The sequence below is a fragment of the Tyto alba genome, unplaced genomic scaffold (assembly GCF_018691265.1).
Source record: "Tyto alba isolate M040663 unplaced genomic scaffold, T.alba_DEE_v4.0 Super-Scaffold_42, whole genome shotgun sequence".
NCBI lineage: Eukaryota > Metazoa > Chordata > Aves > Strigiformes > Tytonidae > Tyto > Tyto alba.
This window is the reverse complement of record NW_024881318.1, coordinates 31,579,188-31,864,729: the sequence shown is the minus strand read 5'-3', so window position 1 is coordinate 31,864,729 and position 285,542 is coordinate 31,579,188. Positions and strand designations below refer to the sequence as shown.

Here is a 285,542-nt window from a genome sequence, read left to right as displayed (position 1 = left end):
AAGGCACTAGGCACGAGTTAATGCTGATTTTCTACATCTGTATTTCATCGTATGGAACTGCAGCAGCACAATACTGTAAGTTGACCTCAACTGAGAATTACGACAATCTGTAAGAACACGAGCACGCGAGCCCTCCGCAGCCGCCAGGGAACCATGGCATGGCTGGGGATAGCAGGAATGCAAAGGCATCTGCCAGGCCACTCCTGGCATTTCTTGTTTGGTGTAAGGGAACACGTCTGTCTCTCAGTACTGATAGAGCTGCACTTCCACCAAAGCATGTATCTCCTTGCAGTCTCTTTGCACTACTGTAGGAACGAAGAAAAATCAATGTCATGCTACGGCTGTTCCTCACAAAGGCATTATCTGGGCTTCCAGGAACCTATGTAATGTCAAAGTACTTTGCTTGGAGTCAGCTCTCTTGTGGGGATTATAGGTGGTTAAAGTTAACTTCAAGAAATGTGTAAATATACAAAAGCTTAATAAAACTGATGAAACAGCTGGTGTTGCTGCCTCTGAATCTGGCTCCTAAATTAACTTTCTCAATTTCCCAAAAGCACTTTGGGTCAACAACAAAAACTTTGTGCCCCACTTTTCCTGAACTGGAATTGTTGTGGCACTGAAAACACAACAGGGAGAGAGATCCTGAGATACCTTTGCAAGGGTGTTCCCCTTTAGGGTGAAAGCTAGAGCTCATCTGATGCTGTGATCATGTTGTGAGTCTTCCCACTTTGTTTCCAAACTCCTGCTAATAGCACAGAAATACAGGAGTCAACACAGCACTTCACAGCAAACCAGCATTTGCATGGCATACTATGAAAATCACTGCTGTTCCTCTGAAAATTGTTAAACACACATGGGTCACTGGTGAGTGTGTGGTTATTTTTTCTCCTGGATGTGCTCTGCAGTATGTCAGTGGTTATCTAAATATGACCCCTAGTGTTCAACTTGGATGACAATAACTTCAGCAAAATCAAAACCCTTACTATATTTCCCTTAAGAAGGTCATCTCTTCTGGTTATTCCAATATCCTATCCCCAAAAAATTTATGCTAAACTGTTCTTTTTTTGTTCAGTTAAAATTGTTGAAGACATACTGTTTTCAAAGCACAAAACACTGAAGAATCACATGAGGATTTTAGAAACAATTGTTACAGTCGGGAAATAATCTACATTGAAAAATTTTATTGCTACATTTTCCCATCTACAGAAAAAGAAAATGTTAAGGAGTGAAGCTGTCAATGGTAGAGCATCAGTGGGAGCAGTCATACACTACTATGCATTGCATTACAAGGACAGTGATGAAGATGCTATGGTATAATGCCTGGTACAAGACATAGTGAGATAGGACTTTGTAATTTTTGTTTCATTCTTGATGCTGCCACTAATCTTTTGCTGTGCTTTTAAATAGGTCATTTAACCTCTCTGTTCTTGTGTTTCCATCTTGACAAAATGTACAGACATGTTTTTTTGTTTGGGGTTTGTGAGGTTTAACAATTGTCTGTAAAGCTGTATGAAATTTTGGATTAAAAGAAAAATAAAATTGACTCGACTGTCATGTGCTATTTCTTAACTATGGGACAAAGCAGAGAGAAAATATACATATATTTTACCTGGTTTGAACAATCAGAGGCACGATGTGGGACCACAGGCTGCAGAAATATGCAAGGTCCTTAGGTAAAAATGCAAGTGGAATGATGTTAAGGGAGAAAAGGGAAAGGTGCAGTGCTTTAGCATCCAGGCTGCAGATGTCTAATATCAGCTCTGCTTTGAGAAAGGATGGACATAGTTAAACTACTGCTTTGGCCATGTTCCTTTCTTCCTGTTTTGATACTTGCTATATCACCACATGTTTTTTAAAAGAACAAACAGTAACAATACAGACAGAAGAGTGGTCACTGAAAGCTTAGAGAACCAGCAGTGTCAAGTTGGCTTGCAATGCAGTCCTTTGCTGATTGTTCCAAAATATGTCAGTTTGTGGATACAAACAAATAATTTATCACTTCATGATGTGAAGCAATATGTATGACATGTATTGTGAAAACACATAATACAGGGCCTCCTGCTTCCTGATGGTGTTTGTTAGCTCTGTGCACACAAGCATCTTGCAAAGTCTACTACTTTGCATCTTGTTCAGATATGGAATAGCTCCAGCAGACTCATTGCTGCTCTCATCTGAATGCTTTAAGCATTAATGCATGTCTCTGATGTGTTCTCAAAGCCCTGTGGTTTATTTGCTTGAGTATTGCTATCATCAGAAAAATCGCTACAACTTCAGCTCTGGCCTACAGATCTCTTCTACAGTATGTTGCATATTACAGTCTTGTTATGTAAATATTTCTTTGTGCTTGTTCAAATTTGCTGTCCCTGGTAGGGAAGCATGCATCTCCTGGAGGCAAAAATCAGGTATTATTTTTAATTTCAGTGCCATACTCCTCTTAATGCTTTTGAGCTTAAAAATGGAGTGCTACCACTTTCCACTGCTCTCATCTTACTTGCCCATGGCAGTGAGACAGGAACCAGACCCAGACTGGTACTGCGAAAAGTAGATGGTAGATGTTGTAAAGGCTTCCTTCTTTACTCACCTTTACATCTTTTTTCCTCGATCCCTCCTGCCACAAGTGGGGAGGAACCACAGGAGTGCATATCGGGATGAACCAGTTTGTGCTTACAGACAGAGTGAGCATTGTGTTCAAGGCTGGATTTTATTTTTTCAGTTAATGTAATAAATGTTCTTGCAGCCTGATAATAAAACTCACTCTGGGTGTACATGGTGTGGGAATCCTTTGCCTCCTTAAGCCATAGAGCTCAAGGGTCACATCTCTCAAACTGTACCTGCTGGAACCGTTGCCTGTGGCACCAGAACCAGATCAGGGACCGGTCACCAAGGACATCATTTGTAGTGGCTTCCCCTGCAAGACAACACTCTGCTGCAGGACCAAAACTGAGGGGACTGCAAGGAACATAATCTACCCTGGTGATCTGTCCTGACCTGACAATATGCTAATACAGCCAGTACTGGGGCTCCAGTGTGAGTGTGAGCCAGAAAGTGAAAACCAAGAATGGCCAAGGTATGGCTTTAGGGGAAGGCAGAGCCCCACAGACAACAGGGGGGGCACTGCCACAAATAGGACACCCACAGTTCTCTATGGAGAGTGACGCTAAGGGAAGAAACATCATCTGCACTGGTATCAGCTCCAGGGCCAAAATCTGTTCTTATGGAGCCATGGGATTCTGGCTGGGAAGCATGACTCAGATCAAGTGTTTTTAGGGAAATGCAGTCAGCTGCAGAAACACAAAATTATTTGGTCAGGTACACATCCTGGCACCTTGCCATTAAAGGGAAACCTGCCACCGGCTTCAAAAGGAGAAGGAAAAGGTACCTCCCATCTATCTCTTGCTTTGGACAAGGATAATGAAAAACACTCCAAGCAGCGGCAAAATTAACACATTTGGACGATATCAGCAGAATGTTCAGTTCTATGCACTGGCTCTCAGGCAAGCTGGCAGGCAGCCAGAAGAGGATTTTTGCATGCCAATCATTCCCAAACATTGTGGAAAAATCTTCCCATCCTTTCTTTCTCAAAGCTGCTTGTTTTCCAAACAGTGATTGCGTGTTGGCAATATGGTTCTGACTGCTTAGGTGTGCGCAGCCCCATTTGTGCTGCTGCTCTGCAAGGTGAAAGGAAAGCTATTTTAACTCCAGAGGACAAAAGTGGCAGAGCTTCAGCTTTCACCTTCTCTCAGTCCATAACTTTTATCACCAAAGAGTGTTAAGCAGACTGTGGATGTGTCTGCAACTATTGCTGTGTCTTTCCAAAAGGTCCTAGATCAGATTTCTTCCTGTAAAGCTGCTGGCTTTTTTATCTTTACCAATTTGCTATAAAGTGTAGAATTTGGGAAAGTTTTGAACACAACTGTGCTGCTCTCTTCTCATGTGCTGCTTACCTCTTAATTGTCTGTGTCTTTGACCAAGTGCTTAGCTGTTCTGAGGTTCTTGTCACATTATGCCACTGGCAGTACAGTCACAGCATCTGCATTGCGCTTACCCTTGCCAGTGCCTCATAACAATAGTTGTGAATCCACATGATTTTAAGGCAGGGTGAAAAACGTTAAAGCAAAGACAGGTCATGTAACATCCTATGGTAACACTGCAATGTCATGTTCTCTCTTGTCCAATGACTGGAAGTGTCTCTAGCATTTACCAAAATTTTGGTTCCCCCATCACGTGCCTGGTGCAAATCTGGTCACATAACTTCTCCATTATTGGAGGGGATGTGATGCTGTCTGTAGGCTATCTGAACAATTTGTCTGCCTGCAACATCGTGTCTGCCTGTCCTTGAGGATCCCCAGCACACAGGTCAGTGGGAGGCAAGTTGCAGAATAGAGAAGGTGTTTTGGCAGCTAGCCCCAGTCAGTGCCCCCTTCTTGAGATGTATGTCTCACACGTGCCTTTTATAGAGATGCATGCTAGGTCCATAAGAGATAGGATTGAGGCAGAGTAGCCATTTCATTGTGACACTCTGCCCTCACTGAAAAGCTAAGGTGACTGCTGCAGACAGGCTGCTGCAGGTACTTGAACTACCTTAGGTATTTGTGCAGGAATAATAAAAAAAATCAGAAAGCCTATTTGTTATTGTATTGGTGAAAGAACCAAGATATGACTCTGCTTTGGACCCAGTACAATACCCACTTTCACAAGAAAAAAACAGTGACCTTAAATACCAACAAATGGAAAGGCTCAGTTCATGCAGCATTAATTTTTGAGGGCTGGAGATAAAAATTCTGCTATAGACCAACTGGTTTAATGTTTAGAAGCAAACAGAACACAATAATATGTATTTAAGATATATGTGAACTTCTTTTGAAAAGGATTGGTTTGATTTGTTTGTTTGTTTGCTTTCCTGCTACAGTGCTTTCACACTCCTAGACGTTGTAATACAACTGAAATCTGCACTTTAACTCTGGAATTAGAAGAAGGGAAAGATCATTTGAATGGATGAATTTGTTCTTTCAAGTTTGATCAAGAGGGTCTGCTGATGTAAATTAAGCTGTGCTGATTAAACCAGAAGAATATTTGGCCCAACAACTTAATGTAACATCACAGATGGCATATTACCTGTGATTGGACAGTAGGTTGCAATTCCATTAAGGTGCAAACCACAGTTCGTTAAATAAGACATAAACCCTCAATTTTTCTCAAGTTCCAGAAAAATGAACAGATGAATTCACAAAATAGTGACTACAAAGCCAAAGTGGCTATGTTCATTATTAATAATAATAAAAAAGATTTGTGCAGTCCCCTAAGCAGAGCTTCTGTATGTCTTTCTGGTAGAGATTGATGGTGCAGATAAAACCTAATGTCACAGAGAGCAGGATTTCCCTGAGCTATACATATGACAAAGACATATTATTAGAGCAGCATTGCATTCAGTCAGAAGATCAAGTTCAGTGTAATGTTTTCCATTAAACAATATCAGAAGTTGTATTGTCCCAAGTCTGTACATTTCACAAACAATGTCAAACTTCATTCGCATGAACTAGCCTCTATCTCCTTATAATGTACAGCCTGGCAAGAGGCCGAATGCAGATCTTAGGAGTCTGAGGACTTTATGGTAAAGCTACTGAGACAGTGCCAAACCAGGCTCTGAGCCCAGCAGATACCTGCATAGGCAAAAGTGCCAGGGACTAATGTAACATAACTCCATGGAGGGACTCCTAAAGGCAAGGAAAATAATTGTGAAAATGAAGGGAAGGAGCTCAGGCAGTTGGTGAATCTCCAAGGCAACCACATCTTCCAGCAGGTCACAACATAAGATCAGCAGTGGTGGCAGAAATCCAGCCTCTTCATCTGGAGGAATATCCCAGGAGGACCTGGAGGAATGGACCTTGTCCCAGGTCCCAGCAGTTGTCATAGTAACCATAATTATTATCAGGCAGGCCACAACAAAGTTCCCCTTTCTCACCCAGATATTAAAGAATACTTTGGTCAGTAAATCTGTACAGAAATCCAGACACAAGCTATAACAGGTGTAGAGAAGACTTTCCATCTCAGATCAAAATGAGATGCAGGGAAACATATGTTAGAAAATCAAGACTAGGTCAAATTTTTCCTTGCTAAAGAAATAATATCAGTGATCAGAACTAAAAAAAAAAAAAATGTTTCACTGCGAGCACCTCGGATCACACATCCTTCTGTTCTGCTCACTGGAGCATGTTCAGGATAAGTCCATTTAAGTGAACACTTTTTCTTTATTTACTGCTCTGTAACTGGGAGAGGAGAAGTTTTTCAAGTGCCTTCTCTTTTTGTGTTTTCCTCTTCTTTTCTTTACTCTGTATATGCTCTTCTCTTCAGTGCTGACTGGCCTTACTTGAATTCTTTGATCATCTTCAGGCCCATACTAAGACAGAGTCTTCCAAGCACAAAGACTAAGATCTCTTTTCAAGTCTGTAAGCATCAGTGTTTGCTGAGTGAAGCATCCCCTCACCTTTCAGCTCAGATCTCCTGTAATCACAAAATGTGACAGACCTGAAATCATGCACCAAAAAACCTAAGTATGAACATGAGGTAATATGCACCTGTACCTGGGTATGTATGTGCACATTTTATGTCAATTATGAATTACCAGATTTGAAGCTGATTGTTTTGCTGTTGATTATTGAACCAGTTTTATTGTTTCTTATTGCTCTGAGGAAAACACTGAACAACAAGCGAAAGTCGTAGACATCACTTATTTACTCCCAAAGGCATTTTTATATGCTACAGCTACACTGTCATTTTGTTATTTCCTTCTCTTGTTTTCTTCTTTTCAGTATATTTTTTTTTAATATGAATGCCAATAAATGTTTAAGGGAAACAATATTTTTTGTGATTATCAAACTTTAACATCATCTTCCAGTGCTTATGCATAGCCATAGGCTTTGCAGGTAAGAGGAAGGACCATATTGATTGCAATGAGTGCTGCACTGGACTAAGTCAGAAAGTCAATCCTTTGGTAGATGAACTTTTTTTGAAGTTCAGTTTTAAGGCAAACCTGAGTTAAAAAAAAAAAAAAAAAAAAAAAAAAAAAAGAAAGACCTGCTGGATTATTTATCCATCATCTTGAGAATGAGGTGAAGAGAAAATCTGATGGCACTTATGAGGATCATGGTGGGGGGTTGAGTACACAACTTCCCTTCCTCCTCTCCCCCTTACAGACACGTCTCTGAGTTTTGCATGGAATTTGCTTAAAAATATCTTCAGAGCAGCCAGGTAGAAAACCACAGGGAGACTCTTGCAACATTTGCTTGAGAATAGATGCTCCTAGTTTTCTCTTTGCTTGCCTGGGAACGGTATCTAGAAAGACCTTCAGGAGGCAGCCTCCTCAAGTACACTCATGATCCGGATGTTCTCTGATTCATGATTCATTATTCTTTTTCTGTAGTATTTTGATGAGGCTTTTGTTTCGATTTTGTTAATACAAAACCCTCTTAGTGATCGAATGCATGAAATGTGCTTAGTGCTTAGAAGAGAAAAGCAAGAGCCAGAACATCCAGGTTCTGCTTCCCAATCAGCCACTGACCCAACTTCGGTAATTCATGTCACTCCTCACACTCCATTTTCTTCCTTAGAGCACAACACTACTTACTTCCAGTCTGTTGTTGTAATGTTTAATTTATTTGTGTCCATGAGGCCCTTAAAGATCATTAAATGAAGGGCATTATGTAAGTGTGACAAAATATTGATATTCTTCTTGCTTATTATTCGTAGTAACTGAAGATGGAAGGAAAGCCAAATAAGTTTCCCAAACTCTACAGTGTTATGATTAAATTGTATTGCTAAAAACAGCCAAGAAATGTTTTTCCAAAATCATAATTTCAAGGTTAGCTCACTTCCTTTAATATGAAGGAAAGATTTGATTTAGAAAATTAGGGCCTGACTCAATCAGCCCTCCTGCATGTAAGTGAATTCACTGTGACTGGATAGGTAACTAGATAAGAAAGGGGTTGAAGAATCAGACCTTAATATTTTCATTTGTGATTGCTTGCAGTAGAGTTTTTATTTCAATCAGTTACATCAACTTAAATATCCTGGGCTATATTATCTCTTTGAACATACATACAATTAATGTTAATGAGACTTAAGAGCTCACACCACAAAGCTACTACCGGCTTTTAGCTTTGTTTCTGATGTTTCATATCAGTATGATTTCCACCTGAAGAGCAGTACACTATATGTTTAATCTAAGCAGGCTGTTTTTACAAGAACATCTTACTGTTTTTCATATATTTCTTTCAACAGTTCCTGTTTTGGGAGTTTGCTAAGGACATGCTGCTAAAGTCCAGCATATTTGACATTGAATAGTATGATGGAGATGTTGAGAAATTAAATTATCTTGTTTAGATTAAACAATATCTTTGCTTTGAAAAGTTACCTGGATTTGACAGAAGTAGACTAGGAATTTCACTAAAGCTATTATACCTTGGAGGAAGGAATGAAAGGATTTCTGGTGCCTACTATATGTGTTCTCAGGCTGATCTGATGCCTCTTAAACTATAAGTTTAGTGATTTCAATTAGAAAAGAAGCATCTGGTCAATATAATAGGGACATGACCTTGAGCTGGATGGAGTAGGTATGGAGACTTATACTGAGGTCTGAGCAGGGACCTTGCAATGAGATGGCATTTGAAATCAGATACTTTAGACTCTATGTCTCTGACTATGCTGTAAAAGGACTTGCTACTTTCTTGGAGAAAGCCTTGGAGACAAGTGGACCAGAAACAGATACACTATCATGTGATGACCTTTTCTAGAGAAGTCACCTAAAGGTATTTTCCATTTGCATTCTCCTATAGGATAGCTCCAGATGAAGGTGCATGTTTTGCATGTCTTCTCTGTCTTTGTATTTAAGGAGAATATCATATCCAACTGCAACTCTACAGTGAAACTTTCACAATTTCATCTAGCATTTTCGACTTTGTCTCTTCTTTTATGAGTTACACAAGGCTCGATGATATCCTTAGTCACAGCTTTTGAAATAACATTGTGATATGAATCTCAATGTTCTTTTTTAAGTTGCTTTAACTGTAAGAACCAGAAAAAGGTTGACTTGGTAACTGTAAGTGGATGGACAACAGCTAACACAGAAATTGTCCATCTTTGTTTACAGAGGTCTTCTATAACCTTTCTTTCTCCCATTCAATATGATGAGATCAGCAGCCACATCTGATTACTCACTATGCTGTCTTACTGTGCTCCCACACTGGATCTTCACACAAACCCTTTCCTGCTTGTCGTGGTTTAACCCCAGCCAGTAACCAAACCCCACACAGCTGCTCAGTTACTCCCCTCTGGTGGGGTGGGGGAGAGAATTGGAAAGGTAAAAGTGAGGAAACTCATAGGTTAAGATAAAGACAGTTTAACAGGTAAAGCAAAAGCCACACACACAGCAAAGCAAAACAAGGAATTCATTCGCCACCTCCCATGGACAGACAGGTGCTCAGCCATCTCCAGGAAAGCTGGGCTCCATCACGTGTAATGGTGACCTGAGAAGACAAACACCATCACTCCAAATGTCACCTGCTTCCTCCTTCTTACGCCAGCTTTTATTGCTGAACATGACATCATATGGTCTGGGATATCCCTGGGGTCAGCTGGGATCAGTTGTCCCGTTTGCGTCCCTTGCCAACTCCCTGTGTACCTGCAGCCTACCTGCTGGCAGGCCGGTGTGAGAAGCAGAAAAGGCCTTGATGTTCCCATTCTTTCTTCTCCCAATTTTTCTGTACAAACAACAGATTGCATTGCATCTGACATGTCAGTTTGATCTACAAAGGGAAAAACAAACCAGTAATGTTGCTTTTCTGTTCCTTCTGTCAGGTCTCCTATGCCTCTCTCTTTTGCCAGATGTTTTTTCTTGGACTTCCTCCTAAAGATTTCTGTTTCATTTTCTGTACAATTATTTAAGTTGGCTTTCTACTGACTGACTGTGTTTTATCGCTTCTACGGTGCTTTACAAGCAACCTGACATTTCTTCCACTCTCTTTTGAAGCAGAGAGATATTATTCCCATTTTACATACAGGGAAAATGAAGGAGGGAGGTTGTGAAGTTCATAGAAAGCACTCTAACTGCACTCAGACCACAAAACCACAGTATGGTCTCTTATTATTGCTGTAACCAGCATTCTGTGTCAGCTTCTCATTCCCAGATTTCCCCTTCTGAGTACCACGGACACAAAGATTTCAGTGCCTATGTATTGTGGTCATGAACAACTTCCTTTGAGCCTGGAGTGCAGTGACCTTCATAGGTCAGGAGGCACTCTGTGAACCTCCTATTGCCTGGCAATACAACTACAAAATCAACTACAAGTACTGCGCCCTGGGGAATTGAATAAACTCTGTTGCTTCTCTCTGCCTTTTTGCTAGAGTTGTGCAGTCTTGCAGGCATGAAAGGGTTGGAGGGTTTTCTTCTTTGACAAAATGGAAGCAGAGAGAATTTTCAGCAAAGAGGTTGGGAGAGCAAAAGCTACCACTTCAGCTTAAAATACTTAAATATAGAGCTAATTTGTGTAGAAGATTAGTTGAAACACTAATACAGCAGTATGTGTTTGCTGGTTAAATAATGTATCTTTTTTTTGCCAAATGGTGTTTCAAAATGCTGTTGTAAGTATTACAAAATTAGGTTGCTCCCATCCCTCTAAACCAAAAAACAAACAAAAATGTCCTGTCAAAAAAAAAAAAAATTATTATACGTTGATTTCAATTCAAACCTAAAAACTAACAGTTTTTACACATGTAAAGAGTTCTCTTTATATAAGCTATTCCCTTTATACCTAATATGTGAGATAGTTTTATTGCATACTTAACCAAAACCTCAATTTTATAATTGGTATCAGAAGTGCTCTCACATCTGGGAACAGAAACAATGTTATTGTTGTAATTTCAGTGATTCATAACAACTGAGTAAAATAACTAAGATTTAACTTAGTTCTGTGTAATCCCTGAAGTAAATGACACAAACTGAAATTGGCTAAATAAGTTTGAGAAAAATTGGTTCTTGTGCATTTCAGAAAAAGGAACTCAGTTCTCTGATTAAATTGCTTGGTCTTGTCGGTTCTTTACTAATAAAGTATTCTGGACAGTCTTATAATTTGTGGAAAAGTACATGATTCTTATCCCATTCACAGTCATGTACATTCCGTTCTTCTCTTTAAATTATGTATAGAATAAAATAGTTGCCCTATTGAAGTGTCTTTTTTAAGAGGAGGATGTTTTTTAAAACTTGTTTGTCCTGCAGGATGATGGAAAATGCTGCTTTGTCTCAGGAAATATTACAAACACTTTGGATAGCAGATGATTTGATTATATGATCAGTAATGAAGTGATATGTTATGGGCAAGAATTTTTTGTCAGCAGTTGCTCATTTCACTTTAATCTACAGTATCTTTTTTTGTATTAATAGAAGAGAACAAGCTAGGTTTATCGTACACCTGACATTATATGATTGAATCAGTTCTGTAGTAAAGTTACCATCATTATTGGTGCTATTAAATGGCAGTCATTGAAAATTCCTTCTCAATAATAATGGAGAATACATTTCATTCATTGTTGTACATCTGAGTACACACTGCTTGCTGCTGATTCATCCAGTCTTTAATAACATTCATATCCCCAAAACACAGAACTTCTTTCCCTGTGCTGTCAAAGTTGAATCTCTAAAATACACCTGCATAAAAATAGTGTCAGATTAGACAACCTGAAATGAGGCCCACATCTCTCTAGCACAGCTCTACAATGCATCGACATACAGAGGAGCTGTGTGAGAGTTCAAACCACTGTTTCTGTCAGTAGAAGAGTACTGACATGAAATCTCTGTGGCTTTCAGAGGTTTTCTGAGATTAGATAAATTGAAATAAGAAATTAATATATTTTCTAAATGAACCTGTCATTTCAAAGATTCAGCAAACTAGAAAGAGGACCTGAAATCCCACAGTAGTCCTTGTCTTCTCAGCTCAAATGCATCTAGTTTTCTATCTGTCTCAAAGCTAATACTGTATACATTGTTCTAGGAACACTTATAGGTAGCACATTTCATGTTAAAATTTTCTATGGGAATAATTTTCAATTACATTGTCCCCAAGGATTTTCCCCTGTATATAATTCTTAGCATAGTGTTGGTCTGTGCTGAAAAAGCGACACTGATTGTCATCTTCCAATAATTTCTGCAGCAAGAGGGCTCTTGTAAATTCTCACCAATAATTTAACTGTATAGCAATCTCTATGCATTTATCTAATGAGTGTTCAAATGAGTTCAGTCCTGTAAAGTCATTGCTCTGGGATCTGCTTGTATTCATCGCACTACTGAAGCTCTTATTTAGCCATATTCTCAGGATGCTCAGACAGAGTGATGCTTGTCTGCTAATGTCTTGAAATAGATACTACCAATGTCACAGACAAAGCCTGTTTGGCAAGGTCATTCATCAAATGTTTATGTTATGGGTCAATAACCTAAACCTTTATTCTCTCATAAGGATTATAATCTTCCAGTTTCTATTTTATTTAAATTCAGAGTAAAAATTCTCCCAATTACTTGCAAATGTGACTGATTGTACTTTCATAAGGTCTGCACTGCTTAGCTGTGTGGTACTAATGAGTCAAAGCAAATTTTTGGCTGTTCAGTTGGGCTGTGTAAGGTGACTTTGCACGTGGGTCAGCTGCCTCCAGCTGGGGAGGTACCAGGATGGTCGTGGTGCCTGGATAGGTGACAGCTTCATCAGCATCACGTGACAATGAGACACATTGCCCAGAAGATGGTAGTAAAGGTACCTATCTTCCCAGACCCTTCACAGTAAACCCTCCCCTGAGTACATCTGAAAAGAGATCATAAAAATTCTTCCCAGATTTTATCTCCTTCTGTGTATTTCCCCAAAACCTGATAAACACATTGGGTTCTGCAGTAGGACCATCCGTAGATGACTAACTCACTGTCCGGGACATCTATGTTGAAATATCTCCAGGGACCTAAATACACATTAGCCAAATATTTTAATTAAAGAATGACATACCTAATAAATACTTAAGCTATTTTTTATTTCTGAGTCCCTGGAAGGTAGCTGGAGTGAGGTATGTCTGTATTTGTACCAAGCCCCTCTCTCTCACAGTCAGATTTCTTCCTGCCTGAGGCTTCTAGTTGTGATTATATTTATTATTTATAAAGTAGCTAAAGTATCTGAAGCATCTCTCAAACAGACATAGTTTCTCGCATCAGGAATTTGCAATCTAAATAACGAAGCCTTGGGGCCAAATCCATTGCTGACACAGGCAGGCACAGGTCCACTGAATTCAGCTGAGTTGCGTTTGCATATTCTAGTATCAAATGCTTAATCTTGAGTTTGCAAAATCAGATGTTGCTACTCTAATAATTTTGATGTAGTGAATTTGATTAAGTGATTTTAAAGAAAGAGGGAAAGATTGCTTTGCTCTGTAAGTGTCCTTGTCTATTTGAGTTGAGTTTGATAATTAGCATATGAAACAACAATTTGAAAAGCCAAATAATTAGATACTTGCTTCAGCAGGTGCGTATAACTTAAAAAGCAATTTATTTACATTGTATTCTTCTTTAAGGTGGAAATCAAGGGTTACAGATGTAAAAGGTAAAAGAAAGTGAAGTTAAAACAACACAGTCTATGGCTCCAAGTACATATGTGAGACAGAGCACACTTTGTGATGAGTTGGACCCTTCATTTCTCTTGAGTGGCTCCAACCACCTAGACCTGTCTTTCAGCATATCCTTCTGCCATTATCCTGATAAGCAAAAAGGCTTTCTGTTCCTTATATTCCACCTGTTATTGTTACACCCTCAGTATTGCAAGTATAAGGATTAAACTTTGAAATGTGTTGACTGTTGTGGGAATGACTCTCTTCTCAGTATGCATACCACAGACAAACAATAGATTTTAGATATTTCTTACTTGCAGTGGAAAAACATAACCATAACTTTCAGGAGTGCTGTCTCCATGAGGGAAATGGTAGAATGAGGACCATATATTTTTCAGATCAAATCTTCACTCTTCGACAGTTTTGGACAGTTGTGGTCCTTTGTTTGTTTAGTGAGTATTGTCATTTTCTTGACAGAAGAATATATTTTCTTTGTTTGTTTTTATCAGATTTTGTACTGAATTTGTAAGCAGTGGTGTAAAAGGACATCTAAGCCAAACTCTTTGAAACTATGAAGTAAGAGTTAAAGGAGAGCTATCAACATCTTCCTTGTTTTAGTATAATGTCTCTGGCTGTCTGAAGAGGTATTTGGGAAACCAGGCATGGTGAGAAGATCCAGGGTCAGATAGGGGCATGAGGATGGGCCAGGCCTGGAACAGTGTTGGGGCTTCATTCAGAGCCACATCTGGGCACAGGCAGGGCAGCAGGGATGGAGCAACCCCTGGGACCAGGGGTTGGTCCCTGCCCTGAGCTCCGCAGCCAAATCTACTGCTGGGGGGATATGGTCAGGGCCCTGACAACAAGAACAGTGTTCCTCTGTGTTCAGTACTATCAAATGCCTCAGGATGAAGTAGTTTGGGAGATCCTGGAATACACTATGGATGATATTTCACAGATAATTTCCCCATCTTTTCTTTTTTTTTTTTCTTCTCTGTGGAAGATAAGAAGACTCTATGACACAGCCCACCCTGCAGGTGACCCTGAGGATATGGCTACATTGGCAGGAGATGCTGCCATAGCGAGTCACTTCCATGGGAAGTGGCTAGCTGTTGCTCTGAGCAAAGGAAAGGAGACTTACATAAATCTCACTTTCTCATTTTCAGTGCACTTAGAATAACTCTGATAGAATAACAGTGGAATCAAAACTACGTCGCTTCTGCCCTCGTAATCTATGTCCAAATGATGGGGACTTTTACCTCTGAGTCCTGAACTATGAAGACAAATTCAAGGCTTGTATATGCTGTATATATTCTTGGCCACTTCTCAGATTGTCAGTAATCTCAGCATATGCATATTGGGTCTTTTCTTCAACAGACATAGAGTAAATCAAGAGTGACAGACATAACCTGCAAGTTATTTCAGATTCTTCTATCATTCCCACCCTCACTAGTTTTATTAATTTCTTCACTGAGTGTTGAAGTAGGACATTAATTATATAATGCTGCAAAATATGTTAAATGAAATTAAAAACGCCATGAACAAAGATTTTTGTGACACTTTTTTAATTACAAAGAGTATAAATTTATTGTCCCAAGTTCTTCCATGCATATTTATGTTCTGCCAGCTGTTTTTACTGGAGGCTTACATAGACAACACAACTTCGGGGTCTCTCTCCCAGGGTGTGCTGTGCTGCAGGATGTGCCTTTCCCCAGGACCGAGCGCTGGAAAGGTAATTTTGCTGTAGAGCTGGTTCCAGCATGGCTCTCTTACTTTATCCATCAAATACAGTGAGATGCCAATGTCCTAAACGGATGTTATTCAGAAAGAGTGAGATCAGAAAATCTGGCTCTGAATGAACGTAGGCTTGTTAACAAGTATACTCACCAAGGACTTTTCTGCATCTCTGGGGACAAAGTCCGCCTTGGTGCAACTCCATCCATTTAAATCAGTTCTGCACTCCCTTACACCAAGTCTGAACTTGGCCTGTGGTCAGATTGGTTCTTTGTCGTAAAGCCATGACCAGATTTCTACATCTGCAACTGTGTGCAGACTCTGTTCCATGGGTTGGGTGAAACCATCACATTCCAGACAAGTCATTAAACCATTTCTTCTCAAGGGTTTAACATACTTGGCATCTCAGCTATGTTTTGTTTTTTTTTTTTTTAATTAATGATGAATTTGTAGATTAATCACTGCCACCATTTGACCAGCATGATGTCATTTAGAGGTGAATATGATCTACTGCACCACAAAAATCTCCAGGATAATTCTAAATGAGCTCAGAGAGGCTTAGAATTGAGGAAAAGCATGTGTAAATAAACATATTTTTATATATTCCGATCAACAAGTGCTTAAATCATGTTCCAATTCAGTTCTCTTGTTTGTATTCTTAATGTGACTGGTAGATACATCATGTTATTAGAATTTAATTTCGGGTTTTGCTTTGATCTATACAATCCTTTTCCTGCAAATTAGATCAAAGCCTACAGGATCAGAAACAAATCAAAAAAAAAAAAAAAATAGAAAAAGTGGACTATTTCTGTTAAGATTTTCTCCATTATTATTTCTACAGTCAATTTATTTGATGAGATAAGGAGAGGTGGTATGCATACACAAGCAACGTATAGGTCCAACTTCCTTATAACTAATTGTAGGTGGTATCTGACTCACGAAGCTCAGGAAAACAGCAACATGTAAAGTCTTCTCTTATTTTATGGGTAACATTGTACTTTGTGTTAACTGCTAAAGAAAACAAATACTGTTTTCCTGCAGAAAACTTGATGGACTGGAAAAACAATGGAGGGATGAACAGAAAAGAAAACAAATTCCACCAAGTGGATGTTGATTTTACCTCTCTCTGAACTGTGTCCAGGAATTACATAACTGAACTATGATGTTATAGCAAGTAGCTGCAACTTCTTAGAAGCAGATATAATCAGGTTTGTTTCCATGGGTTTTCTGACCTACAGACACAAATTAAAATGAACGAGTAGATGTAATCTTTTGCAGAAATATGTTTGGGGTTTTTTCCTAGCAACACTTTCAATCCATGGTTTGTAGACCCTCAGGAACTGTAGGCTATTTCTACAGTTTCTGAAAAAAGGAGTTAAGGATGGCAGCTCTGCAATGAATAGGTTTATATTCATTCAAATCCCCTGGGAAATTTTTAGGGATCCTGAGCCTTCACCCAGTGGAACCATCACTTTCTGTTTTATGCTACTTCAAAATGAAAGTATCTCATAAGAGCCACCAGAAATAAATAGTGAAATCATTTAAAGATTGAGTTTTGGAGCGCTGGAGGTCCCTTTTCTAAGGGACAACACTTAAATCAACATGTTCAGCCTTAGGGCAGGCTTGTACAGTGGTATAAGACACCAAAGTCCCCACGCCACCCCTGTGCACGGCTGCCCTGCTTTTGCAGGCAGCGGGATGCATACTCCCCCTGCACCTACTGCCAGCTCCCCTGCCAGCAACCAGGGTGCAGCTCAGGGGCTCTCATGGGTCCCCAGTTCCTTTCTCAGGGACCCATGTCCCTTTCACAGCCAGCTGTGTTGGGACTCCATCCTGAGCCAGGCTTCCTCCGGCCTCCCACGTCCTTCCCTCGCCAGCAGCACACTGGAGAGTGGAAGGTTTCAGCCTGACGGATGTTGAACTGGGAGTTAATGCGCTAAGACGATGGTAGGTTAATTGGGATTCAGTTCTCTCTCTGTGCAGCACAGGGACGCCAGCTGTGGAGAAGAAGTCCTCTCATACTGAGTGTGTCTGCAGCATACGATTTCTGTATTTCACTTCATCTTGGAGCTGTGTGGCCCAGCCAAATGTCAGAACAGAGAGTACGTAAACAAATGTACAGATAATCTTTTTCTCTTGCACAGCAGAGCTGTAACAGCTGTGTTCATGTTTTCAAAGCATGCGTGTGACTATTTCAGTGACTAGAAAGTTTGAGGGGATTTGGTTCATTTTTGTCTCTCTTTCCAATTTTTTTTTTTTTAATAAAGAAGAAAGAATGGCTTTAATTTCCCCTAGGAACACAAAAGCCCTTCTACATTCCTGTTGACAATGCATCACTCCTAGATTTCTTTAAGCTTCTTGAAGCATATCTTCAGATTTCTAAGAACAGAACATTATTAGATCTTACACACTTTTCCAAAATATAGGGGGATTTCCCAGTATCAAGGAATGGAATAAATTAGTAGAAAATGTGATGCTTTTAGAGTCATCATTTTTTATATCGAAAGAGAACATGCTGTTGTGCACAGAAGGATCGATGTAATGCTTATATATTGGTGCAGTAACTTCATGGATGCTACTTTTAAATTATTTGGTTGTTATGCTCTATTACCATTTTTTTAACGTTGAAAGGGAAAGAGAAATCCACACTACTCACATTCTGACACAGAAAAATATTAAGCTATATGCTCCTTCCCAAAAGTCCAATTTTTTTATATTTCTCACTTTCAGTGTATCAGTAGTAATACACTAAACAAAGTCTCAGAAATCATGCGTCACCCAAGAAAACTGGTAGCACTGACAATTAATCTTTTCATGGTAAACCTCAATTTCTGCAAAGGTCAGTGCTGTGGAATGTAACACTTCAGCTCAGACTTCTGAACTGTGAGGAAAGCCATCCCTACAAAGGCAGGGTAAAATTTAATTTATTCACGGGTGCATCCCCCTCCGTTCTCATCGCCTCTGCGTCTTCTCTAGAGAGGAACAAGGTTTTCATGTGCTGAGCTCCTTCACAAGAACATGCAACCTGCACAAATCTTCTGAGTATGTTTTTTACTCAATGCCCATAGAGGAAAGATTGTAGTATGCACACATTTTTATTTTTAAAATTATGACCTAGACTGAACTCCATCTGTCCTATGTTACTGAAGCATTCTCATTAATAATACTTTTTCAGCCTATGCTTACTTAGTTGGTAATAACTAATTAATTTGAGTGCATGTTCAGATCAGATATTTGATCCTAGCAAAGAATTAAGTTCAGGAAGAGCTAGGTAGGCAATTATAATTAGTATGTGCTCTTAGAGTGCCTCTTTGAAATAGGAGTTCTGGTAATTTTAATGTATTTTTTAAAATTATAGTCATTGTGAATCTCTAATTCGGTGTTTGCAGCATTTGTCCAAGGTATTTTTATTCAAAACAGATTGTTTTAAAAAACATGAATTATTATTTGAAAGTAAATTTTGTCAGCATTTAAAATATCACATTATGCATATTATTGTCTATATGATAAGTGAATGACATAGAAACAGTAGCATCAGATTCTTGTATTCACTGCAGTGCCTGGAGGCACTACCTGGTTTTGTCCTCTGCATTTTATGTAGCATGATTACTACGGAAGAATGAATGTTCATAATCTAATATAATCTAATGGAAGGCAGATTAATCATATAGATATTTTTTAAAATATTGCAATCACACAAATATATTTGAGACCAATAACTATTTCACTTGGGTACCACACACAGAGGAATATTTCTGACATAAGATCCATTGGATCACATTATAGAGATCACTTTATTAACTGCTATTATTTTTAAAGTGTAAATGTATTATTCGGGGGGGGGGAGGGATCACTGAAAATTTGAGTTTCCTTTAAAGACTGAAAATCAAAAATGTTTCAACTTGAAGAGGGAAAGTTCAATTTTCTGTTTATATGTGCAGTGAAAAACTGCAATATTTTGAAGAAAGCTGATCATCTCATGAAAAATAATGTTTGCAATAATAACAAAACATTTGACTAGAAAGGAGTGATGAATTATTTTAAAGGATATTTACACTAATTGAGTTTAGAAAGTGATTTACAAGGGGAAAGTCATTGCCAATATGTTATGATATTCCAGAAAACCTGGATAACAGAATGACCTTTAACAAACTATTGCACAACACAATTTAAGGCAGTTCTGATTTCTAGCAACTATTTGTGATTTTTTTTTTTATTTTTATTTTTTTTTTAGAATTTAGGCTTGTATATTATCAAGGAGCTTATACTGAATCTTTGTGCAAGTGATTTGTGTTGCCAATAAGACTCTACTTAAAAGCACTTCCAATCCTAAATTTCCTAAATGATTTTATTTGTGAATTTTATTTTAGACTATGAAATTCATTAACAAAATGCACAGTCTGGCTAGCCCATTAAGCACTAACCTGCAGGGGAAATGCTTCCCCCAGTTAATAACATTACAGGTTTTACCTAGTAATGTTAGGAGCTCCACACTCTCCACCTTCTGTGCTTCATACAGAGAGCTTGTCCAGAAGATTTACTAGTCTTGAGAAGTCTCTGTGCTTTCCTAGTCCGCTTTGGCAGAGTTAGTTAAACCACACAAAGGCACCCTTGCTGCAGCACAAATGTGACCACAAGAGGATCCGGAGCACAGAAACTGTTCCGCTACACCCATTCTGGACTCTTTTCCTTAGTGAGGTGCCAGGCTGAGCCTTAAGGTTTTGTAAACCAATGCAGGAGCTATGCTGCCCCTTTGCACGGTAAGGCTGACCAAGAGAAGATGAGCAGGGTTGTGCACGATGGGGTTTTGCTGAGCTGGAAGCATTCCCCAGGGGATGAGAAGGGTGTTGTGGTCTGCGAGATGAGGAGAGGGACTTAAAATCCCAGCCACCTGAGGACACTGTTGAAAGAGCTGTGGCCTTGAACCTTGTGGCTCAGTTATGTTCCAGTGTGCCTATTTTTGTGATGCACAGGGCTATGGCGTTGCGTCATTCCCTTTGGGATCTGTTGTCTAGCATGTTGGGCTGATAAGGCCCCGAGACATGAACAGCTGAATGCCAGATTGTACATCTGCTTCTGTGCCAAATCTGCATCACCCTGCAGGCCAAGCTGAGCTCCACACAGTCACCATTGGGGTACTGGTGAGCAGCAATGGCAAAACTCTCTCTGGCTTTCACATGTCACCCATTTACATTGCCTAAGTACTGGAAACATGGGATCTTTATGGTGATTAACAAGACAGGAGAATGGAGCTGTTGAAGGACCCAGGGTTAATGGGAATATGAAGATGATTCAGCAACAGATTTGTCAGGGCTGCTCCAGTAGTTCATATCACTGCTTCCACTCTTCAGCTGGGGAAGAGCCTTCACAACAAATGCACTTAATTTTGCCCTGCTAGTGTAGTCAGCCTAGCAGAGATTCTTTCATAACACTCAAATGATTTACAGCAGCAGCAGCCTTGACTAAACTGGACTAAATCCAGAAAACAACTCTTAAACCACTTTGTGTAATGACAGCCAAATTCCACATACCAGTTAGAAAATTCACACAACATAGTGATCATCCAAGTGCTTGAGTGTTCTGATACTGACAAATATATTCAGTTATTCCATTTTAATCTGCTGCAAAGTCTTGGCAGAGCTCGAAACATATTCACTTCCAGACTCAGAGTCACTACATCCTGGTTGTTAAGATTTAACCTGACTATAGTCTGAGGATAGCCTGTTGTTTTTACGTTTTAACGGGCTGTTTATTATGTTAGGAGTAGGACAGATCCTCTGCTCTTATTTCACTGTTTTTATAATTTAAAAAAATGTGCTGCTGATCCAAAATACTTTCATCAGAATTTCACTTTACACAAAAACTGAACTTTTAATTAATTGATTTCCTTACATTTTTGTTAGACTAGAAGTACCAGATGTGTCTTGTGAAATTCTCATGTCTTTTAATTACAGAGAACTCTGAGGCCATGATATGCACCAGTTGTTCTGCAGGAGTACTCACAGTAGCTTTTCAAGACCAGAGCGTTCACTTTTCATTACTAAAGAGGCCTTTTTTATTATTTCCATGTCCTATTGTCCATGAAGTACAATCTCTGATTTAATGTGTAAAGTGCTATTCATTTCAAACCAGCTCTGCACATTCGGATATTTTTAAAAAGAAAAATAAATCATTTTAGTCAAACCATTATAACATAACAGCTCTCGTATCCCAGATGACACAAAGGCCCCATTACATCACTGTATTTGTTAAGACAGGAGGAGACAACTCTGATATGGGGTAGTGTACTTGGGAACCAATGTGTTTAAATATTAACTCGGATATAACCACTTAACTAAGCAGTTAGCACAAACACAACATAAGTATTTCATTGTTCTTTTTTACTATACAGCTAATGGAGACTGTCTACTTAGGCAGATTTATAAGTCTTATTTAAGAGGAACCCTGTGTGATACAGTGTTACATATGAAGGGCCATGGAAGGTTGTGATCGCAGGGCCTATTACAGTGCAATAAATGTGCGCAATGTTATTTATAGTTACATATATATTTACACAGTGTTACATATATTGTTTTACATATACATATATATATATATATAATCATGGTTGTAAATAAAAATATCATCTCAAGTTCTTGATAAGAAACACAAGGCCATTAAAGTTAAGACAGGTCATTGACAGGGAAGGGATTTGCCAAAATAATTAGCAGCTTCCTGATCTGGTTTCCTAAATGGCAGCGATTCTACATTGAGCTACTCTGAAAATTGGGCCCTATTACATGAGATTTACGCTTACAGGCTGTAGGAACCTTTGCACATTTACTCAGAACAGCAAGTGATGACCAAGATGCTGGCATTCATTTCCCAAATCATGCAATTCCCTTCAGAGCTGTGAAAGCCAACACATCTTTGCTGACTCATAAAATGGTTGAGATTGGAAGGGGTCTCCTGCTGAAAACAGGGTCACCGAGAGCAGGCTGCTCAGGGCCATGCAGGGTTGGGTTTTGAGTATCTCCAGAGATGGAGGAGACTCCACAACCTCCCTGGACAACCAGTTCTCTGACCTGTGTATCCCATATAGACTATTCCAACCAGAGGTTTCACTGAAGTCACTAGTATATTTACTTGACATTTTCACCAATCTAAGACAGAAAATGTTCTCGCAGCAAGTCATCTGAGATAATGATCAGCCAGCTAGAAAAATGGCACAGTCCCCAGGCATATATATTGCTAACAAAACACAGGAACCAATGGGCAATATTAAGTGCTTAATATTAGAAAGGGGTTTTTAAGAGGCTAGGTGGGAAGGAGGTATAATATATAAATGCAAAGTATGTTATTACTATCATCTCATTTGACTGACAGTTGCATTACAGTTGAGACATGGCACCAGCTTTAACCCTTTTATTTAAGATCTTCTCTATCTTTTCAGAGCTGTTTCATTCCCAATCCAGCTGGTTCTTGATTAGAGATCTGCAAGACAAAACTGTGATCTGTTTCCTACTAAGAAGATGTAATATGATGTCTAAACACTCAGGCTGTTTCTAAATCTTCAGCTGCTTCAGCTTTTATAGTTATCAAAGCAATCGTCTGGACAGCACAAGCAGGAGTGTTTTAAAACACTCTGTCCTTAAAAGCTTTTCAAAACCAATTTTCTCTATTATCATCATCCTGAAATTTCATAGTGCTTTGCAACACTAGCAACAAAACTCGACTGGTATTTCTCAGCCCTAGCAAGGAAAGCTTAGTAGTCTGTTGTTATAGTTCCTGATAACAACAGCTTAGTAGAAAATACCAGCTTTCACTCTAGATATGTAGTGATTATTTATTTAAAAGCTAGTGATTTTTAAGTGTCATTAAGACTGGCATCCTGTTTTTCATTTGATCTTTTACTGTCCATTTCTTATGCCATTTCTAGTTATAGCCAGTTCCAGAAGAAAAAAATATTTTTGATAGAGTTATTTTTAAATGAAATTTAAACAAAATAAAATATAACACACTATGGATGACCAGAAAGGAATCTTTTGGCAGTAAAATTGATTTTTTTTTTCTTGTGAATCAGAAAGAAGGTACTTTTTTTCATGAAAATTACATGTGAAAGATTGATAATATTTTCTGATGAAAAAATTTTTATGTAGAATTCTCAGGTGGCTAAGCTAGTTAAAATTTCCTGCTAACGTTTCCTAAATCTACAAAGAGAATGACAGCATAAGGGACAACAACTTTTCTGTTTAATCACAAGATGTAACAATGGTATCTAAATCCATTTCAGCTGGAGATATATCTGAACATGTATCTGGATCACTGCTCCCAGTACAAATGCCTCTCTACAATAAGCAAACAACTTCTACATGAAACATTTTCAATTGTATTAAAAATAGGACAAACACTATGTCTGTCTTCTGCTGCAGACTATAACAGACCCCCTGTAAAATGGCTGCTGATCTCTGCACAGCAGAGCTCTCAGAAACAGCAAGCAGCAGCATACCAAAAGCAAAAGAAGTCATAGTGGCATAAGTCACGCTCGCTAAATCCAAATAGCAGGAGTTTCAGGACAATTGTATTTCAGTTCAAATTTCCAGCCCTCAAGGGAGAAATCCAAATTTTTGGAGCATGTGTTTATGTGGGCATAATATTCAAATTCAGCTTTTACACCTGAAGTTTCAGTGCTTATGTCCAGTGTAATCATTTATGGCCATTTTCTATTGCCTAAAAAAGCCTTGCAGATCCTTTTTTTTTTTTTTTTTTGTCAGCTCCTACACGCCAGTAGTTTGCCATTAGAAGAGCTATCAAATGGAATCATTATGCTATTTCCATCATCAAAATGAAAAAAAAATGCTGAAAATGCTGTAGGGGATTCTCTTCTTCAAACAGATGGCAAATGTTTCTGAGAAATGCAAACCAGAGTGGTTCAGCAGCTCAGGGTACTACAGAGTTTCATGGTCATCATCATGTTTTGTGCTGGCCGTTGTACTTTATGGTAATTGTTTACAAAATCTATCAAAAGTTAAAGTCCTGGTGGAATGCAATAGGAGCTTGATTTGCACATGACCTCAAGCTACCTATTATACTTAAAATTCTGTAAGCAATTTTGGCAGGTGCTGGCTACTTTATTGTTAGCACATTCATCCGAACACCGGTACTTCAAAGCTGCAGTTGGTGGACAGCCACAGCAACAGTAAGAATTAATGAAAGAAATGTTCTCTGTGTGTACATGAGTGTGTGCACACGTGAGTGTGCCTGTGCACGTGCAAGCAACCAGAGCTCCCTGCAGCATGAGTCTGCTGAGAGGTGGTTTGGTGACTGCTCACACAGGTTTTGGCAGGGACCTGGGCCAGCTCTGTCACGGCCTGGTAAATGATGTCATTGATGGCAGCGGGAGCTGGCACACCTGGAAGTGCAAACGTGTGGATGGCAAGCCTCTAGTGCAAGGGTGCAGGGTCAGGCAGCTGGGGCAGAAACACCTGAGATTTTTCTTGGAGCTTATTGCAGCGGACCACATCTGCCAGAATCCTGTTTGCAGATATCCATTGCCAAGGTTTTACAGAGCAGAGTAACACCTCTAGAAATGAAGGCCCTTGGTCTCACCTCAGGGACATGCTTCTAGGAAAAATACTGTTAAATACAGTTCTTGGTGATATAGGGGTTATGTTAGTCATTGGAAGTAAAGTAAATACTTAAGAAAACATGATATTGAATTGGTAAAATGCACATCCTCCATAGCTAAGAGAGTCCATGCACTTCCAGCTCATTAGTATCTATGTGGGCCCTTTAAAACTGGGACATACAAATTCACTTTTGCTCAAGCTCAGGGGAGGCATGAGGGGCAGGGAGAAAAGCTGAGATGAGAGAGAGTATCAAGAACGTTGTTACCCTTTTGTAGACACATTTTAGGTTCCCAGCTAGTGATCTTGGAAAAAAAAGCAAGATCTAAAACCACAATGCCAGAAGCAAGAGAGAGCCTCTGCTTCCTGGCTGACCCTCTTCTATATACTGAGCATGGCGTTACATAATATGGAATATTTCATTAGCCAATTTGGGTCTGTTGCTCTGGCTCTGCTCCCTCCCAGCATCTTGTACACCTGCACATGGGCAGGACATAGAGAGTTGGAGAGTCCTTGATCTCTTAGCAACAGCTGAAAACATCAGTGTATTTTCAACATTCTTGTCATACCAAATCCCATACTGAACCCAAAGCACAGCACTATTCTAGCTACCAAGAAGAAAAATTAACTCTACCCCAGTCAAAACCATGACACTTCAGTATATCAATGATTAATTTGGCTCTAACACTATAAAATCATATGCATTAAAAAAAAAAATGTTGAAAATATTTTCCCTATCATCACATACTAAACAGATCTCCAGTGGTGGCTTCAACGGTCAGAACTGAGGATTTCATAAGTTCTTGCATCAGGACAGATATGAAAGGAAAAGTTTCTACCCTGATTGTCCCAATTATAGTTTTTAAAACACTAGGCATTGTTCCCCTAGTACAAATAATTACATATATAAATTGTGAATATTTTTTATGACTACAACAAAATTGCATTTTATGTATTACATAAATTATTTATTCATATCTTATGATCAGATTTTTAAGGTTTGTATTGTTCAAATATACAAATAGATACTTTATTTAGTACCCATTTTCAAAGGTACTAAGACAGTAGTTTATGTATTTACATACCTATATATCTTGGCAAGGGCAGTGGTACAACCCCTGGGTGTGTAAATAATTGCAATATAGTGGTCTGAGCCTGTGTAACATTGTTGTAAAAAAATATAGACAGAGGTAAGACAAAGGTTGTGCAGCTATGAGGTTGTACCAAGCTTGCTCTTGAAGTGCTACTGTTTCAAGAGGTTTTTAGTGTTTTATAGACAACAGGAAAGCAAGCAAAGTTACTGGAGCAGAAAATAAACAACAAATAAAAAGGATGAAAACGTGCCACAGTTTATCATGGAAGGAGATAGCCAATATATTTCTGTTTCATGGCCAAGACAAAGCTCATGGGGAAAGAATCTCTTCTACCAAAGAAAACATTTAAAAGTTTGTATGAAAGTATGTAGGTATGCATCTGCATACCTACACATACATACATACACAGACACATATGCATATGATTTACATGTAGAAACTGTTTCATGTGACAAGATGTTAGCTTAATCTGCTTATCCTGATGAGATAATGTGGCATGGTAGATGAGCTCATAGAAAATAATTTGGAAGAACTGTCTTCTCATTCCTGGCTCTGTTAAAAGGCATTTTGAAAGTCATTGTGTTTTCCTCTTACTCTTTGTTTTTTATTTAGATAATAGTGTAAATCCTAAACTCCTGACAGAGCTTGCTGCATATCTGCAGAATACTTTACTCTGTGGGATCACAAACTAGTTGAATTCTCTTGGGTTTTATATAATAGCAATAGCAGATAAACACATCATACAATTTTCAGAAATGCAAGTACTTTTTCAAGAACTCAGTGTCACAATTTCCCGGATACTTTGCAGATGAGCTGCCATATACCACCTGAATTTAACCTTCTGTCAAATTGTGGATCCTTGGAAGGCTGCACCAATATACAACACTGCTCTGAAACCACAAAAGGTTGGACCAGAAAAACTTTCTGAGGTTCCTTTCTACCTGGGCTGTTCTATGGTTGCATGATTTGTCAAAGGAAATTTGGAGCACCGTATGGCAATTGACTGCCAAGATTGAACCAGCTGGCCAAGCTCATCCCTCAGGTGATAGATTTCAGTGGAGATGTGGTAGAAGTTATTTGGTCCCATGTACATGGATCTAACTTTTGCTGATTTGTTTTACAAAATATTCAGTGGAATGAAAAGGGGATTTTACAGAGTAATGCATCATTTAGAGCAACAATGGTAAGCAGAATGGAGGTCATCATACAAGGTGAAATATTTAACAAAACACAACTTCTATATCAACGGTATTTCTCCCGTTGAGCTTAGTAAGTGTAGTGATAAAGGTCAAATTGAAACCCTGAACACGTTTGTGTGAGTTGGGCATTTCAGTCTTGGAATTAATAATGAAGAGGAATTGTCTTTTAAAGTGTTTGTTGCCCCTTAAGAAAAGGCTTGGAGGGCTAAACAAGGCAATTAGATTGAATTGAAGACTCAGTAAAAAGAAACCAAATAAAGTTGGAACTGATTGGAATGAGAGAAAAGTAAGACAATAAGAAAAATTATTCTGCACCTGGATCTTACACACTCTGAGCCTAAATTGAGATAAAGGTGGTAAATCCTTAATCACTCTTGTTTAGCATCCTCAAAATCTTGAGTAGTTGGTGAAAAGCACTGTAAAGGAGACTTTCAGTACTTTCAAAACCAGACTGTTTGAAAGCAAAATCCAGATGTGTAACTTAGTAACTCAACAATATAATTGACTTGTTTTTCAGAGGGACTGAAAAATTACCGTAACCTTTCACAAGAGTTAGCAGCCACGATTGTTTGAAAAATATTCTTAAGATTAAGTGAAGGTATCTTCATCAGTGAAGTCATTATATTAATGAAGTTTAACATGTTATCTGCAAATCAGACAGGATTTAAAGAGTTTGTGTTTGCATTGCCTCTTTGTATGGGTTTTCTCTGCGAGAAAAAAAAAAAAAAACATACTTCACAAAATGTTTTAAGACAGCTTCAATTTATGGTTTTGTGATTTCAGTGAGTGCTTGAAAAGCTAAGAATACCAGACTTCCTCAGACAGAAATGCATTTTCACAGAGAATGCCAGTGACTACATTTTCAGAAGAAAGAGGAAGGAATATCAGAGGAAGTTGTCCCACATACTGTCTCTAATGTGAGACCTCTCTCACATCACCTCTCTATTGTTATTAGGCAAAACCAAATGTTATCATCACTGCACCTAAGATCTTGACACACTACTTCTGCTTTATCTTTGACACTAATACCACACCTGACTGCAGACGTCAAGAGAGAGATCTTACTTGCCACACACAATCTGCTGCAGATACAGTCTCTATGTTACTTAGAAAGGTACATTTGTTTCATTCACAGTTTGAAATAATGCAGGACATAAGTCTGTCTGCTTGTGAAGACCATGGCAGGGTTGAGATTGGCCTCTGTATGCAGAGCACCTGGGTCAGCGTAAGCTGATATCTAGCTAGGACTGTGACTTCCAACCAGGACACGAGCATGTGCCACTGCCTAAATGGGAGTGATTTTTCTATAGTTCTACAATTTGCATGTTGTAGAGAATTGCTTCCCACCAGGATTCTCCTCCAGTTGGTTTGATTCTGCAAGGGTTATCCTCCAGGAGCACTGTTCTGCAAGGTGTGCCTTACCTGGTGGCTTTGAGCACACAGAGCTCAAGAACAAGAAAGATACTCTTTATACACAACTGGTTTACAGCTTTCTTTGAGGGGCTCACCTATATTACCCGTGGAATTATATGAGATGGGAGCGCCCTAGGTAGAAGTCATCTGCTGCTCCATTAAGCTCAGGCCAAGAGTCAGTCTAATTGATACATTAATCTCCAGGTCTGAGCCACGTAGTGAATTTTCTGTTAACCTCAGAAGTTCAGAGATCCTGAGTGAGTGTACAGTTAGGCATCAGGAAGCATCAGGCACAGGGATTTAAATTTAGGCTAGATGAGCAAGGAATTAAGGCAAATTTAGACAGAGCAAGAACAGCCAAGGTTTCCCGTACTTACAAAAAGTGAACACAGCTGTTGTCTATAGTAGTGGTGGAATTGAGACAATTTGTGGTTTGGGGTAATTTGTTGCTAGTTGTAACAATGCTAGGAACACTGCCACTGCAGTACTAGTTAATTGAATTGCCATTTAGGCTATGATCCACTGGCTTTTTGAGCCTTTCATTCAGTTGAAAGGAAAATCACCTGTTCTAATAGGCATGCTGTAGTCTCTGACTCCTAGATCAGCATGTCACTCCATGAGCCTATAGATGGAATATGACAAGCGCAATCTGCTTTAAATTAGTCCCGATTACAGATTATTTACCATTAAATTTTAATATGCAACTTGGAGAAGGTTGCCTTTCTATGGCACCTTGTTTGGTACAGGAGTCTTTCAGTGGGTGCAAACTACATATTGAGGCAAAGGTTAAAATGAAGAATTGGTCACAGCTGTACATTTTTCCTCTGATGAAATGTGGGACCTTTCCAACTTCAAAGCTCTACTGGGTTGTGTGTTCTCTTGATTTGCTACTGTTGGCAAGGCTCAGTGCTCGCAACAGCATAGGCCACTGAAAATGCCAAGGCTGAAAGCTGATTATGGCATTGGAGCTGTTGAATGGTTGCTGAAAAAGGTATGTCTACAACTAGTGCACTCTTGCATATCTGTTATAAATTTGGGGATTGACTAAACAAACTGTTCATTCTTTTACTCACGTTACTTAGACTAAGTAGTGGTTTATTCTGCAAGTGCTCCTAATGATTTCAGGGGACTTCCCAATGACTAACTACTAGTCAGGATGAGTAACAGCATTAGAGATTGGTTTTCTGTGCTCAGTGTTATTTTGTATCTTCAGGAACTTCTTCTATTAAAATTATGCAGACACTTCATAGCCAGTTTTAACATGAATTGACTGTGTGGTATTAAAGAATTCAAAATTAACGTGATGATATTGAAAATTCTCCACTAACACCTTGGCTATCTAAGAACTCTGTTCTCTCAAAACTAGAATTTTTTAGAAGAACATTCCCTACCGATGTTTGAAAATTTCATCTTTAGAGAGTCTTACCGTGTATGTTTTGTGTTTCTTTTTTCAGCTGCTTCTTGTACCAGTTTCGACAGACACATAATGAAATTTGTGTTTCTGCCCAGAATACAAAGTAAGACCCAGATCTCAGAATGGCTTTCTCTCACTCTTTTACATTTTTTTCTCTTCATGATTACCGTTATAGTGCTATGCGATAACTTTCATGTGTATGTACCATGTATCATAAGGAAGGTTTTAAACTAATTATAATTACATTATTGGTCTGTTTTAGCAGAAATTGAACATATGTTCTACTACTAGAGGGCGTTTCATATTTTCCTCTGCTCTCAAAAATTGTCTCATTGATTCTTGCTACTATGTTCCTGGACATTTCTCTATAGTTCCACATAAAATACTACTGCTGTAAATTTTATGGTATTTAAGAGCTGCCACAGAAGCTCTTATATGTGAGCTGTGACAGGTAGGGCAGTTGTTTTGTTGTTGAACTTTAAGCAGAGCCACAGAACTTTCTTACCAGTTCCAAATAGCCCTTTAGCAGATGATTTATCTCACAGAACTTGATTTCTTCATGTAAAATAAACACACATTACACATTTTTAGATTAATTAATTTCACCCCAAAAAATGCTATAAATTGACCTGCTGTTGATTTAACTGCAGGAAATTGGTTTTAAAAAACAACATTAACAAAACAGTTAACAAGCAAAATAGAAGTTGGCAAACTGTGGCACTTATTCACATTGATAGATGTAAATTACTTTCTAGTTTTAGCTGGGAGGCTTGAGGTGTAAAAATGCAAAATTTCTGAAGACAATTGGTATGAAGGCATACTCTCCCATTCTTGTATAACTCTTCTTTTTGAAGATGATGTGTACAATAGTAAAACATTCTGGCCCATTCAAAATACCAAGGCTGTACATTGGTTCTTGTAGAAACTGTTGCCAAGGAATAGATTATATATGGAGGTGTTTACATTTCTATTTTGATCTTTGTAGGTAATACCCTGAAATAATTCATACCAAAGGGAATTCAGCTGGGGAAATTCTGTAAAACAAAGGGACTGAGGCACATAGTCCAGTGCACAGTGCATGGAGAAAAGCAATTTCTATGCCCAGACAATCGCTGACTTGCTGGGTATGAGCAGAGACTACTTGGTTGAGCCATGAACCATTGCAGCAATACAAATAGACAAGATTAGCAACTGGCACTATCTGTTCTCGCTATGTGTTTCAGGAACATCATATTGAGGAAGCTTTTATGTGCTAGCTGGATACGTTATTGTGTCTAGAGTAAGGACAAAAATCATGTTTATCGGTAACTCAGAGAAAATAATCAAATTGTGGCAACAGAAGGTCAGTTTAATTTTTCTGCTAGATGAAGTCAGAAACAACAAGGAATAATTTTCCCTGCTATGTTCTCAATCTCCTGCATCATTCTGACACTTTATTTTCAAAAATGATAAATCACAGTCAGAGCTTCCAGGGTATCCTCCTTTTGAAGAGTGTCATTTAAATTCTTGTGAAATTTTGAATAAATCTTCGGTCTAGGCAGTGAGCCAAGAAATGATCACCAGAAAATGCTGTAGACCAGCCCAAGACCCCAAATACAACTCCAGTGCGTGACCAGACTGTGCTGGTAGGGATGCGATAGGACAGCTGGGTGCGCAGACAGCACAGAGCAGGGCACCGAGCAGATGGCTGGGACCCGGGACTCGCTGCCCCGGAGGAGGAAGGGGCGCAGTGCCTTCGTGAACTTGTACACTGAATTCACAACACATGACTGAACCACAACCCAGGAGGCAGATTTCCTGGAGAGATTAATAATTTCTGGTGGTTTCTGCATGGGCATACCTCCCACCATACTCCTGTGGGAAAATCGCTCTAAACAACCAAATTATTTCTGTTTCATTTATGCCACTTACGCCACAGATATATTATCCTATCCCAGAGATAAACCTGAGCTTTGAATTACCTTTCTAATGCATTGAGACTTTTTTCAAACTACATCTGAACATTCCACTTAGATGTATTCAGCCCCATCTCAGATCTCATTTGATCTTCCCCATACTCAACATGGAGCTGTCAAAGACACTGCTGTAGCTGACTTGTATTTCTTTATCCAGTTTTCTGTCTCTCTGTCTCTGTCCATGCTGCCTTCTTGACTTCTTTCTATTTAGATCTTTTCCAGAGACCCAGTTTATTTGTGATTTCACAGACGCGTTAATCAGCTGTCTTCACCACCCACATCTTTAAGATGAAGAATGTGAAAATTAAAATGGTGACATTTTCTATGGGAGTGTCAGAACATCCTACCTTGTCTGCATGTATTTCCTAAATAGTTCAGACAGAGACACTTGGGTTTGGGTTTCTTCCTTACATCAACTTAACAAATATAAGTAATAATAATTGAATTACTGCCTAGTTCAGAACAGTCTAAAAATGTGTCAGTTGTATGCAATATGCATGTTGCATTCATATGTGTTGCAAAAAATACATATTCTTTTCTATCCTGTGATTCTATAAAGGAATGCTTGTCATGAAACAACCTGCCTTAGAGAGCTTGCAGTGTGAGGCTTGTGGACACTTTTTTCCTGTTATTTCTTTGTCGATATGTATAAAATTCCACGGTTTTAACACCAGCCCAGCAAGGTTTTTCTGGGAAATAGGATATTCTGAGCCAGCTAAGGCAGTGGAGACTTCCTCACCTAAGCCCTTGAAGAGTCTGAGAACCTCTAGTCATTCAAAGCCTGCAAATCAGAGTAACTCACTTCAGTAAAAGAGGGCATAACTTGACTCTTTCTGGAGAACATTATCACTGTTTCTAATGACCTGCTGGGAAGATTACTATTAGTAAGTAAACCTAGCACTGGTACTGAGCATCTGTTTGTGGGACATTCTGCACGTCCCTGCAGCTTTATTTCATTTCTTCACCAGGCTCAAGCAGCACCCTGTTTTCCTACCTGCTGTGGATGGCACGAGCCCTGGATGTTTCTGCTGACACTAAGGAGGACCATTTGTTTGTAACAGCTCCTGCTGCAGCGGCTCCCATCATGACTGCAAAGGCAGGGCACCCAAAGCAGATGCACATCAAAACCTTAAACCACAAAGTTGATAATACTGTAACTTACTTGGAAAGTTCTTTCTCCTATGGCAAGAACACAATGTTCTATTCTGGGAGATGGCTGTTTTCCCAAAGTGTTCGTGTTTGCCTAATGCATTTGCTGAAAGATAGGACATTATCTGCCTACGCATAAAATGCAGGAGCGGTGTTATTTCTCCAATCTGCATTATTCATCCAGAACGAGAAAGCTTTTCTTGTCAAGAGGAAGCTTGTTGGGCTAGCTTGCTCTGCCTATTATTAATAAATAACTGAAACAGCATTTTAGTCACTTAAACATAGAACAATGCATTTTATTTGTTTAAAAGCCAAAGCCAAGTGAATAATCAAAAGTTAATTTTGGTAAAAAAGAATACAGTAAATTCTACAGAGGGGCAAGTTTGTTACAACATGTTTTTACCAGCAGAAAGGCAGGGTGGGAGGGGGGAGAGGGGTGGGGAGGGGAGGGAGGAAGGGAAAAATGAAGGAGGAAAAAAGAGTTCTGACAGTTTAGGGTACTGAATCACCACTTTTGAAAAATGTCCTTTGTGAAAACAGCAGGGCATGAAAGGCAGACAGGAGAAGGCCAGGATCAAACCAGGATGGGAATGGAGCCAGGCAATGGACTGCAGAACGGGCTCTCAGGTGTTCATTGTTACAGTCCCCTCATGTTGGACTCTAGCAGCACATGGGTCCCCATCAGTTCAATACATCTTATAGTGCTATGACTTTTGGCACTGATGGGCTTAACATGCAAAATATTATTTCCACATTTTGCAGAAACATAAATTTGATATCACTCAGTCTGCCACAGAAACTAACTGCATAGAATTTAAATACTTTTCTTTTTGGCACGTTGTGTTTTAGCACCCTTTTACTATTCTGCTTTACCTAATTAATTCGGAGTCAGAGCTTGAAGGTGTAGGAAGAAACCTTCAAAAACGCAAAATGCAACTCTTCTCCAAGATTATTTAACTATGGCTTTGCTGGCAGTCAAGAGAGACTAGGAGAGCTTTTTTCCCCTCACTTGTACCCATTCATGTAGTGATGCAACCTCCCCAGCGCAGCTGCAGCAGTCACATCCATAGCACAAACTTCTTGAAGTACAGGAAGAACAAGACTATTTCTATCTGTGGTGACATTGATTTGTGCCACTTTGGACCATTCAACCTAAATCTATCTCTCTGCCAGTTTCCCTTCAGTAGTGTTGAAAATAAATCTTTGTAAAAGTGTTTGATATTTGAAGAGGTAACAGAGTTCTATGAAGTATTTATAATTATTATTTGATACTTACACATGAGAGTTTAGGATAAACCATGCTGGCTAAGAATTTTCCTCCTAACATGTCTGCCTTCTGTATTTCCTACAATCTGGGTACATATGTGCTTTTGTAGTTATGGTTGTAGTGATATATTGCAGTGACATTATGCCTGTTAACAAGTTGTGCCAGTTTTGCATGACACACATGACAGCAAATGATTGGATAGATGCACAGTCTGCCTAAGCCTACTTGCACCAGCTTTCCAGTGGGAAGTCCCTTCTGTTTGGTATTAATGTCACAGTGATGTACCGTGGCTTTGACGGTAGCTGTGACTATTCATGTGCTATTATGTATTTGTACTTCGGAAGGTGCTGAAATCATGGACTATGAGGATTACAGACAACTACACTTTATTTCTCTGGAAAATCTGGGAACTCTATTAAGAGAAACAGCAAAATATGTGACACGCTCATAGAAATTCTGCAGAGTATGGTAAATTTAAGCAATAGTAAAAAAACAAATCGCAGCTCAAGTGCATAAATCTAGGAGTTACACATTCACCCTAAAAACTAAATACTAACATTTCCCCCAGGTTGGAATTTCATATTTAATACTTTTTTATGAGATGCTTAAAATGGTATTTTTCTATTATTCCTGCAGCACACACATTTTTTAATGCCTTGTGTGGAAATAAGTACATTTCTATTTAAGGAAACAATGGAAAAGGGTACAGTACAAACATGTTACAGTCTATATGTTCCAACACACATAGTGGCTGATGACTGTAGTGGCAGGTCTAACTCTAAAGCGCACACAGGTCATTACTGTTCAGCAAAATCCGGGTAAAATAAATATGTCAGAAGTCATTCTCACAACAAAGTACAGGCAAGCTTTTCCATTTCATCAGAGAAAACACCTGTGTGGGGCAGTTACTGTGGCATCCTTGTGGAGTTGCCTACCTTCCAGATGGTAATTTCAGGAGACCAGAGCACAAGAGCACAGTTTCTCCATGGAAGCCCTTCTGATATCACAGGCAAGCCACCACAGACTCTTTCTAACCTGCTGTGGTATTTTCATATATGGCAGAGAAGATTTCTTCAGTTATCCCATCCCAAAAATTCATCCCTACTGTTCATGTTCTAGACATTCACTTTTCTGTGTGAATCTTAAATGAGCATATTTCCTAGCTGCCACCATCCTCACAGCTACGCTTTTCGTGTCTTTAGTAAAATGCCAACTTTAATTACAAAAAAAAAAAAAAAAAAAAAATATATTGGTCAGATTCCATCTACCATTTCAAAGTTGTGTCAGGATGTACCAGTCCTGTATATGGATTTTTTTAGTTAACTGCTTATTAGTACATCTGCCTGGGCAACTGGGAGCCTAGCAACAACTACTTTCTATGGTGAATAAGACCTAAAACCCCAGATCTGGATGAAGAGAAACAAAATTCTGGCTGTGAGCTAAATGTTGTTCTCCCCATCACTGTGTGTCATTTGGGTATTGTTGATCTTTTGCTTCCTTTGTCTCCTTTTGTCTGCCTGACTTCACTGCTGTCTTGCCCTTTATCCTGGAGCCTGTTTTGCATCTGAGCTTTGTAGCTGCTTGACCCTCAGCCTTGCTTCCGACCACAAGTTCTTGGAAATGTGCAAGATTCTCCGCTTCCTTACCAGGATTCACCCTGATTTATCTAGTGACTTCTAGAGATCTGTCTTGTCCTAATATATCCCTTGTCACTGGACACGTGTGTATATCTAAATAAATCTTGTCCTGCAGAAGGAAGCAGGTAACGGTGTTAATCTGCCATGCTGAAAATGAAATACTGAAAATGCTGTAGTGAGTATTTTCGTTTGTTCCTTTTTCTTATGTAAACTCCCGGCTCAGTGTAGCTAAAGGAGTCAACTGCTGGAGCACCAGACACAATGTGGAGTGAAGTGTGACTGTTGACAGGTCAGGAAATTGTCTGAACAGTTTTTTTAGCACACCTCAATATTCTTCAAGGCAGAGTGGGAGTTGAGATGCCTTTCATCACTGTGAAAGTCCTGAAAAGGTAGTAGAAACAGACCTCTTGTCACTGCAGCAGCTCTATTACCCTCCACTGGCTCTTCTACTCTTTCAGACATTTTTGGTGAGAAAGAGACTAACAGAGAAAAGAAACAAACAGGATATTTCTGTTACCAGCTGAGCAAACAGGCTTTAACTGTGCTATGAAAACAAACATCTTTTGAAGGGTCTCTAGAATGGAATTACCTTCCAAGAAGTTTCTGAAGGCAACCTTGCATCTCAAATGATCGGTTCTCTCTTTTTACTTCCTTCCTGCTCTCCCTAATTCAGTCACACAGATACTTTACCATTAAGCAGTGGATTCTTAAAGTAGAGGGCTGACTGACATGATAAAGTACAGCAAAGATACCTATTGCAGCATTTCATTACAGTGGGTGTAACAGACCAGAACCTTACCAATTTAACTTTCACTGAGAATCCAAATCTCTCTTCAAAACAGCACAGCAAGTCCATGCCAGCACAGTTTCTGTGGTCAGAATCACATTTACCCACCATGAACTGGATTTATTTGGCTAATGAGAGAAGCAGACAGAGCAAGGGTTAGGCTGAATTCTTCTTTCTTCGTTAGAATAGGTAAGAGTTAGACATCTTATAAATGCTCAAGGCGCTCTGGCAGACGGAAGGCTCATAAACCCAAATAAGTTCTATGATTTATTAACAGTCTAACCAAGGAAATGTAGGGATGAAAATGGAGTGAAGGCTGCAATGTTAAAAGTCTTCCTTTCCTGCTCATCTTGCGTAATGTGAGTGTATGTTCATGAAGAGGAAGGAAAAATTCACACTGGCAATCTGATATATCATTGGTGTGTCGTTGTTTGTTGATATCCCTAGAGAAAGAATTTTGCTAGCCTGGGTGTGTCAGCAGTAAGGAAATAAAATTTGGGTTTGCTCTTCTGATTATTACAAAAAGAGAATTTACTATCAGAAGACAGTCTCCCAGATACCCACCATTTGAACTGGCACTTCCTTTTCTTTCAAAAACCAGACATTTTTCTGTTCTTCAGCACTCTTGTTTGTGATTTCTTTGGACATCACAGGGGGCAGATATTTTGGCAACTCTTTTAGAAGATAGTTTCCTCAGCTTTTTGCTGCATACAGGCTGGCTCAGAATTGGCATCCTGAAGTTCTAAAAGACAGGGAGAAGATAGGGTATACATGGAGGAAGAAGAAGGGAAGAAGACAGATATGGGACAAAGGAAAATAACCTGAAATAATTTTTTAAGTAATTAACTATACCTGTAGCCTTAGTCAGCCCCTAGTGGCTCATTCTCCCAGTAAAGCAAATAGGTATGTTTTTGTTCTATTGAGTCTAGGTAATTATGTACACCCACATCACAGTCTGCCTAATTTATTCCCAACCAGACCTTCTCAGATGGAACTTTCCACAGTTGGATGGTTTATAACTTTAAAATTTTTACTCTAGTTCCTTTCAAAACCTCATCAGCTCATCTTCGATTGCCCCAAAATCTCAATTAATACTTTAGCACAGGGCCAATGCAAACTTTTTAAGCAAGGTAACTGGGAAAAAGAAAAAAAAAAAAAAAAAAAAAAAAAAAAAAGCTATTTGTCTAAAACTGCTTTTTCATTCTTATGCTCCAGAGAAACTTCTGCAGTTGATGCTACAACATCATTTTAATAATTAACTAGTCATTTTAGTATACAGACTCACTTTGGTTGCCATATTAATTACCAGATAGATATAAATTAGATCAAAAATTGATCTTACCGGCATTTAGAACTTCAGCAAGCACTTCATGATGTTATCAGAACTGCAATTTTTTACCCCCAAATTAGTAACTGGAATTATATATCATCCTTATGTCACAAAATTATTCCAGAATTTGGGTAAACTGTATCCTGATTTTTTATTATATTTTCCATAATATAAATTTCCCTAATATATCTAGAAATTTGCAGATATACATATCGTTCTAAGTGTCCTGGGTACCTGTTGGAAGAATGTTTTTGAAAAGAACAGTTGAACTGTTCATCCAAGAAATGAACCACAGAATAAATATATCAGATTTAATGAGGTAACTCAGATATTATCACAACTAACAGGAAAACAGCAGGCTGCTTAAAAAGATAAATTAGTTATTTAATTGTAACCTCTTTATATTTAACAATAAAACAATGCAAATCTCTTATATTAACAAAATGGTGGTTCTTGTCTTTCTTTACATTTTCAAATGTGTTATCAAGTCTCTAAACATTGCCTAGAAAGTTAGTTTTAAAAAGTAAATGTGAGCCATTCTATGCTTAGGAGATAAAAAGTATCCAAGCACTTAGGCCAGTGTGTTTGTATGTGTTGGTCTATAATGGGCTAGTCTTTAAAAAATGAAGCTCTTTCTTACCCTATGACCAAACATTCTTTGCACCCACTTCAAAAAGTAAAAGAACTAGTAAGTAGGAAAAAAATACACTGTATAAGTATGGTGTTCCTCAACTGATGAAATGGGACAAGAGGCCCCATTATAAATAAAAGCCATCGATACAGTTATGTTGCTGTCATCTGATCTTCCTGATGAGCTACTTTCAGCCTTTTTTCATTAATTTATTATCAGTATAAATGTATTTTTTTGCGTTTCAGATGGAGAGCTGTGCCTTTTTATTTATAGCAAAGACTGTTTTCTTAATCTTGTGGTTAAAAATAGCTTCATGAATGGACAGGAATACAGAATACAACACAGTGCAGTCTGGGTTAGGGTCATCAACAGATTAACTCCAGATTATCTGGATTATGTGATTACCCCTGTGAAATGTAGGTGTGTTACAAATTTAAAATTAATCAGATTTTACAAAAACTATTATTAAGTCAAGATAACAACTGTTCACCTACATCTATTTAAGTCATAATACATTCTAGTGTGGATTTCATCATTAATACAGAAAAGCATGAAAAGGCTAGTAAAACTCAAATTCTTACATTCATTTAATACATCTTGCACTGACCATATCAAGTAGTCTTAGTGTAGGGGTTTTGCTGTTGTTAGCCTGTCCACTCCCAAATGAATTTCAAATATGTCTTTATCTTGACCGTTTTCCCCTCCTCCAACATTCCCCCCAACAGCTTTAACAAAGACAATTTCATTTTCACTCGGCAAGTTGGAGCCCTGATTCTTCCTCAAACATATTGCAGAAAAAGGCCTGTGCATTTCCCAGTTATACAAAGCTCAGTGTAATAGGTCAAAACTGTAGCAAACAGATAAAACTCCTCTGGATTTCCTCTTGCAAACTAAAAAGCCCTTTCCACAAGATCTCATTCTCTGACCAGAGGAAGTAAGTCCATTCCAAGGGATTCTCTGAAGAAGTCTGGCACATAAAATAGCCCTACTCACCATCAGTCAGCTGCAAAACCCACTGATCCCTCATTCGGCATTTCTTGTGAAGAAATAACTTTGTGCAACTGTAGTGAATACATAGTCCCGCACTGTGCATATATCTTAAAATCTATGTACACAGACATTGAAACTCTTCCTGCATCTATCATACAACAGAAGTTACCTTTTGTCTGGGGGACTGGAAAATAAATCAAATCAAAACACACATTCAAAATTAAGTCTGAAATTTGCTTGCATTTTTCACTGGCTACACTGTCCACATCACAATGCCACTCTTAATAACACTTCTTTGAAAAGAATATGTACAGGAAAATGTAAGCACAAAGATAGCTAGTGCTGTTATAAATGCACACTGTGGGACCCTAGTCCATTAGAGGAAATAAATTAAAATACTGACTTGGAAATGAAGGGTCAAATTTAGTTCAGTTAAATTCACATTAAAACAAGTGTGAAATCAACACAACCACTCAGAAAAGGAAGTTGAAAGTGATGCAACGAATATGAAAATAATATCTTTCAGTTCTTATTCATTAAATACTCCATGTGAAAAGAACTATATTTCTTCTGCCCAAATAATGGCTGCCTATAATCTATAGGTTAGCAAGGTTAATACAGAAGCACACTAATGAATCATGACAGAGACAATTTGAAAGCTCTTCTGTGCATGCCTAATAACTACTTGCTATTTGTAACTTACCTATGGGTGATTTAGGATTTCATTATTTGCAATGCAATGTAATTACCATTTACATATCTGCCATTGAAGATTCTCTCTATAATTTGTTTTAATTTGCATGATATCTATGGCAACATAACTCACTTCCTCAGGTGTGATCATTAGGAAGTATTCTGTCAAATATGACAGCTGTCAGAGCAACATCAGAAATCCTGGGAGACACCAAGAGGGTCACAGGTGGTTCAGGATGGATTTGCTCCTGTTACAGGCCGGTAATTAGAATTATTTGTCCATTTTTATGTCCAGTCCTGAAAACCATGTCCTCAGTGGGTTTTGACAAAAAACAGGCTGCAGCTTTCTAGTTATTTAAGCTTGGAAGTCTTTTGTAGATTTTGATGAGTTAGGAGCCTTCAATCTGCAGTGTCATAAACTGCCTTGAGATGTTCAAGACTATACAACCAGCTGTTAGGCACTTAGGGAATTTAAAAATGCCATCACATTACTGGATATATGCAGAATCTTTCATGCTTGACTCTTTGTGCATAAAAAGCCTAAGGGCCTGGCCTTTATTGGTATATTTTTTTATGTTTCAGCTTTTACAGGAAGAAAGGCAGTCATATATTTCACCTTTATGAAATATTAATAACTGGAAATAGAACATCATTGTTATATAAAAATTTCTATCATCTCTTACTTTGTTGCTTTCATTATTAGTTTTTTTATTAAAAGGACAAATATTGGTAGTCTTCCTCTGTGATACTTTAATTGCACCTGTGGATAGGATTACTGGTACCATTTCATGGCACTAGCATATATGTCTACAGGATTTATTACTCAGTTCATGTCTGCTCTTTTATGGATTTCATCCAAGAGATGCTTGAACACCGAGCTCTTGAAATGTCTCCCTTGTGGTGGTTCAACTGCACTGAGCTGCATCAGCAAATAGCACTGACACTCATGAAGGCAGCAACTGTTACATTCCAGCAGAGTTTGATTTACTGCAGAATTTTTATGGAGGTATTCTGCTGTAACCCTTTTCTATCCATTACTTGATGCAAGCCAGCTCTAAAAATAAGTTTAATCATGTTCAAAAGATTCTGGTATGCTGGTGAAATTTTATCTTGCAAGTATGATAAATACCAGCACAGGTATTGTCCATCATGTAAAGAAGAATCCAAATGTATTGTTGGGTTTTTTTAAGTCATGCTCAACCACTTACAGAAAAATGGTTCAATAAATTAATCTTAATTATCAAAATATTTTTTAAAATACTTCAAAATATGTAAAATCAAACATCATTTCTAGAAGGTGAAGCATAAGATCTCTACACAACTAGCATCTATGTCCACATATGCAGTTTTAGTGATGAACTGTGGAAATCAAATAACATTCAGTAAGACTGCTGTATGTATAAAGGTATTGTGAGTGAAAATTTGGGTCTGGAATCATGGAAACATCATTAAATATTTGGCTCTAAGATTTACACTGGTATGTCATCATGCAGTGAATATAAAGCAGGTTAAAGGAAGAGGTCAGTATACTGCTAGTTCACTAATCAGCCACTGGCCTCTTACCAGAAACAGCACTCAAATCTCATTAAACTGCTCTTTATCTAAGTGGGGGAAGAACGTATATCAGCTGCGTTCGTTGAAGGACAAATGGCATACAAGTGTTAAGGCTCTTACTGCTCTCAGCAATGAAAGGGAAGAACGAAAACGTAACCACAAGGAGTATCTGTCAGGTGTTATACTGCCATTGTTAAAGAATGGACAACAATAGAAGAAGAAAATACAATGGCTGAGACCTGGTGACAGATAGAATGCAGAGTCCTCATTTTTGTGGTTATAAAGCACATCTCTCAGAACTGAGAGATTAAAGTGAGATTTGTAGCTGCCCCAAAGACTTCCTGGGTGATGCTGCCAAGTCACCTAGGCATCCACTTTCAAAATTTAGACAAGCTTGAAACAAATGAGAAATAGAAATTAACAGAAGCTCAGAATATCTTGCTCTAAATCTCTCACATGAAGCCACCAATACCCAGAGACTCTAATGCTTTAAATGTTAATGGACATTAAGTAGAATCCCTGTTGCTTGAGGTTCCCCACCTGCAAAACGGATGCAGCTTCAAGTTAACAAACACAAGTCAACAAATATTACTGGGGCTGTCCTCACTGTTCATTACTGTAACACTATTCTGCTTGATCTGTATCATTTCAGCTGAATTCCTTAGAAATATTTATTGCAACCCCAGACAGACAGGTTTTGGTGGCCATCCTTCCCTTGTAACCTCTCTTCCCTGCTGACAACATCACTGCAAAGACTGATGGATGAAATGAACTGAGAACTGATGCTCCTCTTGGTCTACTGTGATGTGGAACCTCCTCACTTTCTGTGGCAGCTTGTCCTAATTGATGGGAATGTAACTAAAAGAACAGCCTGCATTTGTAAAACTCACCCAAAGGAGTGAGAAAATGCAAAACTGTGCCCTTAAATGTCTACTACCCATATGAACACCCAAGAGCATGCTATTCCATTTCTGTTTTCTTCAACACTCTTCCATGGTCAATGTAACATGTTCTACCATGGCACAAATTTCCAAAGCACTGTATGAACATGAAAGCAACATTACAATGTGCCTGCCAATAATAACACACTCATGGATTCTGTTCTGGGAAATTACTAGTTGTGCTGAACTACAAAACTGATGCACTAGAGGTGGGGTGTTATTTGGAAATTATCTCAAATTATATACCCCAGGTTAAATAATGAAGTAGATCCTGTTATAGCTGATTTTAGAAAAATCACTGTCCTCACATTGTTGCTGAGAAAAGCACAGCAATGGCAAAAGGAATATCTTAAAAGTTGGGGAAAAGTTAATGTTCTACAAACAAGTCCCTAATAAACAAAATGCAAGAAAATTATTTGTTTTGTAGAGCCCTTGCTGCAAAGGCTAATAGTATCCTGGACTGTACTAGGAGGAGTACTGCTGGCAGACCAAAGGAGTTGATCCTTCTCCCCTACTCAGCACTGGTGAGGCTGCACCTGTAGTACTGTGTCCAGTTCTGAGTTGTCCATTGCAAGAGAAACAAGCACACGCTGAATAGAGACTAGTAAAGGGCCACTAAGATGATGAAGGGACAGGAGCATCTCTCCCATGAGGAAAGGCTGAGAGAGCTAGGACTTTTCAGCCTGGAGAAGAGAAGGCTCAGGGAGAATCTGACATACAGATACAAATACCTGAAGGGAGGGTACACAGAAGACAGAGCCAGGCTGTATCCAGTGGTGCCCAATGACAGAACCAGAGGCAGGAACACATAGAAGATTCCTCCTAAATGTAAGGAAACACTTTTTTTAACTGTGAGAGTGACCGAGCACTGGCACAGATTGCCCAAAGGGGTCATGGAGTCTCCACCCTTGCAGATCTTCAAAAGCCTTCTGGACATGGTCCCGGGCAACCAGCTCTACATCACCCTGCTTCAGCAGGGAGGTTGGACCAGATGACCTCCACAGGTCCCTTCCAACCTCAACCATTCTGTGTATGCTATACCTTATGATTTGAAAAATATTTCCAAAAGAAAATAAATCCATTTCTGAAGTTTATATGGAATCATATTCTGTCATGTATAAGGAAATTTTACATTTTTCTCACCTAGAGCTGCTATACACTTCTTTCCTTGACAACAAATGATTTGTCCATCAGTTCTAAAATTCAGCATACCAAAGGAATGAACGAAACAAATATTAAATTGGCTTACTGTAGTTAAACACATTTTCTGGTTTTAACATTTATTTAATTTATATGTATTTTTTTTTTATTTTTCAGAAGGCATATAGCACAGTGACAAACACATTAAATCAGTTTTGAAGAATTATATTGATGAAGAAATCATTAGCACAGCTTTTAAAGAAACAAAAATAAATACTTCTCCAGCTGGGCAGTAATATAAATATTTTGTGGGAAGGAACTTCAGTAATTATTTCTTTTTTAACTGCCAGGGAAGTGAAGATGTTAGATGAATATAAATGCTATTTAAAGATGACAGTCAGAAAGGATGTTCACCTCCCTGTGAAGAGTTGGGAAACAAATAGGTTCACTAGTATGTAATATTTCTTATGGAATGGGCATGTTGGTTGTCAGGCTCTGCTACTAGCTGCTGTCTAGGGAAATCATTTCCAATCTGAAACCACCGATGATCCATGTGGTTGTGGTAATTGGTAATAGACATATAGGGAGCAATATAAACCAACAAAAAAAACAAAATGTGGCATTTCAAAATTTAATGTTAAATGCTACAAAAAAAGGCCGCAAGAAAATTTGAGGGTTGGCAGAAGTCTGTCAGTTCAAGTTTGTGGGAAACAGTTTGCAGTAACGCCAGGAAATTGATACAGAGTATAAGGTCTGCAAAATTATTACAGGCTACAAAATAATCATCTCTTTATGACAAAAGGAGCTACATATATACTAAATACACAATCTGAATATGACAGAGCATGGAGCAGTTAAAGAATTTCTCTATGTAGAACCACTTGGGACTGGAGACTGCCTATTAAGAACTTGGAGAAGTGAAACAGAGTTTCACAGCCTTGAAAGAATTAAAACTAGAAAATTCTATGTCTAAGTTTTTCATGCTGATATTAAGATTTTAACAGAAAACAATCCAGAATTATAACATTTTTCCCACTGTGGCTGTTTGGTTTTCCTTTCACTGACACTAGAAAATAACACTGGATGAAGATCATGTGAGCATTTTATTGTAGGCCAATGAAAGAGAGCCACAGGCTCTGTATAAAAATAGATTAAGCGTAATAACATAGTGCTGCTAAGACTGAACGATATAAACAGCTGACTTTCATCCCTTATGGGGCACATTCCTTTTCTCAGCTCCCACATCTCTAAGGGAAGAGTGCCTGGTGCAGTAAGAAGTACCTATCTGAGAGCCTCTGTTTGCCTTCCTGGAAGTGTCCTATGCCCAGGCTTGCAGAGGCAGAAGGGAGAGGACCATGGCTATCCTGTCCTCGCTGCTCCTCCACCTTTGAGATGGAGGTGAGAACTATCAATATTCCATGACCAAAGATATGCAAAAGGAATGAAAGGACATCATGTAGTCTCCATCCACCCTTTATATCTGCAATAAAATCAGAAACAATTTAGTCTCAAACAATGAAATTATTACTGCTTTCAAACTGCAACAGTGACCATAGAAAGGTTGTGCAATAAATGCCTCTCCAGGATGATTCTGGCCAGCAGTCAGAATGCCTCCAGGGAACATGAAGAAATACATGCCAAAGCAACAGCTCTGCTGCCATTCAACCAAACTTAATGCCTCAGAGACTGTAAATTAATTTAGCTCAGTTAATGACTGTTGAGAACACTGAGGGTTTTTTAGGTTCATCTCTGATATTTTATAGGGGGATATTTTGTCCAGTAAAGGTCAGTTAATATCTTTCGAAACATGTTTCCTTAGAAAGAATGTTTACAGCTTGTGCTGGAACACTTTCTAGGGATGTTTGTCCTCTGATAAATCTCCAATATCTATGTAAACACAAGTCCAATTACTCATTCTTTCTTTTGGGGAGTTAAGGAGAAAGAGTAATTTTTTTCTCTGATGCCTAACACGTTCATCATTCTATCTTCTTTTTTCCTTTTTTCTTCTTTTTTAAATTGGCTTTTAAGTCATTGTTTCAACAGCCATTTCTACTGGGGAGAAAAAAAGAGTGATGCTTTTCAAATTATAGTGATGGTGCCTTGCTCAAGAGATGCTATTAGATTTTTCAAATGTGGTTGTCACAGCAGTACTGTAATCACTCAGAGTTCCTTTGGAATCATTTCTCTAAGTTAAACATAAGCATTTTGCTAAATATTTGACCTCATGGTTATATCTAAGTGGATATTCCCATATTTTAAAAGTTGATGGCCTTGAGAAATCCAGCTCTTTGGCCTTTGGTGTCCATTGGACAATGAGTGAAATCCTAGCACCACATAAAATGGAGGAATGCTGCCAATGCTTTTGATGAAGCCAGAGCTAGTTAGGGATTATGTCATAATTTTATATTTACTATACAACTTTCCTGGCTATCTAGACCTGGTTATGACTTGAATATTGTAACATATTTAAAGCTGCAATAATGAAAAATGTACAATTTCTACTTTATATCTTTAAGCATAACAAAAAAATTAGAATAGTAAAGCAACATAGCCTTGTTTGTAAGACTGAGATGTTTCATAATATAGTTCTTATACTTCATGCATTTTATATTTGTCACATCATCATTTTGGCTTTTAGTATTATGTTCTTTACAAATATGACTTCTTGGAATGCAAGCAATCAATTTCTCTATTTTTATGTCATCACGGCTGTGCACTTTGGGATTGTATATCCTAATGGATCAGTAATTGTATTTCAGTATAAGAAGGCAGACAGAAATCACAGCTGTGTCAAAGCTAGCACAAATTTGGCTAACCTGATTACAGATGGAATTTGGTGTTTCTTCATTCAGTAGATGAGTATTCATTGTCATCTCTTTGAGCAGAGTTGTAAGAAAGAAATAAAATTATTACATTATTTGGGCAAAATACTGCAATATGTATTTTTATCAGAACATTTTGGGGCACATACAGGTGTGTCCTTGGGTCTCCCCTGTATCCAGGCCCTTGAAACTACTCCTGATCCCTTCCTAAAGGATTTGGTAATCACTCTAGATGCCACAGACAATATATTCTTTGTGCATGGGACTTAGAGCTATCACACAAACCAAAAATAACCTCTACAATTCTAGGCCAGCCTTTCCCAAAGTCTTTTTAGCCAAAGACACTTTTTGAAAAAATTAGTAGTATTTCACAAAGTGTTTGTTCATCCTCCCATACCTGTCACCACCTCTCTTTTGCCCTGCCAGCTGTTCTGCTGGTGCTGGCAGGACTCTCACCCAACCAGGTTCACCAGGCAGGCAGGACCTTGCATCAGCATCACAGCCAGCTCTGCCCTGGGTCCCCAACACACCAGTCTCAGGAGCACCATGTAACACCCAGACTGCTTCTTCAAGGCCAAGACAGTTTCACCAGATATGCTCTACGCCTCACCATTTGGAAAGTGGTGCTTTAGGATATAACAATTTATAAAAACTTAAGGAGTAACAAAATAAGTTATACAACATTTTATTCTAAGAAAGAAGTAGGTAAATTAAAAGGAGGAGGAGAAAGTTGGCAATCCTCCTTCCCTTCCCTTTCTCTGAGTCCTTTTCATTACCAGCTCCACTGCTCACACACATCGGCCATATATCTGATACCCTCACTATCTTTTTCTCTCTTTTATAACACTTCTCTTTCTTCCAGTAGCTTGTCTTTCTCTAGTTCTTCTCCACAAAGTTTTTTTTAATCTTTTCTCAAGTTAGTCAGTCCCTAACCTCTCACAGTATTTCTTTTCTTTTATTCTCCTCCATCAGCACTGTCTGGGAGATAAACCACATATAGACCTTCACAGTTGGTTAATGTAGTCACCAGCTCTGCTCCTGAAAAGAGGGGTCTCAGCACTCCTTTGCTGCTGTTGCCTTTTCTCACTGTAAAGAAAGAAGTAAATGGTGTATGCCTGTGTTTCTACAATACTCTTTGTAAATTTTGTCATCCCCACATAATAAATCTTTGCCTGGTAGGCACTTACATCTTTTCTGCCGGTTCTACTACTGTCACTTTTTCACCCCTGGGAAAGGAATTGAAAACTTTTGTAAAACACAATGGTGGTGGCAATATATGACATTCCCAGTGCAGCTCATTCAACTCCTTCAGATGATCTCCAATGATTTCTTCTGTCTATGAATTCCCACTGTTTCCAGATGGACAACCAGTAGCTTTATGAAACAGCAATCAAACAGGATCCAGTGTTCTATCGAAAAAACTTGATTGGCCAACCAACAACAACATGAAAATGACATAAAATGTTCATGAAGAATTTTCTGTTAAAAATAGTACCTGCACAGATGATTAACTTGTTTATTATGTCCACAGCTGCCACCAGCTTTGGTTTACATGTTGATGGCCTGCTTCACACATTTTCCATATTCATTTATTTAACATACTAGCTTTTAACCATTCTGACCTTCAGCTTGCCCAGGGAAACTATATCCTTAAAGCACATATTTGATTTGGTTTAGTTTAAACACAGTACAATCAATACACTTTTACCTTTACTACAGTGCATTTATATTTTAAATTCCACTTAAAATGTACTTGGCATCCCATGAATAATCTCAGAGAAATCGCTGGTGTAGATTGCTTCAGGCAATAACAGCTTTAGTTGATACCGTTAAATTTATATTCAATTGTGAATCAAAACCTTTAAGAAGACAGCTTATTCCTTTGTTGTGATATGAAATAGAAACTAACTTGAGGTAGATCTCAACAGCTAACATTAAACAACAACTTGACTGCACGTAGTTGAAAAAATATTTTTAGCTTAGAAAAATGTGTATCAAATTCTCACAAGCAGTGACCCAAATATAAAAAGTTCATATGTCATTTCTGTTAACATTGAGTTCTTTCAGCCACCAGCTTAACGTAGAGAGTTCATGAACTTCACTGAAAATAAATACTCTTTGAATAGGCAAAATGGCCGTGATATTTTCATATTCTTGTAGACCAGGAACTAGGTAAATTAGTAATTTTTCACATACTGACTGTCAATGGAAAATTTTGTTGATAAAATTAATTTATCTGTGATATTCCTTTCCTTCCCTTCCTTCCTTTCCCTTCCTTCCTCCCTTCCTTCCTTTCCCTTCCTTCCTTCCTCCCTTCCTCCCTTCCTTCCTTCCTCCCTTCCTTCCTTCCTTCCTTCCTCCCTCCCTTCCTTCCTCTCTTCCTTCCTTCCTTCCTTCCTTCCTTCCTTCCTTCCTTCCTTCCTTCCTTCCTTCCTTCCTTCCTTCCTTCCTTCCTTCCTTCCTTCCTTCCTTCCTTCCTTCCTTCCTTCCTTCCTTCCTTCCTTCCTTCCTTCCTTCCTTCCTTCCTTCCTTCCTTCCTTCCTTCCTTCCTTCCTTCCTTCCTTCCTTCCTTCCTTCCTTCCTTCCTTCCTTCCTTCCTTCCTTCCTTCCTTCCTTCCTTCCTTCCTTCCTTCCTTCCTTCCTTCCTTCCTCCCTTCCTCCCTTCCTCCCTTCCTCCCTTCCTCCCTTCCTCCCTTCCTCCCTTCCTCCCTTCCTCCCTTCCTCCCTTCCTCCCTTCCTCCCTCCCTCCCTCCCTCCCTCCCTCCCTCCCTCCCTCCCTCCCTCCCTCCCTCCCTCCCTCCCTCCCTCCCTCCCTCCCTCCCTCCCTCCCTCCCTCCCTTCCTCCCTTCCTTCCTTCCTCCCTTCCTTCCTTCCTTCCTTCCTTCCTTCCTTCCTTCCTTCCTTCCTTCCTTCCTTCCTTCCTTCCTTCCTTCCTTCCTTCCTTCCTTCCTTCCTTCCTTCCTTCCTTCCTTCCTTCCTTCCTTCCTTCCTTCCTTCCTTCCTTCCTTCCTTCCTTCCTTCCTTCCTTCCTTCCTTCCTTCCTTCCTTCCTTCCTTCCTTCCTTCCTTCCTTCCTTCCTTCCTTCCTTCCTTCCTTCCTTCCTTCCTTCCTTTCCTTCCTTTCCTTCCTTTCCTTCCTTTCCTTCCTTTCCTTCCTTTCCTTTCCTTCCTTTCCTTCCTTTCCTTCCTTTCCTTCCTTCCTTTCCTTCCTTCCTTTCCTTCCTTTCCTTCCTTTCCTTCCTCTCTTCTTATTGCCTTCAAAACAGTATATTAATACAAATATTCATGTTTGCACCTTGTTCTCCCCTTCTAGAACAGCAGCTTTCTGTCACACGGTTCATTTTTTGCTAGGTTTCTTCATCTCAGTCATTTCTTGTCTAGGGACCACAATAACAGCTAATATGCTGACAAATTCAACAACATTAAGCAATAATAAACATCTCAGCCACTAGATGATGGAGAATCCCAATTTTGGTTTTCACCTGACTTCAATGGTCAATAAAACAGTGATACTAACATTTAAATAAATATGGTCCATGATCATCTAAGTTGACATCTCACTGATATAAATTGCAGAGTAATACCCTTCCCACTCATTGTTTTGAAATTTCAATCTCAGGCAAGTATCACAACATCTTTACATTAATTTCAAGGTTTTATTCAACTGTAACTTTGCACTTACTTACAAACAGAAGACAAAAAATGGGAACAATCACAGGACACATTACCACCATCCAGGGAACACCTCAGGCTGTTTCCTATTTCTCTGTTCAACAAACCAAAAATTCATTTAAGTGATTCTTTGTAAGCTACAGAACAAATTTGCATGGGAACTACACAGCTTCCCTTATGACTAAGAAAACCATTCTTGCATCCAGATGACTTATCTCCACTGCTTGATCCTGCCAAGGAAAATCAGATGCTTAAAAGGCAATTGATTAGGATAACAAATGATAGTGAAAATAACTAAATCTGCTCCTAAAAAAACCCCAAAGTTCTGCAGTCACAAAGACAGAATCGCAGCCTCCAGTCAAAAGAAAAATGTATATCTCTATAATGGATCATCTAGTACAATGTAGAGATGATTAAGCTGGTTCAAAAAAAAAGCTTAGGAATTGTCTAGCACAGAACTTCAGCTTCCTCAGGCAAATTTATCCTAATGAGGAAACAGGTAAATTAGCTCATTGTTTGCTATGTGCTGTCATTGCTAGGCTATGTTTAGTACCCAGGTAACTCAGCATCACAACAGACTGAAGTGCCTGTGTATGAACATGGAGACAAAGTTCATTTTTCTATAACTCATTTCCTTCATGCGTTCTTGAAAGAACATCAGCACCACCTGAAATGGACCACCAGAGGACTTTCCTTTGTATGGAAGATGTCTTTGATGGACCATTTCTGTTGATGTTGAACGTGTGTGGAAATCAGAAATTATTTCAACATATTGTGCTGATGTCTATCATTAGAGCAAAAAGGAAATATAACATAGTTTTATTGGCCTAGTTTAGGTACAGCAGCCTGATGCATCAAGCCTGAAGTTGTATTTTAATGGAGCCTAGTTAACTGAAAATGCATTGCTTGTTTACAGTATTACATTTTATTAAAACAGAGAAATCTTAAGAAAGTTGTCAGGAAGTTAGTACTCTGTATTTACCTTAAATCTGGTTAAAGTCAGGCAAAGGTAACTCATCTTTCATTCTTCCATCCCTTGGCTTCTAGCCTGTAAAAGGACACACTGAGCCTGGATTGTTTTAATTGTGACAGCCACCAAAAATGCTGTTCTGCAATTGGAGACTGGGAAGTAGAAGAGCAATGTGGCCACATTAGGTTCCCTGTAACTTTTAGCAGGAACTGGTGAGTAGTTGATTATGCTACTTTTGTAGCTTTCCTGTACTATGTACTGGTTTAAAATACCTATCGTAGGAACCAGGACATGCACCATAACATAAGTATTCTAGTTGCCCTCCTCATCCACTAAACCCTCTGTGTTACCACAAGTTCCTTCCCACATCTTTGGACTAACAGCAGGGCCAGAAACAGTATTACGAGTCTTGTTTTAAATTATGTGTGTGGGATGGACTAGGCAGTATGTTGGTACTGATAAACTGGCAGGATATCAAACAGGCAGACACTATCCCTTCCTTCTGCTCTTTCCAACATCTCCTTGTTAGTACAGTCCCTCTCCTCTACCTGGCTCCCTGCTGTTTGTAACGGGATTTGAACTTCATTATCTTTTGGAGGCTTCCACCTGTCAGTCAGATTTGACTGCAGCTGACCAACAGATGAAAACTGTGAGGAAAAGAAGTGCAGAGGACTGGGCATCCAGGCAGACATTAGAATTCAATGGCATTGTGTCAGGAAGAAAGCAGGCCAGCATTCAACTGATGCTGTAGGAAATTCAGATAGGTATCTTTTGTGAATGAACTACAGAAGCGTGAAAGATATCGTTCCCCGCATTCAAAGTAGCTGCTGTATTTGCAGTGTCTATTCAGATCTTATATATTGGGGTTTGTGCATTAAATGTAAAAAGTGAAAAAAGTTAAATGGGCCCATTGTGCTTACATAAATGTACACCTTGTAAATGTTTGCCACGTATCACCATATAAAGCACACAGTTTATACTGTGCAAATATATTGTAAATGCATTTTTATGGCTGTACTGCTTAACCTCTTTTTGATTTAAATATTTGTTCTGCTTTCCACATAATAAAGTATCATTGAACAATTTTAACAATTTCTACCAGCAGTTTTTACTCTGATTTGTCAAGTTTCATGTTTTAAACATAGGACTCAATAACTTAGCTCTTATATCCTTTTTCCTGGCCACAACAACTGCAACTAGCACATTTGCACTCAAGCACTATGGCATTCTGCCTGCTGTAGCTGTGGCATGTAGATCCCCAAAGCCAGAGGTAAGATATAGGACTTATGTCTTTGAACTCAGGAAGGCTGAACTGGAAGACATAGCTCCATGTACATACTTTCAAGTCAGCTGAGAGGTTGGGTTTTATTGTGCGATTATGGATATACAGGGATTCTTTCAGGTATAAAGCTATAAATCAGTGTAGTGTAACTAAATACAGTCTATAACTACAATGCAATCTGCTCTGAAGATTATGCAGTAAAATAAACCTTGAGAAAAATAACAGGTATTTAATTGGACTGTGTTAGTAGGGATTTTTATAAGGGGTAGCAGTCTTTTGAATGTGCACATGTAGATCTTTCAGCACAAGGAGATCTAGACATAGTACTGAAGTGTTAGTGCAAGACCACCAGACACGTCCCATGAAAATCATCAAATTGGCATAAGCGTTTTAAAACACAAATGTTTTTAAAAAGTGGAAGTAGCCTGGCACGATGCTAGAGCTGACGTAACACAGCAACATTATGGTGCTGACTTCGACAAGTGCCTGGGAAAGCAGTTCTCTTTATGGAAGATAATATAAAGGAATTTTGTTTGTTGTGAAATGATGGTAGTATGCGTGGGGCTGGGAGGGGTATGTGCATACTTAAGAGGCAGACAGAGAGGAAGTGAGTCTGGATGAGGAAAGAGAGAAGATCATGTGTCCCCAGGAGCAGGAGACGCACAAGGGGACCATAAGCAAAGCTACCAACTCTGAGTTTGTCTCAAGACTGTGCTCTTCTAAATGCTCTGTAAGCTTTAGAAATTGGGTGAAGATGTTTCTCTTTCATTGTTTAGTAAAAAAGTGCCTAGTGGTTGCATCAAGGAGATAGGATTGCAGCGCAAGTAGAGATTGCCACTGTGACTTGGTGTACCCATAGCCAGGACAGTTGGCCACAGAAGACATAGAATCATAGAACCGCAGGATATTTTCAGTTGGAAGGAATCGTCAAAGATCAACTAGTCTACCCCCTGCTGCTGTGGCAAGGGGTATCTTCCACTAGATCTGGTTGCTCAGAGCTCTGTCCACCCTGACCTTAAACACTTGTACTGATGGGGCATCCACAACTTCCCTGAAGTACCTGTTCCACACTAACTGTAAAAGATTTCTTCCTTACATACAATCTAAACCTACCTTCTTTCAGTTTAAAACCATTGCCCCTTGTTCTGTAACTACCAGCACTGGAAAAAAGTCTATCTCCATCTTTCTTATAAGCCACTTTAAGTATTGAAATGTCTCCCTGGAGCATTCTCTTCTCCAGGCTGAACAACCCCAACTCTTTCGACCTCTCTCCATAGGAGTGGTGTTCCATCCCTCTGATCATTCTGGACCTGCTCAAGCAGATTCATGAATTTCCTGTGCTGAGAACTCCAGAGCTGCATGCAGTGGGATCTCATGAATAGAGCAGAGGGGGAGAATCACCTTCCTTGACCTGCTGGCCACGTTTCTTTTGATGCAGCCCAGGATACAGTTGACTTTCTGGGATTCAAGTGCACATTGTCAGCTCACGGCAAATTTTTCACTCACTAGTGTCCCCAAGTCCTTCTCCATGGGGCTGCTCTCAACCCATTCACTCCCAGAAGTCCAGGAAGACCCTGGCTATGTGCTTGCATTGCCTACTCAATATGAAATCCAGGGTGCTGTACCTTTGCTGGCCAGCCCTTAGCCCCATTTTTCATTTTTATAATTTTCGATGTGCCAGCCACCTCCTGTGGGGCCACTGCAGCTCTCTGCTGCTGCTGGCGCAGGGTGTGTTGAGGGTTGTGGGGATAGGAGCCCGAACTGCGGAGCCTGGTGGGTCCCAGAGGAAAGGGGACCTGTGAGGAGCCCGTTTGTGCTGTGAGGAGCAGTACTGCTGGGGAGGGGAGAGAGATCCTTCTGGGGGAGTCGGGTGCTGCCGGAGGAACGAGTGGCAACTTCGCACTTGTGTCTCTCTGAGGCAGCTGGCGGCGGGTCGGGGAGAAAGGGTGCATCTGAGGAGGGTAAATGTCCCCGCTGGCCACCGGGGAATCACTGCGAGAGGCAGCGCCTGGGCACGAACCCCGGGTGCGTGCTCCGATCCGCGCGAGACCAGGGAGCCGGGAGGGAAAGGCGTCCCTCCGCCTGCCATCCCGGGCCAGGCCGAGGGCGGGGGCCGGGGCTGAGGGGCTGGGTGGGGCCGGGCGGCCATTTCGCTGCCGCCTCCATCACACCCGCGGCTCGGGGCCGCAGACGGGGCCGCCGTTGCCAGGGTGACCGGCCAGTGGCGCCACTGCCCTCCTCCGCGCGGCGAGCCCCGCCCCCCGGCCGTCCCCCGGCCAATCGGAGGGGCGGTGGCGGCGGAGCGAGGGTCCCTTTGTTCAGCCATTTCAGGGGCCGGAGCGGGCTCGGGTGCGGAGCTGCGGAGGGAGAGGACGGGCAGCTCCCTCGCCACTCCCCTGCCGTCGGGCTCTGGGATGGTGTGGGTAGGTGTCCGGGCTGCGAGGGGCGGGCGGGGATGTCCCATCCCCGGCAGCCGCGGCCTGCCCGCGAGCGGGAGGACGGGCCGCCGCCGCCGCCGGGGCGCCCCGCAGCCGCGGGCACGGCCAGTGTCAGGGGCCTCCGCGCCGCCGCTGGGAGGGGAGCGGGGGGGGCCCGGCCGTGGGCTGCCCTTTCCCCTGCCGCCTGGTGTCGATGGGTGGGTGGGTGGGTGGGTGGATCGATGGGTGGGTAGGTGGATGGAGGGTGGGTGGGCGGGGCGGTGGCCGGGGCCTGAGGGTCCGCGGCCTGAGGGCTCGGCACACACACCCGCCATCCCCGCGGTGCCGCGGCTGGTGCCGTCTCCGCAGCTGGCCCACCAACTCTGGCACTGCAGCGATCCGGAAAGTGAAAGTCGCCTCGGGATACAGGAACGTGGCCGTATTTGCTGCCTTGTTTTCTGGAGTGCGTGAGGTCCCTGCTGTACAGATTTAGCTAGGTGGGATTAAAAAAAAAAAAAAAAAATTCCCTACGAAATATTATAGAGGAGAGTAATCTCGTGTCTGTCTTCTACTTCTGTTCGTTTGCTTAGAGAGGTTATTGATTTAGATGCTCAGTGGAAATAGCCGGTGGAACTTTTAAAGCTTTTGTGGAGTGACTGTACAAAGGGCAGGAACACTGTTTGGGTTGGTATAAACGGCTTGATTAGTCTAGGAGATGGTTATCTCCTTGTTGTGAAGGTAATAATTCCTCTCACTTGAATTTCTGCTCAGGACCTGAGACATCCTCTTACTGTGAGGGTTGTTCTGCAATGTATTCTGGCCAACGCAGCTTCCAGCTTCATAACTTGTTTCCTTGCCTTCTTGCATGTTTAAGTAGCCCTTAATGTGGTATTTGAATGCTTCACATATGTTGTTCAATCCTTACAACACTCATTGAACAAAAAGTTGACTTGTGACCTTTCGGTACATGAGTAATTGACAGAAAAAATAATCACATACCCAGGATCATATAAGAAGCCCTAGGCAGAACTGGAAACAGCCCATATTACTAATCCAGAGTCTCAGCTATGTTTAAAAATGACAGTACATGGTCTATTTCTAAAAGTCCTCATTCTGCATCTGCTGTGTGAACTGTACTTATTTTTGAGATTTATGTGGGAGGATGGAAGAAAGGTGCCTACAATTGGGAAGAATAATTTCTATATAATCAGAATTGCTTTAGAATGCATTTCTTCAAAATCTAGATAGCTTATACTCAAAGCAGCATGATACAAAAGGGTAATGATGATCCTGCAAAAACAGGGTTACAAAAGCAGTTTATTGTCTGTCTTAAAGGAGGAAAGCTCTGGTTAGAATGAATATTGACTGAGGACCATATTTATCATTGAATACAGGCAGTGACACACATTTCAGTGACTTCAAAAAATGATACAGATGTAAGCACAGCTGCTAAAGTGAGGTAAGCATGTCTTGTGACAGGAAGGTGAAAACAATATTAATGATGGTTTTATGTAGGCTTTTATTGGATTATCTGACAGACTTTTCTATTACATTTATTTAGCATCCAGCTTAAGAGTCCCTGTGTATGTGTGCTCACTTTTAGGTTCATGGTGGCAACCCCAAGGATGGAGCTACCTTATAATCAGATGATAGGTATGCACAGAGCTGTCCAGCAGACTGGCAGAGCGGGAGTATAATTTAATCAAGTTTCCTTCCTGTTTCTGCTTCAGGCACACTAAGATACTATGGCTACAAAGGAGGGTGGCAGAAGGCCAAGTATAACCCTCCTTTGTTGAAGCTGATATTCAGGATCTGTACAGTTTGAAGATCAGGACTGAATTCAAGACTGAGATTTTTGTCTTTGAAATGCCTCATTGTTAGCCATCCCCTTTTGTAGACCCAGTGTTGTTGCCACTGTCATAAAAAAATTTGTACTACAAGTTTGTGAAATTGGTATGCACCGATCAATGCAGTATTGTCAGTGAAGTTCTGCCACTGACATGCAACAGGGGGAAGATTTTTTTCTTTGCTTTGTTTTTGAAAGGTTTTCCATTATTTTCATGCCTTAATTATGTTGCAAATTTGATTAGTTTTGACCACAGAAATTAATTTAACCTGTTAAATAAGTTCCAGATTCTGTGAACATTTGAATACATGTAACAATAGTGTTTCGACTACCAATTCAACTTCTTTCCACTGTTTTATAGTATTAACTTGGATAGTTGGAGTAGGTTTTCTACATATATTGATAGATTTCAGACATACATAATATTATGTAAATGTATTACACATACATGAATATATTGTATATTTATATAAACTATATATATATTCATATAGGTATATAATGAACACTGAAATTTTATTTTTTAAAATATCTCATTAATATAGATATATACACCTGGGTAGGCCCAGTGTTGTTGAGTTTACGTACGTGATCTATCATATACATGATAAAACAGGGTACATTACAATCTGTTTATGCATGTACACATGGATGCCATGGAATATGGCTTCTTTTAAAGATAGATTATGAAATAAACTTCCAAATGTCTCTTTTAGCTTCTAGAAGGTTTTCCTTTCCAGACCAGACTCCAGAGTGAAATTTAAACAATTTTTAAAATTCCCTGTTAATTTCCTGTGTACTGAATGCTTTTGAAATTTTGAGTTTGTATGTATATATGTGTGTGTGTATATGTGAGTCAAATCTGAAATAAGCCATAAAATCAAATAAAGTTCATGTTTAAAGAAGACTTTTGGTTTTTAAACCTTGAGTATAGAATATAAAATTACTCTTAAATTGTTCTACTAAGTAATTTAATTTTATAGAGCATTTTCTACAAGCCATTCTGAAATACCCTTAAACATTCAAAATATGCTGCTTAAGACAAGCCTGCCAGTCAGTGCATTAATTTAAATAATAGATGAATGCTAAATATAAAAGCAGAGGGAAAGGTAAGATAAAATGTTTTTGGCAAAGAGTAGAAAATATATAGTAGGTGAGTAGGTACAAAGATGCAATAAAACTGTTACTTTATTAGAATTTATACTAGAACCCGAAAAGGACACACTTGCAGAAAATGATGGTGAGGTAGCACAGACTAGAGGTTTCCAAACCTAGTTAATGGGTATATGATCACCATCAGTAACTTCTGGCATCCGGGGTCACATGCTTCTCTAACAGTGCAAAAACAGCTTAATCTGTGGCTGTTCTCCCAGCTTTTCTGCTGCATGTTCCCATCTCCCAGACTAGGATTTCAGTCCAATGCTCACACTTAACCTTCCCTATCCTTTCATGCACCCACAGAAGTTTACTCTAATTTCAGACTTCAGCCACATCCTTTCTCCTGCACACACCTAAATCATGAACCTTCACTTCCTGCAAAGACAAAGCAGAACCTTGGCTTCCCATGTACGCGTGCCATCTCCCTAATCCTGTTCTTCCTACTTCACCATGTCTTGGTCGTCTTCCCATATCCTGAACCAGAAGTGCAGGTCTGCCTGGGGGCAACAGAGCTATTCATTATTGTTGAATGCAGGTGGTGGCTGCAGTAGTTCCTAACTGTGCTTGCACGTGTTTTACGGTATCTAGGAGGCAGTTACTGTGCTGCCTGTAGAAGAGCAGTGAGACCCCAAAGCTGTGGCTTAGTTCAGTATTGAACATATCATGGACACAGTTGTGAGTGGCATGTGCACTACAGTTTGGCTGCCTCTTTTATAGAGAAACAAGGAAGGTCAGTAGCAGACAAGTGTGGGAAGGCAAGCGTCTAATTCTCATCAGAGACCAAAAAAGCACTGGTCTGCTTTTTATACCAAATAAGCTAAATCAATGCTGAAGTCCAAATAGATACATGTATTTCAGTCTGGTTTACATCAGTTGAGCTTGAGTCAATTCCTTGGGGTGGGGTGGGGGAACAAACAAATAAACAAAACCGAACATAAATAAATAACAACCAAAAAACCCAACAACAAAGCATAAGCCAACCTTACATTAGAATAAATTGTTTTGCATGGGATTTTCCACATTTATGTACAGACAAGTTTAAGCTAAATTGGTCTAACTTACTTGTGCAGACAAGCCCTGAGCTACATGGCTGGAAATCAGGAGCGACTTCTTTGCACTCCATTAAGTGTAATGTAAGTAAATGGAGTTGTCACAAGAAGTGAAAGCTTCAGTTGTTGAATGTGGCCCATAAGAAGTAGTTAAAACCAAACAAGATGAGGTTTGAATGGAGCTTTTGAACAAACGGGAACCAATTGCTATAACAAGAACACAAGAGTCATGTAATTACATTCTTCACTTGCATGTGAGAAACCAGTCAGCACTAGGTTGAAAACACTTGAGTCTGAAGCAGAGATGCTTTTGAAGCCCCTTGGAAAAGGAATTAAAGTAGGCCAACTGATGAGAGAAAATTGGTTGGTTTAAAAAAAATTAAAATGTACCATCATTTCATGATTCTAACACAGAAGTGTATACACTAGTGCAAGTATGTATGTGTTTGTGTATCACATCTTTGTATATCTGCTTAAAAATGTTTTAACCTTTTCTATTTAAAAATCCAGTTGGTCATTGGATCACATTACCAAATTACTTCATAAACCTTGCCTTCCAAAATCATCTTCCTCTCTGTAGAAGACTTTCTACAGTCTTCCTCAGTTTCTCCACTAAAAACTGGGTAACACACTATAATTTCACACAGCTCTTTGCTTTTGGAGAATACCATATTCTCCCAGAAGAAAGCCCTATTGATTCTCTGAGCTAATTATTTGTCATATATTTTACAGTTTATGATGATAATACGTCTTTCAGTTTAGCAAGAAAGCGTGTTTTAGGTTAGGCTCTGTCCACTCTAGTGATTCTCTTAATTTCTCGGTGATTGCACAGAATCAAAATAGCAAATAAAAAATTAAATAAAGCACAATTGGCAGTATTCACAGCTTCCCTCATTTGCAGTCTACGTTTCAAAGTATGCTTTGTTTTGTTTGCTACTTCCAGTTGCAGCCTTTTAAACTGTGGATTGGAAAAGATGATACTGATAAGGGAATTCTATGACAAAGATGTTAATCTTGCATGTAACCACTACAGAGTTCAGTCTGTTTTTTTTATTAATTGTTGTACAATGTGTTTGAAAGATGAGATAGGTTTCTTTTAGATAAGAAAAATATGAATAGAATATATGATGCTGAATGCTTTAATATTTTGACTTTTTAGAATTTGAGGATCTCCTTGTAGGTCTTGTGTTGGATAAATGTATTTCAGGATGCTTCTAAATTCAGAAGTATTGCAAATTTAATTGGAAGTAATGATGATTTAAAACTTCTTTACCACCCTTATTTCTTGAAGCTTTGGAGAAAGAACGTATGCTTGAAAACAAATAACTATCCTAAATTATTTGAAATCATACAACTTGAGCTTATACTTTGATAGAAATTTTTAAAGTTGGCTTGTGAGTTATTGGTAATCTGAGTTGCTGTTTTCACAAATAAAACATGACACTTAGAAATATTCAGTTTTAATGTAAAATTCTACAGGTATGGAGAACAGGAATAGAAAATAACATTTTTAGTTTTCGTTCAGTTTTTCTTGATGCTCTTGTTTTGCAGAAGTAGTAGCAGAAATCATAAGGAAGTTTTAGAATTGAGAGATCTGGTGATAAAGTGATAAATATGGAGGTGAGGTATTAATTTCAAAAATTATCCAGTATAGAATTTGATATCTGTGATAAAACATTAAATCTGTCAGAAGGAATTATAGAAAGAGTGCTATAGTATGTTCTTTTGAGGTCTGCAGCATCCCTTGCAGCATCTTCTGCGGAGCTCAGAAGAGGTACCTCAAGTTCAGAGGGAATTCAACAAAGTGGTCACATGTAGCATCATGTTTTCATTGCAATTTAATCCTTGGTCCCTCCAGAATTTGTCAATTTAAGGTAACTAAATACTTCACACTGTGCTGACAGTATTGTATAGATAAATTACTTCAACCTTGCATCTAGGAAGACCTGAATGAAGGCAAGCAAATGTTTCTTTTTACTTGCATGAAGTTTAGCTGTCCTGTCTACACTTTTGGTAAGTGTATATTAGAAAAAAATATTTATTATACAGATGTCCTTTAAGATTATGCTAATTTAGTTGTAAATGTGTTTGAGACTGAACTCTGCTTTCCTCGGTTAGACTTTTAAGTTCAATTTTGAAATCCTTAAAAAACATTTAAATTTGGTGTTGGTCTTACCCATACTGAGCAAGTTTAACACTATTGTTATTGGTATGCTGTGATGGTAGGACCAATTTTTACAAATGTATTGTTTTAGTTGTATGTGAGACACCGTTTTAAAGCTAGCACATTGTCAAATACTCAGTTTTGTTATTAAACATAATTTGAAATAAATTAAGAAAAAAAAAATAGAAGAAAAAATTTGCTGCCATGTCATGCAGAATATAGCCCAAATGCAATTGAATATAATATTTTGTAGTTAGTATTTGAGTTACAGTAGTGCCCAGGAGCTCCACATATCAATTAAGGCTCTAACACATTAGACAAGTGTAAAAAAACAATGGTCTTTTCTGCATATGGCTACAACTGAATCACAAAGCAAAAGATAAATATTCTACAATGGGCAGATACAGGCAGAATAAGAACTATGAGAAAGACTTAAGACATCTATGGACACCGCACCAAAGGAGAATTTCCACATAAAATGTGAGAAAGGGCAGAAAGTATCTTGTAATACCTTTGCATTTTATTTTTTTTTTAAAGGGCAGCATATGAGAAAGCACACTGCAGGTCAGTAAACTGAGCCTCAAGGTGAAGACCATAAAATCACTAGCAGGAAAAAAAGTCCAGCTTCTGCATCATGATAATATATAAGAACTGATATAATGGACTGAGACATTAAGTTACTCTCTTGTCTGTAGACAATTTAACCTGTTGCTGTGGCTTCAACTCTGCATAGCTTTGCGTTTCATGTCATGGTTACATTATGATTTTAAGACAAAGATGATATGTAGAACACCAGCAAATTTATTTAGTGGAGTTCATGAAGCTATTTGCAACAGGCTTTTATTAAAAATGTATTAAGATGTCCTTAAAGTTATTAAATGACCTGTGCATGTAAGTTTAAATCACAAATTCTCCACTATATAAATTTTCTTTACCTTTAGGCAAGGGAAAAAGAAAATAAACCTTTAGAAACCTTGAAATATTTGTTTTGTATTGATTGTGTTATTAGTAGCATTCTAAGGGAATTCCTTTATGTGTGTAGCTATTTAGACTAATAACTAATCACAGCAGCTAATCTTTGATTCACATAGCATTCTGATACCCTTTGCAAACCAACATTGAATTATTTAAATGCCTAAAATATTGAAAACTTACAACTCAAGTACGAATGACAATGAAATTCCTCATCGAATTACATTTTTACATGTTCAGATTCCTTAAGTCTGTCTGGCTTTTCTAATCTGAATGTGTCATGTACTTTAATTTTTGGTTTCTAATTTTCCTTCTTTTGGCATGAAACAGTGTATTTGAACTAGAAAGAGGTAAAATAATTGCTAAGGAGACTGATAGCACTTTTAATATCTATAATTTTTGGCTAACACTGCGTTAACTCCCCAAGGAATTTCGCTTGATCATTCATCTACACAACAACAATCTCTGTGTAGAAACTAATTGTAGCCACTACAGCACACAAGCTTTAGTTTAGGTACATTATTTGCATTCAGAATTGCTTGCAGTTTCCTTTACACTCGTTCAATAATGCTTCAAAGCTGGTCTTACAGATAAAGTTGTGAGAACGCTTTGTCAAAAACCAATGGTAGAAATGAGAGAATACAGTAAGAAGTAGACCATTATACATGACTTTTAAAATTACTTCCTGTATTTGTGCCTTTTTTTAACTAGACAGTATAAATCCACCTGTCTACCTGGAATTATTCAGTAATCTCTTAACACTCGTTGCTGGAAAGGGCCATGAAGTTCTGTGTAGAACAACTATATAGGCTTTCTTCTGTGACATCTGTTGGCTTCAAGCTATAGCAACTTGAATATCTTGTTGAATTGAAAGTCCAAGACTTCTCTTAAAACTCATCTTCAGTTGTCATATCCAAGAGCATTTAGAATATGACTGAATATTCTTAAAATGAAAATGTTGAAGCATTCTTCTGTTGAAATGTCCATTTTTATTAGATATTCAGTGTGTATCTATTAATTAAAATAGTCTTCACTGCTAAGATTATACTGTTTTCCTTACCAGATCACCCAGAGAGTTTTGTTGCTCTGGTCAGATGAAAACTGAAAACTTTCTGAAGAAGTTTTTAATATTGTTTTAATTTCTAAAGATATTTTTCTGTTCCTTTATATTTGTTTCATGCAATTCCTGATGAGTTAATGTTGAAGGATTTGGATCATACAGTTTTTTATATTAAACAATAATAATAATTCAACTCAGTTGTTTGCCATCTAAAAATACTGATAATTCAGAGGAAACAAAACCACTGTTTTTAATGTGTCTTCAAATTCCACTGTGTATGTATATGTAGGAACAATTTGGGGGTGACAGGAAGGTGTCTGTACTTCTACCTTTACCCTTCATTCTTTTTTACACTCTCCATTTGAGGTTTGAAAGACAAGGAATGTCTGCAGTCATTCCTTAGCAGGCTCAGTAACATCAAATAAGTTCTATTTGCTTACTTAAGAGTTTTGCTTCTTTGATTAAGGTGGTTAGGGCATCATTCCTTTTGTGTATGTGTATGATTGGAGCAGTTAATTTCCCTCACAGGTGGTCACATACACAGCCTTGTTTCTTTTGGAGGGAGTTCCATTCCAGATTGGTAATTATTTGCTCACTCTTTTCCAGGAGGATGTAATTTCAGAATATTTATCTGATATTAGAGTTTAGAGAAGGCCAAACAACTGGACTCAGGGTCACAGGATGAAAGACTGAATTCCAGTTTCTGTCTGAAGCTTTTTAAGTCTTCTTCCATTCATATACCAGTTCATATATGACTCCCATTAGTCCCTATGCAGGACAGATACCAGCTTGCTGGAGTCACATAGGGACTAATATAAACCCAAATACTGTCAGTTCCTTGAGGCAACAGCATTTTAAGGACCTTAGATAAGCCACTTATTGCAGTAAGTAAATTCATAAGCCATCCAAGGAACAACAGACTAGCCTTCTGTTATGATGACCAGTGATGATGGTTTAGCCTACAGTGTTGCAAGTATCACCAAGGCACCGGTGTTGCCACCACAGACAGATCTGACAGTGTTTGTGTTGCTGACAGTTGCACATCTTAATGCGTGTTCTGTGTGTGAATGTTTTAATACACATTGAGTATTCAGAAAAAAAAGGGGGAGGAAAGTAGCTGAGTGTGTGATTCTGAATTCTGTACATCCTGGATGCAAGGTACTTTGCCAAGAAGTAAAAATAAAACCTAATCCTGACTAATCGGTTCTTAGGGCTCCCATTATCATTTTTCCCTTGACCCCTATACTGAATTCCAAATAATACCTGATGAATTTTGAGACATCTTTTGTACTAATATCTTTATAGTTGATGCTGGTACATACTATGACAAGACAGTGGTCTGATTTAAACAGTGTAGAATAACTAAATTTAATAGTTTAACTCAGAAGACAAAAAAGTTTAATTTTGTGTGTTTGGTTTTAATTTTGCTTTACGTTTGTAGCTTTTATTTTCCTCAGTAGATCATTCTCATCTCATGTGTTGAAACATACTTGCAAATAAATATACCATTTGTCTTGTATTTGTTAATTCTTTCAGTACCTTTACATGTTTCTTATTTAATGAGATTCCTAATTTTTACATTTTAATGTGAAATATACCAAAGATGTTTCTACTGCATAATTATTGTTTGTGATTTTTAAGATGGTGTTGTACACAAAAGCATTTAAACTGGTGAACTGTTTTATGGGGGATATATAAGTGATTTATACATATTTTTTCATTAAAATTGGTTTATTAAAGTATGTATTGACTCCAGCTAGAGAACTGATGATGTATTTTTGTAAATCATGGTGCAGATTTTTCAACATTAGCTTAAAACCAGATTATTTAGATTAAGTTTTTTTGATAATTGTGAATAACTTAATTTTAAAGAAGCAATGCACTCTTTTCAGGGCCGAGAACTTCCCCAAATTTGGCACTACCCCATGATGAAGTGCTTCCCTTTGCATTTGCGGTGGTGTGCTTCTTCCTTGTTGTCAGATCAGGAGATGGTTTCTTTTCTGAATGTTTTTTGTAAGAGATGTTTACCACATGCCTATGACACCAGGCCTCCCACAAAGGCCCTGTCTGTCACGGCTAAGCCATTGTTAGAGGAACAGGCACTGTGGATTCTCTCATTCTATGACTTTCCTTCCAAGGTTTGCAGGGGCTAGAACCACATTCTCAAACATGCAGTAAGTGGAAGTAAGAATCTCACATCTGTTTATTTCTTTGTTTTTACTGATCTCTTTTAGTTGACAAGGATGAGCATATAACTGAATGAAATTAAATCCTATAATGTCAGGGACCCTATCTCTTTTCTCAAGGTCTTATATCATTCTCATCCATGAATGTGGCTTTTTTTCATCCATAACTTCATTTTTAAATTATATCTGCTACTTTTCTCAGGTATTTTCAAAAGTCTCAGTTCTGATCTACTAACAAAGAACAGGTTCAAAAGCTAGCACATCATTTTGGTTTTATCTCTGTCTTGGGGCAACCTGAGTCATCAGTTACAGAAACTTAAGATCAACCAAAATGGTGAAGTACACCAGGTGCTTTGCCTCCTACAGCTAAGAGAAAGAAACCTTACTATATACTTAAATAGGGAGTTGAATAGGATTCATATGCACCTGACACTAACCTTGCTTGAAAAATTCTTTAGCTGGCAAGAAGCACATGCTGAATTACAAACATGAAATCTGACAGTAGAGATTTAAGTAAGACTCTGGACCCTCAAGAATAACTCCTGCCTTTGCATACCCACTTAGCTCCTCAAAATAGATTTAGCCTGTTACAGTAATGAGTGGGGCTTGTTACCAAGGGCAGAGCATTCCACTTTCACCTCCCAGTCCATAGTTAGTCTTTATTTTCCATGCCTTCAGAAATCCCTCTCATGTTAGACAATTACTGAGGTTCATATGCATCATGTAGAAGAGCTAAGTAAAGTACACTAAAATTTGTAGAAAGAAACTTATGTCCTGGAGGGAAAAAAAAAAAAATAAAGAGGGGGAGGGGGGATGTTTACTATTTTAGACGTCAGCTGGTAGATCTGATATCTTCTGTCAGAAATTCAGGAGGTGATGATTTTCTCAAACAGCTCTCCATTCCGTTTCAGACTGTTTTATGACTGCCAGCATTAAGAACATATACTGCCATTTTAATATCTAGCATATGTGATTACAGTGGGGCAGATCATTAGCAACACAGTATCTTTCTACTTGGGGTCTCTAGCTGTGGAAATGAAATAACAGCACATTTGAAGAGATGATGCATCCAAATGTATCCTTGTCCAGAAGATTAGTTGATCAAAGGCATTTTAATTCCAGAGATCTTTGCAGTTTTGCACTGTGTCTACCACTTGTTCAGTCATCTGGACTTCTAATGAATTATAAAAATGGTCTTTTGTCCTGTCAAAGTAGAATTCAAAATGCTCCTGATGATTTCCAAATTGGTGAAAGCTTAACAGGTTTTTGTCTCTGCAGCTGACAATGTCATGTATCTAATTTAACCCAACAACAGCAATAGATTTGATTTTTACTTCTGACATATACATAAGCCTGACCCTTCTGACATATACATGTCACGCATACTATGTGTTGATGTTCGTAAACCTAATTTGTATTAAGTCTTAATTAATTGTTCTACAACACGTTAAATGTTGGTGCATGCTTTGGCCTGTCATCCGTTTTATCTGCAATGGTATGGCAGTTTTGCACCTTCATATATATTGAAGCTATATTGCTATACTCTTTCCTCTATGTTCATTGGATACATGAGGAGTAGAGGTATTTATCACATAAAGAAGGAACATACTTCTGTCAGAAGAGTGGAATGACAGGCTGTCAGGATAACATGCATACTATTTCATCTGCTCAGTGGGATTCCACAGTGCAGGCTTTTACAGACATTATCTGCAAAAAGAAATACTGCTCCTTGCCTTTGGGAAAAGAAACCATGAAAATGTGAAAAGTGATGCCACAACAATGATGAGCCAGAACAGCTCTGCTTTTCTCACAGGCAACAGTGTAGCTGATTTCTGGGGCAGGTACATTATCATAACTGTAGGTACTCTCAGAAAAAATCCATCATCAAGCTTATATTCCATGGAGAGCAAATAACAGTACAGATTTATTTGCCTCCAATATTGAAATGTCCAGTGTTCCAGGAAATTTGAGTTCAGCTTCATTACAAGGTGTCATACTATGGGATGAATTGTACGCATACACAATTTCTAGTATGATACGCAACATAAAGACAAAACCAATTATAACTAGAATTGTCTCAAGAGGGTAGGAAGCTAACATAATTTCTCATAGTTTTTTCAGCTTCTTATTCTAATCCTAGGCCTACCAGCCGCAGGGAATGAATGACAGTAGGAAATGAAGGTCAATTAACTGTACCCAAATCTGAAACTATATTATCTGAAAGCCTGTGCATTTGCTGCTTTGAATGTTGCTATCAAATTGCTCCTTACAGATAGGAGAAATTATATCCCTAGATAGAAGAAAAATAAGTTATTTTTTAAAGATAAGCTTAACCCTACCAATGAAGCAAATTCTTAGTTTGGTACATTCCACAAAACTTTTTACTTTAGTCCAAGTCCAACCAGTGTACATTGGATCATGTTGTATTTGTCTTGCCTTCCGTTAGGAGGTTCTCTTGTTGGTACTGTCTCAGTAAGCCTTTTGTCATCCTCTGACATCAAAGAACTCTTTAAAAATGTTTCTTGTGACCTTATTTACTGGAAAGAGATTCCACTCCTGCATATACGAACTTAATACCGTTTGTGCAACTCTTACCATGAAGTTCTGCGTTCAACAGAATTACACTTGTAACAGTGAAATGAGTTACTGTTGCATTAGCCAGAAAGTAGTGAGCCTATAGCCTCTTCTGGCTAATGTTTTAGGAGACTCCACAAATACAAAGTAATGTTGAGATCCCATCATAAAAATACTTTCCTAAAAGTTCAGAACTTCAGACTTACCTTTAAAACAATCCTTCTATCGTAATAACCAATCAGCTCTGGAAAAGTAAAAAAATAATTTCATAGGGATTTCAGTCATGGACAGAAAATCCTTTCAGACTGTCTTTCCATCTGTCTCCCCAGTAATGTGTGTGGTGCTTCACAGGGTCAAAATATCTGCTTCTAAAGACTATTCAAATAAATAATTGTGTAAAAAATATTCATCTTCTAGCATATGGCTGAACTCAGTAAGACTGCACTAAATGTTTTAGAATGGATTCTCCTTTGATATGCTGGATGTGACGACTACCAGTATTTTTTTAAATGCAAGTTTTAGGGTGTGTCTCCAGCCACAAGGCATTGCAAAATAATATAGGAGTAGCTATTCTGCATGAGCTCCTTTTGCATAGGCACATTTATTCTGTGTTATGAGAGCACTTTTTTTTTTTTTTTTTTTTTTTCCCTCTCTTTAGCTTTATCCATGTCACTCTTAGCCTGAAATAAGAGGGTTTACACAGAAAGCTAATGTGGAATATCAGTTATTTCCTCTGTGCATGCAAACCTTCTATATTCAGAGATGCTATAAGCGGCCTGCATGGAAATTTAGAAGCCTGAATTAGCAATGGATTGAATGATTGATTCCCATTATTAAACACAAGTTTTACAGGTAGCAGTAGCCTAATTTTGTGACAAGAAGGTAGCTCATTAAAATTGTCTCTAAAACAAACAAACAAACAAAAAAATCCAATATTACCAGTGTAGTAAAACCAAAGACTGGGAAAGATTTTCTAAATGGTCAAGTGGCTGAAACTATCTAAAAATTCTGAAATCAGGACAATTTTTATAACTAATTTTGATGAGAGAATAATTACTTGAAACTAGTTTCAAAACCACTAGTAATGAGAAGTTGTACTTCCCAAAGGTACAGCTTGGAGGCTGTGGCATTTGAGGGACACCTTGCTAGTTGTGCAGATTTCCTTTCTGGCTGGTTGTCAGGAGGGATTTGCACCGGTCTCCTCTTTCTCTTTTCAGTGCAGTGAGACTACTGGAGAGGTGGGAAGGGTATTCTGTTATGAATCTCCTATTTATGTTCTCTACATTTGTCTGTTAAGTATTGACTGACAATTAATATACAGGTTGCTGATTAGAAAACAGTTTCTAAGCAAAGTTACTGTTAATATCTATTTATGGCATAATGAAAAGTAACGCTAGAAGTCAAAAGACCTAGCACCAAGTACACTCCAATGTGACAATAAGGACACTTTCCAGAAAAAAAAAAAAAAAAAAAAAAGATTGGGTTCGTCACTGTAGGAAGAAGCACGAATTGAAGCCTGCCTCATGCATTCAGAGCTACTACTCTAGCTACCAGTTTTTGAATGAGTTGACAGCATTACATATTGTAGCCATTCCTATTATTTTGTTGTATGACAAATGCCAGATATGTGTCATTTCATCCTGATCTAATGGGACATTCTGAGAGAGAAAGGGAAGAGAGTATTTTCAACAAAACCAAAGGTAAATTTATTTCTGGGCTTTTTGTGGATACTCAGGTAGAACATGGCAAGGTTTGTAGAAAGAGAAATAAATTTAAGATATAGATTAATGTTTGGTGGCATTTGTTTGGGGTTTTTTTAATATTACACATTCTTGTGATACCAGTGGATTCTGGGTAGTGCATGATGTCTGAAGCTTGGATAATAGAGAAATCAAAGATTAACATCAGCATTTGTCAAAGGCTCCTATCTACAATGAACTTTTGTCTTCTTAACATATATAGGTGAAGTGTTTCAGATTTTTCTGGTGCATTCTACTGATTGAATGGGATGAACCAGCCCATCTTATGTTTTGAATGGTAGCTTTCATGCCTCTCCCTGCTACTTCATTTAACATTGATTCTGAACTCCTTTCCATGTGTGAAGATTTTTGCTTGCGGGAAACAGATAGTAAAAAACAAAGAGGCAAAGGATACAGAAAGAAACAATTTTCTCATTTTTTCTATACTGTTCTTTCGTTCCAATCTGAAGTTTTTTTCTTGACTCGGTTAAATTATTTTCTCCTCTCCTGCTTCCTTGAAGAACTGAAAAGATTAGAGATAGGTAAGAATAACTTAAAGGTAATGATCAAGAAGAGAAAGTGTCCAGCAAGGTGAAGTATCTGTTTAGATTTCTATATATGTTGAGTAGTTCCCAGTAGCAAAGGATTCTGTATGGAACGTAAGAAGGAACCTCTCTTGGAAGATGTCATGGTTTGAGTTCAGAAAGCAATTGAGCACCATGCAGCTGCTCACTTCCCCCTTCCCCCAACCACTGAGAAGGAGAAAATAAGCCAAAGCTTGGGATTCAAGATAGGACAGGGAGGGACAAATCACCCATTATGGCCATGGGCAAAAGGCAGAATCGTTAGGGGAAGAGAAACAGAACATAGCTTTATTACAGACTTTAACAACAACACTTAACAGACAGAGTAGGGCAGTGAGAAGCATTGCCACATCTTGCAAACACTTCCCCCCACACTTCTTCCCTGGCTCAGGTCTGCTCCTGATATCTCTACCTCCTCCCCAAGCAGTGCAGGGGGGCTGGGGATGGGGGGGTGCAGTCAGTGCTGCCGCTTCTTCCATCTTCAGCTGGGGGGGGTATGGGGGGAGAACTTCTTCCCCCTGCTCCAGCGTGGCCCCCTCTCACAGGAGACAGTCCTTCACAACTTTTCTCTGACTAGACTCCCTCCCATGGGCTGCAGCCCTTCCCGAGCTGCTCTGGCGTGGGACACCCCCGCATGCTGCAATCCTCCCAGCGCTGAACTACAACAGCGGGGGCTGCTTCTTCCCACAGGGTCCTGGCTGACTTTAGGCTCAGACATCTTAAATGGCCGTATGAGGGCCCCCAGAGGCCATAAATCAATGTCTGCTCCACCATAGACCTCCATGGGTGGCAGGGGGGGCCGCCCTGCCGTCTCCCCACAGGATACAGGGGGGTCTCTGCTCTGGCACACCTCCCCCCTCCTTTCTTCCTCTGTTCCTCCACTGACCTTGGTATTCACACAGATGTTGCAACTCCTCCTCACAAGTCCCGCTTCTCTTCCCAGGTCCCTTCTTAAATATGTTATCACAGAGGCACAGCTGATTGGCTCAGCCTTGGTGCAGAGCTGGGTCCAACTTGGAGCCGGGGGAACTTTCAAGAAGCTTCTCACAGGGGCCACTGCTATAGCCCCCTCCCCTGCTACCAAAAGACTCCACCACTCACTCAAACCTGGGACAGAAGATGATCATTCAAAGCACTTAGATGTCCCCACTAATTGCAAAGGCTCTCATTCATACTCTGATCTGTAGGCCTTTTTCTCTCCTTTCACTGCAGAAAGACCTTACTAGGATTTAGTTCTGGTCTCGTTCATGGAAAAGAAACCTTTGTTCTTCATAGTTATAGATCCATGGTCGGCTTCTCTTCCTGCTTTTTCCCACCCTGTCTCTCAACTTTCCTTTCTGGTCTCTTCCTTTGTTTCTCATATTTAATGTTATTTTTGTCTAGCATACTTGGTTTCCTGATAAAATTAGACAAATGTCATCCTTGTGTGGTAATTTCTGAATAGTAGCTTCTGAAGGTCTAATTAGTTTCAAATAAACTTGACAGTGGGACACAAGTCTCAAAGACAGTCAAGTTTTTATAACCTTCCTGGTAAGGCATCAGTTAGAGGAATGAGGCCCAAATTAGCACTTCCTTGATTTGCAGGAACTCAGCTTTCATCTTCTCCAGCTGTGCAAGCATCACTGTAGAGAGCTCTCCTGCCCATACAGTGTGAGCCATGAAAATCAGTTTTAATGGCTTGGGTCCACATCCTTTGTTTTGACGCTTTCTTCTAGTAGACGGAAACTAGTGGAGATTCACCCTGGTCACAAAAATCTCATATAAATCTTATGCCCTTCCTTTCCTAGTAACTGGTGGCATATCTTTAGCCACCTAACTTACTGACTTCATCTTGCAGACATTTCAGTGTGATAAGTTCTCAAGAGATAAAGCACTGCTTTAGTAGTCTGTCCCAAACAACCCTGTGATAACTATGACAGTTGCTTAAATAGAAGAGCGTAAACAATACGTCCCATTTCTTGCTTTTTTTAATAAGCTGGTTTTGTTCCCCCATTGCTTTTGTGCTCTTGTGTGCTGTGCTTCATACTTCTCTGCTCTTCAACTGCTTCCTGCTTCTTATTCCGGCATGCATGCTTTCCTGATACATCAAGTACCCTCTTTCACTGTCCTCATTATCCAGATATGTACATATTATAAGTACGCTGCCTGTCTTACTCGCTGCTTGTGATGGTTCATTTTACTGGAGGCAGCAGTGCTAATTATCTCCTTTTTCAAGAATAGTGGATCATAGTAATAGAGGGAAGGTTAGGACCTGAGACCGGGCAGCTGGCTCAAGTGTTGGGGAGGTGAGACAAGAGCCACACAGCAAATTAGCTGGGATGCACTGATAAGAATTGCTAATGTTCCCTGTCCTCGGTGCCTCTGAAAAGTTGCTAAGGGTATGTTGCACGGCACTCGTGCCGAGTTCTGTATTGAAGCAGAAGCAGCAGAACGTGGAACTAGTTTTCGTATAGCCAAGAGAGATGCTTACAAACACACTGACTAAAAGTAAGATCGTAAAAGGCCAAGGAATTGCTGAATTTGTTTTGTATTTTAGACCAGTTTTAAGCAGCTTGTGTTCTTATTTTCTCCATTAGCACGTGCATAGTATATGAAGAATAGCTATATATAAAATATGTGTATAATGCATATGTAATTTATACATCTATATAGACACATGTATATATGTATCTAAATTGCAAATTTTGACCTGAGATTTCCCCTTATGTATTTTGAGGCTGAGGATAGGATACACTAGGTATCCAAAGGAGTTTCTTTTGAGTTTCGCCCCCCCCCCCCCCCCCCGCCCTTCTTGCATAGTTGGTCCTATTCCCTCTTTACACGTGGAATTGAGAACTTCTGAGATCCGCTCTGCCAAATCTCGTAGTACGGCAGACGGCCCCGCAGGTACCGCGGTCCCGACTCCTGGCTCTGCCCTGGCACCCAGGCCTCCCCTCCGCGGGCAGCAGCCCCCCGCCAGGCGCTGGGGGGGGGGCGCGGCCGCCACCGCCCCTGCGGGCCGGGGCGCCGCTTCGCCCCTCGCCTGTCGCGGCTGCCGGAGGTTTCTATCTGTTGTCGGGCGGGCGGCTGAGCCGGGGGCGGCCTGCTTCCCGCCGGCCCGGCCCGGCCCGGCACTGAGGGGCCCGCCTTCTGTCGCCCGCAGGCTGCTGGCGGTGTGGGACGCACCGGGGGAAAGGCTGACGGCGGCGCCAGCGGGCCCGAGGCGGCCCGGGCGTGCGGGAGCGTGCCCGGCGCTAGGACCCAGCAGGACGAGAGTCGGCACTCGGGGCCAGATTACAAATTCGCCGTGACTCAGTCTGCTCGGCGCAGAGCTCAGCGGGCGGCGGCGGGAGCAGGTCGGTGCGGCCCGGGCGAGCGGGCGGAGCGCGGCGCGGCGCGGCGTGGCGTGGCGTGGGGAGGGGAGGGGAGGGGAGGGGGGTGGGGGGCGCGCTGCGGGGGCGAGAGCCGGGGCGGGCCGGGCTCTGCGGTTCCCCCTCCCCCGCTCCCTCCGGCCTTCCTTCCTCTCCGCTCTCCCCCGGCCTGGGCCCTGCCGCGCCGCTAACTGCGGGCGCCTGTTGTCTGGTGTTTTCCAGAGAGCCAAGATGGAGTACGAGTGGAAACCCGACGAGCAGGGGCTGCAGCAGATCCTGCAGCTGCTGAAGGAGTCGCAGTCCCCGGACACCACAACGCAGAGAGCCGTCCAACAAGTATCCTCGGCCCAGGCCCGAGCGAGGGAGCGGGGCGGGCGGGCGAGCGGCGGGGAGCGCGGCCTGCGCGGCGGCAGGCCGGCGCTGCGGCAGGCGGCCGGGCCGGGCCGGGCCGCGCCTGCCCGGGGAGCCGCCACAGCGCGGCGGGCTGGGCCGCCCCCGCAGCGGGTGCCCGTGGCGCGCCTTTGAACCGCCGAGGCGGCCCGGGGACGCTCTGCTCCCCCTCCCACCCCGGTGGGGAGCCCGGGCACTTGTTGCGAGCCCGGAGATAAGGACCGGCTTTGTGCGGGATTTTTTTTTTTTTTTTTTTTCGGTCCTTTTTAAGCCCGGCCTGCGGCGCGGCTCCGCCGGTATCTGCCGCTTTCCCGGGCTCACCCACGCTGGGCCGCTGCCAGCGCCCAGCCCCGCCGCCGCGGCGGGGCGGGAGCGGAGCGCGGCCCTCGCCCCGCCGGGTCCCGCCGAGGGGCTGGGGGCGGCCCGCCGGGCGGTGCGGGGCACCCGGGGGCGAGCGGGGGCCTCCGGGGGGAGGTAATGCGGCGCTGGGATTCGAGGCGAAAGCCGTATCGCGGGGGGGGGGGGGGCGGGGAGTGCCCCTGGCGCAGCCGCTGCCTGCACGCCATCGTTGGCTTGCTGGCTCTGACACTGCGCATTTTGCTACGTTGTGGGGATGTTTTTGCTGGCGTAGAAGACTGAGCCTGGAACGCTGCTCGTAACACCCGTTAGAATTCACGGGAAGGGGGAGATCTACTGTCTGTGGCTCCTTGTGCTGCTTTGTAGTGCCTTTGGTATCGGCGTTGTGGATTGTTGGGTTTTTTTACACACACACCCCTCATCCCCCAAAGCCTCTCTTGATCGTAGAAATCAAATAGCCAGGCGTTAAGGAACGAAGATTGAGAGACTAAAATTTTAAATTAAGACTAATAGAAGCATAGGTCTTGAAAAATAAAATTCTCATCTACTGTCTACTGTTCCTTGAGCTAGCCATGTAAGTGCTTTAATATACCTTGAAGTCCTGAAATTCTACAAAGGCTATGAGTTTATCATATCAATCCCTTTTTATTTAAGGAATTTGCTTAAAAGTCTTCACAGAGGGCAACAAAACTTATTTAAGTAGGTAGGAACATAGATGTGTGTGTATGTGTACGTATATTTATGTTATTTTAAGAGTTTAGCTTGAAGACAAATTTGCTCTATTTCTAGGCTTTCATAACAGATGCGGTCAAGCTTAGGAAGGCTTCTGCTCTTACCTGAAAGGTGAAGGTAGTTTTCATCTCAGTCATCCTGTTCTTTCAACTATGTTTCAGATTTTCATGATGCTATCACTTCCTTTAAAAAATCCTAAATAGCAGTATCCGACCAAGCAAAATATAATGATAATGTCCCAGACTTAAACTGATGCTCTCTAGTATTTAACATACAAGAGTTTATAGTAACAGTGTTTATAGTGTAGCTTTAATGTAAAATTACATTTTAAAGCTCTTCTTCAAATAACAGCATCTGGTTTGTTTATTGAAAAATAATAGCATACATGTGAGATGAGCAATATAGGTGGTGCTTTCTTTCTTGAAAATAAGTAGAAATAGACTGAACAAAAGTGCTATTAACTGATGTTTGAAATTCTTTTTAAAATGCAGTGGTAACTCCCTGATGTGCTGAGATACCTGTGCTTTCAAGGCTATCCTCATATGTTAGCCTGTAAAGGTTAGAGAAATGGCACACTTTTTTACAATTGTATTATATGTCATTTTGGGAAAATGTTCTAAGACAACTTGACAGGCCATGTCCTCTAACTAAAAAAAAAAAAATGTTTAAGACTGTTTCCAGAAAAAAATTGTGATGGCTGCTGTATTGTAGAAATCTACTTAGTAGCACGTCCGTGCAGAGTGGTGATTAGTGGTTTCAAATTTTAAGTATTTTCAATGCATAGTTTTTTGTATGACTATTAGTGTACTGATTCTGTCATGCTCTTTCTTCATGACACTGCTTTGGCACACTTGGGTGCTTAAAACTGAAATATTAAAAAGTGGGGAGTATAGGTTAGCCAAAAATCCTTTGTTAACAAAGTTATGAATTGGTAAGGCTTCAGCTGTTTTTCACGTGAAAATACTAGATGTTTCTTGGAATAAAAAAAGAAAAAAGTGGGTAAAGAAGTTGATAAGAAAATATGGCCTATAATCTAGTCTTTGATTCCTAGACCAATTAAGTGTTTTCTCATTAAGTTTCTATTCAGTACCACTGTTCTAGTTCTTTCTGCTCACTTCTGCTGCTGCTTCCTGCTTGGTCTGTTGGAATTAACGGTTGCTAGTAATGTTCAACCAACTGTTTTGGTGATTATGTTGCTGAAACTTGGAGAAGAAGAAAATTTTGAAATATGCTACCCTCCTTCTTGGCTGTTCCTGAAAGAGATCTTTGGCTCGGCACTTTTGACAACAATCTTTGGATGTGTGGTTTTTCATTTATAGGGGCCGTGTAGAGGCCATTATACTGTGACCATCCTGTTTACATTTCATCTCTATCCCCACAGCAAAGGACCCTGCAGCTGTGATAAGTACACTTTACTTTCTTACTAATTGGAAAGAGGGCAGGCTCTTCTAGCAAAGTTACTATTTGATACAAACAGCCTAAATATCTAAAAATTAAGTTTCTTAAGCTTGTGATTGAGACACTGGCTGTTGGTCATTGAAAGGAAATGGATCCTTTAGAACTTTACTGGGCCATCAAGTCCAAGCATACATGTATTTGGCTAAGGTTTAGTGACTTTGAATGTTTGGACATTTAGCCAAACAGCAAGTAAAGTAAATGCCTGTGGAGCACATAATCTTGCTTCTAAAAATAATTTTTTATTTTGGCATACTGATGCTATTTAGTACGTCTAGTAACTTAGAGGTTACACTACACTGACTTAAAATAGGCTCTCATTTCTGAAAGCTCAGGATGTGACAAGTTAAAATCGTAAAGAAGTATATGTCTAGTATTAAAATGAGTAGCTTATTAAAATCATAATTGTTGCATTAGAATGCTGAAATGTTTTTATTTATTGTGGATGGGAAAAAAAGATGTATTACGGGATTGTGTCTCAGTGGATTCCATAGGTTTGGTGGGCTTCTCAGTGTAAATACTGAAATCTAAAACTAGAAGCTTTTTTTTTTTTTGGTGGCTTTGCAAATATTTTTAAGGATCTGTTAATTTCTGTGTCTGTCCCAGATTTTTTTTTTTTTTAAGATGTCCTCATAACTAAAAGCTATTGTTTCAGTAAGAAAGTTACAGAAACTGCTTTTAGATTGTTCATACTCTGTATAGGGTGTGCTTAGAGTCACAGCTGGTTGAATTGATGCAGCAATACATAACTCATAACTTTGTATCTAGAAAGCTATAAATACTGTGTGTGAAGATTAAACTTTCCTTAACAGTTTATCTCTTCAGAAACTAGAACAACTCAATCAGTATCCAGATTTCAACAACTACCTGATTTTTGTTCTTACGAAGTTGAAGTCTGAAGGTAAGTTCTTGAGATATTGTTTTATTCTCCTTTTTCTTTATTGTTGTTATTTTATTTAGCTTGAAAGAAATAGGAAACTGATATCTATAGCCAGTTTGCTGGTTGGTTGAGTTCCTTAGTCATGTAGAACTCAGTTATCCTCTCAGGAGTCTTTATGAAAAAAAAAAAAAATCTGATAATTTATTGGTGCTTGTAGTTTCAGCCTTGGAATAGATTCCATTCTAAATGCCCTATGAAATATTTCCAGAAATGTTGCAGCATCATACTTCTATCAGACTGAAGTGAAACTGTGGAATAACTTTGATAAATCATGACTATACATATTATAAAACACATTGCTAAATTCAGTTATGATAATGATCTCTCTAGTAATGAGACTTAAATATTTTGAAGATTACATACTAGAGTTGTCCCAAAATTATGTCTGTCAGAATCTTCATTCTGAAGTCTTATTTCTAGTAAAATGTAGTTAGAAATCAACTGGCTACCGTTGTCTTATTCTTATAGACATCAGTAGAAATGGCATATGTTATAGTGTGTAGCCTCTTCTAGTTGGTAAATTCAGACAATGATTGAGACGTATGAAAGATGGTCTTTCCAGTGTACTAGAGTAGATGATGAGCAATTGTATTGTGCATCACTTGTTTTGTATATTCTTAATACTATTTTCCCTTCATTTTCTGTCCTATTAAACTGTCTTTATCTCAACTCATGAGTTTTACTTTTTTTTTTTTTCACCAATTCTCTCCCACTGTGGAGGGGAGAGTGAGTGAGTGGCTGTGTGGTGTTTAATTGCTCGCTGAGGTTAAACCACAACAATCAGGTCTCTTGTGAGACTGCTGAGAAGCAGCTGTTGCTTCAGAGATGCTCTTGTCTTGTATCAGTGACATTTTCAGAGTCATAATCTTTTGTCCAAAGCAACTGTTTTGGTTTATTAACTTTGAATTTCTAGTTCAGGAAATTTGCAGAATATTGAGGGTGCCATAACAGTCTGGTGTTGGTGCTTTTCATTGTATTTGCCAGGTTCTAACTATCCTGTTACCTTGCTTGGGTAGGGCTAATGAGGGATGATGGGAGACTGTTGGTTGGATTTACTTCGAATCCAACCAGCAGCCCTCCATTGTCCCTCATTGATCCTGCCCAAGAAACGTAAAGAGTCCATTAGAACCACTCCTTCAGTAGCTACAAGATTCTTTCATCGTTTTTTGGACCAGTGATGGACTCATCAGGTAGATTACTGTTTTCAGTACAACTGGGAAAGTCTTACTTCCTTTCCCCTCCTGAAGAGACTTCTACTGGCAGGCTGTTCTACAGCCTTACCAAGTTTGTTGGCTTGGGGAAAGAACTAGAGTGCTTTATGCCACAGACCAAAGCGTACTGTTGAAAGTTTATGCTTTTGTTATGGCAATACCATTCCAGCAGAAGGAGCCATGAAAATAAGCTTCGAACATCACTGACAGATTATTCAATAAAAATTAATGTGTTTTGATAGTGTAGGAGAAAAAGAGCTTGGTTTGATAGAAGATGGGTCTAACCTTTGATTCAGTTTTTGCCATTGTTGAAACCACTGCTGAGAAGACTGTGCTTAAGGATACACTTAGATGACAGCTCCTGAATGTGAGAATTCTGTGCTGGCTGATTGCAATGTGTGTTAAATAGCCTCATTTTACTGCAGTGAATGTTGTACCAAATTATCTTTAGCCTGACTCTTATGCCTGTGCAGGCAAACGAACTTTTATTTGCAAGCAAATAGCTTTGCTTGAAAAGCTGGCTGTTTCAGTGAGGCCTGACTCTAAGATACTTGGGTAACCTTTATGTGCAGGGAATTTGCTTTCTTTTAGCACCAGAGGTGTTACTTTTCAGTTGCAAAAAGTATAACTTCTTTTTCCCTCCAGTGTTAGCTTCATCAGGCGTCTGTGTCTGAATGCTTGTGACTTGCTGTTTCTAGGTCTAATGTGGTGCTCCTAACATGGATGTAGTGGGGGGTTTTGTTTTGTTTTTAAATTATGTGGGCCTTGTTAAGCGGTCAAAGCTCGTTAAGCTTGGGTCTTTCTGAAAGGAGGTGCAGCCCTGCTACCATTTCATCAGTGAAGATATATGGCATGGCCTAGCTTGCAGCTATGGCATATACATGCCCTAGGTTTAAGCATTGCCTTTCTTTTTTTGTTTTTCTTTTAACTAGTGTGTATTTATAAAGATAGTGTTGTGAATCTAGATGAACCCCAATCTTACAAATATCACAGAACATAAAAAATGTTGAGGAAACAGCATTTAGTCCTGGAAGTCAGAGAGTAGGCAAGCTGATGGAATAAAATACAATCCTAAGCTGTTAATGATTGAGGTGTAGATCTCCAGAACGTACTTCCCAGGAGGCATGGTGCTCAGATCTTCTTTAGTTGGATGAGGTGGAGTCCAAATTAACTGAAAAATATCTCAATAAAAGAAGTTTGGGTTTACTAATTTATCTGTAAATGAAAATATTATTCAGGTGCTCTGTTAGTGTAAGCTGTTCCTTCTTGGTTTGGGAGGTATAAAACCTCACCGATAATGTAGTGGCACTGCCCTGCCTTTGTCTTGGTTTTGTGGATTTGGGGTTTTTTATCTGGTGTCCTCCAAGCTGAGCTCAGAATCCTGTAGACTTCTGTATTCTGGTACTCAGTAGTTTTCTGGAGTGTGTGCATGTTGCTGCTGTTTCTCAGATCACTTTCTGTATTTTATGTGCAGTTGACTGAAACAGTCCAGTGCTGCAGGTATCAGCTTTGCCTCTGCTGTTGCTTTCTTTGCTTACCTGCAGCTTCCCTTCTTCATTACAAATCATGCATCTAAATCCTCCTTTACTTCCTTGCATTTTTGCTTCCTTAGTCCAAGTCTGTTCCCTTGAAGGAAAATATCAGAAAATGTTGTCCTAATTTAAGCCTTCTTGCAGTCTTGCTGAGGCCTGCTCTATCCTCTAGTTAAGGTACATTGAGGCAGTTGTCCAGGACATCTGAAGCATAAGGCAGGTCAGAGGAAGGACCTTTTGTTGTCATAAAATGGGCAATTCGTACCATAAGTGGAAGTTCAGAGTTTGTTTTGGACCTTGTTGACCATAATGATGAAATTCCCAAAGTTGTGTGTATGAAAGCCTTTATTTGTTTATACCTTCTGTAAAGGAACATTTATAAGATCCCAATTTTTGCCATATCTAAAATAGACTGGCAAAACCAGCATCCATTTTAATTCATCTGTCTTGAACTTTTGTAGGACAACTTTGTCAATTCCCAGGTGTTTACTTACTATTTTTAAACTGCAATTACACCATGGTTTATTTCACACAGCATCCAGAGTTTAGTGAATGAGAGGTGGATATGGCTTGCACTGAGTTATCAAAAGATGATGTTTATTGTCATTCACCAAGAGTACTCTCTAATCTTCATAAATTCAATTTGTCACTTAGGGAACATTGGGTGGGATGGCTCTGTCATACTCTTGCCATAATATTATGTTGATGCAAGGTTGTATCTGCCTACTGTGAGATGACCAGGACTGCTTGTATCAGCAAAGATTACTGTGTTGCCGTCTTGTAACATTTCTGTGTTCAACTCTAAGGAGAAACTTCACTGAGACTTTGTAATCTCTGTAGGTATTCCTGCTATGTTTCTGCATGTATCTATTTTCACACCTCTGAGCAAAGAAAGGGAAGCTGTCTTTGTACCGGGTCAAAATTAACGTGACATTCTACTTGGCCTAATATGGTCTGCAAGTTCATGAATGTTTTAGATAAAAATTGCAATAACAAAAGTAGCATCAAAGCTTGCCACTTCTCAGGTAATATTTGACATACTTAATGCCACTTTATGTGGTGAAAAAAGAACATAACTACTGATACAATATCCATTCTAGTTAAGATTCAGACTGCCCATCCCCATTGCCAAAACACACATGTCCTTTCTCAGATCTACCTTCTATCCTTCTTATACAAGAGACTGAGAACATGACTAGTTTGTGTGCAGTTTATGTAAAGCTTTGCATTTGTCTCCCTATCACCTGTCTGTTGGGCTCTTGGCAGGACCCAGGCTAATGGGAAAATATGGAGACAAATGCATGATGATCCTGGTAGCTTTCTGCTGGGCTGTGCAGCTGTAATTATCTATCCTTTTGCAGCTATACAAAGACCTTATCATTCTGATCTTAGATTGTGTTTTAGTGACTGACTCTTCACCCCATCCTAACATGGGAACTCTAGTCTTTGGTCTCAACAGTGTGTTATCTCAGTGGATTGACCATGGCCTGGTGTAAAGCTATTGCAGTCAAGGATCAGAATCCTTGAGATGAACATTCAGTCTGAAGGTGAATGAGCTGGAATTGAGAACACTGCTTTAGTACCACCTTTGTTGCACACTTTAAGGATGATCTTTTTGATTAAAAGCTTCAGATATTTATAAAGCAGTTGCAGATAGAGCAGTGCCTGCAACTCTTGATTTTGTTCATGTGATGACTTAGTCATTCATAGTACCTTACTTTGACATAAAATATTACCATGGAGGAAGGTCCTGTCCTCATTTCCACCCCAACACCCTGAAGTTTTTGTTTCATCTGAAGTCTGCACAGATGGTAATTTTTATAAACTATTACTGGGATCCATGGTGGTCTTGTGGGTTTGATGTGAAAGTTTTCTGATGAGAATTGGAATTTAAACTTGATCTGGGCAGCAGTTTTCATAAGTCCATTCCATTGTGAACTTTCTTAGCATGTTGGTGTCGAAAGATCTTTGAAGCTGAGCAAAAGACCATTGTGTGAGGTCAGGTGCTAATTCACCAGCTACCAGCTTCATGAAGGTATCTGAGTAGGATTAATCCAGAAAAGTGGTTCAGCAGCTTTAACTGTTTAATTAAAAGATGCCCCCCTACCACTTCCTCACACACACACCCCCCATACCATCATCCTGTATGATGTCACTATTAAATACACTAAAATAACTGCCAAGGAGTGAATCTGACTGCATTACAGTTCAGAAGTCAAGTCAGATTTATGTACCCTTACAGTTTAAAATGCTGCATAATGTGTAGTGTCCTACTTAAATGTTTAACAGCAAAACATTTTTTCCTTTAAGTTCAGATACATGAAGAATTACATAAAGAAATTAAGCCTGAGTTTTATTAACTGTTGCATAAAGTAATGGAAGTGCATAAATATCTTAAGGAAAACTGATTTATGAGATAGTGAATTTTGTCAGATCACTAAATTCCGTGTTATTTTGCCATATACTGGCTAATTCTTCTTTTCCTTGCCTCTGTAGGAATACTGTAGTGCAGATTTAAGGAAAAAGCTTCTCCTAGGTAGCTGTTTGGCATACACACTACATATGAGAAGTGACAGAGTATTTTAAGTCTTGAAGAAAATTTGAAGTTATCTATTGGATTGCATTATGTGATCCGATGTTTCAGGAATGCTTTCCTGGAGTTCCTTATTCTGAGCATCCAGGAACAAGAGTATGGGATCTCCATTATTATCTCTTTATCTCATACAAGGAAACCATTGAAAAAGAACAAATGAAATAACAAGTTCCTTGATCATAGAGAAAATTCTCAAAGAGCTACTGGGCTTGAATCTTTCCCCAACATGCACAATGTTCTCTGAGTAGTTACCTTAGAAGAGTCTAGGACTGCTACGTGGGAATTCACTCGTGTCCAGAAGAAGCAAATGCTCCTGGAGATGCCTGCTCCAGGCAGCTACCTAGGAGTAGTCTAGGACTGCTACCTATAAATTCACCCATCTCCAGAGAAGGCTAACACACTCCCAGAAGGTGCCTAGTATAATTCCTGGGGACCTACAGGTCAAGGACCTTCTCTTAACATGCACAATGCTCTTCAGGTATATACCATAGAATAGTCCGGGGCTGCTACCTGGGAACTCACCTGTCTCCAGAGAAGACCAATGCCTGGGAGAATTCTCAGGATCTACAGGGCACGGACCTGCAACCAACACTGACAAAACTCTTCATTTTGTCTACCTTGGAGTCTAGGGCTGCTATCTGACAATTAAGCAGTCTCCAGAGGAGACCAACACACTCCCGGAGATACCTGTTTCCAGGCTTTTGCAAGGAAGCTACCTGAGGAGTCTTGTGTATGTTGGAGTCAGGTCCATGTTCTGTACCTTACTGGGAGTCCACCCAGGCAGCTTTGGAGTGGTTTTGGCCTGTGCCTTAATGTACTTAATCACCTTGGCTTAGGTTTCCCAAATGTGCTGTTCACTGTAAGTATTTTGGGGGAGAGTCTTAGAATATATTTTCTCTCAAGTAGCTTGTGGAGAGAAAGGACAGAAGTTTTCAGGATTTCTCTTGTTTCTTAAGGTTATCAAACTAAGGATTTTGTTTGTGATGCCTTTCTCTGGAGTTTGTGTAGTCTTGGGTAAGGTCTGTTTTGGCCTCACAATAGATGTGACTTTTTGGGGGTAAGTTGGAGGTATTTAGCCAGCTATCTGCCTTTCTTTTGTGTGTCTTAGGAGTTGTATATAATCTGCTGCAAGCGGTGTTTCTTTGCGTACTTTTTTTAAGTCAAACTCTCCTACTCGGTGATATTTGGTTGTTTTTCAGCAAATCTGAGTGTACTTAAAATGCCAGTATCAAGTATCCCTATGTGGTGTTTTGCTACAGAAACGGAAAGGGTTGCTGTTGTGATTTCTAAAGGCACTTCTTTCTACCAAGCAGTACTTGATTCAGTGCAGTTCTGAGGTGCCTCCTACTCATGAGGCTACATGCTGGCATCTGACTCAGTCTGTGGTGGCTCCTAGGAGGCAAAGTCACCACCTCTTTTTAGATTTTCAGAAACCAGACTTGCTGTGAGGCACTAGCATAACAGTTTCAGTGTTTTTGTTATTTTGCAGTGCTAAGACGGGTGCAATTGGTTAGCTGACCACTTCCATCAAACCAAATCTAGCGTTGCAAAGGAATGCCCATTACTGCTTCTCATGTTCAAGTAAGCACCCCTTTCCTTTAATGCCAAAAAGGAGTGGAACTCAGAGAAAAACAAACAAACAAACAAAAAAACAACAAAACCCAAACATTTTTCATAACCACCAATACGAGTACCCACAGTATTTTTGGCCTGCTCCAGGACTGAGTATCTTTACTGAAAGCAATCTAAAGAGCCATATAAAAGCACATCTTGATTCCCACAGATTTATGCTAATAATATAACTGGCTAAGCATTATGGCTGCTTTTGCAAAGCATTTTAAACTCCTTCTATAATGACATAATTCTCAGTCTTTAGAACCACATCAAGATTTTACTCAGCTCTGTTTTCTGCTTTCAGAAGGTATTCAGGAGAAACAGTGCCATGGCAGCCATAAGTACCAATAATGAACTTGGTCTGTGTTCAGCTCAGTATAGGCAGCTTATAACAGCTTGTTGTGGTTTGAGCTCAGAGGGTAACTGAGCACCATGCAGCTGCTCAATCCTCCCTTCCCCCAGCTCTGAGAAGGAGAAAATAAGACAAGGCTTGAGATTTGAGATGGGACAGGGCAGGGCAGATCACCTATTATGGTCATGGGCTAAAGGCAGACTTGTTAGGGGAAGAAAAATGCTATTGATTTATTACAGACACTAACAACAACACTTAACAGAATAGGGCAGTGAGAAGCACTACCATACCTTGAGAAGACCTTTCTTCCACCCCTCCTTTCTTCCTGGGCTCATCTTTGATCTCAATATCTCTACCTCTTTCCCCCAGCGGCATAGGGGTCAGGGAATGGGGGGTGCAGTCAGTGCTGCTGCTTCTTCCATCTTCGGTGGGGGGAGCTTCTGGCAGTTGTTCCCCCTGCTCCATGGTGGTTCCCCCTCTCACAGGAGACAGTCCTCCACAAACCCGCTCTGACGTGAGTCCCTCCCACGGGCTGCAGCCCTTCCCGAGCTGCTCCGGTGTGGGACACCCCTGCATGCTGCAATCCTCCCAGCACTGAACTGTTCCACCGTAGTTCTTCATGGGTGGCAGGGGGGGGCCGCCCTGCCGTCTCACCACAGGATACAGGGGGGTCTCTGCTCCGGCACACCTCCCCCCTCCTTTCTTCCTCCGTTCCTCCACTGACCTTGGTGTTCACGCAGCTGCAGCAACTCCTCACCAGGTCGTATATTAAATACATTATCGCAGAGGCACAGCTGATTGAGTTAGTTTCCAAACAGAGGTGGAGCTGACTTGGAGCTGGGGGAGCTTTGAGAAGATTCTCACAGGGGACCACTGCTGTAGCCCCGTCCCCTGCTACCAAAAAACCCCCACCATTCACTCAAAACCAGGACACAGCTAAGCACTGCATCACTGGACTGTGCAACACTATTTCTTCCTAATGAGGTTGTCTTCTTCATCTGAAGTGGCACATGCTGGCTGTTCAAGCAAGTGTGGATTCAACATTACAAATTCTTATTTTGGTATTTCCAAGGAAAAAGCATTTATGTAATTTCAAGTAATAGATGTTCATCTCTAAATCAATAGATATACTACTGATCAGGGGTAATTCTGACTGGCAGGCTTTAATTCTCAGCAGCCTTAAGCACTCCAAAATGGCAAGCACTCACCGTTTCCCCTCAGTTTCTTCTCTCCTCGAAGAAAGATGGGTGATGAAGTTGTAGGTAGAAACTGAAAACTAAAGGGACTGAAGACAGATTTCAAATTACTCCAAAGAGCAGCAGCATGATCACACATCAAAGCTCCTTAGATATAGTCTTGTTTTCACAGGTACTCTTAACTAGTCTTCTTCTAGTGACAGAACTCTACTCTGCAATTCATCAGAGTGCAACCTAATGTTGCTAATTGAAAATCTTATTATAGTGTACAGAAAAGTCAGACAGAACAACAACAAAAAAGTACTGAGTACAGGCTTAGGAAACAAAAATGAGAAGGTTTTGTCTTGAATTAATTGGACATTATAGGCTATCCTGGGTTTGAGTGAGTGGTGGGGTTTTTTGATAGCTGGGGAGGGGGCTATAGGGGTGTCCCCTTCTCACTGTCCTACTCTTAGGTGATGTTAGTGTCTGTAATAAATCTATGTTATTTTTTTCTTCCTCTAATGAGTCTGCCTTTTGCCCATGACTGTAATGGGTGATCTGCCTCTCGCAGTCCTATCTCGAATCCCAAGCCTGGCTCATTTGTCCCTTCTTATTGCTGGAAGAGAAGGAGGACTGAGTGGCTGCGTGGTGTCTGGCTGCTGACAAGACTTAAACCACGACATAGGGGAAGAAAGAAGCCTTACTGGCAAGAAAGATTATCAGTTAGAGAAATAAAGTAGTTGGGCTTTAAAACAAGACCTACACATGCATGCCACCACACAACTTTCTGTTAAGCTATGCATATAGAATATAGGCAAAAGGAGAAGTAGTCAAAACTTCCACAGCATGGTACCCTATACAACATGAGTGTTGGTGAATGTCCTTTATTTTGTTCTTCCCTGTACTCATTTAGCAGTTTGAACTGTATTCTGAATTATTTAATTTGATAACATAGGCTCATTTTACTCATCCAATTAATCCTTGTGTTCCAACAGTTATTCATATGATGTCGTCACATGTTTTAATATATAACTTTCACCTTTGATATATTCAGAGTGCCAAAATGTCTATTCATCTGACCAAGTAATTTCTTCAGATAGATTAATGACCTTATACGCTAATTAATTTACTATGAAATGCTGTCTAAGCAACTTCCATTGGGAACTCATAAATTCATTTCCCTGTGCACTTGACTTAGTGTGAGGGTACCTGTCACCTGTCTCCCCCCAGACAAACACCAATGAGTGATGACATTACTTTTTAGATGTTCTCAAATGGCAACAGTATCCTGCATTTGTTACATAGTTTAGGATCTTGCAGTGATTCATATTGTCACCACACTGAATTTCCATTTCTTATTAAGGATTCTTCTGCTCTTTATAGAATTCTAGCTCTGATTTAACTTCAGGATCAGGAGGTGATACGTAAAATGGCATTAGAGGGGAAAAGTGCTGAGTCAGCCAGTTGGTGAGGGTATGATAGAGAATCTGAAAGTAGGAGTGAAACCAGAGGATTAGTTTTTTAAACTTTTCATGGTTTTGCAAGGCTATAGAGATGTATAAATTTCAGCATTCTGATTGACCTGTAGTGATTTTCAGTTAGAATGCAGAAACTTCTATAAATAACCAACAAACTCATCATTGGTCAGCAGTTCAACACCCTTCCCATATTGCTTACAGCTTAGTTTTATTTACACTGACTTCACCATCTTCAGAAGTATAGATGTTGCTACCTATTGTTCAATGAATATGCAACACTCAGCATCAGCAGAACATTTGTTTTTGTTGTCTTACAGGCATTCCTAAGCTTAGGTACTTGTGTCAAATTATTTTCCATGACTCACATGAATCAATTGAGCACTGATTAATTTCAGACTAGCCACTACATTTCAAGGTCATTTATGTATTCAGATTCACTGAATATTTTGAAAGATCATCAGTCCTCCTTCTGACATGATAGTAAACTGTACCAGTTTAAGCCAAAGATGTTATACTCGAGGTTACTTAAAAGTCCAGCATAAAAAAAAAAAAAAAAGTATCTTTTTCTGCTAGAAAGATCATTAAGCAGTCTCTGTACTGTATTCTTATACATTAGAAGAAATTATTCATCTTCTGCTTCCAATATGACATTGCTCTGGTGGGATCCTTATGGTTTTTTGTTTTAGATCTTTTAAATGACAGCCAGTCTCTTGTTAATGGATTGAAAATCTTCATGTGCAACAGTGACACTAGTCATGATTGTTATCATACTTGGTATTTGTACATATTAAGTCCAGTTAAAACAGAGATTGACAGCTTATTACTGAAAAAAGGCTTAACAGCTTTAAGACTGAAATAGACAGAGCTGTTTTGCTTTAGGGTAAGTCTCACCCTAACATTTAAAATTGCCAATATCACAAGAGTAATAGGGCAAATATAGCCACGCTTACAATCATTATATCATAGTCTGTGAATGGGTAAATACTACCCTCATCCCTCTTGCTCAGTTCTTTTAGCAAGCTAGGGAGTTACGTTCTAAGGAAGAGAGGATGAAAAGGCATGGTGAAAAAAATGTTCATCTGGACTTGCAGGTGAGCTACAGAAACCTCATTGCTTTCACATATACACCTTATATCAATCAAACCATCATTAGAGGAAATATGGCTGTTTGAGGACAAGCTCTAGTTCTTAAAAGCACTGCAGTAGCCCAAAAATAATTGATATCCCTGTAATGGGAGTATGCGTCCATTTGCTCTGTCTGTAAACCATTAAAATCTGGAACTAGTATTAGTCTTGCAACAGAATTGAAAATTTACTGAGAACCAAATGATGTTTGTGTGCTATGGCTTTATTATAAAGTGAGGCAAAGTGAGAGCAGAATCTTCCACTGATGAACTGATTTGGCACCAAAGATACTATCAAATGCCAGAGGTCTGATCTGCTTTGCCTTCCTTCTTTTTCTTGCACTGTGTTCTTGTCAACTCTGCTTCCAGGTTGATTGAGATAGAAGGAGGCAAGACTGATATTTTTGCATGGCTGCAGCATATGGCTGATGGAACTTATCACAGAATCTGTGAATACTGAAGAGTGTCTTACTCAGCTCTTGGGCCATCTGCCTGTAATCTTGGTGTTACAGCAAGAACTCCATCTAGACCTATATTACTGTCTTCTGACAATATAGCTGTGAAGTTGTTGAACACCCTGGATTCCATAAATATCCTTGTGCAGTCATATCATAAATTTTTTTCTTAAACTAAGATTTTGACTGTGATGTGGTTTGTTGGGTTTTCTGTTCTGTTTTGTTTTGGTTTTTAATGCCTCTGTATCATAGAATGACCATATCAGAATGGTTTGGATTGGAAGAGACCTTAAAGATCATCTAGTTCCAACAGCCCTGCCATGGGCATGGACGCCTTCCACTAGATCAGGTTGCTCAAAACCCCATCTATCCTGACCTTGAATGTTTCCAGGAAGAGGGTCTCTGCAACTTGTCTGGGTGACCTGTTCCATTGTCTCACCACCCTCACAGGAAAGATTTTCTTCCTTGTATCTAATCTAAATCTACCCTCTTTCAGTTTAAAGCCATTACCCTCATCCTGTCACTACACCCTCTGACAAAGAGTCCCTCCCCACCTTTCCTGTAGCCCCCTTAAGTACTGGAAGGCTGCTATAAGGTCTCCCCAGAGCCTTCTCTTCTCCAGGCTGAACAACCCCAACGCTCTCAGCCCTTCATCATAAGGGAGGTGCTCCAGCCCCCTGATCATATTTGTGGCTTCCTCTGGACTTACTTGAGCAGGTCCATGTCTTTCTTACACCAGGGACCCCAGTGCTGGACACAGTACTCTGAGTAGGGTCTCACGAGAGCAGAGTAGAGAGGGAGAATCCCCTCCCTCAGCCTGCTGGCCACATTTCTCTTGATGCAGCCCAGGACATGGTTGGTCTTCTGGGCTGTGAGTGCACATTGCTGGCTCACAGTCAGTTTTCCATCCACTAATACCCCCCAAGTCCTTCACCACAGGGTTGCTCTCAATCCACTCATCTCCCAGCCTGTATTTGTGCTTGGGATTCCCCCGACCCATGTACAGGACCTTGCACTTGTCCATGTGGAACATCATGAGGTTTGCACATGCCTACCTCTCAAGCCTGTCCAGGTCTCTCTGGATGGCATCCCTTCCCTCCAGAGTGTCAACTGCACCACACAGCTCGGTGTCATTAGCAAACTTGCTGAAGGTGCACTCAATCCCATTGTTCATGTCATCACATCATAGGTGTACTGTGCGTTTTGGCATTGTGATGGAGTAACTTTTGTTTGAAACCATTTTATATTTGAAAGTTTATCTCTTATTTTGCTTATACTTATTTCTGTTGGGATGTTAATAGTTTTGAAAGCTTTTGTCCTGGTTTCAGCTGGGATAGAGTTAATTTTCTTCCTAGTAGCTGGTGTAGTGCTGTGCTTTGGATTTAGTATGAGGATGATGTTGGTAACACACTGATCTTTTAGTTGTTGCTGAGTAGCGCTTATCCTAAGCTAAGGACATTTCAGTTTCCTGTACTCTGCAAGCAAGGGGGTGCACAAGAGGCTGAGTGGGAGCGTGGCCAGGACAGGTGGCCCGAACTAGCCTAAGGGATTTTCCATACCATAGTGTCATGCTCAGTGCATGGACTGGGGGCAGTTGGCTGGGGGTAGGGAATCGCTGCTGGGGCATCAGTCAGTGAGAGGTGAGCAATTGCATTGTGCATTACTTGTCTCTTCTTGGGTTTTATTTCTCTCTCTCTTTTTTATTATATTCCTTTTCATTACTATTATTAGTATTTATTAGTAGTATTTTATTGTAGTTATTAAACCGTTCTTATCTCAACCCAGAAGTTTTACTTTTTTCCCCAATTCCTCTCCCTATCCTACTAGGAGAGGGGAAGAGTGAGTGAGCAGCTGCGTGGTGCTTAGTTGCTGGCTGATGTTAAATCAGAACAGCCTGGAATAGATCCATGTGTAAACTAACTCTTTGCACAAAAGAACTTTGAACATCCTTGTTTCATGCCCAAATCAGGGAGTCATACAAAAAAAGTTCAAACAAGTGACTAAAATGCTAATTTAAATTATCTTCCTATGGTGATTAGGGTTGCTGTAAACTGTAAATTCAAATTTTCTTATACTATAAACTAATCATTACATAGAACATCCTGATCTCACTTTCAGCCTCTTTCAGAAGTAATACTAAGTTGAAGAAACAAACATGAGTCTGATGCAATATAAATGAAAAACCTAGGCTGTTCTTTTTCCATAGAAAAAGTTACATGAGTGTTATGATTCATACTATGTAACACTTACCTGTTAACATTGTTTAAAGACTTTTTTTTTCCTTCTATCTCTAATTATTACTTTAACAGATCAATAGAACAGTTGGTATCTGAAGGGATTACAATACTATATTTTGTAGAAAAATTGGACAGTGTATTTCTGTGAGAGTAGGAGGTGGTAGTGTTTACTATGAGAGTAGAGAGCAGTATTTACTGCATAGTCCCTACATAATACTTGTGTCTTACTATGACGAAAGAACATTTGTCATCAGTTTCTAACAGGATCAATGTTGGAGCAAGCCAGTCAATATAATCAGAATGTCTAAATGTCTTTGTTCTGACCAGTTTCTTTCATGAGTCTCTTATATCCTGTGACTTCAGATCTATTCCTTGCCTATATCTCTATAGAAAACTTTCTCTTAAAATGTAGAATTTGTAATACCAATATTACAATTTTGAATAAATAGAAATAGTGAACTCTGAACCTCAAAAGCTTTTTGATGTCAGTAAATGGATGTAGCAGTAAGAAAAATAAGAAAATAAGATTAATACCTCTATATAAGCTTTGCTCTTGTTGCCTTGTTGTGGAAATCTACCTTATTCTTATGAACTGATTGAAGGATGACTGTAATTATTTTCTGTTGCAGATGAACCAACACGGTCCTTGAGTGGTCTTATCTTGAAGAATAATGTAAAAGCACATTTTCACAACTTCCCTAGTGGGGTAACTGACTTCATTAAAAGTGAATGCTTGAACAATATTGGTGATTCTTCCCCCTTAATTAGAGCTACTGTAGGTAAGTCTTCTCTTATGGCTTTCTTCTGCATACTGAAAATGTTACTGATATGGGTGAGAGCTGCAGCAGTGATATAAAGAGTTATTAAACTCCTAGAACTGTTTGCTTCTGATAATTGTCACAACTTCTATGTTTTAGTACTGATATTTATCTTTAGTGTGAATATACGAAAGTCATATTTACTTTTGCTTATTATTTTAGAACTAATGTAGAAATTCAGTTCATATCTCTTGGAATGTAACTGAACACAATTTTATTCCCATGTATTAAAACTGAGTTTGCTGCCAATTTCTATACCTAAAACAAGGTAAAGGTCTGACTTCAGAACTATTTCAGTACTCTGCTTGCATCAATGAAACACTTCTGTTAGCTGATTTGCTGCGCCCCACCCCCCATCTGCACGCATATCCACATCCCTTCAGGGAATCATCATACCATGCATAACACATTCACATAATGGGTTTCTGTTTTTAAATACCTTCTGTCAGAAAACAGTAAATAAAGTGTGATGTACAGAACATCATAGAATCATAAAATGGTTTGAGTTGGAAAGGACCTTAAAGATCATCTAGTTCCAGTGAGAAGTTTCTATGTTACGTTGATTTTTTTATTTCATAGATATTTTGTTTTAGTACACATCTTCCATAAAATATGCATATTTCCATTTTTTACATATTTCTAGGTGAAGTTGCATTTCTATCTTCTCTTTTGGAATATGATTTCCTCTAACTACTACCATCATTGTAGTAGTTTTCCTTGTCCAATCAAAAAACTAGAAAAAAGTAAAATAAGTGTATATTTGAGTACAGTAGAGAAAACGAGGGTGGGTGTCAGTTCAGGAAGACTTTCAGCTTCTATCAGCTGACTACTTTTATAAAATAACCTACCAGTTACTGCTTCTTTTGAATCATTTGCTTTTTCTATAGGATTCCATCTCCAGACACCTGGGTTATAACCTATGGACTAGAGAAAAACACTCATCTGGGTTCTTTCCTGTTGTCTTGTCTCTTGTGAAGCTGCTTTACTATTAATTTTATTAATCTCCCATTTTCTTGATGACAGTAGAAACAAGTCTTTGAGCAGCAGGTACTTTTGTGATTTCAGGTTGTAGAAGAGTTATGCTTGCTCTGTTCACAGAAGTTGTCAGTGGAATACAACAGAGCTAACTGAAGAATATATTCCAGCTCTATTTGGATTGCTGTTTTAGGATTATTTGGTGGTGAATGTTTAGGGTGGGTTTTTTTGAGGGGTGGGAGTGTTGTTTGTTTTCAAACAGTTATTCTCTGATTTCTCCTAGTGCTAAACATTTGTGGATTAGTAGCTCAATTACTGTTCAGCTTCAGTGATCCTTGCAGGTGTTATTCAAGCATGTATGAACTCTGAAGAAGAGTAACAACTGATGAACTGTATTCTTGCATAGGAGTTGCTATTTAGCTCATACTTTGCACCCTGCAGTTTGAAGTAATTAAATGTTGGATCCTTACAGCCTTCTATCTGAATAGTGAGGTTGGTCCAGTACCTACTGGTCTCTTGGTACTACCTAGGGATAAATATATTACTACCTACTTAGGCTGTCTTGTTAACATGTGAGTTGGCACATGCTAGTTAGAGCTGCTCTTTGAGGTGCTTACAGGTTTCTGCAGTTCAAGCACTATCAATTTAATGAGCCAGTTGCTAATAAGATCTCTGGAAGATGAGCGAGTCCATCAAAATAGCATCAGAGAAGATTTAATGCAGCATTCACTCTCCTTTATGGTCTCTAGCATCTGGTGTTAACCAGACAAAAACTGATACCTTTTGGACAAGATGGAGGCAAGCTGCTTAATCCCATCCTCAGAAATCACCTCACTGAGGAAAATGAGTATGTCAATAGAGCCAGTTTTAAAACTGTGACTTGAGACCAAATAATAACTGCATGTTGCTTTATCCCTACTTACCTTTTCCCTATTTTAATTCCCAAATGAGTAACAGTGTGAAAATTCTCTGTGCTGTGTTGTACAGGTTTTAAAACCACATGTGCTAATGTTGAAATATGGATTCAAGTTCAAAAAAGATGGCTGCATGTGTTGAGGACCCGCAAACTTACCAGGAAATAAATGCATCTACTTAGGAAGTGTCTGTAACTGTTCTTAAAACTTTCTGGAGTTTAGCTCCTGCTTAAAAGCAAGCAGGGGAAATAGTTTGAGTGTTTAAGAGTAGTGGCAGAGGTGGAGAGCTTTGCTGCAGAAAGAAAGTGAAAGCTAATGATGGCCCTAAGAGGGGGAATTTTGCTATGAAGTTCAGCTTTTTAGAATTAAGGAGTTCAGAAATCAACTTTAGGAGCTACAGAGGCAAAATACTACCCCAAAAGAGACCCAATGTTCCCCCTGTCCTGTTACTGGCATATAAGTACTGAAGCATTGCTGGTTTTAATTTATGTTAAATTTTTTAATTGTAGAATTGATGCTGTAAACTGGGGTTACATTTAATTGAAACAGTGGCAGAAAAGATGCTGTCATGACAATGACTCTTATGTTTTTAACATTTTCTAACATCCCTCTGGAGTTCATTCTCTCGTATGTTTACTGCTCAATTAGTCCAGCTGCTGTATTCATTAGATATCACATTTGTCAAGTGAAATATCAACAGATTCTGTAATACTGTTTTGAAGTTCTTTACAAATCAAAGACCATCTTTATAAAGACTTTGTGTCAGATTTCTAACCTTGAAGCTTAGTATGTTGATCAGAAGGAAGGGCCTGTTTTAACTGTCAGCTCTAACCCAAACCTGTCCAAAAGCTGCAAGGTACTAAATTGACTATTTCTTTACTTTAATCATTCTTTCAGTGTCTGAAGTGTTGCAGACAAAGCCGCAAAGCCTAATCTCTGGTGTCTTCTGTTCCCTGCTGGCCAAATAAAGCAGCATGAGGGTGGGAAAAAATTCACATTTGAAAGAAGGTGAAGCTCATTAGAAGCCCATAAATATTCCTTTTAACATGAACATAAGTGCCAAAAACTTAATTTAATGTGGCTGTTTCCTCATTGTTCTTAAAACATTTTGCAGAGCTTCAAATGCTATAGCTGTTGTCTCTTGTCCTGGTTGCAGCTGGGAGAGAGTTCATTTTTCTTCCTGGTAGCTAGAATAGTGCTGTGTTTTGGATTCAATATGGGATTTGGTATGAGAAGAATGTTGATAATACACTGGTATTTTCAGTTGTTGCTAAGAAATCAAGAACTTTCCAACTCTCCATGTCCTGCCCATGCGCAGGTGTACAAGTTGCCCAGAGGTAGAAGAGCCAGAGGAATGGACCCAGACTGGCTAGTGAAATATTCCATATCATGTAGCATCATGGTCAGTATACAGATGAGGGTTGGCCAAGAAGGAGGGTGTTCTCACTTGCTTTTGGGATTGCAGTTACGGGATCTTGGCTTTTCCGGGATGGCCAGCCAGGAGTGGAATGAGTATCGGTCAATGGGTGATAAGTAATCATATTGTGTGTTACCTCTTTGTACTTTCTATTACTGTTCTATTCTTTTATTTCAATTGTTAAACTGTTTTTATCTCAATCTTTTACTTTTTTTTACCTTTACCCCTTCAGTTTTCTCCCCCAATCCCCAGGCAGCGGAAGGTGAACTAGCAGCTATGTGGTGTTTGGCTGCCAGCTGGGTTTAAACCATAACATCTCCCTTAAGTTCTTGAGAGTCTGATATTATTCTTTTTTTTTTTTTTTTTTTTTTTTGTGCTCACCAAAGTGTCTCTTTAGCATTTCCAAAACACTGTACTAGTGTTAAATGGATTCTTTGCAGACCTGTATGGAAAGTTCTTAATGACATGTGTAGTCTGAACTGCATACATTGCTGTTGCAAAGGGCAGTGGCCTCAGGTCTCATCTTGGCTATGCCTCTGGAAGTATTTCTTCCTCAGTTATCCTGTTGCTGTCTGGGATAAGCGTTTTGGAAGAACACTTGAAGTAGTTTTCAAATAATCTTTCCTTCAGCTGTGAAAGCTTGCACTTGTCATTTGAAACCACTTCTAGGACTTTGGAAAGATCTTCAACCAAGTCTTTTTCAAAACCTCCTACCTCTTTGAGACTTACAGTGTAACTTCTGTCACATGTTACTACAGAGGAGTTCTAGGTATTTCATTCTTATGCTTGTTTCTGTACCTATGTTAAGTCTACATACAAACCAGTGCCAGATCTAAGTTAGGGAGTCAATTTTGCAATTTCAGGACTTCAACTAGGAGGCAAGAAAATTCATTTAGTTTGTTCTTTTTGTGAAATTCAGCTTAATTTAAAAAACAAAACAAAACAAAACAAAACAAAAAAAAAAAAAAAAAAAAACAACACACAAAAACCCCCTAAAACATTAAGATCCAGCAACAGTAAAATAAGTATTTTCTGTTAATGCATGTGATATTCTTTGCAGGTCCACAGTATTCAGGAGAAATGCAGAGTCCTTAAGACTCCATAGATCTCTATAGGCTTTTGGGAATCTTTTCTATTCAGTTGCAGTTATGAAGAGAACTGGATACAAACTACTTCTGGAGCTGTAAAATCGTTTTACCTCTGTCTTCATTTTTGCTCTTTGTGGGTTCTCCAACCTGTTGCATCAAAGGAAACATGATGCAAAATATCTTTTAGTTACTGTGTGTCTTGTCCAGAGTGTTATTTGCTCTGTAACATAGTCTTGCATTCTTGCGTATTTAATAAGAGTTTTAACATTTTATTCCAAAGAAAAAGGATATACTTTGATTAGTGCAGTGAAAAATCTTTGAAGAGCTTTTTTCATCACTTCCACTTGGGAGATTACTAGTTTAGTAGCATGAAGTTCTTCTCTGTTCATACTCATTAGAAGTAACTGTGTAGCATAATGGGTTATGCTACTGTTTCATTTTTGTCTTGAAGTGAAATGGACTCATACAAAGTCAGTCCTAGTTTGTAAGGGGCCTTCTCTGTTCCTGTCACCTAATCAGTTTTTCCTGGGATTTCTGTATGTGCTGGTGTTGTGGTTTGAGCCCAGGGGGCAACTGAGCACCTCGCAGCCGTTCACTCACCCCTTTCCCTATCTGAGATGGAAAGGAGAGTGTGAAGCAAAAGGCTCAGGAATTGAAATAAGGGGAGAGCCAGGGGAGGCAGAAGGTGGGAGGAGCTGGCAGTTGTGTGTATGACTCACCCATTGGATGCAGCTGTTCCCATGCTGATCTGGCATGGGTCACCTCTTTGCGTTGCAGTCATCCCAGCACCGAACCACAACAGCAGGAGCTTCTTCTCCAGTCAGAGTCCCAGCTTTAAGTACAGACTCCTGTCCTGGAGTGGCTTTCTCCTTAGGCTTCACGTCGGTCTCTACTCCACCACGGACCACCATGGATGACAGAGTGGGCAACCCTGCTGTCTCACCACAGGATACAGGGGTCTCTGCTCCAGCATATCTCCTCCATGTCCTTCTTCTTCCTTCCACTGACCTGGGTGTTCATCCTTCTCCCAGCTCCTTCTCACAAGTCCCTGCCCTTTCCCAGGTTCCCCTTCTTAAATACATTATCACAGAGGAGCAACAACCATCACTGATTGGTTGAGCCCTGGCCAGAGGCAGGCCCCACTTGGAGCTAGAGTGGGTTTGAGAAGCTTTTCACAGGGGCCACTGCTGTAGCCCCCTCCCCTGCTACCAAAAAACTGTGCCACAGAAACCCAGCACAGCTGTAAACAGAATTAGTGACTCTTTGGGCTGACCTATCTCTTTGCTGGATCTCAGTCATCCAACCCCTACAGCTGATCAGTGGATGACCTGCTGTAGTGTGTAAGCTTTTAGCAGGTATCTTGGTCTTAGAATATGTTCTTAATGTTTTGGGTAAACACAGTAAAGTTGTCAACATGTAATTTACCGCTGTGCTGTAAGTTTATTGAATTCCCACATTTATGCTTTTGTATCATAATAAAAAAGGGTTGACTTGAGGTGGATACTCTATATTTGCTGGTGGTCAATATTTGTACAGTGTTTAGTAAATTGAGCCAAAACTGCACTGCAGTGTTTGAGCATGAGTATTTCCTTAACTGGAATTAAGTTGTGCTTGGTTTCTCACATCTGAGCCTTTCATGGTAGCAGGAAGGAACAATCTACCTTTGCATTTCAAAGCCCTTCAAATACCATTTGTAATTAAATGTCCTTCCTCTTTTTATGCTTGCCAGTTCTTAATAAAACAAGATGTTTCTTAACTCCTTAGATCTTTGAGAGGAGAAAAATGAGAAAAAATGGGTATGAAACATGTGAAAGTATGTGAAATCTCATTTTCTTCATCTTTCTGATTCCTTTAGGCATTCTGATAACAACCATTGCTTCAAAAGGAGAATTGCAGAATTGGCCTGAACTCTTACCAAAGCTTTGCAGCCTGTTGGATTCTGAAGATTACAATACCTGTGAGGTAAGTAGACTTATAGAAAATAGATTATCATCTGAATATGATTATTTTTATCCTTCTTCATAGACACTATGTATGTGTATAGTACCGTGTATGTGTGTGTATACATGCACACATGTTCTCCTCAGAGAACAGTGGCTCAAACGGTACTTTTTCTTCTACCTGCATTACATGTTCTTACTGTTAATTTAATTTTGTTTTCTTTACATAAAAGCACAATACGCCTGCAGATGGATAGTTGTAGCATCTCAGCTAAGTGTGTTGAAGTTCCCACTTCATGATGCCTATCTTTTAGACATCATCAGCATCATCAAGTTGACCCTGAATTTTCTCTTACTTGAAAGTAGCATTCATTCTTCTTGTAATTTAATCTGGAAAAGCAATCTGTCGTTGCTATATCAGGGTGAAATGAACCTGTTTTGGTCAGTGTCTATGAAGGAAACTAAATGAATACCAACTTAACTGTTTTAACTATGAGGAGAAAAAAAAGCCTTTTCTGATTTAAAAAATAAAAATATGTGATCACACAATTTTAATTACTTGATACTCTCTCCACGAAAACATGTGAAGCATTTTGTATAAAATAATCCCCAGAGATAGGATAATCATCCAAGGTGCCATGCTGTTAAGTAGTTTTAGCGCTGCTTTCTCAAGAAAAAGAAAAAAAGCACTTGAAAATTAAACTCAAATTGACCATCATATCCAGAGTTGTGTTTTGTCTCATAACAAACCATGAAAGGAAATACAATTATATATGTAATTAAATTGGATACTTCTGCACCTGGATATCTGTTTCTCAAATAATAACTAGCTTTTAAGCATTTTTAAAAATATGATTGAATAGATGAGCATTGAATGCTAAAATTAAAATTGCCACTTAACTATTACTAACTCACCCAGCTTGAGAGCTTACAGATGCTTGTATGAAGTGCTTAAATACAAAGCTTTTCAGGATGCTTCAGTTTAACTCCATATTTAGTTAACTAGTTACATTTACTGTGTGGTCCTGAAATTACCTGTTCTGTATAAAACCTGAAATTTTGCTCTCTTCAGAATGTGAAAGATGAGATTTTTATATTTTTTAAACAGGGTGCTTTTGGAGCTCTTCAGAAGATATGTGAAGATTCTGCTGAAATTTTAGATAGTGATGTATTGGATCGACCACTCAATATCATGATACCCAAGTTCTTGCAGTTCTTCAAGCACAGCAGTCCAAAAATAAGGTAGGCTTAGGTATTGCACTATAGTAATCTGTTAAAATTTTATTTACGTGAGCAACAAGGTTGCTGTTTTGCAGATCTGTTTAAACGTGCTTGGGTTTTTTAAATGATCCTGCAGAGATCCATAGAGATTCCATGCATCTGTAATTTCCACATTTATCTGCTAAGTTAATACAACACACTCACCTCTTTATACATCTTCCAAATATACAATCAGCCTGTGATTTGAAAATCAAACTGTTTCTTTAACGTTTTTGCATATTATTATGAAAAATTCAATACTGTGGTTAGAACAATATTCTGATGAGAATTTACAGATTGAATGCAAAGTTGTTCTAACTCTAGCAATAGGACAGTCAAAATACTTTTGCTGACAATAATTTCTGAGTTCTTGCAGAAAAAAATTTCTGCTTTAACTGAACCAAAACTTGTAAAGCTCTTCATCTTTCAGCTGAATCAAATTAAATTAATTGTCTTTTCACTGTTAAACTGTATTGATCTCTCCAAAGTAACACAAGTGTAGGATAGGAGAAAAATGGTGAAGTAGACAGTAGATGGTGAAGACCAAGAGGAAGAGTATAACTTGCAATATATCATGATAAGATTCAACTAAGATCTAGAAAATCAGCTAAAATAGATACACATTAAGAAAAATATGTAGTAAAATGTGATCTTGCTCTTATGGAACGATAAACTTAATATTTCTCTGCTGTGGTTTCAGCTCAGGGCACAACTGATCTCCATGCCACTGCTCACTTGCCCCTTCCCACTCAGGAGTGGGAAGGAGAATATAAAACAAAAGGCTCAGGAATTGAAATAAGGAGCGGGGAGGGGGCAGGCAGCAGTGTGTGTGATTCACCCATTGCAGTCATGGGCAAAAGACAGATTCATTAGGGGAAGAAAAAAGAACGTAAATTTAATACAGACACTAAAAACAGCACTTAACAGACAGAGTGGGTCAGTGAGAAGCATTACCACATCTTAAAAACACCTTCACCCCACCAGTCCCTTCCTCATCTCTGCTCCCCATCTCTACCTCCTGCCCCGCAGTGGCACAAGGGACAACGAATGGAGTTGTGGTCAGTCCCACTGCTTCTTCCTCCTGGCAGGGGGGAAGGAGGACGGGCACACGGATGGACAGGGGATGGATGGTGGGGACAGGAACTCCTTGCATGATTCCCCTGTTCCAGCATGATTCCCTCTCATGGGAGACAGTCCTCCACAAACTTTCTCCAATGTGAGTCCCTCCCATTGGTTGCTGCATTTCCCTAGCAGCCGGGACGTGGGTCGTTCCCATGTGTTGCAGTCCTCCCAGTGCTGAACTAGAACAGTGGGGGCTTTTGCTTCCCACAGAGTCCCAGCCTTCTTCGGTCACAGATGCCTGCTCCACCTTGGGGTCCTCTACAGGCTGCAGGTCGGCCTCTGCTCCACCGTGGACCTCCATGGGTGGCAGGGAGGAGTGGCCCTGCCATCTCACCACAGGCTGCAGGGCAGGGTGCAGTGGTGCACATCCCTCCCTTCCTCCTTCTTCTTTCTACTAATCTCAGTGTCCACGTAGGTATCGTCCTCACAACTCCTCCTCACAAGTCCCACTCCTCTTCCCAGGTCCCTTCTTAAGTAAATTATCGCAGAGGCGCAGCTGATTGGTTCAGCCCTCGACAGAGGTGTGTCCAACTTGGAGGTGGTGGAGCTTCAAGAAGCTTCTTACAGGACCACTACTGTAGCCCCCCTCCCCAGCTACCAAAACCCTTGCCACACACACAAAACCCCAGCACACACTGGAGCTGGGAGAGAGGAAAACATGCTTTTTTATTTATACAGTCTTTCACTTTTTTCTTATGCTTCCATATTTGTGGCTTTGAGATTGTTAAACCAGTTTCAAGTTTAAAGCAGGCCACCTGCTAACCCACAGCCTGGTTTCAGTTAGTGCTGAAGTATGGAAACTATTAGTAGTGTCAGTAAAATAGTTTATATTTAAATCTGTCAAGAGACAACTTTTGAACAATGTTTTATGAGACAGTCTTCCAAGAAATGTCTGAACAGAATAGAAGTTGGGAGTTACATTAATAAAAGTTCTTTAATGGATCTTGAAAGGCTTTCACAGGTAGTTTTGCCTTGTGCCTTTACTTATGGAGTTTGTGCCTTTACTTATGGAATTTGACTTCTGTATCTCTGACAATTAAAAAGACCTGTAAGTAATGGCTTTGCATGAAATGGAAGAACCAGTGCTTCATTTTGTAGTATGTTTCTAACACAGATGTTTTAGTATGTATTGGACTACAAGTATGTGTTTGTTCTAAGCTATAGCTATATTGTTGACACACTTTGATCTCACTAAACACTAAAAACATTGCAAATGCAGTTGGATACTTATCAACAAAGAAGAATGTGCTAAAATTTCACTAAGATGACTTGCATGGAATTGTTAATATCAGAGAAGATCAATAATCATACTCAAAAAGAACATCCTTACATACTGTTTGGAAGAAATATGTCAGGTTTAGTCATCCTGCTCTGGTTTTTAATAACTGAATACGTCATTTTTAAATACTTATTAGATATATCAGACTATAAGGTGGTACTTAAAATGGGGTTTAGTAATTTTTCTTGGTAATACTACAGATGTGCAGATTTGTTCCCCCTTGCCACTAGAAGATGTTTACACAGTGTCATTTGCTTCCTAATGTTTTTGATGCCTATGTACAGTTTAGAAAATGTTTTTAACTCATGAAAAATGTATATTTTAACTCTTCCATTTGTAGGTCTCATGCTGTTGCATGCGTCAATCAATTTATCATCAGCAGAACTCAAGCTCTTATGTTGCACATAGATTCTTTTATTGAGGTGGGTATGCTTTCTTGGTTGAGGGGTAAAGTCAGATTACATATCTGATTTATCAAGAGTTTTGAATTATGTTTTATAACCACCTCTACCCCTAGACTCTCCATTTCTGGTTGCCCGTTCTTAGCTTCAGTCCCCGTGGATTGAAGTTCATTCTTTATGCTTGTGCTCAGAGTTGATTAGTCTAAGCAGTCTCCAAAAAGTAGTATTTGGAAGGATTCTTCCTCTTCATAAGTAGAGGAAACTCTTGTTTCATAAAGGTGTAAAAGTAGTGGTAGCAGCCTGTCACCTGTGATGGAAAGTTCAGTGAAAGGTTAATCATGTCACTGAGTCCATCTGGGTCTCTCTGAATACTGCTACTGAACGTGGATTAGAAGGGTGGCATTATGGGTTATCTAGATTTGCTGCTGTTATGTACTGATGGAGTTTTCTGGTTCAGAATTTCATTTATGTTTAGGAAGAAAAAAATAATCCAGGAAGTACTATTCTTATGCCAGTGCTAATATTATGCAGTGTTTTGGCTATATGTACAGTACATATTGAGAGTTTGAATAGGTCATTTGCTAAACTATATGTCTTTAAGAAATAAAATGATATTCTGAGGCGTGGGGTGGGAGAGTACAGAAGTACATATTTGCATACTTTAGTATTCCAGTAACATCAAGTTAAATACAAATTGAACTACACGAACTGAGGCTTTCCAACGGGTCCTATTTTTCAACAGAATCTTTTTGCACTGGCTGGTGATGAGGAGCCTGAAGTACGCAAAAATGTTTGCCGTGCCCTGGTAATGTTGCTGGAAGTTCGAATGGATCGCCTGCTTCCTCATATGATTAGTATAGTTGAGGTGAGTCTCACTCCCCAGATTGCATACTGAAAAACCTGTCTGAGGTTGCAGAAATAATAGCAGATAAAAAGCATTCATCAGAACAGGTATGTTACTCTTGCACTTGCCTACTCTTCATTTTACTTCAAGACTGAAATTGCAAAACTTTCTTCTTAGCTAATTGCCAGCATGACGTGTCTGACAGGCAATGTATATGGCAGTTGTTTATTCTTCATTAAGTTAATTGATCCTGAAATGACCAGGATCAGCTATACTATGGAACAGCTAGGCATTGCTTGACCCCAAGTGAGAAGGTAATGTTAAAGATCTGGTGCTAGTGCTGATACTGCTACCGTTTACACATAGAAGCTGTTGTTTTTTTCAAATATGTTGACCATAATAAGGATAAGACATGTTATTTTAAATAGCTGAGATGCTCTTTGAGCTACGAATGATGTTGCTGCCCATTGCATTGAGTTGTAGAAGTTAATGTCACTTGATAGTTCCATTTCCGTTCTAGTATCAGTGCAGACTTGCCTACCAGAGGACTGATCAGTTCTTGGTTTTTTGCCTGCTTAATTATTTGAGCTGTGAGTAATTTCCATATTTCTGGGATATACTGGAAATTTCTAGGTAATGTTTATATATACTACTTGCCAGACTGGAAATATAGCTAAGATCATAATGTTTCTTATGCAGATTTCACGTGGACAAGTGGGTCATAACCCAGTGTCAAATTCCATAAGAACTATGTACAGACAACACAAAGAAGGTGCCAGGTTTTTTTTGCTCCTGTACACAGGCTTTAGAGATGCATAAAAATGAGGTGATCTTTGACAGCCTTGTCCTGCTGTCTAGTCTTCCTATATGTTGTCTGGAATTCCATGACACCAGTGTTGGCAGACATGTTCTTATATAACGTAGGACAAGCAAGGATTGTTGGTACTTGGTGGTGGGGTCTTTTTTGTTTCATTGTTTGAGAGATATGTTTTTTTTATTGAGACCAAATAAAATTTTGGAGATTATATTGTTGAAAAGTGATAACTTGTCTGGCTCTTCACCCTCCTAAGATCGGTAAGGAATTTCTGGACTTTGTAGGTAGAAAAGATGTCACCAAACAGAAAAAGATCCAAGATTGTATTCATATTGTATCTGATATTTTGCTGTTGGGAAGACTATTTTTAGGCTTACAAAAGGCAGTAGTCATTGATTTTCTGTTCTGTAACAGATAGTTTAGCCTTTTTTTTTTTTTTTTTCCAGTTTTGGGACTACTGTGTACTGTTACTGATTTCCCCAGTTCTGTATATATCCTGGTATGTGCAAATGTAATATCCCAGAACTGGCTATTGTTCAGCATTCCAATGAGTCAGGGTTTGCACTTCTGAGACTTTAGTGCCTCCAAGCTGAATGCTGCTGGTGATGGCTTCTCTAAGTGAAGGAAGTCTTAAAAGAGAGAAACTTGTAACTACATGATATTCTTTATGCTTATGGAGAATCACTTCTAAAGTAGATATAAGAATATTAAAGATCCAGTAGTGATTCTAAGAAGCCCTTGGTGGACATCATGCTTTCGAAGCAGACAGGTTTAAACTTTCTTGCCAAATCCCTGGAACATACATGAATGGCTGAGTTTGGATTTCATTAGGGTTTTTGAGCATGCACTTCCAGGTGAGCAGTGGCAGATGTTTTTTTCTTCTTTTTTTTTTGTCTGAGAACTTGATATCAGAACATGTCAGGAGTACACCATCCTACTGTTTCAGTTGTTAGATTACATTTGTATGCCCACAGAGCATATTCATCCAAACACGTCGCTCCTAAGATCTTTCCCAGTAGAAATTCTGACTTTTGCATCCTGTTGCTTTCTTCAGATAGACGTGTCTATTACTGCTCAAAGTATGTGTTCTTCTTTATACTTAGTGTATCTCTATTCTTTTCTTGATGGGTGACTTAACAAGACTAACATAACAATGTTTATGTCAGAGTACACAAAAGTGTAACGAATAATCTTCCTATGCTATTTTGTAATTTATTGTGACAAAGCAACTATTTGCATTGCTTAAAGTCAGTAAACGTTATAGCTTATCGTTAAAAGTACTTATTAAAATTTCCTATAAGAATACTGAGAAAATAAAAAATAAATAATAATTAAAAAAAAGCCTTCAGATACCTTTCCCACATTTTGCTTTGTTACTAGGCTCACTGTTGATGCTGTGATTTCCAGGCTGGGTATGCGGCTATCTTACCCCATCTTTTCAATCTACTGCTTTCTATCTTCATGGAACATATAGTATTGTACTTATAACAGATACTCAAAGAGGAAATGACAGTGTGAGGGGCATCTTCAAACAGATTACTTTTTGTTATTCTGTTTTGTCTTTATGACAGATAACAAAGCCACAACAAAACGGTAGATTTTCAAGCCCTTTGGAGAAAAATGCCAAATCTCTTAACTTAAGGTGTATTAAGGAAGCCTTGCTTGTAATGAGTAGGACATGTTTCAGATTTTCCGAGCTGCGATCTGTTGACAACCTGTCATAGAGCAGTATTTCTGTTACTGTCACTTGTTAATCACAATAGTGAATCTTTAGGAAAAGCTTGAGATTTAGTGCAATTCTGTAGTAAGGGGCGCTGCTCATGGCAAGTCTTGCATCCCTGAAGTACATAAGGATAATAAAGTTCCCCCCATTCTATTTAATTTTGAGAATAAAATGGTGTTCTGAAGCAACTGAAGAGGGATTTCTTTTGCTCTAAATCCACATATGAGGAAAGGTAGCTGTGTGGACTTCCGTGAGGTCTTCTAAAACAAATGAAAGAACCAGCTGCTTCAGAAATAAGGGCTAGCATGAAAGAATGCAGAAATTACTATTTTGGAAGTTGCAAGAATCTTTTTTGATTGTTTTTGAATCTTTTTGAATTGTTTTGGCAGTTGTGTATAAGAAACTGATGGAGCAATAGTCTACTTATACTTTTTGTTTATGCATGTATTTGATTATTTTTTTTTGAAGGAGAATTAAATTTTATTGGCAAGCTTAAAGATTTGACACTGAATCTCTGAATTACCATTCATGCTAGAAAAATGTGAGACTTTTTTTTTTTCCTGTTACGGGTTCTACCTAATTACATCCTGTCAAGTAGTCAAGATTTGGAAGGGAAGCTTTTTTATGGTACTGGAAATAAAAAGTATTTCCATCTTATTAAGGGTATAGTTGTACCTTCTTATTCAGTAGTGCAAAGGAGGAGTGAAAAATAAATTTAAAATCTATTCACAAGGAAGTGCCATATATTAACTTGGGTCTCTGCAGTTTCTTGGTAATAATGTTGTCATTTAAGTAGTGAAGAAGTTTATAATCTTAATCATCTAGCATTAAGAAAGAAGTCTCTTAGCTTATTCTCAGGATAACCTTAAGTAGTCTTTTATGTCTGTTTCGTTCCCTCATCCCAAAGAAATGAAATAGCTATGGTAGCATAGCCTGGTTTTGCAAACACTTTATAATGTTTGTATCTTCTTCTGGACACTTAAAACTTCTATCTCATACAAGTAATTTATTTATATATTGTGTAGTACATGCTTCAGAGGACCCAGGACCAAGATGAAAATGTGGCTTTGGAGGCTTGTGAGTTTTGGCTGACTTTGGCTGAACAGCCAATTTGTAAAGATGTATTATGTCGGCATCTTACTAAGTAAGTATTAAGAATTACAACTCCTATTTATTTTGAAATAGTCATCTTTCAACTTTAGTTGACTTTTCCTGGTTACTCTTACAGAGACTATATCTAGCTTGCAGTATGCTTCGAAGAATTTTCCTGTAGCTAGTACCTGTGCATAATAAAAATGGCTGTAGCACAGAGTTCGTTGAAAAGATTTCTGGGGATTTCAGACCCAGTGACCTCCAGAAGCAACCTAAACTATGTCACTGTGTGCTTCACCTCAACAGTCTGTTAAGCTTCACATGGATGCAAAGATGTGCTAACATGCACTTAAGTTCAAACAAACATCTACACATGACATTACCTGTAATATCTAGTGTACCATGAACATGTTGTCTCGACTACTGCTGATGAAAGCGTCTCCATGCAATGCTTCTATGTGCATAGTCATGCAGAGTGTTCCCTTTTTTATAAAGAACATAACAAACCAGCATGACATCACTTGAATTCAGGAATCAATTTTACATTAACTGCTACTGCAGTTTAAACTTGCAGAAAACATGTACAATGTGCTCCTTCATACTTCTGCAGCTTAATAGTAGTTTAAGTTTCAAAAAATTATCCTATACCTCAAAGGGTAGATCTTTGATTGAGTGGGAATGACCATCTGTGTTTGAGACATAAACATCTGCATGTCTGCAACAGTACTTGTAACTTCTTTCCAGACTAGTCTGAAGTCTTTCACAATGGGAAATGAATTCTTCAGTGTTCCCAGTGAATGGATACTCTTTGTTTTTATATATGCATGGAAAGCTTTTGAAATTACTAGGGCAGTTCTCTCAAGATCTTGAGTGGAAGAACAGAATCACAGACAGAAGAGATGCATTTTTCTCAGCAAAAATAAGCATTATAGATGTGAAGCAACTAAAAACAAATGAGAAAAATTTCAGGTTTTATAAGCAATTAGGAAGTAGAGGATTGAGATTAAAACACCTACTGTAGCAGTGAAGGAATAGGATTTGAAAACAGGAGAACCAATGTCATGAGAAATAATTTTCAAGTTTTAAAATCGTTTTACTTAATTCCTACTTTTGTATCTCAAAAGACAAAAGAATGATAGCACAATCCTTGAGCTTACCCACCCCCCTTCCCAACACACATGATCTTTATACTGAGAATAATGGTGGTTATTAATTAGTAGTTGATTAACAACTAGTTAATAACTTTATACAGAGAATAACAGTTAATAGCTACTAGTATGAAACCTCTTTTGGCCTACATGAACATTGATACTACAACAGCATCTTACTCAGGGTTTTTTATTTCTTTTTAAAAAGCTTTTAAATTTCCAGAAAAACAAATAAGAGTAACATTACATTTCTCTCATGATCTTTCAATGTCATGGTTGTTGGAAGCAACTTGTTTGTTGTTGAGTCTTGTTTGACTAGTGAGCTATATAAGTTTGTCAATACTTGATGACAATCTTAAATTTTTTTTATATTAAATTAAAAGTGGGACAGGATCTTCTAAAAACCTGTTCTTGGGGTATCTAACATCTTGTTCCATTTTGCCCCTGTAGGCTTTCTTATAAAATATATAGCTCCTGCATACTTCATAAAGTATGCTGCAGAAATGCCAAATAATTGGTTATAATGTGTATACTTACTGTTCCTTCAAAGTTCAGAAGGTAATGTGCCATTGCAATGCTTGCATATTATTGCTGTTCTGGTACCTTCAAAACCAATACTCCTCAGCTACAGAATAGAGATTGAGTCTGTCACTGGTACCAGGTCAGTCCATGGTCATTATTAGTTTGATTTGGCTTGTGATACAAATTTTTATGGACTTTTTTTTTTTTTTTTTTTTTTTTTTTGGTGAATGTAGCTTTATGTGAAGTATTTGGCTTTTTACCCTGAGTACTTTTTTTTTAGCTGTACATCTGTACAGTTGGAGTCCCATAGCCTTAACCAGTTTAACAGTGTAAAGTAAATCCTAATGCAGATTAGTCAAGATCTCTGCAACGTTGGGAGCTTGCATTACTGAAGTAATCACAAAAGGATAGGAGGGCTTCATGTAGTTAGGCTTCCATCTTCGAGTATTGAAGTAGAGTCTTCAGCCACAGGTAAAGTGACAAGTACTGTTGGTGAGGGCCAACTTGTTTATCATGTGTATTATGGGAGTTTAAATTCTTACTGAAAACCTTTAGACATAATTTCTGAAAAGTACTTCAGAATAAATTCATCATATGGAAGAATATGTTTTTAAAGTTTAAAACCCAGTTGTGCCACCTGGATATCCCTAGTTAAAAGTTTGTAATTTGAAATTTATACTGTTCCAGATTACAAAGTATTGATGAACCTTATGGCACGGAGCTTGGTTTGCATACTAGCTTTTGTTATCAAGCTAAGAAGTTTTTTTGTGTTTGGGAGGCTGAGGGTTACAACCAAAATTATGGACCAGGTAACTGAAAACTGGGTTGCTTTTTTATGTGTTATATTGACATGTATCAATATTTCTTTGTAGGCTGATACCGGTGCTGGTAAATGGTATGAAATATTCAGAGATCGATATTATTCTGTTGAAGGTGAGCATCAATTTCTTTTACACTGTAAGAATATCTGGTTAGCTTCTAACCTATAGATCAGAATGATTCAGATCAGAATGAGCAGATCTGGCCTATCATCTGTTCAGTGTAGCATTAGCTTTCCAGGGCAAGGTGTGCTGTTCCAAATACTCAATATGACTGCTGCCATGTTTGTTGGAAAATAGTCTGCAGGCATTCCTGCTTTCCTCCTGCCTCCTCCCACTCAACTTAAGCAGAGCTGTGATGCCCATGAACTACTGCAACGATGCAGCCTAAAAAAATTGTTCAGAATTAGTTCTAGTGCCTTCTAGATTTGAATAAACATTTTGTTTTGGTTTGTTTTTCACCACTATATTTTAGAATGTGTCAGTGTACCAGAATTTTTTTGCCACTTCTTTCTATTTCATTCCCATCAGGAGTAATTTCTTAACAAGAACTATACTTTGTGCATGAGCTTACCTCTCTTGCTTCTGTCTTCCTGTCACTTTTCTGGTGAATGCAGCAGCAGAATGAAGGAACAGTGGCATTTTTAGTTAGGTGGACAGTGCAGGTGGGATGTGAATCTTAGTTGCTTATAAAATCTTGAACTAAAACTACATTCTTAACTTCCCTGAGCAATATAGTTAGACTAGATTATCTGATAAAATATTTTGATGACAGGGGGATGTTGAAGAAGACGAAGCTATTCCAGATAGTGAACAGGACATAAGACCTCGTTTTCATCGTTCACGGACAGTGGCTCAGCAACATGAAGAAGATGGTATTGAAGATGATGATGATGATGATGATGAACTTGATGATGATGATACTATTTCTGACTGGAATTTAAGTATGTCAAAGTAATGTGTAAAATGTTTTAAAATCAAGTTACTTGCATAATACAAGAACCACAGTAAGAAGAGGACTTTATGTCGAGGAATAGTGAGGCTCTGCTTTTGAATACAAAAAGAACTATCTACTGACATAATTGGTGGATGGGGTGGTGGGGGAGTCTTTCAGATGACACTTTGACTATAGAACTGTATTGACAAAAGCTAGCCATCTGGTTTGTTTCTTATTTTGAATATGGCAGATCGAGCTACGAACATTTAGTGGATGCAATTCAACAGAACTTCTGGACTTTAGAATTTTGATTCTACAGCATAAGAAAAGTCATGTATCACCTCTTTAACTTCAGGTTTTTTTTTAAAAAAAAGCTCTTACACATTGATAGCTGGAGAAAACTTAATAATGCATTATTTTACTTTAGTCCTCCCTCTAAAATTGGTTTGTGTATTTTGTTTTGGTTTTGTTTGTTTTTTTTATCATCTGAACATGCTACTACTGACAGCCATTACTGGCAGTACATTTCTATATGAGGAATTTGCTTCTGCCCAGAATATAGTACTTTAGCTATGAAGAAAGGAGGTAGCTGTGAGGAAACTACTGTTCTTAAAGTATCTTGAAGCTTACGTTCAAACAATTTTGAGACATATCTGAATTTTTTTAATTATTATTGTTGTTGTTGTAGTTTTAGAAGAAAATATCAGTGCAAATATGCATGTTTGCATAAAGCCTCTGTTTTTAAAAAGGTATAGTTTCAGATTCATAATGCTGTTCTTGTCACTGCTGTGTGTAGAGATGACAGAATTGAATACTTATTTTCTGAAAAAGATAGCTGAAATGACAGAGGGTGCTCTGTGGTCCTTGTTTTGATAATATGGTGAGGAAGCTAAAGTTGTCCAGGAATAGTGACCTGAAAGAGAAAGAGGAGAACAGTTAAGAAATCTATCAACATATGTTGTCTGGATTTGAGAAAATTTTGATTATCTGAATATCAGAATTGTGTGCCATATTTCTTATCCAGTGTTCTATATTTGACTTCCAATTTAAACAGAGAGGAAGTGCAGCTTGACAATTAGCAGCATCACTTACTAATGAGAGCAGTTGGATCCTTAATGATGGATTAAGAAGGAACTGAGATATAATAAGCAAAAAGTGCTATATAAATTCTGTAATAAAATCATTCTTTATAAAATCACCTTAGGTTTATTTTTTCTCAACATGACACGACCACAGCAGAAAAACAGAGTAAGGATTCTGAATCATGTTTTGAAGTTGTTCCTGATTTTTCTTTTATGAATGTTTGTTTGCTAAAAACATGGGATTAACACTTTCAAGCAAATTTTGAGGTACATCATATTGGTGCATCACAAAATAGAAGTAAGGTATAAAAGCACAGAGCAGAGACCAGCAAATTCCTATCAGTCTCTAGAGTCAGATGACTTTGCCTTTTTTTTTAATTTGAGATACAGATCATGTTTGGGCGTTTCCATTTGAATCAAATGCTACTATTTTTAGGCCATTTCTCCTTTCTCCTTAGTTTTTCCAATATGTTACATTCATGTCACAGATGTTTCCTCTTCCTTAGTATTAGGCAACCTGAAAGCATGTAGTGTATATAATGTTGCAATATAATGGTGCGATTCCTGTCAGTGAATGTTTTAATATCCCAGATATATTAGTCCTCTTACTGGCTATTTAAGTGCTGCAAAACGGTCTTCCTAAGAGCTGCGGCTTTGCACCAGAGCACAGTGGATCACTGTGTATTGTAATGAAATGGAAGTATCTTTCCTTCTAATGCCCTAAGACTCCACTGGGAGCTCAAAGTTAAAATGAGAATTATACTGCCTAACTACAACTACTGGTATAATAAACCAATATTAACACTGTTAATTGCCCTCAGGGAAATGTTCTGCTGCTGCTCTAGATGTCCTAGCCAATGTATTTCGTGATGAACTTCTGCCGCACATCTTGCCCCTTTTGAAGGAATTGCTCTTCCATCCCGAATGGGTAGTTAAAGAATCTGGTATCCTTGTTCTTGGAGCTATTGCTGAAGGTAAGGTAACAGTGTGTATCGGGTTGCTGAATTTTTAATTGGTTCCAAAGCGTCTCTGTTGTTACTTCCAAGTGAATTTACTTAGGCAAACAAGTAATGTCCTAAGCTGGTTCAGTTTTGGTGATTAATCTTGACATCTACTAACTGGTGACTGCAGTTATTTAGTTTTTCATTTTCAAATCTATGCATGTTTGGGAGGCTAAATGTCTTAGATAATTTATTTCTCCCTTTCTGAACTCTGAAGCATATATTAATCGGTCTCTCACAAAATACAACTTTCATTTCATAGAAGAGGAATATTTAATAAATTTGAGCCTTACATTTTATTCAAGTGTTTTCAGAAATGGAGAAGACCACTCCTGTGACTTGAGTGCACTGAGTTGCTTTTTGTGGACGGTTTTCCAATTTAAATACGATAACTCCATTACTTTGTACTTACAGTCTGGCTTGGCTTTTTGCCTGCATTTCCAGCATCTCTGTCCCTTTTGCAAGCTGAAGGAATACATTTGGGTCCATGCCTGGATTACATCCCTTTTCCCCCAGTGCCTACTAAGCATACTTTTTTCTTTGTTATTAGAAAACTTTTTTTGTTGGTTTTGATTTCAAATCAAGCCAGGTAAAAGTTGGTACTTCTGGCAAATCTCACTGTATTACTGCCCTTGCTGACTTGAAACATATAGCTTTTACACCTGGTCAGCATTGGTATGATATTAGGAGAAAACAAGAAGAAATTTAATTTGTTAAGAAATCCTTTTTTAATGATGCCATGATTTGCTGTCACGACCAAGTCTTTCTCTACATGTTGTCTTGGTTACTCTGAGTAGACTGATGTAGGACCTCTGAGCTTTATGAACTCACATTATTTGGATATATTTGCTGTACTCCATTTAGTAAAGCAGGATTTCTGTAGGCTGGGGAAACACTGAAGTAGAAATGTAGTTGAAAATTGGGGATTTAAATGATTATTTATGTAAGGTTTCTTTTTAGGACTTAATATAAATTAGGTACACTTGCTTTTATATTGTTGAAAAATACTCCTATGTGATAAGAGAATGAAAATATGTCCCTCCTAGGAAACAAAATAATAGAACTTTTGTCAATTCTGGTACTGCAATAGCTATATTTTTTCTTCTAGGCTGCATGCAGGGTATGATTCCATATCTACCTGAGCTGATCCCTCACCTTATTCAGTGCCTCTCAGACAAAAAGGCTCTTGTGCGCTCCATTACATGCTGGACTCTTAGTCGCTATGCACACTGGGTAGTTAGTCAACCCCCAGATACATACTTGAAGCCATTAATGACTGAGTTGCTAAAGCGTATCCTGGATAGCAACAAGAGAGTACAAGAAGCTGCCTGCAGGTAAGCCAGAGCTTAAGCAAAAGGCACTATCCATGACATTGCCTTTTCTTGGGAAACTACTATTAAAATAGTTTCCCATGCTTTTATCAATGATTGCATTGCTCCATTTCTAGCTCTTAATGTATTTCTTTCTCTTTTAAATTAGAGTAGATGCAGCTTCTTCTGGAGTAGTTGCGAATTACCCTGAGTTGTAATAACATGACAAAAGTTAATTTGTATTTCTCTTGTCCAGTTTGTTTTCAGAGTATATGAATCACCAAACTAAATAATTTATTACAGTAAAAGAAATTATCTGTTTGTAAGACTTATCTATTTTTAATATGTAGTGTTTCATTGATCAGAAATCTGACTTTTTAAAATAAGGTCAATATGGATTGCAGTGGAAAACTATACTATCATTGGATTACTGATGTTGTTTATATTTAGATCAGGATCACCAAAACATTTGGATTATGATTATTTTAAGGGATCTTCTCTTCCTCTTGAAGGGAGATCCTGGGAGATAATATTCCCTTCTCCCACTTCTCTGCTGATATTTTAATAAATAAATAAATAAATGGCTCCATTAATGGACACACCATTAATGGAATGGGAATGGGTGCACCTCTTGTGCAGGAAGCTCATCAAATAACGCTTTTATACATCAGTTTGTGTGGGGCAAGAGTGTATACAGCAGACTGCCAAGAAGGTTTTTTCATAAAACAGAGTTAGATCTACATCTGGTTGTATTCTTATCACTTTAAACATGCAGTTTTTTTAGAGTAGTAGTGTTGCTGTTGTTATTATTATTACTACTACTACTATTATTATTATTACACCCCCACCCACAAATATCAGTAGTGCTTAAGGACAGAGTTGAGGTCAAAGATCTTGTACCAAGCTTTGCACAAAGTGGGAAGATGTATCCTTGCCTGAGAACAGTTATGATGAATTTAATGAAATACAGTTGGTAAGATTTTAGTATTAAACACTGTTTCCTTTTTGTTTCTAAACCTTTTTAGTCATTGGCCTTGCAGATTTGCTGGGCTTGCTCTGTCCTGTCTTTTCATAACAATAGTCTGTTGTTCCTTCCTAAATGAGCAGAAAAATGGTGATATAAGACTACTTGCTTCCCGCATTTTTACATCCAAGAAATTAGATTATGTATAGATTCTATTAAAAAAAAAAAAAAAAAAAAGAAACCAACCAACGAACAAACAAACAGAAAAAAACAACAAACCCCAAACCAAATAAACAAAAACCCCACACTTTTGTCTTTTGTTCATGGTTGAAACGTGCATGTAGTTGAACAGAGCAGTGTTGCAGTTACTAGAGTCATGCAGGGTGTATGAAGGAAGTGCAATGGGCAGTGGAAACTGTTAAAGTAATAAGGAAGTGATAAAATGGAAATACTAAAAAAAAATTCACCTGATTTTTATTTTACTTAAAATTCAATATCAAATTTATAGTGTGTTTTGAAATGCTTTCTTTAGAGCAGAGATTCATTAAGATTATCATTGCAGGTAAAAAATGAACTGTCTGGGAAACTCCACTTTAAGGAAAATGTAGAACAGTTACAAATCAAAACATACTTACTAGCTTTCTAAATTGCAAGGAGATACAACAGTCCTTCTTGGAGAGGAGCAATAAGCTGCATCCCTACAGTGAATAGTTGCACAGATAGCTAATGTTTACCAAATTGAAAATTGATCATAGGATAATGTATGTTTTCGTCACTAACTTCTGTACCATAGCAGATATCTATAGCAGATATCTAACATTCATTTCAGTACTATTGAGAAACTGCTCCTTTAGTTGGTGACACCCAAAAAGGTTATTTTACTGAAACATGTTTTCCTGCTCACATTATATGCCTTTCTGAAATAATACTTCATAATAATATAATAGTGCTCACAGTTGCATTGTGTTAAGAAAAAGGCATTTCTGTATTTGGTAGCATGCTAGTAGGGGATTGTTCACCTCATGTGGTGATGCATGTATTTTTAGTGCAGAGACAGGCTAATAATAATCTTGTTGACATAAGTTAGGCCAGTAAATCTTCGATAGCTCATAATTTTTTCCTTTCCTTAATGTTCCTATGAAGCAGTGTGTCTGGTGAGGGGTGTGTGTTATTTGTTTTGGGTGGGTTTTTTTAGTGCTGCTTTTCAAACACTCGACAGACAACCTGAAAAGTTTCCATGATGCTGTGATGTGTGCTTTGACCAAGACTGGCTAAAATTGTTCATGCCCTGTCTTTGCTTTTAGTTTTCTGTGTCTTTCTGTACCTGTTTTTCTATTTAGTGAACTGCTGAGAATGCAAACTGACACTGGTGTTGTATTAGCACAACGTTAGGGCTCCTAGGTGCAGCTACAGCATACATTAAAGACAGTGGGCCATTTTGAATTTAAGTAAACACCCTTTGTTACAATTCTTACTGTTTCAGTTAGTATATTGTAACTTGTGTACAGCAATGCTTTTTTCAGTGGGGGCTTCCTGTGTACACATAATGGGGTTTACAGCAATATTTTTAAATTTTGTTCATCACAATGCAAGAGCAGAAATGCATAGTGTGGGGTATGTTGGGGTTGTCTTGTTTTGTTTTTTCCAAGATACTAACTGACCTGGCTTTTTGTCTCTCAGTGCCTTTGCTACTCTAGAAGAGGAGGCTTGTACAGAGCTTGTTCCTTATCTTGCATATATACTTGACACTTTGGTCTTCGCATTTAGTAAATACCAGCATAAAAACCTGCTCATTCTTTATGATGCCATAGGAACCCTAGCAGATTCTGTAGGACATCATCTAAATAAACCAGTGAGTATACCTTCTGTTATGTAGAAGCACTCATCATAATTGAAAAACTGGCTCACTATTTTGTAGTGTGCTTTACATGTTATAAAACAGAAATGCTGATATTTCTGTGTAGGTCTCAATACTAAGTATTTACAGGTAAAACACATAGGCTGCATGTAATTTTCCCACTACACAAATATTTGCCATTCTGAATAAATGATTGTGTGTGTGGTGGCTTGTGAAATGTGCTTCTCATTTTTCTCACACTCAGAATTTTTTGGGTCAGAGGAGATACATATGTCAATATAGACATGAAATGGGACTTTAGTGAAATTGGTGGAATGTGTGTTTTAATTTCTAATGACCACACTTTTTTTGTAACCTCTTTAAGTATAGCTAAGCTTCTCTGTGTGTCTCTTTCCAATGTACTGGAGCACATCATCACTAGAAATTGCTTTATCAGAGATTGAGACAGGCATTCATTATATATATATTAAAACACAGAATCCTCTGGACAAAGTACAGATAACATAGGCAAATATAGTGGGAGGAGGGGTTAGTGTGCATATATTAATAGAATATGCATACATGTCACATGTGCATCTTATGATTGCTATTAAAATTTGTTTTATATATATATATATAGTGCTTCACATGATATAGAAACACTAGAATAAAACAATTTGAGTTGTTTTTATGTCATTTTACTTGCAATCTGAGACCCCACACGATCAAAGGACCTCTTTTTCAGTCTCTCTTTGGCTATCTTGACATTTGACAGTGCCAAGAGGAAGCTAAATGGGATCTTGTGATGATGGTGGGACTTTCTTCAGTCACTTAAAATTTTGTATCTTTGGACATAACATTATCTGACGGCATCTGTTGGCTCTTTATATACCTTCTGAGAGCAGCAGCATTATAGGGATGCCTTGCTCAATGTCCCTGTGACTATGGCAGTGCAGTGGCAGGGAAAATGCAACAGCTTCATGCAGAAGGGGTAAGTGCATCCTTCTGGAAGGATAGGAAATTACTTTCTTCATCAGTGGCTAGTTGTTTGAGGAAGAATTTTCAGGAAGTTGGGAGGCATAGAGCTGCAGCATCAGGGCAATGGGAAATGGTTGAGAAAAGCAGGTGGCAGATGCACAGCCAGATTGCATTGCTAGTAAAAACATATTCCATAGGCCATGAGGCAGTCATATAGATTTGTAACAACCCAGGCAGCTAGGCTGAAACCAAACCTGGAGGAAAAGATTAATTCTGTAAAGGTTCTTCTGTGCTTCATCAAAAAATCTTAAAACACATATTGTAAATTCTAATATTAAACTACTTCTACTTATTGCAACAAAGATTGAATAACAGTACATCTGAGGTTTTTTGCTGAAAAAGCAGGAGATATATATATATCAGTTCTTAATGCATTCATTTTCTAGCTTTTAAATAAAATAATATTCAGTGAATTGATTCAGCAGCTGATGCATTTTCATCCTAAACAGGAATATATTCAGATGCTAATGCCTCCATTAATCCAGAAGTGGAACATGTTGAAGGATGAAGATAAAGATCTTTTCCCTTTATTAGAGGTAAATGTTAAAATTTGAATTTTTTAATCAACTTATTTTAGGAATTACACTTTACTAAAGATGGTCCTACTAGGAAACATGACTATAAAAGCTGATAGTGTTAGGTATTTCCCGTTACGGAGAAAATATTCTGACTGCAGTAAGAAAATGTTGTGACTGAGGAAATGGCATTAAGTTTAGCAGAAATCTTTTAGATTTTTTTTTTCCCTGCCATTCTGGAGTGTTTTCTTTAATTGGCTTCTTTTAGGAAAAAAAAAAAAAATGCTCCATCCTTCTTTTATTCTTGTCTTCTCTCCTCTTGCTCTCCCTTCATCCCTTCATTAAAACTATTGTCAGACAAGCTGAAGGTATGAACCAGACCATGCAATTTATTCTCTGTACTTTCTGAGTGTGAAGCAGTAAAGCACCTCTAGAAAAATTAGTTTAATTACTCTTAAGTTGTGTTAGGGCTTGTACATGGTGAAGATACTGAAGCTTAGTGTAAGTGCTGGCTGAATTATCATAGCTGGTTTTGTATAGACTTTCTTGGCTACCTCTAAGAAGATATTGCTGCTGAGAAATTTTCTCAACTGGCATGCATAGGAGAGAGTAAGAACTTGCTTATAGTTGCCTTGACTCAGCTAATTGGTAATGCCTTTCTAGTTTGTGTTTACTTAATCAGCTACTTGTGGATGTACTTAAAATGCTGATGCCTTTTAACTTATCTCTCCCAGGCAAAAGGCACTTGAGGGATTTGAGGAAAGGTAGTGACTGTTATTTTTTTTTAATTCTAGTGCCTGTCGTCAGTTGCTACTGCCTTGCAATCTGGCTTTCTTCCATACTGTGAACCTGTGTACCAGCGTTGTGTAAATCTGGTGCAGAAGACCCTTGCACAAGCCATGGTATTTTTCTATTTTATTCCAATGTTTTCAGAATAAATCCTTAAACCAATGTATTAACTATGTCAAGTTATGGGTTTGCAGGGAGATTTATAGCATAACCGCCAATATCTAAATGAAGGTGCAGTTCTGAAACTTCTTTTTAATGCATACCCCTGAGAAAATCTAATACTCATTTTGAAAATGCACACTTATTTGTTGCAGTTGCATAATGCTCAGCCAGACCAATATGAGGCTCCAGATAAAGATTTCATGATTGTGGCTCTTGATTTACTCAGTGGTTTAGCTGAAGGACTTGGAGGCAACATTGAACAGCTAGTGGCTCGCAGCAATATCCTGACATTAATGTACCAGTGCATGCAGGTGAGATGAGTAACCTGTCTGATCCAAGGATTTTCTTTCTTCAGAGAATCAGAAACACTTCTGGAACTGTAATATTTTTCTTCCTCTCTTTAGGATAAAATGCCTGAGGTACGGCAGAGTTCTTTTGCATTGTTAGGTGATCTGACAAAGGCGTGTTTTCAACATGTTAAGCCTTGCATTGGTATGTTTCTTTTACATATTAAACAATTAACTTGTTTTGCAAATTGTTGAGAGGCTGGTTTAGCCATTGTTAAGCTCCTTTTTCTGTGGGTTGCCTTTTCATGGTGTTGTGAGTTTTCATTTTTCTTTATCAGCAAGGGCCTGTGGTCTTTTCTGCTTCAAATTTTGTGTTTAAAAGACATGTTCTTATTTTTGTAGTCAGTGCAAAAGTTCAATTTTGTCCTTGATTTTTATAATGTAACAAACTACCTGTTGTGCTGAAATACAGCAAAACAGATGTACTTAGACTTCAATAAGAATAGTTGCTTAATTTGAATTCTTGAATTTATAGCTTTTTTTGTTGTAGTAGAATTTATTGTTACATAAAATTATGTGCAAATACATCAAAATTAGAAAACTTGGCTAGAGGGGGTCAGGTTTGGTTTGGGTTTTTGCTTTGGCTTTGATTTCAGTAAGGAAGTAGCATCAGTTATACACTTACATGATAATTACTGTTTCTTCCCACAGATGCACACTTAACTTGCGAAATGAATGCTTCGATAGGCCTGGAATTTAAGATTTATTTGGCAGATGTTATAATTACTTTTAACTAATTTTTTCTTAAAATTTAATCAAATATGTAATTGCCTTCTAGGCTTCATTTGTTTTTTCAAGCGTAGATGAATATGTAGCTATGCAGGTGATTTCAGGGTTGTTCAACTACATTATAAATTACGTGTAGCTGTGCTTTTCTTCTCACTTCTTCCCCTCTCTTCCCCTGCCTCTGGCAAGGAAAGCAGAGAAAAAAGGTTTTTAGTAATGTAAAGATAAAGCCTATTAGAAACATTTTAAAATCATAATTTGAAAAGATTTGCATTGATCTGCTTAGGTTCTAAAATCCAGGTTAATCTCATATATAGCAGAAATATAGCTCTTATTAATTCACATGTAACATTTTCCAAGCATTTCAATAGGCTTACCTGATTTTTTTTTTAAGTCCTTTTTTTCCCTGTGATCTTACAATAACAGGACAATAGAGTTATTTGTGTGATGAAATTTTAAAATGTTGTTTTTTCTAGCCGATTTCATGCCAATTTTGGGAACCAACCTAAACCCTGAATTCATTTCTGTGTGTAACAATGCCACCTGGGCAATTGGAGAAATCTCCATCCAGATGGGTAAGATTTATTGTTTTCTTTGAATCATTGCACATTTAGAATGGTGGGTTTTGGTTGGTTTTTAGTGATACTTTCATGTTAAAATTTAAATTAAATTTATATTCTTGTCCTTGTTAGCAAGTTCAGTGTATCTGATCTATTTAGATTATGTATATTAATGGTCATTTTCCTCTGAATCTTTTTTTTTGGCTGTTTCAGGTATAGAGATGCAGCCTTATATTCCAATGGTGTTGCACCAGCTTGTAGAAATAATTAACAGACCCAACACACCAAAGACGTTGTTAGAGAACACAGGTACCCAAAAACTGAACCATATATGGTGAAGGGAATTAGACATTTTTTATAATTTTAAAAATTGCATAGGGGAACCACACCAGAACTAATTTTATTGCTATGTATTTGTCTTTTATAAGCAAAAGCAACTCTGTTTTGCAGAAGCTCTTACAAGTCTCAGTCTTGCAGCAAACCATCTATCATATATCTAGATTCTTAAAGTTATTGCTTTCTCACTTTTATAACATTTATTACATTTATTTATCATCTGTTTTATTAAGTATCTGGTTTTATTTATGTATTCAATATGACAAATGTATGCAGTAACACTTAAAGACTTAGTTCACACTGATTTTAATATATGCATGTCCTTACATGTGTGTACTGTATATATATGTCTAGTGTTTGAAACAAATGTGATTGGCATTTATAAAACAAATAATGAATTATTTGAATTTACAAAAACCACACTCTTCTTTAAGATAAACTTATAATGTCATACACTAAAATCTAGATCTGTGATGGCAGCTTTACCACAACATAACTGAAACTATGTGTAACTTATATTACCTGGTCCCTTCATAACAGATTTTTGAAAAGAATCTAATAATGGCATGCATGTTTTATGTTCTGGCCCACAGCTTTGCCTTCCAAATTGGGAGCAATCCCTAAATGCCTTACTTAATTGGAATTTCTGAGGCTTGTTTCTTTTGCATTTATAGAGGGCACGTTCTGGTATGAAAAGCACCTTCCATACTTCTGCAAATCTTTGTTAATAATTTGACAGGTTTCTGTTTTACTATTTTATTAACTGAGAATATCTTTTTCTTTTTTTTTTTTTTCCTGTTTGAAAACTGTCTTGTAAGAAAATGACGGTTTAGTCATTATACCTGACACGATTGAAAGTGATGCAAATTCAATGGTACAGTTGTATTTTTGAGCTAAGAAAGAGATAAATTGGAGAGAGATTTTCAATGCATATTTTTCCTCTGGTATTCTCTAAACTTAAAAGGTGCACTTTCATTGCTCCCCTCCCCCTACCCACATTTAGTATGGAAGGTGAACTTGAAAATTACCTAGTTCTCTGGAATATTATAGGTACTACTTTTTGAAAAGAGAATTTTGGAGCAAATACCTTCTTGTGAAACATACCATGAAATAGTATAGCCATATAAATTTGCTTTCCCCTCCCCCTGCCCTGACACCCTTCCTCTGCACTGATGGATGTGTAATACCCATAACTGAGAGGCATCCAGTGCTTAAATGTTTGCTTCTATCATTGTTAGAGAAATTTTGGAAGCATCCAAAACACTGACTCTTTTTTTTATTCTCTTAATAGTTACTTTAAATGTGGATGCATAACTGCAAATAAATGTTGAGTGTGTTGTACTTATAAGTTTGTTGTGGGATATTTTGCTGCCTGCCACTAGTATATGCAAGAATATTACTGTTTTCTGCTTTAGTTTGCTATATAATGAGCTATGAAAACACTTCTGCTATGGAAATGTGAGACCACCTTAAATAAAAGTAATCGTATAGAAAATAACCAGTACATGACAAAAAGCTGAGCTTTGATGAAGATTACTTCTCCTTGTACAAACTGTAGTTGTGAGAATTTACAGACAAAACTTAAAAGTGTATTTTCATTTGAAAGTAGCACTTCATTTGCAGTTCTATAATTTAGATGTGCCAAAAATTTTAGACACTGCATACTGAAATTGAGTAACACCAGGGCAAAACAGTACGTTAACAGTGAGCTGCAGCTTTTATGGAATGAATATTTTTCAAACGCTAGTATATCCTACACCAAACTTTTCTTGGAAAAAGCATCATCTGCTTTATTGCATGTTTCATGAAACTGTTCACAAATGCCTGTTAATTAGAGTGTTGCATAGTTTGTCCCTTGAACATAGGTTTCCTTTCTCTGCTTCATATAAAACTGCTGGATTTTAGTATTATTCATGTATTTTGCTTCAAGTAATCCTGATACATTATTCCCCACCCTCTCCTTTTTCTAAAGATTAATCTTTTGTGAGTTGAGCAAACACCATTAAAACACATTTGCATAATGGTATTTTCTTCACTCTGTCCCTCGGAACAAAGGACCAAGTTACCTAATCATTTGATGAAGCAATTTTGCCTTTCATGTGTCCTTATGCCTTGGTATCAGTAGTCAAGATTCTTATACGACTTCCATGAGGAAGTCTTTTGTGAACAGGAGAAATATTGGGATTAAAGAATTAATGTTCTGCAGACAGTTGCTGTGAGTTAGCAACTACTTTAAATTAAATTCTCTAAGAGATTATGAAGTAGACAGATATTTGGTGCTCTTTGAGAAGTGTTTATTTAGCACATTTAGGTAGACCACCATATTTTTCAATGTAGAAGTATTTTTAAATATTTTTTTACTGATAGAGTATATTTATTAAAATCTGGAATTCTAAATATTGAAAAAAAAATGTTTAGAATACTTCATACTAAAACTGAAAATTATTAATTCCTTTTTATCAAGAGTATCCATAATAGTACATTTGAATAAAAACTTCAAAATATACGTTAGGTAAATTTACTGTAAGAGGTTACTTGGAAGAGGTCAGAATGATTGCTTACATCAGAAAGCCTTTGGATTTTAAATTGTGTTTTTGGTGTTCTCTCATTTACTTCTTTAATTTTTCTTTTACCCTGGAGAGTATACCATATATGTTGCTGCCTCTTACTTAGGGGGTGGTAATAAACAACACTGGTGAAATCTTATGTTTATTATCATACACGGATTCTGTTGGTTTCTGTTTCTGAGTTATTTGTTGTTTTTTCTTTATTTTTTCTCCTCCCCCCTCATTTGCTCATGTCTTGGTTGGCGTTTGGTGGTGTATAACCGTGATTGCGTTACCTTAGCAATAACAATTGGTCGTCTTGGTTACGTTTGTCCTCAAGAGGTGGCCCCCATGCTACAGCAGTTTATAAGACCCTGGTGTGTATTATTCAATCTTTTTTTTTAATTCATTTTTCTTCACTCTCTTTCTTTCTTTCTTCTCTCTATCTCACTTTTAGATATATTTTCAGTTGGTTACAAAATCTCAATCCTTAATCATTGCCAACCATGTGACTAATCTTGTCCTATCAGGTTTGTGAGTTTTTAGTAGCACCGTCATGTATTCTTTATGTTGTGGCTAACGACTAATTTATGCATGGGATAAGATTGTCACATGCTTGCTGTGTTAAAGCTTGACTATGAAAGAGCATTTTAAAATCCACCAGAATGATAATACAACGCATGCAAATACTGTAAAACTTAAACCGTGCATTACTTTACTTAAAATTCAGTCTGAGGCTTGAATTGCTGTAAGGAATATATGTTTATAGATTTGTTATGTATAAAATAGCTTGCTTGCTGCTGTAAAAGTTAAATAACTGTTCTGTAAGTGGTATCTGACATAATTCATACTGTGATAGTATTATATGTTCCGCTTCTAATAATGATAGTTTATATAAGTATTTCAGATACATGTTTCTTTTGTATTTAATGGAATACAGGTCACACTTCCTAAGTGTACATAGTGCAACAGGAGAACAGCATTCTGGAGATGATGCCTAATGGGAATATATGCTAGTAAAGACTGTGTGCAACAAGTGTTTTTCTAAGTGTTCAAAATAGTGTTTCAGATCATCTTATCAGTGTGACTTATTCCATCAAATACTGTCATCTAGTTCTGACTTGATTGAAGAAGAAGTAATAGAGTTAGCTGAATTTTGCTCTCCAACTTGCTAGGTGCACCTCTCTGCGAAACATAAGAGACAATGAGGAAAAGGATTCAGCATTCCGTGGGATATGTACCATGATCTCGGTCAACCCCAGTGGAGTAGTCCAAGTAAGATACCTGAATAGATCTTAACTTCTTTTCTTTACTCACGTGAAATTTAGTGAAACCTGTATATGAACTACCAAAAAGTTTAGCCTCACGTGATTCCCTGTAGTATGTTTTGTAGCTTTATGTTGGGGTCACAAAGGCCAAAATGTTTATATTACAAATGGTGAATATCAGGACCCTTCAGTAATTATCACCTAGCAAAGGAAAGGAGAAGAGTATTGTTAAATTCAGTTTTTGTCTTTTACTTACCAAGTACATGTAAATAAATGAACTTTGATTAAAATAACTATTTTGGTACTTCTGTCAAGTTGTAGTCAGGATCTGTATGACGATACAAGGCAAAAGTTGACATATGTAAACCTATTTTCCAAATGTAACCTAGGCTTTTAAAACAATAAACAAAACAAAAACAGTAACCACCCCTTCATTCTTAAAACTTGGGTAGGGAAGATTCTGTTTCAACTTTGGATATACTGCTTAAATAGTCAATTTGACAAGGAACATGCATTGCTTTAAAAAAAATGGTACATCTGAAGAATAGATTATGATTTGCTCTTTAGTCTCCACACCTCCAAAGTAAAGCTGTACCAATGTAGTATTTTATAAGAGGAAAATAAAGGTGATTTTCCCTCTCTTCTGTCTAGAATTATTCTTCCTGAAACACAAGAATTGAGCTTTGACCTTGTTTTGAAATGTTCAGTTCATTTCACTTATGCCTTATTCTATACTCAGCATTTCCCTCTTCTGCCCTCCATTTGTTCTTTCACATAGTTTAAGGGAAGGGGATAATTAAAGACTCTCTTCATTATCCCATCTCTTCCTCACTGTAGTTCTTATCCTGCTCGGGTCCTGCCCAAAAAAATGTGCATTATCAACTTAATAATTAAACACAGATGTTTTAATGATGTAGTAGAAGGTATGCATCACAGCAGATGAACAAAATACAGGAATTTTGGGGTGGCTTTAGTTTTGAACCTGTATGATAAATATTCTGTGTGTCCCAGAAAAGACTTCTGTCTCTGCTTAAAGAAATAAAACAGCTTTTTAACCCAGTTGGAAGTGCGTGAGAGACCCAGTGTTGTGACTGGGGTCTTGAGCTTGCTAAGGTGATTGGTTCTTGAACCTGGTATGTGTACTAAAAGAATTAATGTTAGACAACTGTGGTGTGGGAGAAGGGAGTTGGTTTTTTAAAACTGGGGTTTTTTTAATCAAAAACCTGATGAAATAAAGCTATTCCTACACTTAGCTGTTTCTATTTCTGAACACTTAGGCGTAAAATAACTTACCATTATTGTCTGAATTAACTGGAAAAAAGAAGATAACAACAAAAGCTGATGTGAATTAGGATTAAAGACCCTGCATAGGACATATAATGAACATCAGGCATTGTTTTCAGACCTATAAATTGAGGTTTCTAACCTATGTGATTGTTTAATCTTATAGGACTTTATTTTTTTTTGTGATGCTGTTGCATCGTGGATTAGCCCAAAAGATGATCTCCGAGACATGTTCTGTAAGGTAAGGCTTCTAATATAACAGCATATCCTAACAGTGATTGTTTTGGATCCTCTGTTTCTTGCTTTCTGTTCCTACTGTTAGCACTTACTGTATTTGTGGTCACAGAGACTTTTTTGCAAGGTCATATATTTTCAGACAAAACAACATAAAAATCCTGAATTTTTTAACTTGTATTTTCTTATATGCATTTGGGTTATCCCAAACTTTCTTTAACAATATTTAAAAATTAGCTTGATCTTATTTGAAGGGGTGATCATCCTCAGAGAGCTTTTCATAATGTCCAGCTTGCTATGTTTTGCCTGAATTTGGAAGAACAGGGGTTTCATACCACATTTTAAGATTTTTTTCTAGAAAATGAGCTTTGTATGGTTCAAGACTTTTTTTGCCATGAAAATGCCTACTTTATTTTGGAGAAATATCTAGAAAATTGCAAATTAAAAGTATTCCAGTGGTGTCCTGATCTGTCTTTCTTACTTCTGCTGAAAATAAATTTCTGGGATTGCTTAATCTTCCTCAGAATCCCTCTTGGATGAGCAAATTTCAAGAAACTAACATACAGTTATACCCAAGAATACATCCCTAAACAAAGTGTCAATATAATTTAAGCAAAAAGACTGTTTGCCTTGAGTAAAATAAGCACAAAACCCCCACCCAGAATGTGATATGTTGTATTTTGGCACTAGTGTCTTGGATTAAAAAAATAAAATAAAATAAACTTACTTCAGTTTGACAAAACAGGTGCCTTTGCTGTTCAGTAATGTGGCTCCCCTCATAAATGTAAAGTGGAATCTCTGCTTTTAGGAAGGATGTACGTCAAAAGTTCCTGATGATCTTCTTAAAGCAAAAACTGAGCATATTCCTAAGTACTTGCTAGGATCGTGGGTCAGTATTGGCACTTTTTCTTCAAGTAATGCCATGTGTGATAATCGGAACAGAAGCTAGAACTTTTTTATCCCATCTTTAAGAGCAAGGACAGAAATCTTACTGTCCGAGTTAGCCTCTCGGATAACTGGTCTCCTCCAAAGGAGCATGGTGTCCAGGAAGCACACAGCTGTCTTGCATCAGCAGAAAGAAACTGCAAATACTTACAAGCTTAAAAGAAAGTCCAGGATGCTGTCTGTGATGGTTGTCCAAAGCAGTGTCAGTGCATGTTTCTGCACTGGTCCTTCAGAACTGAATACTTGCTTCAGTAAGTTAGGTTCCTCTTTTTCAGATTCTTTCCAAGTTATCCATGTGGGATCTAATGCATTTAAATTGGACTCACTGGTTCTTGGTCACTTGACATAAGGACATCCTTGCTTTTTAAAGTGTATTCTTCTGTGCTTTTTGCTATGCAAGAGAGGAGACCTAGATTTCTTCAAGTGATGTCATACATGATTTTTACATTTCTTCCTCATGAATATGTGATTGCTGCAGTCCAGTTAGATGTTTTTTCAACAATAATTATCCTTTCAGATATAATGGGGAAAAAATGGATTGTCCAGTATTTCTCTTTTTTTTGTTTTGATTTGTTTTTTAGCACTGGAGCTAAACACTACTAGAAATTGACAGGTACTCATTCTGTCAAATACTGGCTGCAGTTGTGGGTCAGATTTCTTCTTATAACATATTACACATTTTTAAAAGAAATATGAATACAGTAACCTTAATGTATATAAATTGTGTCAATTGATAAAATGCGTAGCATTCTGAAATGGCCTAACTCAAGTTTGTAAGTCACCTTACTCATTAAAAATACAGAGAGGTATACACACACTAATTTGTGTGGGTAGCTATATTCTATGTCACCCTTTAAAGACAAAATACTTTAGTTATGAAAGACATTACCAGACTTCCTTTGTTTCTTAGTAGCATTTTGGTATTAAATTGGAGAATTCAAATGGACATATGTACAATCCAGCACTCTGTGGCTTACTGCATCTGTTGGTAGTAAATAATGTATCCTCTGTTTAGTGATTATCTTGACTTCCCCTCTCTCATTTGTAGATTCTTCATGGATTTAAAAATCAAGTTGGGGATGAGAATTGGAGGCGTTTCTCTGACCAGTTTCCTCTTCCCTTAAAAGAGCGCCTTGCAGCTTACTATGGAGTTTAACCTCATGCAATGTAGCTGCAGTCCCATAATTAGAGGTAAGTACACAAATCTTCCTTGCTAAACAGAGCTGTATAAGAGACTTTCTCCGTGTTTGCATTATATGAAACATAATTAATTCATCAGACCAGAATTTTTCAGATACACTGGATGGGATTTCTTTCCTTCCTATAAAAAGGAGAAAAAGGAATGATAGTATACCTAAAGGATGGTAGCTGTGTCAAAAGCAGTTTTCTTGCCTCTGTTATTTTATTTTTACAGAGCAAGGGAGAGAGAAAGAAAGAGTGTATGATACACACAGTAGTGTATCAAGATAAGGTTGGAACTGTAGGGATAACAGACTGTTGGTTGAAGTTTAATAAGTAAAGTGATGAATATGATCCTCAAGCCATCATAATAAAGACACAGCCTAGCAGATTGCAGATGTGATCTAAGCAGCAGTATTCCTCTAGGATAAGAAAGCAAGTTTGTTAACACACTTTAGCCATGAGAAGTCCTATATATTCCTAACCACATACTAGATGATCTTTACACTGAATAAAGGATGTTATGCTAATCTGTAACTACTGTCACTGTAGAGCTTGATGTTTTGGGGAGGCTAATATGTTTATTATTGCCATGTTGCATTTTGTCCACCAATTTAGAATTGTTACAGTTTTGTGTAATGATTCAACTTCAGCAAAGAACAGTGATAGTGCATTCTAGAATAGTTTTATTATTATAGCGCCTTGCTTCATCTGCTACCTGTGCACACTGTATAAAGTAAATTTTGCATGTGTAATGTGATACTGTGAAGAGATTATTATACTACCCAAAAAAGAGGGTGAATTAAGTTTATTCATTCAGTCTTTGTATAAATTTGATACTTGCTGTAGAATTTTTGTACCAAAATTATGGAAGTAAATCCTGCAGTTCTGTTTTATTGTTGACTGGACAACTATTTTAAAAGGCAGTCTAAGATTTTTTCAAAGTCAGTGACATAAGAAATCCTATTTGAGTTACATGATTAGTCTGAAAAGTGGATTAAAAATAACCCAATTTCAAACATTTGCGTATTTATTAATGAGGGCCTTCTAGTTCTGACAGAAGGGTGTTTTCTCCTAATGAATAGGAATCTGAAGTAATAAAATCCACCATTATTCTCAATTTGAACTGAGAAGACAGTAAACTATCTTATTTAATCTGCCTAAAAGTGCACTTGCTGGATCAGTAGCAGGTATATTTAGTATTCTTTCTCAATGTCATAACTACCTCATAATTTTGTGCTAGAAATGAAAAAGCTTGTTAGAATAGATAGGACAGCTTTTATCTTAAATCTAAGTTTAGCCACAATAGTGGAACTGTCAGTGTAAAAGCATACATTGTTGTTTCATGAATAATAATTTACTTGATATAAATAGGCTTTTTTCTTTACAGAGAAAGTAAAAGGGAAAATCTAGGCATAAAATTGTTTTTCAGTTAAAAGTTGGCACCAACTGATGAAAAAAGACAAAAAAATGTACTTTGTTTATGCACAGATCTATCAGTTAAGGTTCAAGGTGAGATTTAATTATGTCTTTATCTTTTACAGGTCCTTCAGTCTGGGAGACTATGAGGGAGCCTCTGCACCCAGGGAAAATGCTACCCTTTACTGGGGGGAAGGGTAAACCAGTAGGGAATACAGTACAATCCCAACCCTACTGGGAGGGGCGGGAGGGAGGTGTTGCCGTTACTGTATTAAGTCGATGTTGGGAAATGTTTTAACATCTGGAGCCTTTGTGGGTGGAAATCTGTCTCCTATTACAACTCTGCACTGGATGTGAAGAAGAAAAAAAAAAATCTAGTCACAAAACAGCACATTCTGGAATATTGTAGGGGATTTTACCAAAATAAGAACTATGTAATTGAACCATAGGGATACGTAAAGAGGAAAACTACTTTGCGCACAATAAAGGAAACCTAAGAATGGGGGTCACAAACAGTAAAAGGCTTTCTTTTTTCTTTCAAGTTTTTTTAAGTAAGGGTTTTCTACATTATTTCATCCTGCTTGATGGGATTCCTAGGTATTTGCATGTTAATGAAGAACTACACAAATGAAGTTAGTACATTTAAAATGCAGCTTGTGTCTAGGAACAGGCACTTGCAGTGTACAATATTAGATACCCCATCATAAATTAATAAAGATTAACTTGGACAAAATGAAGCAACCTGCAAGCTGCCAAAGGAGTCACTCCTTTGATTTTTGGGGTAAGGGGAGGGACACTTCAAAGGAAAGGTTGACATCTTAATTTTTACATTTAAAAAATAATTAAAGTAGTGAATATGATTTGATTATTGTACTTCATTAGATTTTATTTCTAGAGTAAGGCATTATTCTTAACGTGCAGTTTAAGGTTCAGGCATGTGTTCTGGCTCATAGTGATCAGAAGTCATTTAAATTAGTGGGAAAGTAGCATGCTTGCATCACATAGAGTGAAATTGGTATACACTTACCTATGTTGCGCCAGTTTTGTGTTGCAGTTTACCAATTTAATATAGCCCTGCATTTAAAATTCCTTTTTTGAAGATTCAGTGGATTTTACTTAAGAATATAGATATAAAGTACTGTAGTAAACAATTAGGCCTTGAAATACCTTTTTAGGATCTGTTAAGAATAAGATTGATATTGTATTGTGTGTAACCTGCACAATGTGGAAAGCTGATATAGCTGTGCAAAATATTTGCCTCTGTGCTGTCAGTGTGATGTGCTTTCTGCATGGTTATATACTAGTGATCTTCTCAGAATCTCTAAAAAAGAGTTACATGGTAAGACCTGTTAAAGGCTGCATAAATGTTAGTTGGCACGTAAAGACAATTGTAGAAGTTGATGACATGATTGATATATTTGTGTTTATTCCAACTCAACATATTACCTTCTATGCTTTCTTTTTGTTCAAAGCATGATCTTAAAGAGATGTTTTAATTTTATGGATGTAATGCAGGGTATCTACACTGTATTGGCGCATGTTGGTGGCCCTTTGTGACGTAGTTAAATGCACAAGGGTGCAAGTTTAAAGCTACAGAGTGAAAGTTGGTTTGGATCCTCTTCATTTCATTTGTTTAGCTTTTCTGTTGTGTTTTTTTTCTCTACTTACATGTACTCCTGTGAATAAATCCTTGTTAAGTTAACCCTTTACTTTTCCTTTCATGTGTATTTTCTTATGTACTGTGAATGTGAAATCCTAACTGGTACACTTGATCTTGTGTCCATCTGAAAGTGGCAAGTCTTTAATAATTTAGATTGCCTAAAGAGTATCCCATGATGAAAAAGGAAAATGGAGAGATTTTTAACTCTGCTGGTCAGAGGTGAAGCCACACCTTTCCATTTTTCAAGTGCTGCATAATTAATCTGCAAAACAAAATTAAGCCATAACAGCCTTTTTGTAGATTTAGTTTCTCACCTTTGCATTGCAGAATGGATACTGGATAACAGTTTTGGGGTTTTTTTTTTTGTTTGGTTGGGGTTTTTTTAAGAACTTGCTCTTCTTTGCATGGTTCTGTTCTTTGACTGTTGAATGATTTAGCCATTGCACTGAATTTTGAGCTGTGTGAGTGTGAATTTATACATGCTGTTGAAAGAGGTTTTGGGGGTTTTTTGGTTTTTTTTTTTTGTTTGTTTTGTTTGGTTTTTTGTTGTTGTTGTTGTTTGGGTTTTTTTTTTTTTTTTTATGCATGACAGCATGCATGTTTTACATGCCCTCCACACCCTTTTTTTTTGGCTTTGCAAATTGTAATGGATTGTGTCTGAAGAACAGTTTGGACATGTACTGGATGAAATACATTCAGTAATGCTAGTATATAGTGTTTATTCAATTTGATAAAAGTTGCATGTGATAACTTGCTTTTAAACTACATTGCTTTGGTAGCAAATACCAAATTCCTCCTTAACTAATAACTTTGAAGTAAAGTAGTAATAGTCACTAAAAACACTTTAAAACCAAATTCTGGAAGGAAAAAACCAACAAAAATTTAAAACTTAGCAAGGTAGGATATTATTTTAGACCCAAACTTGCTTTAATTTTGAGTGTGTTTGAACATCAGGGAAGAGTTCCAGAGAAATTACCTTAAAAAATTTTTAGAATAGAAAACCTACTCAAATAATACTGTAGCAAAACAGCTAGAATCTGAGTTTTAACTAATCTTTTTAAATTTGAGAAAGCCCTTTTAACCAAATAAAACCATTCCACCTCACCTCAGATTAGCTTAGGATGCCACTTTTGTACATACATATTTTAATAGGTACTTGTACAGATGTGAACTGATCTGGTATAACAGCAAGGAAAATAATTAAAATAAGGCAGAAATAAACAGTACTGACAAAACAGTCTTTTGTATCAGTAAGTTCACTCATGGTATATTTTAAAGCAAATAAACATACTACTAATGCATAATACAGTGCAGAGATTTGCAGAAGCCATTTAGAGTATAATGTGAGGTAAGAAATGTTCTGAATCAGCATTAACATAATTCAGTTATTGCATCATGGGATATATAAAAAGCATCTTAATTCTTGTGGTGTAGTCTTGACAGTTCTTGAATGTTGACTGAATGTTTATACTGGTAGAGTTGTGAGTTTGTCTTTGTTACATTCCAGTGTTTCTGCCTCTTGGCATGCTAAAAGCACGGCTTACTTCATTTGCTCCTTACACACTGAATAAAGTGCTGTTAGTGTGCTAAACTACAGAAATAGCCGCTGCTAAGTAATGGTGTAGTTTTCTACTTGAATATTTTTGTTGTAGGAACCTCAGGAGGTCAGTGTTTACTGTTTTTATATATGCCTTTTTCCTGTTCTGAGTTTCCCTTTCTGAAGGATTCTGAGAGTGAACAAAAGCTGCTGATCAACCTAAGTTGGTAACAGAAAGTGTATTTAAAATCTTTACAAATGCGTCTTTTTGGCAGTTCTAAATTGCTGTTAAATTAGTCTTAAGTGAAGTTCAGTACTAAATTTTTTTCATTACACATTCAGGAAACAGCTCATTTCATTTAGGGAAAACGATTAAAATAGCTCATTATTTTAACCACTGCAAGCAAAATTAATCAATTTTGTAAATTTTTTCCAAAGCATGATTATTTTCTAAATCAGTGAATATGTATATATTTAAATTGTAATAAGCTAATTCTTATGCTTTAGTTTATTGCTTCGTAAAGCTTGTACTCAAAAGGTCACTTTTAGAAGAATGGGTTTAAAATTTATAATCATAATTTTTAAAAGTTATGAAGTAGCATAAATTTTGTAATTAATATTGATACACACTGTGATTTTTTTTTGTTGTTAGGACTTTTATGTTAGCATCAATCTTAATTACTTAACTGCATATATTGTATAATAGTAAAATGTATATTTTAAAACTTCAAGTGGATTTCCTCAAGCGAAACTCATTGCTACTTAGAAATATACAAACACTAGCTTTATCTCAGGTGAATACTCTTGTACCCTTTTTGTTCAGAACACATGCTAATAAAAATGTCTTAGTTCTATTGGTTTATGTATTTAATTTAGGCAGCTCCTATGTCTCAAACTTACTCTAAATTAACCTTCTACTGTGGGACAATAATGACTTTTGCTTCACTTATTTTATTCATATTGAATGTATTAACAGATAAGGTGCAAAAACATTCTTCCCTTGAGGAGAATGCATCCATATTCAAACAACTTAAATATCTCTTGAAAAATGCTTTAAATGCAACATTATATTGGAAATCATTTGTTTCAGATTTTGTCAAGGAAAGAAGTTGCAACTTAACACTAATTGCTTCAATATTGTCTCTTTCATGAGGATGATAGAAGTGTAAAGCTTCTATATAGGGTCTAAAGAGTAACTTTTTATCTTAGATAAAGGTTAAGCTCTACAGTGAAATGGCAAAACATCCTGCAGTTATCTCAGATAGATGCTGATGTAGTTTGCATACATATTTGTTATATATTACATATTTCCAGTAACCTCATCTTGAATAAATAAAGCTTGATCAGTAGCTGTGTATTTCACTCACCTATGCATTCTCCAGAATGACTTGCATCCATCAGTCTTCTAGGTATTCTCTGATAGAAGCTGGTTTTTGTCTGCCACTGATGCTTGCTCTTTGCACTTGATGGTTGGAGCAAGCCAGTTTTAGACTATTACTTTAAGTCGGAAACTGAGGCAAGTACTCTTATTTCTTGCCTTGGAGAGTATATTCTGGTAAAATAATAAGAATAATTGCTCACTTGAATGTACTTATATGAGGGAAGTTTAAAATGGCTCTTTAAGATTAATTCCTGTGTGGTGTTACAGTATACTTTAAGTAAGCCAAATCCACGTCTTGAAGAATTCAACTCTTACAGTATAGTGTCATTTTTCTATAAGCTGGTTCTATTGTGCTACTTTTGCCTTAGGTATCTATTTCCTTTGGGTGGGCAACAAAATTGAGAAGGCCTGAGTGTTTTTTGCAAGGACAGTGGTTAGAAAAAAAACAGATTGGTATAAGCACGTTCACTTGGCTGTTGAAATCTCCACTCTAATATTTTTTTTCATGGAAGAGATAGGTAGTTATGTTGTACATTGTCTGATTTACTAATACTAGACATTCTAACATTTTAAATTGGATGCAGTATACAAAATAGTTTAAAATGAAAGATGACTGGATCTTTCTGCTGACAACTTAGGTTGTATGAGTTTTGCCTGAAAGCTTTAAATCTGATGTTTCTGTATCTGCCACAACGTTGGAATGTTTCCTTCAAACATATCCTGCAACCTCTCAAACTGTACTAAATTGAGTGGTATTTCTTGAAGTCTGCCTATGTGCTAACAGAACTTCATTTTAAATAGAATATGGTTTTAATTTTTGATAAGCTGCTGAATTTTAAAGAGTTTTTGGGGCCACCAAATATTTTGGATCATGCAGAGAATATATATTGTACTGTAGTAATTTTGTATTTACATTTGTATGATGTGACATAATAGATGTGAATGTTAATCACTGCTTGACTATGTTAATAAAGTTGTTTAAATATAGATGTTGCATTCCAATTTTTAATGAAATATTAATATTTCATGTTCAGTTTATGTTTTGTCTGGCCCAGTAGTGCACTCTTCTGGTTCATACATATAAGTTCTGGAGTCTCTTGAATAAGGATTTTCATTTTATCTGAAAGAAAATGTTCTTTAGATAAGTTAAGGTCAGTTTGGTTTAGATGCTTCATGCTGCTTGAGAGCAATCAATGTAGAAATAGGAGGTTTATGTGAACTAAAATTTAATGCCTGTTGGGTGATAACTGGTAATTGCTTTACTACTGAGAAATGGTAGATTGACTGTATTTTTGTTTGAAATAGCTGATGCTTGCCAGGTCTGACCAAATTGGAAAGGGGGGGAAAAAATAAAATTGTTCTCATTGCTTGTGTTATCAATAATGTGAATTTAAAAAAAAAAAAAAAAAAAAAAAAAAGTAGTCAACTAGAAATAAATTAAAATTATTTAAGACCTTGAACCAAAACTTGCAGTGGTCTTAGTTGAATTTTATTTAGATTTTGTGGGACCGTGATAATGCAAACTATTTAAAGACTTGTCCTTCCATTTATATAACTTCCTGAAACAGGAATCTCTAAAATGAAAGTATGAAACTAACAATAGCAGCTCTCTGGACAAAATCCACCCATGCTGATTTGAACATTTTATGTTCACTTCCAATATTTAACAGTTGGTCAATAGCGTGTAGACAATTTAGACAACCACCTATGTCTAGCACAGATAGCTTCTCTAGTGTAATGATTAAATTCAATAAAACACATTGCTACAATGTAACTACTTACTGTAACAAAATTTATTGTAGAAGCTAATTTCTACATGCTCAGCTGAAAGTCTGCTTAATGAAGGACTTGGATTTCTGCCTCCAGAAAGAGGAGAAGCTGTGGAGCAGCTGTTAGCAGCAGCGTAGGTAGGTAGCAACCAAGTTGTTTAACAGAGATCAGTTCCTGGTGGCTGAGTGCACCGGTGGCTGAATGCACCAGTGGCTGTGTGGCAGGGAGCGGGGGCAAGTTTTGTTTTCTTTCAAATAGCCCTCCCCACTCCCCTTATGTTGTGGGGTGCCCATGATAGAACATCCTGCTGTCAGGCAGGTGTTTTGTTCAAGTCTCCTGCTATCAGCTTAGAGCCTGATCTTAAGCTGTGGCCTCTAATTCTGAGTTTGACTGCTACCTGTACATACAAACCAGATGAGTAGAGTAAGTACTAGCATCTTGAATGAAATTAATGTTATGACAAAGTTTGTGGTAAGAATGCAACAGTGCAAAGGATTGTAGTTTCAACATAGATCATGATATTAAACAAAACAAAAAAGCATCTAATTTAAAGATGTACTTGAATGAATAAGCATTTCAGTGGGAACATTGTGCATGTAAAACAATTGATGCATGTTAATTTCTTGCAGAATAGATATTGGTAGTTTCTGTTTTCCCAGAATGACTCACAATGAAACATACTGCTTATGTGTTAATATGTAAAGTCCATTTATTTTGGAGGCAGTTACCATTGTTTTGCATAAAATGAGCAGTATATACCATCAAAACCTCCCAAATGGCATCCAAATGTTAATCTAAATAATGGTAGAGATTGTTTCCAATAATCAGTCTACTTTTTAAGGAAAGCATGTGTAATTATGCTGTACACGTATTAATACATATATGTAAGTGAGGGCACATAAGGAATTATTTTTCAGTCATAGTTTTTCAGGGGTTTTTTGTGGCACCAATTCTTTTTTGAAAGAATCATTTAAATCATAAAAATTAAAATTGTGGTATTTATTTTGTAGCTTTAGGTGTAATTTTTTTTTTGTCAAATCTTAATTTACATTTAAAATATGGAAATAAAACACATCAAACTAGTTTGCTGACAGTTTTAGCCATTTTCCCTTTTCTTATTTTCCCCTTGGCAAGATGGGTAGTCATAAATTTCCCCTATTAAATATACAGGGGAACCTGAAGTCTTCCCCTGTGTTTACAGCATACAGCAATATTACTATAACTGGTACAGATATTTTTAAATTTTCTATTATTTACCTCTGCAACCCCACTGCTTAATACAAATGCCAAATGGAATTTTCTTTTTCTGATAAAGTACTGCATACAATGAGTAGCAATGTTAATTTGCCTGTCCTTTTCTCTTGAAATGATTGTCAAGGAATGTCCTTACATGTAGGGCACATTCAATTTGCAGGCTTCTCAAGCTATCTCTCAGCTGTACATTCGTGTTAACTTGTCAAGGTTATTCTATGGCTTGCAGATAAAGAAACTGAAGGAGACTTTATTTTGAAAACTCATAGTGAATGATAGCATTAAAAATATATATATATATAAAAAAAAAAAAAAACTATGAACAACAATAAAAAAACCCTGTTTTACAACCAAATTCTGAGGTGATACTTTTCTCCCCAGAACCGCATCTTGACATCTTTTGGTATATTCCTTTAACATAATCCTTATCGCAAAAGGAAATTTTGAGTCATATAACATCGTGGGCTTTGTTTCTCCTCAACACAATGATGGTCATTGTCTTGCATGTAAATTTTTCATTCTGAAATGTGCATGCTCAAATAAACATTTTAGAAACATGTCCAAAATAACCCCAGGTGTGTAAATATGTGCCCCTTTTCATTCTAGATTTGGAAATACTTTGGAAGAACAGGTGAATCCCATGACAAAGTAAGAATTAAAGTATTAATTTTATTTCTTTACATACCTTAGGAATTAAAGTATTAATTTTATTTCTTTACATACCTTAGCATAACTAAGTAAGATAGTTGCATCACTTTCTCCAATACTCTGACATGGGCAGATGTAGCTAATTCTAGTTTTGCTTATGACCATCCTCATTGCTGAAGGCCTTACACACCAAAACCGTTGTCGTCTTTGGGCCAAAACCAGATGGAAGTTAGCTGGACCCTAGACCACAGGTCTTGTTTGTTGCAGGCATTCACTTATCTTTGTAACTGTTTCTCAGCCTATAAAATGTCATTGTTTAACAGGGGGTTGCTGGGTAAATAATTGTCCAATGTAACAACTCAGAGTTTAGTTTGTCTATTTAAGAACCATCAGCATCTTGGCTACTTTTACTTATTTTTTAAAAAAAAAACAAACCTCGGTAACTTAATTTCAAATTTGGGAGAGATAACAGGATGTTCCTTGAAGTGTGTGGAGACAGGAGGGCCCTCTAAATCATTACTGCTACCAGTCTGCACATCATATAGGCATTAAGAATTTTACCAAGATAAGGACATGGTGAAGTTCACATCTTTCTTCCAGCCACTCAAGCTGGTGGCTGCTATTAGTACGCACTAGGATGTACATATATGAACGTTGTGAAGAATCAAAGGTAAGAATTATTTTCACATAGCACAACTGCTGCCCAAATGCAAACCATTCACTGACCATCCTGTTCATACTGCCATTCTGATTTTTAATGTGCAATCCTAATTAAGTATCTGTATAACCAAATCATCTACATTTCTCACAATATTTCAAATAGCTGCTTCTTACCTAGGCAGCTAAAAAAATCTGTCCAGACTTGTCTTTCATTACTTTATTTCCTGTCTTTCATAAACTTATTCCCAATCCTTTGCAATTCTTCTTTGTTAGTATAGTAATGATGACAAACTGCATTTGGTTAAATTAAGAACCTAAGCACGATTTATTCCAATATGCTGTACTAGGAATACTTCTCTGAAATACCATGTAATCTTGTTACCTTAGCTTCAGACCCTTCCACCACCCGTTACCTTTTCTGTTTGTCATATATTATAACCAGAGCGGAGAAGATCTTTGTGACCTGGACACCACATCTTGCTTGTGTCTAGGTACTAGGGAGTAGTTTGGTACCAAGTGAAGTTATACAATGGGAGCTTGATTTTTTAAGCACCTCAGGTTTGTTTCCTTTTCATGGAATTCAACTGCTTTAAATACTTCGGTCTTTTTTCATTTATGTCATTTTTACTAGTTGACTGCAAATAAGCTGCTTCAAGTTTTATTGATTGACATATTTGCAGGTAAGTGCTTAAAACATATATGGGATGTCAAATACATTGATTTATCAACAATATAAATTCATGTAACCATTGAATGTATTCTTGACAGTATAACAGCATAATAATTTTTCATGTTATTTCCCCATCTTACATAGAACACAGATGAAATTAGAAGTCTCCCAGAATTTTTCATGCAGGGCTGAAGTGTGACTAAGAGTCATCACAATGGAATCTATAACCATTAAACTATTCTGGTTCATCATTACTAATGTTCACTAATGCTTTCTAATCCTTCCATTTGATTGAAGGTTGATTTGGTGAAACATGCTTTTGGCAGCAACGGAACAGAAGAGTAATAAAGGTGGAGTATTGGCACCAAATGACTCACTCTGAAACAATGCTGTTGGTTTCATAATTTAAGTAATTGAAGTAATAAATGGGATACGATCAAGCTTGGTGACTAGATCAATAGAAATGTGCATTTAAGTATACAGTGAGTCAGATGATGCAGCCTAATGGAATACATCATTTCAGGGATGTTGAAAACAGTGTCATTAAAACCTGCTCTAAATCTTCAGCAGAACACAGAATTCATTACTGGCTTTGAAAGAACTTCAATGAGGTATTGCATCAAGTTACAAAAAAAATCAGTTGATCTTTTACTGTAATTAATGTGGCTATCTAAAACTGTGCATTAATATTTTTGTTTATCTTAAACTCAGAAAATATATTAGAAACATTCATCCAACCCAGAAGTGTAATGTAGACCATAATCTCACCAGTTACCTCTCATCAGACCACAATTTGAGTTTGTGCATATATTTCAGAAAAGGGACTAGCCCGTCTTAAGATTGTGTTGGAGAATTCCCAATACCCTTTAAATAAATTATTTGAAGTCAGCTGTATTTTATTCTATCTTTATAATCTCTTTCTCCTAGCCAGAATTATTTTCATAAGATTTTCTAGCTTTAAATTCTGTCTATGGAGTTTCATTACACATTTTGTAGAGAAAGGCTGCAGTAAATGTCTAGTCATGGAGGTAATGTGTAGGTCATAAGCAAGTGAATTATTAAACTTCTAGGTAATGTCTGCAGGTATTCAGGCACAATTGCTTGGTTAGAACATAATCCTGGTGGTTTTAAATCCTACAAGGTAACCTGACAGTTCTTACAAAAGTTAAATGACTCTTGAAAGGGACTTGGATAACAATTCACTCTGTCTTCCTTTTCCCCATCTTTTGTTCTCCACCACAACGATAAACAACTCTGGCTTTTTATGTCTCCTTCTGGTGCTCATAATCTTCAGAACACGCCTCAATTGGCAGTATAAATTCCTGTTTACCTATCATGATTCTTTGTGTAGTGGTGTAAAGAAAGCAAGTAAAGAAAGAAAACGCATTTTTTAAGGCATCATCAAGCTGATATATGAAATATATATATATATAGTCTATAAAATGGCTCTACCTCTATCTGCTTCTTCAGGTTGTCTTTAAAAATAAAGTGCAATGTTAGATTATCTATTTTACCTGAATCAGTTTCTTACTCATTTTTAATTTATAAAGAGCTTTAAATATCAACTGGCTCTTTGGCAGTTCATTATGATATAAAGTAATGTAATAATCTGAATTATTTGGGGCAATTATTTGGATTCTTTATTCATTTTACATTAGCACATTTTGTTGTAGGCTCATGCATTAAGGGTTCTAGTAATAATCAAATGCAGCTATTTTACCTGGAGTTCATAATCCATTTTCAAATGACTCAGTCATAAATCAAATTAGCTTAGTTACTACAGGTAAAAATATAGTATACAATCTTTATTTTTCAATCCTATTCATGTCTGTAGTCTAAATGCACTGTATCTTTAGTATCATATTTGCCAAGTTCCTTCAAGTAATAAACTTAGTGTATATAATGCCACATCTCAGATTATCTACACCCTTTAAAAGAACTGATTGTTGAAAATAAGCTAATACTAATACTTATAAAACCAGAACCAGAAAGGAGGATGAGTAAATTGAGATGCAGAGAGCAAACCGTGGAACCAGAGATGCTTTTCTGAGATGGGAACTCTGAGCTAAATACTTCCTTTCACACGTGTGTAACCCACACCAATGACAAATGACATTTTTCAAAAATTAGGATTATATTAATGAAATATAATTTAGCTAGTATAGCCAAGAAGTCTCTCTAGTTCTTCATACCCTACCTGTGAGGTCTGCTGTTGTGGTTCTTTAACCTTACACTCATGTAGGTGGACAAAAGTGGAGAGGAATTGCTTTTTTAAAGTCTCCACTAAAAAATTAGTAATCCAGAAAACTATCTGGATCTTCCATGAAAGCTGCTGAAAATACGCAATGGGAATGTTTTTTCTTATTATACAGGACTCGCTGTGCAGTTATGGCTATCAAATTAATGTTCCTTTCTGTCCACCTCCATTACACCAGGAGAACAAAAGTACAATTGTATTGGAACAAACAAAGAGTCTACCTAAGGCAGTATCCTGTCCTGGGCAGCCAACACCTAGGGAAGAGGATAAGGTTAAAGTACTATAAATTATTCTACTGCAAAGTATTCTTAAAGGCTTCACTAATGTGTAGATCAGGGACTTCCAGAAAAGGTGATACTGTCTTTGTATTTAGTAATCCATTTCTCCATCTAAAGAAATCTAGAAACTTTGCCCAGTTTCCCCTTCCTTCTGTCTTGATTGAATTCTCTGCTTGTGCTTTCATTAAAACATATTTTTCATTTTTAACTCATCTCTAGTCTTATGAGTTCTCTATATCGTATTCTTTCTCAGTCATCTTTCTTCCAGCCTGAAGATTTCTAGTTTACTTGGTGGATGTTAGTTCCCATATCTTAGAGTGGTTTTTGTTCTTTTTTTATCCCAGTCTTGTGAGGTGGTTTGTTTTTTGTTTTGTTTTGTTTTGTTTTTTGTTTGCAGTGTTGGGTTTTTTATTGGAGGGTGGGGGTGTTCAGGTAAGAAGTACCAGTACTGCACACAGCATTCATGGTGCAGGTGCCCACACACACAGGTTTACATACTGGATGAGGTTCTCTGTTCCTTTCCTAGTATGTCTAACAATTTGTTTTGAATATGGCTGAGCATCAGTGTCTGCCTTTAAGTGCTATATTTAGTTGGTCTCATAACCTCAAGATCTCATGTGCATGTAGCTTAGAATCTGTCAGCTTCTAGAATGACCTTAATAAACTGTTTGGATATTGACTCAGCACATAAAATCATCTCCCCATCACACCTCCATATCCTTCTTTACACTGAATTTTAAATTCAAGTGCAAGATACTGAGCGCTGATATCTGCTAATACCTGCTGCTGGTTATTATGCAAGAAGCATTACTGAAAAACGGTAGAAACAGCAACTGGATATTACCATGACATTGGCACGGTACATGGACTGATTCTTCAGTCATGCTCACTACATAATATCCAGCAGCACATAAAGCAAGGTAATCAGTAATCTACAATTTTCTTATCCAAGCCAGTCTTCATAGAAGAAGCATACATAATAGGAATGTCCTTAGTAAGGATTTTTCAGTATGTGCTACTTTAAAAGATAAGTGACGAGATTGTCATGCGGCACGTAGGATGGTAAAGTTTAAGAACAGCTCTTTGTTGCTGGTAGAGCTCACTTTATGATAGTATATGGAGTTCCAGAGAAAGTTCACTGCTAAGAAATTAATTTTATTATGGGGAATTCGAGTGTGCCTTCAGAATATAACTATTGATCCTGATCATCACCTGGTAGAAGCCAAAGTGGTTTTCTATATAACTGTACCTATGCTGCAGGATGCCTCAAAGTGCAAGTCTAAGATTTTGCATTTCACTCAAATTTTTGTGGAAAGCTGTTGTTGAAAACCTGAGGATGGGTTTGATATTTGTGTGATGGTAGATTGCTGTGGCACTGCAGCAGTTGAATCACATCTAGATATAGTAAGGTAGTAGACAAGGCATTACTATTTATCTTTGAAAATGTGCAAGATGGGAAATTTTCTATAAAATGTACAAGTGAATCTGACTTTCCTTCCATCATAGCATAGTATCGGGCCCTGTGAAAGGTCTTTTTGCATCTTCCATGGAATAAAACCCTTCAGCTCTGATCATAAAACTTTATCTCACTGTTTGACCTGGTGTACATCCTTACAGACAGCAATGCACACTGCTGAAAAGTACTATGTTAGTATCTTTCTTCAGATCATAATGCAGACTTCTTATTTATATTAAGTAAACTGATGCATAAAGAAGTTTTTCTTAAATGCAATCCTGTAGCATGTCATTATTGTTTAGAATTGTGGTACACGTGATTACTACTATTATCAAAAGAGAGAGACACAGATCTGACAGTCTTAGGGCTTTTAGAGATTTTTACTATGAAAGGGATCCAGAAGTTTTCTGTCTCGGCATCAGCAACTTTGCAAGTTTTGCATATACTGAAACTTTGAGACAGCATTGCTGGAAAGAAATCAATTCCTAAACTTACCACAGAGCTACAGGAAGTGATGGACTAAAGCTACAGACAGCTACCAATAACCGTAATACCAGCTCAGAATGGTATTTATATTTCATGACAGTACCTTTGATAAAGGTAGTTGATACTTTTTAATGCAGAATGAATTGCACTGACTTATATTGATATGAATAATGATTTGACTGTCTTGTTTGCCCTAACTAGTGCTCTTTTGCCTAAAGAAATTCTGTAGCTCTGTAAACTTCTGAACTATATTTTTCCTGTTTGGCTTTCATGTAAGTCTTTTGTCAGCATTTGACTACATTTGACATAAGTTGATGAATTCATTAGTTTCTTAGGGATGACCCAAATGTTCTGCTCTGTGCCTTACTTAATTCCTTACAGAAGGAAGGCCAAAGGACATCAGCATAAAGGTGGAGGCAGGTGAGATTTTTCAAACCAGAACTGGTAGTGTTTCCATGCAGGGGGAAGGGAGGACCTTGAACACCCAGCATAGGATATCAGCGTCTTACTTTTTGTGCCTTGGATAAAGCTTTGTGCTGACAAAAACATGGATAAAGTTTGGGTAAAGTGCTTACCACATGCTCGCACGGGACAGTGAGCAACCACCACCGCTTAGGCCTGGCTGTGTTTTTAGTCAGTAAGAAAAACCTAACTGCTGTTTGGGGCATCAAGTCATGTCACTGAAGTAGAACATGAACTACCTGGGCTCCCCGAGAGAGGCCCGTGGTGCCAGGCAGAGTACAGCAAAAGATACTCTCCCCGAAAAACAGCACTCGAGGTGCAGTGTCCCCAGGCGGCACTGGAGCAGGTCCCTGTCATGGTCCAGTACTCGGCATCAGTCCCACCGGCTCATCGCCTGCATCAGGCGATCGAAGGGTCTAGAAACCGAGCCGGGGGGGAGGGGGGGCAGGTGAAGGGGGGACAGCACCGCCCGCCATGTCCGACCGCCGGTGCTGCCCCCGGCCGGGCGGCCGCCGCTCTACGCATGCCCCGCCGGGGAGGGGCGAGGGCTGGGCGGTGCGCCTGCGCAGCGAGGGCCGGCGGCGGGCGCGTGCGCGCGGCCGGGGCGGTGGGGCCGTGAGGGAGGGAGGGGGGCAGGCGGGCGGGCCGTTGCGCCGTAACGGGAAGGGCGGCGCGGCGGCGGCGGCCCCTTTCCTCCGCGGCGTCTCGGCGGCCGGCACCGGGCTCCCTGCCGGCGGCGGGGGCGATGATGATGGCGTACTTTGTGGAGAGCTTCTGGGTAGGCAAGCGCCGCGGGCCGGTTTTTCCGCGCCGCGGGTGGAACGGGCAGGGCAGGGCACGGCACGGTGCAGCCGCGGTCCCCGCTGCGGGAGCAGCCTCGGCTCTTACGCCACCCCCGAGACTGGGCCGGGGCCTTGCAGCAGGAGGATGGTGGCCGCCGCCGCCGCGCCTGGCTGCGGCCCGGCCGGGCCGTGAGGGGAGCGGGTACCGCCCGGGCAGCCCGCGGCGGGGCGGGGGGGACACCTCCGCCCCCTGCCCGGCCCTCCGCCCCGGGGGTCGGTGCTCGGAGCTGCGCTGGGGAGGGACGGCGGGGGGAGAGGAGTGGCGGGCGTCCCGGGGACGCGCGAGCGGGAGACCCTCTGCTCGGTGGTCTGCGGTTGCCGCCGGCAGCGCGGAGGCGGCTTGGTGCTGCAGCCCGGTCTCCCTTCGTTCAGCCTCCCCGGGAAACAATGCTGTTGTTCGGGGGAGTAGCACCGGCGGGAGCGGCTTAACAGTTGGACCACGCAAACGCAGAGCTGCTCCTCGGAGCTCTGCGCTTTTGTACCCACGGCTTGCCTGTCTGCATGTCAGAAGGCGCAGCCTGAAGAGCAGCCAGCTAAGGAAAACAACAGGCTTCCCGGGCGGCTTTAGAAACACAGTTTATCAGTCATCTATGCGCAGATATACATAGTTTTAAGTAGGTAGATATATATGGGGGGGAGAAAAAAAAATAAAAGAAAATAATGGATTTGGATTATCACTAAGACTGGCGTGAAATTAAACTTGTTTTCATTGCGACGGTAGCTGATCTGATACATTAAAATAAGCGTTCTTGTAATCGTTGGGCAGTTTACAATGTTGCTACTTCTTTGCACGTTTAATTTTTAACGTGCAACTCTATCAACTAATAGGGGAAACATGAAAATGGTTACATGTTGAGACAAACAAACAAACAAAAAAGATGGTATCTTTTAGATGTCTGCTTTTTCTGTGTAAGCAGCAGTTATTCTTGATGTTTAGGGAAAACTAATTTTACAAATACAGTACAGTATTCTTGAATATAAAGCATAGGTCAAGACAGGTTTCATATTTTGTTTGCAGCATTGTGTTTAATTTTGACTCTTTAATTTTTGCTTTCAACCGAATACTAACATTTAATGAAACAAGTTTTGGGCCCCAAACATAAGAAGAAGAACATGCTCAAGCAGGTCCAGAGGAGGGCCATGATGATCGGGGTCTGGAGCACCTCCCTTATGAGGACAGGCTGAGAGAGTTGGTGTTGTTCAGCCTGGAGAAGAGCAGGCTCTGGGGAGACCTTTTGGTGGCCTCCCAGCACTTAAAGGGACCCTACAGGAAAGGGAGGGAGGGAGTCTTTGTCAAGGAGTGTAGTGATAGTAGCAGGGGTAACGGTTTTAAACTGAAAGATTTAGATTAGATGTAAGGAAGAAATTCTTTCCTGTGAGGGAGTTGAGGCACTGGCACAGCTTGCCCAGAGCAGCTGTGGCTGCCCCCTCCCTGGAAGGGTTCAAGGCCAGTTTGGACAGGGCTTTGAGCAACCTGGGCTGGGGGAAGGTGTCCCTGCCCTTGGCAGGGGGGTTGGAACTAGGTGATCTTTAAGGTCCCTCCCAAACCAAACCATTCTATGGTTCTGTGATTCTAAAATATTAGATTTGCTCTCTTGGCATAATTCTCTGCTTAATTTGAAGCCTTGGTGCATGAGATCAGTAAACTAATATGTGGAAATTTCTTTACTTTCATAAAAATAAGATTTAAATTAATATGAAAAGTTGCATTTTCATTGGAAAAAATTACTATATTCTCCTAAGATTACAGTTAAATAGAAGTTTTTTATTCAGCTATCCCAACTGAAATCAAATGCTTTCCTATTTAACTATGCTATGTACTATGTTATGTTCATTTAACTGTTTGTCTGATCAGTTGTAGCTTATTTTGTAGTAAGTCAGTAATTTTGTTAAATCAGGGAAGGCAGTGGGCCATTCCCATACATTTTGTTTCCCTGTTTGTATCTTCAGAAATGCTGCCAGCAAATATGAGATAGTAGACATCTACCCAAACTTCCCATTCTCACTTTCTCCTCTAGAAAGGCTCTGCCTTCTGGTTCTGTTGGCAAAACTTGTAGTGTGGATCTTCAGTGAGTGCCGGGGGAAGGAGATTTTTTTTTTCTGTTGGTGGAGGTTTTTCTCCTATCTCCAAAAATTACACAAAGTAGGACAACAAGTGTATTATTCTTGTTTGTCTTGCAGTGATGACAAAGATACTAGATGGGATCTTAAACTTGCAAAACTTGACTGAGAAGCTTTTGTAACACCATGGACAGGGTTTTATTTTCTGTGGAAGTAAAATAAAGAGGAACAGGGGCTATTCCTTCTTTTCTGTTGTGGGTAAATATCTTTCAAGGTTAACTGTAGTGTCTGAATATGATGGGGTTTCAAAGTCAGAAAGTATTGAGTTTCTATATATCCTCTATATAAGCGTAAAGTCTAGGTTTGTGCATTTTGAATCATTAGGCTTCTCCATTTATACTAACTTTTCAGAATAGATTATTGTTCAGAATTGTTGCTGCAGTGCTTTGGAAGCCTTGGAATACAATCTATATATGCTCTGAAATGTAGTGAGAAAGTTAAGGTGGAAATTAAATGATTGCTCATAAAATGCACTAAATGCGTAATGAGTAAAAATAATTAAGAGAAATCCATAAGGAGAAAGAAAGGTGATATTGTGTGGAGCTTTGGAAGAATTGTCTTCTATTTCTTGCTTTTGCCTTACCCTTGTAGGTAACACCAGGCAAAGTGGTTTTTATCACCTATGAAATAGGATAATTATACTTTCTAAAGCACTGATGTAAAAATTAATCCAAAACATAATTAGTGTTTAATTATTTGATGTCCATGCTATCATCAATTTGTTTGTAGCTCAAATTGTGCATTGGAAGTGGAAGTCTGGATATTAATCTGTAGGATGCTGTCTCCTGATTTGGTAGTTTGCTGTAACTGATAGGAAAAGACATCTGAAACTTGAGGGACTTAACTGATTTCTTCAGAAAAGGAGAGTGACATATATGTCAATGTGTATCAATTTCTTACACACTATTTAGGCTGCTGTCTTTTAAGAACTTCCTAAAAGTGCTCATGTAAACAAAACAAATCTTAGCTTCTTTATTGTAATAGTCCTTAAGCTTATCATGAGACTTTCATCTTGTACTGCTTTTAAAATTGTTTGAATAGTAGCAAGCTTTTCTTTTGTTGTTGTTAGAGAATGTAAGAAAAATCGATGTTTTATGGGACTGCCATCTGCTTGTGAGAGGTCATTGAGAGATAAGCAAGACTATTTTCAAGATGTGTAAAGTTGAAGTACGGAGATCTGTACTGTCACTTGAAAAATTTGACTATCACTTGAAAAATGTAGGGGTCTGCTAATAGAGTTCAACATTCAAGAGCAGCAGTATTCAAAGTCAGTAGGATACAGTTACTTTTTTTGTGGTATCAGAAATTATGAACTGGTAGTACAGGCTGTAAATGGCTTTGATTCTTAGGACTGAGTTTTCAGCATTCTGGTCACATGGCCAAACATTCCCAACTCCTAATTAGGATGTTGTCATAAAACACTGGGTGCTTGCTGCTGTGTTTGTGCTACATCAAAACAGTGATGTAATTTAAAGGGAACACTTTCATAAGTTATTTCCATTATACAGAGTGACGTTTTGTCACTTCAAGTACACTCATACTGGATACAGTAGAATAAAAAGCATTCATTATCATTGACTTACTGTTTTCTTAGCACTGCTTAGGAAGTGTTGCATAAACTTTGGCGTTGTATTTAAACTGATTGGTGCAGGTGATACTTATGTTCGTTGTAAGTCTACGACACTATGTCTAGTCAACAAAAATAAGCCGCTTCTAAGCCAGTTGGTGTTTATTCATTAGTTGCTTTAAATTAATTTGATTAAACCATTGGAAGCTCTGTGTGTAGTTGAAACTGGTCCCTGTGTAATGCTGTTCTTGGTAACTCTGAAAGTTCTGGATACAAAAATGTGTGTTTAAATTGGCTTTGATTAATTCCTTGTATCTTTTTAATCACTTGTGTTACTTGTAGCTTTTGAGAACGGCTGTGAGGAGGTTTCCTTTCTTTTCAAGATCTTTTGTAACCTGTAAGGGTTGATGGTATCTGGGGTTAATAATCTTAGCTTTGTGAAGAGGCTTGCTGTAGTAAGTGTAAGACATAATGTTTTACGCACTTACATGATATAAGTGACACTGAGACTTGTCCTGCTTCCATCTGGAGTTTCATTCATGTGTTTACGCAGTGCTACTCTTCTGCTTGGCATACAGTGGGATGTTTGGTTTCAGTAGTGCTGTTGTGCAATATTTGCTTAGTCTCCTCCCTCTGCATGTGTGTGTATTTAGCATGAATTGGCAACTTTCCATCTTTTTTTTTCCAAAATATTTTTAATTACCTATATAGAGAGGAAAATATCTATCCTTCCTCATATGCATAGAGCTTCTCTGGAGCTGATCTTTATTTAATTTATTGAAGCTGGAAGAAGGAAATTGAAATTGCTGGGTTGCTTTTGTGTTTGAACTTATCAAAACTTTCAGAACTGAGGAAGATACCTTGCCTGTGTAGACATCAGGTGGCTGGTTTTTTTCAATGTTTCGGTGCTCTCAATTTTCTGTAGCTCTTTCAGACACTCTGAAATCAAAATGTACTGATAGCTAGCTTTCAAAAAATGTAACACCATAATATTAATCACAGAAATGTTTTCACATATACAGAACCCATTAAGTTAAATAATTGCCTAGGTGGAAAGGATGAAACACATTACTCCTTGTTGCTGTTTCAAATAAGTAACAGTTTGAAAAAAAAAATTACAACAAAGTTTTTCGGAGCATCTAAAATGAGTTTATGTATCACTGGAGGCAGGAGAATTTCTATTGCTTTATTTCATTAAAGTGTTACTCCTTTATGAAGGAATAAAAAGATGTCAACAGCACAAGTTGACAAGCCATAATGAATAGTATGTCCTTCTAAGTTTGTGGGTAAAGAAAAGATTGGTTTTGGTTAATATCTGGAACTTTTATTTTAGAATCACAGAGATAAACATCCGGTCTCTATTGTGCTGTTGCACTAAAATTTGTACACTAATTGTTAAAATAGGATATCAGTTAAGCTGGATAAATCAAGTCTTTTAGTTGTTGAACAGTAGTACCTATTTTCAGCAAATACCGAATTTCACCTATATGAAGAAGTTGTGTTTTCCCGCCCCCTCATCTAAAGTCTATAGTTATTACTTGGCATATTGGTGCAACTCTTGAATTTTCTTGATACTTTTTTTTTTTTTTTTACCAAAAAGACTTTGATGCCATTATGATTTATCTGTATTAGGATTCTTGCAGGCATAATCTGTTGATCAGGGGTATGACTTTTCCATACTTGTATCTGACAGAGGAACATGTACAGTAACTTAAGTGTAAAACTATCTGTAGGACAGCTTCTCTGGACGTGATCAAAATAAGAGACACGGATACAAATTTTTCTATTCTCACCCCCAAAACTGAAGCAATTCTACTTAGCCCATTCATTCTTTTCTAGGCTTTTCCTAATTAGCATTTATCTAACAAAGTGTGGGGAGGATGTTGGTCACATTTCATTGATAGATCATGTTTGCCAAAAGCACTTGTAAGTTTTAACTAGGATTTGGAAATTTAATTTGGAGATTATCCAGTTTTCACCTTGTGATGGCTTGAAGTAAACTAGAGACCTAAATTTTTTTATGGTTAAGAAAAAAATCCTGTAATTAAATTGGAGTATCATTTCCAAATGTATCAGTTTGAATATTTGTCTGCCTTTTTCCTGGAGAACAAGTTGTATGTTTGATAGGCTATTTTAAAAAGAGGATTAGTCAGGTTATGACTTAAATTCTTTATAATCAAAAGTACAGTTTTCTCAGTCTGTTTCATTTCTGCTTTGTAATGGGGTGATCTGGTCAAGCTTAAAGGGGTGAAAGAATGATCATACATGCTTAATCACTCCTAATACATGTTCTAAAAATATATGTTGAAATGACAGCAATTCACTCATTGTCAAATGTTTCTTTACTTGCTGTACATAGTTAGAAAAAGTCAAACTTTGTCTGAATTTCTCTCATCAAGCTTCTAATGTCTGACCAAAATCAAAATGTGTTTAAGAGCTGCATGTGACTTTTATTGTCTCATATGCTTAGTTTTGCTGTGAAAATACTTGCAGCTCTCCTTTTCTTGATTCTCAGACTAGCTAAGCAAGTAGTATGTACCTTATCAGTCATGGAAACTTGAGAATCATCTTAATAATTGAGAAACACTTGTTTATATTGGGTAAAAAGTCAGTGCTATAATACAGAGTATTAACTTTTTACATTAATAGACATTAATGTTGAACAGTTTTAGTCCAAAGTAGAAAGAACTTCGACTCATACGATTTGATTAGAAACGTAGGAAATAAATACTGCTGCAGATTGCCCAGAAATTTCTGGCTACTTTAGCAAATGCAGGTTTTCAGAATCATCTTTATATGCAACAAGCTTATTCTTAAAGATTTTTTCAAAGTCTGTTAAGTAGTTCAGTAAAACAGAGTTCCTGTAATCTGTTTCCTGTTATGTACAAAGTCATGGAAATGCTGAATCCTGACTTCACATTTGCTGACAGGGTTACTTTCATTTCCATGAGAAAATCATTGCAGTTAGTTCTTGATGAAGGGAAATGAAAGGTCTGTTTGCCCTCACTTTCCATGACTTAATTTATTTTGTATGCAAAGTTGATTGGTAGTGTCCATTGTAGGCTTTTTTAAATGAAGTGTTTACTTGTATTTGAAGTCTTGTTTCCTCTTAGTGCTTGCTGTCAGGGGACATCCATACTACGAAGACAAAAGAGCGCTATTATGGCAGTGTAAAATGGGAAATCTCAACAAGAACACCAGCTTCTGAAGGAAGAGTTTTGTTAGCTCTAGGGAAGAAGGAGAAAACTGCTAATGAGCTTCAAAGTAATTAAATGGAGCCTAGATGGAGAGGGGACCACTTACATTTTGCATTCTCATATGCAGTTTTACAGTTGTTTTCTGTTGAGTAATGATGGAGATCCACCTCAACAGGTGGTGTTTTACCTGCAAAATGACATCAGAATGGTCTTTCAGACCGATCTGGAAGTCTGTTGCATAGAACTTGATGTTATACATGACAACAGAGGTTCCTCTTTCTCCAAGATGCAACTTCTAGAAGAATCTGCACCTGACTTCACTGTCTGTCTGTCATAGCAGTGGATGGTAATTGCTTCAGAATGGAAGTGGGAAGTCTCATCAGTTCCCTCTGCTACCTGCTGCATTTGTTTGTTTTTAAGTAGGCCTATACTGGGCTTCTAGTGATCCCAGCTGTTAGTGTTTCCACCAGGAAGGAGCAGGTAAAAACACATAAGGAAGAAAAATTGGCTGGATGCACAATTTCGATGTACAGTATTTTATACAATGTGTGTGAGGAGGGGCAGTGTTGAGGAAAACCAGCCAAAACACAAATAAACAGTGTTGATGACATATGTACATGTTGGACCATACAGACTTGGGTTTTTTAAATTTAACTATTTTTTTCTCTTAGCCACAGCATACATCTCTGTCTTTATCCTAAATACAGAACCTTAACTCTGATGTTTATTGTATAAATTATTTGAGCTACTTTTCATGAACATAACTACCAGATGAAGGAATTGTGGATAGGCCATATAGCTTTTCCTAAGCAGAAAAATGTCTGCTCTCTGCACTGAGATGCTACAATTTGACGTAGGTACACGTGTCTGCAAACACTCGTAGAAGATAATGTAATTTATTGAATTGTCATCAGGTTAATCATCAGAACTCTTGATTATGGAAATTATTGAACAGTTTTGTAGTCTAGATGTTTGTGCTTATACGTGGAACCGGATATTGCTAAGATAGGCTACATTTCACATTATATTCACAAGTGAAAACATGTCTTTTAGTTGTGTCAAGCTTAAACCCTACAGACCCTCAAATCTGGGAGTCTGCTTTGGACTTGCTTCTTTGTTTAAACCTTAATATATTTTTTGCATAGCCTCTTAGCCTCTAATAACTACTGTTAATATATAAAAGATGTAGCTTTCAAGGGACTTTTCTTAATTGAGGAAAGTATCTGTTCTGTTTCTCTGTTGTGCTTTCTGCTATTCAATGTGAAGTCATGAGCAAGAGTAGGACTGGTTAGAAAACTTAATTTAAGTGGAAAAATTAGTTCCTTTGCAGCAACTTTCAGTTACAGTTAAGGAATGAGATGATGATGAGAACTGGTTGTTCTGGTTCATTCCATTCTCTAAAGGTTTGCAAAGTTATGTTTCTGATGGGTTATCAACCATCAGGAAAGCTGCAGCCAGAGGCTGGGTCATGGCTGTGCTACCCTTCCTGTGTTTCTAAAGTGGCAGGAAATTTCTGGAGCTCCGGTATAGAAAAGTGCCCATTAAAGCTCCCATTATGAAAAGTTCAGAAGCAGTCTGCGTTCAGCACGTTTTGATCAATGTATTGGTTTCACTAGAAGAAACATCTTAAGGCAAAGAGAAAGAACATTTCATAAAGGATAATTTTATTAGTTTTTCTGGAAGAAATACCTAACGTTTATTTGTCAATGTTTATCTCCAAATTTGGGTACAGTAACAACTTTGGAGTAGTTAAATAATAATTTTATTTTGTATTCTAATTGAAAATTTTGTTGAGGTCTTAATTATGGAGTTGTTCTGTTGTTTCTGAAATGCAGTGACATTCAGGGTTTATATTGCGTAAATACAGAAAGTTAATAAGCTACCTATTAGTGCACCAGTACTCAACATTATTGTGGGCTTCAAAATACGAGGAAAAATGGTTAGGTAAGAGTAAATGGGGAAATAAACTGTTTACACTGGTACTTGAAAGAGTAAGACAACATTAAAAAAAAATAAATTACATTTCCTACTAATTGGTGTTCTTTTCCTTCTTTTGTTTTTCAAACTTATAAAAACCTTACTCTATAGATAGTCTTTTTAGTTACCTGTCTTTTTATTTAGTTCTGCTTGTAGTTTTTATAGACCTTTCTTAATTGCACTTATGCTAAACTGATCCACATTTTGATGAAATTTTTCAGGTTACTACTTTCCGCAGCCTTAGGAACTGTGATTTTGTAGGTGTTTTTTCTTATTGTTCATTCTGTTAATTTGGTTTTGTTTTCTCTTGTGTTTGAAAGGAATAAAGCAAATAATCCTGGCTAGTAATCTGAATTAAATTGCCTTCAGTCATCTGTTACTTGTAAATTTATGTGTCTGTGTGGTGTCCTTTACGGCAACTTGCTATATTATTGACTGATGTATTATCTAGTGCAGTTAACACTTAACAGAAGTGGGCCTACTGCTGTGGCTGTTCCAAAGTTCTTCCATCCACCCATGGCTGCTTCCACTTACTTAAGCTGGCAGATCCCTTGTGCCTGCCTTCTCCTTGCTCCTACCTCTTCTGCTGAGCAATGCAGATGTTCATGTCCTCATAGTGATCTGGAGCACCGATCTTTATTTTTATTTGCCAGCTTTATTTTTCAGCTCTACAATTTCCCTGATCAGGTGCACCTTATCGCTGCACAGACTTGTCCAGAACAGAAAGGGCAGAATTGTTTGGAGGAGTCTATGACCAAACCTTCAGGCTTCTCTCACTGGAGATGTAGAGCTGCTGTTGTGAAAATTCCAGGATTTTAGGAAGGATGTTAAGATCCTTGAATGCATCCAGAGGAGGGCAACAAAGCTGGTGAAAGGGCTGGAGAGTGTCCTACGAGGAGCAGCTGAGGACTCTGGGTTTGTCTAGTTTGGAGAAAAGGAGGCTGAGGGGCGACCTCATTGCTCTCTGCAGCTCCCTGAGGAGGTCAAGGTGCTGAGCTCTTCTCCCTGGGATCCAGTGACGGGACGTGTGGGAATGGCTTAAAGCTGCACCAGGGGAGGTTTAGACTGGACATCAGGAAGCATTTCTTTACCAAGGGAGTGGACAAACACTGGAACAGGCTTCCTGGGGAGGTGGTTGATGCCCCCAGCCTGCCAATGTTTGAGGCATTAGGACATGCTTTAACTTCTGGTCAGCCCTGAAGTGGTCAGGCAGTTGGACTAGATGATCATTGGAGATCCCTTGCATCTGAACTATTTTATTACATCTTTCTTTCCCTTCCACTCTGAACATGCATGCAGTTCTCCTGAGGTCATGCTTCTGCATCTTCTGTAGCAGCAGTGTTATGGTTCTGAAGCTTTTGTCAGGAAGGAGTAGAATGGATAGTTCGACAGCAGAACTTTTATTGTAGCAGTGCTATTATGCTGTGCCTTGCCTCGCCTTCCTTTCATTTCTATTGTTGCTTCCTCCTGTCTGGAGGAAGTTCACCATGGTGCCAGAGGTGATAAGCTGGCTAAGTTTATTAATCAGTTTTTAGGGCAGTGTCTCAGTTCTGATGGTGAGGTACACCTTACACGTTGCAAAATGTTACGTCTTAAAACTACATTTAAGAATAGTCAAGGGGAAGCTACCTGTGAGAAGGAAGAGATTAATGATTTTTTTTTAACAGATTTTACAAAAAAAAAAACAGAGGAAGATACATTAAGTGTGAAGAATTGGGGAAGCAGGATGTCCAGTGATCCCACAGTGTGAATTTTAGTTCATGGAAAATAATGAAAAATATGAGAGAATTAAGAGAGAGTACAATGTTAAGTATGTATTTAATAAGATGGGAAATAAAAGAATGCAAGACCTGCAGAAGTCTAGAAAATAAATGGCTTTGAATGTAGCCTAGAAATATGAAATAAGAGTTATCATTAGAAGGGTAGTGTTAATTGCTGAGGTGATTTTAGTTTGTTTTACACATAGAGGATTGAAGGGAACCAGCAGTAACTGGTAAAAAGCTGAAGCATTACAAATCCTTCACTTCATGGAACTTGATCAGTTATTAAAATGTATAGGTTCTATATGCTTTGTTCTGTAATTGCTTTATCATATTGTGTTTCATAGTTCTACTTTCTTTTTATTATCTTTAGGGAGAAAGGAACAATGGCTTTGATGTCCTCTATCACAACATGAAACATGGACATTTGTCAACAAAAGACTTGGCAGACTTTATAAGAGAAAGGTAAGTATTCATCTTTGATATTCCTGGCTCTTCTGTTTGTGGTTTTTATTTAAGTTTATCATTATGTTTAACAGTAACATGCAAAATATGTAAAAATGAGTGAGCATTTTAAAATGTCTCTTATATTCTACAAGAATGTTTAGGTTTATTCCATTCACTTAGAACTGAATAGTGACTTTTAAGCATAAATTAGTGACAGGCTTCTGATTTTTCAGGCTTTAATTAAAAAACAAGAGTAAAAAGCTAGGAGTATCACATTAGGTGTACAGCAGTTTAATTAAATTAATCCCAATTTTTCATTGTGTTTGGAAGGAAAGTAATAATGTAAAGTAGCAAAAATTATCAGTCTTACAAAGTTTTTGACCATAGATATAGAATTAGGGTATTAACAACCACTAGTATGATCTTAAAAAATTATACTTTCAAATTCAGACATTGAGAAACTAGGTTTGTTAAAGAAAAGGGAGTGATAAGTAGGGGCAATAAAATAATATGCAGAAAATAATGTAGGTTCTTCTCCATGAGATAAAAGGGGCAGAACTGAAATCTGCAGATATGACAACTTCCAGAACAGATGACCTAGTGCTGGTTTCTGTTCTCCTTTGTTAAAGGAGACTGCTGTTGCTACGTTAAACATAAGAATTTCCATTCTGAATGAAGTTTATTGTATGTCTGCTTCAGAATTTTGTCTTAATTCAGTTACTGACACCAGATGATGTATGGAAAAGACTTGCACAAGACTGACTGAGGACCTATTTCAGTGAAGATTTATTGCAGTAAAAGCAGTACAAAAAACTAGCTTTTATTTTCTGGAATTTTTCATCAAAATCTCAGTTTTGGCCTCAAATATATCTCAACAAAGAATTTCTTTGAAATTCCACAAAGTATGACCAGCACAAATCTGGCAGGTAGTCATTTGCACTGACATTTGTATAATTTCGAAGTGAATTGGAGAAAATTACAAAAATCTTTCCACTGAGCAGAAACGGGTGAGTCCCAGAGTCCACGTGTGATGGGCAGTCTCTTGTTGGAAGGACTATACAACCTAAGGAATCTTGTGTTCGAAGAATCCCTGATTCCAGAGAACACATTATGAAGCCAGACAGCATTCCAGTGAAATCCTATGTTGGATTGAGCAGAGGGATATCACAATGTTCATGTTTAGTATGAAATGCTTAAGGCTTCACAAGCTTGTACTTTTAATATTTACTGTTACAAATGTTTGCCTCGTTATCTTTGTGAGTGGCTGGATCTCTCCTTTGAAACCTGCTTTGATTTTTGGAATCACTGTTTTTATAGCACTAAGTCATAGACTTAAACTGTACATCACCTGGACACATTTAATTTTATTAGTTTTACATCAGTTGCATCTTGATTTACCTCCATATTTAGATCAGAAGTGCTCTCACTCACTGCTTCTTACCTCCTTTATGTTGTATTCTTTGGGCATGCTCCATTTTATTCACATTGGCTTTAAGGAGAAAGGTCTTAGGTAAATGGGTAAAAATAACTTGATGTTGTATCTTGGCTTAGATTCTTTGCTTTATTATAGAGACATAAATAAAACTTGACAGTTTATTCTACACAAAATTCCTATTACAAACAAAGTGATGTTCTAGTATAAAATATTTTTCACTCTAAGTTCCTACAAATTAAATTTTAAATGAGATGTGCCTTTGCAAACAGTAAATAAAATATCTGGACCTTTCTCCATGCATTAAAAAAGTTTCCACTGAAGTTTCTGCTAATTAATTCTATTGATGTGTAAAGAAGGAGACATTTTTTTTCTCAGTTAAACAAGTTTAAATAATGTTTAAGATTAAAAGTTGATGACAGTGTAGGAAAACATGAGAATTCACATGGGCACTTGATCCTGAGTGAGTGATCAACAAATTTATTTTCTGTTCTTCTGCATGGATCAGGGTGTGCCAAAGAGACATGCAGCCATCTCTTTGGTAAAATATATGAAAAAAATCAGTTCTTATTAGCACATGGAGGTTCACTAGAATCTTGGTGCTACATTTTAATTTATTTGACAAGGCTTCAATATAGTTCCTTAAAAGCAACTTGCCCAGGAATTGGAAAACAGCTGTCAGTGATGCAGACCAGCAGCAGTAAGTTCAGTTGTTTCCAATGGCTTTCTCACATCAGGATATTAAACCTGGTATCCTATCTGTTCCATTGTGTTTTCTACAGCACCACTTTACTGATGAATCTCAGTACGCCAGGCTGGCATTAAAAAAAAGCAGTTGAATGCCAAATAGGTACTTCTTTTCAAGTGAGAGGTGCATCACTGATAAATCATAGCCTAAGCTAGTGGTATTTTGTTGCATATAGTTTCTAGTTTCAAAGAAATAGATGGACTTTAAATATTTGTTGTTCTTACTTTAGTAAAAATGTTTGAGTGTCCATATCTAGGCAGTAAAGTCCTTCACTACCATTGTGAAGTTACTGTGTGATGTCAGTTGATTTCCCAGGAAGTCAGTATAGTTCAGTAGCACACATTTATTCACATAGGTCAATTTTTTTATCTCAGAAGAAATTGGATTGAGCAATACTTCAACAGTATTTTACAACAGTTCAATTGTTTTGACCATGTTCTATTTTTCATCTTTGAATATTGCAAAGAAATTAAGACACACAATTATCTGTAGCACAAAATTATCTGTTCCCTTCCTTCCTCCACAGATTATAGTCTGAATACTGTTTTGCAGTGCTGTGTTCTGCTAGAAATATTTAAGTGGATGAATAACATTTATTAGGAGCCTCCTAAATCTAGTGGGTTTATGTGCTTTTATATACCCAATTTTCTGAAATGATCCCTATGAAAACTAAACTTACATGCATTTGAACTTTCTTCATATCCATCCTTCTATTACCTTTCAACATACTGGCTTTTTTTTTCAGAAGTGGAGACATAGAAGAGTGAAAACTGAAAACTGCTGGATAGGTAGAGGAGACAGATCTGAGTTGGTGATAGAATCATAGAATAGAATGGTTTGGTTTGGAAGGGACCTTAAAGATCATCTAGTTACAACCCCCTGCCATGGGCAGGAACACTTTCTACTACACCAGGTTGCTCAAAGCCCCGTTCAACCTGGCCTTGAACCCTTCCAGGGAGGGGGCAGCCACAGCTACTCTGGGCAACCTGTGCCAGTGTCTCACCACCCTCACAGGAAATAATTTCTTCCTTATATCTAACCTAAATCTACCCTCTTTCAGTTCAGAACCATTACTCCTTGTCCGATCACTACACTCCCTGACAAAGAGTCCCTCCTCACTTTTCCTGTAGGCCCCCTTTAAGTACTGGAATGCTGCTAGAAGGTCTCCCCTGAGCCTTCTCCAGGCTGAACAACCCCAATTCTCTCAGTCTGTTCTTGTAGGGGAGGTGCTCCACCCCCTGATGGTTTTTGTGGCCTTCCTCTGGACCTGCTCAAGCAGGTCCGTGTCCTTCTTATACTGGGGGCCCGAGAGCTGGACACGGTACTCCAGGTGGGGTCTCACGAGTGCAGAGTAGAGGGGGAGAATCCCCTCCCTTGACCCGCTGGCCACACTTCTCTTGATGCAGCCCAGCTCATGGCTTTCTGGGCTGCGAGTGCACATTGCTGCTCATAGTCAGTTTTCCATCCACTAATACCCTCCAAGTCCTTCTCCACAGGGCTGCTCTCAATTTGCTCATCACCCAGCCTTTATTTGTGCTTGGGATTGCCCTGAGACATGTGTAGGACCTTGCCCTTGGCCTTGTTGAACTTCATGAGGTTCACCCTGGCCCACCTCTCCAGCCTGTCAAGGTCTCTCTGGATGGCATCCCTGCCCTCCAGTGTGTTAACCACACCACACAGATTGGTGTTGTCAGCAAACTTGCTGAGGGTGCCCTCAGTCCCACTGTCCATATTTCAAACAGCGATGTTAAACAGCACCGGTCCTAATACTGACACCTGAGGAATGCCACTCATCACTTCTCTCCACTCAGACATTGGGCTGTTGACTGCAATTCTTTGAGTGTAACCATCCATCCAATTCCTTATTCGCAGAGTGGTCCATCCATCAAGTCCATGTCTCTCTGCTGTGGTTCAAGCCCAGAGGGCAACTGAGTACCACATAGCCACTCTCTCAATCTTCCCCCTCCCCTGGTAGGATGGGGAGGAGAAAATATAACAAAAGGCTCAGGAATCAAGACAAGGAGAGGTAGGGATGACTCACTAATTATGGTCACAGGTAAAAGACAGACATGATTTGGGAAAAAAGGAGAACCATCAATTTAATTTGAACACCACCGCCATTAATGTACCAATCAAATCAGAGTAGGATAATGAGAAATACAACCACATTTAAAAAAAAAAAAAAAATCTCCCCACCCCTCCATTCTTCCTGGTCTCAGCTTTGCCTCTGATTTTCTCTACCTCCTCCCTGCTAGCGGATCAGGGGACAGGGAATGGGGGTTGCAGTCAGTTCATCACCTGTTGTTTCTGTCACTTCTTCTTCCTCAGGGGTAGGATTCACCATCTTCTGCTCTAGTATGGGGTTTCTCGCAGAGGAGACGGTCCTCCACGAACTTCTCTGACATGAGTCCTTCCAACAGGCCTGCAGTTCTTCATGAACTGCTTTAGTGTGGGTTCCTTCCATGGGCTGCAGTCCTCCCAGCGACAGACTGCTCCAGTGGGAGCTTCCCTCAGACTCTTGGCCTTCTTTGGGCCCAGCCACCTGCTCCAGCACGGGGTCTTCCACAGGCTGCAGGTGGGCATTTGCTCCACCGTTTACCTCCACATGCTGCAGGGGGACAGTCTGTTGTCTCACCATGGGCTGCAGGGGAGTCACTGCTCCAGCACACCTCGCCTTCCTCCTTCTTCAGTGACCTTGGTATCTGCATAAGTGTTTCCCTCACTCTTCCTCCAGTCTCTGCTTCAGGTTCCCCTTCTTAAATATGTTATCACAGAGGCACAACCACCATTGCTGTTTGGCTTGGCCTCAGCCAGAGGTGGGTCCGACTTGGAGCTTGGGGAGCTTCTAGCAGCTTCTCACAGGACCCCCTCCCTGTAGCCCCTCTCCCGCTACCAAAACTGACCACATAAACTCAATACACTCTCCAGTTTAGAGGCAAAGATGTTGAGTGGAACAGTGTCAAGTGCTTTGCACAACTCCAAGTAGATGATGTCAGTTGCTCTTCCCTTATCCACCAATGCTGTAACTCCATTGTAGAAGGCCACCAATTTTGTCAGGCACAGTTTGCCCTTGGTGAAGCCATATTGACTGTCACCGATCACCTCCTTATTTTCCATGTGCCCTAGCATAGTTTTCAGGAGGATCTGCTCCATGATCTTGCCGGGCACATAGGTGAGACTGACTGGCTTGTAGTTCCCCAGGTCTTCATTTTTTCATTTTTTAAAAATGGGAGTTATGTTTCCTCTTCTCTGGTCAGAGGGAACTTTGCTGGACTGCCACAACTTCTCAAATATGATGGATAGTGGCTTATCCACTTCATCTGGCAGTTCCCTCAGGACTTACAGATGCATTTCATTAGGTCCCATGGACTTGTGCAGCTTCAGGTTCCTTAGATGGTCTCAGTCCTGATCTCCTACAGTGGGTGGTTCTTCATTCTCCCAGTCCCTGCCTTAGCATTCTGCAATTTGGGCAGTGTGGCTGGAGCCCTTGCCAGAGAAGACTGTGTTCAAAAAAGTCATTGAGTACCTCAGCCTTCTCCATATCCTGGGTAACCACGTCTTGTTTCCTTCCAGAGAGGACCCATATTTTCCCAAGTCTTTCTTTTATCACCAATGTACTTACAGAAGCTTTTTTGTTGCCCTTGATGTCCCTGGCCAGATTTAATTCTATCAGGGCTTTGGTCTTCCTAACCTGATCCCTGGCAGCTCAGACAGTTTCTGTGTTTCTCCAAGGCTATCTGTCATTGCTTCCACCCTCTTCAGGCTTCCTTTTTATGCTTGAGCTTGTCCAGGAGCTCCTTGTTCATCCATGCAGTCATCCTGGTGTTCTTACTTGAGTTCCTCTTTGTTGGTATGTGTCACTCTTGAGCTTGGAGGAGGTGATCCTTGAATATTAACCAGCTTTCTGGGACTCCTCTTCCCTCCAGGGCTTTATCCCATGTTACTCTGCCAAGCAGATCCCTGAAGCAGCCCAAGTCTGCTCTCCCGAAGTCCAGGGTAACGAGCATGCTGTGCACCCTCCTCGTTGCCCTAAGGATCTTGAACTCCACTATTTCATGGTCACTGCAGCCAAGGCTGCCCTTGAGCTTTGCACACTCCACCAGCCCCTCCTTGGTGAGAACAAGGTCCAGCATAGCATCTCTCCTTGCTGGTTCCTCTATCACTTGGAGAAGGAAGTTGTCATCAACACATTCCAGGAACCACCTGAATTGCTTATGCCCTGCTGTGTTGTCCCTCCAACATACAAAGGTGGTTGAAGTCCCCCATGAGGACCAGGGTGTGTGAACATGAGGCTGCTCCTATCTGTCTACAGAGAGTCTCATTTGCTTGATCTTTCTGGTCAGGTGGCCTGTAGCAGACCCCTGTCTCCTGTCCCTGCCTTACCTTTAATCCTGACCCATAAGCTCTCAGTTGGCTCCTCACCAATCCCCAGGCAGAGCTCCATGCACTCCAGCTGGTTGTTTATATAGAGGGTGACAAACCTCCTTGTCTCCCCTGCCGGTCCTTCCTGAAGATCCTGTATCCTTCCATTCCAACACTCCAGTCCTAGGAACCATCCCACCATGTCTCCATGATGCCAATAAGATCGTAACCTTGCAGGCATGTGCACATCTCCACCTCCTCTTGTTTATTCCCCATGCTACATGCATCTGCATAGAGTCATTTAAGTTGTGTCCATGGTGACGCTGACTTACTGGCTGGAATTCCTCTGTGCTGCTCTTCAGGTGCTCTCCTGCTGCCCTGTGACCCCTCTCCAGGCTCTGGGCATCCTCTGCTGGCACTGCCATCAAACTGATAGGAGTGGAAGAGTTGAGGTTCCCCTCCTCCAGCAACTTTAGTTTAAATCCCTCTTCACCATCTTGGCAAGCCTATGACCAAAGATGTTCTTCCCCTTCTCTGACAGATGGACCCCATCAGCCCCCAGTAGGCCAGGTTTCTCAAAGCGAGTGCCATGGTCTAAGCAGCCAAATCCCTGACAGTGGCACCAGTCCTGTAACCAATTGTTGATTTGCCAGATTTGACTGGTCCTTTCAGACCCCTTCCCTTTGACTGGGAGGACTGATGAAAAAACTACCAGTTATCCAGAGACCCTTACTGCCGCTCCCAGGGCTCTGTAATCCATGGTACTCCTCAGACTGCTCTTGGCTATATGATTGGTGCCCACATGAAACAACAGCAGTGGATAATAACGTATAGAAAATATAGAAACAAATAATAGAAAATAGTGTGTATCATTACCTTAGTAATAGGAGGGTGAGGAAGATTGATGCGGAAAGGACTTGTAGGGAGTCACTGCTGTGGTATGTTGTGTGTGACTGCTATTCCTTGGCAATTGCCCTAGCAGAGGCTCTAAGGAGGAAATCTCTGCTGACCCTTGGATTTTGAATCTCCAGAAGACAAAGCTGTGGATTTGAGTGAAGGAAAATATAACAAAACTTTATGTAGGGAAGAGGTTTTCCGAAATAAATCACAATGTATCGAGACACCTTTAAAAATTAGTATAAAGAGTAGAATACAGTACTTTTCATTGCATGTTATTTTACTGTTTTCCAACACTATGCAAAGAACTTAAATAAACAAAAAAACAACCCCCCCTCTCTACAAAAAGACTAGACAGGAATCCATTTTATTTAATTTGATTGCTCAGTAAGGATTCAGTTTGTTTATATTAATATTTACATTATGAATGTATTTGATTTTGTTGCTCTGTAACTCTCTGGTGTTTAGACAGTGCTAGACAGGTCAATGTTCTGTCACTTTGTTCTGACTGTTACTAAAGAATGTTAAAGGCAAAGGGGAGCAGCAGAGCATATAAGAAGGAGAAACTTGTCTTTTTTAGATCTTGAGTCCCTGGGCTTTACTTGTTTCTGTTCCCTGCAACATTCTGTCACAGGGTTCTTAGATGATTTTTTTAAAATATACTTCTGTGATTTTGCGTGTGGTTTTTGAGGGGTCATTAAAGTGGAGTAATTTTCAGCTAAAGTAAAAAGTCCTCTGTTTGCACCTTTAGCATGCATATTCATCTGTCTTCAGATATCTTCAAAATTTCAATTATGCTTTTGATGGCTTTCTTTGACAGGGCTACAATAGAGGAGGCATATTCAAGGTCAATGACAAAACTAGCCAAATCTGCGAGCAATTACACACAACTCGGGTAAGTAATTGTACATAAGAGAGAAATAAATAACTGCATACATGCTAAGAATCGAGTCTGATTCTGAATGTTTCATGGATGATGTTGAAGGTAGCATAAATTTGCCACCTTTAAAAATGATTGTTCGTTCTTCAGTAACCATGCAAAATATACAGCTATGACAAAAACAAAGACAGTACAGTTCTTTATTCACAATTTAAAAGAAAACAAAGCTCTATCATGGAGAGCCTGCCTGTTTCTTTGTGTTTAAGGTTGAGTTCTTATCAGACATAATAAAGAATGTGACTTTCTGTTCTGTGCTCCCAAACCTATGGTAATTACTCTGAAGAGAGAACATATAGTTGGCAAATGTGGCAGTAAATTTATTTGTTTCTATTAGTTCTGCTTTCTGGAGTGTTATCTCTGTCCTCAGAAATGTTAAGAAAGACATTTTTCAATAGATTTATTCCTTAGTTTAATTAAAGTTTTATACAAGGTATATGTTTTTAAAAACTGAAATGATTAATGGATGTTTTTTCATTAGAAGGATTATGCCAATGAGAACTCAGACTTCTTAGATGAGGCTAGGGTTTTTTTTTTATTTGTTGTAAACACAACTAGAAATGTGGGGAGCTTTCATCAGTGGATAGTTTGATATCATTTGTTACTACTCTTCAGAGATTCTGTATCTGCATGTTAGTTTGAACATCAGTGCTTTAAAGGCTATTGTATAGTATTGATTTTTCAGCAACATTCACCCGGAAACTGAAGTAGGAGTGAGTCTTTAGAATGGCTGGAGAAGTCCATTCAGTATAGAAATCTGAATCTGAGGAATTACCTGTCCCCCAGCTTCCTTTGCCATATGGTTAATCTCTGTTAATCAGTAAATCCCTTCTAGTGGCAGACCATTTTTGCCAATATTTTTTTCCTGCATCTTGTGGCTGTAATGATGTAGAACAACTGGAAACTTAACTAACCAAGTAATTTCTGATTTGTTTGCATTATTCAAATATACACATGAAAATAGTTCCATATGTTGAATTATTTTGAGCTGCTCTTGCATCATCTTTAGGAATACCACTTGGCATTATTGTGTGCTGATGATAGAGAATATTAGTGAGTAAAACACAGCAAAGTTCACTTAGAGTCAATACAGGTAAAACATAAAACATGGAAAAATTAGTAGACAGAATCCCAAGTATGCTTGGAACATATTTAGTAAGAATTTATAGCAGTTGGGTGTTTCTTTGTTTCAGTTTTAGGAACAGAAGTGAGCTTCTGTAAACTTATCAATTATACTTTAACACTATTTAAAAAAAAATAATAGCCAACTAAAAGGAAAAAATCTACATGAATACTAAATACTATTTTCCTCAATCTAGGACATTTGCTCCAGTTTGGGATGTTTTCAAAACCTCAACAGAAAAACTAGCAAGCTGTCACTTGGATCTTGTGCGGAGATTACAAGAGCTAATAAAAGAAGTTCATAAGTATGGAGATGAACAAATCAAAGCTTATAAAAAGGTTAATGTTTTTTTTCTTAAGCATGTCCAGTGACTTGTTAACATTAAAATTAAAATGATTTGGTTTTGACAACCATGTGATATTTGGCAGACTAAAGATGATGTTTCGGGAACATTGGAAGCTGTGCAAAATATTCAAAGTATCACTCAGGCCTTACAGAAATCAAAGGAAAACTACAATGCAAAGTGTGTCGAACAAGAACGTTTGAAAAAGGAAGGAGCAACACAGAGAGAAGTTGATAAGGTAGTTCTGTGACATCTTTAATTCATTGTGCTGTCAATCAGTAACACATTCACCTTGTATTAGTAAATGAAATGCTCAGAAAGGGCTAAAAGTAGTTAAAAGTGGTAGTTGTGACTACCTCATAATGTGCATGATATTTTGAATATCTAATTATGTTTTGTTTACACTTACTTCCTTATCTGTTCTAACTGCACTGCAGTTCTCATTCTTTATTTTGTGAATACCTGCATCATATGTAATTTTGTTTAGTGGCTTTTACAGAAGTTGTGTATAATTATTTCAGCATCTGTTATGTTTTTGGATATATTTCCGTAGGTAAATACGCAAACACTCAATGCACTTGTTATTGAATTAAGGAGTAGGAGGCTTTGTGTTGTCCCTTCAGTGAGACGAAGTAGCTAATTAGAGAAGTATTTGAAGTATGTTCCATTAAGAAGAAAAACAAGTTAACATTACTTTCAGTGCTAATTTAAATAATTCCAATTTCATGGTCCAAAACCCCAGGGGATGAGTATCTTGATGTTGTATTTAGTACTGTCCTTAGATTATGCTGGAGTTCGATCCATTCACAAAATCACAAAATGGCTGAGTTTGGAAGGGACATCTGGAAGTCATCCTGTGCAATCCTGCTGCTCAAGTTGGGGGCACCTAGAGCTGGTTGCCCAGGATGATATCCAGATGGCTTTTGAAGATCTCCAAGGATGGAGACTCCGCAACCTCTCTGGGCACCCTGTTCCACTGCTCAGTCACCCGCATAGCAAAGTATTGTTTCCTGCTGTCCTGATGAAACACCTCCTGTGTTTCAGTTTGTGCCCATTGCCTCTGGTTCTGTCATTGGGCACCACTGGAAACAGCCTGGCTCTGTCTTCTGTGTACCCTCCATGCAGCTATTTATATACATTGGTAAGATCCCTCACTGAGCCTTCCCTTCTCCAGGCTGAATAGTCTCAGCTCTCTCAGCCTTTCCTCATAGAAGAGATGCTTCTGTCCCTTTGTCATCTTAGTGGCCCTTTACTGGACTCTCTTCAGCGTGTGCTTGTTTCTCTTGCAATGGACAACTCAGAACTGGACACAGTACTACAGGTGCAGCCTCACCAGTGCTGAGTAGAGCAGCAGGATCACCTCCCTTGACCTGACATCACTGTAATGTTTTCCTGTTTTCAGGAAACCAAGTAGTAGAGGAAAGAGGTCATATTTCCCTGTATCTAACTATGTATTCTCTTTTTAAACTTGGTGCCTCTGCCTATTTCCATTTCAATTACTTGATCTGTGTAGGACTCTCTTCTTGTTAGAATGATCTTAGTACCTTTTATACTGCTATCTTAGTGGAGCAGATATAGTTGATTATTGCTTTTTCATGAAAGTGATCCTGACCATGTTCTGATTCTTTCATCTTTAATATAAATCTAGCTTTTTTTTCATAGCTTCTGGCTCAAATGACAATCAGTGTTGGACTCTAGATGTGTTTTCCTGCCAATGTATTCAAAGTATAAATTTTCTGAATTCTTGTAAATAGATTGAAACTTCTTAGTAGAAAAAGTTGACTTAATGAAAGGCTTGTTTTTAACATGTAACATTATCCTTGATCACCTGGAAACAAAATAATGTTTATTCTGACTGATGCCTACATGAGAAGGGAGAAACAGGAAGCACTGTAGGATGACAAACATTCTTTACCGTTTTATGCATCTTCCCTCGATACTTCTGTTTGAACAATTAAGCCATAGTTGAATGCTCTCCAAGCAGTTAAAAATTGTTTCCAGTGGGAGCAGGTAACTGTGACCATCACATGTCTTCAGTCATGTCTTTATTCAAATTTTCACTTGTAATTTCAGAGACATGGTGGCAAAGATTATATTAATTTATTTTTTCTTTGGCAGAGAGTAGGTTTTAGGTGTATTGCTTTTAGGACAACGTGAATGATGAGAAATCTGAGACCTTGCAACTTTCATTGCAGCTGAAAGTGTTAACTTGTGTAATAATTTCCTGTTGTTCTCTGACATGTGAACTTCTCTATTTATAGTGACTTGACAAAAAATTCTTGACTGATCCTTATTCTTTCAGTTACTGTAAATCTGCTAAATAGAGTTCTAGCAATTGCTGCACCTGAGAATAGGCACATCCTGTTTTCAGAAGAGATTACTAGTTAATCATACAATGTTCACATGCTTTATTTTGTCTGTCCTGCTGAGTAGTTGGTTTTTGTAGATGCTCTTCAGCACATAACACTCAGATTCTGCTCATCATTAAACATGATTACAAGAGACAGAGAATGTTTTGATTTTGTCAAAATCCCATGCATATGGGGTTCAGTTACATAATGCTTTATGAAAAAACTTATTTCTGGAATCTCTTTCCTTTTCAATGGTTAAATTTGGAATCATCTTATTGCAATTCAGACTTAATTATTTTTAAAAGCAAGTTTCATAGAGCACCTTATACATTCAGTGTTGTTAATGGCATTTGGAAAACAAGATAGACTGTTTTCTTGTGAATTCTCTTGTGTGAATGTGCAAGAGTGAGAATCATGAAGTAAAACTGGGGACAGGTAACAGATGGGTTTCGTACAACCTGTCATGGTCTCCTTTTAATGCCTAGAGGATCCATATTCTTCATGCAGTAAAGTATTTTCAGGCTCTGTTACGCTGGTTTTAGAAGACTACGTGACTAATATCTGCTTAAGCTTTCTTTGTAACTGGAATAAAGGAACTAAAGCTTTGATTCCTCTTCATTTGAAGTCCTAGCTGATGTTTCCCCAGGTGAACAAGTGCTAATGCTATAGTATTACTCATATTTTTCAGTTATTTTTCTGTTGGAAATTGCAGAATATAACTCTCTTTTTTCCAGAGGGCATCTTTGTATAATTCATTTGAAAGTTGTAGATAGTGGTCAACTTTACAAGTCATTTGAAGTGAGAAATAGTTTCTGGTTTTACTGTGAGACAGATGAAATTAATTTGAAAGAGGAGAGGAGAGCTATTCAGAACTAGAACAAATAGTAAATACACAGCTGTCTTTACTGATGTCATTAACAATTCAGGAATACTTTTGAGTCACAGCTGATGGCAAAGTTCAATGAGATAAAGTGAGCAAGTTGAACAAAGAAGCTGGAAAAAAAAGATTATTTTTATATTCATTGGCTTTTAACTTGGAAATAGCAAGGATATCAAAGGTTTAAAAAACTCGCATGTCATGTTTGTCATGCTGTAAACTTTGAAAATAACTTTTTCTCTACCAGAATCACTTCATTCAGTTTTGTTCTCCATGTAATGCTGGGATTCTCTTGCATTTTGTTTTGTCTTTTAAGAAAACTCTCAGAGAGATGATTTTGGTTTATTAGCAACAATAATAATAATAAAAATCAATCCATTATAAAGCCAAAAGGACTATTATAAACAACACTGAGCTGTGTAAATCAAGCCATCAGTATGCATTAACTTCACTTTCAAATATTTTGTAATCTTAAAATTTCCATTGATTGCCTGTACTTTTGAATTTCTGAATTTCTAACAGAGAACTGTGCTTTTTTTTTTCTTTTTTCACCATTGACTCTTTCAGAATTGCACAAGTAACTGTTCATTCTGTATTCCAACCCTGCTTTCTTCCTGTTTTTCTGTTACAGATCTGAATATTTGACAAGAGCCAATTAGTTAACTTCAGCAATACAAATTTGATTTCAAAATAAGTATATTATAAATTTGTCATTGCTGATAAGGGGAGGGGATTTGAATGAGGTAATTCCTTTGTTACCTTTTTATGTGGTTTATTTATAGCTTGAAATAAAAATTTCTATTGCCCTGAATCTGAGTTATTTGGTGGTGAAATTTTGTTATGACACTTCACTGTTTTGGTATTTCCCTGAATACCTTTCATAGATCATCATAGACTTTCTTTTAATAGTGACTTTAAAAACCTTGGATCAGATTGTACGCATGACATTTGACACTTTTTTGTACTGGTCTACAGGCAGCGGTTAAATCAAAAAAAGCTACAGATACCTACAAACTATATGTAGAGAAATATGCTGCATTTAAATCTGATTTTGAACAGAAAATGACAGAAACTGCACAGGTAAGTGTTACAGAAAATTAGTTACCTTTAAAATAGATTCATATATGCTATTTCATCTCTGAAGACATCTGAAATCAAAGCTTTTGAAAAAATGGTTTAAGATAGAATGATCTCCTTTGGTAATTGATATGAACAACAATGTCAGAAATAGTATGCTTGAAGGGCAGACACTAACCATGTATGTTGTGATGACCCTGTCCTCAAATGACACAGTTGAGCACTAGCACTCTAGAAAGACTTTGAAGAAATTTTTAAGAAGAAAACAAAATTAACTTCTGGAAGTATTGTAGATTCGTTGTGATAATATGTCAAATCCTGTGAATTGCTGGACAGCCAAAACTCATTCATAGGAGTTTTAATATTGGGATCCACCATGGTTTTTTAATTATCATTCCAGTGAAACACTTTAGTTACAGCATGTTAAAGTGTTTTCTCAGGGTTTACCTGAGGTTGTGAAAAGCCCTTACACCTGTTCAAGCTTCTGGTTTTTTTTTAAATATACTTTTTAACCTGTTTTTCAGAGGATATCAAGCTCTCTGTATCATTGCATATGCTGTTCCTTGTTATGTTTTCCAGCTTCTTTTTCAAATCTACTGAAAGCAGACTTTCTTTCACTGCCTCAGATTTCAAAAAGCAAACTTAATCATTTCTACTTTTAGTACTATTAGTTGAGGAGTGGTTGACATATTTATTTATATCTGATTCTTGGTTTAGTAAAGCTTTTACAAGGTAGTAATTTTCTCTTTGGTTGAAAATTCATTGCTTCATTGGTTTAAAAGATTAATTTTTAGGCATGGCTGGAATTATTAGGGAGTTTCAGTCATACTTGTATTTTTAACATATAAGTGGGTAAGTGTTAGTGTTTTACTTAAGCCATTGAAAGTTAAGATTTCACAGCATGGGGACTGTGTAGGTTGACATGTAAAAAGCCACCCCGTCCTAAACTGTAAACTGCTTTCCTACTTTGAATTTGATCTAGTTCATCTCTGAATAGATACTCAACACATCTGTTAAAGAAAGGATACCACATACATTGCATACCGGAACTCTTCCTTTTCACCCCCCAGTCCAGGCATTTGCAACAAAGAAGTGCGCAGACATGCTACTGCAAAGTTCTGCTTTTAACATGACTGTTACATTAGGACTCTTGAGAACCTTTCATTGAAGAGTTTGCAGAAGACATCTTTTTGTGCAATATCCTGACTCAGTTCTGGTTTAAGGAGCTGTACTCCCTATGCTTTTCTTTTTAGTTTGAGTTAATTTTGGTCACGTACATTATTTTTCTCTTCTTTTAAAATATCTGTGACTTTTAAATGCTTGGGTTTTTCAATTGTGGAGTATACAACAGTGGTGATTGCAGTTACTCAGTAGGATAAAAAGGCTTTATTAAAAATAAAAGTTCAACAAGAAGATTCATGGGTACTGTGGCCGTAAGGCCTGTTGCACTTCTCTGTCATCGCTGATGTGTGAAGTTGTGTTTTCAGTATGCATTTTAAGTTAGTATTTCTCTCAAAAGTAGCAGTTGTCCTGTTTCCTTGCTGCTTCCTTTGTCAAGTATTTGTGCAAGGAACTACCTTGTAGAACTAATCCAACTAAAACTAATGTATGAAGGAAGGTTGGCTTTAACCCAGAAGAGATTTGTGGCCTAGTTTATTAAGAGATCACATGCGCATTTGTGCTGGCACAAAGGCAGAGGCAGTGTGGTAGCAAGGGTAGACAACTGCATCTTTAAGCTGGTTTAATGTGTGACGCTGGCCTGGAATCACTTGCATACGTGTCCACCTTACACATTTACATCTGTTGCCTTAACACTGTATGTCTCTCACTGTAATTTAAAATATTTGCATATCAGAAATCCCCAGGCAATTTGATTAGGATTAGGATTGGAACTGACATGGGTGATTACAATCACCTGAGAATTTTGGGTCTAGGCAACCTTTTCAAACTTAACTAATATGTATCTTAAACCAAACTTTGGAAACAAGTATAACAGCAACAAAAGAATCATTGGAGTGTAGCATTCTTCCTGGAGAGTTTCCAGAAATAAGAGTAAGTGGAATCAAACTGACATGTGAACACATACTGCTGCTACCCAAAATTATAACTTTTTTGCCGTGTTTCCGTTGATGTGACTACTCTGTATGCTCAGTAAGTGTTCTAGTGACTCTATCATTGTGTGGTTTGTATAAATTGTGGAGCAGCCTGACTTTTACTGTAGACCACACCTTTTGCTACAAAGAAATCAATGCCAGAAAAAATACTGAACTGTTCCATTTATTTGTCTCAAGTCATATACAAGTGTGACTCTTCTGGATCAAGAAGTTCCTGCCCTGTTTGTTATTTACCTTGTTCTGGAGGTTACTGAGTCCCCGCTGAAATAGATCCTGTGAATGGTTCTGATCCACTGCAGAACAAGTTCAGTCAGGTTCCTTTAAATCTTTATATAGTCTCACAGAAGCTGTCAGCTGTGTATTTCTTACCTTACAAGAGAGAGACTGTGTTTATAGCAGTTGACTTATTGCTCTCTGAAACAATAAGAAAAGAAATAATATTAATAACTTCAATAAGGTGGCCTTGCTAAATTGCACTGTAAACATGTCCCCAGTGAGCAAGAAAGCTGTGAGTAATGAAAAGTAGTTCTTGTTTAGCACTGACAGAAAATAAACATGAAGAGTATTTGAAATGGATTTTATTGTCAGTAGATTAGTGAAGGAAAATGTAAGGGCTTTTAGCAAGCAAATTAGCTGGGCTTTTCATTGTGTACTAAACAAACAGACAAAAAAAATGCATTTGAACAATCCACTACAACAAAAGGATGAGAAAAGTAACAGCTTATTTTGTATCTAGAGTCAGAATATGAAAGTGCTCTTTGTTTAGCTTTATTATTTGTGTACCAGGTAGGTGTTACGTATTTAAGCCAGGCTGATATGTAGAGAGAGGAAAGAAAGATTTTTACTATAGCAGATATTACATCTGGGAAAGCCTCACCATGTTTTTGGACTGCTTTGGTTTTTGGTGTATTTTTGGGGGGAAGAGGGTCAGTTAAGATCTTTTTGGGTTGGGTTTTTTCCCCTGTACAAAAGTGATACAAAGTAACCTTTCACTACAAACCACACTTGCCTAAATGTCCTTATTTCCTTAATTTCAACAACCCTTTTACTTAAAATTTAAATTTTAACGTGATAGTGGACACCTGGAAACTTTACACACCTGTCCACCTTGGACATGAAAATTAGCATTCTGCCAGTATAAGTGGCATCTGTAGGATTTAAGTGTAATTGTATAGATGCATCTGCAGTTTGATTGCAGGAGGGCTAATTTAAAGATGATGTGATAGGAAAAGTAACAACACACATTAATTTATGGAAGCCCACTTCTACATGAAGCACACCCTAGATTATCTTCATTTAGAGTACATTTCACTTGAAATGTACTAGTTCTGAAAACAAAATCAATGAGGAGTGTGAGCATTCTCAGCTGTTTCAGTCCAAAATCAGTTGGCTTAGTTTAAACCTGTCTTATACTGTTCATATACTGTTTTTCTGAGGCCAAACAGCTTGAGTTGCTGTGGTGTCATTCTAGATAACCATGTAGTAATGTTCTCACTTAGCTGTCCTTTTTTCTTAGTTGAACTTCACTGATCTTGTTTCATAAATTTTATGTATTTTCCCTCTTTTGTCATTTACTATCATCCCTGCAGTTATCAAAGTGAAGTGACTTGTGATACATGATTTTCAGGGGTTGAATTTTGAAACATGATCTTCCTAATCTTGAAATTCAAGTTATGGCTTTTGCTGCAATAAACCTGGAAGGTTTTATTGTGGTTAAAGAAGTAGGAAAATATAGGTCACTGTTGTTTAGAAACTGGATTTGACAGAAATTCCTCATGTTGAAAGATTTTTGTGAGTAAAGCTATATTTGCTATATTGCAATAATGGTAATATCTGCAATTGCTATGCAGTTCCTAGGAAAACATGATGTCTTATTTGACAGATTTTCCATGTTGATAGAAGCTTTTTAAAAAATTGTGTAGCACAGTCAAATATTGGAAAAGGAGCAAATTCCTGAAAGTGCTAAATTTTTCTTTAAAAGTCTTCTATCTTATCTAGAACTGAGTAGAGTTGAGTTTGTATGATTTTGCTGTTGAGCAATCTGCTTATAAATAGAGGTCAAGAATGAGTAATAATTAATTTTTAAAAAACATTGTAAAACTTACAGGAAAACATACATGTTTATAAAAAGGAGTAACGCTTGCTTAAACTATGTATTCTGAGTTGGACAGCTGAAGATCCTGTCGATGATGATTTTTCATTTCTATTGTAGCTTAAAACACTAACTTCTTAGTGTTTTGTTGGGTCACTAGTGTTACAGATTCATTTCAGTACATCTTTTTAAAATGGACTGATCTTTCAAAGTGGAAGTAAACAATTTGGTTTGAATAATGCAGTTGTATTATAGTACCTAGCTGTATTCTTTGATCAGGACTTCTTTGTATTATAATCTGTACAAGGCCAAGATGGCTCTATTTCAGACTTTAACTCCTAAGTATAAAACAATAAACAAGAAATAAGGAAAAAAATCTGGTAGGGAGATGCTTTCCACTGACATAAGAGAGAAAAAAGAAATCTCTGAATGGCCAACTGTTTTGATATGGATTATAGAGATGAGTTTAAAGGAGATTGGTATGTCTGTTTTGCAGTTTATAGGGAGTTTATCTCCATAAATGCTTATCATGTTTATCAAACCAAACATGAAGGAAGCATCATTGGAATAATCTCAAAAGTAGACTATTGTGTTTAGGTTAAAATTAGGTTGTGGAAACAGGCACACATGGGAAGGACACATTGTGCGTATGTGTTGACACCCCAATTGTGACTGAGCAGATATTATGGAGATGGACCATTGATAGTTTTGAAAACAAAATTATACAGTTTATATAATAAGGCAATAAGTAAAAGAAGTAACATCATAGAGTAGGTTACAGAGGATGACCGTATATATCCTCTGTAATTAAGAGGAAGTCTGATGGAGAAAAAAATAATATTAATCTGCATGAATGATGGCTAGAGAGGTATGTAAGACTGGAAAAAGAAAGATTGAGAGTTCAGGAGTTAGAGACATTTGACATGTCTGTTTGGAGTCGTGTTTGTCAATCAGAGTAGTGTGAATCAGGAGGTGTGAAATGTGGAGAAATGGTCTTCAGAGAACCTTGTGCCAGTTGGAGAAAGGATTAAGTGGTGCTCCAAAGTTTGGACACACTTGAAAGGGCAGTTACAGAAATAGGATGAGGATTAGGAAAGAGCAGGAGTAAACAAAGATTTCAGGACAGTTATGGTTGACTGTTGGGGAGGAAGTTGACATTTTTTGTTCTGATCTTTGGCTAGGAAGGCATCATTGAAAACATTAGAATTGATTTTGAAATGGCTGTCAGCTGGAAGTCTGTGTAAAATGAAACAAACTGCAAAGATTATGTACAGTGAGTTTGAAGATTGAATGAATCATATTTAAAGAAGCAAAGGATATAGATTTAACTTGAGATGTATAGAAATACAGATGTATAAAGCATGTATATATTGTGAGCAGGAGGTGAGGATGTTAAGAAGGAAGTGCAAAACAGATCCAGGAATAAGATTGCTGGGCCTACATGAAAAGATGAGACACCTCAGTAATGGAGAAAAGAGATTTTTGTTAAACAACTTCCAACCCTATTTTCTTTTGGTAGAAACTGGTCAGATTTTTTGAAAGGTAAAGATAGAAGAAAATTTTAAAAGCAAGGAAAAAGTTGGATAATGGTTCTAAAACAATATATTATATTTTGAAGTACATTATTTTAAAACTATGAATTCTGTAGCTTCCTTTCTTAAACATTGTAATTACCATGATACAGATCTAAAAAAAAAATATTTTTTTTTTCCTTTTAGTGTATTTAGTTATTAAAATTTAAGGTTTAATATTTCAAGAAATGTTTTCATTATGATTAATTGCTTGTATTGGTTTCCAGAAATTTCAAGACATTGAAGAAACACACCTTCTTCGTATGAAAGAGATTATAGAATCATTGTCAAATACCATAAAAGAAATTAATTTACAGATAGGAGAGGTAATTTTTATATTATCATTTGTTTCTTTGGATTGTGCCACATATTTTTTTTAACTATTAAATGGAGAATTTCTTACTGTGTTTGTAGTAATTACAAGATCACATCTTTCAAATGATGGTAAATTCAACATATGCAGAAATTTTTATGGCTTTCTGTTCCATTTATGAGTTAGTATCACAAAATTTACAGAGTAAGTCTGAATAAATTGTCTTATCAGAAAACTAAGTATTTTGACAATTTGAAGAATTTTTAGTGTATTTCAAAGTTCTGGTCCCTAGATATTAAATTAGCACACATTTCACTTATAATTATGATACTTGTGCTTTTCTTTGACTAAAACTTGAAATTATATCACTCTGAAAAGTTTCCAAATTTTTGATACACTTTGGGCTTTATGAGCAAAAGATCTCCAGTAACAGAAGCTCTAATACTATGTTTTCTTTAGATGTAAATTGGTTTAAAAAATAATCCTTATAATTAGTCCTTAATTTTTAGATGTTTTGTTGAGTCGTTTTATATATGTAAATTTAGAGTCACTATTTTTCTCAGTTTTGAGGTTTTCTGCTAACGAATGATGGTCACAGGGGTCATGAAATTTATTTCTAAAGCATATACATACTGCCTGGTTTGAAAAACTTCTTACTAACAACATATGGTTGTCCTTTGTCAGATCAGAAACATTACAACCATAATGCTTTTACTCAAGCATGTGGGAGCTGTGATAATACAGTAGTTACAGTTCACACCCTTAACTGGTGCTGGCTTAAGAGACTGCTTGTCTTCCTGACATTGTAGTGAGACATGTTGCTGACAAACTCAGAAAAAGATATATACACAAGTTGTTTAGGTGGAAGAAATGGAAGTAAATCCTAGAGCCATCATCAAGCTGTATTCGTTCATTCCTAAATCGTATCTGTATTGCATACACACTTGATAATACTAAAGCAAAGAAGGGATGTCCATGATAAAATGCTTGTTGATTTCTGGAAGTCCTGTAAAATACTTCAGGGGGAAATATTTTGAACCTTAACTCTAGAGAAAAACACTTTTTAAAGTTAATTACATTCTTTCAATTACTGTTTTTTAAATTCCTTTTGTGTGTGGTGTGGTTTTTTTTTGAAGGTGCATGAAGAATTTATTAATAACATGGCAAATACTACAGTTGAGAGTTTAATACAGAAATTTGCTGAGTCAAAAGGAACTGGCAAGGAAAGACCTGGTAAGAGATTAAATATAACCGAGTAGTAAATGTTAATTTTAAAACTGTAGATTTCCACTCCAGATAAAAAGTCAAAGCCCTATTTGTTAATGTGTTATATTTTTAATGTAGAATTAATATTAGAATTTCAAATTCTCAGAATACATTAGCTTTGATATTAAATGATTCGTTGAAATTGATAACACAATTTATTACATATGTGTAGTATTTGTGTTCATGCAGCATGGCAGTTTGTAGCTCTGAGGCCCTCTACACACACCTTCAAGGAAACTTCTAAACTATACTGTTCCTTGGTAGAACAGTAAGATTTGTCAAGAAACTGAAGCTCCTTGAACAAACTATGTGTTGTCTGCTATGTGTTTCTGCATAAATTATATTTCAAAACTTTATTTAATATAAATTTGCTGATATATTCAGAACAGGTGTCTATAAGGCTGCTTATTGAACTGTTGGAACCGTTACATTAGTTGGTTACCTTACAAAATCATCCTTTTTAATAGCTTGTATATGGATTGTTTCTTTACTAATCAGGAAATTGAGTAGTACTTTCTGAAAGTACTGCTTGGTGCGTTTGGTGTATAAGACTTTCCTGGACTGGTATAAAAATATAATTTCACAGTATTGTATATCTAGCATTATAGGAAAAATTAAGAGTTCACTTTAATATTTAGGCATGAATACACAGTCACTAGGTGTGTGTCAATACAGGAATCCAGTAGTACTGTTTTCTATTTTCCTCAGCATTGGGAGTCCTGACAAGCAACTCTGTCTTCTAGTATAGAAGCACAAAGGGTTTTTTCAGAGGAAGGATGTATGTAACAGAGTAGATCTTGAGAATTTATATAAAATTGTTAAATATGGTTACTAGGTATTTTACAATGCCTCTGTGAGGTGTTTTTAACATAACTTTGCTTCACATTCTTTGTGTGAGCCGCTAATGCTGATAGCCAAGTGGACTGAGATAAGATTATATATGGAACAATTTTTGAATGTTTTCATGAGTATTTTGCAATTTTTCAATAAAGATTGAGAAAGAAGAAGCGTGAACTTCAGTGGTTGATGCTCAGTTGGTCTGAAATAAGAACAAAGACGTGGAAATTCAGTGTGCAGACCTCTTGATTAGCTATTGCCAAAATGTCATGGCTAGGGATCTTCATCTTGTATTTAGGATTCTGACTCCCTGGGTTACAAAGATGCTTGCTAATGTGTTCTAGACCACTATGCAGTTTGAGTCATCCATGTTATGACTGTGTTTTTTTGCTAGATGACATAGTAATTGTAAGAAAAGTAACACTTCACTTTTTAATTTAGTGGGTACACACTCTGTACTTACTTGCTGCTTTATAGAGTTCTTCAAATCCCATTTGTATTTTCTGGGGCCAAATAAAAGCTTGTGCCATAGCAAATTCCATTTCTTCAGCTCTTTTAATAACAAAGTATTCTAAAGAAAGATTGCGTGTTTAGTGTGGAAACGTATGCACCTTGAATTTTCTCATACAGTATGAAATTACTGTATCGATACCAACTTTGTAAAGCAGTCATGGTGCAGAGGGAAAGCACAGGCAAATTCAGCACTAAAAGAATACAAATTCAGAAGAAGTTGTGAAGTGTCAAAGACTAGAAACACAGATGGCTAGTGATGTTAATTACGGTTACTGCTTCTATTATATTCATTTTATTAACTTAGAACCATACAGCTTTGACAATTACAAAGATTTAGAAGGCAGAGTGAGGTATCAGCCTTCTAAGAATGAAATGGAAGCATCCAGTGTGGTAAGCACTGCTTTTTCTTGATTAAAAAAATACTTCTCTGCATTTGAGAACTGCTTTTAATAGAAGGGTGTTTTAACTCATGGAGCAAATGTCAGAAGTCTTTCTGTGTGTGGTGTATTTTTTAATTAGGCTGGAGAAGGAAATGGTTCTTCAGATTAAATATTCAATGTAAAAATGATACTGACTTGGCATACAAAAGAAAAGTACAAAAAGTATCTTATGAGTGTCACTGTTGCTTAAGATTCCAGTCTTAAATCCGTTTGAAGGGAATACTTTAAAATTCCTCAGGACTAAATAGGCCTTTTCCCTTCCATATTATTTGTGGGCTAATATACTAAGTTAGATAGTGGTCTGCTTTCTGAAACACTGTTTAGAGCAAAATAAACTAAAAAGGTAATGCATAACAAAGTACTTTAGTTTATTTCAGTATTTTCTAGCTATAGTTCTACATATCAGAGTTCACTTGCTTTTATTTGTATCTGTAAATATAAGAATGAATCTGAAATGAGGTACTGAGGAGGGTTGTTTTATTGCATGGACTCTAAACAATTTACAGTAAAGTTTTCTAGACATAGGCAATAATTTTCTTCAACTGTCATCTGCATAATTGAAATTTTTCTTTGTACAGTGATGTCCTTTGTACCAGATTATATGGGCTCCCTCTGGTGGCTAATTTCTGTCTCCTGAAGTCATAATGTACCGGGGCTTCTAAAGTTTAACACTGTTTTTGTAGTACGAGTAACGTTTCTTTGAAGCAGTAATGCTTTGTGAGGTTTTTTAACTTCATTTATCAACTTCTGTACAATGGCTCTTTTTTAACTGCTACTTCAATAACTTACCTAGTCATCTTTATCACCTACTTCTTACTGAATTTACTTTAAATATTTTTTCTATTTCAGTTTAGATTTTAGTTTACAATTTTTAGTAGTACAGTATTTGAAGAAGTTGTATTAGTTATTTGTTTTCTCACTTCCATTCAGTGTAATAAAAAAATAGCCACATACATCCAGTTGCAAATCTTTTAATTTTACCTGAAAGAGAAAAAAAATCACTTATTGTATAACACTGAAAAAACAGAAAGAGAGCTGACAGGACCTGCAATAGCCAGTAAGGCTTCAGGTCAGAATTTAAGTGTTCTCTGAACTGTTTCTAACATTCGGAGGGACCTTGATAAGTTCAGGAAGTGGGCCCAGGTTCAGCAAGGCCAAGTGCAAGGTTCTGCACCAGGGTAGGGGCAACATCCAGTATCAATACAGGCTGGGGGATGAAGGGATTGAGAGCAACCCTGAGGAGAAAGACTTGGGTTACTGGTGTATAAAAAGCTGGATATGGGCTGGCAGTGTGCAGTTGCAGCCCAGAAAGCCAACCGTATCCTGGGCTGCATCCAGAGAAGTGTACAGGAAAAGCACGGACCTGTTGGAACGGGCCCAAAGGAGGGCCATGGAAATGACCAGAGGACTGAAACACCTCTGCTGTGAGGACAGACTGAGAGAGTTGAGGTTGTTCAGCCTGGAGAAGAGAAGGCTCTGGGGAGACCTTATTGTGTCTTTTCAATACTTAAAGGGGGCTTATAAGAAAGATGGGGACAAGAAAGTAAGGCCCGTAGTGCTAGTACAAGGGGTGATGGTTCTGAACTAAAAGAGGGTAGATTCAGACTAGTTATAAGAAAGAAGTCTTTTCTGTGAGGGTGGTGAGGCACTGGCACAGGTTGCCCAGGGAAGTTGTGGATGTCCCATCCCTGGAAACATTCAATGTCAGGTTAGACAGGGCTCTGAACAACCTACTCCAGTTGAAGATGTCCCTGCTCATTGCACGGGGGTTGAACTAGATAACCTTTAAAGGTTCCTTCCAACCCGAACTATTCTATGATATTTTCCTGCTGTTAGGTCTAATAGTGGATTTGATACCATCGGTTAGAAGAGGCTCTTGTCATTCAAATGGTCCTGCAGTGTTCATGAAAACTTGTTGGCCACTTCTGATGAATCGATTTTCTGGTTGTGATAGGCTATTGCCTATTATTCCTTAGAAAATTCATTTACTGCATGGTAGATGTCTGCCTTTCTTCCACCCAAAGTACATGTTAATCAGTAACAGAGATGATGTCTATTCCAGATTAATGACATATCAATTTCTAGTTTTCTTTACTTAATCTTCTAATAATCTATTAAAAATTGGTTTATTCCAGTATGAAAAGTTGATCCCTAATGAAATAGGACTAGGGCAACTGCTAGGAAGTGCAAACTCATGTTTTTCCTAGATCTTATGTCCGAAATATGGCAGGATAATGTGTTTGAAGAGGTTAGTGAATGCCTGTATCGCTGTAGTTAGTCATGAGTGATTTTTAGATTTTAGCTATTGAATTACTGTGCCTTCTTCTCATATGTAGGGAGCTAACTGTGTGTGTTTGACCCTGTATTAGTTTTTGCCCACTACACAGTTTACCCAGAGGGTACCTTGAAGGCCAGATGAGAAGACTCAGCTGTGCTGCATTGTGCAAAAAAACAAGAACAAAAGCCAAATCTAGATTATTTGTTTTCATTAATTGGTTCTGGTGTCATTGTTTTTGGCTGTTTGTAATTTAGTAACTTGTTCCTCTTATTTTGTTCAAAAAATTATATTTTTTGAAATAAAATTTTCTATTGTAATAGACAAAAATGGAAAGTCATAATCTTCGCTGGCTCCTTAGTCCTCCAATAAAACAAGGATCTGCAATTATTACACATGCTGTGCCATTATTCAGTGTGAGAGAAGCACTGGGTCATCTTTTAACTATAATTAAAAAAAAAAATCATTGTTTTTGTGCTAACTTGACCCACCTTTCACAATCTGAAGAAGCCAGAACATGACTTGCAACTGCAACACACAAGTAAGCAGAGAAGATCTGGCAGAGAGGAACAGTCGTATGCAAGTTGTCTTCTTAGTGTACCAGTAAAAGTATCTAGAATTTGGGCTGTGGAAAACACAAGCCCATAAAAATACATCTTGTCTCCTTTCATTATCCATCCAATAAATTTGAACTTTATGGAGGGGCTAGAAGTTCACATTTCCTAAAGCACTGTAAAATTAGGGCCTGCAATCTACCAGCACTTTGGATTAAATCATAACAAAAGTACTTCGCAATGTGTATTATCCACAATTGCTGTTGATCAGCCATCACAGGCTCTTGCCTGTATAGTAAAGCATTTGACTTTTGTTCCCTTTGTCCTTCCAGATATTAGGAATAATAGTGTAAGTCCTTTTAATTAAATGGTGCTTCCACAGATAACAAGATTCAGAAAAGGACAGATGTAAAATTCCTACTCCATTTCCTCCCTTACCAAATCCGGAAAGTGACAGTTTGGCCAGTAATTGATCAGTAATTCTGGTTAAAAAAAATGTTTGGTCTGTTGCTTTTTGGAGCTGCTGAAGCCTCTTTTGCTTTATTTACTCATGCAGAAAAAATTGTCTCAAGGCTCGTGGTAACTCCAGTCATGGGATAGTTTAAGATCATAGATGCCAAATGGAGACATTAATTCAGGGTATTTTTTTTTTTTTAATCATTTTGGAATTCTTTCTGGGAAGGCTATAAATTAGTCTAGAGTTGAGAATTTTATCAGTGACTTAGGACAGCTATAATGTCAAGATCTCCACTGCCTCACAAAGTAATGCATATCATACACTGGCATCCTTGTCAATGTGATGGTGATCCTTGTCTGTACTGAGGGAACACATTTGGGAGCTCTGTTTCTAGAGAGCTAACACATTCTGTGTTTTGAAGTCTTAAAAAAATAATGTTTTATTTAGGTAAGGCATTCCTGCTGAATGCAATGTGGACTTTTCACAAACAGTAAAACTGTTGATAAACTATAATGTTTACTATTTCCATGGCAAGCAAAGGATTTTAATCTGGATTCCTTACAAATTCATAAATTCTGACAGCACTGCCTATTATCAGAATCATAAAGCATTAAAGCTTCAAGTTAGTAAACATTTTAAAAACAAATTTTACCTAGGCTTTAATTAAACTGATCTCTGATTTAGTGAACTCAAGTGAATTATTGATTATTTGATTAGAATAATGATTTTTATGTGGCTGCCTGTTGGCAGTGATGGGGGATTAGTGCAGAGTTTGGTGTGAATTTATGATGTGCTATCAGGTCTTTTCTAATTGCTTAAGTGGGCATTTTAGTCCTAAATGCTTATGAAGCCTACTGCTTATGTGTTTTTTTCCAAAGTGGGCGCAAGAGCATGAAAGTGATCTGCACCACAACTGGAAAGCTAGTGCAAATAAAGTAAATGCACTACATGTGCTCACTCCATGTTAATATTCCTATTTAGTTAGTGTGTTGTGTTAGACTACTTTTTCTATCTAATGAAGAAAAATATAAGATAAACAGGATAAAGTAGAAGAAAAAGTGTTAATAATAATTGTGTTACTCCTGAAAAATTCTAGAAACAAGTTAGTCCTTTCCCAGAGACTGAGGGGCAAAATGAGGGTCATGAAGTATTGAAGCTTGCTTTGATTAAAGCTCCTAGCTTTTTATGTGCTTGAATAATGAACTCTGCTTTGAGAGAAAGTCTTGAAACAGTGCTGGGTGTGGCATTTATTTTTTCCATGGGTTTGTCTGATAATATAATAGTTTATAGCATTTATAAAAATGCTTTTCTAGGACACTAAACAGCAACAAAGTAGATGGAGATAAACACTGAAAATGGTTAATAAGAATTTTTGAACAGCTCTGCATGACATCTTTGAGCTTTTTTTTCCACAAGGAAGTGTAACAAAGCAAGTGTTTATTTTATGTTCTTATAAATGGTTTTCTTTGTATTTTCTGTAAATATTGTTAAATTTTTAGTGCTGCCAACACTTGTGATTAGGTGCATAAATAGCCTGAAGTGTCACTGTTTGTCAAAGCCTGTGCCCACGCATAATTCTGCACAGAAGGCTGACTGAGGAATGAGTTTAGCTTTTTAATACTGACAATATCCAAGGGATTCAGAAAAGTATTATTTGTAAAAGAAAGAAGACCATTGCTACATTTCAGAAGTTAATGGAAGAAATTACGTGAGAATAACTTTGAGGATTTTTATGAGAAACTGGGCTTGACACAGGTAAAAAAGTATTTAAGGGTCCTGCACTGTAGAGCTCTGTTTTCAGTGAGGAACTGCAAGCTCAAGAAGTGTACAAACAAATGTGTCTTAATTCCTGTCCCAGATGTCTATTTTATTTTGCCTGCAAAAATTGGATCCCTTCATAAACAACAAACTTGCCAAAGCTGATGTGGACTTTAGGAAGTCTCATCTGCCAGGATAGATTTCTAATAATTACATATACCTAAGTAGTAAACTTGTTTTAGTTTGCGATTTATTTATTTTTAATGGTCTGGAGAGCTATAACTGTACAAATTTTGTTCAAAAAGTCTCTTAATGGAAGTGGAAGACTAATAGCATTGATTAAAATACCTTTAGACAACATCTGTAGATACAACAGGGCAAAAGCTTGGTTTTGAATGGTCTTGGACACTCAGCGAGATGAAGTACTGTTGGGTCCTCTTGAATTTTCTTGCTACAAAAAAAAACAATTGCAGCCTGAGGCAAATAGTTTTTCAGGTCTGTGGAAGCAAAGCAATGTCCATTTCAGTACCTTAAGTAGGAAAAAGATATTAATTAGGTGATAGTCATCATAAAATACAGTAGTATGCAGGATAGGTGCTACTATGATAATAAAGAAAAATACTGAAGAGCTTTTAAACGCTTGCAAATAGAAATAACTTACCGAGATGTGTTTTATGCCAATAAAGTAAATAAGACCTGTGCTTTAGTTACATAAAGTAGCATAACCTTATATGGAATTAATATTGAGGGAAAAGTTTGGGGGTTTTAATTTATTTAATTATTCTCTTAAGATAGGAAATGTTCTTTGGACAGAATTAACTAGGCCATTAACTAAGCTTTTTCAAATGTGCAATTTTCACAGGAAGCATACTTTGCAAAACTAGAAGGAAGAAGTGTATTATTTTCTCTGGTTTTTGTCTATCAGAAGATAAAGCTTACAAGAAGTGAAACTTTCTAAAATCTGTAAAGATTTGGAAACCTATTTATATACATCTGTACATGTAGTTCATTCTTAGTAGACTGCAATGTTAGAAAAGAGCAATGGCTTGAGTCTTGTAGCACTTATTTTTCGAGGAAAAATGTGTTTTTAAATTAGGGAAGCAAACACAGGAAGCTGAAATTTGACTTAAAAACAAACTCGAAGTTACATACCTTGTCTACCTTTCTAATAAAATTGAAATAAATCCTAAACGGTGCATGTAATAGTCTATCCAGAATTAGTGATCACTAAGTTGCGTTGCACAGGGTTCTGCTTCTAACTAACTCATAATTTCATTGACAATAATACTGTAACGTGATAGTACATTATACCAGGACAAACTGCCAATGGACAACTTCTGCACTGAACTGACTGTCTGGTCAACTAGGTATGTATGTCATACTCGAACACAAGTATTTACTCTGGCATTTAAAAATTAATTCTCACTACAATTGTATTTGACCTTGTGTGTCTGTAGTGGTTCTTAGGAAGTGCAGGATCTTTTCTGCTTTGTCTTCATTATCTTTTTATTGATGTCTTAATTGTTATAGATCACCTCAGTGGCCTTCTGTGTCAGTAATTCCATTTTAAATGATGGATATTGATTTGTCTGCATTTTAAGGCAATGTAAGGTACACCAGGGTACCCCTTGACCTGCTGCCTGAATAGTATGAGGGTAGGGAAGAGGAAAAAGGAAAGTGTCTAAGCAGTAGCTAATCAAGCTAGTTGCACAGACCTAAGTCCAAGTTTAACCATAACAATAAAATTTCAAATTCTTGTCTTTTATTAATAATGTTTGTAATTTAAATTATTTATTTAATGTTGAAATGATTTTGTTTTGAAGAGTTTTCTCTATTGATTGCTCTTTTTTGGGGAAAGAGGATATCTAGAAAACCAGTGTTAGATATGCTCATACTATCATTAACCTTCTTCCTAAGCCTTGGGAATTTAGTTTCAGAGAGTCTCTTTCTGTTTTACTGTCATATCTGATACAATCCTTCACAGGATTGTGTAGTTCTTTAATATTTTTGATAGCCTGGTTCAGCAAGGACAGGAGTGGAAAATCGGGGTCTAGTCATATGCATTTGTCCTCTTTGCAACCACTTACTTGGACACTGTTATGGATAATATTGGGTAATAGTATGCATATTTTGTGTCTCTAAATTCTGAGACATATTTCAAGGTCTTTGGCTACAAATAGCTCCTTGGGCATAAATGTGGGGAAGGGAGATTTTGTGGTAATCCTTAATAACATGTCTCTGAGTGCTATTCCTGTGGTTTCAACTTTTCCCCTTCACAAAGAAGTGTCTCATACTCACCCTTAGCTGCAGAAAAAGCACACCAGTGAGAATTTCGTATTGATTTTCTTTGCTTACTGATGGTGCACACATGGAAATTATCATATGCTAATTAATACTTCCCTTTTTACAGTTGGGGTGGAGATGTGGTTAAGCACGTATACTTTTCTTCCTTTTCCCACAAAATTAATCTTCTGTATAAGTAAATAGCAAAACACTTTCAAAGCACTACAGAGCAGGAGAACGTTTCCATGGAGAGGATTTTGTCTAACTGAAAGAAGATTCTTCTGTCTGAAAAATTCTGGATACTGTAAAATGTATTATCATAATTTTTCTCATTAGGAAATGGGTCCCATTAAACATCTTAACCTCTGACAATTTCATGGGTTTAAGATCAGAACTTCAGTAAGAAACCATACTCCTCTTTGCTTATAGGGACGATGTGTGACTGTTAAAAAGACATGATTATTTGAAGCAGTCTTTAAAGAGGGGGCCTATAATTTAACTTTACAATGCCTAGTTTTCCAATATCTTACCTGACTCTTCTTTTAAGAATAAAACTACTTGAATGTATCTGTGCATTTCATTCATCACTGCATACTTGCATAATCTGCCTTCACCAAGCAGTCAGGCAGAGCCATTTGTTACAGATACTTATATTTATAGGCTAGACTTACACAGTTCTTCTGCTTCTTAGTACTTTTCCTTGCACACGCATATAGCTTTGTCGTGGTTTGAGCCTGGTTGGCAGCCTAACACCATGAAGCCACTGTCTCCCCATTCTCTTCCAGCAATAATAAGGGACAGGGAATGAGGCTTGGGGAAAAAAAAATTACCTTTCATGGTCACGAGCAAAAAGCAGACTTGTTAGGGGAACAAAAAACCCCATACATTTATTACAGACACTAACAACAACACAGAGTAGGACAGTGAGAAGCATTGCCACATCTTGAGAATACCTTCCCCCCACCCCTCCCTTCTTCCTGGCTCAGCTCTGCTCCTGATACCTCTACCTCCCAGAGGCGCAGGGGCAGGTAATGGGGGGTGCAGTCAGTGCTGCCGCTTCTTCCATCTTCGGTGGGGGGAGCTTCTGGAACTTGTTCCCCTGCTCCAGCATTTCCTTTCACGGGGGACAGTCCTCCACAACCTTCTCCGACATGAGTCCCTCCCACAGGCCGCAGCATTCCCCACACAGCTCCATTGTGGGTCACCAACTGTCTCCAACCGGAGTCCCTCCCATGGCTGCAGCCCTTCCCGAGCTGCTCCAGCGTGGGACACCCCCACATGCTGCAATCCTCCCAGTGCTGAACTACAACAGCAGGGGCTACCTTTTCCCAGAAAATCGCAGCCTTCTTTGGGCACAGCACCTTGATCAGCCATATGAAATGAAACACAGGCCATAAATCAGTGTCTGCTCCACTGTAGACCTCCATGGGTGGCAGGGGGGGCCGCCCTGCCATCTCACCACAGGGTACAGGGGGGGTGTCTCTGCTCCAGCACACCTCCCCCCTCCTTTCTTCCTCCGTTCCTCCACTGACCTTGGTGTTCACACAGCTGCAGCAACTCCTCCTCACCAGGTCCCTTCTTAAATACCTTATCACAGAGGTGCAGCTGATTGGCTTGGTTTTGGTGCAGAGGTGGAGCTGACTTGGAGCTGGGGGAGCTTTGAGAAGCTTCTCACAGGGGCCACCCCTATAGCTCCCTCCCCTGCTACCAAAAAACCCCACCACTTGCTCAAACCCAGGACAACCTTTCAGTAGACTTTGCCACTTTCAACCTAATTTGATGGAAAAGTAGAGGTTTCAAAGACTTTATAAAAATGAGGAGCCAGGTAGAGAAGAAGGACCCAAACTAGTCATGCCAAGTAAGGAATAGGCAGTTGTAATGATGTGATTCATTTGGAGAGTCAGCAGACAGCTGAATATGTGCTTCTATGTATGTGTTTGTTTCTCAGCCACTTAACCTGTGGATAATTCAAAACCAGCCACACCTTACATCCTGTTGTTTATGCAGCCAGAAAGGAAATATGAGGTGAAGTTGAAGTATAAATCTGGACAAGAGTAGAAAAGGATGAGAGAAGGGGCTGGGAGTGGTGTGGAGGATGGGACTTGGGGAACATAACGTTCTGCAGGTTGTGTGGTGTTCGGCTGCTGGCCAGGTTTAAACCATGGCAGTCTTAGCTGACATTAATTTTGCTGCTCACAGACCTCATGCTTTCACAAACTGTTGCTGAAATTTCCAATGTTTGTTGTCATATTCAGGTGTTGCCGGCTAGTTGGATCACTAACTTGAAACATTTTCTTGGATATGTGTTTAATGTCTCTTGCTGAAAATGGTTCTATTATCAGAGCAATAAAAAATATTTTCTTCTTAACTGAAGATGTTTGCCACCTCTCTAGTTTAGGTGAAGGAAAAGTCTTATCTCTTCTTACTGCTGATAAACATCTTAATTGCTAATAATTATTTTAAAGATACTCAGATTATGATCCTTTTCTGCTTTGTTTTTGCTCTGTAAGCCACATGGAAATACTGCCCCTTGAGAGTAGTGTGCTCGCTGTATTCATGAAACTTGTACTCACAGTACCAGAAGAGCCCGAGATGAATAATGTTTCCTAATGTGATCCAGTGAACTGAGTGCAAGGTTAGAATTGATTGGTTGTTTAGTAGATGCTTTCCTTATATGTTAATTTCTTCATCTAAAAAACCACTTTCCTTGGAAGTGCCACATACATTGCTACTGATGATTGTAGTTAGTTAGGCTGCTAGTATCACCTCTATCTTTTCTTTTTCAAAAGGAGTACTATCACCATGCTATAGTTTTCTTTTTTCAACATGAATTTTGAAAAAAAAGGAGGATTTGTTAAGCATCTCTAGAGGCTAGATACCAGCTAGCCTGATACATATTCCTGAGGATGTAACAAAGAGTAGTCAGAAATTCAGTGATTATTTTGGTGGAACTGTGTATTTGTAGAATTAGATTAAAGGTTACAGTTTTACCAATATTATTTCAGTATTTTCCTTCAGATTGGCCTGTTAACGGGCCAGTTGTTTTTTCTGTCCCTTATCCTCTTTCTATGAAAGTAGAACTGACTGAACCCACAAACTAATGTTTGCTTGCAGCAGTCTGGTACCAGCATGATACATATATCACAAATATGTTACTTACCTCAAGGATGGTAACAGCCATTCATCTTTACTCTGCATTCCTACAAATAAGTTATTCTTGAGTTTGGCTTTGTTTCTACTTTTATTTTTTTAAATCTGGAATAAGTCCTTTCCATGGGAAACGTAAAATTCTTTTTATTGTAACTTTTTATAAAATCATTTCTCTTTTTTAGACAGGCAATAAAAATGAGAAATTAGTGTTAGAAACAGTAATGTTGAGAAAATATATTTTGCCTTCCTGGCTTCTAAATTTGAAAGCTTGAAATTTTTTGATAAACATGTCACAGGATCAGATGATAGCAAGAAAAAGATTGCTTATATGTTTGTGTACATACAAAATTGACCTTTGTGATGCAGCTTGACATCTAAACACTAAAAGCAGTCATTTGTTTTGACAGCAGAATTAATTGAGGCTAAAACAGTTGAAATTCCACTTGTATCAAGCTGTTCATTAGGAATTGCTGTTTGGCTTTAGTGCTGTCAGAAAAATATCCTGTTCTGCTATGATTAAATAGCAGAATGATGGTCGGTCCACTGAATTTGAGAGAGAGGTTGAATAAACTTTCTACTGCGGAAACAATTCAGAAGTGACACGCTGCAAGGGGGGTCAGAATGTGCATTGATATCCAGCTGAGCTGTCAACTGGCACTGAGCCAGGCACGCAAAGCTTTGCCATTTGAAGCAGCATGTGAAGCATATGCAGTTTAAAAAAATTGTCCTCCTTTCATGCATGATTTACACTCAAAGAGACAAACTTTTGTTTTTATCGAAAACAAGAATATGGTTTGTTATTGTATTTGTAACTACAAGTACAGATTTATGGTGTTTTTTTAAAAGCTTTTCCTTGAAACAGATATGTTAATGTCTGTGTGTGTAAACTGATTCCTCGGGATGTGGGGAAGGGCAGGTTTTTTTTGAGTATCTTAGTGTTTCCAGTCACTGAAAATTAAATGTAATTAGTAAAAATATATGCTTGGGTAGGATAATGTTTCTTTCTGTCATGCATATCCCTCTTAAACTAGGAAGTAGACAGTTTCCAAATGCAGACGCAAATGTAAAGCAGTTTTTAGTTGATTTGTTGACTTCTTGATTTGTTTACCTTTTTAGCTCTGCAGGATTTTCCAGTTCATTGATATACTTACTAGGGGCTCTTTTTCAGGGTATGACATAATATTATGTTTTCCTTCCTAATAATAGTAGTTGGCTTTTGTATTTGCCTTGTGTGTTTAAGAATCCAAACATTAAAACTTTTTTTTTGCCCCTCTGTTGAGGAAAGTGCAAAACATTTTGTTGTTTTGACCTTAGCAAAACATTATTCCAGTGTCTCCGCCGCAGAGGTTTGTGTAAGAGGTTTTGTGGAGGTCAGTTTTGTAACTTTTTTCAAGGCAGTTGACAACAAACTTGACTGTCTTCAAGATAGTTAGTGTCACTTTGTAGATAAATTAAGTAGCAGGTGTAAGCTTGTTATTTATAAACTCTCTTCTGTAGTGGTCCTGTGTATAGTCTCAAAATACTGTTCCCATAAACATGGACTAAATATGTAGTAGATCCTGTAGTATAGTTAATAGTGCAATTGCATTTTCTTCATCTTTGAGTAAAATCAGTATCTCCTTATTACTAACCATTTACTTTGCCTCATAGTGTCATGAAAGCCCACCTATTCACATGCCTCTTATAACAAGAAAAAACATGTATTTTCTGACCAGTCTAGGGGATGCATACAGAGCTGTAGACTCACTGGTGTTTAATTTATGCCAGTGTCACTTATTGTAAGCTATTAGATTAATTAAAATACAAAATTTCCATTTATTTAAATTACCTTTTGCCTTTTCTACTCTAGCAGACCAAATCTTCCTCATTTTCAAGAGCCTAAGAACTGACCTACTCCTGATTTATTTGCTTCAGTCTTTTGTCAAATAGCGGCTGTCTGCTTCCATGTGTCTGTAAAACCATCATCCATTTGCCTTTTCTTCGTGTCCATATCTGTCCTGGCTGGTAGAATGCTGTGAGCTGCAGCAGCTTGCCTTGGAAAATGCTTTAGGGTGATGCTCAGTGGGAATGTTTACATACAGTTAGAGGAGCGTACTGATTTTGATGCCAGTTCCTTTTGTAGAATACTAAATTCTCATTAGCATTCTGATAGCTGGGTATGTATCCTTAAGTGACTTAAATCCCACTAGATACTCATATCTCTTTCTGTTGTAAAGGTTAACTTTCATATATGCACTGTATTATTTTGTTATCTGTGTGTGTGTACAGTGTCTTCAAGTCTGTGTACAAGTATTTGAGATGCTTAAGTAATAGTTACCATTCTATGGATCAGTGTAACAACAGGCAAACCAGACTGTAAAAAAGTTATCTTGAGCCTGAACCTATCCATGCTTAACCCAACAGAACATTAATTCAGAGACTTTTGCAACAGCTGGTCTAGATCTCAGCTATAACTTTTTACTTATTCTGATAACTGTCTTAAAATATATTTTTTATTTTTACAGTGCTGCACAAGTTCTAGTCTTTGCTTTTATTTTGTGTTTATATGAATGCTTGAGAATAGGCTTCCTCTTCAGTTCACATTGTTGTCTTGTTATGAGAAAAAAAATGAAGAAAATCTCAATGCTTTGACTATAGTACTGCAGAATATCATTGTTATCATGATTGTTATCATCATTACTGCAGTATGACAACATCTAGGTGGTCTTCTTTGGTGCTTTGGGCTGCCATGTGGCAGGGAATCTAGAGACTGCTTCAGGGGATGACTTCAGTCCGGTACATCAGCAATACTTCTTAAATGTGAAACAACTGCTTTTCTTTCTTCGGATGTTGCAATGGACAGTGAATCTATGTACTTGCTTTGGACATTTTGGCCATTATAATCTTCCAGATTTTGAGCTGAAATATGTGTTGGTGTTAAGGCTTTGTCTATACTTCAATCATTGGGCACAACTCTGTTAAGAAAATTTTTCTGCCTCGTAGAGGTAGTGCATCCAGCTTAAAATCTTTGTGTAGCTCTTACAAAAGTTATTGTGGTACCAGCACATGAGCTTGCATGCTTTGACTTGCATCTATATTTTACACCTGTCTGTCAATCTCCATTAATGCGAACCCACTGGGAGTTTTTGACTATTAAGGAATCAGGAATCAGAAAGATAGATGTGTGGTGGTTCAAAGAAGAAAGCTTCTGGAGGTTTTTTTTGCAATGATAGTGCAGATGGTTTTGTTTTCATACACATAAGTACAGTGGACAATTCAGGGGAAGTTCTTAAGAAGGCATCTGAACTCCTTATCGATGCTATGCTCACATAACAATATGTGTGCCTAGGGCCTTTTGGCTCTCTAGGAGACTGCAGCTGGTTCTAGCGGTAGACGATGTGGTCACAGTGCACACTTCTGGCTGGGCTACAGTATTATTACCTCTTCGGGCACGAAGACTTCTGCCCACAGGAGATCCCAGATGTTTTGTGTGCTACCAAAGGCTCATCACAGCTCTCCTGTTTTCTAAATTGGTTCAACATAGAGCACCACAGAAAATGTCTATTTCTGTAGTGTTGGGTTTAAAAATACTGCTCCCCAGGCAAAATATGGTACTCTTTATAGCAGGCATATAGGAAGCAGAACTGCTGGGAGATCTGAAGTTACAGAACAAAACTCTAAGGAAATTTACAACTGCTACAAATTTCACTATACTCTGATCAAAAGGGCAAAATATATGAATTTGCATTTTCTGCTAGCAAATAATGCAACATGTATTGCATTGGTATGAGCAGGTTAAATACAAATTTTACAAAACCAGCAAACATCTTTGGGCATTGGAGGAAAATGCTGAACTTAATTTTTTATTGTTTGTGGATTCATTAGTGACAGCCACTGGAGTCTTGAACTTCTGAGATTCCAAAAGATGAAGGGCCTTATAGAAGTTTGAGTCAAGTAGGAAAAGTAATTTAGGATCAAAACGTTCTTTCAGATTGTAACTTATTCACACAATTTGTTATAAGAAAATACTGTTTTCATGGTTGTTATTTCTCTTTCCTTCAGTAAAGCAGCTAGTAGATACAGGGGAAGGAAAGAGAGCACGTATGGGGAGAAAGGACTTCTCTGCCCATTTTGGTGAAGTATAAAATAAGCTAATAGGTATCATTAAGAAGAAAGTGTATTTAAAATTTCCAAGTTAATTTCATAGACCTCTTAGGCAATTTTTCAGTAACTGAGATTTTTTTCAGATTGTATTTTATAGTCTTCCCTATGAGAAAAGAATCCATTATTGCAAGAATGATTTTTTTTTTTTTTTTGGCGGGGGGGTGTGTTATAAACCAGCTTTTATTAAATCGAATTGAAAACACTAATCTGATCATCATATCTGTGTGTTTCTGTACTAAGGATGAATGTATGTCTCTTCCAATAAAAAGTTTATCAAGCTGTAAAAAAATCTACCTTTGAAGACAAGTGTAAGGCAAGTGTAATGGACAAAATACAGGAACTCAGATGTGTTGTTAAAGAAAATCTTTGCTTTCTGCTTATGTTAGAAGTGAAAGCTAAAGATACTGATCTGAAATAGGGTTAAGTTTTACTTAATCCTTAAATATTTATTTTAATCATTAGTGTGAAAGTCTTAATAGACTGGGAAAAGTCTTAGTAGCTGGAAAGGATAAAGAAAAGGATGGTATTCGAAAAATCTTGAGTCTTGTTTTTCTCTAAAAATATGTTTAAGTTGCCATTGTTTACAGGTTTTTTCCTTATGTTTTTGTTTTGGGGATAAGTGTTTGTGGTTGGTTTGGCTTTGGTTTTGGCCTGTATTTTTTCCTGGCCAAATGGGAATATGTATAGAAGCAAGAAACAGAAGTAGTTGAATCCCTAGCAAAGTGATGAAAAATGTATTGTCTGAATTGTAGTGTTGAAGAAGCAATGGATTTGTTCTTCAGCTTCTATTTTTTATAGTATTTTTCTGAATTTCTTGCTCAATATATTTTGAACAATAGTGTTTAAATTCCTAAAACAAAATTTTGATGAAATCAGTGTGGGGATGTAGACATCTACAGTTCTCTAAATCTGTTTTTCTGAACTTTTTTGCTAGTTTTTGTTTTGTGAGATACCCAGATATGCTGATTAGTGGAGCATGCTGGCTTTACTCTGAATTTAGTGGAGAGAAAAGGAGAAGGGATTAGGAGATCAGCTTGAAATGCGCATGTATTTACAATATTTAGTAGAATGAGAGAGCTGTTAAGAATATGTATTTCATCTTGTTGTATTGAATACTTAGACTTGTATTTGAAATTATTTAATAATTGAAATTTAAAGGGCAGTTAAGATTGGCATTTGAGATTGGTCTTTTGATATTCTGCTCTCAGAAGCTTCATTTGGAGGCCAAACAATTACATTATGATGAATAGGATGCTGATGGGCTCTAGTCCCAGATTCTCATCCTGCTGCTAGTTCTACCAGCACTCAGATCTTTTTTTACCGTCAGGGAAAATCCTGCAGACTCAGTCTTAATTACTATAAATACAAGTCATTACTTGAGCACACCCTTTAAAAAAAAAAAAAAATTAAAAGTCTGCAAAATTTAAAATATCTGGTAGATTTTATCTAATATGTGTAAAATAACTCAATTTACTTAACATAATTGAGTGTTGAGTTACATCATCAATTATTGAGTTACGTCGTCAGCTTCTCAATTGTTTACTTGTTTAACATAAGCATAATTTTTTTCTTTTGCAGTATTGAGAAACTCTGTCAAAATGTAGCATTTGTGCTGAGTTGAACATAATTTTGCACTGCAAGAGTTAAATGTACATACTGAGGGTTACATTACAAATAGAACCATTTGAGGTACCTAACTGCATGAATCAAATACAAAATCCCAGTTGTGTAGTTTACAGTGCTAATTCATAGCTAAATTGTTTTTTAATTTCATAGTGGCATTTCTGATGGCAGCACAATGATTTATAGTGGTGTACTATTTAAAATCAAACTGAAGCTTATGGTCTCTATGTTTTCTGTACTTGAGATCTGTTTATAAATACTATTTATTTTTAAGACTAAGAGCATGACATATTCATTTTGAAAAGAGTACAAGTGAAAATCCTGGAAAATGCTTTCAAGTATATCTTTTATTACATGTGAAAATACCCTCAAAACTGCACAGCTTTTGGTTTTGTGGTGGATACTTACAAATAATAACCTCATAATAAAGATAAATAAATCGGAGCACTTACTAGCAAGTGTGTTTTGGAGTAGAAGTGAAACTAGTTTCTTTATTTCATGTTTCCACAATCACTTTACTTCCAGTTGGTTTCAATTAAAATTTTCAAGATTTTAGACTCTCACCTGAGGTAGTTGTGTGAGTGGTGGATTTTGGCTACCTTCGAGTATAGAATTGTGATTATTTTCCCCCTCTATTTTATCTGTCATGTACCTATATATAAACTTGTACTCACTGCCTCAAAATTATTACAGAAAGATAAGTATTAACCCCTGTGTCCCAGTGCTAACACGCTAAACTTTGTTTTTTCTTCTGTGGATACAGTTATAAGCTACTGCTTCAGAGGCCGAAGGGCTCATTCTTGGTATGGGCTGAAAGTAATGGTGCCCAGTGGCGTGTGCTGTTTTCTTTGCGGTTGCACAAGCATTGGTATGATTCTGCCATTCCCTGAACAATGTCTTACAGAAAAATCACTGTTTTTTTCTACACATTTGCTCCCTAAAATGGCTCACAGTGGGCTTAAATAAATTCTAGACTTGGCCAGATTCAAGGAATGACGGTTAGGACTTCACTGTGCAATGACAGTTGACTATTACCTTGTGTCAACTGTAAAGGACAGCCATAATAATGAATCTCTTTAGATACAGCACTTGACTAGTGTTCTCTGCTCTTTTGTCCTGTTTAGTCTTAATGATTTTTTTGTTTTTGAGTTTTTCATCTTCTTTATTGCTGTGTTTAAGATTCTGCATGTCTAGGTAATTGGTTATGAAGAGGAAACAGAAGAACTAACAGTACAGAGTTACCAGAAGTGTGAATCTCAAAATTAGGACTATAACTGTGCTTTTTCACTTTTTAATTTTTCTTTATATAGTTCTTGTTCATTAAAAGAAGATAAATTGATAACTTTACACTGATACTATATTATAGATGCAATTTTTAATGAGGAGACCAATTAGAGATGTTTCATGTGGTTGTAACACAGGCAATTGAATTATATTTAGACAGTGTGCACTATTTTAGTTATTCAGTATGAAAGAGTGAAGATATTTATATATATTTTATATATATATTTATATACATATATTTAATGATCTGCTGTACATGTATGATTTTGCAGTTTGTTTGACCATTGGCAGGATAATTGTCCTTTTCAGTTACCACCTAAATTAATAATTAGATTATCTTATATTTTCAAGAAATATTAATAGCCATTAAAATATCTTAGATTAAATTTCAAATTTCACCTGATGTTTATCTTCATTGTCATTTCTTTAAGGCCCTATTGAGTTTGAAGAATGTAACACATCCAGTGCAGTTGAAGGTGAGTTGTAGCATAGTTATTTATGTAAGAATGCCGTGGGTAAGTACCTGTAGAGTGAAGGGTATTCAGTGTGTGAATCTCTGTAACTTTAAACTACTGCAGTAGACTAAAAAGCAGTTTTCCTTCTGAGAAACAAACTTCAGCAAAAATAAGACCTACGATACTTTATAAGCTTGATGCACAAAGCTCAGAGAATTCTAATGTTTCTTATAAATATACTTTGGCTAAGACCCTTTGCAGAGGTTTGGATTTGGTTCACTTATGATTTTGTTGTAACTTAATTTGCAAGTGTCAAAACATGGCCCAGGCTTTTTCCATTCTTACCACGTTAGTTATACCAAGTCTAATGCGGGTATAACTAAGTCTAATGCGGTGCTGTGGTCGAAAAGCCTTTCTTTGTTGGCATAGCTTATTTTGCTTAGGGGTCTGTTTTAAGTGGTTAAGAAGTGTTTTATTAGCATAAGCTATGTATTTACTTTTGGGACAAAGGAGTTGACAGTATAGCTATAGCAGCCGACAACTTTTAAGTTGCCAAGATTGCAGCTGAGACTTAAAAACTTTTTTGACTGAAGCAGAGAGGTTCCATGTTCAGGAATGACTCTCACACTCCATTTGTCATTGTTCTGGACTGCATAAGGCACAGGAAGATAATAAGGCCCAGACTAGAATTTAAAAATAATTTTGAAGCGAATGCTGTCTCTATTAAAATACAAGATATGGCTGAGGTTACAGCTCCCTGATTTGAGAAGTTTTGAGTTATTTAAACCTGAAAATTCTTAAGAGTGGAGAGAGTCCTTATGGTAAAGAGGAACATAATTATTTTTTTTTTATTATATGCTTGTATTGTCAGTTGTTAAATTTTGGAAATCAAATTATTTCCACCATCTTGCTCAAAAGCATGCTGTCAGTAGTTTCATACGTCAAAACAAAATTGTAGACAAGTTGGATCAGATGCTTGCACTTAGTCATTTTGTTTGGCAGTCCACTTCAGCAAAAACTGGGGAGAGAAGCAGACGTGACAGCAAGTCTGATGGAATATTTAAATGTGTTTTAATTTTAGAACATTAAATGGGTATGAAAGCAAATTTGTGTTCTGTACTATAGCTGTATGTATGCAGTGCTAAAATGGGGGGAAACAACAGAGGGTAGGCATGGTTCCAGACGCGATGAGACCCAGTCTTAGAGCTGGCTGTAACACTGGGAAATCATGAACTCAGCATCCTCTGGAAAGCCAAGAGACATCCTCTTTTTTCACATGACCAAGATCCTGCTACTTAGGAGACACAAGGGCTTGCAGCTACCAGGAACGCACAGGAAAATAACAACTGGGTGTTGAACTGCAGTAGCTGGGAGAGGCAGAGTTCAGTTTCTGATCCAAGTGCATTGGTTATTCAGGACTGGCCGGAGCAATAGCTCCTGTTGAGTTTCTATGAGCAGAGTCCCCTTCCTCCAAACTGGTAGTACACCCATTTTCTATAAAAAAAAAAGTGACAGTCTGCATACCCAACTTGGAGAGTTGTATGTGCAATGCAAAGCTGTTTTATAAGGACTCCTGTTATTAATGTGTTGAACCATACCTTAATTTCATTTTTTGATTGGTATGTTATTTAGCAACAAATTGGAATAATGTTCCCTTACTTTGGCTCTATACCTATCTCCACTGTTAGATTTTTTTATCACTTGTGACAGCATTTAAAATGTATTGGCATTGGTATGCACCTGTGTTTGACACTGCTAGATACGTACTTGTCTCTTTGATCTTTAAATGAAAAGTGTTTTTTCCGTAGGGCTAAAACCACGGAAGAGGAAGCCTTTTGGTTTATCCGGAATAATGAAAAAAGAAAAAGATACTGAATCTGTGTAAGTATATTTCCATTTTGTAGCCTTGTCTTGTATGAGAACTAGTAAAAGCATGGGGATAATCATTAGCTGATGTTTAACAAAAATGGGTTTATAACAGAAGTTTAGAGGAATGCTGTGAGTATCAAAACATCACAGCTATTGAAGATTTTTGTAAATAAGGGATTTAAGGAAATAACATAAATGTATTCGTAGTAGTCTACTCATGTTTCATTCTTTTGTGTGCATATGTAAGTAACTCTCCCTTGTTCTACATTTGAACAATGTAGATAATGTGATTATCATGTCTACTACTAATGAAATAATAGCTCTGTACATGGAAAAAGTACTGCATGCCTATGCTTGCAGAATTGAAGCTTCAGTTATTCTTTTATCAGAAAAAACTTTTGTGTACAGTATCAAAGGACAGAAAAATATTTGAATGTTTTTTCAGTACACCACGTGCACACTCATTTCTAGAAGACCATCTTTCAAACTCATGACTGATGTCTCAGCTATACCCTTTGCTATATTCCTTGCATGTGCTCTGTCTCCCAGCAGTTAAAACTCTCCAGAAAGTGACTTTGAGTAAAAGTTCTTAGATGGATCAGTTGCAGTCTCCATATTAGCAGTTATCGTCACTATATTCCAGTGTATTGTTTTCGTAATATCTAGGTGTGTTTTCTCAATAGAAGTATTTGATTTAACAGAAAATAACTTACAATTTAAGAAACTTAGCAATATAGAAATATTCTGAAGTGACATCTGCATACATATTTTTAAAAATTACTTCTAAAAAATATTGTACCAGCCTCAGTTTTTAATATAATGCTGGAAAATGAACGACTTAAGAACTGCAGGTGCTAATTATTTGCTCATATGAAGTGCCTTATAGCTATTTTTCTTTCACTGTTTCATTTTAATAGTGATACACTTCTAAACCATGCTTTTTCTTCTCTATGTCGTGATGCCTTTAGGGTTCCAGGGTGGTGGATTTTTAAGTCATTCCTCTATATTTCTGTTCTTTCTGTGATTTAGTCTTTGCTGCACCCTCTCTTCTGTACTTGGAGAATAAATGGTGAGAGAAGTGTTGTAAATAAGTCAGCAGTAAACTGAGAATACTATTGTTACAAAGAATCGCTTTTTCTGATGAACCTTTAGTTTAAAATAATTAAATTAAAATGGTATAAATATTATATTCATGTTTTAAACAGCGTTAGTGCCCTTTTTAAAAGTAATCCATTATTTCTGGAAATTTACTTCCAGATATTACACTTTTTTTTTTTTTTGGTAATGCAAAACTTTGCAGTATCAAATAACAGCAAAAAAATATGTTCCATCATTTGCCTTTTGTGTCCTGAATTTACTTAATTGCAAAGTAGTGATTTTGATAGTATTAAATACTGTTGTATGATTGAATTCTGTCACTGTCAGCTTTTCTCGTCCAACAAAATAATTATTTTGCCACCACGTGAGTTATTACTAAAGATAATCTCACATCATGAATGTTATAAGCCTCTTTGCAAACCATGCATCTCCTTCCATCTATTCTTTGGCAGATGATAAAGTATAATCTGGCCCCAGCAAAGATTTAGGGCTCTTAGTTTTGGGGAGCCAGCAAAGGCCTGAAAGCTCCAGAGTAACTCTTCGCAGATGTAGGACTCAATGTATCCTTACTCAGAGATCATGCTTTTCTTTGACCTATAACAGAAAGAAAATTTTCTTGAGCACTGCGAGCTGAAAACTGGCTTCTACACTCTATGAAACACTTTCTGCCTTTGTATGCTTATCCATTATAGTATCTGAATACTTTTATGAAAACTTTTTTTTCCCAATAACATTTTATTTAACATTGAGAGATAATATCAGTGTCTCTAGAAAAAAAATATGGTTTGCGTGGCACAATGATATCAACAGAAAATGTAAATAAATCAGCTCAGCTACTCTGAAATGGGAAAAGAATTTGCCTTGCTTTCAACAAGTTGGACTAAAATTTGATTTATATTATTTCATTTGTTTCTATATTTACACACAATACAGAAATTAATAGATTCTGAGGTCAGAAAGAAAGAATTATGATGGCATATTGACCTCCTATGTAACACATGCCATAGGCTTTTACAGAGATTCTTGCCGTAATTCATAACTTCTAAATGAACTAGAACATCAGAAATAAATAACAGAGGAGTGATTATGTGATTAAGTAAAATATTACAATTATTTACAATCTCGTAAAAAAATTTTATTGCTAGTTAAATTTATTTTGTCTGATTGCATCCTCAGCTGATGATCCTGTTTTAAGCTGTAAATGATAAAACTCTGTATCATCAGAAACTTCTTTGCACATAGAGGTCAAGTTCTTTCTTAATCTCTTGTTAAATTAGGCTGTTAGCTTGTTTAGTTTGTGTAGGACATGCTTTCCACATCTAGAAAAATTCTCATGGTTTGTAGGCTTTTCAGTTTATCAATACAGTTTTTAAAGTGTTGACAACTAACTTGTATATCGTGTCTAGTAATGGTTTTACACAGGAAAATACCATACACTGAGTATTTTATTACATACTGTTATTCAGGTTAGTCAAGGATTTAACTTCTTTTTTTAACCACTGCTTTGCATGATTTCGTTGTTTTAGTTTTTATCTACAGTCTTTAATTTCCTTACAGAATCCTCATTTGCTGAAATGTTACCTTATACTAGAAGCATGACCTATTTCTTTAATCTTAAAAGAAAGATCATGCGTCTAGTGATGGAAAAGCCTGTCTGTCTAAAATCTGATGTCCTCATTTTCTACTTCACCAGCACTTGCAAACTATTGAGTTTTCCTTTGTATCTTGAGAACAGATACTGGAAGGTGCTGTTAGTGCTCCTCTGAATGATATTAGATCTGCCATTACTTTTTGACATCTATTAGCTCACTAATTTTGAAAACCTTCATTATGGGTTGAATTACTTTCATTGTAGTTTGCCTCACAGCTTTCACATTTCTTAACTTTTATGGACTTTAGGCTGTACTGAGTATGGACGCTTTTTAAAGCCGCATGCCAGAAAATCTGTTTGTTATAGCTTTTGAGAGAAGTCTAATACTTTTTCTCTTTGAGCCCTAAAATAGCTTTTAAAATAGCTATTTCTATTGCTATGAATTCAGTTTAGCCAGCAGAGGGAGATAAGATGTAAGTCAATTAGAAACTTGGTCACATATGTTTTCTTATGCGGGAGGACTTTCAGAGGAGATGGCATCCTTCATCTTACTGTCAGTTACTTAACAGGCTGTACTGAATTTCATATTCATGCTTCCATGTTAGCAAGTTTTCATACCTGTTTTTAAAGACACTGTAGTTTTTACATTCAGCCCATTTAGCCTTTCAGAGAAGACAATTTAGATTGCAATAAATGTGATTTTTTTTTCCCTCTTTTTTCTATAAATGCATGTTTAAAATGTTGAGTTTGATTATATAAAACCACTGTTGTTCAGTTACATTGGCACTTACAGCTTTATTTGTCAGGATGCAAATTGGAGAGGACTTGTATGCTACTCAAGTATTCCCACATTCTGTAAATGTAATTGCTTCTGCATTTTTCAGACATCAGAGAGAGTCGGTGTCATTCATTTTTTTAAATACTACTGCTCAAATCGAAGTTACAGTGGAAGAATACATCAATTGTGAATAATGTGCTTGCAATCGCTGACAACTGTTGGAGGGCTTTTTTAAGTGCTTATTAGGAGGGTACTCTTATTTTTTCCAGCATCTTGTAGTGCTTGACTGCAACTGTGCTTGACAAACACAAACTCAGAATGAAATTCCAAATGAGGGAGGCTCTGAATTCCTCTAAGAATAGTCTTAATTTCTTTGGGAACTAGCTATTGTCCAAAATGTTTTGCAGTTGCATGTGGACTATTTTATTAGGATTGGTGACTTCTGCTTATTGTGCACATTAACCACAGAGACCTGTCTCTTAAAGTATATTCATCCAGAATACAGTGTGGTAGTCCTGGCTTCCCTTGATATTTTTTATTTTTTAATTTTTTCATTATGATATGATACTGCTTTTTCATAATTTCTTTTGAGCTTGTGTTCTGAAGTGTTTTGAGCATAAACTTTCAGCTTTTATTTAAATCTCATTCAGTCGAATGTGGATTTTTTGTAATGAAAACTTTAACAGAGTCAAGGAACCAAAAGGGTCAAACACAGTCTTTCAAATTAAATGAAAAATATTAAAGGAAGTACTAGATCTGTATGAATAAAATTATTAGTGCGTTTTGTAATTTTATATTTTCTTTATTTTTTTTTAACAGGGAGTGTCCAGATGCAGACTCAGTTGTAAGTAGATCTATTTCGAAAACAAATGCATATGCTAATTGTCAAGCACTACAAATTGGATGAAACATAACTTATGTACAGTTCCTGCAATGCATTATTTGTCTAATAAAGGATTTAATATTTCGATAACATAGATAAAGTGTTGATTTTGCTCAGTACATAATCTTTAGTAGTATATACAAGTATGTGTCAGTAATACATTTATATTTCCTAACAATTTTAGGTTTTAAATGAGGTATTTTTACTGCAAGTATTTAGTACTTTATTTTTGAAGTTAATAAATTGCTTGACTAATAGATACTAAGTAAGAAAAAGGTTCAGTTTATTGTGGACCTAATTTTGAATTATCATATTCCTCTGCTTACTACTATTTCCTTTAAGAAATCCTTATAATATCAATGAGGTTCTGCTTTATCACTGGCAATAGAGTGTAGGAATATTCTTCTAAAAATATGTTTTTAAATGCATTATTTCTAGATCCATTTTATTAATGGCCTGGTTTTCATTGCTGTCAGCTTGATCAGTGATACATTTTACAATTTTATTTATTAAATTCAAATAAGTGACAGCTGCAAATTAAATTGTATGTTATTGCTTTTTTAGTTCCTTAATTGAGCCTTTTATTTAGACATGTATGTTGTCGTAAAATACATGTAATAGAGATTGCAGCTCCCTATAGCTATAGTAGGAGATAATTTACACGATAATTTAAGTGATTTTCTGTAGACTGATTAATTTTTCAGTTCATTTATTTAGATGCCAATTATATTATACAGTTCAACTTTCCAAGTTCACCTATTTTTTGGATTTTCTTCTTTGCATTGAATATCTGGGAGTTTTAGAACCTAATATTAAAACTTATTTTGAGAAAATTGCTTTGAAAAATCTGGTAGAACCATTCTTCTAAATAAGGAAAAGTAAATTTTGCTACATAACAGAACTGAATGTGTAAGAACAGCCTTGTAAGGATCATCAAGATAGTTATTTTATCCTGTGCAAGGTCATCTTGATTTAGAGCAAATTTATTTTATTGGGTACATCTAAAATAAAGTAATTTTAGAATTATCCATATAATTATCAGGCTTTTCATGCAAATAATACCTTTTGACAGTTCAGGTTGAATCACTGGAGTGAAGCACAACTGGGTTTGACTTGCAATGTTTATTTTCTTTGCTTATTTTGGTATCTACATTTTTAAAAAATAATTAGTTCCAAAAAATTCAGCTGTAAAATGTGTCTGACATTCTCTCTGGCTGCATAAGGCACATTGTATGATCATCTAAATTAATCACTCTGTCTAAATGTAATTTATATTTGGTTAAAAAAAAAAAAAAAAAAAGACCTAACTTTGACAGTGTATAACAACAAAACTGATACTTTAATTGCATTTTAATTTCTTTTTTTCCCCCCAATATTTTATGACTGAATTTGGAATTTAAAATTTAGTCTACCATTTTTTCTTGCTTTTTACAAGCAATGGTGTTATTCTGAATGATAGAATGCTTTAATAGCAGAAGACATTACTGTCATTCTTGTGAAAAATGATGCAGCATACCACAGATGAGATTCATTTCACCCTTACAGTCAAGCACCCCAGAGTGCTTTTACATTTTAAAGTTGGTGTCCTCTTCTGGAAGGTCCCATTTAAAATGTTTTTCAGTGTTCTTCCTTTTAACTTTAAGATTTCCTTTCTGCTTAATTTTTCATACTTGATTTAAATAGTTATGGCCATCTATATTGTTACCTCTACGAGGATTTGTTTTGTATGGATCTTTGCAATAAATTACACATTTCAAGAAATTGAACTTGGAAGAGTATTATTGAAAAAAAAAAAAAAACAACATTAAAGCAATTAACATTTTGTTTGATTGCTAGAAAATACTGAGGACCAGTCCTCAGAAAATTCAACTTAATAAAGGTGTCCCAGTTGTAATTTTGATCAGCTTTGGTCACTCACAGAAAATCTCTGCCTATATTATTAGTATGATCTATATTATCTGTTCTATATTATTAGTATGATCTTTTTTTAAAAGGTGGCTTTTGTTTATTTGTCAAGAATTTTAATTGTGTGAAAGGAATGTAAGATATAACCACTCTACAATTACTTATAACTATAAGCACTGACCTAAATACATTGAAATTTTAGAAGTTAAGGATCCTGTAGGAACTAACTTCAATACTTCATCTACCAGTTCTATGTGATATTGTGGATTTTTGAACATACAGTGTGTAGTCAATATCATTAGGGCCTTCTTACTAGTCCAAACTACATAATGCAGAGTGTTCAGCTTGCATTCTCTGTTTCCAGAAAACAGAACAGTGAGATGGTCCTAAAAAATGTCTTTTGTACCAAAATGGAAGTTCTCAAATTTATCTGTGGGAAAACATCCACTTATGCTCATCCTTTTTGTAGCTGCCAGATCATATATATTGGAAAATGTGATGCATTTGAATAAATTGTTAATTTTTATCAATCATTTTTTGTAAATGCTACAATAGGTTTTTGTGTGCTCATGAGTAGGAAGGCAGCTGTGAACTGAGAACTGGTATTTGTTAAAAAGATTGCCCACCTCAGTAAGCAGTGTCTGTTTAAATATAGGTGACAGTATGTCATGATATTTAAAATTCCTATGTTGTTATATATCAATCTACACATTTAACTTCCATTAAGCTAAGCCTTAATAATTAAGAAAAGTAGAAAGTTAACTGCTTGTACACTAGAAAGAGATAACAGCTGAAGTGTGGCTCTATATGCCTTTATTACCTAGAAAGTTTTTCTAAAGGCAGAGCTAATTGTCTTATTTCCCATGGGTTTGCCACATCTCTGGGAATGGTTTGTGGAAGGTACAAGCTCTAGTAGAAACTTTTCTTTTGGGGAAGCATTTACAAGGTTCCACTTGTGTCCAGTAAGATCTGAATTTGGATTACAACCCTTCCCTTGGTTGGGATACTTGCAGATCAACTTCTTCTACTTGGCTGCCTATTTTCATGAAGACTGTAGTAATGTAATTATCTTTGAGTCCTCTGTTTTGTCTGTCAAATCCATTTGAAATTGTCCAGTAAGTTCAAAAGTAATTAAGAAGGTAGCCACAGATGCACAGAACATAATGCTGCAACTTTTTTTCATAAGAAGCTGAAATGCAAACAAATATATTGAGTCATCCAAAACATTTCATTAACCTCTTTACATATGAGTGTAGTGTAATTACAGTTGTATAGAATTATACACCATTTTTATTGCTGGGGACTGATTGAATTTGGAACCTTCAAACTCTAATTAGTGGAACACAAGTGTAACCTTACATTTAGTGGCATTCAAATGTTTTTCTTTATTTGCATTTTGTAATGTTTAGTTCTGGCATATTTTGAATAACCTCCATTGATACAGGGTACTAGGCTTTGTAGACACAACACAAGACAGAGGCACTTTGAACACCTGTTTTTCTTTATTTCTGCATCTCCGCAATGGAAGAAACTGACTGGCTACTTTCTTCCCTGCCTTTTAGGTTAATAGGCACTCTAAGGAGGGGAGTCTGATAATACATAATACCACTGTCTTAACCTAAGGGTATACTTATGTCAAAATTACATCTTAAATATGTCAGAAGTGGAGAGGCTCTTTTTTCTTTTGTTTCAGGCTATGAGCTTCAGTTGCTTACTTTGAGTTTGCTTTGGTCCTCATCTGAATTTAAAGGAAATCAGTCTAGTTCTGTAAAATGGTAGGAAGTTCGTCTTACAGAAAAAGAAACAGTGAGTTGTTCAGCTGCACTGTATCTTGAAGCATACCCTGAGGAAAACTTGATGAAGGAGCCACTGTAGATATCTGAGGAGATATCTGAGGAAAAATTAGACAGAAATTGAGCTGAAATGTAGTGAAGGTTCTTTGCTTCTTGGCCAATGACCAATCTGTTAATCAGTGCTAATGTTGATGAGGAAAGGCTAACTGAAGTAGCTAGACTGCAATACCCTCTTCATGTTCCTCTCTTGTCCTTTGTATGTAGCCCAGAGGAACTAATGACACAGTAATGGTATGGCTTCTTGTATTGCTTTTGGATGACAGATGGGACAGAGCAAGAAAACCGAAACAAAGAATTCACCAAAACTCAAAAAATAAGTTTGGGCAAAAGAGTGCCTAGTCCTCATGCTTTTTGTATAGGCAATTTTACTTTGTTGTTTATTATGTCCTTATGTTTTATTTCTTTAATAAATTATTCACCCTGGAAAGTTCATAGAACATACTAATGCAAAGACAGAGTTATAAGCCCTACATTTTTAATGTATATTTAAAACTATATAATACCTTGATTAGTAATATCTTGTATTACATCTGCAAACAGGGGAAGATGTGGTTTTCGTAGCAGTATGTTCCATTGCTTAACAGAACCTCTGAGAACATGAAACTTTCTTCCAAGGAAGTCTGCCTTCCCAGTTACTTCCACAGAGTTCAATTCACATCTGTATTAAGCTGCCTTTTTTTTTTACTGCAAAGACTACAAATAAAGTGTTTGGGTAGGGGGCTAGACCTGATGTTCATCCCCATTGTATTAATAGCTACTTCTTACAGAAACACGGAGGTTGTAAAGATGATCTTTGTGTTGAAGTTTGAAAATGACACATGTATACAATAAGATTGTGGTTTTTTCCTCTGACCAGCATGGTAGGCAAATCAGGTCTTGTCTCTGTTGTGTGTCTGATACTTAAAAGACACACTTTTATCCACAACATAACATATAGTTATGTAAATGTAGGAGTGTGGAGAAGGGAATAAAAGTCAGGTATATGTAAATGCCTTCATTAACATTAGATTCATGAATATGTATCTCTCTCAAAATGCTGTGTCCTCTACCACTGTTACAAAATGTAGATTAGTAAATAAAATTCCGATGTTTCAGAAAGCAAAACCGTTTATCTGTTCAACTGTTAGCTTGTAAGTAAGATTTTGAGGTACTGTTTTGCTTGTATGTGACACAATATGGCTTTGTCAATACAAAGGTACACTGAATATATCTTCCACTCTTCTGCTGGTTTATACAAAAATATAAATTTAGTATCTCATTAATGAAAACAAAATGATCATAAATTGGTACAAGATCAATCGGAATCATTGACAAAGCTGGAAATATAAAGCAGATGATTTCTGACTCTGTATACACTGTGCAGAGTCAGAAGTTTTAAATGACATATATTTAAATTTTAGAAATAGGGGGGAAGGAACGTACAAATTAAGTTTTCTGCACAGAGTTAGAAAAAAGTGGTACTGTAGGCCTGCTGAAAAAGAAGCAAGGAATTTTTCAGTTCCTGTGTTCAGAACTTAATCTGTAAAACATCCATCTCTGTTATGTACAGATCAACTTTGAGTATTTTTTCTGAAGTTATGAATACAGGTTACATGGTAAAGTGCTATTGCTGAGGAATAGATTCAAATATCATTGCAAGATCTGAAATAATTAACATGAAAATACTAAGAAATATATTTAATGCTTTAAGAACTTTAAGATTTTAGTGCTGAGGATTTACTTTATCCTAGCTATTATTCAGTAAATTAAAAATAATGCCATGAAAATAACTTCTTCAAACTAATTTATTTCACAATTTTATATCAAAATAGTCAGATTTGCCAGCAACATTGTGCATGCTGTGTGTGCCCAGTAATAATATCCTTTAATTATATGGCCTAACTGGAAGAAAAACTAAATGTTGTATATTTAAAGATTTTTGTTGGTTTTCAATTCATCTTAACCATGAATGATACTGATCTATTGAAAATTGCCTAGTATGACAATGAAAAGAATTCCAGAATTCAGAAGTTGTAGTATTATAGGAAAACGTACCTACCCTCTAGCTATATAGGTTTTTTCTGTTTACTTTGATGTCAAGTCTCATTAGTGTTTTTTGGTATATAAACAAGGTCAGCCTGAGGTCAAGCGTAGCTAAGAACCCTGATTTGAGCAAGTAGAGCTAAGGTACTGGACCGTGTGATCCTACTCCTATTACTTTTTTTTGTTCAGTTCTTTTCATTGTTTGTTTGTTTGTTTGTTTGTTTTAATCAAATTGCAAAGTCCAGATCTTACAAGTATTTCAAGAAATTGCATCTGTATGTTCCATATTTTAAGTTTGAGCTTAAAGATTATTTTTTGGCCTTAATTACATCATCTATACAGGATTGTATTTCTAACTCTTCTTAGCAGAAAATTTGATCTGTGTTTAAATTCCATTTATTTGGAAGTGCTAGATTTAGAGCTGTACAGAGAAGAAACTTTCTTGGTAAAATATCAGACATCCCATTTGTGATATCTGCAAAAGGAATAGAGGGACAACTACATTTTTATGTTTATCTACCTCTGTAATTCAAAGGCTATTCAAAGAGAATATATCTTTAAATTTGATTTCAAATTTTAGATGAAGTCAAGTGGTTCCTTGCTAGTCCACTTGAAGTGTCCAGTGTAAGTCATTTTGTTATATCTCGTGACTTATAACAGCAAGGTATATTTTGGCTATACTGTATATATCTCTGTCATACTGCCTCCAAGTACCTACTTTCTGTCAGAATAAACTGATTAGTACACTAGAATCAATCACCTTTTTGTATGAATCTTGTCATTTTTATAAGAAATTTGAAAATGGTGAAATCATTACATTTTAAAGGCCCTTGGGTTGTGTTTTTTTGAAATAAACTTGCTGAGGTATCTGAGTAGTTCACAAAGACTAACTGCATACAAAGTCATGAGTGGGATTTTCTGTTCTGAATGGGGAAAGTATCTGTGTATCCAAGTTTATCCCTTTATATATAAAATATACAGGAGTGTGGGGGTTTGCACATTTTTAAAATTTAGGTTATTATTTTAGAGATTTGTTTCTCTTTGCCACAAAGCTTTTTTATGAAATTAAATGTTTAGCTAAGCATTCTAAATGTTTTTAACATAATTCTCTTCAATTTATGTATAATTGCCTTCAAGAACTGAAAAATGGAACTAGTCTGAAGTTCCCAGATGCTTATTAGCTTTGAAAATCCAGGATGGTGCTGGAGATGTATAAAGGCAAACTTGGGAACCCAAATTTGAACACTTGTGTTTAAGTTTCATCCATGCTCTTTAATTAACATGGATATTTGCTAAAGCAACAGTGCAGGCTTGATGCCTTTTCAAGGGGGAAGAGCAAGTTATAATCTGTGTAACCTGGAATGCTTTCAGTCACATATTAAAGTATTGACTAGTACTTAGGAAAGGTTTTGCTCCTGCACCATCAGAACCTTCAGTGGCTTAGCTGTGAGAATTAGAAGTAGAAATAATTGGGGTCAAGAGAATTGTAGGCTTATTTAACACTCAGTAGTAAAGCTAAAATGCTTCTGTTGGTCTCTGACCTTTTTGATAGAGTACCAGTAAAAGCAGATGCATTCAAACTTTCCAGTTTTCATAGGAAGTCTGGAGGTTGTTTTGTTATATTCTGTTCCTGAGGTATCTTGCCACGCTGCTTCTGAACTACAGATCATAACTTGAGATAACTGTAACAATTAATGGTGAATAACAATTACTTTAATGAGCTGTCATAATTAAATTTTAATGTCAATGATGTAAAATTCAATCTGATGTAAAAACAACATGGTTTTTTTAGCTATTTTTCAATATCATCATCTTTGTTGTTGTTTTTAGAATATTCCTGATGTAGATGATGAAGGATACAGCATTAAACCAGAAGCAACACAGGATATCCTTTTCACTATTATTGTGCCAGGTTACTTGATGTTACTACAATTCTTTGGAGAGAGGAAGTACTGATTAAAGTGTTAAGTAAAGGAAGATGAATGACATCCATGGTTATGTTGCAACCTGGTATTCTTATGTTCATACCTTTTGCAAAATGTAAAAAATTCTGTCTATCTTAGATTTTTTATGTGTGCAAATGTTAAAGATTAGATCCAATGTCTTGGGAACTTTAAGAAGATGGGTTTTGTCTGACGTAAAAAAAAAAATAAAAAAAAAGCCTGAACAAAAGCTTCAAGGTGACCATGCAGACCCTTCTCCTTGAAAAGCTCTTAGAGAGTTTTTAACATAGTCTGTAAACTTTTTTAAGCATATGGAGTGGTTGTCTGTTCTATAGCTGCACCCTCACACTTTTTTATAAAACCGTTAAAAAGACTAAGAGTTCCAGCAGTCTAGAAATAGAATTTCTGTTACTTAATAAAATCATTACACCACATGCTGTTACTAATTGATGCTTCTAGCTTTTATTATCTTTTATTGCATTTTTAATAATAGCTTTGATATGCAGAATAGATTTTCATTATGAGTCATTTTTTGTGGAGGCTTGTGATTTTTTTCTGCTCTTTCTTTGAAGGAAAAAATTCTTGTCTTTTATCCTACCATCAGAAACAGAGGGAAGCTCTACTTAAGAGCTGGGAATAATGCTGTAGATTTAAGCAAGCCTAATATGTTAGCAAGATGGCTTATTTTTGGAGGTATATTCACTGAATTCTCTGGGTACTGCAGATAAATGGTAAATTTACACTTTACAATTACCTTAAATTGTGAAAACTTTTAAGCAGTTAACAGCACCTTAAAGTGTGCTAGTCCATCATCATAGCTTCTCTGCTTTCACCAACCTTGAAGAATATGTCTCTGTTGCCCCCAATGAAGATTCCTGTACCATTAAAATCAGTTCATGTTATCTCCTATCTACAAATTTGATATAAAAGTGAAAGTCTTCTATCCGGTTCTGAAAGGGGCATTATTACATGCTTTGCATATATTTATGAAAGGGAGAGAGGAGTAAACAGCGTTCGTGCTTTGTAAATTATTCATCTGGGCATCCTTTTCTACATTATCTTTTATGTTGTGAAACAATAGAGAAGGCCATACAATCAGTGAAAAAGCTCAATAATTTGCAATCCATGTTAGCCAGGTAGTAGTACTTCAGCTTCTGAAAATCTTGGTCAGCTTCAGGAAGTTATAAGTTCCCTTCCTCTTTTCCTCTCTTAGCCTCCAAGAGTGGATATTTATTCTGTTGATGGGAACTCTTGAGATGATTTGTTGGAGGACATTATTTTACCAAAATAGCAGTCAGTCTTAGTAAGTCTAGTCTTAAATATTGGAAAAGCACTTTACAAGAGCTGTATGATTGGTAGGAAATGAATCTTGAAACTTGATAAATTTGAAGATGATACCTTTTGATTAAATGAAAAACAACTTGTCTTTAAAACTTTCTTTTCTAGATATGAATCATTCTGGGGGACAGATAGGCTGTAAGATGAAGATATTTGACTTTTTCCTCACTGTGACCCAGGGATTCTTTCATTTGAAATGGAATTGGATTGTCTTTAGGGTTCAGGTTTTAATCTTTGTGAGGGAATAGTTTGAAGAGTTTTCATTCAAATGGATGGAATATTTCCAAGTGAAAATAGCAGAAGCGAGGTATAGAATATGTGTGCTCCTCCTAGGCAGTACAAAACCTTTATATTTAAGTAGATGAAAATTTTCAAATCCTTTCATGACAAAGCAATTGCATCTTTTAAGACTTAGCATAGGCCTCTCAGAGCTTTTATTTAGTGCAGTTCCTGTGCATATAAAGATCCAATGCTAAAATCATCTTCATATTATGCTTATTTTGAGGGCTGAGTTGTCATTGTGATCCCTTTTTTGTCAAGGATGATAGTGCTTTAAGCAGCTGACATTGTTCAGTTTACTGTGCAGCCTTCTATGTAACTGGCTTCCTTTTTTATGAAATTTTCAGTGCCACTCTGCAAAAGGGGCAAGTAATGGTGGCTGCCGGTGCTGCTGCTTCCTCTACTGTTAGTGCTTGGTACAGGTACCATTGGCATTCTACTGCTAATTAAAAAGTCTAGGGCTTTCCTTCACTTTGTTTAAAAGGATTTTACATTTTTCATACATGTGTTAGAATCCCTGTTTGAGTCTTACAAATCATAAATTTAATATGCAGAAGCGTTGCTGCTGTAGAACCTTTAATTTATCCTGATGCCTTCAAATATGCAGCTGTTCAGTTATATGACATAGTGCCTTTCAGAACAGAATATCATTATGAAGCTGAATGGAATATGAAAGCTAAATTTTAACTTTGAGTTGTGAATTTTGGACAATGGATATATTTGAAGTGTCTGTATAAGTGCACAAAGATGTTAGGCAGCATTGTTTATCTGTGGTGTTCACTTAATATGAGAATTTTTTAGAGCATAATTATGAAATGGATTAAGCAGATTAATTTGAAGTATTTCCACCTTAACTGAGAAAAACATACCAAAGAGAACCATTTCTATTCATCCAGTGATTCAGACTCTGAAGACGATGAACCCAGGAGGTTCCATGTAGAAATAAAACCTGTCCAGCCAAATAATAGCTCTCAATATACCAAGCCTTCCTTGGATGAATTAAAAGTATCCATAGGGAACATCACTCTTTCTCCAGCAATATCTGTAAGTTATGTTCTTCCTTGTATTTTTAATCCATTGAAGAGAAAATTGTTATAGAATCTTTAGTGTAAACATATCTTTTATTGTTCAGAATTTATTCTAGGTTCAAGTTCAATGATACATTTTTTCTTGTGCACTAGGTCATCTTTGGTACACTGTATTGCAGTGTAACATTAAGTAATTCTCTGGTCTCAGATTTTAACTTTCCTCTGAGTCTTTCTTGGGAGTGCTCACTTCTTGTCTTTCTGCTGTTGTTACCACAAGACACTGTAATACATTGTGGAGATAGCTGAGCATGGCTTTTAACATACTTTACTAATTCTTATTCAATAATAAAGAAACCTTTAAAACAGATCATATAGTGTGGATACACGTAACATTTACAGTGCGGCTTTATTGATGTATTCTGCCAATCCACAGAACAATTCTTTATACCATGAGATGATATTACAAATAAATAGTATTAACATGTGCTATTACAATATTCAGATCAGAATAAAAACAGCTCTAATTTTAAGGAAAATATTGTGCATAACATTAAAATAATAATGATGATTTTTCTCTTCCCCCTGCCCCCGCCCACCCATTTTGAAAGCAGAGGCACAGTCCTGTAAGTACAGAATGGCTTTTTATTCACATTTTTAGATTAAAACCAAGTAAGTGTAGTATGTGAGGGGAGTTACTGGGAAAACCTTAGGAATGTTTCTTTTCATATATACCATGTGATGTATAAGCTGTTTAATTTTACTGCCCCAGACTGTAAAGCGATTTAGTAATACTGCTCCCTTTGTCAACTCTACAGTGTTGATTCCTGCCTTTTCTTACTGGTGTGGTGGGTGTGCACAGGTTGCTCTGTCCTGGCTCATGTTCTGGTGTTCTGCAAGTTCAGAATGTTTTGCCTGGCATTGAAAGGGAAGCAAAATAACTTATAGCAAGTTGAATGGAAATAAGAACCCTGGGATTATTAAGCATTTTATTTGATAGTTGGTAAAATAATTTATTCCTAAGTTGGTTTGGTTTTGTTTTTGTTTTTTCCATTTTAGGCACTAATGAATCGAAATTCATCCAGTAAGTGTGCATCTTTAAGTTTTAGTCTATTTATGTTAGTTTTTTAACATAGGACGAAAATAGATTTTTTTTTTTTAATTGTTGAAGAAATAAACTTCGTAACTAACTATTGTAAAAACAAACTATTGTAAAAACAAACTATTGTAAAAAGAGAAAAATATTTCTCTTGTCAGTTCTAGATACGTCTTCTTTTTCTATATATTCAGCTGTTCCCTATTCTAGGAAACAGATGAGTCTGTCTGTGGCAGTGATGAGGAACACATCCAAGAGCCAAAGGGGGAACCCCATGGGAAAGACTCCTGTGCAAGTTCTTAAAACTTTCCACCTGCTCAAATTTAGTATGGCCCAGAAACAAGCAAAGCATACTCTCTCTATTCTATAGTCAAACACATAAAACATGGCCATGGAGATAGAGAACAGTGCATTAGCCTCTATTCTGTAGGGGATTTTTTCAATTGGAAACCAAGCCAGATTTGCTGAAGAATAATATTGATGTAAACAGTATAATTTAAGGAAGAAATTTCAAGTGAACAACAATTCCTCCCAAAATGCATTGCTCTGTGTAGTCCTCTCCTATCAGAAAGTATTTTAGGAGTATCTGAATTGATATTATCAGAAGTAATGCATTTTCTCTTTTCCATTTTAATAATTCATAATTAGTAACTGCAACCATTAATATTTACTATCTTTCTATAATGAAGCTGAAATTTTTATTTAATACTGTGTCTTTTGCTTAGGTGAGGAGTTAACAAAATCAAAGCTTTCTGCTCCAACTAATGAGTAAGTTCAAATTTAAAATTCTGTCAAATGCAGTTTTGCAGGAATTTGGTCTTAGTTTGATCTAATACTTGGAAACTCATCGGAAATATCCACTGACTGCTGTTTTAAGTCAAGCATCTATTGCATCATAAGACTTAAGGAATAGTTATGTAACAATGGTTATTTTTATGAATTTGTTTTCCCTTCTAATGCATTTGCTTCATTGTGATCTGTCTCAATTGATATTTATAATTAAATTATTACAAAATATGAGGGTTTATTAAAATTTCAGATTTCAAATAAGACAGGTTGAGTTTCTGTCCTATAGTGTTTTCCATGGTAAGGTATTTATGTTTACAAGACACAGATCTGGATAGATCTGTGTACATTGCTGATATATGTATGTACTGAAATAAATGGATTTGAAGATATATGTCTCCTTGAAAATTACAGTCATTTAACTGATATTATGAAGTATATCCACACACAAACCATGTGTTGGTTCAGATAGTCTCCTTCTGTATAAGTCAGTTCCTTGACCTGCAACTTGTAAGTACTTTTTTAGATGCAAAGACTAACTAATAAAGAAGAATTTATCAAATTTGTTTTTCATATTATTATATTTATTAACAAACTACTACTGAAGTTGTAGTTTGATTTATATGAGTATATACATCTTTCATTTATATTCCAATTGTAACTCTTAATATAGAAAGGGGAACAGTGACCTCCTGGCATGGGATCCACTCTTCAGCAGTTCTCTTGAATCTTCCTCTTCAGCTTCCTTGGCATCCTCATCCTCCTCAGGTAAAATATTTTATAGTAGAAAATGTTTTCTCTACATACTTCAGGATGTCCTGTTTTTGCTTTTTTAGCTATTGCAAAGGGACATGCTTTGACTATTGAAATTAAATAATTTTGTAAAGCTGTATATTATCTTGTAAGTAATACACAACTGAAGGTGCAGTATATCAGGCTTTCAAGCTAGGGAGCAAAGGGAAAGAGGGAACACTAGAAACCTCAGGAAAATTCTGTCTTGCTTCTGCTTTTTTTAATAACCTCTCACTTTCAAAAAAAATTATCACTATCTAGAATATATTCCTATTTTTTCAGCTGGTAGAGCTGGGAGATGAAATGGAGGTTGTTGCAGCAACTGTGAGACAAGCTGTGCAAGCACTGTGAATAAAGATGGATTTCTTTCCAGGAAGACCTGTTGAGCTATATAGTACAAAAGCACCATGGAACTTTGCTGTGAGGATCTTGTTTGCTGTAGGAAACCATGATTCTGTTAGGAGATGTGCGGGCATAATAGAAGGGAAGCTGGATAAAAATGGCAGGACTGAAACTAGAATTAAGGGGAGTTCCCTGAGAGCAAGGGTAATGGGAGGAAAGGGGTGGATTTAGGAATATAGGAGGTAGAAGGGGTAGGGCAGTTGTTGCATGGGAACTTTGGGGTGCAGGATTCTGGAGGATATTAGTGTGAGCAGGACACTGGCAGGCTTTTCTGAAACCTGGTCCTTCTGGGGAAAAAAAAATCGTATCACAGAAATAGTCAATATTGATTGTTACATTCAGAAGACAGTGAAGGAAAGGGAGGCAAAATAGCATATGAATGGGTATGTGTTGAAGAGGCTGAGAGCAGATGTTGAGAAACTAGTTCATAAAAAGGAAGAAGAGACCGAAACAAAAACAGATGTTATGGCTATGTTAGACCTGCTCACTAAAAGTATTTATTTGCATTATTTATTATTTATGTTGATTATCTCAGCGGATTTAAAGCAGAATCTACTATTTATTAACAGTAGCAGGTACGATGGTTCTTTTCATTCTACGGACTATGTATCTATTTTCCAACCCCTGCTGTCTTAATTTAGAGACTCTTCTCCTCCCACATATCTGAGAAATGAAGTGTTCACTGTTTCTTTTAGCTAGGTATACGTATTCCAAAAATTATAATATATCTTACTTCTTTGTTCATAATCACGGCTTTCTAGTTGTTTTCCTCTGTGCTTGATCATACAGATTGGAGAATAGTAAGGAAGAGTGCAAATATCAGTAGGGGAATTCTGCCCAGCCAGTGTTAATTCTTCTTGGCCTTTTTTTTAACAGCAACCAGCATTGCTATCTAACCCTTTTAAGTGGAACTTACTCTTTTACTAAAAATTCATGTTCCTTAAAATTTACAGTTTTTAACAAACCTAGCCGATAGAAATCATTAGATTGTCTCCTCCTCACTTAGGTAACCAGTCAATATTATTGGCTAGTGGATCAAAATTTGTAACATATTTAAGGATAAACTATATAGAGATATATATTACTGGAATATGCTGAAAAGAAGTGGTGCTTTCTCAAAATAATATGTTTTACTAGCTTTGGTCTGTTGTTGGAGTCTGTAGAAGAAGGTAGAGGATGGTTAATTTGTTGAGGATGCTGGTGGTTGTTACTGCATAGGTTTTCCAAATGTATTACTAATACATTTTGGGAAAAAAACCCAACTGAATCAAATGTAGATCATATTGCTGTTTAAATCAAGTTCTGATGCTCACTAACCTGCAGCTTAGTTCTAAAGACTTTTAAAAATACACAATTTTGATCTGATTGTATTTTCCTTGAAATCAGTGGTTTATCTTCAACTTGAAGGTTAATATAGGTAAGCTGATGCTTAAAGCTTTTGAAAATCTCATTCCAAAAAGTTAAATTACATAAATTAGTTGTTTTGTATACAGCATATTCTCATATCATGATACAGCATGTCTCACAGATTACTTTTTTCTTTTTACTGTTAAAATATTTCTTTAGATACTGTCTCGTAACTTTGTGTTAATCATTGAACACTTAAACTACCATGGTATTTGAGCAGACAGCTGTTTATGCAGCACAGGAAAAAACTTTGGTCATCCATGAATAATGCTGCTTTATTAGAAGCTTAAGCTAACTTGGTTATCTTGAACAAACACAACAAACATTTTTTAGCCAGTTATTGATATTGAAAAAATGCTTCTTTTTATTTATCTTCCTCATTTCCATCCATATGTATTTTTAAAATAGTTTTGAACATTTCCACATTGCTTTTTGAATAGACTTTATAGTAGTAATTTAAAGCCTTTGAATTATATTTAAAATATGTTAGAAAGGGAAAGCTGTGTTAAAATTCTATTTATGTGGGCTTAGAGAATGTACTTGTTCATGGCAAAGGGACCACTCTAGAGAGGACACCTGTACTTTTGATCCGAACTTTTAAACATGTTGCTCTCTTTTTTGATTCTGTATGTCACTCTGCTGTTGCTCCCAGCTTTGTCAATCTGCAAGATGTTGAAAGTTGACTAACCTTGCATATTCTGCTTCTGTTGTCATCTACTGCAACAGGCAACAGCCAAGTGCAGAGAATACTTGTGGAAAACTCCTGTTTTCCAGCAGCCTGAAGACTAGGATGAGAGAGGAAGTAAACTGGGGTGGGTGTTGCCTCATACATAGTTACTCTCTGATACAGGTTGATACAGACAGAGAAGTCTCAAACAGGATCTCATGACTGGCTTGTCTTTATTCATTCACCAGACGGGCATTTATGTTGGGCTTTCCAGTTACAAATGTTAAGGATAAGAAGATAAAAATGTTTGGAAGGAGCAGGATAGGATAAGTTTGATTAAATAACTTTGAAATAAATTAAAAGCAGAAAGCTATGGAGATGAAACAAAAATGGAATAGGACACAAGAAGGAAAAGTCAAAGATGAAAGTTAAACCATGACACAGAGGAAGTTAGAGGAATAAGGAAACTCATGAGAAGTAGAGCTGTAAGTGGAAAGAAACACAATAAACTACTTTTTGGCTTACTTAAAAAATGGAAATTGACATGGCTGGCATTATGAATGAAGTACATGTTATATGTGGCTGGGGTATTTTTCCTCTTATTTGTAAGTGGTGGGATTTTTAGCCTAGTAGAGCTGTTACTTTTCATGCTGGCTAGTAATCCTCATGCAGTGGATACTGAAAACTTTTTTGAATATTGAAATTTTTATCTTTTCAGTGTTGGTCCTAGTTTCAATTCTTCCCTTTTTCTTCAGCTACACTAAAAGAGCACAATAGGAGCTCCTCCTCATCTACCACTGATTTGCCTGGGTGTAGATCTCAGTCTTTGCTTGAACACCAGACAGATTCTGGGTCTACAAGCCCATCCTCACCAGACTTTACCATTAGCACTTTGTGCAAATCTAGTGTCACAGCAGCGTCATCAGGGAGTACCAGTACTTTATCCTGTGTTTCACGGTCTCAGAGTCAGTGGATTTCCTTTGCTGATGAACTTCTTACAATTAGACACACAAGCACAAACAAGAAGGATCCCCAAAGATTGCATTTTAAAACTGAAAATGCCTGTCTTGCTTCTTCTGCTTTGCTGGGGAATTCTTCCAACATCTATGCTTCTGAGGATCAAAGTGACCTTTTCAATAATACTATATGCCATGAACAGTTATTCATTGAAGAAACTGGCACTGCTGCTGAAATTTCTTCCACATCATCTTCAGCACTACTGGACTATAGTTTAGTGTCTTCTTGTGCTCATACAGATAAGGGTATGGCAAGCATGCGTTGTGTACTATTCTTTGCTAATAACTGACTCCAAAAAGCAAGCTATGGACTCATTTTTCTTTTTGTTATTATTGCTCACCTGATGTTAAAATTAACTCATCTTCTTACTTAGAATGTACTAAACTGCTTGTTAGCACCAACTTCCTTGAAAGGTTAGGACAGTGAAGTAAATATTCAGCTTGAAATAAGAAGTAAAATTCAAATTATTCAATTAAAGGCACTGCTTTCTCTTAACTATACAGAGCTTTGCTTTTCTAGAATTAGGAATGTATTTTTGTGGGATGTCAGACAGCAGTGAGATCTCAGATTAAGTGATTGCATTTGCAAAAACAATTCCATTCCTAAATGGCTTTGTATAGATTTTGCAGATTAAATAAAGTTAAATAAATCAGATTTAAACCTGTTCCTTTTTAACACCCAGTATTTTGCAGTGAGGATGATATCAAGGTAATGCAACATATTAAGAGGGCAAAGGAAAGGTGCATTTGGGCAACTGTGTGCCATGACTCACTGAATACTTGTGGTACTGCAGCAGACTAGTCAGTGTTTAGCATGCACTGTCATGTCGGAGCATAATAAGAATTTTAAAGGAATGACTGATATTTTAGAAGTTAATTTATCTGGGGACATTTGAGTTTGCAACTCTTAAGGGGATGTGGTCAGTATTAGCCTGATTTCTTTCTTCCTAAGTTAGTGGTGAAACTCCCGTATTTAAATGACAGCAAAGTTATCCTGGATGCCTGAGAAAACTCCATACTTAAAAGTTGCATTTTGGATAACAGTAACTGATATAATTTTTAAAAGAAATCCAGAATAATTTGAAGGAGATAATAGGATATGCTGCAACAATATAGTCATATGTTAGAATTTCAGTCTATTCTGAAGTTAATTTTAGATCTGGCATACTCATTGGATGGCATCTAACATTTATTTTGAAACACAGTTCTATTAGTGCTGTTCAGAAAAGTGACTTTGTAAAAGTGGCATCTATCTACTGCTGCCACCATTTGTTAGTTGTTTCTCTTAGGTTAAGAAGGACATGGGGGCAGTATTTTTTTTAACTGCTTTGCACTTCCAGTAGCTTGGCTAAGACATAATAAGGAGTTAGTGCATTCTTACAATCAACAGAGTAATTTATCTGTTATCCAGGTGTATCCTTATTGAAGACAATGGGAATTCAGTGGGCAAAATTTGGTGTAAACAGAGTTGTGCCTTTGTCAGCCAGAACCAAATACGAATTTCCACTGAATTTTTCATTTGTGGTGAGGCATGAAAGACTGTACTATATTCTGAATCCGTACAGATTATAAACAAAAGGAAACTCAGGTAAAACCATCTTTTTACATACAAACCTTTAAGAATAGTTGGTATAAAATAATTTGAGAACAATGAGAAAGCCCATGATGCCATTTTTAGAGTCACTTTTCAGGGTATTACATGACCCTACTTTAAAAGCATTTATGGTTAGTGGCAAGTCTTACAAAATGGAGCTTGTAAATAGGAACTTCTAATAGAAACATAATTTCCAGTTATTCTATTCAAGTGAGTACGTATTTATGTTCATTGTGACCCTTCTAATATTTATTTCCTTAAATTTGCTTTCTTTCAGCAAGACCCACAACTCCTCTTTCTGTAGGCACCATTGTACCCCCTCCAAGGCCTGCTTCAAGACCAAAGCTGTCTGCTGGGAAACTTAGTGGGATTAATGAAATAGTATGTATTGACTGGGTTTTTTTAATTCTTCATTGTAACTTGATTTCAGATATACCATTCATTTGCACTGTTACAGTGGAGTTACTTTCCAGCCAATGTTCAAGGAATCACATAAGCAGATTTTCACCATTGCCAGATAGACATGGAAGTTGTTCGTGATAACTATATTACTATAACAAAATAATTCTTAAAAGAACTACAAAGGTCCAAAACATAATTTTTGCATTAGCTGAATGTTTTTAATTGAACAAACCAGTAATTTGATAATGAAAGCATGGCCTGTGTATGAGATTGAGGTTTTCAAAATGTGAAATACTAGTGAATTTATGAACAAAGATCCATTGATTTAGGGATATCACCAAACCTTTGGGGAATGAATGGTATTAGGTAGATCTTTATCAGTCGTGTTGACACAAGTAGCCTTGCTGTGACTTCTCCCTGCCCTTGGTGCTGGTTGGTGGAGAAGGGAGGTGGCAGACTGCAGCAGCTGCTCATTGGCATAGTGAGAGGTTGCACGCTGCTTGCATCTGCTCACTGCCTGCAATGCAGGTCCACCTGCCGATAAGGAATGTGGCAAAGAATGCAAATACCCAGGCAGCATATCAGACCAAGCCATGCTTAATCTCCTCTGTATTGGGATTCTTTAGTTGTCATTTGACTTACTGACTTGGAAAAATGTTACTGTGGTAAGATACTCTTACTGTCTTTCAAAGTAGCAAGATATTTTCACCATATTCTTGTTACGGACAAAATTCTGGTCTTATGCTTTGACCAAACTGCAACACTATATTAAACTGGTTTGCATTTCTGAAAGGTCAGAATGGAGTTAATTTTAAGGTTCTTTTCTCATTCCAATAGAAAATTGTAGTAATTGCTCTTAGAGCAAGGAATCTGTTCTTCATGTCATCATAAATGAAGAGAAGAATTTAGCTGGTATTGGTTTGCTATAAAGTACAATTCTGCACAAAGCAACATTCATTTTATACTGTTCTTTTTTAGAGTTGGCTATTATTTGGATACAAGTGTAAGATTGTCACTTGTTTTCTTTTTATATAACCTTCTTTTACAATTCATATAGTCTGTGTAAAAGCCACATGCCCAGCAACAAGTGTGATAGAACCTAAATAAATAAAAACACTCAACCAGTTACCCAGCCAAAACAAATGCTTCAGGGGTTCCAGTACCTTTTAGATAGCTTAATCCCCAAACGATCATTAGTTAGTTTAATATCCAAACAGTAAAGTGAATCATAAAACCATCCAGAGATTTAAGATGGAAGAGACTTTTGGAGATCTCTAGGCCAACCTCCTGCTCAGAAAAGGGCCAACTCCAAAATTGCAACAGGTTGCTAGGGAACATGCTGAGTTTTGAAAATCTCCAGAGAGGGACATCTTGCAATCTCATCAGACAACCTGTCCCAGGGTTTAATCATGAGGTTACAAGAAGGAATTTTTTCCCTAAATTCAGCTGAAGATTCCTTTGCTGTAGCTCTTGAACTCTGAGAAGAGCCTGACTCCACCTTCTTTGTACCCCCTCTTAGCTAATAAAAGACTGATAGTAGATCTCTCCTTCTGTTCTCCAAGCTGAACGAACCCAGGTGCTTCATCTTGTCCCCCTCTCCCATGTACTCCAGTCCCAACTATTTTAGTTGCTCTCTGCTGGACTCCCAGTTTGTTAGTAGCTTCTTAGCTCTGTAAATCCACATTTGCTGCACACATACACAGGGCTGTAGGCTTAGCTTCTGCTGCTGTGTTATAGCACAATTATTGACAGGCTGCTACATAATCAAATATATTAGACTTAACTACTTAGGCAAAAGATTAATAATGATAACCTATGAGACAATGGAACTGATTCCCATGGAAAGTGGGGGGTTTCTGTTTTACACTAAAAACTAGAGTAGATAAAGCATTAGAGGAACTATGTTGAGAAACACTATGAAATTGATTGGGGCATGAAATAAAGAACTCTTCTATTCATAGGCTTTTTTTTCAGGTCTTTAAAACCACTTTGTGTAATACTATTGTAATTTCTTTTGTTCAGCCTAGGCCGTTCAGTCCTCCATTGACCTCTAACTCAAGTCCACCTCCTGCAGCTCCCTTGGCACGTGCAGAGAGCATTTCCTCAATATCCTCTTCTGCTTCCCTCAGTGCAGCAAACACACCTACAGTTGGTAAGTTAAATTAACCATTTCAAATTATTTTAGAAACAACATAATTATGCCACTAGGTTCTACCTGTTAGGAGAACCGTTCATTGGAGTTAGTTGTTCCATATCTGAGTCCAGTATAGGTACTTCAAGCTTCCTTTGCAATACCTGCTTCCAAGTAACACTGAGAGACAGGACAGTGGATTTAATTGGATTAGACCATAGATCCAGTTATGGCATGTTCTTTAGGGAAATAATTTTCAAAATTAATATTCCATGAATTCTTATTAGTATGCTTGTATATCCATTCATTGAGCACAACATGTTATCATGTATTTGTTCAGAAGATGTTATTGTATAGGTGCAGAAGTATTTTGGGATACTGATAAATTTGAATTAATATAAATATTCACAAAATTGAGTTTTCTTATGTTCTTTTTATTTTGTTTGTTATCCTGTAATTGCAGTTTCAAAAAAAAAAAAGAAACTAATGCATCTTTTTTCTTCAAGCCAGTGAAGTATATAAGCTAAACAGAGGTGTTTAGTAAAAGCAGAACAACCAACCAAAAAAGAAAAATGAAAAGCAAATTAGTCTTCATGTGTTGCCACTAATTTCAGAAGGATATCTAATGTTTTTAAAGGAAAGTCCTTCAGTTTTGATATTTGACTATAACAAATGCAGAGGAGACTTGAGGGGCAAAGGGGTGCTTAAACACATTTTAACTTGTTTCTGTAGTAAAGTATTTCATTCCTGGACACTATTACCAGTTTAGTCCCAAGTTAAATCAGATTTTTGCATTAATATTCAGTTATCTGTGAATGTTACTGATGCCAAGGATTCCTTGCCCAGGCTCAGCACCTCAGGAGAGCATCTGCACAGCTTCTAGCAAGAGTTCTGCACTGAAAGCAGTGCAGCTGTTTTCACCCTGTGCAGGACCAAAGCTTCTAAGGTCTGCCCAGCCTTAGCTGCTACAGTTCAGTGTCCACCAGCTTCCCAAATGCTGAGAAACATAAGAGAAAGGTAACTGATATTTTGGTTGCCAAAGTCCATCCAGGCTCACATCCTCAGGCCTCAGCACTGATGCCAAGGAACCAAAAGTTGGTGGCAGCAGCATCAATAGCCCCAGCTCTCTGAGTGTGTGTGTTGTTGGAGACAGTGACAGAATGAAACCATGAGGTGAGGGAGGAGGTAAGGAGGTGTGTGCTGACACCAAGGTTTGACATGATTATTAACCTGGCCTAGCAAAAATAAACAAAGCTGGTTCCACCTGCACTGACTGTATGAATTAAATAGTCCTGGAGAGCTGGGAAGGACAGTGCAGACAGCTGAATCACTTCGGGGCTTGAGGGTATAGTCTGCACTACTGTCTGTATTCTTTTAACTTTTGCACAGTCCAGTGTTTCCCTTACCCTATTTTTTCTGAATAATGGAGAGTTGACTCTAATTATCATTTTCCAAGCAAAGATTAAGGCATGCATAATTTAATGTTTCTTTTATGCTTTAGCCTTATTTTAATTTGCAAAGTATTTTTATTTATATTAATTTTTTAACATCTTTTTTTTGCTTGAAATATTTTGTTTTCTTGCAATGTTTTGTTTCATTTAAATGTAATAGCGGATGATCTTTTGATTGGAAATCTTCCTACAATTGAAAAGCTTTGTGAGACACCACCAGGTATTGTACTCAAAGAAGATTTACGTGTTAACTAATCATCCTAATACAGTACACCTAATAAAATTGTATTTCTTTTGGATCGTTTCTCCAGCTGTTTCTGGTATCTGGCAGATACAAGTAGCTTGACAGCTCAACTACATAACAAGTTATATGTTACTGAAATCACCAAAACTTGATATAACTTCTCTTATATAACGTAATCTTCTGTCTATCCCTGTCCCACCCCACCCCCGCCAAACAAGCTGAAACTTGGTCTTGCTTCTTCAGTTTGTCACTGCTACTTTCTTTCAAGAAATGTGAATGCATTTTTACTTTGAAAATCCTTATTCTCATAGGACAAGTAGGTAAAAAGGTAGAAATCTTTGAAAATACACATAATAAAGGTAATCTTTCTCTAAATAAATTTTATTTTCATGACAGACATTTAGCTAATATTAGAATTGTCTGTATCTTTGTTCCTAAACCGAACTAAACCCATTTGATCACGTTTATTTACTTGCCCTTTTTATGACCAATGATGCAATCTTTTGTTCTGCAGTTTGGCAACCTCCTTGTCAATGCAACTGTTTGCATGGTTGTGTCACTAGCTCTTGTGTCAGCACAGCTCAGGGGCTGTTAATGGTGTTCGGGGCTGACGCAGGTGGCAGGGCATCAAAGCCAGCTCAAATCCCATCCCTCTGAGATCTCACAGCAGGTGTGGAAGGCCCTGAAGCTGCATATTGCTGCACTGCATTGTATTTCCAGCAGCAAGACAACAAAATGGTGACTTACAGAATTAGGTTAAGCAGTTACATTTGTTTTAATTTATTGTATTTTAGGAGAACACATAGGTTTTTATGAATCAAAGGGTGATGAACCATGGGGGCAAAGGAAATAAGAGAGAAACTACCTCATTTGTAGTCTCTCAAATACAGCTCAGAGAAATGCATATACATATATATATATATTTATATTTGCTTTGGTGTTCCTCCAAAAAAGTAAAAATCATGTTATTATTCCTAATAAATTTCACTCTTCACTCAAGAACTTGGTATTTGTCTTTTACTGATAGGAATATAATTGATATATTTGCATTATTCTTAATTATTTTCAAATATCAAAATATATCAATATATAAAAATATACATAAGGACATTGTAAGTAAAGGACTTAAAATAATTTATACATCTGTAAACAATCTGGTGTAATTAATACAATATCTGCTCTGCAACTGTTTGTTGTTCCTTACTAAATTGGGGGAAAAAGACAGTAAAACACACAACCAACCTTAGTGCCACATCCATTGAGTGCATATTTTGGCTTTAATGGAGAATACTTCTGGAGTTCAGCATATCACCAAACAATTTCTGGTTGCTGTTAACTCATTATTTTATTGCACATTTGCTTCTTGAGAACATGAATTCTGTATTCCTGAGACTATTGAAAATCACAGCTTTTATTGATAATTTTCATGGAGAGAAAGAAAACTTTAGAAACATGTCCTATGTATTGTCCACAAGAATAAATAAAACCAACCTATTGTTCATATTGAAAAAATAAATCTGTGTTTTGTAGCCAGCATCATAATATTTAGTTCATCAAAGAAATTTTGGGTTTGATGCTCTAGCCACAAGTGTTCACTTTTGATCTAAGCAGGCCTAATTGATGCACTAAGACTTTTTTTTTATGGTGCTGAGAAGTATTCTGAATATTTTACTACTTTAGGCAAGAAATCATAATAGAGAGTGAGGTATGAGGTAGCAGAATTTGACCAACTCCTGTCTTTTACCCTCTGGTTGTTACTACTTCTTTCACTTATCTATGAACTTAAGAGTCCTGTGAAGAACAAGGTCCCAACTTCCCTTTTGCTTCTGAAAGAGCTCGGGAGGCACAGTCACTGTTTTAAATATGACTGGTTTGCCATGAGCAATATTATACAGAAGCATTTTGTTTCTACTTTATGGAATGAAAGAAAAATTTCTCATTTTGCTCATGAAACAAGAAAGATTGTGCCTGCTCTGTGATAGATAATACTATGTGATACAAGTAATTCCAGCAGTGGTGCAAAAAATTAGTAGGATGCTCTCTGCTACACTGCTGCACTAAAAAAAAAGGCAGAACTTCCAGTATTGTCTTTTATATTCAGTACACATGTAGAAAATGGGTGAGAATTAAAATCCTATGACAACCGATTTTGTCAATTGTACACACACATTTCAAAAAGCCTTTTCATGAGGTCTGAGCTGATTTTTATAGCTATGCACTGGAACTGTGTTGTGTTGGCACAGGCATATGTGAAGGATTCTCCAGCAATATCTGTTTGGGAATTGTAATCTTTGTTGACTGAAATAGTTAAAGAATGTTCAGCAGTTCACTGATGCGGGGTAACATGAATATATTTGTACTGAAGTTCATGCATACTGTAAGTGAATTCTTTTCATTTCTGTGACCATGATAAATCATACTTTTTTCCATACAATAAGCATACAGTAGGGATTTTTTTTTTTTTTAAGTAGTGTAGTCAGTGTCTAGTTTCCTTTGGATCTGTTGACTTCACTTTCATCAGTAGCCATTTTAATGCAGTGTTTCTCTGTCTCATGTATTTCCTTGCATCTGTCCATTTACATCATGTAATACTGATAGTCCTGTTTTCTTAGGCTGCTAAGCAGTGTTTTGATGGTACGATTGTACTGTACTTTGCTTATATTTTTCTACACACTTTTCAAGTAATACTTCAGACACTACTGTGACCGTGACGGTAAAAATTCTTGTCAAAACTACGGATGTAGTCAACCGTTCTGAAATCTATTGCTAAACTTTTTGAAAATTAAACCTATACACTGTATGTATTCTAGGTGTTTCACGTGGTCCCAGCCCTGTCAGCCTTGGAAACCAGGACACCTTGCCTGTTGCAGTAGCCCTTACTGAATCTGTTAACGCCTACTTTAAAGGAGCAGATCCCACAAAGTTAGTTAAATAGTGATATTTTTTTTTTTAAATGTAATAAGATACAATAAGAAAACATGCTGGGTAACTTTTAATATTTTGGGGGAAAATGTATGTACATTAGAAGGGGGATTCAAAGTTTGGGGTTTTCTCCCCTGGTTTAAGTAATAACAGTGGCTTATTGCTCTGTATTGGCCTGCATCTTGCTAGGAGTTCATACATCCCTGGTTTACAAAAAAGTGTTCAGTGAGAACACTGAAAATTAGAAGGGCTTTTATCATAGTCAGATAGGTGCTACATGTAAATCTGGGCAGTTAAAAGCACCTCATTCCCTCTGTCACATCCCTTGCTATGCTAATTAGGCCTTGCCTAAGCATAGTTGTGCTGTGTTTTCAAAGCCTGGAAAATACCCACCAAGCCTACTGTATGCTTAACCAGCTAAACTTTTTTTCTGTACTTATTTCATCTGACTCCCAAGTTTAAAGTGACAGTACACTGTCACATTACCCTCATTTGAAATTGATTTTCTGTTTTTAATTCAGTTCATCAGATTCTGAAAGTACAGTGATTGCTTTAAAACTAGTATTAAAACTGGGCAGTTAATGAGTTGCAATGAAACTGATGTTTTCATTCTCTAGATGTATTGTGAAGATTACCGGTGATATGACAGTATCGTTCCCAAGTGGGATTATTAAAGTATTCACCAGCAACCCATCTCCAGCTGTGCTGTGCTTCAGGGTGAAAAACACAAGCAAACTAGAGCAGATTCTTCCAAACGCACAACTTGTATACAGGTTTTGTATTATTTTTTTAATATAATAATAAACTACATGATTTGTAAAATGTGAGTTGTTGTATATGTAAATCAGAATACTCTACAGTCTTGTTGATTTCCTTATACATAACTTAATTTCCTGAATTAATCTTGTGCAGCTCAGTTCTCTCTGCTGACACCAGTAAAAATCTCTGTGATTGCTGGATTTGAAACTTGTGCAGAGTATAACAGGAGCCATAAAAAATAGTTTGTAAATGTAGCTGTGTTTTTAACTGCATTTTATAAATTATTTCTTTGTACAGTAGTAACACTGGTAAGATTAAATGATGAAACAATAGCCTTAAATGGAAAACTAGTAGGAACTACACCAAATCTCATTTGTCACTTACTAGTGTATTTTTAAGTTGTATCATTTCTTCAGTGGATCATACGTGTTACATAACTATCTCATGTGTGTAGCAGCATGCTTGGGACAATTCTTAACAAAAAGGGCTGCTGATGGAGTGGGATAATTGTTGAAATCATAGCACTTGGAGATCTTTAAAAAAAGAATTATAAAAGCTGTAATTATTTAGCAGACATCTGTTTCAGCTGAGCAGTTTCCATTTCATTCATTGGAGAAATCGTTTGAAAATAAGTTAAATGCTTTTGGATGCTACGTTTTTTAAATTACTGGAATAAAGAATCAAACTATATGCATTTATTCTTTTATTTTTAATTGCATTTTGATAATTCATACTTAATGTAATGAATGATTCATACAAAATTAAAGTTAATCAGTTTTTGATATGACGGTTTATAACTGAAATGTTAGCAGAGCTGTATCTGACAGATTATACTGAATTATACTAAAAAGGCATATTTTGCAAAAAAAGTGAAAACGTCCAGTATTCTTGTCTGAGTGCTGTAACACTTCACCTCTGATTAGAAAGGATGTATGTAATGGATATTTATGAAGTTAAACCCATATAGTAATAATATGACTTTTCATCATATACTACAAAGGGCATCATTTGCTTGGTATTTATAGAGATTAAAGCTTTTAATGACAGTGATATCTGTGGCAATAGCAGAATTTCTGATTTGAATTGCACTTGGTTGTGGAGCAGCAGAAAGATTTTACTACTGGTTTCATTTATTTAAATTGTCAAAGGCCTCTGTAGTGATAAGTTTTTATCTACATATTTTACGGAAAATGGAAATTTCATTAATCGCAACAGTGTATTGAGAACCAAATTTTAAGTAAATTGAACAGACTACTGGTATGCAAATCACTGTTCTAGCACATTCAACCCATCGTGGTCATATTTACTGTGTTCCAGGTGCTCATTGTCGGCTTTCATTCTGCAGGCACGCCCCTCCTTCAGGGTGGATGCAGTTCCTCAGTGTATCCACACATATTCAAAGGAAGTCTTTGATTCTTAAGTGATTTGAATTTTGTGTTTGAATCAGTTTTCTTAAAAGCTTTATCCTTACTCAGAATAAACCTGATGCAACCAGAGCTGAGATGTTCTTGATCTGCAGAACACCGTGCTCCAGGAGCTCCCAAACAGACTTCTGCAGTCATGTGTGCTCTTACTTACATATGGAAATGACATAATAAATTCTTACTAAGATTGAATGCAACTAAGAGTATCTGAGAAACAATTTTTATAATAATTTGAAAATCACTTTTAATTGAAAAAATTTTGAAAGCTTACACTCTCTACAAATACATGAAAGTATGGCAACACATACAGCACAGATCTTTATTTGGTGCATTAGTGAAGCTATGTCATAACCCAAGCTAATTATGATTTTAAGATTTATTCCAAATTGGATAATGTTCCTTTTCAAACACCACTTTTATCCCCACATCCAACACATCCTCACAGCACCTAATTGTATTAAAATTGTGGGGTTTTAAATGTAAAGTGCAAATTCAGCATTAGCTCCATCTTGTGATACAGATTACCAGTGGAGAAAACTCACTGCTCCACAACCTGGAAGGAGAATTTATACCAGATACAACAAGCAGTTAATTTATCTTAGTATTTAGGAAGGTACAGTTCTATGTTATAAAGCATTAGAACAAATTCTTGCTTGAAATAGTGAAGAAGGGGAGAGATCTAGTCCTAATTTTTAGACATCCAAAATAATAAAATGCAGTGTTGCTTCCTGACTCCTGCCTTTCTTTATCTTTGTAGTGATCAGTCACAAAGTGACTCCAGTACTAAGGATTTTTGGATGAACATGCAAGCTATAACTGTCTACCTCAAGAAATTATCAGAGCAGAATCCATCTGCATCATATTACAATGTGGATGTTTTAAAGTATCAGGTAAACACTTTTTTCCCTTCAGAAGTTTTTAAGGAACTCTTCCAGATGTGGTATCTATACAGAAATTAGAATTGTTCTTTGACTGCTAGCTTGCAGATGTATTGTCATTCCTCATCCAAACCAGTTCTGGGTATGCCACTGTTCACAATGCAGCGGCTATGCCCAGGCTTAGTGCATTCCTGCTGTGCTTCATCTCGTTCCCTTGGATTCATGACCTGTTTCAGCTTGCTCACGCATCACTCAAATTCAGGTGTTCAAGCTTCAAACACTGCTTCTTTAGGTATTTGTTATCAAAGTCAAATTTTCCTTGTATATAGGATGTTTGGTGGGGGTTTGTTTGAGTTTGTACTGTCTTTGATTTTGTAATTTCATAAGTTTTGGATGCTGTAGCTGACAAATTCTAGTATAAGAGGACGTGACATTCTGACCTCTCACATTACAATGGAACATCTCATCCTGGAAACCATTTGCAGGTACATGAAGGACAGGAAGGCCATCATGAATAGTCAGCATGGATTTACCAAGGGAAAGTCATGCTTGACCATATTCTATGATGAAATGACTGCCCTGGTAGATGAGGGGAAAGCAGTAAATATTGTCTACTTAGATTTCAGGAAAGCTTTCAGCACTGTCTCCCATAGCATCCTCACAGAGAAGCTGGTGAAGTACAGGATAGATGAGCAAACACAGGGCCAGGCCAAGGGGGTGATGGTCAGTGACATGAAGTCTAGTTGGAGGACAGTAACTAGCAGTATACCCCAGGGGTCAGTACTGAGTTTACAGTCCTGTTTAACAGCTTCATTAATGATCTGGATGGTGGGGCAGAGTGTACCCTCAGCAAGTTTGCTGATGACACTGAACTGGGAGGACCCTCTGGATATACCAGAGGGTCATTCTGCCCTCCAGATGGACCTCAACTGGCTGGAGAAATGGGTTGGCAGGAACTTAATGGAGTTCAACAAGAAGTACACCTGAGGAGAAACAACATCATGGACCAATATATGCTGAGGGCCACCCAGCTGGAAATCAGCCTGACAGAAAAGAACCTGGGGGGACACCATGTTGAACGTGAGCCAGCAATGTGCCCTTGCTGCAAAGGCAGCAAATGGTCTCTTAGGCTACATTAGCAAAGTATTGCTAGTAGCTCAGGGGAAGTGATCCTTCCCCTATACACAGCACTGGTGAGGCCACACTTGGAGTACTGGGTTGTTCATTGTGAGACATGCACATACTGAATAGAGTCCAGAAAAGGGCCACAAATATCATGAAGGGTCTGGAGCACCTCTCCTATGAGCAAAGGCTGAGAGAGCGGGGACTGTTCAGCCTGGAAAATTGAAGGCTCAGGGAGGGGTCTTACCAATGTATATAAATACCTGAAGAGAGGGTATAAAGAGGACAGAGCCAGGCTGTTTCCAGCAGTGCCCAGTGACAGGACCAGAAGCAATGGGCACAAACTGAAACACAGGAGGTTCCCTCTGAACATCAGGAAACATTTTTTTAGTGTGAGGGTGACCGAGCACTGGCAAAGGTTGCCCAGAGAAGTTGAGGTGTCTCCATCCTTGGAGATCTTCAAAAGCCATCTGGACATGGTCATGGTCAGCTGGCTTGGGGTGGCCCTGCTTGACCAGGGGGGCTTGGACCAGATGACCTCCAGAGGCCCCTTCCAACCTCAACTATTCTGTGAATCTGTGAGAAGATGTTCTGGCTGTCGATAAAAAATCTTCATGAAAATGCAAGACAGACAGACTCACCTCAGAGAGAGAACAGGCATTTGCTAGGCCTGCATTTAAATGGTTGAACATCTGAGACAACTGTCTACATCAAAAAAACAAAATAACTTGTCAGTCCAGCTATTAATACCAATGTAGTTTCCACATCCTCCCAATAGAGTTTAAAATCTTGGCATGCTGACTCTACAGAAAGCATGTAAGGCATACAGAATTCCAGAGAAGGATGGAAGGGACAAAACACTTCTGTGGATTTCAGTAATAAGTACTGTGGAAGAATGATGTCTATTTAAGATCTTTACTGTCAGGAAAAAATGAAGCATTGTCATGCGGAAGCCCTGGCAGATAGAAGAGGTTCTGGGCTGCCCAGGAAAGGTGAGAAGGTGCACCAGGACACAGAGGTTCCTCAAGTAGACTAGGAAGGTAGCAGAGATGCAGCAGGGCAGTAGCACAAGCTCAGCTACAGAAGCAGCATTCAACCCTCCTGCAGCAGGAAAATGAGGCTTTGAATGGGTAAGAATCGTTTTGCTAACTGCCCCTCCCACGATGACAGGTATTGCCCTTTGCTGCAAGCATGCTTCTTGTGTGAGGCAAAACACAAAATTAACATAAAACTGTTTTGACTTATAAAAGCCAGAACAGGAAGGAGTCTGATGGGCCAGAGGGAACGTAAACCTTTTATTTAATTATTTTAATTTAAAAGAATATGAATTACTTTAGGCTGCAAGAATCTTCAGAATTCTGCAATTAAGGACTCAAGAGATCAATTTTCTCTTGATATTTTGTCAGGATTTAGTGTTATATTAGTTACCATCATTCCCTAATTCTGCCCAAAATGGGAATATTTTAATTAAGCTGCTTTCAATGGTTTATACTTTTGCAGGTATCTTCAAATGGCATCCAGTCCACTCCCTTGAATCTTGCAACTTACTGGAAATGTAATGCTAGCACTACTGATGTGAGAGTGGATTATAAATACAATCCAGAGTCTATGAATGTGCCTACTATGCTGTCTAATGTCCAGGTTGTGGTACCAGTAGATGGAGGAGTAACAAACATGCAATCACTTCCACCTGCAAAATGGTAATATGAATACTTTTCTTTTTATTATTTCAGATTCATTTCAATATATTCATTAGTGTCATAGCCAAAAAATTTTCACTGGAAGAAAGAAGTAATGGTTTTGGTCTTGATAAAATGCATAATATCAGACATTTAGGACATTTTCTGGTCCAAAACAGATAACATACATTCAATTCACGTAAACTAAAATGAGACAATATGCACCTATTCCAACTGTGTAATAATACAAGCTTTTATGAAATTCCCAATGTTTGCTTTCTTTTGGCCAATAGTCAGGGTAGACATTTTTAATACAGTGATTTGAAACCAAAATCTCTTTAATGGTTAAAAAGTATTTTGTGTGTGTGTGTATTAATGTATCCATATATATGGAGTATATAAAGAGAGTAGAAGAAATTCAGTTCTTAAAAAGATTTCTTGATTGTTTGAGCTTAAATATTAGCTTCTAGTTGAAATGGTTTTAAAATAAACCTCAGCAACTGAGGAGCGAGCTCTTCATAAGCCATGTAGCATTGTCTCTCAAATTGAGTGTCATGCAGATTATTATCTGACTAGCAGCTACCTGCCACCACCTTCTAAGCCTGCATTTACAGTAGCACTTGAAAGTGAGTCACAGATCCCAGGTAGTTATGATTCTACAAGTTTCTGAAAACAAGCAGAGAGTAGTGGGCTGGGCAGAGCAGCACATCCCTGAAGCAAAAGGTGAGCAGAATTCAACCACTGTGCATATGGTTTGGCAGCGTGTAGGTACTTGCCCAGCTGTAACATAATTCCTGGACTATTTATTTCCAAGAGTGTTTTTTAACATGAGGAGGGAAAAGAATACCAAGTTGAAGAAAGTCAGGCTTTGTTAACCTTGCTACTTATAGATCAGTTTACCTTAGAAAGCAAGGTTCAGAAGAAAAATAAACCTGATGCATTTATGAGATAGGTTCTGATGTTTCTGGAGGCAATACATTTAAATGTGTTAATTGGACAAAGTAGTAATACAGTATCATTTTAAGTGAAAAAAATCCTGGCAAGACTGAATCTTTCTTGACTTGGTATTTCAAGGGAGCAATACTTTTAACCAAATCACCTTAAACTGATTCTGAGCAAGGAGAGGTTCACTATCCTACCTGAACAACATGACTAGAATGTCTGGTGAAGCCAGTCTCCTTGCCCAGGCTTCTTCCACAAATCCTTCTGTAACGCAGCCTGAGCGAGAGCGGGAACGCCCACCCAGAACACGTAGTGTTAGCTAGGAAGACTCAAATCATAGTGACAGTTTCATTACAGATTCATCAGATTAAGGGACTTGAGCCCAGATTCTCCCTTTCACCTAGGCAACTACACAAAGCCCAAATTTTGATCCAGGAAAGCTGACAAATAATAAAAATACAGTCATGTCCCAGGCAGCTCTAGTACTTGTGTTATGGACTGGGGGGGGGGGAGGGAATTTTTTTTTTAAAAATAAATGTTTTATACCTTGACCTCCTGCAAGTAACCATTACCATCAGTGCTACTTGTGTGAGCATTTCACTCCTGCTATACCATGCCAAAAGCAGTTTCAGACCTATCAGCACTTCATGCTGCTCACACCTTTAAGTTGCTGACTTTCCTTTCATGAAACTGCTGCAAACTGCTCCAGAGTTAAAATGCCCTGTTAACTTAGAGACTCTGATGCTTGGTGCCCTTTTCAGCCCCTTTACAGCATCAGAAGTTAGCTTCAACCCTGGGTTATTTATGCCAACTGGTTTTACTAGAATAGAAATGGAATAAAATTCATGCTGCCAGGAGTCTCACAAAGGAGACAGTAATCAGCGTTTCTCCCACACACACCATTGTCACAAAGCATAAACACATATCTTTCTAACTGCTTCCAGGGCATTTGGCTCCTCCTTGCCCTTTGAGACTACAGAGGGGTTTGGGTTGTGGAGCCATTGCCAGGGCATAGGACAGTGTTAATTGCATGAAGGGGTGGTGTACTTCTGAGTTCTGCTGCTCTGGGGCAATGCAGACAGACACACCCTTCTCTTTCCGTGTTTGCATTGCATAGTTTTCCAGAAACTTACCTTAAAGTGATCCAAGTATTTTAATAAACTTCCATTTAGAGATGTCTGTAACATAGCAGTGTAAATATAGGGAAATAATATGCTAAAACTGGTGCTTATAACTAACCTACTGTTCTCTTACAGGAATGCAGACCAGATGAAAGCACATTGGAAAATATCTAGCATTTCGGACAAGTCTGAGAATGGAGGCAAGTTGAACTCTTTTGGTTTGTTTTCTTGTACAGAAAAATTATAATAGCAAAAAGGCAGTTATTTTAACCTCTACACCTTCATGCCTACTTACGTGTCTTCTCATGCTGTATCGTGTTTACCAGTTCACCTTTTTCTCAATTAATTTCTGCCTGAGAGATTCCATTAACAATGAGATGTCAAAATATATATTTATTAATAAACTATGAAAGCAAAAAGAGTGAAGCCCCCTGAAAACATCTAGTAGCTCTAAAGTAGACTTTAGACTGGGTAGGAAATTATTACACCAATGCTATTTGGAAATGAGCAGCTGTTCAAAGGAAAATGCATTTAACATAATGTGTCTTCCCTCACACTGACAATTGAAATAGGTAAGTGGAAGAACTGGAGGGAAGAGAATTTAAAAGACAACAACAACAAAACAAAAAAAAAAAAAAAAAAAAAAAAAAACACAAAAAAAAACCAAAGATCCAGAAGTCCTGTGCTGATATAAACTCAACAATAGTAGATGATTCTTGACCAACATTTTGAGGGTCTTTGTTTTGACCATATACAGCTCCAGGAAAAAAATGAATCTATGCACACCTGCTTAGAGTGATAATTTATATAGCATTTTGTAAGGCACCAATGGTTGTCCTCTGCCCACTTGCCTTGCTCTGAGGTCCAGTTGATGTCACAGCCCTTGCAGCCTCTGCAGGTGCAATGTTTTTCTGAAGCAGAAAAACAGGAGCCAAGGGGAGGCATCTCATCCTCAGAGCCTCTGTGGAGAAATGAACTCATGGTGTAAAGAAAAGGCCTTTAGCCCTGTTAACAATTCAGTGAAGGGCATTATGAAAGCACAGATTTGCTTGTAAATATGACTAGAAACCACAAGCCTGAAAAGGGAAGACCTCTTCTATTCCAGCAAAGGCTGCAAAGTTGTAGTCATCATTCAAACGATCAGAGGGAATTTTATCTGACAGAGATTGTTGCTATCATCCGGTGTACTTTTTCCTTCACTGACACAGTTCTTTGCCACCTGTCTTCCATTATGATTACATAGGGATAGCCCTCTTTTTTTCCCTTTTCCAAACTATGGAGCTTCTTTTAAAAAAAAAAAATCATACTAAAACACAAATGCAACCATATGAAGAGCTACTGTACACTTGCTGAGCAGCATAAAACGGGCTGCCAGTGATTCGGATTGCATCTTGTGTGTGTTCAGTAGACTTGCCCATATCCCACTGCTTCTGCTATATTCGCTTCTCTTCCCACCATCTCTCTTCCCCTTTTCTTTGAGTATAAACACATAGTATTCACAATTCAGTGTTTAAGAGGAAGTAATATTATGCTGGTCTTACAGAAACAAAGGGAGAAGTTGCACAAACAGTGTTAATATTAGGACAAATGTCTTGAAGTCTTATTTATTCCAGTGTGCAGGCTGGTAAAATGTTTTGGGGTTTTTTTATGGTACAACACATTATGTAAGCTGTCAATTGCAGACAGAGATAAAACACAGAACAAATATTCAAAGCACCTGAATATATGAGTTTCCAAACTTATAGTAAGAAGTTCCAATTTACCCAAACTATAAACAAGCCATTGCATAAAACAATTTCAACTCCTGCTTTTACCTCAGTAACATTTCAGTTACTAACTTTCCTTGTCATTTAGCAGTCCTTATGACTAGGAATAGCAAGTTGTTTTAAAGAAGTAAAAATACTTGACTTTCACTACTCCGTGATTAATTCTTTAAATCTCATTTTTCCCAGCATTGACTACAGAAATGTGCTTAAAGTAATTTTGAACTATTACTGCTTTATAGTAGCATCAAAGTGATGACACTTTACTATGGTCTCTGAAAAATCAACTCAAATTTGTGGGGAAAATTACTTAATCAGACCTTGTCTTTATTAGAAAAAAAAAGAATTTCTTTCCTCTTGGTACGTTACTGTATAGCTGTATTTCTTTCAATTGATTTGTTTATGTACATTGATCCAGACATATTGTGACAACATTTAAATATTCTGATGTACTTTCAAATCTGCTAATGAAAAGTACTACGTGAGAGATAGATGGTATTAAGTACTTACAGACCAGCAAGTGTAAATTATTATAGGGATCAATCAGATATTTCAGGTAATAAGTGATTACCAGGCTGTCTGGTACACGCATTCTGTATAATCTTGCAGAAAGGTGTATTGTTTTTCTTTAAATCATTCACTAGTCATTGTCTTAAACAGAGTATTGGAAAAAACAGACTTGTATTCTCATCTCTTTTGAAAATTTATGTAGGACTGTCACTGGCAATAGATCTCAAAGGTCACCATCTTAGTTTCACTTCTTACTTCTAAAATTTTTGGGAGATTGTCTTGTGCTTGCAAATCAACCAGCTTTTTGGTTTTGTTATTTTTATAGGTTCTGGATCCCTTAGGGCAAAATTTGAACTTTCAGAGGGACCCAGTAAACCAGCAACACTTGCAGTGCAGTTCATTAGTGAAGGAAGCACCCTTTCAGGAGTAGATGTGGAGCTCGTTGGCATTGGCTATCGGCTTTCCCTCCTTAAGAAGAGGTTTGCCACTGGTAAGACATTGACATGCTTATATATTCAAATTAATATTATATATTCTATAGTGTTAAATTATAAAATATGAAACTGTTAAATAAATGATGCATAAATAGTTGCTTTTCATTAAAACATGACTGAAAACTGTTTCACAGGTTTTTCGGTTTTCCGTATTTACTCAGACTGCTCCCGGGAAAATAGTGAAAAAATCTGGTTTATTTATTGACTGCAAAAACCCTACCTTTATTTTTCAGGACGGTATATGGCAGACTGCTGATGTACCTGTGAAAGTCATTGGAACAAAGGAGTGCAAGAAGCTCAAACGTTGACCTACTTTGAGGCTGAACTACAGAACAGAAAATGCACTTTTAAAAGTCATTTTGCAAACTTATTACTTTATAATAGCACTGAAGTTGACTTCAACACTGTCTGTAAATGATCAACTGCAATATTTGGGAAAATTTGTTGAAATTTTAGTAAATTTATATAGATGAAGTCAGATAGTAGTCCATAGTTGTAATGAAAGTATGAAATTGTATTTTATGCTGTAAACACTAAACCTAAAAAAGTACGAGAGCAAGTAAGAAATATTTGCGCTTTCCATAAGTAATATTCATTTTTCATATTCTTCTAATTGACACTTTTTAAAAAAGCAGAGGCAAAGTCTCATGTAGTTTGTCTGTCCACTCATGACACAAAACCAGTTGAGTTAGTGATGTATAAAAGCAATGTAACTTGATGGCCGTGTATCATATATTATTAACATGTAAGTTGGTTTATATAGGGGTTTTTTCCGAAGTGCAATGTGTTACAAAATTGCAAAAGACAGCAGAAATTTATTTCTGCAGTTAGTAAATTTTATGGGCGTTTGAATTGTTTCCATTAATGCTGTAGATTTAATTTATTTTTATATGAATTGCATAACATTTGTGCCTTTAAAAAAGCCTGTGCCTATCCAATTTGTTATTCATGTGCCTCACTTCCTTTTTCAAAGTTTGGCTCTTAATCAAGAAAGCACAGTGTTTGTATAATACACACAACTTTATAAAAATTCCTTTGACTGGGATTTATTTAGAAGGCAGATTTGCAAAAACTGGGGATTATTATAAAAGAAGTTTAAAATACTGGATTACTTCCTCATGGGGTAATTGCAATAAATGCGGTTGTAGTAAAGGGAGATGCATCGTGCAGGACTTTGAAATGTGGAGATTTAATGGTAACTTTAATGTCACCAAAGATGAGATTCCTGAAAAATCACCGAAGATGGTAAAAGCAAACTTGTAAAAGTGAACAGCATTTCCTTTCACTTTGACTGCAAGTCTTTGGACTTTTGAGTGCTTTTGGGGTTGCGTGATGTGAATGTAAATATAGTACTTTGGAAGGAGTAGCATTATAGAAGGGTATTTTATGGCAGCAGGATGACAAGTGCTGCCACGTCTATTAGTTTAATGTTTTTCTATAGCTACCGATTTCAATATTTGTATTGTCATCTAATCTGCTTGCCACAGCCTAAGCACAGGGAAGTGACACGTTAGTAATATTTTTTAAAGTCACTAATTTAGAAAATCTTCTATGTTTTTATATTATCAAGTGTTCTTTCAATGCCAAAATCAAAAGTATTGGGGCAAAATAATTCAATAAACTGCATGTGGGAATTTCATGTGACCATTTTGAACACCAGTATCGATTTCAAATTCTGTATTAAAACAATAAAACATGCTTGAACTAATTCATGCAAAACCAGTAATGAATTGGACTGCTGAAACTTTACAAGAAATTAAGCTTTGTAGAGGCTGCATAACTTTTAATGTATACCGCACACTTTTGCAGACAAGAGTTCCATTGTTAGCACGAAGCACATACTGTACTGTAGATTTGATTGGAAGAATATATTTGGCTTTTAATTTGCTAATCTTATTGAATGGTAAATTTCCAACTCATCAAATGGTACAGTCTTTTTACTGAAATCTTAGTCGTAATCTGCTTTGCAATCAAACTGTGTTTAATGTGACAATATTTTATCAGTGAAAACCCAAAACTGTATTGCTATTTTTAATCAAGTATTACTTTCATTTCTAAGTTAAATGAAGTAGTTATGTTTCAGCACTTTTAAACTAGCCTTCATTCAGGTGGTTTTACATACATTGAATTGAGTGCAGGTTACAATTTGAAGCCATACAAGTTTATATACACTTTTTGTAAAGAAATTCAAAAACAATGTAAAAAGTACATGTAGCTATCTGATAAACAAAAAAACAAAACAAAACAAACCCACATATGTAGCAAGCTGGTTCTTGCTTATGTATACAGCAATATCCATTGTAGCTGCCTTCTAAGAAAATTAATTTGTAAACACAACTCTAAAGGATCTGAATTTTTATGAATTGTTACTACATCAGACTGTAAATTAGAGCATACAAGTTTATCTTACAAAAATTGTAAATACTTCTGATTTTTCATTAAATGTAAATTTAAAAAAATTTGCACCCATAATAAACATGTAATATATAATTTAAATACTGATTTATATTGCCTATACTTTTGCAGTTAGTCCCACAGAGCTTCTAAGCAATAAGATAATAGAACAGAACTATGCCTGTTTTGAACATTTTAAGGGTGATAATTGATTTTTAAATGATAAGAGGTAGAGATAGTATACCAACTCTTTTATATATTTAAAAAACATCACAGAGAAAGTGGGTGGAAAGATGACTTCTTGCATTTTACTAAACTGGAATGCCTAAGATGTCTACAATGGCATATGCCTCTACTAAATTGGTATGCTTAACTAATAGCTTTGATTAGGCAAAACTGCAGATATATTTATCAGAAAAATCTTCACTTTGTAGACATGAGCTCTCTGTAAATAGTGCTACCAAATGCTGTACATTCCCTAACTTCCTTAATGAGTTTATATTTTGTTGAGTCCACAGGAGAAAAATCAGTGGCGAGATTAAAGTAATTCTAACTTCTGTTCCACTGGTCCAAAAAAGTAGACGATTTAGGTACTACTTCAGCAGTCTGAGAATAGTCCTTTTAAGCTGCAAGCACAGAAACAAAAGTCGAAATTGAACAAATGCATTTGAATCTGTTTCTTTCCTACTAATCCCACAGCCTGCATAAATTTAGTAATGACTTATTAAATTGACTTTCTCAAATGACTGGATATCATTGCAGTAAGTACCATTCTTGTCATGCTGGAGAGCAACAGTGCAAGGGCTTGATTCTTATCTTCTGCTGGAAGACAGGAGTGAAGAACACAGGTGCCCAACAGTCAGACCGAATCGTCCTTCTAGCGCAGTAGTCTGTCTTTCACCATGTCCAAAGAACAGATCATGGTACGGAGAGCTCACAGGCCATTTCATTTTTACTCCCCCAGCATCCTCAGTTATTGGCTGGGGGTGTAAAAGCAGACAGCACTGCTCAGTTCTTCTAGTATTCATTGAACTTAAAGTGTCAGAGATCACTGCTCTGGCACTCTGTTAACATTTGACTTTTGTTATTGTAAGCCACTGCCCACGTACTACTCACAACTACTATAAACTGGATTTATACTGCTCAAGCAGGTTTGTGATTATCTAAGTACATGATCGGGTAGTTTTTCAGGGATAACTGACTACCTCTACCACTGCCAAATAATATTTATGTAGGGTATTTGAAGGAGCTAAGGTATTTGGTTATCAACTGGAACAGCGTGGGAGTTACAAGTGTGGTGTGCTTTGCTATCTAAATAGAAGGGAAGGTGTTGCATCATGCCAGAAAGGATTATACTTCAAGTCTTGTGTGTTTGAGAAGCTTAAGATAGGCATCTTAATATCTGTGTACCTTTTATTTTCTTGGAATTGCTAGATAATTGGTTTCCATTTCAGTTGTCATGAAGGGGAAATTTTACTTTAGAGCATGCAAGAAAAAACTCAGGAATTCCTCCAAGGATAGAGTAAGCTAAAAACAGTTCAGGGTACTAAAGCAGGAAATAACATATTTACTGTGTGGTGCCCTTGATTGGACTGATTACCCGGCCTCTTAATTGAAAACTTAATGTTTATCTTAAACTCTGCATATTATTACACTACTGAGTATTCCTTCTCAACTCAGTTTGACCTCAGTGTTTACTGACATGTTGATTTTTAATTTCTCCCTTAGTTCATTCAATAACCAATAGAAAACATACAGTCTTGAAAGAATAAAATAATTTTAAAAACATAAGAGGCCTGTGGTGGATTACTTATTAAATATTTCATACTCAGATTCTACCTTTTCTGTAGGTGCTTTCACTTCCTTTGGAATCCATTCTTTCTGGTTTAAAATATGGGATGGCTATTTTTATTAGTATAACCTAAAATATTATTTTGTTTGTCATTGTCCCAGCTGTATTTCTTTTAAAAAGCCTTGTTCTGTAACCTTTTTTTTTTCATTACTAAAACTCAGCTGTTTATTTTTTTAAAAAACAAGGTTAATAATCACAATCCATAAATCATGCCAACTTCACCACTCTGATTACAACTCAGCTTCTCCTCTTAGCATCACCCAATCTGCCTTCATGAAGTTCTCATTTCCCAAGTCATGTTTTCTGCTCCGGAAAGTTAGCAGTGGTAATGTGTTCAGCAATGACTCAATTCTTTCTTCATCACAGTTAAATTAAGTAGACTATTTTTACAACCATTATTGATTTTCCCCTCCAGATGTCCCCTCTTGCTTTGTAAGTTTCTCCTCCACATGGCAGAATACTTCAGCTTCTGTGTAAAAGTCTCTTCTGGCTTCTGAGCAGTTCCTAGAGTGTCAACACACGCTACCTGGTTATGTGAGCACGGGAGAACTGTCACAGTCTATGATCTGACATCTCTGCAGCTGACATCTCTCTGAAGTCTCACCAGTCGGTTTGGGCCAAATGTTGCTGCAACTTTTCTCCTGCTGAAATCGTATTTCCATGTTCTGAGTCTCTTAGAACAAACAGCAGGCCAGATGTCTGCTTCTAAGGAGAAGACAGAATAAATTTAGTTTTATTTAAGGTCTAAAATGCAGAAGATTGCTTGATTTAAGAACTGCATCTTGTACATCTAGGACAAAAAACTCAGCCTCATACGAACACACTCTGGCATAATTTCTCTAGGAAATACAGAGTAAACACTACACTCAGAAGGAGCCAGAGTAAGGAAATTACATGGAAAAACAAATTTGGGCTCCAGCATTCCCTTTAGATTAAGGAACAGAATATGTATTTGACACAACTTCCCCATTAAGGAGTTGCAAATTAGGAAAAAAAAAAAGTCAAGGAGATGGGCCATAACAACTATTCTCTTGGCATTTTGCAAGATATTTGAGGAGACCTTCAACTGTCTCAAAACTGAAGTTGTATCTTTAATACTGTGGGAGAGCATGCAGGATGTCTTGCCTTGCAAGAAGTTCTGCTGTGTCCGTGCAGCCATGAGCTAGAACTTGGCATTGCTGCACTCAATGCTGTCCAAGCATGGGCAGCACAGCCCACCTCCGCAACCACCTTTGCTTCCAGGCAACAAGAAGTTTCCTAGAGGAAGAAGTGAGGAACCCATACCCCATTTCCCTGAGCGCTTTCCAGACCGCTCAAGGTGGCAGCACTTTTGCCAGCTGATCCCCAAGAGACACCACAAAAATACACATTAGAATTCTGAGGTTTTTGGCAAACAGCATCTTGTAGACTTTCCTCCAAGGGTTCATCCTTCTTAAAACAATCCTACAATAACCTGATTTTGGCCAAAAAGAGCAAAACCATAATTTGTATTTCAGGAAGCTGTTTGTCCCCTGTGTAGGCAGCAATAGTGCAGTCTCCTGCTTTTCATGCTACCAATGGTTAGGAAAAGCCAAGAGTTGTCACAGGTTGAAAAGAAACTGTCAAAAAATGTTGCATCTTTCTTAAAGCGGTGGCTTACCTCAACAGCAACTTAAAAGCAAAAACTGTGCTGAGTTTACCCTTAAAGAGTCATTCCCAGTCCAGAGGGACATAGACTCAGCTATACCTCCTATTCAGGTCATCAGTAAATGTAAGTGCATGTTTGTACCAACACACAGCAGGAACAGTAGTACTCAGAAGATGTGTTCACTATTTCAACTACTCACAATAGTCTACAAGCCATTATTTTAACATCTGGAGCAAATCCTAAGGGCCAGCAGCACCAGCAGGCTGCTACGTACTCTTCACAGAACTTGTGAAGTATTCACATCATGCTGTGCCATCTTCAACACAGTTTGAACACAAGATGGATTTCTTCATCAACCCTGTAAAAGTTGACTGGTAACATGTAGAATCTCCTGCTACTATATTTGAACTCCCATGATCTCTTCTATTGTTTTTTTCTGGAATTAAGAAACAACAAACTATTTTTAAGAACTTGGCTAGTGTTCATAGTAAACAGCAACGTCTGCCATCACCCGTCTGTCTAGTCCAAAGATGGGTTATCCAACTGCATTAAAGTATTGGTTAAGTCTCTTCTGAACATTTTCCTTTAGTTAAAGCATCTTCCATTCTCTTAGACCTTTTAAAGTGTTCTGTACTTGCCTTTGTATCTCCACCATGAATGTTTAGCGAAGCCTTCTTCACCTCTCTCCCAGCAAGGTAGGGTTTTTTAATTGTTATTGCTGCCACTAGTTATATTTAAAGACACACAAGAGTTGTATGTTTACAATAGATACACAACCAGATCTACCCAGATGTTTGCAAATACTGATTCAAATGAATGTTAGTTCACATCAACTACGGTTTTCAGTGTTCTCCCCAGACTTTACTGCCTCTACAGAGAATACTCTCATCATCTTGTACGCACTCCACTGTCATCTCTATAACCAACTAGAGTAATTGTAGTAATCAGGTCAAGGCAAGGAATATGTTAAAAACAATGTGGGAGTATTTCTGTAGTGAATAAACTGATGCCATCCTTCCAGAAAAAAGTTCACTGCACTGAGATTCAAGAGACCTCCTTGCTGTAGTCAAGATGTACTTTTAAATCAGAAACACACAGGGCTGCTCGTAAGGACTATATTGAAACTACTTACAGTCTACTCACACCTTGACTTAGAGAGACGCTGTTAGCATTGGGGCGACCTGCTATCAGCCATATCTAAACTTGGAGGCTTCCTTTGGCCTGTCACTTTTCTGAGTTAAGAAATTCTGTGCTTTGATAATTTTGTACAGCAGCTTCTTTCCTCTTGCAGGGTCCTAAACTGCAAAAGCTCCCACATTTGCTGGCTGTGAGCATATTATGGATAATTCATTTGTAGTGCCCCAAACTGAGCTCAAAACCAGAGGTTGGAGCATAGAGGTTGTGGAAATAAATAAACATAAATGAAACAGTCTCTGATGCAGTTGCCAAACAAAGAATCATAAATTATGCCTCATCTTAAACTGCCTGGCTGGACTGCACAACCAAATATTAGTGACAACCAAGTCACCATTATTTGATTGCATTTGTTGTTCGTAATCAGATTCAAATAGTATGGGCAGGTGGTACTTCAGAAGGTCAACTTAGATTTTTCTAGTTGCTCATAAAGCAGTAATCCCATGATTGAGATGCCTACAGTAATTAAAACTAACTAAACTGGCTTAGGCTGCAGTTTCATGATGAGCCAGTTGATCAGTTCAATATTGCCAAAAGACATAGGCCATGTGCTCCATCTTCACCCACCACACCTTGTACCAGCTCTGGTATGCATCATATCAGTTTATGAGTCAACTTAACTCACCAGTGAGATACACATTGAATCCAGATGGAGGAAAAAAAAAAAAAAAAGAGAAAAGAAAAGAAAATATTTATGGTAAATTAAACCAACTGAATCAGTTTGCAGCACAATCTGGCAAACACCAGGCACAGGAATTCCCAACCTAAGAGCAGAGTAGGAGTAGGGAATCAGATGTCCCCTTTTTGTCAGCAACACATCATTGGCTCAGCTCAGATGCTCACTAAACCACAGCCAGAGAGGAAAACTAAAAGCAGCTGGCTCCAGTGACATAACTGAAGTCTTCTCTTAATAGTAGCTGTAAACCCTGAAGTCATAAACTCTAGGAGATTGATTAAAAAAGCAAATAAACACAGGAGGTAGGAAAGTCCGTGTAGATAGTTTAACTGAAGGTGATAGAAAGGAGTTTGTTCCAAAAAACAACAAAAAAACTGTTTAACTTCCACTGTGTCACTGGACCCATACTAGCTGGAAATGTCAGAATCAGTAAGAACACAAAACAGGGACAAAGAAAAGTGTTTGACAATTATTCTACCACATTTCTTAAAGGATATCTAGATTATGTAGTCACATGGTAAAAATACTTTGCGATCCAACAGTATCTAAAGAGAGATGTTAACACATCATCTACTAAAGCTAAATATTTTTAAACCAGCAGATCAGATAAACAACAACCAAGAGTTTAGGAAGTTGAATAAGCCATACTATGGACCATTAATTTTTATGTCCTTAAAATAATAAGCTGAACTTGAAATGCTTTTTAAAAATGTCTTTAAAATAATATGCTTTAAAACTTAAAATGCTGGAAAGTATTATAAGATTAGAAGAAAGGTAACACTGCAACATTTAAAATTAATTAATTAATTATTTAAACTACAGTTAAGATAATTAGTATCAGTCATGGATGTACTGAATAGAGGTCTTAAACAAATTTAGGATTAGGTTGAAAATTTGGATCATAAGAGTAATAGGGTCAAAGGAAAAAAAGATTTGTGTAAGATACCTGATTTAGCAGTACACAACATTTTGGTTTATAACTACAGCAATACAAGAACATGATAGATTAAAAATTAGTCTAAAGGCATAACTAAATAGGGAATAAACTTTAAGCACATTTCTGGTGGATTCCTGCAGACTTCATAGTATTTAATATTTTTCCAGTTACCTGACATTAAAAAAACTGAAGTTTTGCAGATGACATAAGACTGGGGGAGAAAAAGATAAGCTACATCTCAAGTATAAACACTAAGTATTACCACTTAATCATCACACAAAATGGCAGGAAGATACTTGAGGATCAAATAAATAAGAACAAAATGACATATCATTTTGAGGTAACTAAGGAATTTTCTGAACTATTCTTAAAAGACATCTAGGGCTGGCACTCCTGACAGACAGATCTGCAGATCTTCATGGGATCACAGAACAACTGACACTAGAAGGGAACTCTGGAGATCATCTAGCCATTTCCCCTCCTCAAAGGGGGGGGCAAAGACCTGAAGTGTCACCAAACTAATGAACCCTTCAGAGATTAAAATGTGGGGTTTGACAACAAAAATGTCCAAAAATGAGTGATTTCTATGGAACCAATCATTCCCTCTTTTACCAGTACAACCTCCTCCAGGCTATAGTGGCTTTCTGGACCTTCCATTACTTCAGTGAACATCTATTTAACTATCACTATTATTTTATTCTTTTCCCCCTTTTATGCACACCCACTTGACTGAAGCTCCATTCTCAGCATCCTCCTTTGAGTTTTTCTTCTAATGAACCAAGTTCCCTGAAGAAAGCTCTCTTGACCTCAATGGAATAGTGAGGTGAGCCTTTGTTTTCATTTACACTTTTCCACCTCAATAAAACTTGCTATCTGGTGGTTTTTATTTCAGTTAGAATGACTGGAAAAGAAATAGGCCAGTGTGACAGATCTGTCTATACAAAAGAGTTTTGCATGCGAAGTTCAATTCAGACTCACCTAAAGTTCCTACCAAAAGGTAACTTCTAAGCTTCACATAGTCCAAACTACTCATCTCTATATCCTGTCTTAGATCTTGTTCATCCACAACAGAAGCAAAGATCTCTACCCTACACACTAACATGCTTAGATTTTCTTTATTTGGACTGAATACATTTCATTTGTGCTTTCTCCAAGGATCCTCCTGCAATCTCCACCCATCTTTTCCCAGTGTCCATGTCAGATCCTACCAGGCCCTTAAAGATGATTAACCTGTCTGATATGATTCAAACATGTATTATGGGATCAAGTCAAACATTCATATCCCTTAAATAAGAGCTCTACCCACAAAGTTGATCTAAATTCTGTACATTATAGTATAGTCAGGTACCGTGCACAGGAGACACAAACCTTGGTGGAGCAGTCTCCTAGACACTTTCTTCTTCTATTTCTGGAATCCTTTTCCAGGTAATTCAAGGCTTATCAGTGATTCCCTGCTTGAAGTCAGTCATGGTATAAAAAGGCCTATAGACCATATGTCAGAAAAAAGATATGACCAATATTCAGAAATTATTCTTTGTGGCACATAACCCAACACTCTCCCTTTCTCTCTCTCAAGGTTTTCAGAAATTATGTCTGGCTACAAGTTTCCTGAGTAAGTAAGAGAAATCTGAGTTTGAGAAAATCCAATAACCTGTGGTGCCACACAGCTATTTAAATCACTTTTCACACTGAAAGACAAGTAGTATAGGTGTGTGGCAGCATCCCATAGCTACTGTAAGTTAGAGAAAGGCTTTCAGCACCAGTGCCTGGATACATCCATGCACAGGCATGCACTTATGACACTTATGAAGAATCAGTAACCTGTCATTCTTCTGCAGTGATAAGTTCCACAATGCAGAACAAACTTAGAGATTGCAAGAAATTGATTCTCATCATCTACAATGACAAAACAATTAGATAAAGCAAGCAAAACATTACCAAAAAAAAAATCAACTTAGGCAAGGTCCCTCTACAAAAAAAAAAAAAAAAAAAAAAAAAAAAAAAAAAAAAAAAAAAAAAAAACTACTGCATTTACAATCTTATGTGCAAGTACTGGCCATGATCAAGCTAACACTCCTTGTTTCTTGGGTTTTATTTTTAAACGAGATACACTGAAATATAAAATGCAGAGGTGAAGACATTAAAAATAATCTTAATATTATTCCATTTATCTTATTTTAAAGCCAATATGGGGAGTATTAAAAAAAAAAATAAAAAATGCGATGGGTCTTGTAAAATTACTGGAACAAGACACCAATGATTTGAGTCTATTTTATACTGTCAAAGTCTAAGGAGTGACTTCATCACAGCAGATATGAACATAGGTAGAAAAAGAGTACTCCGTGTATGGCAACAGCACTGTTAAGGGAAAGGTGAATGGAACTTGTGTAGGACTAACAGGGCTTAAGCTATATTCTTTAGCTACTTGATTTTAAAACAAAGACTGTGTAACTTCTTAAGACATGCTCTAATTTAAGGATGAGGTGATACAGAAATGTTCCATGGCCTGCACTTTACAGGCTATAGTAGAAAATTGCAGTGCTTTATAAGCTGTGTGAACAACAATTCCTGAGAACTACCTTAAATGCAATTCTAATAAACTATTCTTCCAGGTCTCTAACTTCTTTGTTGAAGGACCAAAAAAAAATAGTATCTGTAGGTTTGGGGCAGGGGCAGAGTTTGGTTTTTTTTTTTTTTAACTTGTCGATCAGAATGCAGTTCATCTGTATTTTGAAACTGAAGACATATATCCTTCAAATATTACCCCAGAAAGATAGCTTGTAAGCTGCCATAAACAGTATTAGAAAGCCTTATCCTAGGTTTGGATCAATCAACTACACAACAGAAACACCTTACACTAGACACATGTGTCTGCTTTAGATAAAATTAATTAAGAAAAAATGTTGAAGGACATAGTATGTCAAAATTGCCTTACTAAGGGATAGTAAACAGCACTTTACTTACAGAATTCTTACTTTTCCTTCGGCTGTCTATATATCTAATTAAAGGCATCATTAAACCTTCTCAGGGACATGCTCTACATGAAAGTGTGCCCAGTGTGTCAAAGCCCTCACTTGATGTGTGGCCTGGTGATATCAGCAGGCCAACAGAACTTTATATAGCTCATTTTATTTATCCACAAAAATCAGTGAATCTTGCTCAATGAAACATAGTGAAATCTGAATTTCACTACAAAATTACTCCTCTCTAAATACTAAGTAGGCTTGTTAAAAATAAATTTCTGTTGTTTGAGAGCAACGCACCAACATAAACCACTTAACTGTTTGTTTAGTTCATGAAGCAGTGAACTCCATGTGAATGCCCATGCTTTCATGAACTTCATAAATACGAACAGCTGGAAGCAAGAAGACCTCTGCAGTCATAACCTACACTGATATGCCTCCAACATACTCTGTATGTTCTCTTCTACTCAAACGGCTACAAAACCAGCACCTACAGCTCTGGAAAATATAACATGATGAGAGGACAAAAACACCTGGATGCAGACCTCTGGCAAACCAAAATACAAGACTCCCAGATCACAGACGGTAAGCAGTCTGGCCTTGTAGCCTAGAAAAGAACACTCAACCCTTGGAGTCGTAGAATCACAGAATTTTTTAGGTTGGAAAAGACCTTTAAGATCATCAAGTCCAACTGATAACTTAGCACTGCCAAGTCCACCACTAAACCATGTCCCTAAATGCCACATCTATGTGTCTTTTAAATACCTCTAGGGGTGTTGACTCAACCATTTCCCTGGGCAGCCTGTCTCAGTGCTTAACAACCCTTTTGGTAAAGAAATTTTTCCTAATATCCACTCTAAAACTCCTCTGGTGCAACTTGAGGCCACTCATTTCCACTTGTCCTACTGCTTGTTACTTGGGGGAAGAGACTGACCCCCATCTTGCTACAACCTCCCTTCGGGTAGTTGTAGAGAGCGATAAGGTCTCCCCTGAGCCTCCTCTTTTCCACGCTAAACACCCCCAGTTCCCTCAGCTGCTCCTCATAAGACTTGTGCTCTAGACCCTTCACCAGCTTCACTGCCCTTCTTTGGACACGCTCCAGCTCCTCAATGTTGTTCTTTTAGTGAGGGTTTTGAGGGACAGGTTCCTCACTACAGTTTCTCACTGCAGTGAGTCCTTTCTCCTGGACTGGGGCCACTTACTCATTTACATTTAAAAGTAAATTGAACTCAGTCAATAACACACCATCAACGTGTATTTTCTCCCTGCTAAGCATATACCCAACCAACTGGCCTGGTGTTCCTTTTAAACAAAGGCACTGATGATGAACTCGAACAGAAAATTACCAGTCTTTTAAGACTGCTTTAGAAATGTGCCGTTTACGTGGGAAAAGGTTTCCTCAAGTCCAGAGTGGGTCTCTGTGTGCACTGAACGAGAAGAAATGGAAGAGCTCTGCGTCCCGCTTTGCATCCCTCTCTGCTTTCTCCCTCAGCACGACTAAGCTGCCCTTCTCCAGGCTTCAATTCCTGACCACGCCAGGCAGCACAGCCTTCAACCAGGGCTGGGGCATCTGCCACAGACCCCTTTACCAACGGGCGCAGCACATAGGAGCACTCTCAGGGCTTATCTTCATTCGCTGACCCCAGTGCCATCACAGTGCAGCGCAACAGGTTAAGGGTTACCAGCACCACCAGCTGAAGCACCTGGCACGCCTTTCTCTTAAAAATCAAATGCAAGTGTGATAAGCAAACCCAACAAATTAAGATGCAGATATGAGATACGGGTCTACCTCTCCTGGCCAAAACAAAGCTATTTGATTTTTATTAGGGTTAATACATAACCTCTTTGGATTTTATTAATTTTTAATCACTTCTATCTAAACATCTTCATTTCCTTTCAATACTTAAAGGGGGCTCATAAAAAAAAGATGGGAGAGACTTTTTAGTAGTTCCTGTTGTGATAGGAAAAAGGGTAATGGTTTTAAACTAAGAGGCTAGATTCAGAGTAGAGATAAGGAAGAAATTTTTTACAATTAAGGTGGTGAAACACTGGAAGAGATTGCCTGGAGAGGTGGTGGATGCCCCATCCCTGGAAACATTTAAGGTCGGGTTGGACGGGGCTCTGAGCAACCTGATCTGGTTAAAGATGTCCCTGCTCATTGCAGGGGGGTTGGACTAGATGAACTTTAAAGATCCCTTCCAACTCAAACTATTTTATGATTCTATGATTTACTAACAGAAATATTGAACAAGACTGTTGTATTCACACCCTTTTTAGAGCGACGGTGGGGAAGGGGGGGAAAGAAGATTTATGAAATGGAGGCAGTGACTGCCAGCCGAGTCAAGAACACTCCTGGCATGCCCAAGCCCCGAAAAGAGCAGTTGTCTTGGTTTTCTTATTGGGTCTTTCTCAGTTCCTCCTGGAGGAGAGATCTTCACAGGTCACCAGGGTACGCTGCATGAGCACAGTGCCACAGACCCAGCTGGCTGCTGTCTTGGGGGGAGGGTGTCAAAGCCTAGCTCACCCTCCCTTCCAGTATAGCCAGCATGATACTCTTTTCTGTGGTTCTTTTGTAGCTATCTGCCAAACTGCAAAGAAGACCTATTTCAGGGTTAATTAAGTTTGGTTCAAAAGCTTACTGAATGTTGGCAGCAATGCTTTTGTCATTTCTAAGCCTATGAATTGACAATAAACCAAACAATTTATATCCTTGTATTTCTAAATATAACTTGAGTCTTTCAGAACTTAAACAAAACAAATCACAGTTCTCTATTCAATTGAGCTTTGCAGTTTCTATGCACACCAAGTGCTTGCTGTGAACTGGCTGTACAGAACTTAACGGGAGTTGGAGAACTGGGTCACTCTTGACTTCTGCACCATCATCTCATTTGGTTCACATTATCACAGCAAGCAAGCTGCAATTTATAAAGTAAAATTTACCACATATTACCTCCATGCATTCTTCAGCAGTTCTTGTCTCAAAGTATACTAATATAAAGTCAGCGCTCACTGAAGAAAAGCAAGGAGCACCAGCCTTGACTCATGGATCTTGTACAATTTCAGAAAAACAAAATGGAAAAGCTTCTCAGTGTGCTGTGAACTACAAGCACTACATTTCTCTAGTGGGTACTTTCTCATCAGGACAGTCTGGATTCTGTCACTGTGTTTTCAAACATCTGAACAGGTTCTGCAGATCATATTTAGTGTTTTTAACTGAAGCACAATCTCAGCACATCCAGTATCTCACCTCTAATCTCAAAAGAGAAAAATTACTCTAACAGCTGTAATTTTAATGACCAGTCACATATTGATGACGACAGACTGACATCTCTTCTACACGGTGGAATTTTATTCTAGAATTGACCAGCATTTACTCTTACTTACTGCACTTGTGCCCTCGTTTCTAGAGGCCATCATCATTAAGCAAACAATCCAAACCACATAAATGGCTTTGCCATTTATAAGCATGTTTGCTAATTAAAAAAAAGAAAAAAAAGGAATGTAAGTAGTGTCTTCCATCAATACAGTCTTGACGAGTTCCTACCCAGTAAGTTAGCAACTGTATTTCTCTTCTTGTCAGAGTCTTCACAAGTGTTACTCACTGTGACACCAGAAATAGTTTCAAAAGCAGTAACTCTCTGGTAGTTCTGAGCTTCCTGTCATACTCCAGGTGTGAATGTACTATAGCTTTACATAGTTCTAGGATTGCTTTCCATGCCAGTTCAAAATACTTTATTTTCTCTAATAGCATCAACATCCAAAAAACCACTGTCATACAACCATGTCCAGACGGAACACAAACAGCACTCTTAGTACTTTCCTGTATGGCAAAAAAACACTTTAGCTCTGTTTTTGCCAAATATTACCATTTAGGGTCTGGAATTAAAATATGCATTACTCATAGTTAAACAGCTACTGTGTTAAAATAAATAAAATATATATATAAAAAACTAATTTTTACCTTAAATCACAAGATATGGCTCAAGATTAGTTTTTATGACTGTAGTCATATGACAGGAATCAACAATCACTTAATACACTGCAAACTCACACCAGGCTCAGTCAGAATCTCACAAACTGAAGAATGATATTCCTGAAACCCCTTCTTTCAACACTGGCATCAAATCCTAAAGCCCAACACTACAAGAAACCCAAGCGGGTGGATGGAGGGGAAAAGCTGATGCCAAGCTTCAGAGGGACAAATCATCTGCACGTAGATGCTAGCTAATGAGCTTGTTAACTTTTGCCAAGACTGACTCTTTTTTTTTAAAAAAAGTGAAATTCGTAAGACATGTTAGGTTTGGTACAAAAAGTATTTACATATAAGGAAAAAAGTATTTACCTAACAGGAAAAGAGAGAGAACACACATCACAGCACTGGTCCAATCATTTAATGGTATCAGACAACCAAAGAAAGTTTAGCCCGACAGTAACATTTGTTACTTCATACACAAATTAGTACTACATAAATATATATTTCTTTTAATTATTAAAGATCTATATTGGAAGAACATAACCAGAATCGGGTATCAGAAAACTGCCACATAAACATAAATAAATCTCCTTATGTCGCTGTCGTCACACACCATAAAATAGTCCGATTATACATTCTGATGCTCTTTCACTCTTTGCAAGACTTCAGCTTCAGCTTGTGTTCATAACAGTGCTCATCTTCTTTTGTTCTCTTCAAGCTTCTTTTCATTCTCTGCTTTTTTTCTTCACTGAAATACTTCACTCTTCACAGAATACAGGAACTGTTACTTCTCAGTCTTTCCTTACTGTGAGACTCTTCACAGCAGTATCCAAGTGTTCCACAACTGATGCCCACCTTCCACTCAGTGGTAGCTGAGTTGGGACGTAAAACAGCCAAGATAGCAAAGTGTCACTAACATCTAGGAATCTACAGCTCTGGAAAGCTTTAAGCCTTCTACCCATAACAAGCTCCTTCAAACACCCCACACGTATTTTCATATACCCTTTGGTTCTTTGTTTATTTCCATTTTCCCTAGCTCTCTACCCAAATCCAGATCCCCTCCCAAAACCTACATATCCTATTTTCCCCCAGTGTCATCATATAACCAACCTATCTCCCTGTCAAGCAAGACTTTAATCCACTCCCTCTCCCTCCTGCTACCTATTTCCCGGGCATCACTCCACTTTTCACCCCTGTTCTGGCTCCTCTCATTTTGACACACATCAAATTGTTTCCCTCGTAACTCACCAGCTACCAGGCTGCACCTAACCAGTGGAGCAGCTTCAGTCCCGCTGCCATTCAGGTCCTACTGCTGCTACACCCACCTACAAGTGGCAGATTCTGGCCTTCCTCCTCTGGCTCCTTCTCTGCTCACAAAGCTGCTTCTTGCACTTCTGGGCTCTCCCGTCTCTGCTACCAGAGTCAGCTTCTTCCTCCACACTGCCTGCACCTAGCAAGCAAGACAGAACGCATCTGCTCCCATTTCAGCGGCTGAACCGGCTCACCACTGAAAGAGGTCAGCCACATCTAGACTTTAACACCTACTAAGTTCCCAAGCGTGCGGAAGTAAGGCTAAAATGACTACAAGAAGAAGGGCTCCTGAAAAGGGAGATGTGGCACAACCTCCCTGAGAGGGCGGCTCACCCGCCTCACCCCAAAGCCACCGGTATTTCAGGGGCACACTGGACCTTGGCCACGTACGCACGCCTCCAGAGACGCCTGCAATCAGCTTGGAAATCTCCCAACCGGGCGGCAAACACAGCCGCACCGCCGCGCAGCCGGCTCACAACCGGCCGGAGGGATCTCCTCAGCCTGGCTTCCGGCGCCTCCAGGTGCGCGGCTGTGACTAACATGGCGCCGCCTCGCACCTCCACCTCCACCTCCTCACCCGCCTGGGCAGCAAGCAGGGCCCCCGCGCGGCGCCGGTCCCCCGCGGTGAGGGCCGGGCCTGCGGGCAGGCGGCCACGGCAGCGCCGGGGCGGGGCGGGGCGGCCGAGGGGCGATGCCGGCCGGCCGAGGCCGCCGCCGGGCGGGGCACTCGGCAGCGGGGGAGGCGGTGCTGCTGCAGCCACCGCCGCGCCCCTGGGGCCCCTGGGCTCGGCCCGGCCCGGATCAATCCCGCGCCGCCGCCGCCGCCGCCGCCGCCCAGGTGCTCGCTGCAGGGCGCAGGTGCTTAAATAGCGGCGCCCGCCGCGCCGCGGCAGTTCTTCGCGCCGCGGGCAGGTAAGGGGCGGGCGCTAGCAGCCCTTCGTCGCGGACCCTCTCCCGCACCTGCTCCGTTCTGCCCCCGCCCCGCGGCGCGGCCGCCGGCTGGCCCGGGCCCCGCGGGGGCCGCGCCGCCATGGCGAGGCGCTTCCCCTGGCCGCCGGGGCCGGCACAGCCCCCGCCGCGGCGCGGAGAAAGCGACCGGGCGGGCGCGAAAATGGCGGGCGCTCCTCCGGGGGAGAGGGGAAAGCCTGAAAGCGCCGGTGTGAGGAGGGGGGGGGGCACCGCGGCGGGCAGGGTTTCTGACGGGAGGCGGGCGGCTCGACCTCCGGCTGCCCCCAGGGACGAGGCCGCGGCGGGCGGGGAGGTTTGGGCTTGTGCCGTGTCTTCGGTCCCTGCCGCCAGCGCGGCTGCTCTCCTTGCCATGTTTTTTTTGCTCCCCTCAAGGGTGGGGGCTAAGGCTGTGCCCTTGCGTGTCAGTTACCCAGGGCATCAACGCCCTGGGGAAAGCAAAGCCTCTTTACCTCTTCCGTGTAGAGCCCACTGCTTCGCATACAGCTTCCCCACAGGGACTGTTAGGCCATCACTGTGAGAGGGTGGGGAGTCTGTGAAGGGGCCTCTACAAATTATTCTGTTGACATAATGCTCCAGATGCTGCTGGTGGCGGATGGCGGGAGGGGCACTGGTGAGGAGGCTCTCACTGGGGTGGTGGGCTGGCCCCATATGGGTCAGATGCTTCTCCCTCCTAGGGAGGTGGTGGACAGGCTGCCCTGCCCTGCTCCTCACTCCAGCATGGTGCGTGGGAGCTGTGCTTTCAGGGCATGGTCCGTCCTGTGGAAGATCTCAGTGTGACTTGGAAGACTTGGTGACTTAGAGCATGTCTGACAGGCTGGTGCATGAGGAGGTGTATGCCGTGGGAGGCTACTTTTCCCAGATGGAGTGGAACTTAATTGCTTGTCCATGAGTTATCTGTGGCTTAATGCCACTCAAGAAACTGGGACAAAAAGGCTTCAGGAGGCTTTTGCAGTCCTACATCTTCCTGATGGTCACAGTCATAGCCTCTCAAAGATCTACAAGTCTCTTTGCCTGTGCCTTTTGATGCTTTGAGGTGCATGAGCCCAATGAGACAGACCTTCACAGAACTTGCCAGAAATTCTGTTGGCTGTTTGAAGAAAGTCAGCTCTGGCTTTAGCTGTGTCTATCTACCTTCTCCGTAGTCTCCCTGCAGGTACTCCAGAAAATAGGAATTGCTCTGTCCCAGCTTGTGTGCCACCAGTGTCTTATATAAAAAGCGTAACACCCACATGCATGGGACTCCTCATAGCCCATTGTTGAATCTAGGTGCTGTCTTAGTTGCTTTCATGGCACCCAACCAATGGATTACCAGACTTTGCTTTGCAAGCTTTTCTCTGTGTCCAGACACCCTTTTGGTGTCATCACATCCAACCATGGCATTCGGACTCTCTTCCCTGCCAAAGTGAGTGGGCAACATTTGTGAACCAGCTTTTACTCCAGCTGTTTTTATTTTGTAGCCCACAGGGACCATAGTTGCCAGCTTCTTCATGGAGTGCAGTTCTGTCTGGCACAGGTCAGAATCCCTGACTGTGCCAGTTTGTGGTGAGAAAGATCCCTGGCACACTGGCATGATTCATTCAATTTTCTGGAAATTCCTACTGCATCTGCTTTCCAGCACTTCTCCAGACATTAACTCCCATCCCACTTGCAATAGTTATAAGTAACAGCATAGCGTTACCCTTCTACTGTGAGCTGACACAATCATTTTGTCAACCCGTATGGGCAGAGTTTCTTTCTCTGGCATGTGCACCCTGCTTAGGAATCTTTTTACATAGCCTATAAATCTTGGAAGTCCTCCTCCTAGGATATTGGAGTTGTGTGCTCTGTGAGCTGAGAGCACTGTCAGGCACTAATTAGAGACTGCATACTCAAGAGGTCAAATTGGACCTATTTGACATCTCAAAACTTGTTAGTGCTTGTAGTCTTAATGTTGCTTGAAAGCAGAAAACTGAAAGTACATCCTGTCAGGGCATTTCCCCCTGGCTCTTCATACAAGTAATTAAAAACACCATGGGGAGGGAAGAGTGTGGGGATGAAGGTGGCAAACTCTGATTTACTTTAGTTTAACCAGCTGTGCTCATGGGTGAGTTCTGCTGAATGTCAAGTACATAGAGCAATCCAGGGAGGAAACTGTGATATGATAAAGAACAGAAAACGGCATAGGTACTGAGGCAGAGGTGAGTGGAGGAAGAAATTAGATGTAGGCAGTGAGAGGAAGTGGAGAGCCATTCGTGTTTTGACTTGGAAGTTAAACTGAATGAAGTTGAGAGGACTTTTACTTCCAGGTAGCTTGGCCTATCAGGAGTCATGGTTTAATTTGAAACCTGGAAAGAAAAAAAAAAAAAAAACTTAAAAACAAAGAAACAAACAAAAACACCAAGACAGAACAAAAAAAAAAATCGCGCAGTTGTGACTTCCCAGTAGCAGTTCAAAAATTGAAAGTATGGGTCAAAACACTTAAACGGAAAACTCTTGAAAAAGATGGCTTGTGACTTCTAATGGGGTTTCCATCATGGACTACAACTGACAGGGTATTGTAGTCCTTGAAATAACACAGGCTAAACCTGATCCTTCTGCATGAAATGATTTGGGTGCTTTTGCAAGCAAAACGGCAGGAACAGAGCATACTCTGGGAAACATAAAACAGGACAGCAGTGTTTTAATTCTTCTAGTGCTTTTTTTCTTTTAATCCTCAGTTCCTGAATTCATATTACTGCATGAGGCTATCAAATTTCATATGAGTAAGGGGAAGTAAATTTATTAGCCCTGGTGTTTGCAGTGGAAATCTTGGACAATATGAATTCTGAAGGTTCAAATAGAAAGCAGAAAGTCCCAGTTTCATCATTAAAACTTGTATTCTGAAATTATTGAAGTTGTCCATAATGTGAAAGTTGTAATACAAGTATTACGTAGAAAAATTACAAGAAATTGTGATATTATTTCCTGTTCTATATACCTGGCATGGGCCAGACTTACAAAAGGGTAAAGCACTGTATCACTTAAGTTAAGCTCATAAACAGACTTCCTTTACAAGCTATGTTTCCAGTTCCCTTTTCCCTCATACTTAACTGCCTCTGCACTCCTGGATTTTGTTCTAGCAGTTTCTGACCTGGCATTTCCATGTCTACTCTCAGACTTGGGATCAATATGAAGGGAGAAAATCTAATGGAAGTATTTCAAGCACATAGTCAACATAAGGCTTGCTTCTTTCTTGCAATACTTTTTCTTGAAACACAATAAATAAAGCTTAATCTTGCATTGGGTTTTCTATTAAAATTTGGTGGTAGCGTAAATGAATAATAGTCCTCCCTTGGATTTTGCAGCCTAAAATCTGTGGCTCTCATCTTCAAAGCCACAACAGACTGTTCTGAATGTTCCTTCTTTTGTGGCCTGAAAGAATTAAGAAAATATGCACATGCTTAATTTCTAAAGTGTGTTTTAACTTCATCTCATAACAACGAGATTGGTGGAAGAGAAGCAGGCGCTGTGTTAATGAGAACAAATTTCTAGATTTTTCTTTTTAAGGGCTAAATGTTTGAATTTATATATTCTCCTTCACATTATTTCCTTTTGTCCTCATTTACTTGTACTTATGTCCATGTTGTCTTCCCTAGAGGGAACTGCAAAGAAAGGATTCAATGTTCTGTCTAATTATAGTGTATTGGTGTTACAGTGGTTAATGTGCCTTAGCAGAAAAGTATCTCAAAACAGTTGTGTCTGAAACTGGGCTTTGCTGGATTGTTCGAGGTTTTTTTTGCACTTCTGAGGCCCTTTACTTGGTTTTGTGCATTTATTGGTAGGTCAGTAAATCTGAGCCACCTCAGATAAATTATGAAAATAGGGAAAAATTCTAAACACGAAGGAGCATATGCAGTTATGACACACAGTTTTATTAACTTAGGAAAGAGCAGTGAAATTGAGGAAGGACCTACTGAATCCATTTTCTCTGCTCAGAAGTAGAGCCTTCAGACTGACTAGCTCGTGCAGTATTGAAAGTGTGCTTAGCTAAGGGTCTTCAGATTTAAATCTATCAGAATTTCTTTAATTTCTTTTTCATGACATACTGTCCCATCGTCAGTGGTCTTTATAAACTTTTTTCCCCCAGAGTGAGGCTGTGACTCTTCTACCAAGGGAGTCTCGGCTGTTTTTCAAAGCAATCTTAGAGGGACAGACTGAATTCAGAACAGTGAAGAAACATTTAACAGACATAGTTTACAAATTAACTGACCACAGTAATGGGGTGCGTTAGGGGAGGTCCCTCAGTTTGCTATTCAAGGTAGCCAGCTGCCAGGCTTTGTTGCTTCCTGCAGTGGCCTTCTTGCAGTGTGGTGCAGCCTGTTTCCTTGCTCATCAAGTCTTGTGTTTATTGTGCCTTTTACCTGCCTGCTGCTCTCTGCCTGCCTTCTCCCATGCTGCTGGGGATCTGATTTGACATTCAGCAGTAAAGCATCTAAGAACTTCACCTAATAACTGTATCTGTTCAGCTGATTCTTTAATTGGGTCCTACTCTTACAAGTGGCTAAGTAAAGTGACTCAATAGATTGCCTTGCATTGCAGACAGATAATTATGTATTTGAGTGACTAGCGGGTTTTATGGTTGTGTTTTGTTTTTATCCCAGTGGGGCACTGCAGTTACTGGGGAGTGACGTGGAGCTTGTTGTGGCTGACACATGTTCAACAGCTTGCTTCCAGAAATCACATACTACTTTGTTTTTCTTGAGGAGTAACTGTTGTTGAGGCATATGTAAGGAGGAGTCAGTCTAACTTGACTTTTAGCTTCTAGTCATCTGAATTAAGTAGCAGGGCAGTGGAAGGTGGTAGAGGAAAGTCTGAAGGTTAACTTAACAAACAGCAGTAACTAATCCGATTCCCTGCTTCAATCTGTGACAAACTTCTCCAGTCCCTTTATATCCTTTCTGACATATCCAAGTCCTAGATGAAGTTGTCTGTCATAGGAGACTGGTGAGGGGAAGAGGGCAGTCTTAAAACACTGTGATATGAGCATACTTAAGTACTTCCTACACTTGGTAGGGGGCAGCTTCCTCATGGTCCATCCAGACTTGCTGTTTTCCATTGTCTGAAATTCCTCTGGAGTTCAGGTTTGCTTTTGATGGATGGTAGCCACTTGGACCAGGTTCTCCATGGTTGCTAGTCAGCATGGTATGGAATACAGGTGTCCATCTGAGCCCTGTAGGTCAAAATGTCAGAGCAGCACAAACATCCTTGTGGGTAATGCCAGAAGTAGTATTTATTTTTTCTAGAGCTCACTGGATGGCACTCTGTCCTAACTTTCAGTCAGGCTTTCCCTGCCCCAGTTTGTCCACATCCAACAGATGTCATCCATACTACCATATGGACTCCTACCAGCCTCAGCACTAGTTTCTGGTTTCTAGTGTTTTACTTCTGAATCTAGACTCCTGTGGGCTCAGAAGCCCTCGGGGAGCAACCTTTGTTATATTTCTTTTTAAAGCTTTCTTGGAGTACAAACAAAGGACTCAGGAGTAGCGGAAGTTGAAAGGAAGTGTGGGAGCAGTATGTTTACCAGCTCTAACTATGGCATCAGTGAGACTTGAAGTGCATGGTCTTTAGTATGGCACTTTTTTTATTTTTTTGTCTTTTTAGAACAGAACCAAAAATCCTCTGTGTATGTGCTCTTGCAGCTGTGTAGGACAGGAAGCTGATTCAAGGAAAGAAGCAGAAAAGTCTTTATTGCCTGGGGAAGGAGAAGCAAGGCTTACATACTTTGAAAAGGTATGTATTAGATTTACTTGGTAAAAAGTCCTAATAGTCATCAATACTCGTTTACATTAAGGTTCTTTCTCTCAAGAGCTGTCACTTCCTGCCATTCACTACTGAAATTTCGCCATAGCTCTCTGTTTTCAAGGGGAAAGCTAGCCTGTCCTTGTTCCCAAGATTCAGCCTTTGAAAATAATGTCTCCTTGATGATAACAATGTATATAAAATAAATAACTCATTTAGCTGTGCAGCACCAATTACAGCGCCAATTTTCAGTCTAACTGTAAAGCAAATTCTGTGTTTTCATCAGTATTCTATAGCAGCAGACTTGATTAGGCCCTTTATCCATAACGGATGTACTATAAAACCGAATATGCACCAAGAGTGTACCGTATAGGCTGAGTAGCGAATGCAGAAGTAAACATTATCAGGAAGTTAGTCCCACTGTGTTTTTTTTTTTTTTCTTCTTTTGATTCATGTATTTTCATGTTCACAGATCTCCTGTAGTTTTCTGCCACTTAATGCTAACAGGAAAAAAATACCCACAAAAAAAAACCCAACTCATCTGCTTGAGGAGATTCTGTTGTAATGTATCCAGTGGCTGTTCCTGCACCAGGAGGTGAAGGAAATAATGGACAACATGGGAAACTTATTTTTTTCCTTTTTGTATTTGGAGCTGTGTTGCTCTGTGCTGGATTCCTGCTTTCAGTCTTTATTCTTCAGTCGTGCCCATCTGGAACCTTCAGTGACTGTAACGAGGTCCTTAAGGCAGCTGGGCCTGTGCTGGCTGTAACTGGACTCGTCTGTGTTTTACTGGCACGATCAAGGGCCAGGCTGTATATCAGACAAAGACAGTTGCAAAATGAGCAGGTGTACAGTTTTGTTTTTTGTCATGGGAGCTGTCAGTTTGCCCAGTTTCTCATATTTGGATTCCTGTTTTTAACTAGTGGAATGCTAATTAGCATCCTGGGCATTTGGGTTCCTGGCTGCAGACCGGGCTGGCACGGCATACAGCTCAACTACACCAGCAGTTCTGATGTGGACCTCCAGGGCTGTGGATTCCTGTCACTTCAAATCATGGGACCTTTGATTGTGCTCACTGGGTTGTGTTTCTTCGTGATAGCTCATGTTAAAAAGAAACAAAACTTAAATCTCAACCAAGAATCTTGCGAAAATGAAGAACATCCTCAGAGCTCTGAATCTTTTCAGGTTACAGTAGGTGGGTAAATAATGTGTGAACTTTACATTTGAGAGTTAGTAGAGCGTTTTTTTCCCCACTAATGATTTAGCTCTGAATATCACTCATTTGAGCTCTAAGCATGTCAGTTCGGGCATGTCAAACCAGCCAAAACAGAAAAATGTTGCTTTGGCTCATATGTTTTCTGTGTGGTCAGTTCAGTTACCTTTCTCTAAAAGAAAGATACCTCTCCTTTGGCATAAAAAGAAAGGTCTGACTGTCTGTGCAAAAGAAGCCATGTGATGTGATACAAATAAGTCCAATCTCACTTCTTTTCCCAGAGGGTGTAGCTGACACTACAAATCACAGTTCTAATAACTTCTGTGACTGTATTTAACATGTATTTTAGCCTTGAGCTCTGACCTCTTAAACAGGAGAATCTGAATCATAAGCAGTGTATTGTTTTGGTTTTTTTAATCATGGCCACATCTTCCATCAGACAGAGATGTAATTGCAAGATGCTCTGTTAATTGCACAGTATTTGAGTAAATGTGATATATTAGCAGGGAATGCTTCCCTACATATAGCACTGGGTTTAATACCCTGTGAATATGTTCTATGCATATATTATTCTGCTAATTTTCTAACTCAGAAAGGAGTCAGCCATAGTACTGCTTGACTGTCATCTGGCTGACTGGACTTGAAATTCATTATGCAAAACTTCTTATTTCTGCCTGTCTAAACCAATGTACACACCTGTAACCTGGTGACCCTTAGACATGAGGGTTTAAAGTCAGTTTTCCAGCCACCAGGATAAATCAAAAGGTTGCGGAAAAGAATTCAGATTGTCTTTAAAGGCAAGAAAGCAGAATTAGTGGATTTCTTTTATACTTCCATCAGGAAAAGTAATACTGAAAGGCTAAAGGCTGAGGTCTGGTTGGCATAGTGACATTCTGCAACAGTGGTGAGTCAGCTAGAAAACACCCCCCACCTTACTCAATATTTTTGATTCTCCCTGACCTGTCCCTACAGACAAATGGCAAAAGAAAAAAGGTGCCTGGCAGCTGTGACTGTTTATAGAAATAATGCAAACTTGGTGACTAATACAAACATTCGGTTTAAAAAATAAAAATAAAATTTGAAACTCATCAATTACAGAATTGAAAACGGTAGATATGCTGCACAGTACACTTAATAGTGAATTATGTATTGATAGTACCATGGAACTGTTAGTAGTGTGCCTTCAGCTATGAGTAATTTAGTAGGGAAACTGTCAAAGCACACAGAATCAGTCATCAGAACCGTTAATGACTTGAATACTTTTGCTATAACACTGTAGTAGATGTGGACAAACTTAAACTGTCCTATTTTAGATATGTGGGGAAATGTAAATACTCACCTACACTTAAACAGTAACTGTGTGCTTTGCACTTGGAGCTTCTGCAGGCAGTTGGCAGTGAAGAGGTTTGGGTCTCTTAGCTAGATGGAACGCTCGCCTTCCCCAGCTGTGTTTTGTAAATGAAATCTTCTCTCTATGAATATGCTGCATCTTTATTTTGGGCTAATTTTGGTTTTGAATGTCCCGCCGATGTACTTTAACAGCCCAGAATATAACAGTTCTGTGGGATCACTGCACTTTGTCTCAAAAGCTAGATAAGTACAAATATTGTAGTTCCAAAGTCAGGAAGTATTCTAGGGTATGGTTAGAATAGACGGTGATTCTGAACTTTTTAGAGGTAGTAATTGCTGTTTTTTTTCCCTAGGTGATGCTGTAATGGTATTCCCACCTCCACCACCTCCTTATTTTGCTGACCCTGTGTCACCAACTGTGACACATTGTCTTATGTCAAGTGGTTTGCCAACAAGTGAAAATCCTCCACCATACCACTCTATCTTCAGTGATGGGTAAGACTGTTTTCTTCTGTGTCTTTGGAGATCTGGTATGTTTCTCAAGGTATCCAAGACTGTTCTTAAACAATCACTGTGAATTAACTCTCTACTAGGCAAAGTTTTCTAGTGCATCATTTGACTTATTTCAGCTATCTTATGTGAAAAGGCATTAAAATATCCTAGTATAAAAGAGGAATCACAAGCCACAGTCTGTCCTTCTTGAGGGTTAAATTCTTACCAGTTTATTATGCCTGAAAAGAACCTCTTAAGTGAAGACAAAGTCTTAAATCATTAGCATTATTTAAATAGATTAGATTTCTTCCACAGATTGTCCAAAAGAAGGTGCCCCTGACAGCAGTGCCACAGTGGCGTGATATCCACACTGCCAAATTTTAGGAAGCCTCTGTAGAACCAATGCAATGAGCTCTTCATGACACCTATCCACGGGCCCTGGGAACACCATTATAATTTGTTGTGTTCTCCCTGTGACCCTTATCTCCCTGCCTTGAGGAGTGAGACCTGCCATGCTGGTCTGCCTGGTTCCTGCTGTGGCAGTGTGTCCACATAAAAGGGTACTTTGATATTGCAGGAGAAGAGCAGGATGCTCCAGGGAGCTTAAAAGGAAGGTTGTAATGTCAGCTTCATCTCAAGATGTTGTACCTTACCCATGCAGCCACTCTTCCATCCATTGAGAACAACTGATTTGCAGGGTGCTGCCACCACCAAGCTGAGGGAGAAAGAGCTACTGACTGATCAAAGAGTTGTCTGCACCACAAGAACTTGCAGGGTTATTTATCCCCTGTGGGTTACCACCAGTGGGCTGCTAACTTGAGGGTGAAGGAGGTCACTGCAAGGGCCATGTACTAGGAGCCAGAACTAGATCTGTCTAGGAGAGCTAGATACCACAAGCCTAGAGCCCCCAGCTTGTTTTCAGGCCCCTAATGATACAGAGTTGACTTGGCTTTACCTTATGGAAGGTCATATGTCAGCTTGTTTTTTTGATCTGTGAGTCAGTAGGTGATGTGGGACTTTTTCATTGGATGACTTTAGTTTACAAGACTGTATCTGCAGCATCCTAAGCATTATCACTGCAGCAAGAGCTCCAGCCTGCCTGGCCATGTCCAGTCATGGTAGTTGTTGGGCCATTGCTCTAATAGCTTTCACTATACTCCAGACTTCTCCACTCACGTGAAGCAGCATGTTCCATGAGCAGCTGTCGCAGCTGTGTGCCTGATGTCTGTACTTCTTCAGAACTCTAGTGCTAATCTTCCTTTTGAAGTAAACAAGCACGAACCCTCTTCCTGTCCAAAGACCTAAATGCCACAGGAGGAGGATACTTGTGTTAGCAATGGTGCTTATTCTTGTTACCACACTGTGTGCAGCCATGTCTGTGGTTTTTTAGTCATCCTTTGAAGTATACCTGGTGAATTCTGGAGGCTCAGCCCCACTATGCGAGGCACTCTGTTCTCTAGTCAGTCACTATCAACAGCTCTGAATATTGTTTTCTACTTCCTAGTGCCCTGCTCCAAACATTTTCTCCCCATCTTTGTTGGAGACAGCGGGTGCCTCCTTCTCTTACTATTACAAAAAGCCAGACTGTCCTCCTGCCTTTTCTCAAAATCCCTTTTTTAAACTTAGAATAAATACCTCTATCAAAACCCCTACTCACTCTTTCTTGCTACTAGTGCAACATTCACTAGTGCAAAGCGGGACTGGCCTGCAAACAAAAAAAAAAAAAAGATCATGTACATACCATCTAGGAGAGGAAAACACTCAGTGTTTGGTTCCCACTGACTGAGGTCCAGCTTGAGGTTGATGATTTGTGCTGAGGCATGCAATGCCTAATAAACCCTAGCTACATACATAATTCATTGTCTTCTGTTTTTCAACTTAAATTGTTTGAGACAGAGTACTTTTTGTACAAAGGTGATGAGAACCTGATGATTACTCAGTGCCCTAAAACATCTGCCATTTCAGGATGACAAGGGTAGATGTGGGGATGCAAAGATGTTGGAGTTGGTCAAGCAAAAATGCTTTTCAGAGGGCAGTGTCTCTCATGACCAGGCACAAAGTGTTGTGTGATGAAACATTTTATTTTGTTAAGTATGAAAGTCTTTGCCTGTTCTCAGATTGCAAGTGAAATATATGAGCTCTCAGAGCTATACTACTGCAATCAAAGGACACTCAGAGCAAGCAGGAGAGAAAATAAACTGCTGCTAAAAGAAGTGTTTACATGAAGTCTCTGCGTTCTTATTGGGCTGGATGAAGATATCCACAGCTGGAAGGTGTTTCATACCAGCTGTTGCTGGTCCTGGAGTTAGGCACTACACTGAGCCTATTTGTGCTACAGCTCCAGCATGCACTGTAACTCCCTTCTGGCATGTACATCCCAGATGTGCATACAGAGCAAGTGGATGTGTGTGGAGAAATTACTTGCCCCGAGTGCAAACCTGGACCTCTGGTAGGCCTGAGACAGCCAATTCAAATACAGTCCAAGGGCACCCTCAAAAACTGTTTCAGTGTAAATGCATTTAGAAGACCAGACTGGAGTGGATGACTGGGAGAAATACGGGAACATGCATGTTCTGCTGTAGCCTTACAAGCAGCTGAGAGACAGACTTACTCTTGTACCACCTGTCTGTAAAAGTACAGTGTATGAAACTGAGGGTCACAAGTCTTCTCTATCCTGTAATTTCAGGTCCTGAATTCAGATGTGGGCTGCCTGCCCATGCTCTTGGTAAAATGTGTGGATTATCAAAGGGTGTGAAAGAATGCACGCAGCACATTCTGCACTGAAAAAGGAAAAACAAAGGGTGGTATGGGAATGGCAAAAAAGCCTGTTCCTCAGGCTACTTGTGGCCTCTCCCTGCTGATGCAAATACCAGGTGACCCCTCTTTCTTTCACCCATTCTCCTACAAAATCCCCTGCACCTGGATCAACTGCTGCAACCCACGAATGTCCAGTTCTGGTGCTCCAAACTTTGTGTGTGATCCTATCAACTCAATTGTAGTTAATTGCCTGTCTGGACTTCTCTATCTTGTGAGCATATGTGCACAAAGAGACGGTTTGTAGCCAAGCTTGTTGGGGCAATTTCTAGTGGAGTGGGCAGAACACCTCAACCTTAGATGCAGAAACCCTGACGTACCTGCTTTGGTATTCTGTGGCTGGGGGTGCTCTAGCTGTTGTCCTTCCATGCTCCCCAGGATCCTCACAGAGACCCTGTGAATTTGATACCACCTCTGGGTATTTCATTCACTCTCCCATGGCTCAGCACTTGATAGCAGCCACAGCATCTTGACTAGTGCCCATTGGTTCCCAAGCCCTTTCGTGGAGAACAGGCCGTGTCCTCATTCTTCCTGACATAGTGCCGTGGTTGAAGATCCCAAAGCTGGAAGGCAATACCTATTTCATCCATGGGTGGTTACTAGGCAAATGTGATTTGCCTCTTCAGTCCATTGCCCTCTGTTCCATCATCAAGTGCTGTGGTGGAGGCTGTGCTGGCTGAGAGAGCTTGTAGAAAACTGAGTCATGGTCTGATCCGAGAAGTGGTTGATTTTTTTGCTGCATCCTGTTATATAGCACTTCAGCATTTGTCTTGTAGTATGTTCTCTCCCCCTTAAACACACATTCTCACACACCAGTAGCAACACTGAAGATGAGATGACTGTGCTCCATATTCCTGCTCCCCACACAGTATTGGTGGGGGTACAGATGTACACACAAAAGCAAGAATCAGATCTGGGAGTGAGTCATGAGGAACGAGTTCTTCTCGTTCCTTGGACAGCAGCTGAAGCAATATGCTGAGGGCCAGCTCCCAGGTGAGATGAGCAGGGTACCAGAACCATGCCAGTGCAACCAACTGGGATCCAGTTATGATGGTCAGAGGGCGGAGAAAATACTTGGCTTCCATCCTTGACTGTCACTGGGAGCTTAGCAGTCTGATTGTGTCCAGTTGCTTCTGTTTCTGCAGCTCTGAGCAGGAATGATACTGCTTATGTCTGTCAGGGGTTGCTGGGAAGTTTAATAAAAGTTTCAGGTTGCCTTTCCTGTAAGATCTCAAATGGCTAGGGATTGTGATTTTTGCGATGCAATTCTAAGTCTAATAACTGTTGTTCATAAGGGAAGGGGACAGTGTGTATGTGATAGACTACAAAAGGTAAGATGCATTAGGAGCTGAGGATCAGAAGATTTAGTAAGAGTGTGAGATAGCCTTGCAAGAAGCAGGTAATACCCATAAGCTAGGCTGTGACTGGTGATGTGAAAGGTCAGAAGGGAGCTTGTTTGCCCTTCCCCTCTGAAGTAATAGAATTTGTGTATGAGTCATTATATAGCCCACAGAATGAAATCCTAATGCTTATGCAAGTTCTTTGCTTCAGGGTTTTTTAGGGAGTGTGGGTATACCTGTATGTTTATGTAAGTCAAGTGGAATTTCACTCACTGTAGAGAAATGAATTATGCTAATATGCAGTTTTGTGTTTTATAGAGCACAGCTTGCAGATGATGAAAGAATGGTTGCTGTTAGAGACTATGAAACTGTATATACAATTTCTGGAAGCAGCTCACCTTCAGATATTTTACCAATGTTGTACCTCTCCTCTGAATCACCTCCAAAATATGAAGAAAAAGCATCAATAACAAATACTGAGTACTCTTCATCATCATCTTCATCTTCTTCATCTGTTTCCTTAGCCACATCTGACACTAGCTCATAGAGGACTGTTTACTAGACTTCATTTTTAAATTAAATTGTACAGTGAGAGTTACAATTTATGAATTTATTTACATTTTGTAATAAAAGCAGTAATGTTGTCTGTGTCTAATTTTTCACCAAAAAGCATGAATGATGAACTTGGGTTTTAAGAAATATTAGATATTGCTGGGCTTCTGAGCAAGTAGTCTGAAGGGATTCAGTTGACTGCAAGAATGTTAAATGCTCATGTTGTTCTGTTACAACTTCAGTTTCTGTTTTTAGTTGTCCTTTATATAACGGAGGCACTGAGACCAACTCTTTTTGCTTATTTTAATTAAATCTTGGAGCTTCAAAAAAGAAATAATTAGAAAGTGTTTTTATTTCTATTTTTGTATTACTTTTGTGGAAAATACTTGTTTGCAAAGTTATTTGCTTTATATGTACTCTGAGAGCATCACAAATAGTGTTTAAGATTGGGACCAAATACGTTTCGGGGAACTTAAATGGTTACTTTTTGTTCTGTCTGGTAACGAACACTCTATAGCTCAGTTTAGACCACTGGTCCTTATGTAAGTATAATCCTTATGAAAATCGGTTTTAGCTAGCAGTTAAGAGTCCTAAGGCAACACTGAGGATAGACTAACAGTTTCACTGTGGTAATGACTGATTTCAGGGGGATTATGCTACTGCTCTGTACCATCATCCATGGTTTATACAAGGAGTGCTTATTTTATGAGAGTGAGTGCCATTCAGCAATGGTATCTTCCACGTGCAGGTGTTACTTATCAGCAAATACAAGAGAGGCAGTTTCATGGAGATACGTGCAAAAGATGTTTTTAAGTGATGCAGCACTTGACAGACCCTTCAGAAATACAGCCCTCTTAGCTTCTCTGTCCATGTGCAGCCCCAAAGTCAGCGGTATCTACCTGCCTTCAGGATGGAATGACAACAGATTCTGGTTCTATTTTGTGAATGTTTGCACCCATTCCCAAACTGAAGGATTTGTTTGTAGTAGGTAAAGATAGAGAGCAGGAAGGGAGTTGCTGCTGACCTTTGAAGATTTATAACTTGCTCTGAACCCTGTTTGAGAAAAACAGACGTGATTCTGTGCCCAGAAACAGAAGGTGGCAGAGCTACTGTTTAGGTTTGGTTCAGCACAGTGAACTTGCCAGCATTAATACATCTTGCAAGAGCAATCTCAGTCTTTCTCCGCTGAGTCTGAACAACAGCATGCCCCGGGACCTCAGCTACACCTCAGCTTGTCTTCTGCCACTCTGAGTTTCAGGGAACCTGGCTGTAACAGAATGCCAAGCTTTGAATTAAGCACTCAAGTTCCCTCCTGTGCCTTGGGAAAGGTGATTGCCTTGTGTCTTCTTTCTGTGAACATGCCTCTCACCTGCAGAGTACTTTAGAGAAATGTTCAGGAGCTCCTACATTTGGCCATTTGTTTCTACCCCTGTGTTGTTCCCTCAGTCCTGCTAGGGCAGCTCTTTGTGCAGCCATACAAAACCAAACCAGTGCGTGAGGTATATGTAGCCAGCGATGGAGCTGAGGGGCTTATGTGTGCAGACTAATGAGCAAACAGAACAGAGAAGTATTTACTATGTGGGAACTGATTAAACTGTCATGACAGCCATGGTAAATGTCTATATGAAGAAAGGGGATCCACAAAAGCCAGCAGGCATTTTGTCCTCTTCTCTCAAGTGTTTTTTACCTTGTGAGTTTTTCAAGGATGCTGTTCTTTGAATGCCTGCTATAATCCAAACTATGGTTTACCATCTTCTGATTATTTTTTAAAAATCTTTTGTTGCTAATCGGATTTTTTAACAGTAGTGCCCACTGCCCTGCATGCTTTGTGCATACAAATCCTTGCACATGCCAAAGGATCTTGTCTGTTTCTCTGGATTTGTCATGCTATTACATAGCAAGCGTAGAAGCTGGGGTATTTTACCTGAAAGATCCCATGCAAACAAAGACCCATGTTGGCTTTGGTTTGTTGTTTGAATTACAAATCACTTATTTGCTGAAAAGGTTAAACATCAACAAGCATTTAAACAAACAAATCTTGAAATATGTCAATATCTTTAAAAAACAAGCAAACAAAAAATACCTCTGATTGCTAACTGGAAAGGTATTAACCTTTTGTGCTGCCTGCAATTTGCTTAATCAGTTGTTCCCAAGAGGTACCCAAGAGACCAGACAAATCAAGTAGAATATGTTGACTCTGAGCTGAGTCCTCTGGAACTGAAACATGATCATGGTTTTCGTCAAGGTTATTGTGTTTTAATATTCTACCACAGAGTCTCCAGTGTGGATCACTTTATTTCTAAAAAAGCAGTCTTCACAGAAAGCATGCTTAAGAAAGCTGCTGACCCGACACTGGAATCAGCACCTGAATTTCCTGGGAAGGGTAGGTGATACGTATCTCTGAAAATGAGTACTGGCAACAGAATTTCTATCATTTTGAGAAGATGCTTAGGAAATTGTTTCATGTACAGCTGTATTATCATCTTCTATTTTTGCCTTGGAGAATCATCCCTTGAATACTCCGTGGATGTGCTCTGTGTATCTCCATAACCTGCTCAGCCCTGAGAGAGCCAACATAGCCAGGGCAACCATATTTGCTTACCATGTTGTCAAAATCTGTTTCAGCAAGGTCAGAAAATGTAAGAGTCTGGCCAATCTGCCTCTGCCACTGAAAGCTACCACAGGGTGGACAGCTTTAGTGGGAGGAATTTTTGATGTGGGGAGTAGGGGTGAAATGTCTGTATTAGAAAGGAAGCAACACCTTGTAAAACTATAAAAGTAGCTTAAAATAATACGCAATAGCATTTTTATTGAGGAAGTGAGATACTTTACTGTCACACTAATGGTGCTATAACCCCCTTTCTGCCCTAAGGTTAGCTTAAGTGTTAGACATACAAATGCTAGGGAGCAAATCAAGTTGGTTACTGATTCACACTTGCTTAAACAGGCAAAGTGGGAGGTAAGGGTTGCTTATCCTTTGTAAATGAAGTCTGTCTTCCTTGCTGCCTGCACTGACGTTGCTCAGCTTCTAACTGCAACACTACAATCCTTGGGATAGGAGAAAGATTCAGGAAAATATAAAAGGATTCCTCTTCTCTGGGAAAAGTCTCTCTTCCTGCATCACCAGCAGCTAAAAAAAAAAAAAAAAAAAAAGGGAAAGCTAACGCATCTGAAAAACTGGGATTGCACAGATCTGTACAATGATGCTGTGTTTTCAGGACAGCAGCACTTCCTGGATTGCACCCACCCCATCTTTGCCTTTTGTGATTGGTAGCACTGTATCCATCTATCCATTTTCCATCCTGCCTCTTCAGTCGTGGCTCATGGGGTATTTCTGTGCCCAGGCAGACGTTTTTGCCAACATCTCCATGTTTCTGCAACAAATGTGTCAGCCTTCATCTAGATCTGTGCTCCTCCCTCTATCACACATGCATGTATCTGGATAATTAGGTAGGAAGTATCTTCAATGTGGTGTGCCTGCTGACAAGACAACATTCCCCGGGAGCATATAAAACCACCTTGCATGTAGATGCGGTTGTGGACAGCTGGCTGAACCTGCTTCTCGCAGCTTATTTACGCTTTGAGGCTAGCAGTGCAGCAGTACAGGGCCCCAGATTGCAAGGCCCACTCATGGTGGTTGTTTAGGTACTGCTTTTACACACATAATTCATGTTTTCCACTAAAAATGCCACATGCAATGGTCTTCCTCTGGGAAAGAGTCTCTCTTAGTCAAATCATGGGCTCCTTACTCTCCCTACAATTGTGTTTCATTACAGAGTGATACTTTGTACCTACTCTTTTTAAAGCCAATTAGTGTGCAATACCATGGTATAATTTCTTTTATATGACATCTTTTGCATGTTCTGTGACTAAGTCCTTGACTATATTACAGGCATGTAAGGAATTAAAACCTCGCTACAACAGGCTGATAATGTGAACAACTATGTAAAAATTAATATCAGAACGAGAGAAAAAGGTTAAGTGAGGGCCTGTCCGTGTTTATTAGGATGACTCTTGAAACAGAGAACTGAGGAGGTGCAGAGCATTACAGGAAACCTGCTTCCAGCAGCAAATGCTGCAGGGAAAGTCTGCATTGATGATAGAAATTTATGTAGAGGAACGGAAAGCAAAGTGTTCAGGGGTGAGGTCCCTGAAGCAGATGGGAACAGAACTGTAGCGACATCTGAAAACAGCACCTATTCTGAAAAACTCACTCTGACCAATTCCTTAGGTTTCACAAAACTGTCTTCATTTGTTTAGGAGTTATTCCAGGTAAATGGGGGTTGCATTTAATAAATCAGCACCTTCAAGTTAGTTCCTAGAACATATACTTACTTGGCAAAGGAAAGTACTGGCCTTCAAAAATCAGTGTGATCCAGTAATCTCTTAAAACCTTGACAGCTGCCTGAATGCAGCATTGCCCCTGTCTGGGGAAATGATAGGAGAAATGTAGGGAGGCTTAGAGGAAATTAGATATTACAAAGAGGGAGCAGTTTACAGATAAAGGTGTAATTTTTATTTAGATCCTACTACACCAAACAGAAAGTGTTTACCATCCCGTTCTCAAAGTTCAAGTGTGTCCTGATTTGAGCCCAGAGGACAACTGAGCACCACGCAGCTGTTCACCCACCTGTTCCCCCTCAGGAATGGGAAGGAGAAAATAGAGTGAAAGGTTCAGGAATCCAGATAAAGACAGGGAGGATGGCTCATGCATTGCAGTCATGGACAAAAGACAGACCCATTAGGGGAAGGAAAAAAACCATCACTATAATTCGAACAGTAACAAAGACAACACTTAACAGACAAGGTAGGACAGTGAGAAGCACCACCAAGTCCAAAATACATCTCCCCCACCGCTCCCTTCTTCCCCGGCTCAGCTCTGCTCCCCATCTCTCTGCCCCCCCCCCCCAGCGGCGCAGGGGGCAGGGGTTGGGGGTCACAGTCAGCTCGCCGCTCCTTCCTTCTCATGAGGTGGGGTGAACCCTGCACATTCCTCCCCTGCTCCACGTGCTCCCCTCCCACTGGAGACAGTTCTCCATGAACCTTCTCCAGAGTGAGTCCTCATGGGCCGCAGCCCTTCCCACGCTGATCTGTTCTGGGTCACCCCCACGTGTCACAGCCCTCCCAGCACCGAACCACAACAGCGGGGGCCGCTTCTCCCCTCAAAGTCCTGGCTTCCTTCAAGTGCAGTCACCTGTCTTGGAGTGGGCTTCTCCACGAGCTTCAAGTTGGCCTCTGCTCCATCGTGGACCTCCATGGGTGGTGAGGGGTCAGCCCTGCCATCTCACCACAGGATACAGGGGTCTCTGCTCTGGCACACCTCCCCCCCTTCCTCCTTCCTTCCACTCACCTCAATGTTCATCCTTCTCATAACTCTTCACAAGTCCCACTCACCCTCCCAGGTTTCCCTTCTTAAATACATCCTCACAGAGGCGCAGCCACCACCGCCGTTTGGCTGGGCCCTGGCCAGAGGCAGATCTGACTTGGAGCCAGGGGAGCTTTTGAGAAGCTTCTCACAGGGCCCACTGCTGTAGCCCCCTCCCCGACTACTAAGAAACCCCACCACTCAAACCCAGCACAAAGTGACAAGTAGCCATGGAAGAAACTACCTGTATCCTCCAGTTATATCACGCACTTGCTCAACAGCCATGAAGTCATGTCCTAGGTCAGAAGCAAAGAGCATCAGCCACAAGATGAAGCAACACCCGACTTGGAAACTCTGACTCCAACCAGCATTTAAGGACCGTTGCATAGGACCAAGGGAGTGCTCCAACACAATCCTGTTGCAAATAGCAATTTCAGAGTTCTTGAATGAATGAGAGGAGTAAGGTGACAATACATCTGTATATAACATTAGTTAGACAGCTACTATTATATAATGCTGCTATTAAAAGTATGTTGGAAAGCCTGGAAGATTCAGCAAACTATGACAAGAATGATTCATGGTATGGAAAAGCCCGACTTGCAGAGAGCAGTAACAGAAGCTCATTCCATTAAGTTTACCAAATATAAGGTTTCAAGGTGACTTAGGTTTTGGCTCTAATTACCAATACAAGGACAACAAAACTAGTATTTCAGCACTTCCTAATTTAGTTGTCGTCATACGGAGGCACTGCATTGCAAGCCCTAACACTTTGATCAAGTGGTACAGAGTCCTGACCTGACTTGTTCCTGGGGGAAGGACTGATCTTGGGTGTATTTGTCAGAAAATTTGGTGCCACGCTCAGTAATAGAAGAGACATAATACTGACTTTGGAAACTTCCCAGAGGTTTTTTTAAAGGAGTCCAGTACTAATAATCCTAAAGGTCTATCTGCTAACAAATGAGAAAGACACATCTGCAATTGCATTCAGCATCAGTTCTGAAGGCACCAAATTCAGTGAGTAGCCCCTTTTAGAAGTGAGCTGTTGCCACACTGTGTGATGTGAATGCACAGTAGACTAAAGGCACCTTTGCTGATTTTGAAGAAGCAGTCTGAAGGGTGAGTTTTCTAGTTCTAGAGCTATTTTTATGTTATAAATCTCAGGATAAGCTTGCTTCCCTAGAGCTGTTGGTAGCAGGAAATATCATTAAACGTTCTACCACCTGAGGAGTAATCTCTGTCGTGGGTGTACTCCCCTGCCATGCTAGTCAAAACAGATTGAGTAGTTGGATGGTTTTCCTCCTTAAGGAATTACACAAAGACATTCTACCAGAACTGTCTGACAGCAATTACTTTAGTCTGAAACTTTTTTCTTCACTGTAGTCTGTTAAGAAACAGAAAATCCCAACATTCAATTAATCTGTATGTTTAATATATGGGACATATGTTCAACAGAACAATTAATTGTGATCTAAAAAAAAATATTCTAGGTACTTCTGGGTACAGAATAAGATCCATCACTTTACCAGGTTTAACATCACAGGAGATGCTTTCTCATTCCTGCAGTGGTGCCCTATTCAGGGTATGTGGGCTTTATTCAGTATAAACTTTGAGAAAGGGGTGGAGATCCCACAACAAAAAATGTCCACAATTAAGGGGAAATTACACAGCAATTATGCTACCTTCAAACAGCTGGAAAGCTTTGACTGGCTTGAAATAACTTTTCTGCCATAACCACCAGCTCTCCCAGGCTGTTCAGCGCTCACCGCCCTGTTGCTTACTCTCCCACCCACTCACTGCTCCCCCTTGGCAAAATATCAGAAAGCCTACTTTGATATTTTTTTAAACCACAGAAGCTCTGGACTGCAGAATGAGCTGCTACAGAGGTCCAAGCGTGGCTATAAATGCCACGCTTCAGAGCACTACAAAGGACTCCCAGCAGTGGCCACACACTCTCCTGGAGCTCTGGGTTGCTGGAGTGGTGGCCCAAGGGGAGCAAGTTGTCCTGCTGCTGTTGACTAAACGTATGCTGTCCATATGTTGGATGCATCAGCTGGCAGGGGGGCTAGGAAAAGCTGCGGTGGCTGCAGCTTCCTTTCTCTCCCATCTGGCAGGGGCATAGCAAGGAAGTCTCTGTGGGTGCCAAATTATAGAGGAGGATAAACAAAGAGATAAGCAGCCATGCAAGGGTGAAGCAATTTCGGAAGTGATGGTGGTAATTCAAGAAGTCTTTAGTGATCACTTCAGGCTTCACTTCCCAGACCTTTATTCTTCTAAGCAAAGTTTATTCTTTCACATGATGGACTCTGTTAACCATACACACACAAAGTTCTTGTATAACTAACCTGAACCTTTGACTTTAAATGCTCTGCTGAGTCCCTCACAAGCCCCCTTTCTCTTGAGGCTGAAGATATGTTATACTCAGTGATGGAGCAGAACAACAACAGTGTCGAAGATTTCTCCTTGAATGTCTTTTCTGTCACTCCTTATCAGCCAAACAGATCCGATGTCCTGGTGTCAGATGGAGATAAAGCCGGCGCCACTTTGCTTTTTTCAGGTGTGTTTTTGGGACTGGTGGGGATCACTTTCACCGTGATGGGATGGATAAAATACGATGGCATTACTCACCTGGAGTGGACGCAGTTACTAGGGCCTATTCTGCTGTCTGTTGGGGTGACTTTTATTCTGATTGCTGTTTGTAAATTTAACATGCTTACATGCAAGTCCTGTAAAGAAAGAGAGGAAAATATGTCAGACCTCGACCAGACTACAAGCGGACAATCCTTTGTCTTTACCGGCATTAACCAGCCTATCACTTTTCATGGCGCCACAGTGGTACAGTACATCCCTCCGCCGTACCCAGCCCAGGAAGGCGTCGCTGTGACTCCTGGCTACCTTCACCCGGTGCTCAGCTGCTGCGGTGCTGTCTCCTCCAGTGCCTCACCGATTCACACCCCCAGCTCTGCTCGCTTCTGCCCTGCCTACCCGCTGGATAACCCGGCTTTTACTGAAGACGAGAACTATGCTACTTACCCTGCAGAGAATACCAGGAATCAGAGGTACATCTCCTGAAGTGCCCTAGTGTGTCTGGACACAGGCTTCTGGGTATTTTAAGTGCTATGTATGGTCTCAAAGGAAACAAAAGCTAGGCCATGGTGTCATTATTCTTCAAGTATATTTCTTCTCTTTGTTAGGAATATTTCTTGAGTAAAGACTGTGGAGACACACTTTTCCTGGAAAGTATTTTTATCCAAATTATATTCACTTATGAATCCCTTCCAATTTTCAGCGTACAAAATCTCTTGCTATTTTTGAAAATGTTAGTATCTATGCTCCTGACCATGTGTATTTTTATGCTTATCTTACTACCTTTAGACTGTTGACCAGAAGGTCATTATATGTACAGCCAGAGGCTTCCACTCAAACACAATTGCAACACATGAGTCAGGGCACAAACAGCATTTTTAGAACAATGCAAGAATCAGTTTGGTACCTAATGCTCTCCCTCCTGATTACGCCTGGTCACAACACGCGGCTCTCCCACCATAGCAACCTTCCAGCCCTTACTTTTTCCCTAGTTTTGGGACATAAACAAGATTGCTGATATTACAGAGCACTATTAAACTACTTTAATCGGACACAAAATAATTTTACATAGTTCTTTACTCTAAGGAAAAATGTTCTAATTATAGGAATTACTCAGAATTATATGCTTCCTAGAACACAAGTCACTTTTAGTTCATTTATCAAAGTCTGTTTGAAAAACTGCTGACCCTTCATCCTCAGCAACATGTGTGACAGGCATAGGAAGCATGAAAGCAAAGGTCACCTCCTGACACTTTCATACTTCATGAAAAGAACACAGAAAATGGTTGATTCACAATAAAACTTCATAACTTCATCTTGTAACCTTTTCTCAAGAAGTCAGGAAGTGCTTTGCCCAGATAAGGATGACAGGATGCAGCACTGAGGTTACTTGCATGCTTTGTGTTTGTTAAATTCCTTTTGCACCTGCTCTTCTTCCTGTTTTCAGGTCAGAGGACAGTTCTGATGAGCCAGAAGAACTGCTGGAAGACTACACCTGTGATGGCTTGTTACCTCCACGTTACGAGGAAATATACCCACTGTCTTCCTAAAGTAATCATAGATGACAGATGACAATTTAGAGACACCAGCTTTCAACCCCCAAGAATCTTTTCTTTAAATACTTACATGATAAGCAAGTATGAGCAAGATCATGGTGTTAATACACACCAATATTTAACCAATCCCTTCTTTGTCTCCCTCAAAATTAATTAGCCCTTTGCTATGCAGTTTAACAGCAGAGATATTAATTATTTAATAGCAAAACTATTAAACTCAAAGACCTAAATCAATATTAAGGTTCCCCAAGAAGAAGTCTGATTTTCAGACTTGCTGAAACCAGTGTGAACTGTGAATGCACAAGATGTTTGTGGAAGGTCGTGATTGCTCCTAGACATTCGGCATCATTAGTAAACACTTGATTTATTCTTGATATATTTTCCCTTTTTGATTGCTTGGGAAACTTCAAAAGTGCTCAGGTGTCTGATCCATGGAAGTGCCAGTATGTCTTAATACTGTCTGATTCCTTAGACTAGCTCACTTGTTAATAAGTCCAGTCTACAGATTAGACTTCCTTTGTTTGGTTCACCTATACAACCCCATCCTGTAGGCATTTTTGGAGCACCTTGCTTGAACCAGAGTTCCAGGACAGAGAAAATACAAATAGTGTCCTCCATCCATTTTCACACAGACACCTAAGAGACCCTGCATACATCAAATTCAGTTCCCTTCCCCACCTGATGGGATGCAAAGCACTGTCTCCCACCAGGTGTCTTAACATCTACTAGGGTAATGTCCCTAAAGAAAATGGCACCTTTCTGAAGCCTTGAGTTTTAAAGGCTTTAACAATCATAGCTTCTCCCTGCTGTACCCTCACCCTATGAGAGACCTGTAGTGGAACCCCTCCTGAGGTCCCTTCTTGTTTGAGCATAGGTCCTAGGCACACAACTCATGCTGTACTTCCCCCCAGAGCATCCAGGCAACTATGGGCTACAGTGAACTTTCTAGTCTGACTTTCAAGATCAACATGGTTCCAGGCATTGTATTGGCAATTGGATTTACAGCCATATCTAACAAAGGATGAGGTGCATAACTCCAAAATCTTGCAATCCAGAATGCAGGTCCCCAAAATCAGGAGCTGAACTCCAGAGCAATGAGAATGCCCTGAGTCCTTTTATTTTTATATTGTATTTTCACCTGTGCCTCACATTCTGCTTCTGAGTGTGCCTAGAAGTGCCCTGACATAGTTGAACAAGACAATATCTCCCCATAAAGGATCCCATCAGTTTTGCTAATCCAAACCTGTTCTCAGCCCACCCTTGCTGGAACAGGCACCACGCAAAACAATCTAGAGGGTAATTGTCACTGTTCAACGTAACCAAGTGGTGTGCTGTTGGTGTGCCTGTGGGTCAGTCTCCCGGCCTGGAATAACACAGCTAAAAGCAGGTGTCCACTACAGAATGCCTGAACTTTCTCTTACTTGCCAACACAGACATCTCAGCTCCTGCCAGTTGTCATCAATCTGTGATGGATCTCATTCTCGAGGGCTGGGGAAGCCTGGTGTTGAGCCCAGGTGAGGTGGTATGGGATGTACTCGACAGCTGGAAGTCACTGAGTGTCCATGCAGCTTCACTCAACCAGATGTAGTTCTGGATGGAGAGGTGCATTCAGAACCTTGTCCAGTCGCATGGAGCTGCAGGTGCACACTGACATCACTGTCCTGTGTCCTTAAAGAGTGCCAAGAAATAAAGAATTTGTGGAGTGGCACTAGACTACCACTGTGCTCCACAGTGATGTCCATGACACTGACAGAGGTCATATTTGGGACACAACATTTAAACCAACTCAAAGCTTGATTAACAACTGCAGCAGCAGCTACTGGACAGTGACTACAAACTACGTTTAAGGTTTTTCTCACTAGATAAATACGGGGCATGCTGATTTTCAGCAGCAATGGCCTGGTGTTAGCAGGTAGGCATGTGTAGCTGGAGAAAGGCAGGCATTTTGTGTTCAGCATGATCTCTATGGGATTGAGTGAGAGAACAGAAGGTCTAAGAATAAATGCAAGTTTCTCTTATGGAAATCTCTTGCTCCCCTTCCAGAATTTACATGGTAAATTTTACAGTTACTCGTCCTCCTTCTGTAACAGGAAACTGAAAGGTCCCAAATCCCCAGTTAGTTCCACATGGACAGATCCCTGCACTTAGCACGTAGTTCTGCTGACTCCAGCACGCACTGCAGAAGCACAGAGGTCAGGCTTGATGGATCCAATTGCAGGACCAGGGTCAAAATTTCTACCTGATCTCCCTCCCCCACAACTGGAAAATTCCTTCAGTCGGAAACTACAGACTTTTGCTGCTGGTCTTCTTTTTTTTTTTTTTTTTTCCCCAAATATGTGGCATAAACATGTTTCAATAGTTAATCATACCTTTATTTTTATGACATTAAATCATACTGTAAGATAAAATATGAGAAATCCAGAAGGTTCCACTGTGGACTCCATATCGGTTTTAAAATTTACCTGTGTGGACACTAAGTTTACTGAAACAGCCCTGGACTTCTTTTTGGAGAGAAGGCTGAATAAAGAAATTTAAATAACTATGTATTAAAATGATCAGATGAGTTCTTCATGAATTCCACAGGAGCCTTTTCATGCTGCACAGATATTTGAGAAGCTTCAGTCGGATGATATTTCCTTGGTGTACTGATTGCTGATTATTGTTTTTAAAAACAGAGCAACATTCTATGAAGGATTTTCTTCCTCCTCTTCCTTCTACTTTCATAATTTTTCCTATTTTAACAATGTTTTTATGTTTAGGGTTTGTTTGCTTTTGTTACTATGTTCTCAGTAATATAACCTTCACATTAATTCACCTCTCACCATCATGATTTCTTTCTGCCCTATGATGAGTGAAAGAACAAACCTATTTGGCCAGACCTTCAACCAAGGTGAATTGACACAGCTCTGCTAGATTATACTGATTTGACTCCTCAGAGCACCTAGAAGATTGTATTTGAGATTTTGTTCAATCCACTTTTCACTTAAACTAGCACTCTTTAAGCAAAGTTAGAACTTTTTTCTCCTGCATTGCCTGCAATGCTACCGCAGACCTGCAGAATGATGCTTTATTATAGGTAGATGCATCTTGAATTCTAGCCATAGTGACAGAATGTTGCATGTGAGTATTCAGCTACTGAATAGGTTATTGGAATTTTTCCTGATATGACTCCGTTTATGAGATTTCAACCATAAGCTGGTTAATATATGGAATTGGTAGAGATATGTCTATTGATTTGAAGCTGGGCATCATCTGCTCGTTGCAGTAAAAGTTCTGCACAGAGCTACTTTAAGAGCGAGGAGCTTTCAAGACACTAAGTGCTCCATGCCAAACACAGGTGCAGGGTGCCAATTTCTTCTCAGACGAAATCTGAATCGGAAGTCTGCTTTCTAACGTCAGTGCTGCCATCTCTATGAGGTAGTACAGGAATGTAGGAGTCGAGGTTTGTTTTCCGTCGGTTTTGTAGCACTTTCTCACAAGAGCCTAATTTCACCAGAGGTGCCTGTTTCTGCCGCTGACCCCGCTGTGCAGGGACACCCCCGGGCAGAGAGCCCCTACGAGCGGGTGTTCAAACGCGGTAGAGCTGAAATCCTTCAGAGAGCTATTTTTAAACCGAATCGGGATTTAGGAAACTGGGATCTCGGGATAAAAATAAGCCTATAAGTAGGGCTCATTCCTTCCCTGAGGGCCCCTGGCGACGCAGGCCCCGGGCCCTGGCACGGGGTCCCCGCGGATGCCCGCGGTTCCGCGCGCGGCCCGAATCCCGATCCCGAGGGACGCGCCGCTCCCCCCGCCCCGGGCTCGCCCCCAGCGTGGCCGGAGCGGCGGCCCCCGCCGCCGCCAGGGGGCGCCGCAGAGCCCCGGAGAGGCTGGCGGCGGGCCAGGGGCGGGGCCAGGGGGCGGGCGGGGGCGGGGCCGGATCGGGGGGCGGGGCCGAGGCCGGAGCCGGGGCCGGGGGCGAGGGCCGGGACCGGGACCGGGGCAGGGTCGAGGGCCGGGGCCGGCCAGGTGCAGCCCCGGGCCGCGGAGCTGCTGTGCCGTTGCCCGTCTCCGCGTATCGCGGCGCGGCAGATCGCAGGCGCTGTCCGGAACCCCCCCACACTCCCCACCCCACTGGATTGGAATTGGACGGCGTTAACACGATCGTGTGTCCCCCCTGCCTTGGCAGGTGGCAAGGATGCAGAGTTTTAACCTCCTACCTTGTGGTATGCTGCCTGGCTTTTGAACCAGGAGAGCTGGAGCTTTTCTCCCTTCCTAAGAATAATAAAGATGCCATTAAAAAGTACCCTGAGCTCCCACACAACTGAGAGTTGGCTTGCTTAAGGCAAAAAATACCTGTGGTGAAAGACCCAGTGAAATCACCAAAACCTGACTGCCCTCAGGAGCGGACATCTAGAAGGACTTCAGCCTGGGGAGAGATGCTGCACA

General features: G+C 38.3%; 4 protein-coding genes and 1 long non-coding RNA gene across 14 annotated transcripts; 4 read left to right on the top strand and 1 right to left on the bottom strand.

Annotated features, from left to right (window-relative positions):
- The first annotated feature begins 55,198 nt into the window (after positions 1-55,198).
- Positions 55,199-135,870, top strand: TNPO1 (transportin 1). 4 transcript variants are annotated; one of them, XM_042804464.1, is made up of 26 exons: positions 55,199-55,327; positions 73,796-73,988; positions 74,226-74,339; positions 77,763-77,838; positions 92,281-92,430; positions 98,719-98,825; positions 99,912-100,045; positions 102,805-102,886; positions 103,608-103,730; positions 107,272-107,390; positions 109,881-109,941; positions 110,602-110,770; positions 112,667-112,819; positions 113,955-114,180; positions 116,801-116,972; positions 118,445-118,531; positions 119,305-119,412; positions 119,614-119,772; positions 119,866-119,953; positions 121,011-121,109; positions 121,308-121,403; positions 124,278-124,353; positions 125,152-125,251; positions 126,695-126,769; positions 128,756-128,898; positions 130,431-135,870. In XM_042804464.1, exons 3-25 carry the CDS (start codon positions 74,235-74,237, stop codon positions 128,861-128,863), a joined length of 2,673 nt encoding a protein of 890 aa, XP_042660398.1. In that variant the 5' UTR covers positions 55,199-55,327; positions 73,796-73,988; positions 74,226-74,234; the 3' UTR covers positions 128,864-128,898; positions 130,431-135,870. The 4 variants fall into 4 exon arrangements, with proteins under 4 accessions (XP_042660398.1, XP_042660397.1, XP_042660400.1 ...); XM_042804463.1 differs by having other exon boundaries at positions 119,611-119,772; XM_042804466.1 differs by lacking the exons at positions 55,199-55,327; positions 73,796-73,988 and having other exon boundaries at positions 74,145-74,339; positions 119,611-119,772.
- Positions 135,871-145,462: 9,592 nt separating this feature from the next.
- Positions 145,463-241,901, top strand: FCHO2 (FCH and mu domain containing endocytic adaptor 2). Of its 4 annotated transcripts, none has more exons than XM_033008683.2 (27): positions 145,463-145,599; positions 156,659-156,750; positions 164,992-165,066; positions 166,428-166,569; positions 166,660-166,812; positions 170,778-170,882; positions 176,884-176,982; positions 178,106-178,202; positions 197,984-198,028; positions 199,816-199,888; positions 204,163-204,187; positions 211,837-211,891; positions 214,432-214,610; positions 215,206-215,217; positions 215,651-215,675; positions 216,413-216,455; positions 217,147-217,241; positions 222,629-222,732; positions 224,776-224,905; positions 226,496-226,555; positions 229,390-229,501; positions 230,119-230,274; positions 232,442-232,574; positions 235,185-235,384; positions 237,562-237,626; positions 240,025-240,189; positions 240,427-241,901. In XM_033008683.2, the coding sequence occupies exons 1-27, from the start codon at positions 145,567-145,569 to the stop codon at positions 240,447-240,449; spliced, it is 2,496 nt and encodes an 831-aa protein (XP_032864574.2). In that variant the 5' UTR covers positions 145,463-145,566; the 3' UTR covers positions 240,450-241,901. The 4 variants fall into 4 exon arrangements, with proteins under 4 accessions (XP_032864574.2, XP_032864573.2, XP_032864576.2 ...); XM_033008682.2 differs by having other exon boundaries at positions 215,203-215,217; XM_033008685.2 differs by lacking the exon at positions 226,496-226,555.
- A 14,311-nt stretch (positions 241,902-256,212) lies between these two features.
- On the bottom strand, positions 256,213-257,712 carry LOC116965463. 3 transcript variants are annotated; one of them, XR_004409372.2, is made up of 3 exons: positions 257,454-257,712; positions 257,135-257,259; positions 256,213-256,681 (listed from the first exon to the last, which is right to left on the bottom strand). It is a non-coding gene; the product is annotated as an uncharacterized LOC116965463 (long non-coding RNA). The 3 variants fall into 3 exon arrangements; XR_004409371.2 differs by having other exon boundaries at positions 257,498-257,712; XR_006166684.1 differs by lacking the exon at positions 257,454-257,712 and having other exon boundaries at positions 257,135-257,445.
- A 100-nt stretch (positions 257,713-257,812) lies between these two features.
- TMEM171 (transmembrane protein 171) lies at positions 257,813-271,944 on the top strand. 2 transcript variants are annotated; one of them, XM_042804886.1, is made up of 5 exons: positions 257,813-258,032; positions 263,750-263,840; positions 264,322-265,044; positions 266,766-266,907; positions 271,377-271,944. In XM_042804886.1, exons 3-5 carry the CDS (start codon positions 264,414-264,416, stop codon positions 271,603-271,605), a joined length of 1,002 nt encoding a protein of 333 aa, XP_042660820.1. In that variant the 5' UTR covers positions 257,813-258,032; positions 263,750-263,840; positions 264,322-264,413; the 3' UTR covers positions 271,606-271,944. The 2 variants fall into 2 exon arrangements, with proteins under 2 accessions (XP_042660820.1, XP_042660819.1); XM_042804885.1 differs by having other exon boundaries at positions 263,712-263,840.
- Positions 271,945-279,366: 7,422 nt separating this feature from the next.
- TMEM174 (transmembrane protein 174) lies at positions 279,367-281,265 on the top strand. The gene is made up of 2 exons (XM_009971105.2): positions 279,367-280,031; positions 281,006-281,265. Exons 1-2 carry the CDS (start codon positions 279,385-279,387, stop codon positions 281,106-281,108), a joined length of 750 nt encoding a protein of 249 aa, XP_009969407.2. The 5' UTR covers positions 279,367-279,384; the 3' UTR covers positions 281,109-281,265.
- The last annotated feature ends 4,277 nt before the right edge of the window (positions 281,266-285,542 follow it).

What these genes read in the sequence shown, in the direction of transcription:
- TNPO1 (XM_042804463.1), top strand. Translation starts at nt 74,235, where the DNA reads ATGGAGTACGAGTGGAAACCCGACGAGCAGGGGCTGCAGCAGATCCTG. An exon ending in GACGTTGTTAGAGAACACAG is followed by an intron (nt 121,404 to 124,277) that starts GTACCCAAAAAC and finishes GCGTTACCTTAG; the next exon opens with CAATAACAATTGGTCGTCTT. An exon ending in TCCGAGACATGTTCTGTAAG is followed by an intron (nt 126,770 to 128,755) that starts GTAAGGCTTCTA and finishes TCTCATTTGTAG; the next exon opens with ATTCTTCATGGATTTAAAAA.
- FCHO2 (XM_033008682.2), top strand. Translation starts at nt 145,567, where the DNA reads ATGATGATGGCGTACTTTGTGGAGAGCTTCTGG. An exon ending in GCAGACTTTATAAGAGAAAG is followed by an intron (nt 156,751 to 164,991) that starts GTAAGTATTCAT and finishes TTTCTTTGACAG; the next exon opens with GGCTACAATAGAGGAGGCAT. An exon ending in GGACAAGTCTGAGAATGGAG is followed by an intron (nt 237,627 to 240,024) that starts GCAAGTTGAACT and finishes TTATTTTTATAG; the next exon opens with GTTCTGGATCCCTTAGGGCA.
- TMEM171 (XM_042804886.1), top strand. Translation starts at nt 264,414, where the DNA reads ATGTATCCAGTGGCTGTTCCTGCACCAGGAGGTGAAGGAAATAATGGA. An exon ending in ATCTTTTCAGGTTACAGTAG is followed by an intron (nt 265,045 to 266,765) that starts GTGGGTAAATAA and finishes TTTTTTCCCTAG; the next exon opens with GTGATGCTGTAATGGTATTC. An exon ending in CACTCTATCTTCAGTGATGG is followed by an intron (nt 266,908 to 271,376) that starts GTAAGACTGTTT and finishes TGTGTTTTATAG; the next exon opens with AGCACAGCTTGCAGATGATG.
- TMEM174 (XM_009971105.2), top strand. Translation starts at nt 279,385, where the DNA reads ATGTTATACTCAGTGATGGAGCAGAACAACAACAGTGTCGAAGATTTC. An exon ending in GAGAATACCAGGAATCAGAG is followed by an intron (nt 280,032 to 281,005) that starts GTACATCTCCTG and finishes TCCTGTTTTCAG; the next exon opens with GTCAGAGGACAGTTCTGATG.